We start from the raw sequence: 288,358 nt of genomic DNA, 5'->3' as shown, positions 1-288,358 counted from the left end.
CACAGTCGACCCAAGGACAAACAAGTCCGCTTGCGTAAAGCACACAGCAATGCAACATGCTCACATTGCTCATACACAGATGTGCTCAGTTGCAGCTCTCGCACAAAGGCAAAAGACAAAAATATCCCGTATAGCCTGTAACGGCTGGTGCTGTAGGCGAGCAGCACCTATGAACACCACGCCCGGCCGCCTTTGTCTCCCTCGTGGCAATGTTTACACGTTCGCCCCAGATACTCATTTGAGGCTGAGTCAACCTAGGGGATGAAGCCCTGGACCGGTTCAGATAATCGTCACTGGTGTTGGCCGTGAGCGGGAATACGAACCCGGGTGGGCCAGGCTTGTAGAGCAGCGCGCTAACCGCTACACCACCGCTCCCCACACTCCAAGGCGCACACGCACACATATGGCAGCATCATCATCATCATCGCCACACACAGCTTCCTCTTAGTCGTCTGTTTTGAGTTATCTGTCAATATAACTGAATGTTAAGCCTCCTGTTATTGTAGCAGACACTGACTATATCCCCTTTCGCTAAGGCGTGTATGGATGATCTCACTCACGAGCACAAACACACACACACATGCAAATACACAGGCGTGCTCGCACGTGTATTAAATACACTCGCACACTCACACAAAAGACCAACACTCCCGTATAGCCTTCAAATGACTGTTGGGGCAGGTGCTGTTAGCCAACATCTGTGAATGTCGGCACAGCACACGAGCGCAGTGGAGGGGTGATTATCGAGCACCTCAACCGGCCGCCTTTGTCTCCCCAGTGCTGATGTTTAAACACCGCACCAGGTACTCATTTCATACTGAGTCGACCTAAGGGGAGGTCCGGGTCCGGTGCAAACATGGGCACACTCACGCGTATGTACTCTAACAGAGGTGACTCTTTGCTCCTCAGTTGGGGATGTCACCATCGCTTTCTTGTGCCAGGCGAGCTGCAGCACTTGGAGGGCATGTTAAGTGCTGGCACACGATCACGGGGGGCACACCAAGAAGGGCTTCTGGGTTGACCCCCAGAGACGAGCGGCAAGATGCACCAACGGTGGTCCTCTCCGTGCCGCCTTGCTGCTCCCAGGTCTTTAGTCACCCTGATCTCCGCTCGTTGTTGTGAGCGTCGCTGCTCTGCCCTCTATTGATTCTGGAGCGCGACTGCCTCCGAACTGGGGGCCATCCATTGAGTCCGTACGCATGGAGGGGGGACGGGAGGTAACCAAAACGCATACGCTTGCGTATGGAGTGGGGGTCTACTGACAATGTACGGAGGGGGGGTGAAGCCTGGATAATAATTTGTCTACATTGGCCCTCAAATTAGTTAGATAGTCCGGCGGTGTGGATTATCTGTTTGCTTGAACACGTTAATGTTATTATTAATTCTTGATCGTTTCTGCGCGGAGTAAATATCGGCCGTTCTATAGGATTCGGGGGGGGGGGGGGGTGCGTCAATCGTACGTACGCAGGTGGGGGGGGGGCTTAAAGTCCGCGTGCGTACAGGGAGAGGGGGTCAAGTTTTGACAGATTTTCGCGTACCTACTCAATGGATGGCCCTCTGCCCAGACTCGTGTTCTTTGTTTTTTTTTGGTAAAGTCACGTAGGAAAAAATTAAAATGAATAATACAAATTATAGAATTATATAAATAATAATATAAATATTTATAATATTATTTATATATATTTTTTTACATTTTCACCTACGTGACTTTACCGAAAAAACCTAAGAGTATGAATCCTTGCAGTCACGAAAGCTTCAAATCTAGAACAGACTCGTGTTCTTCGTAAGCTTCCCCCACAGAGACTGATCGTGAAAGAAACCTGCTCGGACATGGAGTGATGTCGATTTGCCGCTTACTGCAGGGACAACTGCAAAGACCTTCCATGTACAGTTCAACACTCAACAGGCTGTTGGGACGAGTGCTGTTAGCGGACATCTATTGAGGCCGGTGCGGCACACGAGGTGGTGGGTGGTGATGTCACCGGTTCAGACATTCGCCACTGATGTTGGCCGTGAGTGGGAATCGAACTCAGGTCATGCTGGTTGCTTCGCGCAGGACGCAAACCCTGCAACGATCACACGCGCATGGACACGCAGCCAGCGGACGCAAGTGACACCAAAGGTCCCCCGTATAGCCTTGACAGACTGTTGTGGCAGAAAAAAATATATATTTTGAAGGCTCGACACAAGCACTGACACACATACACACACACACACGCAGAACCATTAATCTCTATAGACAAACACTTGTTGCATTTGTGGAAAGGTATCGAAGACAAATATTTCCTTTTTGGCTTTGGATTTAATGGGTGGGGGTGGGTGCTGTTCGCGAACACCTTTTAAGGCTGCAGCAACAGCCACACAAACCAGGGATTGAGGGCCTATGTGGGCCTATGTGGGCCTTGCGTAGCGTGGGTACTCGGGTCTTTAATCGCACGGGATATGGGGACGAATCTACGGGGGGGGGGGGTAACGCGGATAACAGGGTGAATTAAACTAAATGCAAAGCTTTCGTGACTGCAGGAATTACTCTTTGGTTATTTCGGTAAAGTCACGTAGAAAATAAAATCAAATAAAAATAGAATACGACGTTTCGGTTGCAACACAAGCAACCATCATCATGTGTTATCATTCATTCTTACCTGATGACGGTTGCTTGTGTTGCAACCGAAACGTCGCATTCTATTATTATTATTGATTTTATTTTCTACGTGACTTTACCGAAAGAAACAACGAGTAGGGTGAATTAACATCCACTTCAGGGCGACTCTTGATTATCCACGGAAAAATACGCAAGTCGGCCAAACATCCCATCGGCCGATCATGAGTCAAAAGTCAAAATGACTTCAAAGTCAGATGATGATGAGCTTTGAGGAGGCGGTGCTCATCCCCTGTTTGCATCACTGAGCCAGTGAAGGAAATTCCACATTCCTTTGGCAGTAGCGAGTCTATCCACAGGAAAAAATCATTGTAAACAACTTCAAACAAGTGGTACCTATTTTACCGACCTCGGAGATATGATGGAGTAAAGTCAACCCCCAACCAGGATTTGAAGAGAGAGAGGAAACAGATCATTCATAGAAAAGTATTGCTATAATAATCATCATCATCATTATGTTAATAATAACCTGTACCGTCATATGACCACAGCATAATATTGGATCATCATTGTCATTATCAAAAATTAAAGGATCGTAGAATAACAACAATCGGAGTTTAATTTCTCACTCGATATTTTCTGGAATGCTGCTGGCTAGCTCGGAGCTTGTATTACAGACACAAGACGCTACTGCCACGAGAGAACAAGGTGTGGGTAGTCATTATCATATATAATTGTACCCTGTAATCATATGAACTGCTTTAAAAAGTTCCGTTGGGACAAAATAAGCCGAGATGGATGTGGCGTGGCAAAAATCATTTCCGTAACAATGTTCTGGGCTGATCCGGTTTAAATTACTCACTGTCATCATCATGTCATTTCATCATATTTATCATCATAATATATCCATAAAATCACAATAATAATGATGATAATCACCACGTAATATCACACCTTCATTTATAATCAAATGGAATCATGATGATCATCATAATGAGAGCCTTATGATGACGACGACGACGACGATGATGATGATTATAATGGCAACAGTGTTAATCGGCTCATTACATTTGAGCGGGATACCAAATAGCAATAACAATACATTACAAAATCATCCTTGTCAGCATCACACATTTAAACAAATCAAAATATGGTGCTGCGTTAAGCCCTAGCGCTCTAACGGGACATCACGAATCCCGCGACAGAATGAACGATCAATTAGGTAACATTTTCATGGCCATACAACGGAGTAATTGGGGAATGGTTTTGCCCCAAAACACATCATATTCGATGCATCATTTCCCGTTACGGCGGCACGCGGCTTTCTGCTCCTCCACACCTGCAGATCAGATCGCACGCTTCGGTACAGCAGCGAGACGGGGACTGGGAGCGTAAATGATCAATTACGTGGAGCACTTGATGTGTCCTGAACCATCGGAGGGCGCCTCTCTCGGTCGACCAGGCCCCCACCCCCCAAACCACTCTCCCCAACACGAGCTTTTGTCACGGCTCTACAAGTCCTAAGATGTGCTCTCAGAGGGGGAGGACACTTGCCAATTAGACACCATTGAAACGGCTCTTTGGGTTCAAAGCAAGACAGTCGCTTGGTTCCCTGAAGCAGCAACGCGGCACATACACATATATAATATATATTAAAAGCCACGTGCACTCTTTAAGAATTAAAATATGTTTTATTTAAATTGTGTTGTTATAATTCAAATATTGGTTTCGCCATTGTGCTGCGCGCCTCACTCCCGCGTGTGTGTGTGTGTGGACCACGTAGCCCTAATGCTCAGCCACCGCATGCCCGAGCATCTTCCGAGCAAACAGATGCAGGGCTAGCGAAGGGATGGGATCTGGAGCTGAGTGGACTTGCCGACCGACTGGTAAACCAGCGGTGTCAAGATCGGCCTCTACGGAGGGAACCCGTGTAGGACGCTACTGGGCAGTTTGGAGGCAGTCGCCCTCCAGCAACAACAGAGGGCAGAGGAGCGACGCTCACAACAACGAGCGGAGCGGGCAAGGCACCCTACACGCCCAGAAGTGGCACGGTTCAGGGGGCACACGGCTGGGGCGTCTTGTCAGTCATCTCAGCCGGTCGCGCTGGGTCTGTCCCGTGACCTTTTGCCATGCGCGGTTCTTCGACACTTCACGCGTCCTCGTGGTGCACCTTGCCTGCGGTGACGTCACCGCCACCTAGTGGCGTTCGTTCGTTGTTGTTGCGAACCAGAAGTCGTTTGTGAAAAGCGGTCTCGAGGGTAGATCTGTGGATTCCGCTTCCACGGGACCGTTCTCCAACACGAGGGGTGTGTGCGGATGCGCCAACGCGCCAGGACGATTGCGACTACAACACCAAAGACGCCCCACTGAGCTGCGGAGTGACAAAGGCAAAGATCCCCCCCACCTCGTATAGCCTGAACAGACTGTTGGGGCAAGTGCTGTTAGCGAGCACCTATTAAGGCCGGCACGGCACACGAGGGGGTAGGTGTCTAACACCACGCCCGGCCGCCTTTGTCTCCATATTGGCGATGTTTTACACACCGCACCAGGTACTCATTTGAGGCTAAGTCGACCTAGGGGAGGCCCAGGACCGGTTCAGATAATTTTGACTGGTGTTGGCCGTGAGCGGGAGTTGAACTCGGGCCGCCGGGTTCGTAGCGCAGCGCGCTAACCGCTACACCACCGCTCCCCACCACCAACAACAGCGGCTGTCATTCATTTGCTAATTGTCACTTGTGCCAGGCTAAGTGCGCGCGCAGCCTCCTCGGAGCAGACGTTTGATGGCAGGAGGTCGTGGCGAGGAGAGGCGTTAGGCACGGAAAGTGGCACGTCACCTGTGCCACCCACTGCTGTCAACACAACGAAGGGTTGCCACCTCTCAGCTACAACCTGGACGGGACGCATCATGGGGAAGGAGAAAACGTTCTCACGACGCCACAAGAGGCGAAGCACTGCGCGTGCCCGTCACGGCATTGTCTCGCGCGGTGCATTAATGCGCAACTGACGAACGCGGGACTTTGAATGTCTCGGGAAGTCTGACCGATTTCCCCGAACAGCTGCCTCACCCAGATGATGATGACGCCAGGAAAATAGGGAGCAGGTGGCAACCGTGAACACGACAGCTTTGCACACCGTGGCAACTGACCGTGCTTTATCCGCCTGGCGTGCTGTGCTCATTGTTGTGGGTCTCGTTCGTCCGGCTGTCTGTCCGTTGTTGCTTGACCAGAGGTTGTGCTATCAGCCAAAGCCATGTATTATCGTTCACGAGCTTCCTCTGTAAACACACGGAGCTGAATGGCCTCCGTCTGGCTTCAGAGATCATACGCGCTGTCAGCGAGCGCCTATTTGAGCCGAACAAATCGTTTGGTGGCATTGCATTGTCAGGGATGGCACAGAAATAACAAAAAAAACACTCAACAAGTTCGCCAAAAACAACACCGTCGCTTTTTAAAAAAAGATTAATATATCATAGGCAAAGCTTCTTTGCTCATCTGGCCAACTCCCGAAACGTACACGTATATATATCTTTCCTTTCAAGGAAGTGTTTTTTGACCTTGGTAAGCCTCTGCTGCTGTTGCTGCACACGAGGGAGTGGTGTGGAGCAGAGGGTCGGCAAAATCTGCGGCTCGGGAACGGCGTCTCGGCTCTTGAAGGGGGACTGCTTCGTTGCGTTATTTATCAAGGGAACGCCGTCTCGACGTAAGTGTCCACATTGCATTGCGGCTCTTGAAATATGCAGTTGTTTTTTGGTTCTATTTCTCAACAAAAAATAAGAATCGTTTCATTTGAGAGAGAGCCATTCATGCAATTGGATCCCGCAACGCTGCGATATCAATTAGCCTGTCCCTTACACAGACGATACAAAATCAAACTAAAGATTAATACGTAAAAAACAAAAAATGTCTCTTCTTGAAATTGTGGTTGCCGAGCCCTGCGTGTGACCGGGCCTGGCCAGCGCCGATGTTCCATGAATGACTGCAGGTGCTCATTGAACGTTGAGTGGACGTAGGACAAGACCCAGGACCATTTCATATGCCACTTGAGTCCCACAGGCGGAGTTGGGGGGCGGAGGGGGATCGCTTTGTCCCTCACATTACAAATCGCGGTTGCATCGAATAAATACATAAAACATCTCAATTATAAACTACTTAAAATAAATGAATAAATGTTTTCGCCCATGCACTGCTGGGAATCTACGATCAGTCGAAACATTAATCTACCCTAGCCGACTTATGTGACGAGGGAAATACGTTACTTATGTATTGGCAATAGAGCCTGCGGTGTGAGGGGACTAGTGGCCACGGGAGGTAATGACAGGGGAGTTAGTTGTGAGTGTGAGGGGACTGGTGGCCACGGGAGGTAATGACAGGGGAGTCAGTTGTGAGTGTGAAGGGACTGGTGGCCACGGGAGGTAATGACAGGGGAGTCAGTTGTGAGTGTGAGGGGACTGGTGGCCACGGGAGGTAATGACAGGGGAGTCAGTTGTGAGTGTGAGGGGACTGGTGGCCACGGGAGGTAATGACAGGGGAGTTAGTTGTGAGTGTGAGGGGACTGGTGGCTACGGGAGGTAATGACAGGGGAGTCAGTTGTGAGTGTGAGGGGACTGGTGGCCACGGGAGGTAATGACAGGGGAGTCAGTTGTGAGTGTGAAGGGACTGGTGGCCACGGGAGGTAATGACAGGGGTATCAGTTGTGAGTGCGAAGGGACTGGTGGCCACGGGAGGTAATGACAGGGGTATCAGTTGTGAGTGTGAAGGGACTGGTGGCCACGGGAGGTAATGACAGGGGTATCAGTTGTGAGTGTGAGGGGACTGGTGGCCACGGGAGGTAATGACAGGGTTATCAGTTGTGAGTGTGAAGGGACTGGTGGCCACGGGAGGCAATGACAGGGGTATCAGTTGTGAGTACGAAGGGACTGGTGGCCACGGAAGGTAATGACAGGGGTATCAGTTGTGAGTGAAAAGGGACTGGTAGCCACGGAAGGTAATGACAGGGGAGTCTGCTGTGAATGCCAAGCTTGGTGGTGTTCATTCGGACGCTGTCTTTCCGACAGCCCTGTTCTTCACCTGAAGACGGCTGCTTGCGTTGTGGCCGAAACGTCGTGAGAATTGCATTTTATTGTTTAATTTTTATTATTTTATTATTTCCCTTCTACGTGACTTCACCGAAAGAACCAAGAAGATGAAACCCTGCAGTCACGAAAGCTTTAAATCGAAAAACAAAATTAGTTTTCAGCTTAGATTGAAAAGTGCATCGCAGCTCGCAGTGGAAGAGCGTTCCAGACGGCCGCAGGAGCGCACTTGCAAGCGCGCACGTGTCTTTGTTTACCATTCATGTGAGCCAAGAGTAATGCGAGATGTTGTCCTTATCTTTGTCGTAGGTGTCTGAGACACGGCCCGCGGTGTCTTAATGTGCGACTAATTCCCCTGCGAAAATTTCTGATTTATAACGTTCTCATCCACTGCTCTGTTTCCACGATGCCCATTCCGGCGGCAGTCCCCGACTCGGCCTGTCAGCGAGCAATTCAGAAAAGGGAGGTTCTTTGCTCGATGTAATTGGAGACACACACCTCCCTCCGAAACGCGTGTTGTGCGTGCACGCGTGGGGAGCGGTGGCGGAGCGGTTAACACGCTGCACTACGCAATGAACCTAGCGAACCAAGTTCGATTCCCGCTCACGGCCAACGCCAGTGACGAGTTTTTCTGAACCGGTCCTGGGCCTCCCCTAGGTCGACTCGACCTCAAATGAGTACCCAATGCGGTGTGTGAACATCGCCACTAGGGAGACAAAGGCGGCCGGGCGTGGTGCTGGACACCCACCCCCTCGTGCGCCGTACCGGCTTTCATAGGTGCTGCTCGCTATCAGCACTTGCTCCAACAGCCTGCTAAGGCTATACGGGGGTTCTTTGTCTTTGTGTATAATAAGCCAATTAAATTATTTACGGTGAATGAGGTGAGAGCCAATTAGGAATGTGTTTCTCACACGACGACGCCATCATATCGACCGTGCACAATGCGAGAGCGGGGGGATGGCTTCTCTGCTACCGGCTGGAACCTGTCCTGCGCGACACAGTTCAGCGGCCTCGTCCGATACTCTTCGTAAAAATCCATTCACGGCACCCAGCCTCATTCATTCAGAGATATGTTCGCTTCTCAATGGGCCAGATTTGCGTCTTGACACAAATGTGTTTTTTAAGCCGATTTCTGCCAATAAGCTCCCCCGCCCCGCGACTCTGTTCATCGCTACTATTGGGGGGGGGGGGGGGATTGTGGAGAGACGACGCATTTTGTTCATTTTGTTAACGTCCTAATCCAGCCCAATATGTGGCCCACATGGGGAACTCTTCACGTACCTTCAAAGCCGCTCAGTTGTCACCTTCCTGCGAACATTCAAGTGCGTTCACACACACACCACACACACACACTATGCCAGTAATTTTTTCGCTATAATCTGAAGTAGGCCGATCGAGTGGAACATCAGCCCAGACACATTCGTCATTTGACGTTCCAAAGGCAGCGCTAACGATGAGCGTGATTTGAGTTGGTGAGAGTCGTGCCTGTGCACCAGCAACAGCGCAGTCGCTGAGTTACATATTCGATTAATAAACAATAACAGAAACTAATGCATTTGTTCGTGTAGATGAACACAACCACGTGGAGCAGAGCGCTGCTGGCACGGTGGTTAGTTGCCTGTGCTGCGAACCCGGCAACCCGAGTTCGATTCCCAACCACGCTGGCTAACATCAATGGGAAAGTGATATCCGAATTGGTCGAGGGCCTCCCCTAGGTCTGCTCAGCCTTAAACTGAGTGCGGTGTATAAACGTCAACGCACTGGAGATATATGGGGAGCCAGGCAACGTCCTGGCCACAGCACCACTCCCTGAGTGCCGTTCTGGCCTTAATGGGTGCTCGCTAACAGCACGTGCTCCAGCAGTTTGAAAGGAATTATGGGAGTCTTTGTCTGCATGTGGGAGGATTTTGGGCATTTCAACTTGCGCGCCTTAAAGCGTTGGCGTAACACGGCTATAGATCATAGTTTAAGGTTGCAATAACAAAACAAACATGCCATTGTTTTTAAAGCTCTGCATATGTATTAATCTACATCTGCAGAAGAAGCAGTCTTTCAGGAACTAATGCATTGTGCAACACAACGGTTACTATCAATTGCCATTAGGTAAATTGCTCAAACAAAGCTGTTGGGATGTGGTACAATGAGGCTGGCGTAATAACTTGACATTTGGTACAACTTAGCTCTGTGTTTGCGGGGGTGTGGTAGTCGACAGATCCGATTTGTCGTTTTACTTTTTTACAAGCAGCCGAGGCATTCAAATAAAATGAATCGCGATACGAAGCATGTAAATAACCAAGTGTGTGTGCACACACGTATTGATATGAATGTTAAGGTAACATGACGATGAATAATGTGCACGATAACGGAGAGCTCTTCATCAATCCACCGACGCTGTGTCGGCCACGTGCGTTGCTTGACCATACTTCACCAAGTTCGTCAGTGCGGGGTTGGGGATATTATTATTTCTCACGATCGCGTACGATGCAACTCGCCACTGGAGTTAGCTGTGGCCAGCAAATTAATGCAGGACACCTGGTTCATCGGGCGGGGTACAAATCCACCGAACCACTGCTAAAATCCAAGCAAAACAAACCATGAAGAACATAAAACAACATCATCCTGTTTTTTTATTGGATTTTTATTCGATGATTTTGCTGCTATACATTTCCACATGATAAGCCACTTTCGATTTAAAGCTTTCGTGACTGCAAGGATTCATCTTCTTGGTTCTTTCGGTAAAGTCACGTGACTTTACCGAAAGAACCAAGAAGATAAGCCACTTTGTTGAGCTATCATTTGTGGCCAGGTGATTTGTTTACTTAGAGACACCCCTGACGGATAAGTGTTGTGGGTTTTTGTCGTTTTTTCTCACTTCCTATTCGATGGATTCAGATTTATTTCGTGGCTTCTTTCTCGATAAAACAAACTAAAATAAAAAAACCCGACAAAGCTGGAAACAGCGTGTGCTCAGCTCACACCGAGGCGCCGACTCATCCGTTGATTCCCCATCGGACGCTCGCACATTCAAAAATAAATAAATAATAACATCCCCAATAATGAAATGACACCCCGAGACTCACGTCCACGCGCACAGGAGCCCGCATTCGTCGCAGGCACGCGCAGTCAGCAAAATGCAACGGCCCCGTTTGCTCGCTTCTTGTGTCTATTTATTGTCGCGGGGGGATTATTTTCAATCGATGCCCCGTCCTTTTATACGTCCGCGCCGTAGCCCACGTGGCGTGATGTGTGCTCGTTGCATGTAGCGGCTCGTGTGGGTGGAGAGAGGGAGGAAAGAGATAGCACAGCGATTCATAAGTTTGGCCCATTGCTCGTAACGGCAATATTGGATTGATATGTACTAACCCGACATTCGGTCAGCGGGTAAAGACAAATGTAAAAGTGCGACCCTGCAATTGCATGCTCGCAACACTGCCGGCGGAATGGCCGCAGCTACAGGGCAGCTCGCTCGAGAGAATCCCTTCCAATGAGACATTGGCCGACTCTTATACACTTGTAATAAAGGTCGTTGAAGCGACTTCTGGAATCTGGTCTTTATTCATCTTTCATTACAGCACTCCTTCACGCTGCTGACAGACAGCGTGAGAGGGATAGGAAGAGAGAGACGCGCGCAGCCACGTGGCAGCCTGGACCCCTGCTCTCGCATGGCCTCCCCCCTTCGTTCGTTCCAGTTCTGACCACGTGTTGTTCGTCTCCACCCCTATTTAATAACCGGGTCACGTGGTACGTTTCCACCAATCCTGATTAGCCTCTATGGAATCTTCCAGATTCCACCATAGGCTCCCGGGACCACGCCCCTGACTCGTCTCCCCAATGGCTGTGGCTAAAGCCAGCAGAACCAATCCTCTACAATAGCTGTCACCTTTCCATTACGTCAGGGCCACGCCCCTAGGCTTCCCCCCATTGGCTATGGACCAGGACTGGCAGAGCCAATCATCGTGACGAGCTGTAATCCGTCAACGACACGAATATAACCTCACATTACACACTGGACAGATGTGGATCGGAAGAGCCGGGAGTGCACACCCGCGCTCCAATCCACGACGCCCCACCTGCTGATCGACTCACTGTGGTCAACGCATTAAAACCGCTGGATGTAGAGAGGTGGGGGTGTGTGGGTGGGTGGGGGAGGCGATTTCAGGTAACTCGCCACGTCGTTTCAACTGCAGCACCGGGAGACAGAAGCGGCGACCTCTGTGGGCTGAGGTGACGTCACCGGGGCAGCCAGGGGTCAGGAGACTTGGCACATGAATATTCGCAAGGAGGGGGGGGGGGGTATGGGAGGCATCAGCCACTGTTTAGTTGATGTTACTGGACATCTGTGAACAAGAGCTTCATAGCTCATCGGATTTCCTCCAGTATAACCGTCGTATGCCGCCACCGTTTCCTCCCGTTCGTGAGCGTTCCGCAGCTGTTTGCGCAAAACGACGCCATCTGACCTCGACGTTTCCCAGTTTTGTCGTCTCATCGATTCCCATTGCCGCACGGGCAGAAAGACCCCCCCTGCCCCCCCCCCCCCCCCCCCTGGTGAATCTCTCAGTCCTGTCAGGTCGCGAGATGAACTTGTGATTATGTTTGGTCAGGGATTGAACTTGGGGCTTTTGAGGTTGTAGGACAGTGTCCTTGCCAGTGCTCCACACACGGCAAACAGCAGTTTCTCTGTTCGCCACGAAGTGATGGTGATGTCACCGCAGTGCTCGTGACAGGCTACGTGCACCGCTGACAAACCACAAAGACATACACACAAACTAATGTCTTTTTATCCAACTGGGAAAGACTTACATTCGTGAGTTTAGTAGGCCACATACTAAAACAATCATCTGCAAGCCAATGTGTTTACATACATACACACAAACACAAAGATCCCCCCGTGTAGCTTTAACAGACTGTAGGGGCAAGTGCTGTTAGCGAGCACCTATAAAGAGGGGCACGGCACACGAGGGGGTGGGTGGCCAGCACCACGCCAGGCCGCCTTTGTCTTCCTAGTGGCGATGTTTACACACCGCACCAGGTACTCATTTGAGGCTGAGTCAACCTAGGGGAGGCACAGGACCAGTTCAGATAATCGTCACTGGTGTTGGTGGCAGTGAGCGGGAATCGAAAAGCGACATTACCGCTCCCTGCAGTAACACGGGATCTCACACACACACTTCAAACGCCCATCTTTTAACCTTAAAGTTGACCTTTCCAATCTTCAAAAGTGGTTCACGATGTGGATCCTTAAGCCCAGCCTGCCAACACTGTAATGTTAACTGGAGGAATGGATCGATAAGCGTGACATATTTTTTTTTACAGTTGTGGAACTTCTAAATAAGGAACGAAACAGGTGGACTTCTCCACAATTCTGCCTGTCGCCTGATGAAGCTGGTTGAAATTGCTGGCGAAACGTCGTACTCAGTTCTAAATGTTGTGGTTTGGCTCTCCAACACACCGGTGTTGCTGTACTCGTAAATAATTGGCCACGTTCGATTTACGTGACAACCTTTGCTAGCTGGCTGTGTCGGGTGGTGGCGGGTTTAACGACACATTTATAAATGTACGCGATCTAACCCCAACAACTTGTATTGTTGGGCGACGTCTATGTTCCTATGGTAGGAACAATTTCAACTACATGGTAAAAATGCTGTTGGAGTAATTGGGTTTGCAATTTTTACTTATGTAGTTTATTTGTATTTATTTATGCATTTTTTTAGTGACTTGCTTACCTTCTCTCTATTTTGCACTCCTTTCGTTTGGTGTACTGTTTGTTGGTTTAACTCGCTGACCCCCCCCCCCCTCTACGGGAAATTTGTGGGAAAGAGAGCTTCATGTCTCATCGGATTCCTCCGGTCTTGATAAAGAATTTGATTCCGATTCATGGGCTGGTTGAACCATTGCCTCCACGCAGGCCGTCTGCGGCGAGCCCTATAGAACTACCGGGCAACCCGTCCGATTGTACACATACTTGGGTTGCGTAATTGGATCAGTGTCTCCCTGCTAGTGCTGTAATTCGGCGGCGCAGAGCCTCTTTGGACATCCGTGACGCTAACCAGAACGGGCGTTGAGAAAGCCCTGCTCGTTCGTAGCAGCCACAATCACTTGTGCCAAAAGCCAGACCTCGTGCGCAATTTGTGTGTGTGTCTGTGTGTGTCTGTGTGTGTCTGTGTGTGTCTGTGTGTGTGTGTCTGTGTGTGTGTGTGTGTGCGCGTAATTACGTCGTACGTGTCAACAGACAAAGCTCCCCCATTCAATCGGAGAGGCTATCGGGGCAAGTGCTGCTAGCGAGCACCTATTGAGGCCGAAATCGCACAGGGGTGGGTGAGTGGTGTGGGCCATGCGACTCCAACAAGCTCAGATGCTTTTGTCTCCACGATGCTATTTGGTTAACAGACGACGTGCTACAGAGATGTCCATGGCCAGGAATTGTATCCAGGTAATCAGGATCATGGCATAGTGTATTAACTACTGTAACACCATTCCCCTATTACACACCAACACACACTAACACAATCGTACACACGTATTGCATCTCACTGTAGTATTTTATATTCTTAGTTTTTTTCGGTAAAGTCACGTAGGTAAAAAATAAAAATTACTAAAAGTAAAATCAAAATAAAATATTTTATTTTTATTTTACCTTTATTAATTTTAATTTTAATTTTTTACCTACGTGACTTTACCGAAAAAACCTAAGAATATGAATCCTTGCTGTCACGAAAGCTTCAAATCTAGAATGTAGTATTTTAGTCTGTTTGGGACAAGCGCTGTTTGCGAGCACCTGTTCAAGCTCACAAGGAGCAAGCGCTGGTCTTGCCAACACCACGCCTGGCCAGCTTCGTCTGCCCAGTGCTGATGTCTCCGCACGCCACCAGGGCACACATTTGATGAAGAGTCAACTCGGAGGAGGGCCCCGGGACCGGTTCAAATATTCGTGACCGATATGGGGATTATGGGCTGTGAGCGGGAATGGAACTCGGATCGGTGCGTTAACCACTGCACTACCGCTCCCAACCAATATATATAAAACCAGATACTACAGTATACGTATATGTGTTTGATTGGTTACTGTTTTTCGTTGGTGAATGCATGCAAAGGCAAAGACATTGGCACGGAGCCAATGGGGCTGTTAAGAGGTCCATTGCTGGTCATGAACGTACAGAAGGCACACTCACACCCATACACACACATACACACTCACACACAACGATCCTTCTTGTAGTCTGGGCAGACTTTCAGGGCAGCCCCTGTTCGCAAGCACCTATTAAGGCTGGCAAGGCACACGTGATTGGTGGGGGAGGGACACCACGACCACCATCCAGCTACATTGGCACCCCCTTGCTGATGCTGACCATAGAACTGCATCCAGCTATAATTTTTGGCTGAGTTAACCTAGGGGGGGTACAAGGCATGCTCAGATTTCTTGTGATTATGTGTGGTCAGAGATTGAACGTGGGTGTTTTTGAGGTTGTAGGACAGTGTCCTTACCAGTGGTCCACACACGGCAAACAGCGGTTGCTCTGTTCGCCACGAAGTGATGGTGATGTCACCACAGCGCTCGTGACAGGCTACGTGCACCGCTGAGAAGCCACAAAGATTCTAGATTTGAAGCTTTCGTGACTGCAAGGATTCACACTCTTTGGTTTATTCGGTAAAGTCACGTAGGTAAAAAAGAAAATAAAATAAATTAAAACAACTAAATTAAATAACGCGCCCGAAACGTCGTGATTTAATTTAGTTGTTTTCATTTATTTTTTACGTGACTTTACTGAAAAAATCTAAGAGTTTGAAGCCACAAAGACATACACACAAACGAATGCGTTTTATTGCACTGGGAAAGACTCACTTGTAGTCTCAAGACGTTTTCAGGAGGCCCCTGATATCAATTGGTTGGCGAATTCCATTCGTGAGTCTAGTAGGCCACATACTAAAACAATCATCTGCAAGCCAATGGCTTTACATACATACACACAAATACAAAGATCCCCCATGTAGCCTTAATATACTGTTGGGGCAATTGCTGTTCGCGAGCACTTATGAAGGCCGGCACGGCACACGAGCAGGAGGGTTGGCGAACACCACGCCCGACCGTCTTTATCTCCCTAGTGTCAATGTTTACACATCGTACGACAGGTACTGATTTGAGTCTGAGTCAACCTAGTGGAGGCCCAGGTGTTGGCCGTGAGCGGGAATCGAACCCGGGTTGCCAGGTTCGTCGCGCAGCGCTGCGCTCATCGCTACACTGCGTGCGTAACGAGCAAACCTCCATACATAAACATCCGCACACGAGGACGTAATAACACACGCATTATATACACACACACACCAGACACACACACACATATACACGCAAGCACAAACGATTGTACACATGAGTGCCCAAGCATGCAAACGCCCACACACGCGCGCAGGGAGAATATTGCATTGGGTCCAAAGCTCCGTAGCTCGGAGCTGATTTAATTCAGCAAGAATGTAAGCGTCAACACTCGGCACTTAGGCAGGCAAGTTTCGTATTTGCTCTCCTGCCTTCAGTCAAATCTTTCACCGTGTGCACGACGTATACATACCACGTCCCGTGTACCTACTGAGTCTACGGAATTCGCAGCTTTGCACCGTGCGTATATTGTGCGGCGCTTGACCCAGCCGTGGGGTGGCACTTGCTGGAAAGACGTTCGGCTTCACAGTCTGAAGGTCGTGAGTTCAAATCCCCCCCAGTTTGGCGGCCCTCTCGGCCAATCGTCATCTCAATCCCACTCTGGTTGATACAATTAGTTCCACTTTGGAAGGAGTCCACAACGGTTGTCCTATCGATGAACTGGGACCCGTCATGTGAACGTGTGCAAGTTTCGCCAGGGGCAGGTGCTATTATTTTGTGGCTGTTGATGACCGTTGTTATCGTTGTTGTCGGGTTAGCGGTGATTACGTTCAAAGGTGCGTTATGAATCGTGAAGTGCTGGTGAAACAGTCGGACAAGCTTCTTAAACCCCCCTGCCTCTGTCGATCGATCCATCCAGCCAGTGTGAATGGGCTCACCACAGTCAATCGACCACACTTGCTTGCGGTGGGGTAAAGTGTGGGTACTCGCTAACTATTTCAAGATGTTCATCGAGCGCGACAAATCCATGAAAATACTCTCCAGTTGAGGTTCTTCTATCAGTAGTAGCATTACCATTCATACGATGGTAAAATTCTGTAAAATGTAACTAAAATGATTAAAAAGCGATAATTGGCAAGTCCCCGTGTGTAACCTCACAAGGTGGAGATGGGGTTGGTGGATCATGGTGAGATGTAGCCAGTGCGAGACATCCACCTGCAGAGCAAAGCAGTGATGCCGGAAGAAAAGCAGTACAGAAAGTAGTTTTTGAGAGATGTATCCTTGCCCTCCGTGTGCTTTCTCCGGGCGCTTCGGTCCACTGATTGCATTTATTTATTTTTACTGCAAAAAAAATTGGTTGAAACAAAATTACCACGTAGGAACTTCCTGAGAATGAATCTTTAGCCGTAGGATAACAAACACATCGCCGCAAATTAGGTCAGGGCTGTGGACCTGTTTCCAAGAGTTCAAAACATCTGAATGTCGGACGGCCTATAGCAGTTGGTACATTCGCTTCTGAAACGGAGGTTTCGTTGGCTGAAACCCCACTGTGTTCTCAATAATAATGCACCACTTTGAGAACATGATGAAACGTCGACACAAAAGGATGCCACGTGGCTAAATTTTGAAAATGACCAGCAATTGCACGAAAATTGTCATGTTCCCTCAATGCTTTCCAGATTTAGTCTGCGTTGTGTTTATCTGACCCGTTCCGGTCAAAAAAGCACCGCCAAAGGCAATGCTTACGGATGGACAAAGAGGGAGATGATGACGATAATGGGCGTATCGAGTACACGTGTGTTTAAAAAAGAAAAGAGTAGGTGTGTTATAGACGACAGAGCAACGCGTTATGTTTCCTCCGAATCGAATCATCCGTGGTTGCGGCACCGATCTGGCCGGATCGAAGGAGGCTGAATCGAAGGGTTCACATCCGTGCTGCCCTACCCCGATGGATGACCGTCACCCCAGGGGATTGGCATCACGCGCTGCGGGCGTTTTTGAGATACGAGTCGTGGCCAGCCGATGGCAGTGCCGAATGTCGCCGCTGTCGTCTGCGCGAGCATTGCCTTTGGAATATCTTTCTGGGGTTTCCATGTTTCCCCTCTCCCCCCACCTGCAAAGCACTCGTGGGCCATATTGGACTAAACCAGTGGTTCTAAACCGTTACTGCAGCCTTGCACCCCTTTGGTTCTCGATCGTAAAAAAAAATACAATGTTAATAAACACATCGGGTTTGATGAAACAAAGTAATTAAGCCCGTGCTTAATTTGTGTTTCGATGATTTACCTTCTAAAACAAATATGGCCGTGTCTCGCACATCCAGAAAGGGCATCTCGTAACTCCAGGGGGTGCAGCGTGCACCCCAGGTCAAGAACCACTGGCCTAGACTTAGAACCACTGGCTTCGACTTAGAACCACTGGCCTCGACTTAAGAACCACTGGCCTACACTTAAGAGCCACTGGCCTCGACTTAAGACGTTTTCGGGCTCGATGAGGATTTCCGTGGCAGAATAATACTAAAGTGGTATTTATACGTCTTGTGCACATATTAAGTGTCGCGTAACCACTTACATCGTCCGACATTGATTTTCTACACATATAGAAGCGTACGTTTAAACGATTTAAATGCCGCTAATATAAATGTCCAAGTCACCAGCCACTTTGTTGAACTGTCATTTGTAGTCAGGTTCGCTTTTGAAAACTAAGTTAATTCATCTGTGGGCTTTGCCTGGTAGGATGTGTTTAGTTTTATTTGTCAGTAATTTGTTTACCTTTCTTGTACTTTGCACTCCTAGAATGTGTTGTCTTGTTTGTTGTCGTAACATTCTTACCCCGTGCCCCGACTGGACATCTGTGAAAAAGAGCTTTATAGCTCATCGGATTCGTCCTGCAGTAGAAATATTCTGATTCTGATAGTCGTAAGGTGACCGTTTCCAAAGCGGCAGCTCGCTTGTTGTCAGACCTGTCTCCGATAGAAGCGACACGATATCTTTCTGGAACTCCTTCGGCCAGCAAAGCATCGATTCACGACATTTTTGTGGAATGGAGCGAGAAGACAAAATGACAGCTGAACCACTCCAATAGCGGCGACTTGCATAGCTCAGTGGGCCTCTCAGGCGACAATGATACAGCGCTCCCTCAGGCTCTGAATATAGTGGCTTGCCATGTGTCCGCCATGTGATATGACGGTAGCCATTGTATCTTGGATGCGTTGAATTAAATGGCAAGCTCATGTTCACGGTCTTCTTATTTCGCGCAGTTATTGGTGACTGGGCTAAGACGAGAACAATTGCCTACATCTGAGAACCTAGATAGCTGTTATCGGACTCTGCACAACACGTTCGCTATGTATATATATCTGTTGGAACATCACAACTGGAAAACACAGTAAAATGTGTAGCTATGGCAGTTATTGAAGGCGGATCCGATATCAAAATTACGCTTTTTGAAAAGCTGAGCCTTATAATGAAAGGTAAAAGCGGCGTTGTGTCTGAATGAGGATGTGTTTAATGAGCGCGCCGTTATCCGCTTTGACGTTTCGCATAAAAAAAAAACACGTGCGGACACCGAAGAACAAGAATGGAACACAAAGGTCAAAAGTGCGCAAGGGAGGCAGGGAGGAGATGCACGCTTGGGATTTCACCGAGATGAAAAATAGGAGCACAGATTGGAGGAACGTATGCGAGTTAAAGGCATTGCTGTTGATTGCTTAAGGACAGCCGCCTTGGGCAGGACACGTTTTTGCAAGGACGACGACGATGATGATAATAACAACGATTTAAAGTTGTGACGCGCCACGCAGCGATCGCTCACTCGCGTCTAAAGAGAACGACTCGGAAGACGAGCGGGGACGGTAGCAGCCACGCGATGAGCCGACACCAATAATGAATTACCCAAGCTCTGCGGCCCTCTATGTATCGAGGTGGTATCGGCCAATTAATGAGTGTTTACATGTGGGAGTATCACCGGAGCACCCGGAGAAGACCCACGCGTGGAAAGGGGACAACACGCTATCCCACACACGGGAAGCAGATGGCGTCATGTTTTTGTTGTTGTTGCTGTACTGCCTTCTCCTGGCAGAGCCAGGGTAGGGCACCTCCTAGGCGCTCACGGGCAGGGAGTTCTCACAACATCTGCGTGCACTCCGCCAACCCTCGCTGCTGCCTCCACGGGACTGCACTGACAGTCGTGCCTCGCCACCGATGACCGACGGACGAGAGTAGCTTCTGACTGGCAGCCCAAGGAGAGAATGCGTCCGAGACGAGGTCTGGCACGCAGATGGAGTGTCCAGGGCTCCGCGGTGGCTCGGAGATGTTAACTACCTCGCCCGATATACAGGAGGTCATCGGTTCGATCCCGACCCTGACGCCTGCTGTACATTTGGAGTTTGCGGTGTCTCTCTCCCCGCAGTCGAATGGATTTTTCCTCCGGAATCAACATGCTTTTAGAGTGTTTGGCTGCTGTACAATTCCACGTGAGGATAAGCCACTTCGTTGAGCTATGATTATGGCCAGATCGCTTCTGAGAAAGAGCTGTTTAGCTCAGTGGGCATTACCTGGTGAAAAAAATATAGTTTAGTTATAGTTTATAGATCGGCTCCTGTGCTGGTTCTTGGTGGATCGTTATATCGCGCGATCCCGACGGATGGCGACGGCTGGGCTATCTGTTCATCCAGCAGTGGATTCCTCGTGGCCGATTATGAATGGAATAATCCATAATACACAGGGCCTGATAATTGATTTTTTTTACCCTTTTATCTGGCAACAAAATTGACACCTTTTTTTACAAGGAGTCATGTTTGCGTTGACCACAATACCTGCAGTCGGAATGCAAACAAAAAACATAACTCTGTTAATGTATGCACTGTCCTTGAAATTGTTTGGTCCACACCCGAGACAGATTTTCTTAGAGCCTAGTCTCACATGGTGTTGGACCAGATGACGCCAAAAGGCGCACAACTCAAGGACAATGCACCATCAGAGTATGAGAGCTCGGGGTAAGCATTTACACCATTGGAACCTCATTTGCCAGTAGCAAAATATGATAATAGTTTTTTTTACCCTTTTATCTGGCAACAAAACTGACACCTTTTTACAAGGAGTCATGAATACACAGGGCCCTTTGTCAATCCTCTGCTGGATGAGGTTGGTCAATAAGTGGTGACCCAGGACCGGTTCAGAAAGCAATTGCCGCTGCTGTTATCCCTGGTCGGGGTCGAACTCAGCTCGCCATGTTCGCAGTGGCATTCGCTCACCACTCCACTATAATAATAATTATAATTAAAAAATAAAACATTCCTACGAAAGCGTCCCTAAGTGCGAATACTATTTTTTTCGAGAAATGTTTAGTCAATTTCATATATGAGTGTTTGGCTCGGTGCCTCTGACATTATGAGCTCTATTCGCCAGCTGACCACTGATATTCAGCCTGTGTTTGACAGCGCCTAATGGTTGCATTGCAATAAGCTTGGATGATGGCAATGGGCTCTTCAGAATAACATTCCCAAATGCAGCTGCCACTCTGCCCTCTGCTGGTGAGCGGTAGTTTCAAGGGTTCGTGCGCTGCACTACGAACCCGGCCAACCGAGTTCGATTCCCGCTCACGGCCAACACCGGTGACGATTATCTCAAACGGTCCTGGGCCTCCCTTAGGTCGACTCAGCCTTGAAATGAGTACCTGGTTGGATGTGTAAACATCGCCACTCAGGAGACAAAGGCGGTCGGGCGTGGTGCTGTTCACCCATCGCTCGTGTGCCGTGCCGGCCTTCATAGGTGCTGCTCGCTAACAGCACTTGCCCCAACATTCCGTTGAAGCTATCCGGGGGATCTTTGTCTTTGCTGATATCAACCACAATCACAGCGATGTGTCGCAGTGCACTGAGTGTGTGTGTGCGGGCGCGCTAATGACAGGAAATACATAACACACATCGAGTTTAGACTCGCAAACACACAAGCTGAACTTTGTATTCCAAAGTACATATGGAACCCGCGTAGTCTGCAGATTCAGTGAGCTACAATTTGATCAAATTCTGAGTCTCCTTGCTCAGAATTTTGGGCGCCACGGTGGCGAGAAGTTAACTACCTTGCCTGGTATACAGGAGGTCGTGGGTTCGATTCCGACCCTGACGCCTGCTGCTGTATATTTGGAGTCTGCATGTCTCTCTCTCATCATCATGGTGGCTAGGAGAAGTTAACTACTTCGCCTGGTATACAGGAAGTCGTGGGTTTGATTCCGACTCTGAGGCCTGCTTGTATATTTGGAGTCTGCGTGTCTCTATCATCATCATCATGGTGGCTAGGAGATGTTAACTACCTCGCCTGGTATACAGGAGGTCGTGGGTTCGATCCCGACCCTGATGCCTGCTGTATATTTGGAGTTTGCGTGTCTCTCCCCCCGTCGTCGCGTGGATTTTTCTCCCGGTTCTCCGGGTTTTCCCTCCACATTTAGAATCAACGTGCGCTCAGAGTATTTGGTTGATATACATGGACACATGATAACCCACTTCGTTGAGCTATCATTCATGATAGCCAGGTCGCTTCTGAAAAAGAGCTACATAGCTCAGTGGGCCTTAGCTGGTAAAATAAAAAAATAAAATTAAACGTTCAAACCAACAATTCGTAGCACTCATCTCCATTGGCAAACGTAAACCATTTGTGGAAATTCCACATTCATATGGCAATCGCCACTCCATCCATAGGACACCCACCGCCGAATTACCATCATGCGCCTGAAGGAAGTCTGGCTTAGCTGACCCCAAGCCCAGTTTTGGAACTCACAACGTTCCATTTTGACCTCTACTATATCCTCCCCCTTCTCATTCTGTCTTCTTGGCAGTCCATCGAATGCCGATGATGACGCTGCTCCTCTTGCGGATGGGGGCAGGGGGGGGGTCGGCGTTTTTGTCGATGGTTGCCTTCTCGTGTGGCCGTGGAGGCCGATGCGAGAGCCGCACGTTCTGCTGCTGCTGCTGCTGCAGCTGCTGCTGCTACTGCTGCTGCAGCTGTTGCTGCTGCTGCAGCTGCTGGGACACACGCGGCGTGCGTCCCATGGCGTTATCCCAGCTGCGCGTTGGTGTCTCCGGGTGCGTCTCTCGCATCTCCTCTGTGAGACGGTGGGAGCTGAACCCCCTCTAGCACAGGTGGACTGCCAGGTGGACATGTCCAGCGCCAGCTTGTCCAGGCTGCAGGGATCGATGTTGCTTCTCTTCAGCAGATCCTTGCTGTGGTCTTTGAAGCGCTTTTGCTGTCCTCCAGAAATATATATGTATACACACACATCACCTGGACAAATGTAATGAGGAAGAGTTATTCTGTAACGCTATAGTGTAGAGCTGTCGATGTTAATGTTTTGCTATAATTTTAAGACCAATAGAAATTGAGCTTAGTTTGTATATTTATTCATATTTTGTTTTGATCCATTTAAAAATGTTATTCCAAATGTACCATCGCCGTCATGTTATTAGAAACAGTGTCTATTTGGAACTCTTCCAGAGCAGAACATCACCCCATGGGTTGTGGAAAGGCCCTTTGAAGGAGATATCACATAACTACTTTTGAGATCGCTTTGAGTTAGTTTTTTTATTGAATCACACGCAAAAACGCAATACATTCGTCAATAATACTGCGGTCTTAAAAATAAAATGTATATAGTAGACGACTGTTGTATACTGTTATATACTGTTACATACTGCCGCACTTTGACCAATGAAGGATGGGGGGGAGGCTGATAATTAAAAGGCACACAGCATACGATGTACTAAATCGTGCATATGGAAGCCACGTGGGTTGACGGTGCTGAGTGATTGTGATTGGTGGGGGGAGGGGTGAGCTGCCTGTCAATGGACGGTGTTGGTCTGCTTGGGTGTCCATGACGAGGGAGTATTCTTCCTCGCACGGCTGATGTTGATGCAGAGCGGCAACTGTGATTTTTACGATGAAATGGACGAGCCATCAGGGTGTAATGAGAATAATTATAATGTATAATGCGGATTCTATCCCATGATCCCAATGCGGAATGTATGAAAAGCAGGAAACAAAAACAGAACCGGGGCAACCGAGGAAACTGAAGACGGAACGCCACTTAAAAGAGATGGGTTTACAAAGCAGACTTCAATACATCTCATCGACTCTGCCTCACATCAAGTGGCAAGGCTTTCCATAGCTTGGGTACCACGCAAACAAAAGCCGCGATCACCAAAAGAGCACAACCTCGACCTTGGGAGTGCTGAGCAGGTGGAGATGAGAAGATCTGAAGGACCTTGATGGAAGAGCGTAATGGAGAGATAAGAGGACCGGTGTGATCTACTCACGGAACGGTGCACGTGATGTGAGCACTCAATCAGCCGCATTCTGAACTAGCTGGAGCCTGCCCAGTACTTTGCTCGGATATCCAAACAGCGTAGCGGAACGTATCGCTGTGATGGCGCCTACATCGTATTTGTGACTCGGGCATTAAGTCATTAGGAGGTGCGGGTACAGCAGTGGATCGAATCCATGTGCGTGGAGCTTTTGGTGATATCCCCTCATATGCGTGCGTTTTCTCCGTGTATTCCGGTTTCTTTCCTTCAACTTCTTTCGTACCCTACGTAGCCAACCGTGCTAATCGGAAGTGCACGCACTAAACACGCATTACAAAAAAAAGTTGCCATTCAATTGGATTTTCCCGAGGAGATAAACTGCTTCATTATGACCCCCACAGGTTCAAAATCTGTATGGGGCTGCTGCGTTGACCACTGCCTCTTTGGTTGACTTGCTGAAGATTACGCCACACACACACACACACGCGCGAGTCCAAATAGCCAGGTGCGCTTATCGAGAGTAATCAAAAATTCATGTCCACGTTTCCCATGACAATGGCATTGTTGGCTATGATCAAGTCGACGGGAATGCTGCCCGTGTCCGCGGCGGCTTCGCGAGGCCTTTCGCTCTCGCCCACGTGGTCAGCGGGCGGCCAAAACGGGAGCCATCGGGCCCATGACCTGGGCAGACGGGCGTCCAAGCGGAACGGGAGGCCGTAGAACTTCTGTTCGCGCGCGAGGCGCTCGGCCCTGCTGGGCCCCACGTCGCCACCGTCTGCGGCCGAGTGGCCGGCGCTCCGCCACTTGAGCAGCCCTCGTTCCTCCTCGGTGCCTGCGGGAAACCGCACATGCCTCGGTGATCTCGTCAGGGAGCGTAAACCACCACCACCATCATCATCATCACGCAAACAACGGTCATCCTCGCAGCAGCGGCTTTTGCTTCGGTGCCGGATTAAGCTAGTGCGGGGCCTGTAGCATTGGTTATAAAGGGGCCCTAAATTTAAAATAACACAAACATATAAAAACACAAATTTTTTACTTGCATAGTAAAGTAATTGTATTTTTTCATTTGCTATATAGCCAGATAATACGACAAATCGCTAACCTTAAACACCCAGTCGTTCATAAAAGTTGAAGGCGGTGTAGTACTATAGTAATAGAGCGAGTGCAGAATCACTGAACCGGAATTGATAGCTTGAAAGCATTTAGCACGGGGCCCTTGAAAGTGCGGGGCCCGTAGCTACTACATATTTAGCTACCACACATGTAGCTACCACATATTTAGCTACCACACATGTAGCTACTACATATGTAGCCACGACTACAGTGGATCGGTGGTGGAGTGACGAGCGAATGGCACCGTGAACACGGCGAGCCCGAGCTCGACCGCGGCCAGAGATAACATCAACGGCGTTCAATTTCTGAACCGGTCCTGCGTCCCCACTTATTGACTGGCAAGAACCGACCAGCATTCCACTTCATCCAGCAGCGGATTGACAAAAAGGGCTGTGTGTATTGTTGATTGTACGATTCAGAATCTCTGACCTGGAATGGTGACGTCCAACAGCAAACCCAGGAAGCCACCGACGAACATGCTGGTGGTGAGCAGCACCTGCAGGATCTGGTCAAGTTCTCGGACGCCTGCAAAGCGGAAGACGACAACTCCTCGCTTAACGCGCGGCCCTCTACACGCAAATCACAAGTTCGGAACCATGGGTGCACGCGAGCGCATTGTCAGAATCCTCATTCACTCTATCTCGCTGGTTTCCTATTCACGTGCTATAAAGAAGGGATCGTGCGCCCCAAGTGTCACCTTTTTGTATATATTTCCCCCCTCCCTCTTAAGGCCACGGTGTTATTGAGGGATGCGTTGAGTTGTTGTTTTGTTTTAGATTTGAAGCTTTCGTGACTGCAATGATTCATATTCTTAGGTTTTTTCGGTAATGTCACGTAGGTAAAACATTAAAAAGTAAAATAAAATAAAAATAAAAATCACGACGTTTCGGAGGCAACACAAGCTTCCGTCTTCAGGTGGTACCGTCACAGCCACGACAGCTGTATCAAGTAAATGAGAGATTGCAGGAGTTACCATGATATAAACGCAGTGGTAACTCCTGCAATCTCTCATTTACTTGATACAGCTGTCGTGGCTGTGACGGTACCACCTGAAGACGGAAGCTTGTGTTGCCTCCGAAACGTCGTGATTTTTATTTTTATTTTATTTTACTTTTTAATGTTTTTACCTACGTGACTTTACCGAAAAAACCTAAGAATATGTTGTTTTGTTTGTTTATGATTTACGCGTGCGCACCACTGCCAATGCGTCCGCATTGCCGTGTCCGTGAGAGGGGGCCTCACCGGTGTGGAGAATATCGGGGTTGTCCATGAGCCACCCAGGCACAGCCAGCCCAGCGAACGTGGAGAAGCCAAAAATGAAGATGTTTCGCGTTGAGTTCATGTCCACAAACTGAAGGCGAACAAACACAACGGCATCACCACGACCACCACCAACCCTACACGTGCACACCAGTCTTGTATTATATCAGTAGCACAAGTAGCTACACGTGTAGTAACGTGTAGTAGTAGCTACACGTGTAGTAGCTGCACGTGTAGTAGCTACACGTGTAGTAGCTATACGTGTAGTAACTACACGTGTAGTAGTAGCTACACGTGTAGTAGTAGCTACACGTGTAGTAGCAACACGTGTATTAGCTACACGTGTAGTAGCTACACGTGTAGTAGCTACACATGTAGTAGCTACATATGTCGCTGTGGGCCCCACACTTTCAAGGGCCCCACGCTAAATGCAAAATTAATTTGTGTGCAGTACTGCACTTCTATGCTCCAATATTTATGCTACTCACATTGACCGGCGTGGTGAAGTAGAGTTAAAAAAAGACATGAACCACGTGTTGTGGGGAGGCCCTCGTTCAGCGGTAGACTGACGAAAGGGCATACAATGTAAAACTAAACATTCGTGTGAGATTCATAATATCTTTTTAGATTCGGGCCACATAAGCAAAATCAATAATGAGTCACAATATTGACTGCGAAAACCGAGCTGTTAAGTCAACACGTGTGGTTCAGGACAGGTCAAATGTGAACATGTCCAAAGATCAAAGTCATATTGAGCCAAGATATTATAGAAGAGCGATGACTCATCACATTTTTTTTGTCGGGAGTAGTAATGAAGCCAGGATTGGAAAGTCACACGTAGTCATTTGTCATGAACTATTTTTTTTTAAATTGTGCGCCTTTTCACAACCAAGTCTTCAAAGGATTACAGCCAACTGGACGACATAGCGCCAATCGGCACTCGCCACGACGATTGTAAAATATGTACAAATGCAGAACCGTGCAACGCACCCTGGAAGCCTGCCTCAATGTTGTGAGCAATGCCCCCAGATGATCTTTAACAACCATTTCAGATTAATACGTGAGCACTTTGGTAATTGACTTCACGGGGACTGAGGTCTGTGGATTTTCTGTTAACCTCCTAATTGAAATACAAAAAAAAATGTGAAAAAATAACCTCCCCAGAATGTGAAGCGAAACGTCGGCCATCGTTCTGAGCAGTGGGCGCGCGGCGCGACCCAAACAACCACGGCGAGTAGCTGCGAGTGGCGCGCCGTGGGTCACTCGCCTGGAGGTTGGAGACGCCGATCGCGGCGATGATGCCGAACGTCACCATGAACATGCCCCCGATGACGGGCGTGGGGATGGTCACGAACACGGCGCCGACTTTACCCAGCATGCCCAGCAGCACCATCATGGCTCCGGCCGTCACGATGACCAAGCGGCTGCCGACCTGCGGACGAGACCGGAAAACGAGTTCATCGCTGAAGCCTCCAGATGGTGGCTCGCAGTGGCCATGTCTGAGAAGCCAAACATTTTGCTGAGATCCTGAGTTTGCATCTGGGTTCAAGCCACCCATGACTGAACTGGGTTTCCTCAAGCAGACCTTGGTGATCTCTCAACACTTTGGTGAATCATTGATGGTCGTTATGCACCTTGGTAACACTGTGTGCCGTGGTGGTCCTAAACAACTTTGTTAAATCCATGGCAGTTTCCGTGCACCCTGGTGCTTCTTAGTGGTTCCCATCCAGTATGATAATCTTCAACAGTCTTGATGAATCATTGGTGGCCACTATATATGGTGGTGAGATGTTAACTACCTCGCCTGGTATACAGGAGGTCATGGATTCTACCTCGACCCTGACGCCTGTATATTTAGCGTCTGCATGTTCTCCCCGTGGTCGCGTGGATTTTTTCTCCAGGTCCTCTGGTTTTTCCCTCCACATTTAGAATCAATATCCGTTTAGAGCATGTGGCTGCTCTAAATGTCCACGTGATGATAAGCCACTTCGTTGAGCCATCATTAATGGCCAGGTCGCTTCTGAAAAAAGTGCTGTATAGCTCAGTGGGCCTTACCTGGTGAAAATAAAATGTTTAGTTAATACCTTGACATCGTCTGCTCAAATACGCCTCCGTCTGTTTGGCCACGTTGCACGAATGGAGAACGTCCCTCCTGTACGCCGTGCCCTGCCTCTCTCCATCACGGCATCGTCCAGTCGACCGCCGAAAGACCCGTGGGTTCGTGAGATTTATCGTGACACTGGCCTAACCCTGTCGTGCCTTCTATGGCACGGTGGAATGCGGTTCTGGCCTTCACGCCAACGCGTTTTTGATGATAATGATGACGGTGATGATACATGTCAGGGGTGGAAGTGGGCCGGAAGTGGGCCGGAATAGGAGTGAACATTTGAATCCGACCGGGTTACGGAAAGAACCAGGGACAAATGCAGCGGAGGGTAGTCTCTGTGTGTTGAACTTCTTTTGCACCGTACGTAGCCAACCGCGCTAAACGGAGGTGCGGGGGAAGGACAACAAACTAAACACAAAAAGCAGTTCTAAAGAAATTAGTTTTCAATCTAGATTTAAAAAGTGCACATCTCCAGTGGCTTACTAATATCGGGAGGAAGAGCGTTCCAGACGGCCGCAGAAGCGCATGTCAAAGCGTGCGATGTGGTGACTGTCTTTGTTTGATGGCTAGCCAAAATCCACTGCTGCAGGCTGCTACGAGGATGACCGTGATGGTTTATGCGCCTTTACGAGATCATCATATTGTCGATCTATCCACACAGGATATATAATATAATTCGAAGAAGTCCGTCCGTCCCACTACGGATCTCCCAAACAGTACATGGTGGGAACACATAAACATACAATTGTGTATGAGGGTCTGCAAATACAGTACAGTATATACAAAACAAACGTGTAATTTTGAATGAACGTGCTTGCTGAGACGCAGCATCATTGTTTTATTTATCGGTCGATGCCCATGTCCCCCCCCCCCGCCCTCTTGCGCTCAGGATCATTTGGCACGGTCCAGATCTATCGGGCTGGGCAGCGAAAACGCGTATTCATTCGTCCCCTCCACAAATCTTCCTCCCCATTCACAACCCTATAGAAATATCCATTGACGCGCCCTATATGGACCCTCGGCGATCATTACGGGTTCAAAGTATGCAAAGTATGATCTGTGTTTTGATTTAGTGCGCTGATCTTAAAGGTGCATTGAAAAATGTTGATACTCCGACTGATGCTCCTTCTGTTGTGGAGTGACTCATGCAGCCAGCTATGGCTGCAGAGTTTGGTAGTACATGTTGTTGACGACGTTTATTGTGAAAATTCGGTCACAGTTCCTATGACCACTGTTTCATTGCTTTTATGGCTTTATTTTGGTGATTTTCGAAAAGTTTTTTGGTTTGGCCATGTTTGTTTGTTGTAGTACAGAGTTAGACTGATGGCCTTAATCTAAGTTGTCTTGTGGTTGTTGTTGTTTGACTTGCATCCCACTGGGATATTTGCACAGGGTTGGTGTACGGTGATTTTTTTCTGCAATATTCTGCTCTCTTTTCTTGGATTTTCTGTTTGCACTTAGTCACTTTAAGATGTTTTCTTGTTCATGTTTTAGTTTTATGTTTGTTGCGGTTGCACCCGATTCAAGAGCCGAATGGCTCACAGGGCTATACCTAATGAATGAACTTTGAACTTTCTTGATAAACCCTTGGCGACCCTCGTCCCGTCCGCCCGCCCGCCCACCTTTGTGATGCCTATCGCGCCGATGTTTTCGCTGTACGAGGTGGTGCCGTTGCCCGTGCCCCAGGCGCCCGCCAGCAGACAGCCGATGCCCTCCATGCCGATGCCGCGGTTCACTGCGTGGCGCGGGGGTGGCGGCGCGCCCACGAGACGGGCACAGGCGTAGTAGTCGCCCACCGACTCTACGATGGAGCTCACGATCCCCGCCAGGATGCCCAGCACCCCAGCGGCGCTCACGGTCGGTGCGCCCCACTGACCTGCGGAGTAACAAAGGCAAAGATCCCCCGTGTAGCCTTAACAGACCGTTGGGGCAAGTGCTGTTAGAGAGCACCTATGAATTATTAGGTTTTATCGGTAAAGTTAAGTAGGTAAAAAATTAAAATTAATAAAAGTAAAGTAAAATAAAAAATAAAATAAAAATCACGACGTTTCGGAGGCAACACAAGCTTCCGTCTTCAGGTGGAACCGTCACAGCACGATTGCTGTGTCAAATTAGAGAGAAATTCCAAGAAATTTCAAGTGAGAGAGATACAGCAATCGTGCTGTGACGGTTCCACCTGAAGACGGAAGCTTGTGTTACCTCCGAAACGTCGTGATTTTTATTTTATTTTTTATTTTACTTTTATTAATTTAAATTTTAATTTTTTTTACCTACGTGACTTTACCGAAAAAACCTAAGAATATGAATCCTTGCAGTCACGAAAGCTTCAAATCTAGCACCTATGAAGGCCGGCACGGCACACCAAGGGGGTGGGTGGGCAGCACCATGCCCGGCCGCTTCTGTCTCCCCAGTGGTGATGTTTACACACCGGACCAGGTACTCATTAGAGGCTGAGTCGACCTAGGCGAGGCACATCACCGATTACAAAAATCGTCACGGATGTTGGCCTTGAGCGGGGATCGAATTCGGGTCGTTGGGGGTTGCGGCGCAGCGCGCGAACCACCACGCTGCCACTCCCCACCGGAGTAATGCACGCACATACACACACCTATGAGTCACATCATCACCATCATCATCACGGATCCATTGGCAGATAGTCCGTTTGATGTCCACTGCACATTTCGTCATTTGTTTCCACTTCCCTCTGCCTTGTGCCAATATAATCAAGTAGTGGACACATCTTTCTGGCACCAATCTCGAATGTCGTCAAGCCATTCTTTGTTAGGCCTTCCTCTCTTTCCAGGTTCACCTATGAGCGGTCCACCCTAAAATCGCATCCACCGCACAAACCGTGGCAGATTCGGATACCCTGATACACAAATGGAAAATTAAAATCTCCGGTGTGCGCAACTCTGGTCTTTCAGAACAGACCGTAACAACGTATAACGACGAAATGCGCCGATCCACAAATACGTAGGAGACATCACAGCGATCCGCTACTCCGCTTGCTCCTCACTCGGTTATCTGGGATTTACCATCTGAATGTGAAATTGTAGTCGTTCGAAAGAAGACGTGGTTTTTTTTTATTTAAAGCTTTCGTGACTGCAGGGATTTATATTCTTAGTTCTTTGGGTAAAGACCTTACCGAAAGAACCAAGAATATGAAAAGTGTTTGTTTGTGGTTGTTTGTTAGAGAGGGCTTTTTGCAAATTGTACATTCCGTGCTGGACGATCGGTCACGGTGTCGAGCGATCACCCATTAAACACTGCTTGGTGTTTACACACAATTCACAGTGGTTAGCGTTTTAGATTGGTTATTATTTACGCATTGGTTAGCGTTCACACGTAATAACACCGCGGTTACTCGGGTTTGCCACCTGCTCGGATTTTGACACGGACCCGTCTGGGATTGGCATCTGTGTTCGTGTGGCAGGAAATTGCGTTGAACTATTATTTCTGGCTAAAAACTCCGCGGTGCTGATAGACCCTCGGGCGAGTGAGAGATACGTCAGAGTTTGGTGCGTGGAAAAATTGTCAAACGGAGCACTGATTCGTGTTGACACAGTGGTCAGTCAAAGACGAGCAGCTTCATATTTGCAAGTGATAGGTTCACAGTGTTGACATCATCTTACTCTATTTAAGACCGGAAGCCGGAAGACTTCTTCACAATTCTTGCAAATCGCTTGATGAAGCTGGTTGTAATCGCCAGCGAAACGTCGTTACACAATTGTGAATGTTGGGAGTGGGCACGCATCACACTGATGTGCTCAAGTAATCGCTAATTGGCACGTTTTGTTCACGTGATGAACCCGAATAAATTGTCTGTGTCGGGTGGTGGTGGGTTAACGACACATTAATATTTACGCGATCCAACCCCCCCCCCCCACCCAAATAGAGCCTTTAATATGAATGCAGCGGTCAGCATTAACGCTGCGGCTCTGTCTCCACACCGGTTGCGATCAGAACCGGCCCTAGACCTTTGGGGGCCCTAAGCAAAATTTGGTTGGAGGCCCCTTTGATGTATGATTTTTTTCACTCACTAGCTAGCAGTGACTCTAGGGGGGCCCTCTGCTGGCCACGGGGCCCTTTGCAATTGCAAGGGTCGCTTAGTGGCTAGGCCGGCTCTGGTTGCGATGAACCCTCTTGCTCCGGGCTTCACCTGGGTAGGGGAATCGGAACCAGGGAGATTTCTGCAGGGCGGCTGCCCTCACGTCTGTGCGGGCGACGTGGCCGTAGGCTTGTGGGTCGCTGGGGAAGACGTCGCACACCGTGAGGATGTAGCAGAGGAGCCACGAGATGCCCATAGCCAGCAGCACCTACGTACGGTGTCAAAGAAGCTCAACAAACGTACGTATCACACAGCACCTGCGGCGACGAGGCAAGCACAAATAAGTAATATTTTAGAAAAAGTTTTTTTTATAAAACACGCTGTAATGAAATGTACCGTTCTAGTAATGGAAGAACTCCACGACTCCAGGAAGTTGGGCCCGAAGCTTGCCATAACGTAAGGAACCGTGGTCAATTACAGGCAACGTCAGTTTACCGTGGACAATTAGACCCAAGCCGAAACATAGCATATAAAAAAGATTGTTAAAAAGTATTTTTATTTTATTTTTTGTCATCAGTATACCAAGTTTGCAGTCGATGCCACATTGGGAAGTGGGTTAAAATTGAGTTACAAGATTTGAGGTTACAACAACAACGACGACAACAACAACAGACAGAGTGAGTTAATAGAAGACGTGTAATAATAAAAAGCCACCCTTCAGACACTTAGGCTCAAGGCCGACGCTAAGAGGGCGCCGGAATGGGCCATGCCCCACCAAATGTTCCCAAGTTTGGCCCAACCCAAGTTCACTCTCCCTCACTGTTGTGGTGGCCCCCACATAACAGCTCTACTGCCCCCCCCCCTCGACCTGAGAAGATCTGTAGCTGGGACAGCTTAGGCCTAGGGTGGGCCACCCATCCTGGCTTTCCCAGGATCATCCTAGATTTGAAGCTTTCGTGACTGCAAGGAATCATATTCTTAGGTTTTTTTCGGTAAAGTCACGTAGGTAAAACATCAAAATTAATGAAAATAAAATAAAATAAAACAAAAATAAAACAAAAATTATTTGTATTTATTTATAAATCATTATTTATTTTATTTTCATTAATTTTGATGTTTTACCTACGTGACTTTACCGAAAAAACCTAAGAACAGAATCATCCTCTTTTTGAGGTAGCTGTCCTGGAACGTTGGTCACAGGCACGAGATGGTCAGGGTTCAGCTTAGCCTACACATACATTCTGTCTGGGGTCAATACAACGAGGACTAACTTATGGGGAAGTAAACAGCTGTCTTCTTGAGAAAAAAGGTTGGAAATGTGGAATTCTCATCGGTGGTAGTCAGGAGAAACGTTTACTTTGTCTGAAACTCAGTTCTGATCTGGATAAAGGAAGACCAACTGCTATCATTCGGTGAGAGCAGTGGTAACAGTGGTCCGAGTTATATTCCTCGCCACGGCTAACATCAGTGTTGAATGATATCACATTCGGTTCTAGCAACGCTCACTCCCCCTCACCAACCAACTTAGCCAGCGTGGAGAAATGTGGTCAAATAACCCCCACGAACGAAAGGGCACGTGGAAGCCTTCATCGAGCAGAGGACTGAAACGGCTGTAATATTATTGTACTTACGAAATCACAATCAAGGCAGTATACACGGGCAAGAACAACACTACACAAACTATTTAAAACTTACCGGTAATAACTTGAATGCTTGGAACCATTTTATCCGACAGCCTTTGTTGTAGGTGGGGAATGGCAAAGCCAGATTCTTCATGTACTGGGAGAATAGCACGATGAGAAAAATGGTCCTGCATCCCGGCGGAGAGAAGGAAACAACAGCCACGTGCTTACGCGTAGTTCTCCCTGGCTCGCTGATGTGTGCACGCGTCTCCCCCCCCTCCCCCCCACAGGTTCCAACTTGCTCCCCCAAATTTTCCTGACTTGCATTCTCCGTCTAAGCCTCGCGAGAGAAGAACCCCCAAGACCCACGCCACGCTCCATTTGAATTTCCACTTTCCCTTCACTCGCAGTGCCCGACAACAAACTAGACACCAAAAGCGGTTCTAAATAAATTTATTTTTTCATTATAGATGTCAAAGTGCACTGCTTTAGTGGCTTCCTCAATATCGCGTGCACCTTGCACTTCTTTCGCACCGTACACAGCCAACCATGCTAATCGGAGGTGCGGCGGGAAGAGGGCAACAAACGGGTCGCAAAAAGCAGTTCCGAACAAATGAGCTTTCAATTTGGATGTTTTTTCAGTGCACAGCTCCCAATGGCTTCTTAATATCGGAAGGACAGAGTGTTCCAGAACGGCCGCACAAGCGCACGTGAAAGCACGCGCGACGCGGTTGACCGTCCTTGCTCGACGGTTAGCCCAGAAGCCGCCGCTGCTGCTGCTGCTGCTGCGAGCATGATCACCGTCGCGAGAACCGAGATCATCCGCGCGTGCTCACATGGCCGAAATCCCCCAGTGCGTCCCGGCGTCGTTGCTCGCCACTTTGAAGAGCGAGAGTCCGATGAGGGACACGGTGGGCGCCACGCACAGCGGTCCCACGAAGCGCAGGACGAAGCCTACGAGGCCTGAGAAGCCCAGAACGATCTCCACGGTGGAGGCCACCAGCACGGCGCCCTGGACCTGCGGAAGGCAAAGGAATGACTGAACTGTACGACGTGGAAAACTTCGATTTAAAGCTTTCGTGACTGCAGGGATTCATATTATTGGATCTTTCGGTAAAGTCACGTAGAAGAAAAAATAATAAAATAATAAAAATAAACAATAACATTCTCATGACGTTTCGGCCACAACACAAGCAGCCATCCTCAGGTGAAGAACAGGTCTGTCGGAAAGACAGCGTCCTAAGCTGTCTTTCCGTTCTTCACATAGAAAACGTTGAGCGTTTTTTGTACTCACCCCCCCGACTCCTTACTGAGAGATGCCAGTAGCCAGACAAATAGAAAGAACGGAATTACATATTAACCCTTTCCCGTTCCGAGATGTCTGCAAGTTGCATGGATGGGTCCCGTTCACCGCTGAATCTCGGAATGCGCGTTAATTTTATTTAGAGAGGCGTGGCGCCGCTGTTTTATTTTAAGACATTGTAATCACCGCGGATAACTGTCGTGACACGACCGCACTGTATGATAGCTGGCGCCCAGTTGTGCCACACGCCCTCCCATCAATGCCCTTTTATTTCCGAATCCGTTCCGATGACGTACGTGCACGCCACCGTGCACGTCATCAGAAATCGAAAGGGTTGACAATGTGCAAAAAGACGTCTTCTCGACTGCAAAAGTACAATTCGATGTCTCGACGTGCTTGGCGTGTCAAGGTGACAGCACCGTTCTGACACCGTTCCCCAATGACCAGCCCCCACTGTGCTTGTGTATTCATGCACATGGGGGGAGCGGTCGGGCAGTGGTTGGCGCACCGCGCTACGAACCCGACGACCCGAGTTCGATTCCCACTCACGGCCAACGTCGGTGACGATCATCTGACCCCATCCTGGGTCTCCCCTAGGTTGACTCAGCCTCAAAACGAGCGTATCTGGCGCAACGTGTAAAACCATCGCCGCGGGGTGACAAAGGCGCTCGGGCGTTGTGCTGCCCACCCACCCCCTCGTGTACCGTTCCGGCCTTCATAGGTGCTCGCTAACAGCACTTGCCCCTACAGTCTGTTAAGGCTACACGGGGGATCTTTGTCTTTGTGTGCGTGAGCGAGCGAGCGTGCCTCCCGCATGCGCGAGTGCCAGTTCTCCTCGTGCTCGGGGCTCGTGATGTTGAGCGGCGTCTCGGGGCACTTCCACTCGGGCAGGGAGAGCAGCGCCACCGTGGGCGTCACGAACGCAAAGGTGCCACCCTGCAGGATGGGCAGCCTTTGTAAGGCAGCCGCGCACACACACAGGCAATGCAGCACACGCACACACACACACAAGCAATGCAGCACACACACACACACAGGCCAATGCAGCACACACACAGGCAATGCAGCACACACACAGGCAATGCAGCACACACACAGGCAATGCAGCACACACACACACACAGGCAATGCAGCACACGCACACACACACACAAGCAATGCAGCACACACACACACAGGCCAATGCAGCACACACACACAGGCAATGCAGCACACACACAGGCAATGCAGCACACACACAGGCAATGCAGCACACACACACACAGGCAATGCAGCACACACACACACAGGCAATGCAGCACACACACAGGCAATGCAGCACACACTCACACACACACAGGCAATGCAGCACACACACACACAGGCAATGCAGCACACACACAGGCAATGCAGCACACGAACACACACATACACAGCCAATGCAGCACACACACACAGGCAATGCAGCACACACAGAGCGAATGCATTGCACACCGCCAATGGAGCGCACACGCACCGCACATGCACCCAGCCAACGCAGCACAGAAGCAGTGCACACACACACAACCAATGCAGCGACAACACAGCACACACGCACTCTAACGCTGTACAATTAAAGGCTGGATGTGTAATATTGAAATGCTTTACAGGCGAGAGTGTGAATCGGGGGGGTCAGGTTTGCGTGTTTGCCAAGTGATGACGGAATCTATGAGCCGCGTTCATTGACGCATCGGCGGTGCAGCAGCACGATGCTTCGAGTCAAATGTAACTCGCAGAGGGACGGGCGTGCGCTGAGGTTAATTGAGAACGCGTGATGGTGTAACGCGCGTGCATTGTTGTCTTCAGTACAGGTACAGAGGCATCATTTTACCGGGGAATTAAACAAATGGACCGTGACAAATCCGGCCCAACTTTTGTATATAAGGGACCCCCCGCTCCCTCCCCCCCACACACACGCGCGTGATTGAGATGCGGGGAGAGACAACAGCAGAAGGACATCAGCCACGAGAAGCTGTTCCCAACATCCAGCGTGGAGCGGACCGCGGGGAACAGCGTTGCTGAATGCTGTAGAAGTCGCGTGGCATTGCGTCACAAAGAGGCCGGGGGTGGCCACGTGATTCTGAACTTGTGGTTTGTTATAGAGCACGCCAGGGTTGTAGATGAAGAGTCCCCCTGGTGTGTGGATTTCGGTGGTCGTCTGGGCGCGGATGAGAGACGAGGCGAGGTCGGGACAGTTACAGCAGCTTGGGGTTAGTAGCCAATCGGTTAGCGCGGTCGGCTACAGAGGGCGCAAACGTTCTACAATGAGGCTGGTGGCCTCTAGCTCCATCGTAGGGGGGGGGGGGTGCTACAAGCGTTGTCGCAGAGCCCACAAAGCTGATAACCCTCTGTCACTGCTTGACTCGTGCCGTCAATAGCCCAACATTGTACAGGGTGGTACAGATGTCTTGTGAACTCCAAATTAATTGACTCTCCAAACGTTTTTTTTTACTTTGCATATTACATTTTTTTTTATTTTAAATAAACCTTGCTTAAAAATGTTTGAGCATTTTAAATGGGGAATTACAAGACAGCTGGGCCACCCTGTACCGCCCAGCGTGGTCATTGTGGCACCTGTGAAATGAGAAAGGGGTGATCCAGCATTGCTGTGTGTACTGCATCCCAAGAGGAGCTAAACCCGTGCCGAGGTAGCTTCAAGGTTTGCCTGAGATGCCACACACAGAGCTGGTGATGGCGAGGAGTGCCATCTACTGGAGTGGGGAGGTGACAAGCCATGGTCACCGCTGTGCACCTGGTGGCATTACTGCCTTACGGGAGGAGCGTGTGTGATCGAAGAGGGTTTAGGAAGCCCAACGTCTCCCAGAAGTCTGGAGACGCAGCGAGAGCAGACGAGTGAAATCGTGAGTGTGAAACCTCGCGTGACTTGCACGACTGTGGAGGATGGTGGAGAGCAGCGGCAACACCCCCCCCCATATCCGGATCGATGGGCAAAACGACCTCCAAGGGTCAACGATGGCCATGGCTGCGTTTTCCGAGAGCGCGAGTTCGGAAATGCGCTAGGACCAGAGGTGTGAGTGCTTTGGATGCGAGTGTTTTTTGAGCTCCCCGTTCCCCCTACATCACTGGATGAGAGGTTCTTCTAGGGATGGTTTGCCCCTCTCTATCGGTGTGGATGAGGGGTTCTTCTAGAGCCATACTAGGAGGTTTGTTTAATGTATAATAATGTTTTAGTAGTCGAGCAAGGTATGGTCATTAGAAGTTTGAACGGCGTGGATGATGTGTTGGCCATTTCATTTGCTATAACAACTGTTCCTACCCCACGTCTCCTGTTCTGAAGTTGTCTACCACTAGGTGTCGGACGAGTACACTTCAACAAAACGGCATCGTTGCAAGAGAAGGCAACGTGTATTATATTGCATGCGAGGCTAGATGTACATCAAGGCCGTAATTATAATATATATTGGGGGGGGGGGGACACATATTGGGGGGGGGGACACATCCCCCCCCCCCCCAATATTCAAATATGCTAAAAATGTCCCCCCCAATATATTGCTATTAAAATATTTGTAGTATGCTATGTAAATAAAAAAAAACAATTTGCTCAAACTTGGCCACAATATCTGGACTTGTCTTCATATAAATAAATGCATAGATTTCTGTTTATATGATTGTGGTTATGGTTGTACTTTATTAATCCCTAATCTCTGCCATTACATACAATGAATCAATAAATGTAAAAAAAGTAAAAACAGAGCAATTATTGTAAAAAATAAATAAATGTCCATCCCATGTGTTAGTGAATTCTTTTTTTTATTTTAGGCAGGAAATTAGTTTTCAAATTCATATATTTTTCTGGGTTGGGACCCCCAGACACCTTGCAAGATTTGGTCCCCCCCAATGTTGACTCCATGGCTACGGCCTTGATGTGCATTATCTGCATGAAACGAGTGTCAAAGATCGCGTGGTAAAAACGTTGGCTGGATCGCAGAGCATTCTGCACTGGTATTGTAATTTTAAAAAAATACGGAAAAAAACCACACGCCGGTTGTTTTGTGGAGAGATTTCTCTTCTGACACCACACGCTTTTGGCGCATTGGGTAGATCACCCGCGTACGCATTGCACATCTCCTTACAGTTCCCCCTTCATTGGCTATACGAGATCATCACCTGGTAGCCGGCAAAAAGTTCCTTTTTCGGGGCCAAACCTCTCGTCAAATCGCGTCGGATGTGTAGATTTGTCAACTCGATCATTCGAGGGCCCTTTCCCAGTGAGAAGTAACGAGCGTCACGCGAAGACACTAAAGACGCACACATTTTGGCCACTTTCTTACCCCCCCTGCCCCCCCCCCCCCAGCAGAGTCCGTTTTGACGAAGGACAAAGATGAGCGATGACCCCCCCCGCCCAGCTCCGCCCGCCCCGCACCTGACGCCGAAGTTGACCTGGAGGAGAGTGCACAGGCCGGACACGAAGAAGATGGTGTTGATGAGGTACGCCTTCGCCACGTCGTCGTGGCTGATGCACAGGTGCTCCGACAGGATGAACGGGATCGCCACGATGGTGCCGAATGCCGTCAGGAATTGCTGCCACCATCGCCACCCGTGATACGAGGGGGAGGAGGTTACGGACAGGGCAGAGCGTCACCTGTTCTTGCCATCAGTGTTATGTTCACTTCATTTTGGCAGTATCCAAAATGACGAAAAATAACAAATGGGGTTTACCCTTTCTGGCAATTAAACGGGTGCTAAGATGTTCAAACACCAAATAGAGACATTTTTGCAAGGCATTAAGTCCGCATTAATCACGCATACTCATGGCAAAACATGCTCTGGTAATGTATGCATTAAATTTCGATTTAAAGCTTTCGTGATTGCAGGGATTCATATTATTGGATCTTTCGGTAAAGTCACGTAGAAGGGAAATAATAAAATAATAAAAAATATTAGGATCTTTCTAAAAGCCACCACCACTGCATGAGCATTTTTTTGTATTTGCATATACGTATTCTTGAATATAAAAAAAAACTCGATTCTGACACAAATGATCATTTTAGATATTTCGCACTCCTTGCCCCTCTTACACTGAAGTAAACTTCCCCTTCGCATTAATCTAGTGGCTCTTAACCTGGGATGCACGCACCCTCTGAGGTTGCGAGATGCCCTTTCTGGGGGGTGCGAGACATGCTCGTGTTTTTTTTTAGAAGGTAATTCATCGAAACACATTTTAAGCACGGGCATACAAGTGCAACAACTTTGTTGCACCAAACCCCATGTAGTTAGTCACATTCAACATTTTTAATGATCGAGAACCAAAGGGGTGCAGGGCTGCAGCATATGTTAAGAACCGCTGCATTAGGCAGCCCTCGCACCTTACGTTCTTCATTTCAAAGCTGACTTCTTCGCTAATGCCCATTCCCTCCACGTGCCCCTCTTTCACGGTCACTCAACACCTCGTCCCTTGCTACCGCTTTCAAAACCACGTAAATCGCCTTGCGCTGGGACCGCTCTACACGAAGTAAAACATGCACACCAACCGGTGCCCCCACAGAACTTCAATGCGTGCTTCCACCCCCCATATGAAAGATGCCGTGCTACTGAATTATGCACAACCCTGCCAAGCCAACCCCTCGCCTCCCCCAGTTGCCAGAACAGTTCTCCCTGGACAGAAGCTCACTTCACTCTGCTGTCGGGATATGGAACTGCCTCCCTGGACACATTGTCGGCGAAATGACTGATTCCGGTCTCCAGGCCTTCAAATGCCGAGTACGTGAACATCGAACTCCACCGCACGCAATGTAGGGGCTGAGTCTTTGAGCTGCAATGGACCAATGATTATGCCGATAAGAAGTTACTAATATCGAATATGGCTATTGTTGACAATTGCACTCAAAGTAAAACAAAATGCGTCGTTGCACCGGCAGTTTTCATCGCTAATGCCACAGCAGTGTTGTGTGTTGTTTTTGTTTGGCTCACCTGTAGGCCAAGTACAATGCACAGGTACCACGGCGGGGTGTCGTAGACGCCGTACACCACGGCTCCTTTGTCCTTGGTCAACCCATCCCCTCCATCCGAGCATTCGTCGCACGCGCCTGATCCCATCTCGTCGACGTGAGAATCTTCCATTGGTCTGGTGTTTGAAAAATGCGTTGCTTTAACCAACGAGTTGCATCTGCGAGGGCCAATTCATTGGGTAATTTTCTAAATAAATTATTGTTTAGTAAGTGTAGTGGAATGTAGTTTTGTAATAAAGTGTGCAACTTCTACAGAAGACGAAAATACAACGGTCTCTAAAACAGACAATACATCTGCAAATTTTCCAAATAGTGCAGAATAGTTTCTCTACCCTATGCGGTACCAAGCAATGCCCCCATCTGATGGTATATCAGCAGGAGGTGATGTCGCTTGTTTTGCACAGCATGCTTGACAACAGTTTTGAGATAAGTAGCAACAAGGTGTGGACCAAGCAGCTTTATATTTTACAAGCGGTCATTTCCACGATTACTGACGTACATTTCGGACGTCGTAAAGATGTCCAGTAACCACACGTGTCATCGTCACGAAGTGGCTTTACTTGGGCGACTTTCAGGACTGGAATTCAAATATCAACGCTCCAGCTGTTTTAAGGGAGAACTGTTAAAACGCGACCACTGTCAGACGTACCCAAACGGATGATTCCATCATATGCTGACATGGTGACTGTGCAATCCATTTCATGTGCGTTTCAAGCCGTTGACCCATTCCCATAACTCAAAACAATTTGACGTCAACGCGATGTCCTGCTCAGTTGAGCATTGAGGCAGCGGCTCTCTCCTGTTGTACAGCCCTGAGGCCAGTCATTGAAATTCCACTTTCCTCTCGTGGGTTTGAGTCTCTCTCCATTAGTCGGCCACTTGTTTACTTTGCCACAAAGTGCAACTCTTTGTTTTCTTCCCCATTTCACCCAGCTGGATCATGGGCCGACTCGACCCCCGCTCCAGGATTTGAACTCGTAACCTTCCCGTTGCAAGCCGCTTGGCTTTACCATTGACCCATTATATAAATAAGCGCTATTTCCTAAATCATTAGCTAAACTCGCAAGTGACACCAGTTATTTATTACTGGGATGATTACGAACTTTTGACCTGCCTAATTTGTGAAACTGCAAAAATGGTTGAGACATTTCGACCATAAAGGCATTCATCGCCGCGTCACCGACACGGGATGCCTCCACCGTTACGGATGGCCTGCGTAGGCACCAGGCCCATCGAGAGGAGCAGTGAAACCCCATTGGCAGGTGTGCGTACAGTTCTGTCACAAACCCAGTCACCGGTGGCCCTGTGACTTACTTGTAAGTAATCATGCAAGCATTCGCGATGCTGTGTTTAATAGTCTTACATGGCGAGGAAGAGGAGTGGGGGATGTCATTATCATAATCTTATCTGATCTTAGAGAAAATGGCATGGCTGTTCAGATAAGCGTTGATTGCACCATGAGGTTCCGTTTGATGTATGCACTAAATACTGTTCAACCTCTGGTCTTTCGAAGTGTAGATTTGTTTTTCTTACGTTCAGAATGCGTCACAGCAGATAATGCGCAACATGCACTCTAGACATGTCCACGTGAGGTGTAGAATAGCCATATCACGCGTACGAATTTTGCTGCACACTCGATGAGCGGCAGCCAGATGCATTGCCGTTGACTTGACCCGAAGGCGGTTGTTGCAGTGGCACCGAGGAGAGGCTGGTGAACCCGAGGCGAGAGCCTGACGCTGGTGGTTGACGAGACCCGAGAGGTTCATGGCGAGGCCAGAATTTGTGCAAATGATTCTGGTTACTCGACCTGCAGAAAGTGCAATCGTCCGATTACTCGACCTGCAGAAAGTGCAATCGTCCGATTGCACTTTCTGCAGGTCGAGTAACCAGCAGAAAGTGCAATCGTCCGATGGGTCGACACTGTTTTAAAAATCGCTCTTCCTTTTTTTTTTATAGGGGAGGGTGTTGTGTTTTGCACAATGTCCAAGTGTAATCTTTTTTTGAGCACGGTTAGCTACGTGCGCGCCAAATCGCACCTCCCCGATGATCACGATTGGCTAAGTACGGTGCGAAGCGAGTTACAACATGCAATAATGCAACGTTTATCTCCCACGTGCCGGCGAGCGTCAGGAACGGAATGCGTGTTCCGGGTGATTATTGTGAGAAACATTTGCGTGGTTGTAAAAAATCCACTGCTGGATGAGATTTTCGCCGTGCCGCAAAGGGTCACCCCGGGACTTGTTTGCACAAACTTCACTCTCAATACTATGAGACATCTCTCGATTTAAAGCTTTCGTGACTGCAGGGATTCATCTTCTTGGTTCTTTCGGTAAAGTCACGTAGAAGGGAAATAATAAAATAATAAAAATATTATTTTTTTATGTTCACATTTTATTATTTTATTATTTCCCTTCTACGTGACTTTACCGAAAGAACCAAGAAGATGAGACATCTCCTTTACCAGTGGCAAAATATAGTAATAGGTTTTGACCCTTTCAACTGGTACAAAAACTGACACCTTTATACAAGGCATCATGTTTGCAATAACCACAACACAAGCAGTCTTTTGCACCAGTTGAAAGGGTAAAAACCTATTACTTCACTCTCAATGTTGGGTTGGCCAGGGGCGCGGGGGTGGGGGGTGAGCTCGGGGCTGGTTCCCACCTTGGCACTGCTGTCCTGCCCGTGGCCAGGCAGCAATCCCAGGTCAACAGGTGCTGAGCTAACCGGGCACGTGGTGCTGGCCACCCAACTCCTCGTGTGCCGTGTGCCGACCTTCAGGGGTGCTACTCGCGAACAGCGCTTGCCCCAAACAGCCTCTTAAAGGCTTTACGGAGAGTGGGTGGTGTATAAATTCTAGATTTGAAGCTTTCGTGACTGCAAGGATTCATATTCTTATAAAAGTAAAATAAAAATATAATAAAAATCACGACGTTTCGGAGGCAACACAAGCTTCCGTCTTCAGGTGGAACAGTCACAGCACGATAGCTGTATCAAGTGAGAGATATTAGAAGAACCGTATTATTTATATATATAGAGAGAAATTACAAGAACACCGTATTTATATATATATAAAAATACGGTGTTCTTGTAATGTATCTCACTTGATACAGCAATCGTGCTGTGACTGTTCCACCTGAAGACGGAAGCTTGTGTTGCCTCCGAAACGTCGTGATTTTTCTTTTATTTTTTCTTTTACTTTTATAAATTTTAATTTTTTACCCACGTGACTTTACCGAAAAAAATCTAAGAATATGGGTGGTGTATCTTTAAGCTAACCACGACAACCACACACACACACACACGTCACCTAGAGAGATAATCAAATCGGTAACTTTTGTCAAGGCTTGTATTGATCAATCGGTGAAACGATTACTGTAAACGTCACTGGGAATTGGTCAAATGCGCAGGCTCTCTTCGTTTTTTTTACATAAATGACTTGCGGCGCTTGAGCATTGATCAACGCTCGGCTTATCTCATTTGCAGGGTTGACTCGACGTTACTGATTAATTCAAAGCAAAGTGGGCAAATAGTCCACGTACACCATTATCAGGGTGTTTATAAACGTGGCGATGAGCGCCTGTTGAGAGATACGGTTCGGTGCAGGAATGCTGGCGAGCTCATGTTTGCTCGACTACAATCACCCAATAGAACATCAGAATAGGCAATAGTTTATCATCTAGATCGCGTCTCCCATATGTATACAATTGTGCGGAACTTGTGTGTGTCTGCTCGCTAACAGCACTTGCCCCAACAGTCTATTAAAGGGTATAAGGGAGGTCTTATTGCCTTTGCTACTACCCACCACCATCACCCCCTCGTGTGCTGTGCCAGCCCTAAAAGATGCCCACTAACTGCACGTGTCCCAAACGTCTCTGAAGGTTGCTTAGACAGTGTTCGTGTACATGTGATGGGGAGCCGTGGCACTGTACATGTGCCTGGTGCAATGTGTGCCTACAAACAACCGGCGACGATTCTAATTCGCTGCCAACATCGATTATCTGAGCTGCTCCTGTGCCCTTTGCAAAGTTTTAGCGCAGCATTAAATCAGTACCCCCCCCCGCCGCCTACTCATACGCCTTGCAGACCTTAACACGTGGTCATCAATGAGGTTGTATCCAAGTTTGTGTTGGGCAAACATGGAATTGAAGGCGGGCTAAAGTTAAATAGGTACAATGCAAGAGTTTGGATTTGCATAGAATCAACATTTTTCATTACATTTTCAAGATGCTTTGCACCAACCTGGGGCACATTTACTTTACAATCATCAAGTTGGAGGCAGCAGTATAAAAGAATACACTATGTGATAAGGTTGGCCACGTGGAATATTGGAACAATGACAGGAAAAGATCAGGAATTAGCGGACTGCTTGAGAACAAGGAAAGTCGACATCAGATGCATCCAGGAAACAAAATGGAAAGGTAGCTGAGCAAAAGCGAATGGCTGTGGTTTTAAACTGTTAGACCATGGAACCACAGCAAGGCGAAATGGGGTTGGAGTTGTGCTGAGTGAGGAGATCAAGACAAAGGCGGTGGAAGTCGGAAAAGTGAATGATAGACTGATCACCTTCAGACTAGTACTGGACAGTGGGGTTTTACACGTGGTGTGTGCGTATGCCCCGCAGATGGGCTGCGGTGGGCAAGAGAAGAATGCATTTTGGGACAGCTAAGACCAGGAGTTTCAGAGCTTATCGGTAAATTAAGCAGTGGTGATGGGCGCAGACTTAAATGGAGGAATGGGAAGAGGTAAGGACGGATATGAAAGAAACCATGGAGGATGAAGATATGGAAGTAGAAATGGGGGAGGAGAGGACATTCTTCGAATGGCCCAGGCGAATGCGCTTGCAGTGGTGAATGCCTATTTCCAGAAGCAGGAGGGACATCTGATGACCTACCAGAGTGGAGAGGTGAAGAGCCGGATAGATGTTCGTTTAGTGAGGAGGAAGCGCCTGAAAGAAGTGAAGAATTGCAAAGTGATCCCTGGTGAGTGTGTGAGTGGACAACACAGACTACTGGTGGCAGATTGCGTAGTGAAAGGAGTTTGGAAGAGGAAGGTGAGACAAAATAACTGTAGCAGGGTGAAGTGGCGATTGAGAAAGAAAACGTCTGCAGGCAAGCTGTGGAGAACTTAAAGAAGCGTAAGACCGAGGAGGAGCGCGAATGAAACGTGGGAACAACTGGCGAGTAGAAGACTGAAGCAGCAGGTAGTGGTAGAGTGGGGAGTGAGCAAAGGAAGATTGTTGCAACAGAAGAACGCATGGTGGTAGAGTGATCAAGCGCAAAAGGCAACAAGAGAGAGAAAGGCAACGTTTAAGAAGTGGCAGAACACGAGAGAGAGACGGAACCATCCAGATGAATACCTGGCAGCGAGAAGAGAGGCAGAGCGAGTGGTAGCAATGGCAACGACAACAGGGTTGGCACAACTCTGCCAGAAGCTTGACAGCAGATAAGGCGAGATGATGGAATACCGTTTTGGCAAGAGCCAAAGAGAGAAAGACCAGGGACATCGACCGTTGGAATCTCGTTAAGAACAGTGAAGGGCGAACAATCTTGGATGAAATAAAGGTTAGAACGAGATGGAAAGAGGACTTTGAGAAGTTGCTGAATGTAGAAAACCCAAGACGCGAAATGGTTGAGGAACAGCAAGTCGTTGCAAGATACTTTCACCACAGAAGTGGTAGTAGACGCTCTGGGGAGCAGTAAACATCAAAAGGCAGTGGGGCCAGATTGAATTCCAATTGATGTGCTTTAAATTAATTTGTGCACGCATTTGTACGGATGGTAATTTTATTTAATGAAAATACAGATGAACAAAGTATGTTCTAAAATGCACCCAAAAGATTGTCGGTCTTCCAAAACCTGGTACGTTAGGCTCATTCATCGACCAATCATATGTTATTAATCATCAGCCAAGATCGATCCACTGCTGGATGAAGGCCTCCCCAAGATGTCGCGTTTCTGCGATGCAACCCATCGAGCCAACCTCTTCACTCCACCACCACGTGAGTCGTTCTCGCGCATTCCTTACTTTGGCTGCAACTCCGTTATTAATCTTGACCACCTGCCGATATATTACGAAAAGTGAAGTGTTCTGCCCAAACCACGTTTAAAGTCTAGATGATGTCTAACCTTAGCTCGCCTCTTTTCTGTCCTATGCAATTCCAAGCGTGGCCATCTGCGCGCCTCTTTTGCACCAGGTTCAAAGTTTGGTCTTTTCTTTGCCGTATCAAAAGATACGGATTCAACTTACATTTGTGTTTGCGTTTGTAAGTTTAGTTTTCCAAAAGCGCTCCAACTTGTTCATCTGCCTGTCCCGTCATATCGATCCTGGTCTGCCCCCAATAACTATCCTCGTAATCAGCTCTCTTTTCTTACCGCTTACCACAATCAGATGTCTTCAGTTGGTAGCGAATTTGCTATCGCACGGAGTAATTTTACACTAGCGTTGCAGCATATAGTGCAAGCGACAGAGCAATCGAATGTTTGCGAGTTCTATAACTTGGTTGGGGATTGACCCAGCCTAGCCATCTATTTTTTTTGGTGGGGGGGGGGTTCGTCTATAAAATGATCATCAGTTTGTGGGGAAGTCAACCGTGATTTTTTCCTAACAGAGACTCTCCCTTGCCATAGGAATGTGGAATTTCCACCGCTGATCCAGCAAGGCTGTAAACAAGTGACACGCACCGCCACAATTTTAATTCTAGCAGGAAGTCGCTTGCTTTTTTTTTTATTCTCGAACGCTTTACATGATTTATATTATGACATTGCCGCTGAGTTCCAAATATAGATTTAATTAACTAATAATAAACAAACAACTTTACCTGGTGTAGAAACTTTGTTGCGAGGCGATGCTTGACCAACAGCAGCAAGCTCGCGGGTAGATCGCCACGGACAATCCGCGTCCTTCTTGTGCTCACTTTGCTAGTGTTCACATTGTTAATGTCCACGTCCCGATCAAGGAAGCTGTCTCGACATTTGCAGCGGCGCTTTATGTTCACCCAGTTAATAATTGTTTCCCTGATAGCGATTGTGCTTGAAGACGAACTAAATAAATAAATACACGACTGAATTCTTATTAGGCGCCATGCGGATGTTTTAACGTTAACGAACAAACGAGAGAATTGACGCGTTACTCGGGTTAAAGCTTTCGTGACTGCAGGGATTCATATTCTTGGTTAGTATTATTTTATTATTTCCCTTCTACGTGACTTTACCGAAAGAACCAAGAATATGCGTTACTCGGTGTTTGAGGAATCTTCTCTGCATGCAAAGCTTGACACTACGTGAGCACTCGAAGATTTACATTTGCCTTTTGAAGGGCGGATGACAAATGCGTTTTCAAAGATCGACTTAACCGCAATAAAATGTAGGTACAGTCCAGTTGATGTCATTGAATACCACCTGAAAATTTTACAAACTAAATATTCCATCCTTGGAACCTCATTTGCCAGTAGCAAAATATGATAATTGTTTTTTGACCCTTTTATCTGGCAACAAAACTGACACCTTTTTTACAAGGAGTCATGTTTGCATTGACCACAATACCTGGACAAGATGACGCCAAAAGGCGCCTTTGGCGTAATCTGGTCCAACACCATGTGAAACTAGGCTCTAAGGAAAGCTGTCTCGGGTGTGGACCAATCAACTTCAAGGACAGTGCATATATTATCAGAGTTATGTTTTTTGTTTGCATTCCGACTGCAGGTATTGTGGTCAATGCAAACATGACTCCTTGTAAAAAAGGTGTCAGTTTTGTTGCCAGATAAAAGGGTAAAAAAACAATTATCAAACTAAATATTGCTTCTGTTCTCGTGACCTGCATTTATTAAGTCAGGATCATTGTTTGCAAAGTTTGAACGTTAACCTGTTTTGAACAGGTCAAGGTGTGTGTGTGTGTGTGCATAACTAATAAAAAAGCGATAAGTTATGGGTTTTTGGGTCGCAAAGGATGAAAAACACAATTCGCCTCTTTTAGGGTTTGTGCCATGTTCGTCAAAACGCCAAGCTTGCTCCGTGTGCCTCGAAGCTTATTCATCAGATATGTGCTGCTCGATCACAAACCTCAGCACGAATGGGCTAAAAGGTTCCTGATTCAAGTGAGGGAATTTTCGGACCTGATCTTTTAGAAATATTGGTTTGTCCACCAGTTCTACATTCACTCGCATAATGTTCATTACACCAGTCGTTTAATGGCCCATGTTGATGGTTTGGGAACCAGGTATCCATGACTTCAATGCCGAGCTGTGTTTCTCATGCATTTTGGCCTAGACCCTAGAGAATATAACAGTTGGACCGGGCAATTGTAAAGATGGATTTTTGGGATGGCACTGCTTTTGGCACAAGCTGTGGTGTAAAGGATTTGCACTCCGGACTTGCATAACACCGGTGTTCGATTCGATGTCCTGGCATAGGATTTTAAACAGTTCGTGCAGGTTTCTTAAATCCCTGGCACGTGCACGTGTGTACACTGCCGTCAATCCGATGGGTCACGTGTGGTGAGGTAAATTGTGGGTACTCTCACTACCTTCCAAAATACCTGAGCAGTGGAAGAGTAGGCTAAATACCCTCAAGTTTCCTCTGCTCCCTCTAGCAGAGTCTCTTCTGCCAACGTTTTGAGCAAACAATATTAAGCACAGGGCTACACATTGACCTGTTGCCTTCTATTATAACGATTATAATGATCGCATTCGTCTCCCCATAGCTCCGTGAGATGGATTCAACTGGTACCCATTTGTACTAAATTGTATTACTTTTAATTGGATTTTAAAGTCCAAGTGTATTCATGACCAATTGTGCTCCCACAAAGTAACTGTTTTATAGACCCTGAACTCCGAATTGTTTTTTTTTATAGGTGAGATAGTGGAGGTGTAACGTCCAATTCGGTCTGTAACAGTGCACCACCTGACATGGCCAAACAAATCAAATAGTCACGTGGGCAAATGTGTCGTTCAATTTCTTTTTTTTTCAGCAAACCATCACGCTGAGCAGCAAGTAACGGTTGTTCGGTTTTCTGCATTCTGATTTTTTTAATAAAAACATTAATAAATTGACACCCACGTGACCAACACGATGTGTCGGGTTGCAGAGGATGCTTGGCTCTGATGGACATTAGCCCGAAAATAACCCGATATTGAATTAAAATATTGGTCGTGAAAAGGAATCAAACCCTGGACAAACAATTTATGATTTCACCGTCCCCCTCCAGGATTTAAACGCACGTCCTTGTAATTGCGAGCATGAAATTACCACTGCACCACCCAGCAGGATATATGTATTTTACGAGTGTTTGGCAGTAAAGAATAATAAAAACAAAACAATGCTAGCCCAGTGTCTGGGTAATAAGACATGTTTGTCCTACGTTGTATTGTTTTATTGGTCATAGGTTTACGTTAACCGTCGAATTGCGAAATGCTCACGTGAACTACAGTAATAATTTGCACTGGCACCTTTACACAAGGTCTGCATCTGTGTATGAAAAGACAAAGTGAGGAACCGTGTTCTATATAATAGCCAGAGGTACCCAAACACATTTGGAAACTTTTGTTTTAAATACTGGTTTTAAATATATCAAACATTGACCAAGAGCCTAACCTCCACCCAAGTAGGTTCACAACCAGGACAGGGGGAGTAGCACTCGGCAGAGATTTCCACAGCTGAGTGACACAAAGTAGGGATTGCCACGACGCGGGGTGGGTGGGCACCACAGTAAATGTCTGCCCCCACCCCTCCCATAGAATGCCACCAAGATCAAGGGTGATCCTAGAAGGGGGGGCACTTTTGGCAGATCTGCAAGACCTTGCCAGGGGCATGATATACAATTTGAATTCTGCATGTATTGTGGAGCCAGATGCCCACGTCCCACCAAAGCCCATACAAGGCCTTAAATACGAGCAACGTAATCTTAGATTCCACTCGATTTTCAGAGCAAGGAAGCGTGGAAACTGAAGCGATGTTCACACAGCGAAGGTTGTGGGATGGGGGAGGTACACTTAAACCAGTCAATCCGTGAGAATATAAATGCTTTGGATCAGCCTCCCTACATCGGCGGATGGAACAATGTGACAGTGGAGCAATGTTTTTCAGGTTGGGCATGCGGGGTCTTCACAACCCCAGATTGCCGATGGATAACATTACTATGGAAGGCTAATACGCTGAATGGGAAACTGTTTTACCTGAATGTGGAGACTTATTGCAATTTTTTCACACGTGAGTTTAAATACAAGGCAATGTCATGCTTTCTGAACACATGACATTTTTATGCTTTATGAAGTAGGAATGAGTTCTTCCTTGAACAGCCGAGGGTGAATTGTTCAGCACTGCAATATAGCAGAGTATATCCAGCAGCAAGAGATACTTGCAGGGATTCATCTTCTTGGTTCTTTCGGTAAAGTCACGTAGAAGGGAAGTAATAAAATAATAAAAATAAAACATAATAAAATGTTTAGGGAAGTAATAAAATAATGAAAATAAAACATAATAAAATGTTTTATTTTTATTATTTTATTACTTCCCTTCTACGTGACTTTACCGAAAGAACCAAAAAGATGAATCCATGTAGTCACGAAAGCTTTAAATCGAAATACTTGCAGGGCTTTACCTGCTCAGAGCTTTGCATGAGGATGACATTGTTGGTAACGCGATAATACCAGGGGATTCACGAATCTCGAGTTTTAAAACGTCGGCAAAAACATGCGAACAGACTTGTGAAGATTAAGCGTTCGAGTTACATTTACCTATGTGATGCTATTAACTTCGTGAACACTGTGTTTGCTTAGCGGCACGTGAACGCGTAAAATATATATGTTTAAGTTTAGAGACTGACCCGTATACACACACACACGCGAAATGTTTCCATACCTGGATGGCCGTTGCCCCTTTACCTTGCGTCGTTCACTCAGACTGCCGTGTGGCATCGCAGTTGTCAGAGAATTGCAGATGCCACTCGTGCATTGTAAGTGCTCGCACGCACTTGACTCTTGGAGGGGGGCAAAGTGTTTGCGAATTCCGACGGCTTTTTACATCTTTCCTGTGGGCCACCGCCGCTACCCATCTCTCAAAATTTCATCGCCATTTCCTTACAAAGCCCCCCAATCAATCTTTGCAACAGTCATGTGATATAGCAGCAGGACTAAAGCAATGGCGAGGGCTGGTGGCATGCCTTTAGCCACGACGACCTCTGGACTTTTAAATGAATATTCAGATACAACCGCACAGGGTATGGGCTTGGGGGGAATCCATTACCATTCTAAAGGCGCAGACCTTCAATTAAATGCTCATTTTACTGCTGGAAACGGGACCTCCTGCTTGGGAGTTCCTCCTGAAGCAGTTGTTCTCAACCGGGGGTACGCGGATCGCTGGAGGTACGCGAGATGATTGTGTAAATGTGACGTCATATTGGTAAAGAGTCATTGGTAATAAATCGTGTAAGAGTCAGGCAGTATACAATAACCACGATAGAATTTGAATCCTCACGGTAACCTAAGACGATGTAAGAGACCGTTCTAAACTCAACGATGGTAAACAATGTGGTTTCCAAGAGTAACCAGCGAGCGTATAAGCGAATTACGTGACGCACGCAAGAGCGCGCGTTTGTTCTATTCACTTTGCCGTTACCAGCTAGTTTGGGATACCTCACAACATTTAACCATTTTGGTTAAAATATTCACGTAACTTTTTGTATACATTCATTTCTCAAAACCATGTTGGATCAGACGAGAGGGTGCTCGGTTGAAACGCAATTGAACAAAGGGATGCGGTAGCCCAAAAAAAAGTGTTGAACCACAGTTCTATAGAGTATGTTGCCTCCTCTCAACACCTGGTCAGACTACGCGTAAGGAATTGGGAGCAGCCCCACTTGACCCCCACCACCACGTGTCAACTGCCCATTCAAGTGTGGCCACCTATTTTATAAGGGATAGGTGGACAGAGTCAGGATTGAATTGAGGAACCAACGACCTCTGGATTGCAAGTCCAGTAAGCTAACCATTACATTGCCAGCATCTCCATGGCGAGCAATGGCGGAGCCAGTGGGGGGCGGGAGGGTGGGGTGGCACGTGCCCCTTATTTCGATCGAATCATTGGGCTTTATGAGTGATAAATCGGAATTTTGCGACCCCCACTGCCACTGTGTAGCATAGTATTACGTACCAGGGACTCTGAGATGATAGGACTATAATCTGAATCTATAATTGGCAATAATTAACGGCAACGCAAGTTTTAAGTGACTCAGAATTGTGCGCAGTTGCATATACAGCACACGACTTCCCTGAAGGCATTCACCTTCAGCGAGCGCGATGCCGATCACACAACGCGGTTCGAATTCGACCCTCGATCGATGGCTGCACCATCGCCGCACACGCGTCGAATTAAAAGCAAAGGACAAGTCCTTACTTACTAACAACTCCTTTTCACACTATTGTTATGTAGGCCAGGTTTAGTCATAAACCGTACCTCTCCATAACAAAGGCTCACCCTCTTAAGCCTCACCTTACCATATGAATAAAAAGTGTGCCGTACTTGGCCCTTCCCCCCTCTCCCACCATTATATATACGGAGTGGTAGCTCTTGCAATCTCTCATTTACTTGATACAGCTGTCGTGGCTGTGACGGTTCCACCTGAAGACGGAAGCTTGTGTTGCCTCCGAAACGTCGTGATTTTTATTTTATTTAACTTTTATTAATTTTCATGTTTTACCTACGTGACTTTACCGAAAAAACCTAAGAATATGAATCCTTGCAGTCACGAAAGCTTCAAATCTAGAATCCTTACTTACTCACAACTCCTTACTTACTAACAACTCCTCTATAATTTTTCATTGCTGGAGGGCTTGCCCCCCCCCCCTACCTGAAAATTCTGCCTTCGACATTGATGGTGTGTAGTGATGAATTAACCCTCATTAAAACGACTTAGATTCTAAAAAATTGCGTCATTTGCGGTGAAGTCTGGAATACATTTCAACACAGCAAACGTCTAAAGGGACCTGTTTTGACAGTATCAAAATAATAAGGGGGTGGTGGTGGGGGGAATGTACCCCTTCCTGGCAACAATACAGCTCTTAAGATATTCGAACACCAGCTAGGCAACTTATTGTAAGGCATCAAGTCTGCATTGACCACACATGCCTTGTGGTAAACATGCTTCGATGCATGCATTGTCATTGCGACTGATTGGCCTACAATCTTAACACCTGCATTGCCAGAAGGCAGAGGTCGCAACCGGGTATCCGATACCCGTACCCTACCCGTTTGCGACCCTGGTGCGGCCGGGAACGGGTACGGGTAGGCCGTGAGTCACTGGTGAGTAACCATTTGTCACTCATTTCGGGTAAGGTACGGGTACGGGTAGGGAACGGGTACCTGTACCCGGCCGGGTACGGGTAAGGAATCAAAACCCGTTTGCGACCTCTGCCAGAAGGGCTGACGCCTATTTGAACGTATTGACGATTAGCAACCCCCAGTCAGGAAATCCGTTGTCGTGATGTCGAAGCAGTCGGCTAAACTGTTTGTTTTAATCGGCCCGGTGTGTTTATACTACACTGGTGTACCGCCAATATGTAAATGTTCTCATTTTGCGACGAGAAAAGGTCCCATAGATATAACTGCCCACGCTGTACTTTTAACGCTATGATATCACGACGTAACACGATTTTTGTTCCTGGGTAGTAAGTGTTATTTTTTTAATTGCTTATGCCTCAAAGGTATAAAAAATGGCTATTAATCCCCACAAACATTGCTTTTGTGACCAGGACTTTATGTGAAGCAATGACACAAAAGCACACGTTTTCTCATTGAAAATAGGTACATTTCAAAATATCACTTTCCTGGTCACAAAATAAAAGTTTGTGGGAAATAATAGCCATTTTCTGTACTTTTAAGGCATAAGCAATTATAAAATAACACTACCCAGGAACAAAATATATATATTAGGGGCCGACCATAAATGACGTCACGCACCTAGGGGGGTGGTCAGGCATATGTGACGATGTGTGACGGGGAGGGGGGTTTGAGAAATGTAACGTCACATCAATATGCGCAACTTTAAACAAATATTTAATTGTTAGAACAACACTAATTGTTATAACAACACTCCTACAACATCAGAGTGCAGCGCCACATTAAATACGCACTACAATGACAATAGTTTAAAGCGATTTGAAGCATGTTTTATTTTCAAAATGGAAATATGGTTTTGGGGGGGGGGTCAAAAATCGTCCAAAATCGCGTGACGGCATTTATGGACGGCCCCTTACACACTGTATTTGCATCGCCTTCTTTGCAGTTCACGTTTCGGCATTCTTTGGTCTAACGCCTGAGAGAAAGCCGTCTTTGTTATCGATTGGCCTACACCAAAGACGAAAATGCAAACATTATTAAAGCGGTTTTATTTTACCACAAAGCATGTGTGGTTAATGCAGACGTGATGCCTTGTAATAGGTGTCTCTTTGGCGTTTGAACATGATTAACACCTCATGCATTATTGCTGGAAAGGATAGAGCTTGTTTCATTTCCATCGTAACAAAAATTATTAAAGTGTTTTTTTTACACTAATTGGACCGTCTTTGACAGTCTTGTAGACCATGAGGCAGTGGTGAAAATTCCACATTCCTATGGTGGGAGTTCTCCCGGAGCAGAGCCACTGAAAATGATTAAAACATTTTGCGACATTACCAGGACGTTGCTCATTCCTGGCTCTTTAACCCAGACAAGCCTCCAGTGATTCTCAAGGCTCCAAATTCGAGAGATCTGCTAGGGTTTTTTAGTGTGGGAGGAAACGCGTAGCTGTGGAGTAGTCATGCATACAAGGTATTCAACTACAAATACAATTAAACAGATAGATCATTAACCTGCTTGATATAACCTTACAACTTAAAAAAAAAACTTGAACACTTGTTTTTTAAAATATAAACGCTCCGATGCATGCTATGCTTTTGGCATGACACGAGCAAGCATGTGGTTGAAATCATTTGTCCTAACGTTTACTGGGTATTGCTTGAACAAATCTGATGGGACAAATGTTGACTTGTAGCTGGGGAATACTTACAAAAAAATAACGCTTCAATTGACTTAACTTTTCCCATGTTTGTTCAGCCTAAAAGTGCATGTTAACTGTAAAAAGCCCCTCCATAATTGAAAATGCCATTTGCCCTGGAGTTGTACGCTTGTAAGCATGGCGCGTTTTACAATCTTCAAGCTGTTGGAGCGTCCTCTTGACTTTTCAAGTGGCTGGATAGTTTGTCGAAGCCTTGGCTCGAGACTTTTTACGCGGATTCGATGGCTATTCTAATGGTACCTTCTATGCAAATGTGGGCATGCTCTGTCCTTGATCGACGACTCAAATGTGGTCTGAAGGTCCGAATTCCTCAACTCATCTCCTGGTGGCCCTGTGATAATTGTTTTTTTACCCTTCTATCTGGCAACAAAACTGACACCTTTTTTTACAAGGAGTCATGTTTGCATATACCACAATACCTGCAGCCATAATGCAAACAAAAAACATAACTATAATAATATATATTATCAGAGTTAAATATATTATCAGAGTTATGTTTTTTGTTGGCATTATGGCTGCAGGTATTGTGGTCTATGCAAACATGACTCCTTGTATAAAAAGGTGTCAGTTTTGCTGCCAGATAGAAGGGTAAAAAAACAATTATCATATTTTTTACTGGCAAATGCGGTTCCAATGGTGTACATCTTTGTAGTGGTTCAACGCGCGCATATTCGAGAACGGCTGCATGTCCGCGCTTGGCAGCCAGAAGAGGCGGTTGGTGAGCATCATCATCATGGGAATGTGGAGAGCAGCCAGGGTCAGGATGACCGTTGGGGTAATTCCGATGGGGTAAACAAGGGGGAGGTGGACTGGAATTCAAACGACCGGTATCTGTCAATCATAAAGTGATCTTCTGGATAATGTTCTGGAAGGGTTCGCGAGGGATATCTAAGATGGGCATAAACGAGCCCGAGGAGGCAGTATGATGATGACACATGACAAGAGAAGCTGAAGCCGGACCCGCCAAGCTAGTTAGAGTATTCGAAGTTCTTAAGAACGGTGCCACTTTGGTTGATCTGATCTTCAATTTACACAGTCGGTAATCGTAAGAGCAAAACGCTGTGTACAATGCTGCGCTGTTGGTGTGAGCAACAGCATATTTAGACCACAGAGCATACGAGTTCTTCGTTGTCGTCATCCTCATCTATGTTATGTTCATATTAAACTGGGAGTGATGCATTCACTGGTTAAGTTTGACTCTTATGCTTGCAATAATTACTTAAAATATCTCACTGACTCCATTATTTACAATGAATGCAAATTGTATGCAAACGATCTCGTATTGTCACAAACATTAACCAATTATTTATTGGTTAATGAAAGAAAGAACCAAAGAGCAATTATTGATTATTAACAGGACCCTGCGGGGTGGGCTGGTAGGAACGAATAACCAAAGAATATAAACATAATGTATTATTACACTTGTTTAGCCAGGAAAGCCCCACTGAGTCTAAAGGTTTTTGTAGGGTCCTGCCAAGAGTTTGCAGTAGGGGGCGATGTTGCTACACCGAATCGGACGATACGAAGGGAGAGTGTGAGGCCTAATTCTAGGCTTTAGGCCTAACTGTAGGCGTTAGGCCGCTGTGAGTTGTAATTTAAATGTTGTAATTATTTATGTAAAAGCTTTACATTTAAATGTTTCTATTTAAAAGCATCAGGGAATGTAACATTGTTAAACATTAACTCCCTTGCACATACGCGGGGGTACGATACGATGGGAGAGTGATAGGCGTAGTTCGAGGCTTTAGGCCTAGCTGTAGGCTTTAGGGCGCTGTGAGTTATTTTTTAATTTCAAAGTTTGAATTAAAAGCTATCTCAGGGAATTATAAGGGAATGTTACACTTTTTTAGCCAGGAAAGCCTCACTGAGTCTAAAGGTTTTTGTAGGGTCATGCCAAGTGTTTTCAGTAGGGAGCGATGTTACTACACGTAATCGGACATCGGACGGACGATATTATTTTTTAATTTCAAACTTTTAATTAAAAGCTATCTCAGGGAATTATAAGGGAATGTTACACTTGTTTAGCCAGGAAAGCCTCATTAATTTAAATGTTTTAATTTAAAGCTATCTGAGGGAATTATAAGGGAATGTTACACTTGTTTAGCCAGAAAAGCGTCACTGAGTCTAAAGGTTTTTTTGGGGTCATGCCAAGTGTTTGCAGTAGGGGACGATGTTGCTACACGGTCGGACGGACGGTCGGACGGACGGACGGACGATATAATATATTGTAGGCTGGTCCACTTCGTTCCTACCAGTATTATTTTACTATCTACGTGACTTTCCTCGACAGACCTGTTCTCCACCTGAAGACGGCTGCTTGCGTTGTGGCCGAAACGTCGTGAGAATTATTTTATTATGTTTATTTTTATTATAATATTATTTTCCTTCTACATGACTTTACCGAAAGAACCAAGAAGATGAATCCCTGCAGTCACGAAAGCTTTAAATAAAAAAATTACTGAAAAACCCAAAGAGTACAATTATCCATGATTATTTCTATTGGATACCCTGGGACTCATTAGAATGCGAATTATATTTCCCCCATAATACAGATTTATTTGGGTTAGATCACGTAAATATATAAATGTGTTGTTAAACCCGCCACCACCCGACACAGACAATTAGTAAGGGTTGTCACGTAAACAGAACGTGCCAATTCGTCACTAGTACAGCACACCGGTGTGTTGGAGAGCCAAGCCACAAGATTTACAATCGGGTTTAACGACACATTTAGATATTTACGCGAAAGCCTACGTGTTAAACTTTACATACCCACCCTCCCTTACCCAGCTATTAAGTGCCGTACATCACATCTCCCGTCAACCATTGCCAGGGGGACCCACTGTGGCAGCTGTTCCCTGTGCATCGCCGGCCTGCTAAGCCCGCAGGGGTCGGGAACCTTTTTGCCTGGGAGAGCCATAAAAGCCAAATATTTCTAAATATATTTCATTGAGAGCCATATAGTATTTTTAACGTATAATAAATTAAATATGTCTTACTTTTAATGCGACTTCTGGTGCTGCATGGTTTTGCTGATGGCCTTGTAGTCTGGTTCATACGTGGTGAGGTTGAGCTTCATGCAGGCGTGACCCGTGAAATTTATCTTCAAAACTAATTTCTGTTTACTTTTAAATGACACAGTATTATTAAGCAATATCACAAGTATTTTAAAATCAGTTCCAAACGGATTTTTTTTCTTTTTTCAACTCAAAATTTTCTGGGAGCCATATGCCGTCACTGGAAGAGCCATATATGGCTCGCGAGCCATAGGTTCCCGACCGCTGTGCTAAGGGATGGTGGCGGTGGCGGTGGTGGCATCGGCCTGCCCATTTCTCGTCGTTGGCGAACGCACGCGGAAGGTCGAGCGGTCGTGAGAACGCGGCAGCCGTCGCGAGCGAAGGGCGGCGCTCTTGAGCACGCGCCGACGGAAGTGAAGCCATCGCAGCTCGGTCTGCAGCGCGCTGCTCAGCTGCTCTTGGCTGGGGTATGGGGAGACCTGGGGGAGGGGGGGGGCAACGAGATAAGACCGTCTCGTTTATGGAACACAAGAGGCGTGTTTTTTATAACCAGATGAGAACGCAAGAGACCCGCAGCATTGATCAGAGGCATTAGTCTGCCGGTAGTGGGCGTCGATTGTTAAATATATAACCTCAATTGAGTCTTCTTGGTTCTTTCGGTAAAGTCACGTAGAAGGGAAATAATAAAATAGTAAAAATAAAACATAATAAAATAATTCTCACGACGTTTCGGCCACAACGCAAGCAGCCGTCCTCAGTCACGAAAGCTTTAAATCGACACTCAATTGAGTCATTCGCCGATTTAACTTTTGGCAAATTTGGACGCCGATGCCGGCAGCACCATGGTCTGCTCCTTGAGAATGGGATGTTTTTAACGTCAACCTGGAGCAGACGGCGCGTAGTACCATGGTTATTCACCTGCAGTGATAACCAGGGAGGCCCGCTGAATTCGAGGCGTGAACCTCGGCAACAAGCGGCGGACGCACTGCCCGCTGGGCTGTGTCGCCAATTGATCGGGCACGTGACTTTAAATTGTATGGCAGTGTTTTTTAAAATGTTGTTACACATTTGTTTTAATTGTAAGTGTTTGCTAGATTGGTATTCGGTTAGGAAGAATGACAAAATGCCTTTCACCAACCCAACGTCCGAGAGAACGACGACGAAGCTCATGATGTTGCCCAGCGAGATTCCGTACTCTGGATTATAGCACACAGGCAACTTGAGATGCATCAACTTGTGCCCGATGTCAAAGCTATACAAATATGGAACATGGAGTAATTTTTTTTAAAGTATTTCTAGTTTTTTTCCTCCAATGAATGTATAACAATGTTTCTCTACCATTGGAACCTATTTTGCCAGTAGCAAAATATGATGATTGGGTTTTTACCCTTTTATCTGCCAGATAAAAGGGTAAAAACCCAATCATCAATGTTTCTCTATTTCTGAGTTGTGATGGGAAAACCATTGATTGTGTTGCAATCGAAACATCGAATTCTATTTATTTTTTTATTATTTTCTACGTGACTTTACCGAAAGACCCAAAGAGAAAGTAAAACTAGATTATTGCCGCTACCTAATTTATGTAACGAAAGTCTATTTACGCTTCTATCGCTTATTATGGTAACTCTTTTGTGAACTTCACCCATTGATTTCTTCATCCATGTTGAGGACTCGGTCTACCAGACATTCAACTCATCCACACTTCCACCAACAACCACACTGCAGGTCACAACACCTGACTCTCCTGCATCGCCAGCTCGCTCCACGACCCCACTCACGGTAGAGGTCGCAAACGTGTTTTGATTCCTTACCCGTACCCGTACCCGGCCGCACCAGGGTCGCAAATGGGTACCCGTACCCGTACCCGGCCAGGTACGGGTACCCGTTTCCTACCCGTACCCGTACCCTACCCGAAATGAGTGACAAACGGTTACTCACCAATGACTCACGGCCTACCCGTACCCGTACCCGGCTGCACCAGGGTCGTAAACGGCTACCCGTACCCGTACCCGGCCGGGTACGGGTAGCCGGGTATCGGGTAGGGTACGGGTATCGGATACCCGGTTGCGACCTCTGACTCACGGACTCGCTCGCCACACTGGAGGTCACAATTTTTAGTTCTTCCTAATTTCCTCGTCCACTTGCTCCACTTTGGAATCTCCTCTCACCCCAAGTTATTTTTGACTAACCTTGCTCAATTGAGGAAATGTGAATGTGTATCCATCGCAACCTTTGCTTGGTCACTGGTAAAATAAGTGAAGAGGACATTTAGATTTTTTTTTAAGAGATGTGATTTTTGCAATCTCTTTTTTTGAGCGGTCACTTTGCTTTTAACTTGAGCCTGTGTGACTCGCGGAAACCCGGGTGTCTCCAACAATGAGCAGGCACGGGGGGGGGGGGAGGATTGCGGTGGCGGGGTCGGCTTCTCTTTGAACGACGAAGAGGGGCACCGAGAAACTGCGGTCGTCTAGAAGCCACATTGGCCGTCTCTCACAAGGCTCTTTAAAAGGGGGTATAACAAGTCTCGCGTCTCCAGGCGACCGAGATCGTTTCGCGGGCCACATTTTAACGAGTAATGTAAAAGTCGAGGCAAAGTTACACAGCCCCACCACCCCACATCCCTTTTCTTTTATGTGAGCCGATTAGCCGCACATTTCAATTGCAATTCTGCCCACATAGACGGCTGCTGCCTTTCGATTTTTTTTTTCCATCGAAGAGCTTTTGTTTTAGTTTCATTCATTCCACCACGTTTGCGTTCTTTTTCCACTGGCACACTGTCTTAAAAAATATTTCATCTAAGTTTCCAACAAGCAGTAGGAGAAATTAAACCAGATTTTTCACAAGTTACACAAGTCGTGATTGGGCATCATTTTATTTAACCAGGACATTGGATAAACCCACTGGGACAAGTGACGCGTCATTGCACTTTTTTGCAAGTGCAACCTGGGTTCGAGTAACTCCGTAATTTTGGAAAAAAAATTTTTATTTGTATAGCAAATGTTGTATTTGTATGTGAGCTGCCCAATTTTTTTGGAACGTGTAACTGTTCCCAAGTGTGTGTATCGGGTCCGGGATCGCAAAGATTCGGTCGGCTAAGTAGCAGCTTTTGTCCCTCTGGGATGTGGCTGACACGGGCGCCGTGGTGACCTCACCGTCACTGAGTGGCGAATGTCCGATATTGGTATTATTGGTAGGGGACGACACGAACGCAGGGTGCATTGTCCGTTGCAGCTTGCGATGGTTATTGCTACATGTTGTTTTTCATGTAGCTTGATTCCCCATCTATAATTGCCTAATTATTTAACTGGCTAGTTGTATAGAGCAGAGTTTATTTAGAATAACTTGTTACTTATTTCATGTAAGAAATGTATTAGCTATGTTTTAAGGAGGCTACTTTGTGAATAATCTAGATTTGAAGTGTTCGTGACTGCAGGGATTCATACTCTTTGGTTCTTTCGGTAAAGTCACGTGGGTAGAACATACAATAGGCTACTTTGTGATTATATTCATAATGTAGCATTAATTACACGTGCGTTTTTTTGCCCACTCGGTCTATCGTACATGCAGAGCAACGACTTAAATTTCACATTCAGGTGGTTAAGTCCGATGACCGCATCGGGAGCAGCAGAGTGTGTCGTTGCGATGTCTCCATGGACCAGGTGTGACGTCGCTATGTTGTACGGTCTGTTCATAGATGGCCAGTCGCACACGTGGGTCCCGATTTCAAGGTGGACTATGAGCTTCGTGACAGATCAAAACCCCGGGGATCTTCTGCCTCGGCTCTGTCACCAAGGCGTTTTTGAGTTAGTTTGAACTCCATTTGGCCCTCCAAGCTTCAGAGTGATTCGGAGGCATGGGACATCGGACCAAAGCAGAGAGGCGGTGAGAATTGGCACCAATATGTTTTTGGCGAGTTTTCTATATACAAGTAGTCCCCGAGTTACGATGCGACAAAATTGCCATCAACAACCTAACATCGTTCAAGTATGCAGACGACGGACATAATCTTGGTGAGTACAGTACAATGCTACGTTACGATACGTTCAATGCATGTATGATACGTAGCTTTAGCGATTTCATTTTAAGGTTACCACGATACGATACGTTCAATGAATGTTAAAAGTTTTTTTTTATAGCAGATAGGATTGTTTCCTGAAAAAAACTTTCTATTAAATTGCAGTTCATATAGGTAGGTTAAGAATTTACGTAGTTTTTTTTACTTCACATTTTACTGTGCAATACAGTATTGTAATGAATAAATACAGTATATAGTTTATACAGTACGGTACTGTATAAATTGCTCTGTTTTCTAAATTATCACCATTCTTTAAGACTCCTGGGTAGGCTAAGCCATCTTCGACTTACGATATTTTCGACTTACGATGATGGGGTCGTCGTAACGCATCTCCGTCGTAAGTAGAGGACTGCCTGTATATAGGTTGGCTTTTAATCCTATATATAGTTGTATATATTTTTTTATTTCCTATATATATATTTTTTAATATATATATAGGTTGGCTTTTTTGTCCACCGGTTATCCCATACGCCGAATGATTACTAAATCCTTTATATTAAGTTCACTTGCTTGCTTGCTTGCTTACGAACGTGCAAATCTTTCGGTCGTTTTTTAACCCACTTCCCGTGATCCAATCGAGCTGACATTTTGCACACAGACTCGTTGTGCGTGACAATTTATTTTCGTGAAATTTTTTTCCAAAATGTTACACTTTTTAGGAATTTTTTTTTATATTTAATTACCAATTGCTTAATGGTGGTAGGCAATCATCTGACCCATAGGTGGCAGCCATCTCAAGCCAGAGGACGAGAGGACTCTAGCCGCCACGCATATAAAGGATTTATAGTGAAAAACTTTGTTTTTACGGGTTAATTTTTTTTCACCACCCCCCCCCCCCCCCCCGATTACAGGCACTCGCCTCGCGTTTGAGCCTCTCCAGCAGGGCCGGGGGCGCGTGCCGCAGGAAGAGCTGCCGTGGGACGAGCAGACACTCGGCACCGTCGCTGACGAGCGCGAAGCCACTCTGCGTTCCCAGCAGCGCGTCCACCAAGCCCTGGGCACGGCACCCATTGCCGCTCCGTCACCATCGTCGTCATCGCTATTGTCGTCATGAATGCCGTCGTTGTCGCCGGCGTCATTGGTATGTTTTCGAGCTTCTCGCGATCGTCATTGTCATTATCTGTCATCGCTGCCACTATTGTCATTTAACAATTCCATTTGTGTTGGTGCCATCAGCGGCGCCGCCATAATTAACAAATATCATTGTCCTTATCGCAAGTTTAGTCATTATCATGCATGTCATCTCATTGACGTTCATATACAGGGATATACAGGGTGTCCAAGAAGGTATGATCTATTGATTAATTCAAATGTGACCGTAGTTCCATTTGCATGGAATACGTATGTTCAAAATAAAGTGTTTTTAACCAAATGACTCGAGTGATCTTTGACAGCACATACCAGACTTCTCCCCAAACGAGGAATGTCGAATTTCCACCATGACTTTGAGTTGTGTTTTTAAATGATTTGGGAGCATTAATCCCTGTACTGTGCGCACATTCGTTTAGCACGGTTGGCTACATGCGGTGAGAAAGAGGTTCTACGTGTATACCACTAATACCCCCAATAAAAAAAGACAATACCACATCTCATTGTTTTCAGTAGGTGCTTTCTAAAGTGCATTGAAGGCCAGTTGTAAATGACACCCTTTTCCTGGCCTTAAAATGGTCACGTTGCTTTTGAGTCCTGCATCTTCTGTGAAGTCACCTAATGCACTGCAATCATTACGTGTCTTTTTAGTGATGGCCAACACGTGACTGTGTGTGGCTGTTCGAAGCAAAATCATGAACCGACTCGTCAAACTTTGCCGCTGAACTCACAAATTCGCGTCCTTCGTCGAGGGTGTCCACTCGGATAAAAACCGTCCTCGTGTGTTTCCCTTCGTGGGCTTTGCGAACTGTCAACGGCATTACGCAGGCAACAGCACAACGGCAACATTTATCGGCGACACGGGAAAGACACGATCTGCTGGAACTCGAATCAAAAGCCACGAGCCCCACATTTCTATCTAAATTACCCACTTATTGTAAAACTATAAACTATATTCTTGGTTCTTTCGGGAAAGTCACGTAGAAGGGAAATAATAAAATAATACTAATAAAAAACAATAAAAATTCTCACGACGTTTCGAATGCAACACAAGAAAATGATCTTGCTGTAGATTTTCTTGCTGTGGATCTCACACCTGATGATGATTGCTTGTGTTGCAATCGAAACGTCGTGAGAATTTTTATTGCTTAATATTTTTTTATTTTTTTATTTCCCTTCTACGTGACTTTACCGAAAGAACCAAGAATATGAATCCCTGCAGTCACGAAAGCTTTAAATCTAAATTTAAACTATAAACTATTTATATTTTACCAGGTAAGGCCCACTGAGTTATATAGCTCTCTTTCAGGAACGATCTGGCCACAAATGATAGCTCAACGAAGTGGCTTATGTGGATATTTAGGGCAGCCAAACACTATGAACGCATGTTTCTAAACGTGGAGGGGAAAACCAGAGAACCTGGATAAAAATCCACGCGATCACGGGAAAACATGCAAACTCCAAATATACAGGCATCAGCGTTTGAATCGAACCCACGACCTCTATACCAGGCACGGTAATTAACCTCTCACCACCGTGGCATGATGCGGTGTTCTACATTTGTAAGTAGATATGCTCCCTAATTGATGGCAATGTAAATGTGAAACAACGCATAGTGTGACAACTTATAGCGGGCGACTTCTGTATATCAAACCAAACATCCCAGGGTGAGACCCTCCTGACAGTGATTGTTGAGACTCATTGTGGCTTAACATATATTGACACCCACTTTTTGGTGTTGTTCAAGAGGAGTTCTCTATTCCTGTATTGCATTGCATCACACCGTGTAAGACACCTCCCCAGTATAAATTTCGATTTAAAGCTTCCGTGACTGCAGGGATTCATCTTCTTGGTTCTTTCGGTAAAGTCACGTAGAAGGGAAATAATAAAATAATAACGTCGTGAGAATTATTCCACCTCCCCAGGTGTTGTACCTTTGTCCAGTGTCGGCAAGCGGTCCTTGGAGGCGATGGCTGGAAGGAGGTAGGCGCACTGCATAGGGGAGGGCATCTTCCTGATCGCTCCTCGCCCATCAACCGCCTTGGCCGCCACCGATCCACGCTTGGGATGGAGTCCGATGGGGCTTTCGCAAGTTGCTCCATAGCCGCAGAGTCTTTCGCCGGACGATGCGTCCCCCTGGAAGCTCTCCCTGCCACTGTGCTCGCGGTTCTGACTTTGGCTGTTGATGGGCGCGTCGCTGGCGTCTGAGCGAAGCCTGCGGCAGTGTTTGGACGAGAGGAGAATCTGCCTCTTGCAGCCCTCTTCGGCACCTGCGGACGACCATTCGAAAGGTGAAAATTGCGACCCAAGCAAAGGTGTAGGCAGTGTAGTTGTGGGACGGCCATGAATTCGTAATTCATCGCTATTTGTCAATGAGATAACTAATCGCAACGAGTAAATGCGTGCAGGCTGGAAACAAATATGAATGACGGCACACAAAAGGTGTGCTGCTTGAAAACGGCAGGGCGGCACAATGGCCATCATGCCTTGCGTGCATCTCACATTGCATGTGCGATGCTCTCATCTTTGTCTAGACAGACCAGCTCAAGAGATGAATGTGGCCATATTTCTAATTGTTTCCAGCACGCGCACAGTTTTCGGTTGTGATGGGTTTCTCTAATTTACAGAAAATGTCATATTCATAATCAACGTTTTTGGGTTAGATCGCGGTATTTATAAATTTGTCATAACCCTCCACCACCCGACACGGCCAATCAGCAAAAATGTGTCACGTTGACAAAAGACAAATAGTTCACTACTTTAGCCCACCGGTGTGTTGAAGAGTGAATCCACAACATTTACAATTTTTGAGTACGACGTTTTGCTGGTAATTACATCCAGCATCATCGGGCAATGCTCCACTACTTTATCCAGAATTCTGGCAGATTGCCCGATGATACTGGATGTAATTACCAGCGAAACGTCGTACTCAAAATTTTTTAATGTTGTGGATTCATTCTTCAACACACCAGTGGGCTAAAGTAGTAAACTATTTGTCTTTTGTCAACGTGACACTTTTTTGCTGATTGGCCGTGTCGGGTGGTGGAGGGTTACGACACATTTATAAATAACGCGATCTAAACCCATAAACGTTTATTATGAATAATATTGGTCGCGAAAGCCTACGTGTTAAACCAAATGTCATATTGTTGACCATTACTGAATCTCCACCAAAATAACACTAATTTTATTGACTCTGGTGCGAAGACGATTGGCTAGAAGCTATCATTTGGCTTCACGACCTCAGATGGCACCAGCCAGCCTGGCACGAACACCAAATAAACAAGTCCGAAAACCGATTACAGCCCTTTGTGAATTCGCAGTTGGTGCAAGGCCTGCTCGTGCCATGCCAGTCACGGGGTTTGGCTGACCATGCATCGGCACGTCACTCAGAGGACATTGGCAAGGGGGGGGGGATTGCTTCACATCACTCGCCACAGAATGAAATGAGATGGGGAAAGATAAAAACAGCTGGTACAACCGAGATGGACAGAAATGAGCAGACGGTAGAATCACGAAAAACGGGACATTTTAGAAATGAGAGGGGCAGTACAAACAAGACGGAACAAACGTGACCTTACCAACTTAGAGGTAAAAAAAAATTCGAAATCTTAAAATCAAATTGCAATTCTAAATCCTATTAAGGGTGAGAACAGTAAAAATGTACTTGGCATATATCCAGACCGACCACGTATCACATGACAACAGTGTTGCGTGCAAACGAAAACCGGTGTTTTTTTTTACTGAAGGTCAACTCCACAGACACAGCATCCGCCTTGCTTTGTGCAGAACCTTTCCATTCGGCCTCTGCAGTCAGCTGCTGCGACAGCCTCTGCCTTTTAACGGGCACGTGCGGCCTATTCTGCACGGCTCTATTTTTAGGGCGCCTTTTGTAAAATGGTCGAAAATTTGTGGCCTCTTTAATGTTTTTTTTCCCACCCTCCTCCACCTCCCAACACAACCAAACCAAATAAACCACCGGGGCAGCTTCAATGAATGTCACGCACCCACAAGAAGAAGACGAGCGAGCGTTGCGCGGTTTGGTTTATTACGCCTCGCTCGCTCGCAATAAACCGTCCAGACGTCCCCACTCCTTGGTGATAACGAAGCAAATGGCATTTGGGTGGCGTCGGAGAGAGAGAGAGAGAGGGGCCACGGCATGGACATTGATACATTAACTTGGAGGGTAACTCGGTGGTGGGGTGAGACGTGGCCTGCTTAGTCTGGCTTTTGTTTCGGGGATGAAACTTTAATTTGAGAGACTTATCGCAATGAGCACCGTGGCAGCAGACGGTGGCTTGTCGCAAGAATGGGCTGTAGAGCTGCAGTGATTGACTCGCGCACGGACAGGCTTATTACTCCCGGAGTGAACCGTGCAGGTAAAGTGTCGCACTTGGAGGATGCTCAGCGCACGCTCGCAAGTGGTCACAGTGCAATCGCGTGGGAAACGGTTTTTTTACGAGGTGGCAGAGCCGGCCCAGCCACTAAGCGACCCTTGCAACTGCAAAGGGCCCCGTGGCCAGCAGAGGGCCGCCTAGAGTCACTGCTAGCTAGTGGGTGAAAAAAAATCATACATCAAAGGGGCCTCCAACCAAATTTTGCTTAGGGCCCCCAAAGGTCTAGGGCCGGTTCTGCGAGGTGGCATGGGGTGTGGAAACCTCGAATCGCGATTAATCGTCCTGTCACGAAGCTGTTTTATGTATTTTTTATCGGGATCGTGTCGCGAAACATTTCTCCTGGCGTAAGGACGTGGAGCCGTCCGTGGACGCTAACCTCGGGCTCGCCGAGAGGAGTCGGTCACGAGCTCCATGCCTCCCTCGTCTCCTCCCAACCGGCATTCCTTCAGCACAGAGCAGCTTCCCTGAGGGTGGGGGGGGGTAACGAGTTAACACTTCATTGACGTCGGTCCATCGATTTCACGTTCGCCAAAAGGACACCGCTGTTCATCAATCGCACTGCCCTTGACGAGCAGTTGTGTTTTTTTTATATTTAATTTTATTACAATTGTGCACCCGCTGCCAATGCGGCCGCAGCATCGGCATCACCAGGTCGTCAACAACAATTAAATTCACGTTTCGGACTACGTGAACACAGTCAGAAGCCAGTGTGAACTTGAATTATGCCGATGGCATGCTTACCGATCTTATGATGTAGATCCAGTCTTCCTTGCTGCTGTCTTTTGTAATCACGGAGCCTCTCCTTTTTAGTAGAAACAGCAGGGGGGGGAGGCGGGTCCAGTACACCAGGCAATGTTGGTGATTCTTAGGCATATCAAATAATTATATACAAGTGCATCCAGGCAATTCTCAATCCAACAGTGTTTGAAGACCTCCCCTCACTCACGTCTTTGTGTTTTATGTTTTTGTAATCATGATTGACCACGCGGGTTGGTGCGGGTTTGTGTGGGGTTGGTGTGGGGTGGGTGAGCGCCATGCTCTCCACTGTTAGACACGGCCAGTGATTAACCTCGGGTGGACCGGGTTAACAGCGCAGCGCGCCGACACGTTGGCAGCTTTTAGGCAACGTAAACGTTGAGGCAACGTTCAGTCCTGGAATTTATTGCTTTGTACAATTGCTGGCAAAAAGACCTCCACTGGAGCAGCCACTGGCACGTATATTTGGTGTGTGCGGGCATACCCACACTTGGACCCACAAGATGGGACCTTCTCGACCAAGTAACTTGTGCAATGGGATGTTGGCTATCAACAACAAGGCAACTCCTATGACTAATTGGGCATGGGACGCAAGCGTAGGATTGATCACCCTGTCGCTGGCCGCCTTTGGGGAGGGTGTATAGTGTGAAAGGCCGAAACACCCTAGGAACCAAAGGTTCACTACTGACGATGCGCTCCCCAAATTTCACCAGGCTCACTGTTCATGAACTCTTGGAAGTGCTTGCACAAAGGATAGTAACATCTCATCCTGTGTTCTTGGAATCTGCAACCGTGTCTACTCACTCGTGGGTGGTCAAGAGGTTGGAGGGGAATTAAAAAGTTTGTTTCAACTCCCGTGCCGGGAGATGCAATTAATAATTACAGCACTGCAACTCCTTTAGGGAATGTTTATATTGTACATCAGTATAGCTATAATAATAATAATGCCTATTCATATTCTTCGTTATTTGGGTAAAGTCACGTAGAAGGGAAATAATGAAATAATACAAATAAAACGATAAAATTCTCACGACGTTTCGATTGCCACACAAGCAATTATCATCAGTCACGAAAGCTTTAAATCGAAAAATAATAATGCCCTTTGTTTATCTAGGAAAGTCTCGCTGAGTCTCACCAATATTTGTTTACGGTGAGCGATTTCTTTATTTTTTATTTTTTTTTCCCAAGATGCAGGTGGATATTGTCGCTCACCTGTGGTGGCTGACGAGGCATCTCCCAGGTTTCTCTTGCAAGAGGTGGATTGGCCAGCCCTTGAGAAATCCGAGGGAGCTGAAGCAACGAGTGAAACACACGAAACCCATCCATGTTGCACGGTCGTGCGAAATGTCACGCAGACATTAATTCCAGCCGGAATCTATCCGGTGGCCAATGACCCGCAACATAGTTTTATGCCCGACACACAACCATCCAGTATACCTCCTGGCTGTGGCTGTTTGCTAGTCACATGTCACTTACTCCAGTCTACCGGAGACCCGGGGAAATATTCGGTGAGAAATGAAGCCCTTGGGAGTATTGTATTCAGGAAAATAGCTCCAATTAGTGCGTTTGGCTACGTTACATTGCGAAATAAAAGTATCCTCCCCATAGAAGTTAGTCAGTAATCCCCCTCTCCCCCCCCACATTGTGCAAGAGCGCAGAAGCGTGGTCAACACATCTACGCCTCTATATAAGGAACGAAACAGTAAGAATTCTCCACAAATTTGGCTGTCGCCTGATGAAGCTAGTTGTAATTACTGGCGAAACGTCGTACTCAGATTGTAAATGTGGCTTGGCTCTCCAACACACTGCTGCACTAGTGACAAATTGGCACGTTCTGTTTACGTGACAACCCTTACTAGTTGGCTGTGTCGGGTGGTGGCGGGGTTTAACGACACATTTATATACTTACGCGATCTAACCCAAAAAACCTCTATTATGGAGTGCCAAAGAAGTTCGGCATACGTACAAAACGTTTGGCACAGGCGGTGTCATTGATGCATTGAATCATGTATTGCATTTTTAAGATCATGACACATGCAAATCGCATGTGTTTTGGAATCAGTGTTTTTTTTTTATGTATTACTTTGTATGCTGCGTTTGATGGCCCATGTTGAGCAGCGCTATTGAAATGCAGCTCTGAACTCGCCTGTCCAGATTTGTGCGGCACTTTCGCTTTCACGTGGCCCCTGTCACCTTCTGCTGCCACAGCTTTTGCAAACGCGTTCTATTTTTAGAGCGCTTTATAAATTGTAAGCAATTTTTTTTTGGGGGGTTTGCTGTGTGCGTAAGAGTCGTGATTACCTGTAGGCTTTCGCGAACAATCTTATCCATAGCGGCTATTTCTTGGTTGGATCGTGTGCAATATAAATGTGTCGTTAAACTGGTTGTGATCGCCAGTGAAACGTTACGGTACCCGAATTGTGAATGTTGTGGTTTAACTCTCCAACACAACCGATAGGCAATTGCCACTTTTTGTTTAGGTGACAAACCTTACTAATTGGCTGTGTCGGGTGTTGGTGGGTTAGCGGCACACTTATATTTACCCGATCAAACCCAAAAAACTAAAACCTTGATAAGAATCATGAGACCTGCACAGTAGTTGCCATGCTATTATGGTTATTTGACGATTCCACGTTGGCAGGTGGTGCACAAGCACGGATAACTTGCGCTGTGGAGAAGGGCCATTGACTGAAACGTCGTCTAATTCATAAAAATATATATTTCACGGCTGCGGCGTTTATTAAGGGATGCGGTCTCGGCTACCGTACACCTTTTATTAACCTTGTACTGTGCACTGCTATCATGTTTTTGTATTGTTTGTAACATTCTTACTCGCCCTGACTGGACATCTGGGAAAAATAGCTTTTCATAGCTGATTGGATTCCTCCCAGCGTTAAATAAACTAGTGTAATTGCCCATCATATGACGGCTTACTAAAAATGTAATTTAATGAAAAAGACTAAAATGTAAAGATTGTATTGAATTTGATTAATTAAACATTTCTCGATATATCAGATTTGGTGTAAATTGACTTTCATGGAAAACATTTTATTTATTTTAAATTCCATGAAAATCCACAACCTATCCAGCTTTACAAACAGGCATTAGGCACGGATCACCATGATAATATATTCTGATTCTGACCTGAGGAAGGCGTGCTGATCTGGATCGCTCACAGTGCGGCTGGAGCCGGACAGGAAGATCTTCTCGAAGTCCTAAGTGCGGCGAACAATCGCAACAAGCGGGTGATTTGGGGGGAGGAAGGGGGGGAACGTTTCATCGAACAATCTCAATATTGTCACCTTCCAAGGGGACACCCATCACACGTTTATTTAAATTTTTCATTTTTGATTTTTGCATCAACAGCGGGAGAAAAAAATAACGGATCCGGAGTAGAGTTGTCAATTGAGAAGGTCGCCGCATCGCACGATATTTAATATGCGCTTCTGCGGCCGTCTGGAACGCTCTTCCTTCCAATTATTAGGAAGCCATTGGAGTTATGGACCTTTTAAAATTAGATTGAAATGTAATTTCTTTAGAACTGCTTTTTCGTGCTTTTAATTTGTCCTTCCCCCGTACCTCCGATTTCAGCACGGTCGTCTATGTACGGTGCGAAAGAAGATCCACGCAAAGCGGAGTTCCTGTTTGATTATCTTTACGAGAATTATTGTAACTCCACGTGGTGCGGCTTGGGCATTAATAATTCCCAGCTTGATTGCAAAGCCATTCGCCAAATAATTCAATGCAGGGGCCTCCTGAAGATGCCTCTTTGGACTCGGTGAGGCTTTGGTTGTTTAGATAGATGAGTGTTATTGCAATTTAGAAAACAACTGCACTGGTTATGCCTCTTTGTGTTAAACGACTCACCTCCTTGAAGAGGCACAGAAACTCCGCGCTCTCCTCGATGATCACCGTGCACTGCCAATTTAAGCCACCCACAATTTCCTTTTCCTGGAACGAACCAAAATAAGTGACAACATAATTAGCTCTATTTACTCCATCGCTAAATGCAGTGCGAGGCTTCTGCACGACTCAGAGGCTGGCCACCGTGTTGCTGGAGTGATCCGCTTAACTGGCCAGTACGCAAGAGTGAAATTGATTTTGGCATTGTGGGGCTACGGTATGTAGCAACAGTGAAAGGAGCTGCCCTCCAATTGCTTGCTAATGCCTCTGATGGTGGAAGGGGCCTGCACTAGATGGGCCTCAACGGAGCCCGCCTTGAGGGTTATTCTGTCTACTCTCCCATGGCAGCAAGTCATCTTGGAAGAGGTACCGATGGCCACGGTTTGAACCCACCACACCGTGACCTGCCGATGGACTAACTGTAGTGAACCCTTGACCTAAAGCTTTCGTGACTGCAGGAATTCATATTCTTTGGGTCTTTCGGTGAAGTCACGTAGATAGGTTCAAAGAAAATAACAAAAAACTACGACGTTCAGATCGAAACGTCGTCATCAGGATGACGACCGCTTGTGTTGCGATCGAAGCGTAGTTTTTTGTTATTTACTTTGAACCTATCTACGTGACTTTACCGAAAGACCCAACGAATATGAAGTGAACCCATTTTTATCCTGCGGAGTAGACGGAGGTAGGGCCGTAATTTAGGAAATTTGCCGCATTGTTTGAGCTGCCGTGCCGGGAGATCGGGTTGAATCCAGCGACCTTGGTTACAAGTCGAGAGCTGCCAACCGTTACACCACTGGCAGCATCCCAGAGTGAAATATGAAAACAATATATCTGGGTTTTTTTCCTTGCTCAAATGAGCATTGAGGCAGTGCTGTAACCTCCTGTTTTAGATCCCTATGCTCGTGAAGGACATTCCACATTTCAATGTTAGAGGGGTGAGTCAATCTATAGGACAACCGCTGAATAGCAAAGTGAGAACATTTATTATGATAATTGTTTTTTAACTCTTTTATCTGGCAACAAAACTGACACCTTTTTTAGAAGGAGTCATGTTCGCATTGACCACAATACCTGCGGTCGGAATGCAAACAAAAAACACAACTCTGATAATGTATGCACTGTCCTTAAAATGTATTGGTCCACACCCTAGACAGCTTTTCTTAGAGCCTAGTCTCACATGGTGTTGGACCAGATGACGACAAAAGGCGCACAACTCAAAGACAATGCACAGTTTTGTTGCCAGATAAAAGGGTAAAAAACCCAATTATCATATTTTGCTACTGGCAAAGGAGGTTCCAATGGTGTAACATTTATTACACAGGTCAACACACTTTTTCTGGCATAAGGTATTCCAACGGTTTTAAGGTAATTTTGGGGTGCTGATTCCAAATCTGGCATCAGTTTTTTGTCTATCACATCAGGTTTTTGAGATATCAAATATTGCATTTTCAATAAAAACAGAAGAAGAAAAATATTAAATAAATGTGGAAATCTACATAAAATGATATTATAAACACACTATCCTAAAAATACAGCACCATATTTTAACACTAAAGCAGCCACTGACTCGCAACAACTTGCAATCATAAGTGACAGAGTTAATTTCGGGTAAAATCAATGAAAATGGGGTATGCCGATAGAATAAAATGAGATGTGATAGAGCAAATCTGAGATCAGATTTGGAATCAGCACCCTGAAATTAGTCTTAAACAGCTGCAAAAGTCCAGGCCAGAAAAAAATGTTTTGTTGTTGTTGTTGACCAGTGTTATTATTATGATTCTGACACTCACCCCGAACTTGTCCCCTTGGCTCAGGAACCAGACTGGTCTCACGACCCCAGTCTCCGAGTCGCGCACGGTGACGATGGCTGAAACACACGGGGGCTCTGTGTGTGAGTCATTCGGCCGGTAGCCTGAGCCAAAGTCAACTTCTTCTTGGTTCTTTCGGTAAAGTCACGTAGAAGGGAAATAATAAAGTAATAAAAATAAAACATAATACAATAATTATGTTGAATTTGTATTATTTTATTATTTCCCTTCTAGTGACTTTACCGACATAATTATTTTATTATGTTTATTTTTATTATTTTATTATTTCCCTTCTACGTGACTTTACTGAAAGAACCAAGAAGATGAATCCCTGCAGTCACGAAAGCTTTAAATCGAAAATCAAAGTCAACTTGTAGACGGCGGTTTAACAGAGCAGCGAGTCGCCGTCGTCATCGGCCGTGCTCAATCCACTGCTGGATGAAGGCCCTTTCCAAGCTGCTGTCAGCTCTCGTGACCCTCAAGCTGTAGCAATCCACCCGGCAGCCGCAGTAGCAACTCACTAAATTCATTGCGTCATCGTCTCGCGGTGCACGTCCCCAAGGATGTGTTCCATTTCCTGGCAGCAATTCGATTAATATTGGGCCAGCGACCATTATCTTATCAGCAGTGGGCGGGGTGTGTGTGTACACTCACGGAGTATCACAGGGCAGTGAGTAAGCCCGTGATGATCATCGATGCTTATTTGAACGGGAAATCACGGACTTTTTAGATGACGTAATAATCTGTATGAACAGTTAATATCCGTCTACTGCTACCTGGTTTAATGAAATGAAACACATCGGCACATGTGTTTTGAGTCTATCTGAATAGACTGCCTCTCTCTCTCTCTCTATCAGTCTGTGTTCATCAAACACAGCACCTTCATTTCCCCTGGGCGATCTTTAATAAACAGTGCATTGAGCCGGAACTTTTATTTTCAAAAGGGGCTGTTGGCTTCGTTTGCTTAGGCGTGTGAATCACACATTCCCCGTGTCCTCCTCCTTGAATGCTCATTTGAAGATGGACTGACGCAATGAACTCTTTCTATGCACAACCACGCACAAAGCCTTGGCAACAAACGTGCAGCAGTTGGGGGGGGGCAACAACAAACTGAGCCGACGTTTGCGATAGATATTTATAGTTATGTTATTTACATTAAAAAAAACGCAATAATTTCGTCAATAAAGACACTTTGTGTCGCCATTTAAAAGGACAATTTTTGATAGCCGACGTTTCAGGCAATGGCCCTTCGTGTAGGTGCTATAAAGATGAGACCTTGCCCGAAACGTTGCCTATCAAATATGTATTCCGCCTCTAGGGCGTGGTATTGACAGATGTGTGACCATGTTTTGTCGTGTAAATATATGTATACACATAAATATATGTATAAATAAATACATGTATACATAAGCCAACCTGCCTCTGCTAGTGGGACACTGAATGTCGAAACCAGTCCAGAGTTTGCTTGTTTTAAACCAATGCCGCTGAAAATTTGTATTTGCCAGACGGCTGTACGGCTGCACGTCAAAATACATTAGACGCATACAATTTATGTTGAGACAAATGTGCAACAGAGTTGTCATGACCTGCATTATTTAGTTGGTGAATTAAACATGATCCACAGTGACGCCTTTAGGGCCGTATGCTTAGGCGCAGCTCGGTTCAGGCTTGGCTCTGGCTCAATAGATCCGGCTCCGAGCCACGCTCCCACCCATGGAGCAGCCTCTAAGCCTTCGGAAGCAATCGAGCAGTGGCACCAAGCCTGAGCTGAGCCATTTTTAGATTCCAAAACTCGAGCCGAGTTACGACTAACATCTACGGCCCTTCATCATGATGACGATGATGATATTGGGAGGGGTTGGGACTTACCCACGCCTCATACCCACAATGCACGATCTGCCGATCGGCTGACCGTAAACAAGATGACATTGACGGCAGTGCCCCAATGCGTGTCCCTCCCGTGTCGATGCTGAGTGGGCTGCCGGTTTAAGTTTGTGGACAAGCACGGGACAAACGCCACGGCACGGGAGCCAACACACGCGCTGTTTGTAATATTATGGATTATATTGGGTCGCGAAAGCCTACGTGTTGAATAGACGCGCTGTTGTTCTAAGGTCGGAATCTGCGACCGCGCGCGCCGATTTTGGGTTTGTTGTTGTTCTGCCAAAGAAGAGAGAAAAATCCACGTGCAAACCTCGCTGGAGACTCACGGATATTTAAATATATACACGTTGCCATGACGGCGTGGGGGATCACGCATTGTTTTGGCGAAGCAAACAACGCCGACATGAATACACAGCGAGACGCACACACACACGCACACACAAAAACACCCTCTCGAAAGGCAACGAACGGGTGATGGAAAGCTTGTTTAAGCCACGATGGCTGTTTGACCGTGCCGCTTAAAGCCACGCGTAAACTTTCCGGAGAAAGCTCTGGAAAAAGAAGAAGTCCCGCTTGCTTGCTTCCTAAGACAAAGGTGGGGGGGGGCGGCGAGGGTGGATTTATTTATCCATCCAACAGCTATTGACGCTTCAGCGTAGCGGTTCTCAACTCACGTGGTCCCACCACCCCCCAAGGGATGCGGGGCAGGCAGTGCCATGGACAGCGTGCGGGATTCATTCTGACCGTGCGTCGCTCACGTCACTGAACTGTTGCAAGCGGCACATTTGCAACAGAAAACAAATGAGTGATGGTGGCACGGGCTACAATTTGTCGCGAATGGGGCTGGGCGGGGAGGCTTCTGGAAAAGGATTGAGCACTGCCGTTTATTGCTGTGCTCGAGTCGATGTATGCAGTGTTTATTTTCACCGTGAAAAGGCAGTGGGATAAGTAGTTTGTCAAAACTGTACAGCGTCAGTATTTCCCCCCCTCTCCTCCCAACTTAAGACTGACCAAACATCTTAAGTACGACCCTCCTGGACAATGAGTCTTACGTTTCGGTGAGGCTTTGCTGGCTCAATAATGTCAATATACACCGTTGCTTACCTGATCCAGAGAGGCAAATGTAGAATATTTGTGGCATCTGTCCTTGTTGCACCAGAACTCGCTTGGATGGGTACCTGATTTTTTTTTTCGTAAACGAAACAGCACACCAGACACCCAGACCCGAGGATTGAACTCAGAGCATTCGAGTTGCTGGCTTAGTACCCAGACATCGGGCATTGGCATCTTGAAAAACACCCAAACCCAGGACTTTGGGGGAACAAAAAAGTGGATAACATCTACACTGCTGAAGGCTCATCTCCAATGACAACCCTGAGCCAGTTGAGGAAATTCCACATTCCCATGACCGGTGCCATTTATATCAATGGGAGAGGCACTGTCATTGATATCCAGCGCTATCTGTAAATTATGAGAAACCCAATCGCAACAGGGAAGTGCGTGTGGGTTTGAAACAAATATCAATAACAACACGCAAAGAGCAGGAAGGCACATCTCCCAACATGCCTTGCATGCATGTCATGTGACCACCAATTTGGATGTCGCAGGTTCTCAGCCTGGTCTAGATCACCAGCTCAAAACCCTGGAAATGTGGCCATCCTATCAGGTGGCAGTAAAACAGAGAAACAAAATCTGTAGATGAGTTTTGGTATTGGAACTCTTAAGCACAGTACAGGCATCAATATTCGGTGCTGTTTTATGCCTTCAGGAGCCCATATTAAGGGACGGCTGACCTCTAACACTGTGGGAACCCGCTCTATACACTTTGGGGGCATGGTATAAATTGTCGAAATAAAAAGGTCAGTGATTAATTTAAACTCGGGCTGATCTCCGGAAAATATCTCCATGTAGCTCATTTAAAAAATAACGAAACACATTCGGCAATAACATTGTGGCATTAAGAGGAAGAACATAGAAACAATATGTGACGTTTCGGGCATTGACCCTTCAAAGCACACATAATAATTGGTGATTGCCTAAAAATTTGTGTATGATACATATTTCCCCTTTTTAAATCGTTTTTGACTGACGTGGTGTTGTATTTTTGCGTTTTAAGATTTTTCAGAATCGACTTTGCCGCAAATGACCGCACGAGCAAAGGCGACGCACCGCACCCGGGCCGCGCGCGCGCACGGTCACGCACGCACGGTCACGCGCACGGTCACGCGCGCACGGTCACGCGCGCACGGTCACGCGCACGCGCTCACTGACCGCGCGAGCCACGCGGCGCGCGCCACGCGGCGCTGCTGAGCGCCCGAGAGGCATCGCAGGGCGGGCACGGGACGCAGGGCCCACACGAGGAGGCGGACTTCGCGGTCCGTGCGCCCGCCGTGACGCGGCTCGGCGAGCAGGCGGCGAGCGCGGCACGGCAGCGCGTCCTGCGGGCAAAGAAAGGAAAACAAAAACGGAAAACCGCGAAGGGGAACAATTGCAAGGGCAAACGTCGACGACATTTTGATAATTTGGTTCAACACGTGGGCGGTGTTTTTGTGTTCGTTTTGTCGTGCTCGGATTTTAAATGCCCTTGTGGGTTGAACTCTCCCAACAACAGCGGTGTGCTGAGGTGGTCACTGATTGGCACGTTTGTGTTTTCGTGACAAGCCTTGCTCATTGACTTTGGCGGATTTAAAGACACTTTTATAGTTACGCGATATCACCAAAAACAAACTTCATGGGGTATTGATAATGACGTCGTTTATGACGACCATAATGACCACAGCAACGTCAAAAACAATGGCATCGACACAAACATTGACAAATGCAGTGACAACGTCTACAATGGAAATGACAACAGCAACTTCAACAACAATAGTAACCGTAACTAAGGACATCAATAAAATCTACAACAGCGGCTACAATGAAGGGTGTTCAAAAAGAGGGACCCATTTTTAAATCGCTATATCTCTGCAACCACGAACCGCCCACGAATTAAACTATTACTGCTTGAAAGGGCGGGGCATAGAGTTTCAAATGATTACCGCAAGATGCCTCGACCAGTGCACAACCAGCCCCTAGCCTCAGTCATTCGCAAGACGCACTGCCTCAACGTTGGATAGATCGCACGGGATCCCAAGACTTGGCGCTACACTCTTGGCCCCCAAGATCCCCAGACATCATCACACCCTGCAACTTTTTCTTGTGAGGATACGTCAAAAACAGTGTTTTGTGCCACCATTAGCGACTAATCTGGATGACCTCAAAAACAGAATCACGGCAGCGGTGACTTCAGTGGAAGAAGACACTTTGAGAGGCGTTTGGGACGAATTCAACTATTGTCTCGATGTTGTCCGTACAGCAGGTGGAGGGCACATAGAGCATTTATAAAATGGTTACTAAAACTTGATAATTCATCATTAAACCGTTTGTAACTTTTTGTGTAATTCTAACATGTTGCCATGGTTAAATATACTGCTTTGAAATTGGGTCCATCGTTTTAAAACATCCTGTATGCTACAACAAATACAATTCACAGCAGCTGCAACAACAATAGCAGCAACAACACGAACAAGTACAACTACAGCAGCAGCGGCAACGTATTGCGCCTACACCAGTAAATTACAAGCCAAAAACACATATCAAGTTGTGGGAAAATAACAGTGGCATTTCTATCGAGTGACCTGGCCCCTGCTACGAGAGTGTGGAATTTCCACTCCTGGCCAAGGGCTGTCAACAGCAAATGAGTGCTGTCCGATTGCGTCTAGAGTCTCCACAACAACAACAACACTCGACTTCCCGCACCACACCCAAGCACCACCAAGTGCCCAACGACAAGAACATCAACAACGAGATGTTAACTACCTTGGCGAGATGTTAACTACCTCGCCTGCTATACATGAGGCCGTGGAGTTTGCATGTTTTTCCCTGTGGTCGCGTGATTATTTTTTTCCTCCGGGTTTTCCCTTCCACATGTTAGAAAATTGCTGCTAAGAGTAGTTTGACCGAGACACACCTGGACAACACATGAGCTATCGTTTGTGGGCAGGTCTCTTCTGAAAAAGCGCTACGTAGCCCAGTGGGCCGCAACCGGTCAAATAGAAATAAAGTACAGCAGTAATACACCAGCTCACGCAGTGCTGTTTTGCAACGTGATCATTGGAGTCCATGGGCCAGAGCAAAATGTGACACCTCTAGACGTATTAAATACGTAGGCTTTCGCGACCAATATCATCCATAATAGAGGTGTTGTGGGTTAGATCACGTAAATTTAAGTGTGTCGTAAAACCTGCCACCACCTGAGACAGCCAATTAGTAAGGTTTGTCCAATTTTATACTGGTAGGAACCTCCTGGGGGATTATTGTGTCCGTCCGTCGTGCAGGGAGGGGCTGGGTGGGGACTGGAGGGTGGGGAGGGGCTGGGTGGGGAGGGTGGGGCTGGGTTGGGGGTGGGAGGGGTGAGGCTGGGTGGGGAGGAGAGGGGCTGGTCACCCCGTGGTGCTCTTATAAAACTCAACGTTTAACCTTCTCACGCCGGCTTGTGCCCACTCTCACAGTCGGGCATATTTGCGGAATACACCACGCCGCCGTTGACCTTGGCCAGTGACCGAGCAACCCAACGTTCCTACCAGCTCCCTCCGCAGGAATGTGTTGTGTCGGGTGGTGGCGGGTTTAACGACATATTCCTATTTACGCGCTCTAACCCCCCCAAAAAACCCTATATTATGGACGTATTAAATACTGCATTCAGTGATACCAGTTTATGTACGTGGCTTGCATGTTCGTGGATTATGTGATTTACATACCTATCAAGTAAGGTTATTGCATGGGTCACTTGTTATTGGGGCACCGCAGTGGAAAATATGTCAATCCCCTCGCCTGGTACGCAGGAGGTCCCGGATTTGATGTCGCCAGTAAATTTGGAGTTTGAAAGTTATCCCCGTGGTCCCGTGGGCATCTCGGGGTCCTCCGGTTGCACCCTCCACGTTTAGGAACGTGTTCGGATTATGCGTCTGCTACTATAAATTCCCACGTGTGGATGGTGATACACGCCATTTCGACGAGTTGTCGTCATGCATGGCCAGGTTGCCTCTGAAACCAGAGCTCATAGCTCGGTGGGCTCTTGGCTGTAGTCGTCAAAATGTATTCGTTCCCATCAAGTGTTGCCAGCTTAGGTGGTACCAACAAGTGCACTATCTTGGTCTGGGCCCACAGACTATATGAGCAGCCGTCGTTATCCCAACCGCACCTGCTGCTTTGCTTTAAACGTTGAGACGTCAAAGAGAATGTCGGCCCCATCGCCTCGCTGTGCGCCGGAGCCCGCGGCGATCCCCCTCTCCACGGTGTAGCCACGCGGAGCCCTGTCCGACACGCGGCACAAAGGAAACGTCCCTGTGTGTGTGTGGTAGACCTGGTTGGAGTGCAGTTCGCGAGCGGCAAGGGGCGGTTTGGCCAGAAACTCGCCCACCCGCTCGCCAGCCCGCTCGCCCACATCTCGCAATTGCCGGTGTTTTGACCACGCCGCTGTAGATATGGTACTCGTGTGTAGGCTGCGTTGATCTAAAGGTAGTTTATACACCGCACATATGATGTGAGCCTGCCTCTATAGGCGAACGTACATCCTCGTGGCTGTACTCTCTTGGTGAGACACCAACCTATTGTCAAGCTGGTAGGTACTGGTAACATCGGCAACGTTGATGGCAAGTATTCTTAATGATGGTTAATACTTTACATTTTAAAAAAATAAAAACTCTTTAGAACAGTTTTTTTTTGCGTTTAGTTTGTCCTTCACACCGCACTTCTGATTAGCATGGTTGGCTACATACGGTGCGAAAGAAGTTGAACATACACACAATGCCGTATCTGGATTATAAGACGCACCGTTTTTTTTCTTGAACGAAAGTTGAGTGCGCGTGTGACCAAGTTTGAAATTGGGTACACGTTCGGGACGTGGCTAACTTTCTTGAGGGTATAATTACCCGAGTGATAGGGTAATTAATAGTACGGAAATGGCTTTGGAGGTGGCACGATGGCAATTGTACTTAGCTGCTGATCAAATTACGTTAATACAAATGGGCAGTAAATGAACCGAATTAATGGTCGCAAGCTGAATGGTTCGGCTAGAATTTCTAGATATTTTAAAGTCGGATCAAGTTGAGTGTGATTGAAGCTAATTGTGTAAATACGACCTTACAAAAGTGTTCTTTTTTTCTCGCAGAGTTAAAGTTCCACTTTGCATATTGGTCGGTCACACGAGATGGTCCTATCCTTTGTCGGAAGTTTCCATACCAGCTTTGAGCCATTAAGTTCCTTAATTGGTGCACAATTACAGCCACAAACGAAGGCTATTGCTTGTGGCCGTTCTTTGGTTCGAGAGAGCTGAGATTGGCCTGTGATTGCGGGTTGTAGAATATCTCGCTGCTTTTTACTTCGTTCAGCCCACTGTCATAAAAAAACTTCGTGTCGTGTTTTTTTGGTTTTCCCTGAGCGAGGAATGAAAGGAGAGGGGGTCAAAATGTAAGAGGGAGGGACTGTGTGTGTGTGCGTGCGTTGTTGTTGGAGGCAGTCGCCCTCCAACAACAACGGAGGGCGGAGGAGCGACGCTCACAATAACGAGCGGAGCACCGGGTGGCTAAAGCACAGCAAGTTGGCACAGTAGGGGGCACAGGTGGAGCATCAACCAATAATCTCAGTCAACTCAGTCGACCCGTGGCACCTGCTGGGTCTGCCCCGTGACCTCCTGCCAGCGGGCGTTCGACACTTCACGTGGCCTCAAGGTGCACATGGCCTGGCACAAGCGTCGTGGTGACGTCACCGCCACTTAGTGGCGAATGGCGGTTGTTGTTGTTGTGTTCAGGATATACACGGTGGCTCTAAAAACAATGGGGGCCGATACGTGGATCGCAAAAAATATTTTTGCCGTGGATTCTCTGCACAAATCAGAACAAACGTTACCCTTAAGCACAGGACATTGTTTCGTTAAGGCTGATGGAAAATAAAAAAAATATCACACGTAACAATGCGGACATTGCAAACGTACTAACTTCTACCAAAAGCTTGTTTGAGTGCTGTACTTGGTATTTCTATATTATCGTCAATAATTGTCTTGCGAATGGCAAGGCAATATACGTGTTCAGGAGACAGATTCCACTGTCGAGAAGGTTTGCTCGCCGCGAGCGGGTTACAGGAGAGATGGAGAGTCAGTATATTCATTACAGGGTTCATTCCGTCCGCGTGAGTGGTGCCGACAGCTTTCTGGTGGATCGCCCACATTGAGATCCAGCAGAACGGGATTATTCTGGCCACCTCTGCTCTAAGAACAACCGCGGGAAATAAAATGCAGAATCTGAATCTTTGTTTTAGACTGGAGGAATCTCGATGAGCTATGAAGCCCTTTTTTCCGTTACAGATGTCCAGATTGGGTGGATTTGCAAGTGTGTGCGTGGTGTCTCTGTGGTCTTGGGAGCGGTAGTGTCACGGTGAACCCCTCTGCGCTGCGAACCCGGCGACCCGAGTTCGATTCTCGCTCACGGCCACCAACACCAGGTGACGATTATCTGAACCGGTCCTGGGCGTTCCTCAGGTCGACTCAACCTCAATTGAATGCCTGGTTCGGTGTGTAAAAACATCGCCACTGGGGAGACAAAGGCGGTCGGGCGTGGGGCTGGCCACCCACCCCCTTGTGTACCGTGCCGGTCTTTCACAGGTGCTCCTCGCTAACAGCACTTGCCCCAACAGTCTGTTAAGGCTATACGGGGGATCTTTGTCTTGGGTACGTTTCTTGCTGGGTTTTTATTAAACCCGCGCGTGTGAGACCGCCCGTCCCCCTACCCTTACTTTGTCCGCGTGTGCCTCCTGATCCGATTAGAAATCGGATTTTAAGAGATCAATTTAGCACGGGCGCAAATGCCCGCCAAGGCCACTAACATTCCAAAGCAACTTGTCACGCATTAAAATGTGCGTTCGCAACTTCAGTGAAGACATTACATTGAATAAAACTGTCTACATACTGTAAACATAACGTTATAGTGCAAATTAAATGGGTGTATACAAAATAACTCGGAATATTTGTCGGTGTTAAGTACAAGTACACTACTGATGCAATGCCAATGCGTTAGAGTACACTTATACATTTGTCAATTCCATAAAATTAAATATTGCATCTTGTATATTTTTTCGACAACATTACAGCATCACTAATACATATTCTTCATGTTATATACTAGTGTTAAATCTTACGTCATTACAATATACACGAGATCCGTATATATGTTGATCGTCTTCTGCACCGTACGTAGCTAACCGCGCTAATCGGAGGTGTGGAGGATGGACAACAAACTGAACGCAAAAATCAGTTCGAACGAAGTTAGTTTTCAATCTAGATTCAACAGTGCATAGCGCCAGTGGCTTCCTAATATCGGAAGGAAGAGCGTTCCAGACGGCCGCAGAAGCGCATCTGAAAGCATCGCCGCTCGATGGTTCGCCAACAAGCCGTGCGTCATCCGATGAGCCGAACAAAACATTGATACGAATAGGCCTGGAGGAAGGAACTGTTGCCATCGTCACAGCCGTTGCGAGGTGCCGTGGCTACGCCGATGGTGCCAGCTCCCGTTGCGCCCACCACTCACGTGAGCGAGTGGGCCCCGAGGAGGCGATGCAGAAGCACCACGACTCTCGCTGCCCGGCGAAATCTCTGCAGGGGCCCCAGCTACGAGGAAGCACAAACCAGACAGAGAATACATTTTTTGCATTTTGTTTAAAACATAAATTACGTGGAGATATATAAATATATGGTCTTATTTAGCCCTTCATATTCTCCGCGATATTATATTTCATCCAACTAGGGACCCCCCACCCCACCCATTGTGTGAATAGAAGGTTGTTGACAGTTAAGATCGGCACTTCACGAGCATTGATTCCAGCGAGCCTGACTCTGCTGATGAGACACCTGCATGTCGAAACCGGTCCAGAGTTGTTCTCGTCTTGAAATCAATGCCGCTGAAATGTCGGCCGTGTCGCTCGTGGGTTGTGTGCGAGATACATTGTGCAGAATGGATGGATGCGTGAAGGCGATATCGCTGATTTATTTCGATACAGGTAACGCTCAGATTTACCTTGAAGGGTAGGATGTTATCACCCACCCATGCTTGTGAAAATGATCATTGAAATTAGCTTTCTTATTCAACCGTGATTTTGGGGACACCCGTTTTTATATACTGTATTTATGAAGTTTTCTGTTGCCTTGTACGTGGCCAGAATTCCGAGCCTCTTCTTTCCTGCTCCTGGCTTCGATGAAGTTTATTGCTACTTTTTGTATGAATTCACGCCGTGTAGATTTCTCGTGTGCGTTAAGTGACATGCGTCCCCCCACCATTCGTCTTTGAAAAGTTAATTCGGTTTTTTTGTTTGTCAACATTAAAACTTGCAACGTTAAACGCATCAGAATATCTCATTATAGGGAGTTCATAATAGCAGGGTTATTCTAGCTAGTTGTAAAGTGGCATTTGGAAGCTAATGACAGGCAGATGTTCCTGGTAATCGATATTTTTGTCCTCGATTTGATGGTCTTTCAGACTCCCTCCTTTAATTTGTTCCCTCCCCCCTTCCCTTTCTTGGTTCCTCCAATTCACTCACGTTTCCGCCTTTCGTATTTCTCTGCTCATTTGAAGTGTGATACGTTTACGGGTGCATTAGAGATGCAAGTTGTTTATGCAAGCGAGGGGTCGGTTATCGGCAGCTGCTCAACTTGTGTCAGTGACTCAGTGCCCATGTGACTTGCAAACGTGACCATAAAGTCAACCGATTACTTTAAGAAACAATAAACAGGACGATGTAATCCACATCACTCCCATTCTACACAGGCGGACAGGATATTTGCGTAGTCTAATTTAAATGTGTATCTGTGCCTTTGGACGACCACTTTATTTTCTACAGTGGTGATACTCCTTTTTATTGACCGCATAAAACAATAATGTGTGTTTGAGTGGTGGTGCAATGGGTTATCGCATTGCGCTATGAACACAATCACCCTGAATTTGATTCCCAGCCAGGCGCGAGCATCGGTTGCGAGTTGATATCAGAACCGGTTCTAAGCCCTCTCTTTCAGCAAACCCACCCTCACCAGCGTGGTCAAGTATGGTCAAACAACACTCGTGACCAATAAGGGAATGCATGGGAAGGTTTCATACAGATGCGAAATTGACAAGCGACTGTCAAATAAAAAAGAAAGTGACCTGCAACCGGTATTGGAACTCACGACTCTGTGAGCTGAGCGCCCAGTTTTCGAACAGCAACAGAACGCCGATCGGAACGTCGAGCAAAACAAAATCCATCGCGATCGACCGGCGAACCTACTTGCTGTGCTCCCACGCTCTGGCCACCTCGCAGCTGTCCACAGGACGACGTCGGCTCCCGCTTGCATCGCCGCTCCGCGAGCTCGTGGCCTCGGGGGTGGGCGACCCGCGTGTACCCCGTGGCCCCGGGGTGGGCGGGCCCTGCTCCCTGGAGGTCGTGGGTCCGAGGTTCGCTCTGCACCGCGACTCGCGTCTCCGGCTTCCCCATCGCCTTGCACGTGGGCAGAATTCTGAGCCTCCTCTCTCTGACTTCTGGCATCGGCGAAGTGCCTTTTGCTTTGTTGACGGACCCGTCAAGCCCGGTGTGGATTTAACCTTGCGTGAAATGACCGTGTCCCCCCCTCCTCCTTCGAGGAGTTAATTTTACGTGAGATGATTTTTGTTGTAAGTATCACAATACGCTATTACTTACTGTGCTGTCGCTTCACTAATGCGATTTTTGTAACACAACATCAACGCATACGTCGGTTACGCAAACGAAAGTAATAGCAACTTTCGCGTTCAATTGCTCTCTGCCGAGAAATCATCTTGCGCGCAAATTTCGCAGCCACGTGTGGCATCGAGCTCTTGCTGAGTTCGTCATTCAACTGAACTCGGGCGATCGTGCGCTCGCTCCGGTAGGAGACCCCCAGCCGCTCCGCAGATCGTGCTCTCGTGGTCGTATCCAAGACGAGCGGTCGCACAAAGCGCTCGAAGCCGAACGCTTGGCAGCGGTCGGCTCCGTTTTCAAAGCAGCCCGGTCTTCTGGATGTTGTTATAAGCCGAGGGGGGAAGCGCCGGCGGTGGTGGTGGTGGTGGGGGTTATTAGGGTGTGAAGAATGAGGGGGGGGGGGAGAGGAAAAAAAACTCCGAATGGAAACTGGAGCCGTGCTTGTGAGGACGGGGTGGGCAGGCGGGGTTGAGTCACTACGAAACGCTCGGCGTCTATAATTTTAGTGATGATCCGGTCTCTTTGACCGCTGCCTTCCCGAGACAATGCTGTCCGGGCTGTGCGCGACCTCTGTTCTCTGCCAAAGGGCAGGCCCATGGCTCTAGTTCCATACATTCCATGTAGCTTGCCCCCCATGTCCACCCCCCATGCCTCCCCCCCCTGCCCTCTTCATCTTGATGATTCAAATTCCCTGCTCGGTTTCTCGAGCACATTATCGGGAAAGGGCAATCGCGTTTGTATTCCCCTTGTTTTCTCAACGCAGTTTGTGTTTTTGTTGGCATGGGATGCGATTTAATGTCATACCCAGGACAAAAATGCAGACCACCAAAATCGTCCAACAATGTCAACTTGCAACGCTCCGCACGGTATTCGCTCGCTCTCGAAGATGGAGAGCGAGAGAGCCACTCGGAGGCAGTCAGAGGCACCACGGGGAAGTGGGAACTCCGTCAGCCAGCAATGGGCCTGCGCCAAACCACCCCCCACACCCAAGCTCTTAGGTCCTCTAGGTATAAAGGTAATTTTAACACGTTGGCTTTCGCGACCAATATTGTTCGTAATAAAGTTTTTTGGGTTAGATCGCTGTAAGTATAAATGTGTCGTCACCCTCCACCACCCGACACAACCAGTAAGGGATTTGTCACGTAAACAACGCGCGCCAATTAGTTTACTACTTCAGCCCACCGGTGTGTTGGAGAGTAAAACCACAACATTTACAATTTGAGTTCGACGTTTCGCTGGTAATTACACATGATGATGATGCTGGATGTAATTACCAGCGAAACATCGCACTCAAATTGTAAATGTTGTGGTTTTACTCTCCAACACACCGGCGGACTGAAGTGGTAACTAATTGGCGCTCGGTGTTTACGTAACAAACCTTACCGGCTGTGTCGGGTGGTGGAGGGTGACGACACATTTATATTTATACTTACGCGATCGAACCTAAAAAACGTTATTATGAAACCTATGAAGGTGTCACCGGCCAATGAATGCGTTGACATTGTGGGAGGAACCCAGAACGCGCGGAAGAAACCCCCACGCGGTGCGAGTGGAAGGCTCTGAGCGCTGCTGCCCCATCTCAGAACTCCGATGCTGAGCTGGGTGACGCCGCTTAGGGGGCAGAGGTCGCAAACGGGGTTTGATTCCTTACCCGTACCCGGCCGCACCAGGGTCGCAAATGAGTACCCGTACCCGGCCGTACCCGTACTCTACCCGAAATGAGTGACAAACGGTGACTCACCAGTGACTCACGGCCTACCCGTACCCGTACCCGGCCGCACCAGGGTCGCAAACGGCTACCCGTACCCGGCCGGGTTCGGGTATCGGGTACCCGGTTGCGACCTCTGTTAGGGGGCCATCCATTCAGTCCGTACGCATGGCGGGGGGAGGGGGGTTAACCCAAATGCGTACGCTTGCGTATAGGGGGTCTACTGACAATGTACGCATAGGAAACGGGGGGGGGGGGGGTGAAGCCTCGACAATAATTTGTCTACATTGGCCTTCAAATGAGCCACAGTTCCGTTTCTTCAGCCGTCAGACAACAAGTCCTGCCGGGAGAAGTAGGGACTGTGGGAGAGGTGTCACTCGTGTGCCACCGTACCCCTGACTGCGGCTGTCACGCAGCTCAGCAGTGAGTCTGACATAGTCTGGCGGCCTGCTCCGTGGATGATCACACGCCCTTCAACCCGGCCTCACTGCAGACTGCCGCTGGCTCAAGGTTTTAGCTGCCGCGGTGTTCTCTGTTGGTGCTGCTGCTGCTCCCCGGACTTCAGCACTAACACTGCTCTGCACGTCGGTCTACTGCTACAGCAGATGTTCAGTCGACGCACTTCACATGGAGACGAGTCCACCGAGTTTTAATTGTGCTTTAAGATCATAATAGACGTGTTTTTTTAATAAGCAGTCAGGATGGATAACACGATCAAGTATGACTGTTCGTACAAAGCTGTGTGTGGCCGATATTTAATCTGCGTGGATTAAATATCGGCCGTTCTATAGGATTCGGTGGGGGGGGGGGGGGTGCGTCAGGTGTACGTACGCAGGTGGGGTGGTGTAACAAGTCCGCGTGCGCACAGGGAGGAACGTCGTGAATTTTATTTTTTTGTTTTATTTTACTTTCATTAATTTTAATGTTTTACCTACGTGACTTTACCGAAAAAACCTAAGAATAGGACGGGAGGGGTCAAGTTTTGACAGATTTGTGCGTACCTACTCAATGGATGCCCCCCTGAGTGCTTGGATGATGGGCGACCACCAGGGCTTGCCGGGTTAGGTAGGCGTGGGGGAGGGGGGCAGGAATTTGCGGTATCGATCGTGGGGGGCGGGAGAGGGGGGGGGCGCCAACCCCACTCCCACCTCGCGCGTGTGGGTATATTGCGGGCATCCCCCGGGTTTGCTCTCGCACGAGGCCGACCTCTGATTCGTGGGATGAGACCCAAACGTGCCCGAGCGCAGTGAAGGCTCGAGACCAAGCGAGGCTCTCCTCGGTAAATAATTCATCGCGAAGGCGCCTTGACCTCACGCTGATGTCGGGGAATTTATATTTCACGAAGCCACGTTTAAGTAAAATCGAACCCAGCAATGCCGCGTGCAATTACTGAAAAGGCAAATATTTGTATTTTTTCCATTTGTTTTTATTCATTGTGTAGTTTGCGGAGACAATCTGCAGTGTTTGATGTTTTATTTTTTTACATTTGTTGTGCACTTGCCATGTATCGGTTAATGAACACCGGGTTGGACGTTGTGTAAAAGAAAAAGGCGACTCTAGTGTTCCCTTCATCCAAGCTGGCCTAGAATGAAACTCAGAATGCATTGCTATCGGTAGTAAAATAAATATACTCAGACCTTTAACTCTCAATAGCAAAATGGCATATGCGTTAGTCGTCCTAGTTATGGCCTTTATTTTAATGACTATGATATAATAGTTCAAACATGCTCAATGTTTGTTTTATTCCTCTATCTCCCCTCTGTGTCGGTTATTACACAAAAATCCATCTGGCTCCTGCACAATATTCTTGGGTTTTTTCGGTAAAGTCACGTAGTTAAAAAATGATCTCAGCCACAGCCATTTCTACAGCGGTCATATCCTCTCGAGCGCTCTCTGCTTTAGCTGCCATTCTGTCACCATTCTTGTCATTATGGTACGATACATACTGCGTATATAGGTCCTGGTAACTGATGTGTGTGTTTAAAATAACTGTATGCCTATGGTGGATATGTGAGTAGTACACTTTACTACAATTCTCGTGACCCCAGGACGATTCCTGGCAGGGACGCATGTTGTCACTCACAACCAGCATGCTCCGTGGACTCACTCCTGCCCAACTTCTTCCCCTCTCGGACTCACTCTACTGCCCTCCATGCACTCGCTGCTTCACCAACAAAGACTTCCTTCCGAAGCTCCCCGGTCAACCTTATCTCTGTGGGAGGTCGCTGATTCTCCTTTGCTGCCTTCCTCCTGCCATCCATGCTGTAGCACCCCCTATACAAGGAGGTCAGACTCGAGACCTTTTTTTATTTTCGAATTCCGACTGCCTCTGTCCAAACAAGCCCAGTTTCGCGACTGCGTCTCGAGATGGGATCGCATTCGGACGGTGCATAGATCGACATTTTGCGCTGCGTTTTTGTATCGAACTGGTCCCGCTGGCCTCCATCCCCCAGGTTCACGTCGCCTAAACATGAACACATTACGCGGCGGTTTGGCCAGAAAACTCATCACCGCCGATCGAACTTGAGCGGCGGGTGGCCGCAACCGCCACGGCCTTGCGCTCCGAGTTGCTCCCGGCCTTCCTCGATTTGTCGCCAGCGCTCGATTCACTTCTGCAGCGCACTCGAGGCGCAAGGCTGTGTTCTGTAGGCCATTACTACGCGCAATCGCGAGAGATAGATCGCCTTCCGTGCCGTACGGATGGATGGTTGCAAATACCGAAATGTGCTCGTGGATGATCTTATTTAATAGGTTCTCGCTTAACAGAACTTGTCCCCAACGGGTTTATTCCGATCACAAATGTTAGGCTCGTGTGGCTGCGGGTTGGCTGTGTCTAGCCCCATGCACTGGCAGGGTTGACTCATTGGCACTGCACCCTGGATGTGTGGTCTAAATAAAAGCCACCATGGCTCGAGACCCTGACCTCTGGACCTACCCATTCATCCCGTTGAAGTCTAACCTGTTGTATGTATTCACAAAGCACTGATAATGAAGGCAAGGCATTATATAGAATGTGTGCAAAGTTGATCACTCCGGATTAGCAACGTGTATATGCGTGCATTGTAAATAAAAGCAAATAAACAAAAAGCATCACTAAGGCTGGCTTCTGGGCCCACTGATGGTCCGTGGATCATTCATCTGAAACGCAGAGAGAGATGCAGGCACACATTAGGTTCCAGACAGTGGTGGTGCTGGTCGTAAGAAAATTAAGCCAATGCTTGGAGGCCCAAGCGGCTGAAGAACCCCAAATGAGAAAAACATTTTGGGTCAACCAAATATCATCTTGAATTCATTTCTTCAAAAAAAGCATAACAAAAAAAATTCATATAAACCAGTTAATTCATGACCCATAGTTGTATTGTAGGTTAGGCTGTGTGGGTATGATGTCAATATTCTTAGGTTTTTTCGGTAAAGTCACGTAGGTAAAAAATTAAAATGATTAAAAGTAAAATAACAAATAAAATAAAAATCACGACGTTTCGGAGGCAACACAAGCTTCCGTCTTCAGGTGGAACCGTCACAGCACGATAGCTGTATCACTTGATACCTCCGAAGCGTCGTGATTTTTATTTTATTTTTATTTTACTTTTATTAATTTTAATTTTTTACCTACGTGACTTTACAGAAAAAACCTAAGAATATGAATCCTTGCACAGTCACGAAAGCTTAAAATATAGAATGATGTCAATATTTTAACCATAACTCTCCACCACCCGACAGAGCCAATTAAATAAAATTGTCACGTGGGCAAACATCTCAATTGATTAGTTTGTTTCAGCACACAGTACTGGATTGTTGAAAAGCAAGCAAAACGTTGACAGTCTTATACAACGTTATTTCGCTGGAGATTACATCCAGCCAGTGGTGTAGTAACAACATTATCAGCCCAGGAGGTGTTGCAATTGGTCAGATGGAGCCCCGATATTTGATTTGTCTCGCACGGTCGCATGCAGGCTATTATCTATCGCGGCTCCTCTTACCTAATCGCATCATCGTTACGCTCACGGTCTCGGACATTTAACGCTGTAGGGACACTCCGTCTTTGCCAAATGCAGTAACTACAGCTCAACAGTACCCTCTATGCAATATAAATGACGTATATCTAATGAAATACATATCACAGAAACAGAGATCTAATGTGAAAGCATGATCATAAAATAAATTTAAACCGCGTTTTAAGTAAGTGTTGTTCTTTTACACTGTTGAAAATGTCTCATGGTGGTTGTTAAGGGGGGCCCCCAACTCGTAGCTTTGGCCATCAGACGGGGCCAAGACACGACTTGCCCACATGCTAGTTAGGCATCTGTACATCGTGCCTCCCACAATGCAACCCAAAATTAACGAATCAGCGACGTCTATACGTGAGCGTTGGGGCATTGTTTAACATTCAGTGTCTAATACGTTTTGAAGTGGAAACGTTTATTTTGAATGCTTGGTCAATTTTTACTTCACATGTCTTTAACATGTACTTCACATGTACTTCACATGTATTTCCGACACTCGCGTCGCGACCAGTGTCGTGGAACCAATCACCGTCGTTGAGGCGTTCTACTGTAATTCCCTGACGTGCTTACCTGTCAACTCCTTATCAGTGCCAACTTTATTACAGACCAATTCAGACCTTATTGGTCACGCCTTTCCCCTTATACATCTCAACGTTCATCCTACAAAGTCCCATCACAAGTGAGAAACGCAAACAAATTGACAAACATTTTTTTTGTTTGCCTGTATTGAAACGACTTTACGCTGCATGGGCCTTACAACGCAATTTCCCTGCACAAGAATTCGGCGTAAACCGTGTGGCTTGACAGATATGGGACGTGTGGAGACGGGCCGGTGCGCTAGACGTCATAAAACAATACCTCTGTGTGCCTATGTTTTGTCTCTCTCTATGTATCTCTGTGATATCTATCTGCTTATCTGTCTGTCTATATGTCTCTGGTTCTGTGTTTCTATATCTCTCTCAAATTTAGCATTCTCAGGAAGAACGTAATCAACCAGGTAGGGTGTTGACTGTTATATTATCCGACTCTCTGTTGTATTGCATTACATTTCTAAGTATACTAGATTTGTGTTTTCAATTTAATTTATACCTGATGATGATTGCTTGTGTTGCAATCGAAACATCGTATGCTAGTATTTAATTTATTATTTTATCTTTATACGTGACTTTACCAAAAGAACCAAAGAGTAATTCCTGCAGTCACGAAAGCTCCAAATTAAGTTTAAACAATAGCAAGTTTCAAGGCCCGCCCGAATGGCACCACCCGCTCCGTGCACGCGTCAAACCTCGCGGTGAACGCCCTCATTCTGATGCTCGCGCGCCCTCTTCTGAACGTGGGCGGCAACGCCTCCCGCGATTTCTCCGAAGTCCGCCTCGCGTCTCCCCGCCGATGCCCGCGCTCGATCCACTGCTGCCCCCTGCCGGGCAGAAGAGCGCGCGCGTGTTTCGGTGACAGCTCAAAAGGGGGTTGGTGTCCCGTTGCCCCATTGAGCTCTTCGTGTCTTCTGAAGCCAAAGGGAAGCCGCACTCACAACTTGGACATCGATTTGATCGGGAGTTGTCAGTCAATTAATACTCGTGTTGAAAGAGCGAGAGAAAGTTCGAAATAAATACGCAAAATCACATTTATATGGACGTGTTTTACAATTTTAGGATCAGGCCAAGATACGAAATATCAGATGATTTGAATGTTTCGGATTGATATGATATTACGACACCACGTGAAGTTGCAGCACTTTCATGAAGCCACTGCTGTGCTGCTCCCACCATGAGGGATGTCACGTGGATAGATTTTCACATCGTCAAAAGTGTACGTGTTGGTGTAAACTGAGACAGTCGGAATTGTAAAAAAAAAAAATCGGAAAGAAACTGAAATCCTATTTGCTTTAAAACCTGGAACTCATCCCTACAATTTAATAATCCGTGAAAACTTCCAAACAAGTCACGTCACAATGTCTCCACAATCAAGCGATGTAGCAGTGTCTGTTGGCATCTCTGAGCCAGTGGTGGAAATTCCACATTCCTATGGCAAGGTCGGCCCCTCTATAAACACACACGCGGTTGAGTTCTTGCAAAGTGGCACTCGTTTTAATGACACAGAACACGATGGTACCTTTTTGAGCAGGAACACGGGCTCTTCCATGGACTGGATGTCCCCTCCATAATAGATGGATTTCTTCTGTTGGGTGAATAACATTTCGACGTGCATGATGAATACTATGCAAGGCACATTTGATTCACGTTAGCCAAAGAGTATACGGGTGAAGTAGTGGTGCAGTGATTAGCAAGCTGCACTATGAACCCAGTGACCCAAGATCGATATCCCAGCCACGGCTAACAACAGTGGCAACCGATCTGGCTCTCCTAACCTTTGACCTACCTGCACTGACCAGCGTGGTGAAGTATGGTAAGAGGGGAGGGAGGCCTTCGTTCATTGGTGGATTGAGAATGATCGGAAGTTATAGTTTGTAATTTATTTTTTACAAATGAACGCATGTCATCATCACTGTCATCAGGCTGTTCATGAGAAACGATTTGAAATAACATTGGTAACAGTTCATTTTCTCGGTTTTTTCGATAAAGTCACGTAGAAGGGAAATAATAAAATAATAAAAATAAAACATAATAAGATACAATTCTCACGACGTTTCGGCCACAACGCAAGCAGCCGTCCTCATGTGAAGAAACAGAGCTGTCGGAAACACAGCGTCTTAATGAAGACGCTGTCGAGAGAATTTCATTTTATTATGTTTAATTTTTATTATTTTATTATTTCCCTTCTACGTGACTTCACCGAAAGAACCAAGAATATACAAGCATCGTCAGGGTCGAACCCACGATCTCCTGCATAACAGTCGAGCGAGTTATCATCTCGCAACCACTGCCCATGTGCATGCGGAGGAGGCCGTTCCTCCAGCACTGCTGCTCCAGTGTGCCAATCATCAACTCCGCGGGCGGCACAATCACGTGACCTATCTACGCGGCTCCTTCATCCACCTGAGATTGACGCGTGTCGCCGTCGTCGCGACAGCCTGGCGGGGGGAAAAAGGTGGTGACTCCACCCTGGGCCTCGTCGGCTCCCAGGGCCACGAGCAGAGCCCCCAGGGCACAGAGACACACGCACGCGCCCGGCAGAGACATCTTCCTCCTGATCTGTAGGGGCAGATAAGGGGCCACGCGCGCACATCGCAAATGGGTATGATTCGCAAGTGTTTTTGTTGCTCTCGCTATGGTAAAAATAATATTTTCCTCTACTCCTGCTGTGAAACTTCACGAGTTGATTCCTCAAACCCACGTTGAGGACTCGGTCACCCAGACACGGACCGTTGCGTCTCATCCACACCGAATTGAAAACTCATTTATTGTTTAGAATTGGTCCTTGTGATTAGGGTCCGTCCATAAATGACGTCACGCGATTTTGGACGATTTTTGACCCCCCCCCCTCCGCCACAAAAAGTCAGACCCCCCTCAAATATGACGTCACAAAGCTCTGCCCCGCAGCTGCACTCTGATGTTGTAGGAGAACAATATATATATAAAAAAGTATATTTAATTAAGTAGAACGTGTTGTCTATATTTATTTAAAGTTGTGCATTTTGATGTGACGTAACATTTTTCAACCTGCCCCCCTCGTCACACATCGTCACAAATGTCTGACCCCCCCCCCTAGGTGCGTGACGTCATTTATGGACGCCCCCTTAGTTTGTTTGTCCTTCCGCCGCACCTCCCGATTAACACGTTTGGCTACGTACGGTACGAATAAAGTTCAACATGCTTGTACATACATAGTGTGTTCAACCACCACCACACTGCCGGTCACAACGACGAACTCAATTACTTACCCATTCACTAACCCAGTCACTCACTCGTTTACTCACTCACACAGTCACTACCCTAGCCACTCAATCACCCATTCACTCACTCGCTCGTTTACTCACTCACCCAGTCATTAACCCACCCACTCACTCGCTCACCCACTCACTCATCACACTGCAACACTTCTCTTTGTGCTTCTTTCTTCGCATTGCCCCGCTATGAAATTCTCTTTCATCGTCGCATTTGCCAAATTCTTACAATCTTTACTCAATTCAAGAAACATTAACTCATGTCAATAACGACCTTTCTGTTTGTTTCCGTCCGCTAGCCATGTTTTTGCTTTTTGTGCCTGTGGAAGGCTAATGTGACATGTGCACACACACACACAGAACAGTTGTTGTTTATTTCATTAATTGGTTGTACATCATATATCAAAGTATTTTCTGTATTACTTATCACATTAATGCAATCTCGTGGTATTGCAACATACTAAACCTTGAGCAAATAAATGTACGTTTCAATGAATGCCTCTTGTAATTGATATCGCCGTGCATTTAGACACAACATTAATTCATCTGATAATTATCATTACGAACGAACACAGACAAAGATTCGGGCAAGGCAGGCAGGCTCACCAATCGGAAATCTTGACTTGGCTGGCTGGAAAAAAAGCGGTATCACCCAAGCTGATGCTCTTCGGGGAGCGTTGGTGGCCTTGGCATTTATATACTCTGGCGAAATGTCTCACCGATTTGTGCCTTCTTTCTTATCGCTGGCTCCATCGCATGACGCAAGTCACGCACTTTTACCGCAAGAGTGTTAATAAAAAAACATCCAGCAATACGCGTCTCACATCTCAAATTGCTGTTTTCCTGCACTTGTCCAAAGCCATAAACAGCTGCTGTTGATGATGTTACCACAGCAGCAGTAGCAGCAAAACCTCTGGCAGCAAAGTGCTGTGGCCATCATAGTTTGATCTGCCATCCGAGCCACTGTTGTCGAAGAATTATAATCCCCGGACGGTGTTCGATCGCACCGTGTTTTTTTTTATCTTGATGGCTGTATACAATATATATTATCTCCTGAAAACTCCCGATACTTAAATGTTACCGTTAAGTTTGCGAATTCGTTACACGTTTTCTGTATGTCTGTTTGTATGTATGTACGTACGTATGCTTTCGGTATTATAATTTTGTGTTAATTAATAAAAACAAAATCCATGCATTTACCCACATGCCCCCTTTGCGTACTTTTGTTCCATTTTCTTTGTCCGGTGTGTCAATATTTCTGATCCATATTTGTGTTTATTCAGACACATTGGCACGCTGCTTTCTAAAAACAGACATACTTGTATATTACAGACTGTGATATATAAACGATATATATATAAACAGGACACATTGATCTAAGAAACGTTGCCCAATGGCCATGAATAGTGACGGACACGGACAGGTAATAGAACCGAATTCAAAGGACATCCACCAGTGAGATGGACACTGATGAACTAACCACGTGTGCAGGTGGAGTATTACATCACAGAGCGGAGGGATGGTGACCCTTTATCCAGCAGTGGATTGGCCATGGCCGATTGACGATCGCGATGCGAGTTCTATCGAAATACTGCGCGCACAAAACAATTCCCATCGATGCATTCAGCTCTGTGTGGCCTGCGTTCAAACGCTCGTGTGCATAAATTGATGTTTTGTGTGTTACTCGACCTGATACTAAAAGCGCAAAAAGGGCCTGGTGCAAAAAAATAATAAGTTTCCTCCGTCACTGACTGACACGCGCACACACCGCACGCACACACACACACGTGACGTCGGAATCAAAACAACATTCTCCGTTGCCCCAATATCAAACTGGTACCTGCTGTCCAACTCTGCGTTTCGCTCGCTCGCCCTGCGCAACGCGCTCACAGACCAACCCCCCCCCGCCCGCCAGCCCTCTGTTGACTCTCAAAGGCACACGGAGTGGGGGAGGGGAAAGAAAAAAGAAACTACAACAGGTACAATCGGTACCGGATGGCATCAATAAATATTTTGCTCGCCGAGTGTAAAGACACCTCGCCCCTTGCAAAACAAACAAATTCAGTTTCCAAATGGATTCGCTCTGCGACCTCGAACGTCAACATTGCTGCGTTGTGTGTGCGCCCGGGATTAGGTTGACACGGGAACATTGTTTTCGTGCGCATCAGAGGGATGACAATGGGTGGACCCAGCCTGGGGCAATGTTTTGGAGACGACAGCTCGCTTTCAGGCCTTTGGGTCTGGTCCGGTTAGATGAGGTTGCTTCGTTGCTTAGTTTCAGCCGGAAGAGTCCGGGTACGCCATTCCAGGAAAATATTTGGGGATGCCACATCTCTCTCTCTCGCTTTATTTGGCATGTAACATAGATAAACATTTTTTTTTATACCATTGTAGGAGTATAGGGTACAAAATAACGTGGGTATATTATGGATAAGGCTTACCTTGTAGTCTAGTGGTAGTGCCTTATGCCGACAATGTCTACTCCCAGCCTGCCCAGGAGCGTTCCACAACATATAGAGTAAGAAATTAAGCCAGGGGCATGCTGCGTAATTGCTTTAACAACAAAACAACATACTCTGAGGTTTTTTCGGTAAAGTCACGTAGGACATTTTTTTTTAATATAAAAAAATATTAATAGAAATAATAATAAAAAAATACTAGGCAATAAATAAATAACTAATGAGAAGTCTTTTTGCAAATAATAATATAAATAATAATAAAAATAAAAATATGATTTTATTTCTATTATTATTTATAGTATTGTATTTATTTATTTTTCCCTACGTGACTTTACCGAAAAAACCTAAGAGTATGAATCCTTGCAGTCACGAAAGCTTCAAATCTAGAACAAAACAACAATCAATGTATGTTTATAAAGCAGCAAAATGTTTATAAAGCACCTAAACGTGACTACGTTGAGCATAATGCGCACTTCACGGGATCATGGAGGGAGGAGAGATTTGATCAGTTATTTATAATGTCCTTCTACCGCTCTTCTGCACACACAACACCTAATTTTCCGTCAACATCAACAGCCGTGATCTATCCACTGCTGTATGTAGTCCACTACGCACTCATGTTCCTGTGCTGCCATAACCCATCTCACCGCTGCACATGGGCGAATTTCATCACCCCGTTTCTGTGGTGGTCATCTTCTTGAACGCGTTCCATCCTTTGGCTGCCATTCTGTCACCAGTCTCGTCGACGTTTCTTAAATCCCTCCGCCTCTGTCCACCTCGGGGTATAGAGGTGCGCACCACAGCCACTCGATTTCCGCATGCATACCTGGAAAAGCTCAAAGCACCTTGAGAGGAAACGCCGTCGCATGCTGGTGTTAAATTCAGTCGTGAAACTCCTTAAGCCACACCGTGAGGGTCTCTAATTGGCAGAGGTGGGACAAAGTCATTGTTATGCAAGTCCAAGTCGAGTCGCAAGTCATCAAATTCATGACTCGAGTCTGACTCGAGTCCAAGTCACATGACTCGAGTCCACATCTCATAGGTGGGACAAAGTCATTGTTATGCAAGTCCAAGTCGAGTCGCAAGTCATCAAATTCATGACTCGAGTCTGACTCGAGTCCAAGTCACATGACTCGAGTCCACACCTCTGCTAATTGGTCACAATGTTACCAATGCGTTGTCACGAATAAATACACTCTCCTGTAAACGTGACCATCTTCTGCGTCGCTTAACGCAAGATATAAAAACCGATCGGCAAGACACGGTGTGAACGGTTCAACATACATACACTAAACAAATATATATATTTTTTTTATTTAACCAGGTAAGGCCCATTGAGCTATATAGCTCTTTTTCAGAAGCGACATGGCCACAAATGATTGCTCAACGAAGTGGTTTATCTTTGTGGACATTTATAGCAGCCAAATACTCTAAATGCACGTCTATTCTAAATGTGGAGGGGAAGAACCGGAGGACCCAGAGAAAAATCCATCCACTCGACCGCGGGGAGAGAGAAGCAAGCAAACTCGAAATATACAGCAGACGTCAGGGTCCAAATCGAACCCACGGTCTCCTACTCTTAGTTATGCCGGTAAAGTCATGTAGGTAAAAAATTTAATTAAAATTAATAAAAAATAAAATAATAAAATCACGACGTTTCGGAGGCAACACAAGTCTCCGTCATCAGGTGGGACCGTCACAGCCAGATGTGCTGCATCAAGTGAGGCAGGGATTCAAGATGCAAGCTCTTCAATACAAGTTAAGGGGGAGGAGAGGGGGGGGGGGCTTATCAGAATGTGGTAGCCAATGAATGGAAACGTATCGGGAGGGGGGGGCGGGGCTAAAAGAGAGCACGAGGTGCTCGTAGGCGTCGACGTGGACGTGTTTGTGCGCAAGTCCCTGTTGGTGCACATGATGACGTATTGGAAGGGGGGGGGCTAAAAGAGAGCACGGGGTGCACGTGTACGGCCTCCTGTATACCAGGCGAGTGGACTTGCCGATGACTGGTACCAGCGGTGTCAAGATCAAGCTCTGTGGAGGAGGCTCGTGAAGGACGCTACTGGGCAGTTGGAGGCAATCGCCCTCCAACAACAACGGGGGGCGGAGGAGCGACGCTCACAACAACGAGCGGAGCGCCGGGTGGCTAAAGCACAGCAAGTTGGTACAGTAGGGGGCACAGGTGGTGCATCAGCCAGTCATCTTGGTCATTTCGGTCAGTCGACCCGTGGCACCTGGGTCTGCCCCGTGACCTCCTGCCAGCGGGCGTTCCACACTTCACGTGGCCTCAAGGTGCACTTAGCCTGGCACAAGCATCGTGGTGACGTCACCGCCACTTAGTGGCGAATGGCGGTTGTTGTATACCAGGCGAGGGAGTTAACATCTCGCGCCCAATACGCGCAACATGCATAGACCCAGGACCACGTCTTCCAAGACGTCTGGCCAGTGTGGGATATGAGGCCGGCAACCGTCTCAAGAAGCTCTCCTTTAGGGCCTTCTGACGGAGAGATGGCGACAGCTTGGGGAACCCTTCACCCAGCAGTGGTTTGATCGCGGATGATGATAATATAGAACAGTGGTTTTTAACCGTTACTGCAGCCTTGCACCCCTTTGGTTCTCAATAGTAAAAAAATATATAATGTTAATAATTACATAGGGTTTGATGAAACAAAGTAATTGTACTTACGTGCCCCTGCTAAATATGCGTTTCGATTATTTACCTTGGAAAAAAATATCTGCCCGTCTCGCACTCCCAGAAGGGACATCTGGCACCGTCAGGAGATGCAGCGTGTACCCCAGGTTAAGAACCACTGATGTAGACAACGTCAACATACTGCAACAAAATACAGGGTGTTTTAAAATTAGGGACCCGATTTGAAATCGCTATATCTCTGCAACCACGAACCGCCCATGAATGAAACTCTTACCACTTGAAAGGGCGGGGCATAGAATTTCAAATGATTACAGCTATATGCCTCTCCCAGCGCACAAACAGCCCCTAGCCTCAGTCATTCGCAAGACGCGCTGCCTCAACGTTGGATAGGTCGCACGAGGCCCCAAGACTTGGCGCTACACTCTTGGCCCCCAAGATCCCCAGACATCATCACAGCCTGCGACTTTTTATTGTGGGGATACGTCAAAGACCCGTGGTGTTTTTGTGCCACCGTCAGCGACTAATCTGGATGACCTCAAAAACAGAATCACGGCAGCGGTGACTTCAGTGGAAGAAGACACTTTGAGAGGCGTTTGGGACGAATTCAACTATCGTCTCGATGTTGTCCGTACAGCAGGTGGAGGGCACATAGAGCATTTATAAAATGGTTACTAAAACTTGACAATTCATCATTAAACCGTTTGTAACTTTTTGTGTAATTCTAACATGTTGCCATCGTAAAATATACTGCTTTGAAATTGGGTCAATTATTTTTAAACACCCTGTATTTAGATTGTTCCATTAATGATGGGCAGCCTGTGTTCAAACGTGGCCAGTGGGTGGCGCGAGCAATAGATGGCAGTGCAGCTACCTTTTTCCTATGAACAAAATCAAGTAGACGATCGTTTAAAATATTCCATCCAGTTATCTTTATTGTAAAAGTTCTTTTTTTTGAACAGCACCAAACAAAAAAAAATAATGCGAACACAATTATTTTTGCAACGGCCAGAGATGAAATAATATTCATGATAACAACAATGACGACGACGACAACAATAATAATAATACTACGAGTACAGTAATGCGTTATAACAACAACAATACAAATTAAATTTGGAACATATGCAGCATACACATGTGAGCGGGGATAGCAGGAGGAGCTCTGTCGTAAATTGTTGCGCAAAAGAAAACTACGGCACTGCCCTTTCGAACCTCCACCCCCTCTCAATGCAGCAAACAAAAACGAGCTGCCCCTCTTCACTCCACGTCACGTGAGCCACGAGGTTTCGAGCAACATCTGCGACGCCGATAGTGGCCAGCCACCAACGAATGAGAGAGAGAAAGAAAAAAAAGCGTACCTAGTCCTGTCATCAATGTACAGCATGATGGAACCGCGGAGATAAATTAAAGAGACGGATTATATCGAACAAATAATAAAGTTATAAAGATAAGCGTGTGCGGGTGTGTGTGTGTGGTGTGTGTGTATATAATACAGACCGTGATTTGAGACGTGTTACACTCGCACACATATGTACACGCACACTTTGTTGGGAATGGGGCACATGTTTTTTAGTTTTTTAAAGAGTAGGCATACTCATCGCACAGACACAATCAATTTTGCCCACATTGTTAACGGAGCAACGCCGTGAAAGTGACCGAATGTCGCCATATGTACAAGGGGTGGTCAAGGGGATGTTTTTTTAAAATCCTAAAACTTGATCTTAACATTGACCTCTCAAACTTCATAGTCACACGCAAAATATCAGCGCATTAAGACGTGGGGGGGGGGGGAGGTCTTTGACATCGACATAAACGACAGGCGTGGACGGAATATTTCCTGAAGGCATTTAAAACCCTGGACTACCTCAGCAATAACTCGCCACGCACAGCGCTACCTCGCCCTAGATCCATCATTTTACTGTCGCAACTATCCCAGGTCCGCTGCTATGTACAGCCGCGGTACAAACTATAGGCTCGCGAAAAATGTCGGCTTGAAGTCTCCTATAACATGAGCCAACAATGGCAAGACGTTTGTCCGGTCGATATTCAAACGTGAAATTATACACATCGCGGAATACAACACTATCGCCTATTACCTCCGACCCAAAACAGTTGTTTGGCCGTCGACTCATTCAGGAGTAGGCTCTGCAGCGTTTGAATTAATTTCCAACCAATCAATAGCATCGTAGTTAAAAAAAAAATATCACAACACATTGGTCCTCCGCTGGCATGCATTGCATTGGCTAGAGATATAAACAAGTGGAATACCTGTGTGTGACCGGCTCGTCACCATCCTGTTCAAGTCTTGTTGATATTCACGTGCAGTTGTTTGCGGTGACGGTAGCAGTGGGAATTGGCAATGGCTGTGTGTCCACGTCTTGTTTCGTAAAATCTGGAAGTGTCCAGACTGTCCATTGGTTCACGGCTTTCGTGGCCAGCATTCCACATGTTACATTCGCATCGTGTCTGCGATACTGTGCTGCTGTCACCGGTCAGAAGTTTTGAGTCGTCAAGTCCTGGGTCAAAGCCAGGACAAATTTGTGCTATAAATACTCACAATGTATCATCAGCAAAATAATAGCGGTATCGCGAGGGAGCGACTTCATGAAAAGTCAGTAAAAATTCGCTTTACTGGGAAATGAACTGCTAGAACTAAAAGCCATTTATATAAAAATGTATCAAGATGTAGTATCGATATATTTGATAATTATGGGAAATCATTGAAAGTTGTGATGATGATTTCAAATGATCTCATATCAACAATGTACGATTTTTGACAATTATCCTGAAAATGTTTGGTCATAATGCAGCGAATGTAAAAAAAAAATGCTCATTTAAACAATCTCACAACTTTCGTGGAATTTCCAGCACAAATTGTTGTATTCGTCTAACGTTGGCACATGACAGAGGGAAGTGGAAACTAGCGACAAGAATTTCAGTGGATACCCGTGGGCTTTCTGCCCATGGAGTTTGATGATGATGTCTATCGCATTCACTTTATTTCATGTTATCTTTTTGGTCTAAAATGCACTCGGTTTCTGTATAGAACTTGTTGTGTTAATCATTCATCAAGTAATTCATAAATTCATTGTGTTTCAACCCTTTATAGATTTTGCTTCCTAAGGCATTTCACTCCAATATCACCGCGACTGCTGCTGTCTGCTCTTTATGTAATCCGCTCTTCTGAGCTCCATGCTGACCTGGCTGACCAATTATCACTAACACGCCCACCCACGACTGCTTTTCTTTCAGGTAGAACTGCAGCCAAACAGACGTATTACCATCTTTTGTTTAAATTTCGATTTACAGCTTTCGTGACTGCAGGGATTCATCTTCTTGGTTCTTTGGGTAAAGTCACGTAGAATGGAAATAATAAAATAATACAAATAAAACATAATAAAATAATTCTCACGACGTTTCGGCCACAATGCAAGCAGCCGTCCTCAGGTGAAGAACAGGTCTGTCGAGAAGACAGAGTTTTATTATGCTTTATTTTTATTATTTTATTATTTCCATTCTACGTGACTTTACCGAAAGAACCAAGAAGATGAATCTTTTGTTTAACTTTCGTGAATTTTTCTTGAGCGTTCTCTTTAAAAAAAAAGAGAGTAGAGATTACGTCACCTCTCGACAAAATGCGGTCACTTTGTTCGCAAAAGGAGGTGGAAATGTCAACAAAGACAATCCCAACGAATCGGACGTCTTCCTCAATCCGGTTTCTAAAAGCGGATCAGGAAACCCCAACAAATGTATCTCCGTGTCGTTACGCGGAATTGAAAAAATATCTGTAAAGCATGGTCCACAATACAACCACGACTAATACAACGAGCGTAATGCAAAACTTAAATATAATAATGGTGAGAGGAAAGTACGTAAAAAAACAGTGCCATATCACAAGGAGAAGGGTTCTGACTTTGCCTCTAGTGGTAATACGAGAGGTAGGAATGGCACCACTGTATGTACAAATGCATTCTACAATGAAATCAACCTGCCAATGTCACATCCAGGAGTTGGACTCTGCAAATGCCAAGGGTGATGTTTGTGCTCCGTTGCCCGAATAACCTCCTTTAGCTGTTTCATCGGGGAGTGGAAATGTGTTCTCATTTCCTCCATAACCAGGGATTTAGGCCGTTTGGAAATTGCCAAACGCAAGCTTTTTGCTCTGAGGAATGTCCCGAAATTGTATTTATTTATAAGCTGACCTTTTCTGGGAGCTCTGAGAATGATGTGGTCCATGATATTTTGACACTAACAATCACTTGCTAACAAAAGCTATGAGCGAAAACCGAAAAAAATACAAAGGGCAATCAAATTCTGCCTCCAAAAGTGCACCCATTTTCTAATTATACTGTGTATAAAAGTACAATGCAGATATTTACACATATTAACTCAAATGTGTTGGCAACAGCAACAAAAATCACTGTGGGGTCTTAATGGATATAATGTTTGCGTTAATAATGTCCACTGTCAAAACAGCTGCGTTTTACTAGGCCACAAATTCGGCTTTAATGAGTGCCACAATTATTTTGGGTGGAAAATAAATAAATGAGTTTGTACATAGCCGTACAATTCGTTTGCTTTTCCCTAAACGTATTATCACAGGTTCGATGTAGCTTAGGCTTAGATAATTTGTCATTTTGTTTTTGTAAGAGAGATCTTCCACCTGCATTTTAATTTTATTGTAATTAAAAATGTTTACCTAAAATTACGTCCGCAATCTTAAATAACCAATAGGGGCCTCGCAAAAGCAGGCCTCAACCGGCCGCCTTCATTATTACGGTGTGCAGGCATGCTTTTTAATATAAAAAGGTATCATCCATGTTAAAAACCTCACAGTTTGAAAAATCCCGCCATGTTTTGTGAGCGTGAAATTATAACTTGGGGAGGGGGGGGGAGGCAGTCTAATATTTGACACGAGGAAAAATGGCGGCACGCGCAACGTCTCGTGTGTTGAGCAAATGCTATTCGAACGTCCGTTCCTGCTCCCCGGGAGGGTTGCCACCTCTGAGGGACAAAACCCCCAGGAACATCGACAAAATAAGAAGAATATCTCACAATAGTGGTAGAGGGGATCCACATGTAAACGCATTGTCCCGAGTGGTGTATTACTACGAAACTGACAGCAGACAGGACTCTTGACATGCCGGTAAGACCTAGAGATTTTCAGGGAACGGTTACCCCAAGAAGAGAACGTCCAGAAAAAACCAGGACAGGTGGCAACCCCCATCCCCTACAATCAGTCCTCTGCAGACTGAGCACATGTCTAGCCGATGGCATGATAGACAGAGGTCACACATATCCTGTTTTGTGCCTCACACAACCGTAGCTTATAAAACATTACAACTACTTGTTTCGTAATTTTAAGAAGAAGAATAGCAGTGCTTACACGCCCCACCCCCCTCACCGCCCCCTCCCCCCTTTCCTTAAATGAATCCTTTGCAAGCCATTGAACACTTGCAAGCGCAAACCGAACGCACTCAATCTTGACGCGCAGCACTGTGCTTGCCACTCCAAGGCGAGGGAACACGAGGCCAACTTCGGCAAGGAGACTGATGGACAACGCTTGTTTTGAGGAGTCTCCATTTAATTAAGGCCACTTTTGTGGATAGAAAGAGTTTGCATTTAAATGAAGCCGGGCCTTCGCCGGAATTTGAAGTGGGAAGAAACAGGCAGTTACGACTTTCGTCCGAGTCGAAACCGATTTATTTTTACGTTCCCTCAGCCTTTCGTGTGTAAGGCCTCAGCGGCTCTAAATATGTGTGCCATCCCTTTCTGCTCGTTTAAAAAAAATACATCTGCACACACAGATGACCGAAGGTGAACCAATCACAGTTCAAAATGGCCATTCGGGGAAGTGATTTGCGTGGCAAGTTTTTAGGCCCAAAACATACAAATATGGCTGCATTCTTTTCAACTGAAGACTATTATCGCATTTAGTTCACTTTGACTGCAGTTAGACTGCATGCTATTGGCCGTATTGCATAATACGGGGATTTCATGAGATGAGATCCAGAGGTGGGACAAAGTCATTGTTATGCAAGTCCAAGTCGAGTCGCAAGTCATCAAATTCATGACTCGAGTCTGACTCGAGTCCAAGTCACATGACTCGAGTCCACATCTCATAGGTGGGACAAAGTCATTGTTATGCAAGTCCAAGTCGAGTCGCAAGTCATCAAATTCATGACTCGAGTCTGACTCGAGTCCAAGTCACATGACTCGAGTCCACACCTCTGATGAGATCATGAATGATGTACAGCTGTTTTGTTTATACACTGCTAGATGAAGGTCTTCCTACACTGTGCTGGTCACTATACCACACTATCCTAGTCAGTACAGATTGGTGAGGGAAAGGCCCTAAACCTGTTCAATTATCACTCACTCCTGATGTTAGCCATGGCTGGGAATTGATCTTGAGTCCGCTATGTTTGTAGCGCAGTGTGCTGACTACTGCGCTACCGGTCCACGTCATCGAAACAAAGCATGAGGGTAAACTAGCAGTGCAGAATCCCTAGCTTTGTAGTGCACATGGGCAGTGTCAATGGCATGCAGAAACCATCCAATTATATACTTTAGCTTATTATGGATTCAACAGGAAGTAAAATTGTCTCTTTTTTTAAGAGGGACTTTCCTGATTTGGTAAAATCCTGCAATGACCTGACTCAAGTTTGTTTATAAAATGTTACCATAAATTTGTGATATATAATTGTATTTGTAAAAAAAAAAGTTAAAACAAAATATATTCTTTACCTCCGGACTATTAAGCATCATCAAACATTTTCGTGATTGGCAACTTTGATTTTGTTTTAACCTGCCGGCTTGAATATATTTCACTGGATCGACCACGCAGCCCTTAGGTTTGCCGCAGTTTTGAAAGCAGGCCATCTTATTGCACAATTCGCCTTTGGGACATCCGAATTTTCAATTAGTTTTTTGAAAAAAGAAAATAATCAGCTTTCCCATTTTTCCCCCCACAGAAATCTTTCCTTTCACAACCAACAAAAAAAACCAAAGTGGCCTCGAAACCCTCAAGGTATCCCAACACAAGTCCGTAAAAAGAACTCAAAACCGACACCGACACTGACGGTGACGACGATGACGACGACACAACGCGAACGAATAACGCGACGCAGTGACCGCGTAGCCTTCTACTATGAAGCACTGGTGTCAAGGATGCTGTCCGACTGAGTCGAGGACTCGTCGTTTTCTTCGGCGACCTCTTCGGGGATGGAGCCCTGCTTGCTGATGACGCTGGGCGACGGGGGGCACGACGGCACCTCGCCGATCGCTGCCAAGGCCAGGTATCCCATCCACCGCCGCTGGCTCTCCTCCCCGTCCGTGCCGAAGTAGAGCGTCTGCCGCGACTGGGTCATCTTGAAGGCGTGGCGCGCCTCGTGCGGGTCGCTCGCTTCCAGGGGGCTGATGGCGTATCCCGGCAGCGGGATCGTCCGCAGAGGCTTGGCGTCCTTGCAGGTCACGCGGGGAGAGGTGTTGATGCACGCGGGAAGGTGGGGTGTGTTAAAAAAAACAGGAAGATGCCGCTGCTGTTTTTCTATTATTATTATTATTACCATCACCATCGTTAACTATGGCTGCAAGTTTGATCGGACATGTTATGTATATCGTTTATTGTTAAATTTGAATCACAGTTGCTATGATTAGCGTTGTTACATAGTTTTTATAGCTTTATTTTGGTGATTTCGAAAACATATGGTTAAGCCGTGTTTCTTGCGGAAGTGCGGAGTTGGCCTGATAACTTTAATCTAAATTGTCTTTTGGTTGTTATTGTTTGACTTACATCACACTGGGATTTTTGCACACAGCGTTGTAATACGGTGTTTTTTTTTTCTGGAAGATTTGCTGGTTTATCCAGGATGTTTCTGTTGCGCGTCGTCGCTTTAAGATGTTCTCTGTTCATATTTTGTTTGTTCCGGTTGTACCCGACTCAAGAGCCGCATGGCTCCCAGGGCTACACCTAATAAATGAAACTTGAAAACTTGGACTCATTAGAAAATTATATAAATACTATTCAATTGTAATCGTATGTAATAATCATCATCCCCCTATGGCAGAATAATGCCCATTTGTAGGCCACGTGCTGGAGTCACCTTGTGCCACCACAGGTCTGCACGTCTCTGTGTGTTTGTATGTACGTCGATGGGGAGCGGTGGTGTAGCGGTGAGTGCAGTGCGCTGATATCACAGCGATCAGAGTTCGAATCCCGCTTGTGGCCACGATCGGTAGCGGTTGTCTGAACCCGTCCTAGGCTTCCACTGGGTCGACCCAGCCTTAAAAGTCAGTACCTGGCCTGTGTGGTCATCAGCACTGGGGAGACAAATGCGACCGGGCGTGGTGCTGGTCCCCCCACCCCCTCGTGTGTCATGTCGGCCTTCACAGGTGCTGCTACTTGCTAACGGCACTTGCCTCGATGCTCTGTTGAGGCTATGCGGGGGATCTTTGTGTTTGTGCGCCCGTACCTTTGCGGTCTCGTACATGTAGAGGACGAGTGGCTCTGAGCGTGGCACGGTGAACCAGGCGCGGTGCGACGCCTTCACTCCGCGCTCCGACAGACTCAGGAATCCACACAGAATGCTGCCCGCCGGATCTGCCGAGGCACGCCGCTACAAAGACAAAAGATCCCCCCCACCCCAGGATGGCCTTAACAAGACTGTTGGGGCGAGTGCTGTTAGCGAGTACTAACGAAGGCCGGCACGGCACGCGACGGGGGTGGGTTCGTTTATGGCCCTTAAGAAAAACTATTTTTTTTACATTTCGGTCTCGTGATCATATCTGGCTTCGAATTACAGACGTCCATCCTTCCCAGACGACGGCATGAGTTGCGCGTTAAGGTGACAGGAAGACACGTGACGGGTAGAGCTGCGGGGAGGCCACCGTCTCTTCTGACCCAAATGAAAACAGCCGACGACTCTTGAGTCTCGAGAGAAAAAAAAACTCGGCTCGCACCACCGCCCGAAAAACAAACCGCGGCGAGCGGAGGAGGGAGCGCCGGCTCTCTCCACGCACCTCGGCAACCGCGGCGACTCGGGCTCGTCGCACGTCATCGGGCAGCTCCTCCGCCTCCTGCTGCTGCTGCTGAGGCCTCAGGACCCCGTAGCAGTCGTGGCACACGCGGCCCAGCTTGCCGCCCTCGTACTCCAGCTGCGCCTTGTACTCGGAGCACTTGCCGCACACGACCTGCGCCGCAGAGCAAATCATCATCATCATCAAATGTAATAGATACAAAACGACGTTTTTTACTCGTAACTTACTCTTTGGTTCTTTCGGTAAAGTCACGTACTCAGAAATAAAATAAAACAAATCACGACGTTTCGACCGCTTGTGTTGCGATCGAAACGTCGTGATTTGTTTTATTTTATTTTATTTTCTACCCACGTTACTTTACCGAAAGAACCAAAGAGTATGGATTCCTGCAGTTACGAAAGCTTCAAATCAAGATTGAACCTCCTCATAACTTATCATGAATCTATTGTAGTCATTGTTATTTTACATTTACCATCCCCCCCCATCCCGATTATGTTCACTCATGCCAGGAACGTTGAGCAAGGTTTCTGCATTCGCGAGCCTTCCCCAGAACGTACCGCTCGCGGGTCGAAAAGGCTTCTGCTGTACTCACGTGGCCGCAGGCACGGCAGTGGTGCTTCCTGCGCGTGAGGGCGTTGAAGGGCTCCGAGCAGCTCATGCACTCGGACACGCTGCGCTCACGCACAAGGTGAGGCGCCCGTCGCCCCAGCTCCGTGGCCTGCAGGTGGAGACGTGCGGGAAGTGGGGGGGGGGGGTGTGGGGGGGAGGGTGGTCAGAAACGGCGTGGGCTTTCACGCGCGGGGGAGGAGAGGCATTCGATTCCCGCATCGGAGGGAGGATAGTCAGATGTTCGTTCAGAGAGGTGGACGATAAGAGAAACGTTTAGATATTCAATCCAGGAGGTGGATCATGAGAAAGATATTCATTCAGATGTTCAATCACAGAGGTGCATGCATGCATGTTTGTTGAATTTCGTTTGCACTACATGTTGCCAATTCATGACGCATCGTCCGACACGACTCAGAACACATCTGAACAAAGTTGGGTCTGGTTTCTGAAGCAACTTGGTGTGGAGCTTTTGTTTTTCTCAGTTTTTTTTAACGGATGCTTGCCTGTTAAATGACAGATAGAAGGAAAAAAACACATCGGCAAGTGATGTTTGACCATACCTGTCAACCTCTTATCAGTGCCCTTCTTGTTACAGACCAATTCAAACCTTATTGGTCACCTTCCTGGTTCTTTCGGTAAAGTCACGTAGAAGGGAAGTAATAAAATAATAAAAACAAAACATAACAAAATAATATAATTCTCACATTATTTTGTTATGTTTTGTTTATTATTTTATTACTTCCCTTCTACGTGACTTTACCGAAAGAACCAAGAAGATGAATCCCTGCAGTCACGAAAGCTTTACATCGAAACTTATTGGTCACCCCGTGCCCTTATAAATCTCAACGTTCATCCTACAAAGTCCCATCACAAGAGAGAAACACAAACAACTAAGCAAAACAAATTTCCCGCATTGAAACGGATGTACGCCGTTTGGACCTGAAAACGAAAATTCCCTGTACAAGAACAGGGGTTGACAGGTAATGTGTTTCTACTTTGGGAAAACAGGGTCCGATTTCACGACGATTCCATTTACGACGCGGTGTCCAGCAACGCTTTGTGCAGCAAAAGCGGGGACCGCCTACATGCAAATGAGCCGTGTGACTTGGGCCTTGAGCGATTCCAATAACAGCCGAGGTCGGTGCAGCTACAAAGGCACTCTGCAGATGGCAGCACAGCTCAACGTATTGCAATATCGCCCCCGCAAAACCTCCGGCACGACACGAATCCTCTCGCCCACCCTCGATCCGACAAATTCCACTGCGGGGATGCACAGAGAGGAGGCTAACGACGAGCTGTGTTCAAACAAAAACACTCCCGCGGCACCGTCTTCGCGCTCGATATCTGGCGCCATTCTCGGTGAGCGAATATATCTTTGAACGAGTGGCTGGCTGGTAAAATATGAAGGCGGGAAGCATTAAACGACAGGCACAAAGACCCCCCTCCCCGTGTCTTGCCTTCCTATGCACACGCCACGAGTCACAGTTTCCACTTTAGGGATTCGAGCGAGCGAAGGAAAGTCTGTAACAGGATGTGTTCCCAACAAGGACAATACAAAGGTGCATTAGGGACAGCTTGCGAACATGCGCGCAAGCGGTTTTAAAATAAAATAAAAAGTATTTTATATATTAATATACGAAAAACAAACAAACATTTGCGAGCACGTCTTGAAGGAAAAGGGAAGGAGGTTGCTTTGTGACCTTCTGCCGAGGCCATTATTTAGGCAGCTGTATGGCTGAGAGTTTAGCCCGGGGCATCCTGGTGGATCCGGCAAACGCCGCATTCGCCGGACGTCAACAAGGTGCGCAAAACTGCTGCAACAAGTGGAGTGAACCCCAAAGGTCCTGTAATATCGCAGTGCAGCAACATTAAATCTGAACTATGAACTAAACATTATTAGTTTTATATCCCCAGGTAAGGCCCACTGAGCTGTGTAGCTCTAAATTACGATTTAAAGCTTTCGTGACTGCAGGGATTCATCTTCTTGATTATTTTGGTAAAGTCACGTAGGAGGGAGATAATAAAATAATAAAAATAAAACATAATAAAATAATACAATTCTCACGACGTTTCGGCCACAACGCAAGCAGCCGTCCTGCTTGCGTTGTGCCCGAAACGTCGTGAGAATTGTATTATTTTATTATGTTTTATTTGTATTATTTTATTATCTCCCTTCTGTGTAGCTCTGTTTCAAAAGCGAGCTGGCCACAAATGGTAGCTCAACGGAGTGGCTTATCGCGTGGAAATATATCGCAGACAAATACTCTGAACGCACGTCGATTCTGAATGTTGAGCTAAAAACAAGATGACCCGGAGAAAAGTGCACGCGACCACAGAGAGAACATGCAAACTCCAAATATACAGGCCTATATTTGGATCGAACCCCCGACCTACTGGAAACCAGGCGAGGTCGTATATATCTCGCCACCGCTGGCGCCTGTAAAAGTCCTGTGTGTGTACACTCCCAGCCTTCGCCAACGTGCATTGACCAGCGTGGTGAAGTATGGTAAAATATTCATAATCAACGTTTTTGGGTTAGATCGCGTTATTTATAAATACGTCGTAACCCTCCACCAATCCACACGGCCAATCAGCAAAAAAAATGTCACGTTGACAAAAGACAAATAGTTCACTGCTTTAGCCCACCGGTGTGTTGAAGCGTGAAACCACAACATTTACAATTTTTTGAGTAGTACGTCGTTTTGCTGGTAATTGCATCCAGCATCATTGGGCAATTCGCCAGAATGGTGAGGCTCTGCTCTTGCTCCCGGTCTTATATAGAGCAGCAGCAGCAGGGTGACGTCATCATTTAACTCATCAGGTGCATGGCCTGGCGAGGCCCTCATCCAGCGGTGGATTGGCAAAGGGTTGCTTATCTAGGCGGTGATGTTGTTTGCAAGAGCAGGTTCAATGTTTTGCAGCGGATTGCAGCTGTTTTGAAGTCACAATTTAGGTCACGAAATCCCATCAAACGCTTGCCCAGAATAGAGATTTGCTAAACAACAAAACGGAAGGGGGGCTTTCAACTTGTTTTTCCTGCCGAACTTCCGCAAAAACTGTCGCCAAGACACAAGGCAGCCGTGCCGTCGACAACGCGATGAGAAACACGCATTGAGATTATTATCGATTATTTTGGTGCTATGAATGTCCAAATGATAAGCCACTTTGTTGAGCTGTCATTTGTGGGGATGGTTTAATTTGTATGTGTTTGGGTTATTTGTTTACTTTACTTGAACTTTGAACTGCTGTCATGTTCTTGGTTCTTTCGGTAAAGTCACGTAGAAGGGAAGTAATAAAATAATAAAATTAAAACATAATAAAATAATTCTCACGACGTTTCGGCCACAACGCAAGCAGCCGTCCTCAGGTGAAGAACAGGTCTGTCGGGAAGACGTCGTCTGAATGTCGTGAGAATTATTTTATTATGTTTTATTTTTATTATTTTATTATTTCCCTTCTACGTGACTTTACCGAAAGAACCAAGAAGATGAATCCCTGCAGTCACGAAAGCTTTAAATCGAAATGCTATCATGTTATTGTACTGGTTGTGTTTGTAACGGTTTTACCCGCCCCTACTGGACATCTGAGAAAAAGAGCTTCATATCTCACCGGATTCCTCCAGTAAAAATAAAAAAAAACTGATTTTGAAAAAAGTTTTCAGATTCTGAGCTGTGAATTAACGTTTGAGCAGTGCAACGAGTTTAGTGGCTACGCTGTAAAAATCTGTTTTTTCAGCTTGAGATAATAACGAACCTAACATTCGAGATTGTGGGAATCTTGACTTCAGGATGTCCTCCTGGTTTAACACTGAGTCCTGTTCAGATGGGAGTTTTACGATCGTCGTTCAATGGTTTGTGGACAATGGGACACGTAGATTATCTGAACTTCCTGGAGGTATTAATAAAAACAAAAAACTTATATGATACCGTATCTTATAGATAGATAGATACACACCTCGGCTCTGTGCCCCAAACTGTCTGACATAATTTACTGAGAAAAAAAGGTGTTCATACTATGGCAAAGCTAGCCCTCTATACACAATAAAGTTCATGATCATTACCTACAAACTTTTGGCAGTTTGCCAGCATTGGTTTATGCTCACCTGACTCTGCTGGTGAGATACTGAATGTCAAAAACCAGTCCAAAAGTAGTGGTTTGGGTCGAAAATCTGAGGCCCTGGGCATTGCGTTCCAAACTGATTTTTTTTTTATTTTGTCAGGTAAGGCCCACTAAGCTGTGTAGCTCTATTTTAGAAGTGACCTGGCCAAAGAAGTTGGCTCATCATGTGGAATTTTAAGGCAGTCAAGTACTCTAAACACACGCTAATTCTAAATGTGGGGGGCCTGTATAACTCCAAATATACAGGCATCGTCAGGGTTGGGATCGAACTCACGACCTCCTGCATACCAGGCGAGGGAGTTAACATCTTGTCAATGTGTCATACCCGTTCACTGCCACCACCACCACCACCACCACCACCGCCACCACTGCCACCACCACCGCCGGCACTACCGTCACCACCACCGCCACCACTGCCACCACTACCGTCACCACCGCCACCATCACCACCACCGCCACCATCACCACCACCGCCACCATCACCACCGCTACCGCCGCCACCGCCACCACCACCGCCACCGTCACTGTCATCACCGGCGGCACCACCGCCACCACCACCACTGCCGCCACCACCACCATCACCATCACTGCCACCATCGCCACCATCACCACCACCACCGCCACCACCACCACTGCCGCCACCACCACCATCGCCGCCGCGCGAGCACCATTCACCATCCGTCCCGTGCAGGCCGAACGGCCGCCGACCGTGGACAGGGCCGCGTTAACGGGGACGTCGCCGAGGGGATCCCCCCCCCCCTCCCCCCGGCGATGATCGGCGTGGGGGAGGAGAGGTGCGTTTTGGTTTGGCGGGGGGCTCACCGAGAACTCTCCGTCGTCATCGCGCGTGAAGGAGCTGTTGAACGCCTTGAAGCTCTCGCTGTTCTTCTCGTGCTTCTCTATCGTGTCGCGGATCGCCTGCGAGAGCAAGCGCAAGGAGGGGGGGTGGGGGGGCGGGCGCGGGAGACGCGACTCGCGTTAATCACGGAAACCCGCACGCCGCTCGCTATGCTATCCAGCGAGCACGTCGACTCAGCCCTCGGCTTGATTCATCGCAATCGCGGCCCTCCTTTGCGCCCCGGCTCGCAGCGATTAATGCCGACTCTAATGGGACCATCAACCACTGTCGCTCGCGTGCCCCTGCGCCGCTTTTCACGTTTCCGAAGCGGGCCGTGCTCGCTAAAAACTCGCGGCTCTATGGAGCCCAATTAACCGCTCGCAAAGTGGAAAAATCCGGCCGAGATTAAACGTACTCCCAATGGGAACTTAAGCATGCTGTGCACTGCTTATGTACATATACACGCACGCTTAACTGTAGTGTGTAGCTCAGGAGCATAGTGTTCAGGGTTCTTGGGGTTAGAGTTTGGCAGATTGAATCTCCACCTCGGCCGGGTAATGGCAACTGAAAATGTAAATGCCGTCCTGAAAAAAGTGAATATCTACAAGACTCTATCGTTAACAAGGGCAACATTTGATTGTGAGCTGAGTGGCTTTCCCACTGGGGCCACCCAGCCAGCTATCACTTGTAGTCTTCATTACCAATCATGTTCTATCTGCTGCTGGATCAACGCCCTCCCCAAGCCGTCCTCATCTCTCGCAGACCTACACAGGAGCTGATTTCATCACTCCCTCCGCCGGCGCATTTCCTCCCGGGTGTGTTCCTTCCTTTTAGCCGGGCACTTGGTCGTAACTCTCGACCGGTTACAATACCGAAGCGTTCGTACGGTGCGATTTTCACATTCAACAATGGTTCACTTTTCTTAAATGCCCCCCCGCCCCGCCTCCCCCACTTCCGTTGACCCCGCAGCTATAAATGGTTTCACGGCGGTCGGTCGAGCGGCGGGTCGCGGGCGGTGAGGGTTAAGTGGCCAGACAACGCGGCCAACGTGGAAGAGAGGACCTCTCGAGGGCACCCGCTGGTGTAGGCACTTTTGGCAGCAAGCAATCGCAGGGCTGCACCTTGACTTGAACTAAACCGAAACTGTTTATTTTACCAGGTGAGGCCCACTGAGCTCGAAATCTCTTTTTCAGAAGCGACCTGGCCGCAGACTGAACACGCATTTCTTGGGAGCTGCTTTTTGTGTTTAGTTTGTCCTGCCCAGCAGCTCCGATTAGCACGGTTGGCGATGTACGGTGTAAAGTTCAACGGACATACATACAGACGATACCTGAACGAAGTGGCTTATAGTGACCATTTATAGCAGCCAAATGCTCTAAATGAATGTTTACAAACGTGGAGGGGAAAAAAACGGAGGACCCGGAGAAAAGATCCACGCGGCCACGGGGAAAGCGACATGCAAACTACAAAATACACAGCAGGCGTCAGGATTCGGGATCGAACCCACGACCTCCTGTATACCAGGCAAGGTAGTTAACGTCTCTCCCACCGCGGCACCGGGGTCTGTAAATGCGAAACAACACCCTATCGACGACGTGGGAATCGCGTTTTTTACGCAGAGCAGCGTCCCACCCACCACTCCCCACCGCCACCGCTCCACGTCGCTCGCAATCATTGTGCGGTAAATAGCGCGGCATCGACACAATCGGCACACGCGTGGCTTGGGACCGCGACACACTCGCGCGCGCGTCTGGGAGAGGAAGCGTTAACAATGGACCCTGGGCTACAAAGGTCTTTCTGCTTTTTACGTTTTCGCTCGCAAAGATCATATCGCCGTTTCCAACCCCTCGCGTTTTTACATTATTTATAGCCTAATCAGATTGACGCTATAATGTGTCGGGAGCATGGGAAAGGCAATAAAGCGGCCGTTTATAAGGGAAACCGGTGGTATATAAATTAAAAAAACGAACAGCGACAGCTTTAAAAGTTGTCACACAAAGCTATAATCTGTTCATTAAGGAATTATAATAATTATACAGCAGTGTGAAATGTGAGGCTGAAATGTTGGCAACACGCTCCTTGTACACTTCAGTCCATCTCGAGGGCATTTGACCAATTATACCACGTTGGCCAGACATCATGGAAAAGGCAGAGTTTAATAAAGTTGGCTAAGATTGCCATCAAATTGTAACGATTTAATAAAGGATGACATATGTATGGACACCCTCTGGTAACAATATTTTTACAAATTGGATTCAGGGGGGTCTATAAGGATGTCGGACAAGTCGGACATAAACTTAAATATTTTGGAATAATTTGCTTTCGACTGGCCGAAAGTGTTTTCCCTCCACATTTAGAAACACGCGTTTAGAGTTTCTAGCTGCTCTAAATTTCAACACGATAAGCCACTTCGTCGAGCTATCATTAGTGGCCAGGTCGCTGCTGAGAAAGAGCTGAATAGTTCAGTGGGCCTTGCCTGGTGAAAAAAAAAATAGCAAACGAAAATAGTTACTTGCATCTGTGCACCAATGCAAAAGCATCACCAAAGAACACAATTCGAATGGCAAGGCCTCCACCAATAGGAAAGGGTGTGACTGTTTTTCTCTCTCTCTCAAGAGAGAGAAGCATTGTGGGCAAATTCAGCGAGTGGTGTTATTGGCGTACCTTGACCCACTCTTTCTTCTCAGCTTCTGATCTGTAACAAGAAATAGAATGATGAAGTCACAATAAAGCAAACGAAGAAATGAGCAAGCCCAGTCTCGTCTCACTAGAGCAAGGGATGGCCAACCTGTTTCAGACGAAGAGCCGAAAAGTGCCCATGAGTTCGACACAGAGCAAAGTGCGTGTATATATTGACAGTTTTCAGCACAGCACGGGAGTCATTCATTATTCTTTGCTACTGTGATAGCGCGTTCTCCTTTACGCCGCCTTCGATAGAGGTGCATGTGGTGGATTAAAGAGCCACATGCAGGTCAGGAGACGCAGGTTGGGCCACTGCTGCACTCACCACAGTGCTCTACAATGCACTGGGATGACTGATGCCACAGCTGATTTAATGTCATTTCTTACACGTTTTGTTAAGCATCACCTGGTTAAAGAACGGAACCTAAATTTACACGTTTTCATCCAGGAAATGTAAAATTTCTTCTGGCAGTTTTTTTTTTTATTCACACAGTACTAGTTGGCTGTGTCAGGTGCTGCGGGGTTTAACGACACATTTATATATTTACGCGAGCTAACCCAAAACACCTCTATTATGGATGATATTGGTCGTGAAAGCCTACGTGTTAAACTAAAATAATAATAAGTATACAGCAGAACCCCTCTGAACGACCACCCCTGTTAACAGCTTATGACGCGCCTCCACAGAGCCCAATGTGTTCGCTTACCGACCATTCCCCCTGCTAACGACGGGATTATGACGAGCACGCGACCGCCAATGTCGGCCAAACGGCGAGCTCCAAAATGGTCTGACCAGGCCTCAGCCAATCAGCGACGTCCATTCACGAGTATTGGGGCATTGTTTACATTGAATGCTATCGGAACGAATTAAGCCTTAAACATGTATTTCCTATACTCGCTTTAACAAACAAATCACTTCACGACCTGTTTCGTGGAACCAATTACCGTCGTTAAGAGGGGTTCTACTGTATTGTTATAATAGTCGCAATGAGAATTACAATCAATCCCACAAACAAGTTGGCGAATAAACATTCAGCGCATGCTTGTTGAAGGGAGCTGAGCAGGGCAGCACTGGTTCACTTAAAATCACTTGCCACTAATGTTAGCCATGGCCAGGAATAAAACTCAAATCGCTGGGGTTTAGAGTCCAATGCTCCCGCCATATTCAAGTTTAAAATCTCGCAGCCGGAAATGAAACTGGCGTCGCGGGGTTCGTATGGCAGCGAGATATCTGCCGCTGCTCCGCCGCCCTTATCGTAATAACAACACCAATGCGGCGCATCGGCCTTCCTTCAGAGCACTTGCATTTGTCCCAATATGAAATCCTGCAGGACATCCTGCACTTCCGTAACAAGGTTCCCCCCCGATCGCGACTTGGACCACTTCGGACCCAAGGGAGCGGCGCGCGGAGGCGTTGCGGTGGGATTTGCGTGGGAGGAAGTGATGGCCGGGAGGGGGTGGGCAAGTGAGAAGGAGGTTTGTGTGGCGGGTGGCTGGGAGGGAGGAAGGGAAGAGGAGATGGTGTGTGTGGAGGGGGAGGGGGGATGGTGTATGGGGTGAAGGAGGGAGGGAGGTTTGCGGGGTGGGATGACGGGTGGGCGCGAGGAGTTACCGTGCTCGGATGACCAAGGCCCTCTGCTTCCCCGAGACGCTGAACGTGTACGGCTGCCCTTGGGACTCGACCTCCTGCAGCTGTTGGGCGGGAAGAGCGCGTCGCGTGTCAGCACGCACCGTGCCGCGTGTCGGCACGCGTGCCGGAACGCACGCTGGGATGAGCCGGGGGCTCGTTGTTTAGACACGCATCCTTTATTCAGGAACCACAAGACCGGGCGGCTGATGAGGTCAGAGACACTGAGCTTGCACCGTTGACATCCACGGTTTGAGTCCAGCTTCCGGATGCCTGTGGTTCAACGGGGTTCTCCAGTGGAGGGAGCTGATGATCTTTGCCCGGTTGCCGACGGCTGCACAAACACCGCTGTGTTGAATTATTATTTTTTTTACTTGATTTGACAAAATGTAAGCACCGATCGCTACAAATATTGGTGCGATGTTACGAATATCTCTACACCAGGCTTTGTGGGTAAGTTCAGTTCCCCTGGTGTGGATAAGCGAGGTCACACTCAGGAAGTCAGTAAGCCACAGCCTTCTGTGGCTTACTGTTCTGACGCAGGCACCAATTCCTGACCAAAGAGACACTCAGCCCCAAGGGCTTGAACCCCCGGCCATGTCTCAATCAACAAAGTCATCAGCATCCTTAGAAACACCCAGCACCCCGACGGCTTGAGCCCAGAACCTAAGAGGTTGTTGCTCCATTATCCTGACATGAACATCGGCATCTGAAAGACGGCAGCCACAGCCCGTTGGGGCTTCCAGCACAAAACCCCTCGGACGTGCCGGTGCGGTGCTCAAACAACGATGCAATTGAGCCGCCTGCCGTCTCGGCCAGCAACACGAGTGGCCAAGACGCGTGGGGTATGGGGGGGGGGGGCTGGCGCTTGCAGCACCTGCATGCCGTCGATGTTGAGCCTCGTGCGCACACTGAAACGCTGCTGCCCCATGAGTCGCAGCTTGGGCACGCAGTAGAGGAGCATGTTGTTGAACTGGGGTTGGAGGGATAGGCGAACACACGCACACATAGAGTGCAAATTAGACGTTGTGTCTCTCGACTTATATCTTGGAAAATATTTTTTTTGCCATGCTCAGCTGCTGCTGCTGTGACAAAGGCCTCGCCAAATTGCCACCGTTGCATCGTTTATTACATGTCGCTTGGTTGGAGAAGTGACGCAGTGATTAGCTGTGAACCCGCCAGCCTGACGATGATTATAATCATTCACGGCTAATATCAGTGGCGGATGCCATCGGAAACCAGGACTGGGCCCCTACCCCATGGCTTCACCAACTCGGCCAGTGCGTGAAGCTCAGCCAGACTTACAACTCATTGTTGATAATGCCCAAGGCTCAACGAGCCCGGGGAAGGCAAGTTCAGAATGACCAGAGTTCAGTGCTAATTCATGAACATTCGAGAGTCAGACTAAGGCACCTATAGAATCTATTTTTCCGTTGTTCAACCAATCTGCACCGGAGCTATCCCGTGTCAGCCTGGTGCAGCTTAGGAGGTGCCAGGTTGTTCTTCACACTGCAGAAGCTGAGCTGTGCCAATGGCACCAATGAGATTTGGGAGCACTGTGTCTCCGTATATGTACGTATGTTGAACTTGTTTTGCACCGTACATAGCCACCCATGCTATAATCGGAAGTTTCGTTGGAAGGACAACAAACTAAACGCAGTGTAATCGCTGGTCTCACAAGCAATGAACCCGGAATTAGCCTCGTCAGTCAAGTTGATCACGGTTTGGTTTTGGCTTGGCACGGCATATATTCAGTAAAAATGCCACCCGTACCGTCACAGTGGAAAAGGGGTAAAACATTCCCAGGCAGGGTACATTGATGAAATTCAAGGCTCGGAGAGAGCGTGCGAAAACGGCGAAGCCACAGCCAGCACCTCGGAAGCCGCGTGGCGTTCAGAGCCAAGGCGGGTGTTTGTTGTGAAACGGTGACAGAGGCCTTGGCATCACAGGCCCGGCCCAGGGGCTCCTACCAGGAACAGGTGCCTCTCCTGAGCGGTGCCGTTCTTCGCAGACAGCTTGAGGATCTGGCCCTCCTTGATGAGCTCGTTAGACGGGTGGACGATGTCTTCCTCACCGTCCAGCATCTCGTACACCTCCAGCAGCTTGTGCATTTTCTCCTGCGTCGACCCAGGCGCAAGACGGGAATCGGAATATTTGTTAAGAGATGTCCATTATGGTCGGGTCAGTCCAACAACAACAACAACGACGACAATTATTATAAAGAATGTTTTCAATAAGTAAAGTTATTTTTTTATTTTTTATATACTTTTACATAACCTGTTACTTGAAGGAGCATGGGCAATTTGCTCCCAGCTAGCCGGGAATGGATCAGAAAGGTTGAATTATTGGCATTAACAAAATTAGAATCTGTAGCGAACAGAAAAATAACTTAAGTACAGTCAATATAGCAAGTTTTAGTTTTCTTTATTACGCACTGCAATGCAACGTGCATTTGGAGTCTTTTGGCTGCTATACATTTCCACATGGTAAGTCACTTCGTTGAGCTATCAATTGTGGCTTCTGAAAAAATTGCTACATAGCTCAGTGGGCCCTACATGGTAAACAATAAAAAGAGTTTGGATTTAGTGGTCCATTAATGCGTTGCATTGTATTCATTGGCAGGTCACGTGTACAGTAGTAATATATGTATGTGTGTTGATCATTTCTTCGCACCGTATGTAGCCAACAGTGTTAATCGGAGGTACGGGGAAGTACAACAAAGCTCAACCCAAAAAGCAATTATGAAGAAATTCGTTTTCAATCTAGATTTAAAAGTACATAGCTCGAGTGGCTTTCTATTATCGTAAGGAAGAGCGTTCCAGACGGCCGCCAAAGCACATCTGTGACCGTCTTCGATGGCCAGCCAACAGCCGCTGCTTGCGAGGATGACCGGAGTTTCCGTGGAATGGCCAGGAACATTCGTGGTGGATATTTTTTTAAGTTCTTGATCGTGAAATTTCGATTTAAAGCTTTCGTGACTGCAGGGATTCATCTTCGGTAAAGTCACGTAGAAGGGAAGTAATAAAATAATAAAAATAAAACATAATAAATAATTCTCACGACGTTTCGGCCACAACGCAAGCAGCCGTCTTCAGGTGAAGAATGAGACACTGCCAAGCTAGGAGCTTATATATAAGCTGAGTTGGAGGTGGAAGAAGAGCGCCTTAACAAAAGAATGTGCATATCAAGAGGAATTTACGCATTTCCCATGAATATGCTAAATTCCTCTTGATATGCACATTCTTTTGTTAAGGCGCTCTTCTTCCACCTCCAACTCAGCTTATATATAAGCTCCTAGCTTGGCAGTGTCTCATTCTTCACCTGAAGATGGCTGCTTGCGTTGTAGCCGAAACGTCGTGAGAATTATTTTATTATGTTTTATTTTTATTATTTTATTACTTCCCTTCTACGTGACTTTTCTTGATCGTGAATGCATTTATAAATGTTTCTCACCATTTTCCTGATGGCGGCATTGGAATGGTTTGCGGCTGTGGAGATGATTTCCAAGGATTCTGAAAATGGAAAAGTAAGACGATTACTTATTGGTGCATTCTTTTGCAACACTTCAAAAAGGCGGTTTTGCTGAATAAGTAAAACAAACAAGGTCATCTTTGCAATGCACGTTTATACTTGCTTACAGATATTAAAACGGTGATGATAATGGCTACAATCGTTATGTTTCTACTTGTTTGCCTCATTTCCATCTTGGTCGATAGACTTTTACTCTTGTTGTATTTTCCCATGTGTATAACACTATGTAACACAATTTTTGTTCTTGGGTACTGAGTGTTATTTTTAAATTGTTTATGAATAAAAAGTATAGAAAATGGCTATTATTCCCTACAAACTTTGCTTTTGTGACCAGGACTTTACGTGAACGAAAAACACAAATGCACAGGTTTTCTCATTGAAAATAGGTAAATTTCAAAATATCAATGTGCTGGTCACAAAAGCAAAGTTTGTGGGGAATAACATCCATTTTTCATACTTTTGAGGCATAAGCAATGAGGAAATAACACTTACTACCCAGGAACAATTTTTTTTGTTCCACAGTGTCATTAAAGGAAAGTATTATTCCTATTATTAACGTTATTACTTAAAAATGTATGGCAACTGTATTGAATGACAACCACAAACTCTAAAAAATAATTGGTTGGGAACACGGCTCTCGTCGCTGTTTTGCGTTCGGTAGCCTAAGAAAAGCACGGCCTAGACACCCATCGGGAGTTGAATGTCGATGGTGGGCAAGAGGTCACTGGTGGGGCAATGAAATAAACAATTCGGTGCACAACTGACAGCGCTGGTGAAAGATGTCAGGGCTGGTCACGATCACAAGCGTCGCGCTGGGCAGAAAAAAATCGGTAGGGTTGAAGTCGGCGAGAAATATGAAGACCGTCGCGATGACGCGGAGGGAAACCAGAACCCACGCGGGCATACGCGCAGACCGTTGGGGCAAGCACTGTTAGCGGGAACCTATTCAGGGCCTGTCCGACGGTACAGTGCATCCGTCGATGGCACGTGGTAGGGCCAGGACCATGCACACAATCCTGACCTCTTTTGCCTCCTCAAATATGACGTTTACCACAACACTGCACCAGGGGATCTTTTCAGGCTAAGTTGACCTACTTGCGCTGGTCGCGTCCTTTAACCCCATCACGTGAATTGATTCCTCGTTGATTTCAAGCATAGTGACCTGTCTTCTCTCAATGTACACTGTGCTATTACACTCATTCTCATTATTTGCACTGCTTCCAAATGAAAAAAAAAGTTCATTTTTAATTCCCTGGTCAATCTTGTGCCGCTGTGGAATCACTTCATTTTGTTTAATCCATTCCCAAATTAATTCGCAGTCGTGCTATTGACATCATGGTGAGCGGTGAGCATCCTGAGAACACGGTATCCCAGAACTAGTTCTGAAGTCGCTTCAAATAGGCCTCTTTATAACACCGTTTGTACTCCCAGCGGACAAAACTGTGTTTCGCCGCGTGTCAAACGAACTCAATATTTTACTTTGCAGAGGAGGATTGCGTTAAAACACGCAACTATAAATATGACGACGCGTCCCTTCGTGCGGTCATCGGTGAACCAGCTGAGACCATGAACTCGTCACACGTGAAAAACCCGCGTTCACCATGGGTGACTGCAAAGCCCAGATTTGAAGCCAAAATCTCAGTGGTGGCTGGCTCGGTGCCCTGGCATAGGATTAGCCTCTAAGCCACTCAGCCAACTCCTGTTTTTATTTACAACGAGTCTCCCTCCGCCTTTCGCGTGCAACTCTCCGTGAGCGGTCAAGCAAGCGGCTCGCCATCAGAAAGGGCGCGAGTATTAAATCCCCCGGTTGGGTGCCGATTCAGCTAATCATGCCTCCGAGGGTCAATGCTCGTTTGCGTAGAAAATTACTTTGACCATTTGGAAAGTGCCGCCGCGCGACATGAGAGACGGGTGCCAGAAATAAGTGGCGCTACTTTGTCACAAGACAGAGGAAAGTGGAAACAAATGACGAAATGTGCGTTGGACACCTACGGGCTATCTGCCCGTGGATCATGATGATGATAATGATCTGGGTTTGCGCAAAAAACAAACACGCGACACGATGCCGCACGCACACGTGTGCTGCGAGCAAAAACGTGCGCAGATTCGCGCAGGACGCGCGCCGGGACCAAAGGCGAGACGTGCGTCGCTCACTCTCCGCGTCCTTGCGATCGACCGCGTCCTCGGGCAGCCGCTTGAGGTAGTCGCGCAGCAGCAGCTCGTACCGCGGGATCCTCTGCACCGGCTCCAGCATGTGGTGCTGCAGCGTCAGGTTGTGGCAGATGTCCCGCTTCTGTTTCATTCAAGGTGGGGGCGTGGCGGCGGGGGGGAGGGGGAAAGTAAATTAACGAATGCAAATAATGATTATTGGCTCGGTGTGGTTTGCGGCGATTCACACGGTGGGTGGGTTTGCCCCGTAGTGGGGCAAAGTGTGGGTACGTCCACCTCTCCCGGGACATTTGGCCAGCGTGGAACATTCGGGCAAAATACCCCTCGAGAGCAGCGGTGGCCCAACCGGCATCTCCCGAGCTCTTTAAATCCACCACGTGTGGCTCTATCGAAGGGGCATGACGTAGAACACACTGCTATCACAGTAGCAAAGAATAATTAAATGTCTCCCGTGCTGTGCCAAAAAGTGTCAGTATATACACACTTAGATATACACACTCGGCTCTGTGCAGAACTCATGGGTACTTTTTGGCTTTTTGTCTCATTGTCTGTTATGGGTTGGCCACAAATGCTCTAGAGGGGGCCTCTCTAAAGATCCCTATGGTGAAGGCCCTCCCGTCAGCGGTGGCGTGAGCGAGACACTGCAGGGTTGCACCTTTCACTTTTTTTGTTTTCACAACAAAGAATCAGGGGAGTTGGCATTCATCAAACATTGATGGCTCTGAGCCCAAGGTGGAAATTCCACATCACTCTGGTGAGATGGCAGTGAAGAGAAGTGGGGTGGGTGAGCCCATGCGTGTGAGCCTCTTGTTGATATCCTCCTCAAATGTGTAGGTTTTGTATGTACATTGAACTCCTACATAGCCACCCGTGCTAATCGTGCTCCTCGGAGGTTTTAATGCTCGTATTCTTAAAATTAATAAAAGTTTAATTAATTTAAATTTTTTACCTACGTGACTTTACCGAAAAAAACCTAAGAAAATGAATCCTTGCAGTAACGAAAGCTTCAAATCTAGAAGTTTTAATACTCGGCCAGACAAGCTTTTGTGCACGTTCACCTACGGCTTCGAGAGGTGACCAAGAGATATCAGCGCTGTCGTGAATTCTTGATTCCATCTGTGCAGAACTTTTTTTGAGTAATTCCCCTCCCACCCGCCCCCAGTGGGGGCGAATCGGGTTCCCCTCGCGCGCGCAGGACGCTCCCACACAAAAGCGCGGGGTGTGCTAAATTCATTTGAATCGGCCGAAACATTCCACATAAGGCAGACAACCATGAGGATCTCCCGAAAATAGATGCCTGAACCACCAACCAAGCAGCCACCCCCGAAAGCGCCACTTCACGGAGTTCATCTGGTTTCTTTTTAATTATAATTTTCCCACTCGAGAGAACAGACGGACTTGGCACGCTCTTGGAAGCCAGCAATAATAGCAAACACACGCTTTGAGCTCCCCTACATTTAAACAGACGGGCCCTCCGTTGGGTGTTCAACAGATGCTGCAAACTTAATAATTTTTTTACCTGTTTCTTCCATATTTATTATATACGCTGCCAAATCTCTCTTCGCCTGATGTTGATTTGTAAAAAAAAAAAAATTTGTCCGAAAAGACAATTCTTTTATCATGGTACTGATGCGGTATGGAATGTATTTCCTGGATTATTTTTATTTTTTCAAAAGAGTCAAAGAAGCACTTCTACGGCTGTTGTCCACATCTTATCGAGTGAATGAATGCAACAACTTTTGGCAGGGCCGTCCTGAAAAAGAATCACGCAACTCAGCGAGGCTTTCCTTGCATAAACAATCATCGTGACAATACAACGCAACATTTTATCAATAACGAGCGTTTATACATGATGACGATGATGATACAGCACCTGTATCTCCTGGATGATGGCCTTGAACGGAGAAGACTTCTCCATCCACGTGTTGAGCAGGTCCATGGCTCGGTCAAAGTTCTTGACGTACTCCCCATACATCTTGAGGAAGGGAGCCAGCTTCTGCAGGACATCTCCGATGCGGGGATTCTCGTGCCTGGTACAGCAGACGGGGAGGGCCAAACAAACGGACGTGCCTTGTAGAGACCGGCCCTGTCACAGGAACGAGGAATCTCCACCACTGGCTCAGGTCGGAGAGTGGAGGTGAATTGCCTGCCACGTTGCTCACTTTGAGTGGAATTGAGAAAATCTGACCTGGCATTCGCAATTATTTATTATGCGCACGGATGGAGTCCTGCCTTGGATATAGAAACATTCTCTATTTTATTTTCAAGACGCTGTCATGGTGAAAACGCCGGCTCAGTTCTCACTCCCGACACGGCAGCTGAAACGATGGCGCGAGTTTCTTAAATCTCCACGCCCACCGCCGCCTGTATCCACCCAGCAGTGTCAAGGTGTTCACGACAATTAAGTCGATCGGTAGGACGCGCACAGTGGGGTAAAGTGTGAGTACTCCCCATGACGTGCAGCCAGTGTGGAAGAGTAAATACCACCCAGAGGGCCTTTCTATAGAGTTCTCTGGTGGAAGCCCTTCTATGCATGTGCGTATGTACATTGAACTTATTACGGACCGTTTGTAGCCAATCGTGCTAATCAGAGGTTACTCGGGGAAAGACAACAAACGAAAACGCAAAAAGCAATTCTCAAGAAATGAGTTTTCAATCTAGATTTTAAAAGTGCATAGCTTCAGTGGCTTCCTAATATTGTAAGAAAGAGCGTTCCAGACGGCCGTGGAAGCACATCTGGAAGCGCGTGATGCGGTGACCGTCTTTGTTCGATGGTCAGCCAAAAGCCGCTGCTGCTGCTGCTGCAATATCTCAGAGAGGAATTGGTGGCCGTGACTCCATTCCCAATGTGACCGATGCCTCATGGATTGGCTCACAAGTGACAAAGTCACATTAATCCCTCTATTTAAGACCAAAGCAGGAGGATTTCTCCACAACTCTGGTTGTCCGCCTGATGATGCTATTGTTTAATTTCTGGCGAAACGTTGTACTCGAATGATAAATCTCGCGGGTTTACTCTCCAACACACAACCGGTGTGCTGAACTAGTAACGAATTGGCACGTTTTGATTACTTGACAAACCTTACTAATTAGCTGTGTCGGGTGGTGGCGGCTTTAATGACACATTCATATTTACGCGATCTAACCTAAAAACCTCTATTATGGATGCCTCGTTACTTTTCAACACTTCCAGCTTTCTGTCGCCCCCCGCCCAGCTACGACCAGGCCTTCCCGACACCTCCTTGTCAATCCCTCTTGTTCTGTTGCCAACAAAACCTCACCACAAAAACCCAATTCTTCATTTCAAAACATTATCATCCTGTGTACATTTTGCAATCAATGTAAAGCACCTCGGTGATAGGCTCTATATACATCTTCATAGGATGAGCGGCTGAATTTCCATTGTGGACAACTTTGCAAGCAATGTTTAAGCAGACAAAATCATTCCCCTCCCAATCCCCAGAGCCACTTAGGCAACACTGTGCCAATCGCTGATCAGTAATTTAGTTTTTCCCTCCAAAGTAATTTGGGTTTTATTTGTGTCGCAAAAAAAAAACAAAAGCCAAGCAAAGCCTTGATGCGGATTAACCCCAAATTACAAAATCCCATCTGTACGCCCCGCTTCCGTGAGCACAAACGACATCAGATTCGACATTTATTTATAAACTGCTCCTCCTGCAGCTGCAGAGAACTGCGTGTTACACACCGCCAATGGAAGCCACGTTCACCGTCAGGAGGATTGGCGCAGCGGGCAATCCCCCTCCTCTCACTAATTACGCAGACTGGGGGAAGGAGAGATTAATAAATTAAATAAGACTGTGGGGGATGCAAGGCAATTGATCACATTTCAACCAAAAGAAAAGATGTGTTGTTAATTACAGCAGGAATGCCGCCATGGTCGCACGCTTGGGACGTACAATCTACGATTTTTGCCGGTTTCATTCGACCTCCTGGCACGGTAGTTGACATGCGGGGTGAGTTTCTTGCATCTCTTCACCCTCTTCCAAGGTGTCCAAGCAGCAGGGTGGAGGGGGACCAAGAGGGGCACTTTAGAGCTCCCTCTAGCGCAGCGGTCGGGAACCAATGGCTCGCGAGCCATATATGGCTCTTCCAGTGACGGCATATGGCTCCCAGACAATTTTGAGTTGAAAAAAGAAAAAAAATCAGTTTGGAACTGATTTTAAAATACTTGTGATATTGCTTAATAATACCGTGTTATTTTAAAGTAAACAGAAATTAGTTTTGAAGATAAATGTCAGGGGTCACGCCTGCATGAAGCTCAACCTCACCACGTATGAACCAGACTACAAGGCCATCAGCAAAACCATGCAGCACCAGAAGTCGCATTAAAAGTAAGACATATTTAATTTATTATACGTTAAAAATACTATATGGCTCTCAATGAAATATATTTAGAAATATTTGGCTTTTATGGCTCTCCCAGGCAAAAAGGTTCCCGACCCCTGCTCTAGCGGATGCCCTTCCGCCAGCAGTGTCGTGAGCATGCAATTGCGGGACTGCGCCTTTACCTTTCTGCATCTATCTGCACCTCCGATTAGCACGTTTCTGCGTCTGTCCACACGGTTGGCTACGTACGGTGCCGAAAGAAGTTTAAAGTATGTACCTAACATATCCACGGAGAACCATGCGGATAGCAGGGGTAACTGTGAAAATAAACATGAAACCATTTAAAAACGACTAAACTATTTTTCTTTATTTTACCAGGTCAGGGTCACTGAGCTATATAGCTCTTTTCCAGAAGCGACTTGGCACCAAATGATAGCTCAATGAAGTGGCTTATCACGTGTAAATTTATAGCAGCCAAATACTCTAAACGCATGTTTCCAAATGTGGAGGGAAAAAACAGAGGACCCGGAAAAAAATACGTGACCATGGGGAGGACACGCAAATTCCAAATACACAGGCGTCAGGGTCGGGATCGAACCCACGACCTCCTGTGTACCAGGTGAGGTAGTTAACATCTCACTACTGCGTCGGATAACAGGATCCACCTACATCACCCCGCGCATCGCGATAGACGCAAGGAACGTGACCGCACGCGAGCGTAGACTCACCACTCCTGCATGCGTTTCTCTAGCTCAGGCAGCAGGAACTCCTGGTGGAACAAGTGAATCGTGGAGGTGTTTGAGAAGATGCCCGTCACCACGTCGGCCGGGAAGGCGCTCTTGATGCAAGACTCCTCGAGCAGTCGGGCGCAGAAGACCTGCTCGCATGCAGGGCACGCGATGGAGAGACGCACATATGTACGTATGTATGTTGAACTTTCTTTCGCACCGTACGTAGCCGGCCGCGCTAACTGGAGATGCGGCGGAAGGACAGCAAACTAAACACACAAAGCAGTTGTAAAGAAATGTGTATTCAATCGAGATTATTTGAAAGTGCAAAGCTCCAGTGCCTTCCTAATATTGGAAGGAAGAGCGTTCCAGACGGCCGCAGAAGCGCGATGTGAAAGCGCGAGCGACGAGGTGAGCGTCTTAGTTCGATGGCTTGCCAAAACAGCCGCTCGCGAGACAGGGACGAGCGTCGGCAGTGCACCCTCGGGGTCATCGCCACGGCGATGAACACCTGCCAGCTAAGCAAGTCGACATGAGGTCAAGTTTATTTTGTTGAACCAGGTGGGACTGAAAGGAGAGCAGGACAGCCTCATTTGCAAGAGACCTGTGCCACCGAGACGACAAAAAACATACCCGCTAAAATAAAGGACAGCGATTAAGCAAGTAGAAATCAGCGCACGAACAACTGCGTCGTCGTACGAGAAATGGGAAACATTATACGAATATGATTCGATGTGAAATTATAAATTATCCCTCGACTAGTGCGCGAGTCGACTCGGGAAGACAATTTTTTGCCCGTGCTCGCGCGTACATCGTGTCTCGCCAAACGTTATCGTCACGTTCACTGCGGAGAAGCCGTCTCCGCTCCACGCGGTTTTCGCTTTACGTGGCACTTTTCCAGGGAACGCGTCGAACCTTTCGTGGCGCGAGCCGCGGACGCTCTCGCGCCCAACGGCAGATCACGTTTTGAAAACACGCGTCGGAGAACCGTGACCGGATCTCCGCCGCGCTTTTACTTTTTAATTCGAGTCGCTGCCACGAGATGACGAAGCGCAACAATAATTCCCTCGCAGCTGAGTTGTTGCGCCGCATCGCCAAGAGAGGCCCTCGCAAACCCGAGTCGCACGCTCCGCCAACGAATCTGCGCTCGGGAATGTTGCCTTCAAGAGAATTATGATCGCGAAACCTGACTTATTCCAAACCCGCAGCGACAAGCAACGGTGCGACGCGGCTGCACATTGACTCATGGGATTTCACGACGTCGGTGCCACCGGTCATTGCCGCCCACCGAACACGACCTTCTCTCTCAGATCCTGCATCTACAATGAGCTTGGGAGCAGAGGGAGCGGAGGGGGAGGTAAACCCAAACCGAACGTTTGAATCGGGAGTTGAGCCACAAGCTCTCTGTCCCCCCGTACGTGGTCCCGCCTTTGCCGTTCGACACGAGGGGGGTGGGGGGATGGGCGTGGATGCTTGCTCCCTTGACTTCACAAATATTTCCCATGCTCCCTGCGCTATCGTTGGGAGGTCGACACCCGAACTCCGAGGTCTCCTCCCCCCCTCAAATCGTCTCAGCATCTGGCTCGAGGTCTTTCCCATTGGCCAACGATCTCCGGTGGCCAACCCCAGTGCATATTTCGTTACTGTGCACACACACTCACACACTCTCACACGGTCACCGATGAGCTACGAAGCTATTTTTCACAGAGGTCCAGCAAGGGGCGGGTAAGGATGTTACAACAACGAACAACACAAGACACACGAGAGCAGTGCGAAGAATAAGAAGGGTAAACACATCGCCCAAACGAATGCAAATACAACTAAACCATCCACATCCTACCAGACATTGCCGACTGAGGTATGAACTTATCTTTCAAAAGTGACCTGGCCACAAATGAGAGCTCAACAAAGTGATTTGTCACGTGGAAGTCTATAGCAGCCAAATAACTCTTCAACGCATTTTCTAAGTGTGGAGGGAAGAATCGAAGGACCCGGAGAAAAATCCACGCGACCACGGGGAGAATATGCAAGCTCCGAATATACAGGGGGTCAGTGCCGGTATCAAACCCACGACCACCTGTATACCCGGAAAGGTAGTTAACAACACGCCATCGTGGCAGCAAAAAAGCCTACTGTATATGCCATCTGTTCTATAGAGCAGAGACGTGCGGTCAGGGGAGGCAGGGGAGGCAGAGCCTCGCCTGTCATACTCCAATGAAAACAGCTGTTACGAAAAGTGTAAAAAAAAAGAATAATAAAATAAAATAAATATTAAGATCTTTCCACTGAATCTGTGTTCTAAATGTCATTTCTGTACGATTCCAATCATTTTTATAGTAAAAACCGCCAAATTTGCGGAGCCCCACTGCAAATAGAGGAAGAGACGAGAGGTGAGGCAGCGACGAGCTCAGCCTCCCCTCTGATTGCGCAAGCCCTCAGTAACTGGATGGAGCGCGGGCAATAAGCGTGTGCCTGTTACTATCTCAGTTTGTTTGTAGACCCCTTCATTACATGTCCTTGCCTTCCATACTCCAGGTAACTTATTTCACGTATGTCTCGTCATGAAACTGCAATGAAAACGCACCAGGGGAGGCAGCTATCACATCTGCCTCACTGAGGGAGACGTGTCTAACACGCCCCCCTCAGTGAGGCCACGCCCCCCTCCGTGAGGCCACGCCCCCCTCAGTGTGTGAATCTGGCTCTGACACAAGCCAGTGCCTCCCCTGCCATTGACCTCACCGCACATCACTGGTATAGACACACTACGATTTTATTTTCGTCTTCCGTAGATAGTGTGTTTCACAATTTGTTTCCAAACCAATATGCTCCATCGAACACACAACTGGAATTCGTTAACGATATTTTTCTCATAAACTGCTGCCACGTTGATGTGATCTCATGGTAAAATCCTCGCGCACGCCCTGGGTGATATCGATCGGCCACTTCTGGGCCAAAGGCTTAAAGGCAAATGCTGCCTATATGCTAACATTCTTGTATGAATACCAAACGGAATTTGTCAAGCTGCTGCTTCAGTAAACTCATAGAGGAAATTAAGGCCGGTCAGTTGAAATGTCAAGATTTTCCTTTCCTTTTCATGACGGTGTATATATGTAACTCCTGTTATTAATTTTAATTTGCCAGTAATTTAGTTTTTTGCACAGTCGCTGAGCATTGGCTCAAAGGGTGCCATGGTGGCAAGATGTTAACTACCTCGCCTGGTATACAGGAGGTCGTAGCTTCTATCCCAACCCTGACACCTGCTGTATATTTGGAGTTTGCATGTTCTCCCCGTGGTCGCGTGCATTTTTTTCCGGGTCCTCGGTTTTTTCCCCTCCACATTTTTGAATCAACACGCGTTTAGAGTATTTGGCTGCTATAAATTTCCACACGATGATAAGCCAATTCGTTGCGCTATCATTTGTGGCCAGGTCGCTTCGGAAAAAGAGCAACATAGCTCAGTGGGCCTTACCTGGTAAAATGAAACAATTTGTTTGGTTTTAGTTTAGTTTAATTCTCTCCCACGAGATCTCACGAGCTCTACGAGTCTGTGGACATATTTCAAACACATCTTAATATCTATTTATATACTTCTGTTTTGTTCAACTATGAGTCAATTCAGAAAATGGCATTGAGCATTTATTTAATTATTGTTGCGATCAAAATATTTTTTTCGTTTCACGATTTATTTGTTTACGCTGAGTGTCTCCCTGCTGTGTTTTGTACAGCGCTTTGAGATCCTCGATTAAACGCGCAATATAAATATTATACTGGTTATGTATAAGTCATTTCGCATTTGTGGTCCGAGTGAGAGAGCTGAGAGCCACACAGAGAGACGTGGTTACCTTGTCCAGGAGGTGAAGTCTCGTGACGTACGCCCTCTCGGTCTGCAGAAGCTCATCAGCAATTTTGTACAACTTCTCCTTGGGATGCTCCTGAAAGGCCACCACACAGGGCAGCACAACGGTTAAACGCCGACCTCGGTTTGTGTTCAGTACGGAAACGACAACGAAAAAAGAAGAAAAAAAACGATGGAGAAAGATGCCGCTTGTTTCTTGTCTGCTGCCCCATTAGCCATCCGCACCTCCGATAACGCACAGTTGGTTACGTACGGCGCGAAAGAAGTCCAACATGCATACATACATACGTACTGCCGAGTTTCAAGTTGATTTCGTTTAACGAGGTGAAAACTTCTAAAGACCAGGACAGAGTCTCATTTGCAAGATCGACCCGGCAGTAGAAAGGGCAATGATCGTCTTGTATGATATCTAATGGAGTAATTTGTGGTGCTGATTTTTTATAAATTGGCAAATTCGGACCAACGACGCCAGCGCTGAATGGTCCACTCTTCCGAGATGACGTCAGGGGATCTTTAACATCCACTGTGAAGTAGACGGCGTGTAGTTTGTGGTAGTAGTAGTAGTGGTCATATTATTGTTGTTGTTACACACCGGAGGAATAATCAGGGCAGTCGCCGGATTCGAACCCCGTGGGACCTCTTGCAAAAACGAGCGGCGAACGCTCACCACAGCGAAGCCATGGTGGCTGTTGTTAAGTGGAAAAAGAGGTCACGGAGACACGGCATTAAATATAAATCGGTGGGGCAACCCAACTTTCAGATTATTCTACCAGGAATTTGGCTGACGATTGGTTTATATTGGACGTCATCTTTCAGAAAAATTTCACGAATTCAGAGAGGCGACAATTTTGCTGACACGTCCTCGCCGCTATAAACATTGAGTTTTTTTGTTGTTTTGTTCGTACACCGTACCCTGTGCGAGGTACAGAGTGCGACGGACTATACATCGACGGGTGAGTGCGGGAGCGAACCCAGCGATGCGTGAGCTCGTGAGTTTAGCGGTGCAGTTGTTGGGTGACCGTCCCAATGCGACGACGAAACGAGGACGGTTAACGAGCGGGTGGGGGCCGTGCAACGAGCGAGCGAGCCGGCGAGTCCCCTACGGCTGTGAGTGACTGCTCGCGCCCCCCCCACCCATCCCCCCCCACAAACTCACGGCCGTTTGCGAGTCTCCTCCGAGCTCGGGCGCCGTGTGTCTCGTCGGCTCCGTGTTGTCGTCGCTGCTCCCCTCCTCGAGGTCGCTCTCAAACTCCTCGAGCGTCTCTCTCCTGCGGCTGTCGCGTGCCAACTTCCGCCGCTCGGCAGCGCCGCCCGTCTCTCCCGGCGCCGGCGCGACGGCCTCCGACCGCACGCCACACTGCATGGCAAATTGGCAAGAAGCCGACAGGATGATCAACTATTAATATATGTATTTTTTTAACCTGGTAAGGCCCACTGTTCTGCGTAGTTCTTTCTCAGAAGCGACCTGGCCACCGCAAACGGTGGCTCAATGATGTGGATTGTCGCGTGGACATTCATCGCACGTTGATTCTAAGTGTGGGAAGGAAAAACCGGAGGACCCTGAGAAAAATCCACGCGACCACGGGGATAACGTGCAATCTCCAAAATATACAAGAGTCAGGGTCAGGATTGAACCCACAACCTCCTGTATACTAGGCGAGGTAGTTAACGTATCGCTGGTGGTGAGTCAAAGGTCAAAGCAATCATTATATGCAAGTGTAGAAGCTTGTGATTTAGGTATGTGACAATGAATGCCTCCTTCGATTCGATGATTCGAGATCATGATTTGATTCAATCACACGTGTTTTTTGCCATTCAGGTGAATGTCGCGCCTATGGTAAACGTATCATCTCGAGCGGTAACAAGGTTTATGTTCGCAGTGCGGAATCTTTTCCTAACCGAGGGCCGAATAGGACGTTCATATATACCTTTGGCGAGCTACAGATCAATACACGGATAAGTGACGTCCAATAATAATTACACTTGTTTATCCAGGACAATCGTGCATAACGCACATGTAAATCGAAACTACTCTATCATTATACGCACGACTTGATGTGTGTGTATGTGTCTGGGGAGCGGTGGGTGTAGTGGTTAGCGCGCTGCGCAATGAACCTGGCGACCTGAGTTCGATTCCCGCTCACGGCCAACACCAGTGACGATTATCTGAACCGGTTCCGGGCCTCCCCTAGGTCGACTCAGCCTAAAACGAGTACCTAGTGCGATGTGTAAACATCGCCGCTCGGGAGACAAAGGCGACCGGGCGTGGTGTTGGCCACCCACCCCCTCGTGTGCCGTGCCGGCCTTCATAGGTGCTCGCTAACAGCACTTGCCCCAACAGTCTGTTAAGGCTACACGGGGGATCTTTGTCTTTGTATGTGTCTGTGTGGGGAGCGCAGTGGTTTGCTACGCTGCGCTACGAACCCGGCGACACGAGTTTGATTCCCGCTCACGGCCAACACCAGTGACGATTATCTCAGCCAGTCCTCGGCCTCCCCTAGGTTGCTGCAGCCTCAAAAGAGCACCCGGTGCGATGCGTAAACATCGAGGACACAAAGGCGGCCGGGCGTGGTGCTGGCCACCCACCCCCTCGTGTTGCCGTGCTGACCTTCATAGACGCTCGCTAGCAGCACTTGCCCCAACAGACTGTTGTAACAGGCTTACACGGGTGATCTTCACCTTTGTGGGTCAACCGCTCGCCACTCACCTGGCAGTCCCGATCGTCATCCCTCACGTCGTCGACGCCTTCCCTGCTGTCGGCATCGTCTGCCGGGAACGCCGAGCTCAGGCTCTCGATTCCGCTGTCGCGGTTCGGAATCTTCCCCGGCCCAAAGCCGCCCGGCCCAGCACCCGGGGCGCCGCCGGCCGTGGCGGCCGTGGCGGTGGCAGCGCCGGAGGAGGAATCCTCCTCCTCCTCGTCCAGATTGGCGTCGTCCTTCCCGCGCGCGCTCGCCTTCTCGTCGTCCGCGTCTTCGCGAGCCGCGTCCCGCGGCGGCGGCGGTGTCGGCGTCGCCGCCGCCGCGGTCGTCCCGGGCCCCGTCTCAGAATCGGAGTCCGTGCGGCACGAGTCACGGCGTTCTCCTGCCGACACGGCTGATGTCGTCGTGCTGACGGCAACGGCAGCGGCAGCAGCCATGTCCCCTTTGTCCGGCGCCGGGTTGCGCCTCTGTATGTTCGGACTGCGGAGCATTTGTCACGTACGTTCGTAAGCATGTTGAAGCTTCTTTCGCACCGTACGTAGCCGACCACGCTCGTCAGAGTTGCGGTTGGAAGGACAACGGACTAAGCGCAAAAATAAAACTGTTATGACCAAATGAGTTTTCAATCGAGATGATTTAAAAGTGCATAGCTCCAGTGGCTTCCCAAGATTTGAAGGAAGAGCATCTCTGTTCGATGGTTAGCCAAAAGCCGCCACAGAGAGCCGCCACACTTTTAGGATTGCGGTGATCTTGTTTTGCCGCAGCGGAGTAATGGTCCGCACACCGGAACTTGCGTTTCAAAGGTGGCCGGTTCAATCTGCTGGCACCGCGGTTGAAACAATGAGGCAAGTTTCTAAATAACCTCCCCTCCCCCCACACGGACCTCTGTCCACTCAGCAGTGTGAATAGGTGCACAGGTCGCGTGTGATGGGATAAAGTTGTAAAAAACAAAAATATCTAAAGGAGATCCTTCAAAACTCCCATCAGTGGAGGACGTTCTGCCAGCGGTGGTGTAAACAAGCAATTGTCGGGCTGCACCTTTACCGCAATATGACCATATGAACCTGATGGCGGGACCCCGGGGTCCCATAAGCCCCCGGCTCTCGCGTAAACTGCCTTGCGACATCATTTTATGTCTGTTGAAGGTGAACGACACGGCAATCTATTCCTCTGGACGAGCTCTACACTTACGGAGTATAACGCTGAAATGAACCCGCAGCCCGCTTTCTCCCCTGCCTTCAACAGGCTTGCACCTCCATGTTTGGACACACAGTGATCTCTGTCTGACCCGTCTAACCCACCCCCACAGTCGTCATGAGTCATGGTCAATCCCATGCTGGACTAATGACTCCCCCTAGCCGCCGCCACCTCTCGCATCGCGCGACGTTGAAGGCTCCACCGAGCACCTGCCTCGCACGCGAACCTGCCGGCAGCGTTCCTATCCTCGGCTGCCACTCCGTTATTGTTTCTGACCGATGTTCGACGTCCCTCTTAGCGACGCGCCCCACCGAAGGCCGCTTTAATGTTCTCACTCTGGCAGCAGAGCGGGTAACCGTTACGCAAGAGGACAATACTGGAACAAGTTGCCGCAGGACCTGCGCCAGTGTTTAGTTTGTTGTCACCCCCCACCCGCGCACCTCTGATTAGCACGGTTGGCTATGTACGGAGCGAAAAAAGTTGAACGTAACAACGTACGTAGGTACGGTGAGTCGGACCGGTTGACAACTCTCACCTGCACCGGCGAAGGGCGCCGCGATTCACGCCAACAAGACGCGAGGGCTTTCTTCGCTTCGGACTCTCGGGCACCGCGCACGCCACCACGTTCCCAGACCGTGCCCGTACAGACAACCGAGGAGGATGTGGCTTCTTGGGCAATCGCCCATGGCTCACTTGCCTGAAGGCGTGCACACACCACAGCCCCCCTATTCGCTCAGTGCTCTTCCCCCCTGTACCTAAATCTTGATTTAAAGCTTTCTTGACTTCTTCTTAGGTTTTTTCCTGACTGCAAGAATTCATACTCGTGGGTCTTTCGGTCACATCACGTAAACAGAAAATAATAGATCACGACGTTTCGATCGCAACACAAGCAATCGTCTCACCTGAAGACGACCTATTATTTTCTATTTACGTGACTTTACAGAAATAACCAAAGAGTATGAACCCCTGTACCTCTTCGCCTCGTGCATTTAAAAAAGGGATTTTTTTGCTGACTTGTTAAGTTACATATATACGGAGCGTTGAAATGCTTCGCCGTTTTGTTTTTCTTTCAGAGAAAGCGTTTCCTTCATGGGTGCAGCGGTGGCACTGTGGATAGCAGCACGCTGCACTGTGAACGCGGCCACCTACGTTTGATTCCTGGCTATGGCTAACATCAATGGCGAGTGATCCTCTGAACCGGACCTGGGCCCCTTCCTAACTTGGCCAACCCGCATTGACCAGTGAGGTGAAGTATGGTCAAACAACCTCTATGACCGATACGGTCCAGGGAGAACCTTCAATCAACAGTGACTTGACTGTATTTTTTATTATTATTTACTACTAATAATACCATTTGGTGTACGAATGGAAAACACAAGTCCGAACCCTGAATCTCGGTTCCCCAACATTATGTCCGAACGTCGATCTTCCTTCGCACCGCACGTGGCCAACCGCACCGATCGGAGCGAGAGATTCCCTCTTCCCGCACGCACGACGCTGCCGCACGCGATCCCTCCGTACTGCGCGAAATAACCAGCGCCGTTGTGGGGGAATGTTCACGGCAAAAGCGAGTGACGCCTCCTTCCCACACTCGCCTCTCGACCCTGGGAAGGAGGCGTTCTTGTTTTCGGCTGCGACGTATCTCTGCTGTGCACGGTACGGCCCGAGCGCCCACTTGCACAAACCGTACTGCGTGAGCGGCGTTTTTTGTCCGGGGGGGGAGGTGGGGGGGGAAGCTACGTCGACATTTTGTTCACTGCATTCTCGCAGTGAATACGGTCGGTCGCGTGGCAGCGTTGCCAGGGGTCGAGGCGATGGGGAGTGGGCGCTGGTTGTTTTTGTTGTTGTGTGCACCGACTCGCCCCACACGAACGTGCAACTTCTGCCAGCGGCACAGGGATGAAAGCACCTCGCCACGTTCATTTGAACAAGCAAACCGCTTCCACTTTAACTCTTCACGGAGGTCTACAGTCAGAGACGTGTAACAACGTCTTCCCTATATTGTTTAAATATATCCACCCCCCTTATTCGCTTACCCAAGGGAAATGAAAAAAAACACTCGACGCATTCGTCAACGGCACTGCCCATGAACAACGTTTTGGGCAACGGCCCTTCCGAACAGAACCCATGCCGGAGAGGTGAGCGGCGAAGTGGCCCCTTCACCCAGCGCCCGCCCGACTGAACCGCGGGCACGCAAGCCAGACGCTGCTGTCACGTGGTTGCGCGGCACCGCACCGACTGGCCTGGTAAACTACGTGCGTATGGTGCGAAAGAAGGTCAACGTACGTACATACATACGGCGTTTGCCGGCGCTCCCGTTAATTTCCCAGCGATGTTTCGTTGGCGCCGCACGTGCCGCTCGTTGAGTGATGCTGTATTGACGGAGCTCGTAGCTTTAGAAAAATACCGTGCTGTGTGTTTTTTCTTCTTCTTTTTTTTGTAATGCATGCGGATGTTTGGTGGCTATGTGGCAATCTCCTGAGCAGTTCTCTATCAGACTCGCAGTTCCTCTTAAGGAGCAATGGATGTGCTCTCAGAGCAAATGCGTCGCCATATTATAATCGTGAATAACGTTCTAGATTGCAATTAATGTGTCGCACTTAGGCCAGGGTACTTTAAAATCTAGATTGAAGAATTCATTTCCTTCGATCTGATTTTTTGCGTTCAGTTTGTTGTCCTTCCCACGCACCTCTGATTAAGCACGGTTGGCTACGAGCGGTGCGAAAGAAGACCAGCATATGTACAGGTTGACGCACACCTGAGCTGGCATCATCCCGTCGATTGCACGGGGGGGGGGGGGGGGGGTTATCTCCAGGTGATCGGGCTTCCTCCGACAAAGTGCTCATTAGAGCCAACGTCCCAAATGGAATATCCTCCTTACCCACATGGCATGTGGTGGGCATTCGTTTACAGATCAACACAGGGCTGTAAATTATTGTCATTATTGATCTCATTACTAAACGTTATTAATTTAATCAAGGGGTATTTTTTTTTGCTGAAGTTAAATCGATAGAAATGCCCTATCGTGCAATTCTGATAACACCGATGAAGGTTCATTATTGCAGTCTTTTATTTGCTAGATGGAATAGGTTGCCAGAATAAGAATGTTGTCATCATCGCAATCGAAAGAACTCAGTCCAACTTGGTGAAGTGGTACAAAATGTGCGAGACAGCATTGGGGATGAAACCAGCATTCCGTTAAACGTCATCTATCCGATGACGTCACAGCCGCCCGCCGCTGTTGTTGCGCCCGCCACCGCTGTGCGAAACTGCGGGGGTCAATAAAAGTTTAACTCCGGCTTCTGAGCACTAGCCCCGTATCGCGCCCCTGACGTGCGTGCGTGGAAGGAGATGGCCCCGCCGATTTGCGCGTGTGAACGCGTGCGCTTTGCGCGCGATTTAAAGGTACAATCTTAAATCGACCGCGGAATATGAAAAGAAAAGTAGCGCACAGCATTTCTGTGCAAGTGCTAAAACGTTTTCTTTTCATGAACTTTAAAATGTAACTGGTGTTGTTCATGTTCAGCACTTAAAGTCAATAGTTCTATTAATACCATGGGTTAGAAGACCTCCTTGTCATGGTCAGAAGACCTCCAAAGGTATTGCTTAATCACTCCCAACTGCAACTGCAGTTGACTGCCTTTCATTATTATATCACTCTCTGGTCCACCAACCCCAACTTCAAGTCTGCTATAACTATAGGCACAGTAAATACATTTCAAATGTTTCACCTAACCAGCACAGTTGACCTCCCTGATGACATTGTTATTTAAAGCGTGGAGCTGCCTTGATTCCACACCCAAGTTCAAGCAAAACGATACAGAGATTCAGATTCACATGTTGATGAAATGACCTATAAACTATTCAACTTTTATTTTTCATTCATAAAGCTCTTTTTCAGAAGTGACCTGTCCGCAAATGATATCTAAACGAAGTGGCTTACCAAGCGGTAATTTATAGCAGCCAAATACTATAAACATATGTTTATTCTATATGTGGAGGGAGAAACTGTAGGACCTGGAGAAAAATCCACTTGACCAAGGGGAGAACATGCAAACTCCAAATATACAGGCATCAGGGTCAGGATTGAACCCACTAACCGACGACCTCCTGTATACCAGGCGAGGTAGTTAACATCTCGCCACCGCAGCGCCCCCTGAATGACACATTGCAATTATTGTTTTGTTACATGTAAAAGCGTTGCTAGAATAAGAAGGTTGTGATAATCACAATCGAAAGTACTCAGTCCATCTTGGTGAAGTGTTTAGTACCGTGCGCGATAGTATTGGAAGTGAAACCAGGGTTTTGTTAACCGTCATCTGTGCCACCACCGCGTTACATCGGGGGTCAAGACAAGTTGAACTCTGGTGTCTGAGCACTGCCCCGTATCACTCTCCTGACGTGCGGATAAAGAGATGGCCCACACGATTTGCGTGCACGAACGCGTGTGTCCTGCGCGCGACTTAAAGGTACGGCATCACATTCCCTGGCGCTTTCCTCCATCGTTCATGATGGAGGTAACCGGGCAAGGTTTTCCCCGTGAAAGCGGAAAAAATAAATCCAAAATATAAATCTGTTGGTCCTGCAGCCATCTCTCTGTCCCCCACCTCTGCTATGAATCGTCACGATTCAGGGTCGAGCATCAGTACAACACGTGCAGGATTGTGGCGAACGCATCGTCTCATGTAGACACAGAGGTCATCACGCGAGCCCCAAGGCAAACAGGAAACATAAACAAACAAAAGTATCACTTCTCCTCACGCACGGTACGATGCGTGTGTACCAGGTGTAGGGCAAAAGGTAAAGTTGCAGCCATGGAACTGGCATACTCACGGCACTGCCGGCAGAAGGAACTCTGCTTGTAAGACCTCTATAGGGGGATTTGGCCTCCTCTTCCACGTTTTGCAGACATCTTTGAAAGAGGCAGGAGTACCCACAATTTGCCCCACTGCACGTGACCTGCGGACTGACTAACCACGGTGCGCCGATGTACACTGCTGGGCGGAAGTGGAATCGAACCGGTGACCTCTGGATTGCAAGTACAGTGTTTGAAAATCAGCAAGGAGCCCAATCTCCCCCCCTCCTCTAACCTCAGGGAGCACAGCCTTCAAAACTTCTGTCCGCAAAGTTTCTGTAACCCCCCCACCCCCACCGGTGCTCTGCACTGGGCTCCAGAAATATAATTAAAAATATTTAAAAGACGGATTGATCGAGCAATGCATCATTGCATAGTCAACACATTTACCGCTTAAACCACCCCAACTGTGGTGAGAACGGCATGGCAGCGGCGTGTGGAGAGAGGCACACAGGGGCTCACCTGGCACCACCGAACTTGTTGATCAGCTGCATGACGGTGGAGCTCTCCTTCGACTGCGACTCCATCCTTTGCCTGGGGTCAGGGGGCAGAGGTCGGTTGGGCGGAGGGGGGATGACCCTTGGCGGGTGATCGTCCGGTGGCGACGGCGACGACCTCTGGAACGCGGCCGGTTTCGGAGGAACTGCGCAGAATTGGGAACGGAGCGCAGGGCCCGCGCGTGAAAGGCTGCATCTCGCGACCGTGGCAAATTGAGACTTTGGGAGTAAAAAATAAAAAAGTAAAAAATTAAAACCAAAACATTTCATTGCAAAAACAAATGCTGATTCCAGCGCGTTCCATGACTTCCCAGTTCTGAAAACAAGTGCGCAGCCGAAATTAACAATTAACCTCCCATATCCTGCAGCTAGCGTTTCACATTTTGCAAATTTTTGTACTTTTTTTTTGTTTTGGCAATGATTATTATTTATTATAATATTAGAATACAGTATTTCTTTTTAAGTAAAAGTAATACAACGCTTAGGCTTTTAAGTAACAGGGCGAGTGGTTTGATGCAACTGCGAGGTGTCCGGCTCAATAGCGGAGGGCCACTCTCTGTACAATGAGGAAACATGGCCCGGAGTGATTACATTGTGGTTGTGGTAGGCCATGGCGATTGGTTGGGCCGTTGGGAGGTGCATTTAAATGTTTACAGTGCCGGCAGCCACAGGTGCTGTGGAGAACATTTTCATTTTGAAAAAAAAAGCATTCTTGGTGGTGTACGGTGTTATTTGTTCACCCAGAGGGTGTGCGCGCATTAGAGAAGGGTCCGTTGTGCTTAGCATGGTGGTGACATTTAAAACTGAACGCGGCAAGGTGCTCAGCTTTGTTGATGGCTCCTAAGGATGTGGTGGAAATTACACATTCCTCAGATGGGGACCCGCCATAACAATAGCGCTTAATGAATTAAAACAAATGGAGATGATTGCAGTACAAACGCACAAAGACAAACGCACACGGCATTATCACAGCCGCTAACAGCGGATTCCTTTCCTTAAACTCGAAGACTACCCGTGTCGCTTCAACCCAAGTCCACCGGCGTATTTTTACTCGCATATTCCCCATTTTTTGACGTCCATTTTACGAAAGTATTCCCAACTCGTGACTCAATAAAATGTCTAAAGCGAACTTTTCTAAGACTGCCGTACGATTAGCCTTGGACACGTGTTTCGGTCATCGTCATGTAAATTTATTGCGTGCGTTTTTATACTTAGGTCAAAGGTCATAAAGAGGTTGTCGTCAATACCATAGGCCCCTGGTTCCTTTCGACCACAGTGAAGCTTTACCAAACTCTCGTGGAAAATTACCGAAGAGAAAAAAAACGTGATTGACAGGCTCAACTCACAGAAATGACAAGTGACCTTTCTTGTACACGTTTCCCTCACGCACATTTGGCTCAAAGGATTATAAAACATGGAACGTTGGGCCAACGTGAGACCAACAGTTCTGATCACATGCCAACGTTGCATGTGTCCTGGGAATGCTGCATATCTCTTGGGAGACATGCTGCATTATATTTTACACACACACACTGAAACACACAATGCATTACATTTCGTGTAGGCATACGCGTAATGTATATGTACATTATTCTGTAACTTATAAATACAGAAGTGTATATAATAATATAAATCCACCACATGGCAAGGCGAGATAACACTTTTTTTGCTGAATTTATGGAAATTCATTCGCAGCGCGTTCACGGCCACTGTCCTTCGATGCTGCGTGGTGTCGAGAGAAACGATGAAAAAAACAAGAAGAGCCTTTACACTTTATGGCAATGAAACAGATGCTAAGATGTTCAAACATCCAAATGGACACCTATTGCAAAAGGCATCAAGTCTACATTCACCGCACGTACTTATGCCAAAACATGTCAGCAAACGTGCTCCCTGAAAATAAGCGCATTGTCTTTGAAACCGACGACTCCCCATGATTGGCTCCAGGGTTTTGGTAGTACATGTTGTTTGTCGTTTAATGTGAAATTCCGTCACATTTCCGATGATCACTGTTTCATTGCTTTATTTTGGTGATTACGAAAAGTTTACTGGTTTGGCCACGTTTGTTTGTTGTAGTACGCAGTAAGACTGATGGCCTTAATCTAAGTTGTCTTGTGGTTGTTGTTGTTGTTTGACTTGCATCCCTCTGGGATTTGTGCACACAGCGTTGGTGTACGGTGTTTTTTCTGCAATATTTTGCTGCCTTTTCTTGGATTTTCTGTTTGCACTTAGTCACATATTCACTTTTAAGATGTTTTCTTGTTCATGTTTTTGTTTTTTGTTTGTTGCGGTTGCACCCGATTCAAGAGCCGAATGGCTCACAGGGCTATACGTAATAAATGAACTTGAACTTCATTGGCCAACACCAGAGACGGCCTTCTTTCTGGCCTTGCCTCACCAGCGTTAGACCAGAGAACGCCACAAGGCGAACAGCGCCAGGGAAACACAAGTATCAAAGTGTCAATAGGTCGGGTTGAGAAGTTATATCTTCTACCCTATACGACACGATTTGTGAAGGTCTACAGGAAATTAAAGTTACACCGCCAACGGGTGTGTGGGCGGTGAATTGGACAGGAGAGACACGTGACGGTCGGATGTGCGACATCGTGATGAACTCTGGGTCGTCCGTTGCAGCGAGGAGTCTTGATCTCGTGCAGCTGGTTACTCTCGCAACACAGACGGCTGATTCAAGAGCTTTACCTATGAGGAGGCCGTTGATGCATTTTATTAATAAAACATTTTCAAACTCGGCAATGTGTGGAATGCATGAATGCCCACCCGTGCTGATTCATTGTCAATTTCCCTCCCCCCCCGAATGTTTGGAGTGGCCTCGTGCCTTTCCAGCTGGCTCTTGCACGTAACACGCAGGCACACAAAGTGGCAACCATCCATGGCATGCTGATGAGTCCAAAAGGCACGGAACCAGATCACGTTTTACGTGTTTCACAGTTACATTTATATTTAGTTTTGCTCAAATGAGCGTGAAGAAATTGGTACTCCACTCCAGTTTACAGCCATGAGCCAGTGGTGGAAATTCCACATTCCTCTTAAGGCTGATGCAAAATGGGTTTGTCTTTGTCTGCCAATGGCACTCATTTAAGGCCGAGACGACTGAGGGGGAAGCCCAAAACAAGTTGAAATATGACTTCTCACTGACATTATTTGCAGCTGGGAATCACACCCTGGACAACTATACTAAAACGCAATGTGTAACCACGCATTTACATATGCACCCACAGTGGTGTGTCATACAATGTTTGCAGGCAGTATCTAAAGGAAGTTGTCGTTTCCGAATGTGATTCCTACTGTGGTATCGGTGCCGTGCGATGATGCAAACCGTTAAATTCGGAAAACTTTGCACGGCAAATGCACCATGCCAAGTTAGAGAACGGCCTGCAAAAGGTGAAATTCCTTTGACCACGACCTCTTACCCACACTTAACGTGCCCACTATAGATATTATTTTGGCAATGCCGCTCCGTTGGCAGTGGTGCGCAAACACAAATAACAACAAAACCATTCTATGAGATCTCTTTTACCATTGGCAAAATATAGTAGTAGGTTTTTACCCTTTTAAACTGGTACAAAACTGACACCTTTATTCAAGGCATCATGTTTGCAATAACTACAACACAAGAAGCTTTTTTGACAACACAAGTAGCTTTTTTGACTACTTGTGTTGTGGTTATTGCAAACATGATGCCTTGAATAAAGGTGTCAGTTTTGTACCAGTTTAAAAGGGTAAAAACCTACTACAACAATAAAACCCTCAAAGGCATTCGTCAGTAACGCCGTATTGGACTTAAAAGGAAACATACAAATAGGCGACGTTTCAGGCAATGGGCCTTCTTCAGAACACATTGCTTGAAATGTTACTGCTTATAGTTTTAATAGTTCATCCTTTTCAGACCAAGCGGTGTTATTTACGAATGTGTTGGAGATTTTATCCCCACTACAGATATGCTCATCAGATGGCGGCAGTCAAACTGAAATGACTTTTTTCGTCAAAAAATTATACCCGTATAATTCTCCAATTATAATTTTTTCTTTTACCATACAAAGTGAAAACCTAACTTCCGCATTGCGACGGTGTTTTTTGCAGGAACCGGCAAGTCGCCCCACGAGATAACTCATTTTGATCGCTGCCAGGTGGCCCCTGGGCTCGAACCCAGGATTCAGCGGTGCTGGTGAAATTCTCCGACCGCTAGCTGGACCTTCCAGCTACCTCTAGCGACATTTACTTGAATAGACAGATGAGGTATCCAGCAAATAAGCAGGGCTCTTCTTTTGTACATGAAAGCGTCCCGTATATTATATGTCTTTGGCTGTCCTGCATACATTTTAAGGTTCATTGTAGAAACAAAATTTGGAATTTTAAGCGACTGCCGGGCATGCGTCAATGACAACGCTGCGGTGTGAACGCTGTACTTCAGTCGATATGATGAGTCAATTTAAAGTTTTGTTTTCATTATTAAATGAAACCGCGCGTGGACAAACCTAGACAGTCTATTTGTGTACCGACCAGAAAAGAGATGATTCCGAAATAAATTTTGGGCTAGGCGAAGGAACCCAAAAACCTATTCTGAATCATAACATTGGCTTCAAAATCCTAGGTGTTAAAATACGAGCTGTTTGTTTCATGGGTTGTGTCTCAATTTTAACCCGTTATCCTATGCAATTACATACTCCTTTTGAATATAAATTACATTTCGGACTCTCTAAATCCTCTGCTGGCTGCATGACTGCTTCCCCACTCCACGATGGCCTTGTCGGTTGTTTGACCATACTTCACCATGCCGGTCAGTGTGGGTTCATGTAAGATACGGGGTTGGGGGGGGGGGGCGAAACAGGTTAATATTGCACTTGCCACTATTGTTAGCTGTTTGCTGTGGCCTAGCCAGGTTTGCAGTGCAACGCAGTGCGCTAACCTAACCGCCGCACGACTGCACCTCCATTCCTTTTTTTGACGTGCCACCGTGAACGGCCTTCGAGTCTGCGATATTCACTCCGTCCATTTGGATGCGTCAAACATCTCCCCGACGCATCGCAAGCGGGGGAAGTGCCACCCGAGGGCAAGTACATGATTTACATAATGGTCGCCCGGGTTGCCATGGAAACCCCTCTTGTACCACCATTAGCGTTGCCAAGGGGACCTGCGTACGTGCGTGGGTGCGCAAAAAAATGTCTGTGGATTGCTGTGTGCCTGCGACGGGATGCGTGAACTGTGAGGTTGTGTGAGCTCGTGTGTTTACGGCCTTGTAAAGGATTTGTGTGCGTGTGTGAGGAAAGTGGTTGTGAGGAGCGGTGGTGTAGCGGTTATCGCTACGCTGCGCTACGAACCGGGTGACCAGGGTTCGATTCCCGCTCACGGCCAACACCTAGTGACGATTATCTGAACCGGTCCTGGGCCTCCCCTAGGTCGACTCTGCCTGAAATGTGTACCTGTTGCGGTGTGTAAACATCACCACTTGGGTGACAAAGGCGGCCGGGCGTGGTGATGGCCACCCACCCGCTTGTGTGCCGTGCCGGCCTTCATAGGTGCTGGCTAACAGCACTTGCCCCTGCCATCTGCCAAGGCTATATGGGCGATCTTTTCTATTGTATATGTGGTGGCATTTTTGTGTCTGTGGCCTTGTGATGGTACGTCTGTGTCTGCATTTTGTTATCATATGCGTGCATCTGTGTGACCTTGTGATCGTGTGTGTGTGTGATTCTGGGGGAGCGGTGGTGCAGTGGTTTGGGGACAGCGCTACGAAACCGGCCACCTGAGTTTGAAGCTCTGCTGTGGTTAAAAACAGTTGCGAGTGGAATCGGAACTGGTCCTAGACCTTCCTTGATTAACTTAAACTCAACTTGAGTACCTTGTGCAGTGTGTAACCATCAGCACTAAGGGGGGGGGAGGGGTGGCCAGGCATGGTGCAGGTCACTTGGTAGGCGCTCGCAAACAGCACTTGCCCCAGTGGTCTCTTGTGTGCAAGTGTGTGTGTGTATCTCTGCATGTCTTGTGATGGTGTGTGGTTTTACACAGTGCTCACTCAGCTAAATGCCTCTCTCTATTTAAGAGGGAATTTTGATGACCATGACATTTTACCCCATCACAAATTTGTTCATGGATACATACAACTGCTGTTTGGACGCACGTGCAATCGATGATGCCAAAGGTTTAAATCGTCTGCCAGTACGTAGCAATTGGGTGGAGTGGTCGTCCGGTAATCCCAGTGATCCGAGTTTGATTCCTGGCCATGGTTAACATTCGTGACGAGTGATATCTCTATGGATCCCCCCCCCCCCACAAACTCCCACAGTTCCTCCACCTTCCTAACCAACACCGACCTGCATGGTGAAGTATGGTCAAACAACGCCCATGACCAACACGGTGTGGGGAGGCCTTCACCCAGTAGTGCATATTGACAAACATTTTCGTTTTAAGTAACATAGAAACATTACAACAGAGGACATTCCTTCGCAGTGGTCGTGCCACGCGTGAATTTGTAATTTCCACAGGAGCGTGGAACTCTCACCACTGGCTGGGGGCCAAATAAATGTCGCATCCCTTTGTCTGGGTCTCTTCCTCACCACATCTCACGGTGCTGGTCAATGCGCGTCAGCGTAGGGAGTGCCCTGAACTCAGGTAGTTAGGTTTACAGGGGAGTGCGCTCACCGCTGCACCACCACTCTGCCTTGCCGGCCAATAACTGAACCTTATGGCGGGGCCCCGGGGTTCCATAAGCCCCCGGGCTCTCGCATAAACTGCCTTGCGACGTCATTTTATGTCTGTTGAAGGCGAACGATACGGCAATCTATTCCTATCGACGAGTTCTACACGATGCGCTAATCAAAGTTTTGTTTCTTCTGCGCATTCGTCCTCGCTGCTGCGCTTGGACGACGCGACAACAGAATGATCCGCGCCAGGCGGGTCGCGGCGTTTATGTGTGCGGTGGGACGGAGTCGCCAATAATAAATACATTAATTACGATTTCTAACTCGTTAATTCGGGACCCCGGGGTCCTGCCATGAGGTTCTTTATTGAGAACTGCGAAACGCTTGCTCGAGCGGGGAGATTCTTTGCATTTATTAATTCGAATTAAAGCATGGCCTTTCCAATAGACTACTGCACATGAACATTGTCTGTAGTTTGTAGTCTTGTACGTGCGTGTGTGTCTGTCCTTGGCTTCATAATCGTATGTGTGTGTGTATGTAGTGTAGCGGTTAGCGCGTTGCGCTACGAACCCGGCGACCCGAGTATCACACCCAACGCCAGTGACGAGTATCTGCCTTTGTCTGTGTGCTCACGACGGTGGAAGAATATGTCCTGCATTCATGTGGCTTCATAATGACGTAAGTGTGTGTGTGTGTAACTGTGATCTTGTCAATTATGCATGTGCGTGAGATGGTAATGATTGTGTGCGCGTGTGTGCCCTGTTAATTGTGCATGTGCAGTGTGCGCATGTGTGTGGCTTCAATTGTATATGCGTACGTGTCTGTCATCTTATAATTATTACGTGAGTGTGTGTATCTAGTGTGAGCGGTAGTGTAGGGGTTAGCACGCTGTGCTATGAACCTGGCAACCCAGGTTCGATTCCCACTCATGGCCAACACCATTGACGATTATTTGAACAGGTCCAGGGCCTCTCCTAGGTCGACTCAGTCTCAAATGAGTATCCTGGTATGGTGTGTAAACATTGTCACTAGGGAGACAAAGGCGGTCGGGCATGGTGCTGGCCACACACCCCCTCGTGTACCCTTCCGACCTTCATAGGTGCTCGCTAATATCACTTTCCCCAACAGTCTTTTAAGGCAATACGGGTGATCTTTGTATCTCGTGTACCATTCCAACCTTTGAAGGTGTTCACAAACAGCACTTTCCCTAACAGTCTGTTAAGGCTATAAGAGGGATCTTTGTGTCTTAGTTATTGATAACCTATTGGTTATCGGACTGCGCAAATTAACCCGGTGACCCGAGTTCAATTCCTGGCCGCGGCTAACATCTGAACCGGTCCTTCCTGAGCTTGTGCATTGTGTCAGCACTCGCCCCTACAGCCCCCGGAAGACATTTGTCTTTGGGTGTCCGCGGCTGCACGGCTCTGCCCATTATTTCCGCTTCTGCAGGACTCCGCGCGCGTGTGCCAGCCAGGTGCAATGTTTTTATCCCATTGACCATATGCGTACGTACGTCTCATTTATTTTTTCACAATGCAAATGGAACAAGGAATCATCTTCTTGGTTCTTTCGGTAAAGTCACGTAGAAGGGAAGTAATAAAATAATAAAAATGAAACATAATAAAACAATTCTCACGACGTTTCGGCCACAACGCAAGCAGCCGTCCTCAGGCGAAGAATGAGAACATTATCAAGCTAGGAGCTTATGTAGGTGTAGCGAGGAGGAGCGCCTTAACAAAAGAATGTGCATATGAAGAGGAATTTAGCATACCAATGGGCAATGAGTAGGAGGTGGGCAGAGGGGTTTCAAAGTCCCATTATGCCCATGCATTATGCAGGATCAACAGCACCACGGGGGGGCGCAAGGAACAGCGTTAATAAAGGAAAGGAATGTTAATGATATGTAGCTGCATTTACCCAACAACCACGTAGAAAACCAAAGTAAAAACTACATAAAAAACTAAAATATAAACTGATACTTACTATACTCTACAATAAGCTGAGTTACTAACAACAAATAATAACTTACAATTCTACGTCGTAAGAAGTATATAATATACTTCCATCTAAACTTTATTCTCTTAGCATATACAGTACTATATACTGCCATAGATAAACCCAACATTAAATTACATACTGTATTGCTGTAAACCACCCTATACGTTATACATTTTAATATAACACTATGTATTATTCAACTCACCCTAATGTGTATCGAAATGGTTTATTACGTCCTTCCAATGATTGCTAAGCCTGAATCCATCTTCTCGGTTAAAATTGTCTCTGTGTTTGTATATGTGGATCGCCTCATGAACGAATCTCTCATGATAGCCAGATGGCTTGCAGAGAACCTCCGTCCTGGAGAAGTCAATGTCATGTGAGCCCACTGAGTTGTAACAGTGGTCTGCCACGGCTGAGGTGTTTGTCCTACCGTGTTTTAGATCAGCTTTATGTTCACGAATGCGGTCTGAGACGTGTCGTTTGGTTTCCCCAATGTAACTGCTACCACAGAGGCAACTTAGTTTGTAGACGCCAGGGTACTGTATGTCTGGAATCACATCTTTTACAGACGGTACCAGATCACGGATTTTATGTACTGTGTTGAATCGGACCTGGATCTTGTGTTTAATCAGGATTTTGGAGATCTTTTTTGTGACCCCAGCAATGTAGGGTAAGGTGATGGTCTTGAAAGGCTCCTCAACAGGATCTTTCTTGATGGTTGGAGTGATGGCTTTGCGGATTGTGTAGTCGGAGTAACCATTAGCCTTAAGAGCTTGGCGTACGTGTTTGAGTTCACTGGAAATGTGTTCATGGTCGGAGATGCATTGGGCTCTATGATATAGAGTCTTGATGAGGGAATTCTTCTGGGATGGATGGTGGTGGGAATCCGGTTTTAGATAAGCATCCGTGTGGGTGGCTTTCCTGTAGACAGAGTGGCTCATTGAACCATCAGGTCTCCTTTTGATTAGGACATCCAAAAAGGGTAGCTTGCCATCATTTTCGACTTCCATGGTGAATTTGATGGCTGGGTGTATGGAATTGATGTGGTCGAGAAATTGGTCTAGAGCAGGCCGGCCATGTGGCCAGATGACAAAAGTGTCGTCTACGTACCTCTTCCATAAGGTCGGGCGTAGAGTGGCAGTCTGGATGGCGTCCGTCTCAAATTTCTCCATGAAGATGTTGGCTACAACCGGAGATAGGGGGGAACCCATTGGGGTGCCCTCAATTTGCTTGTAGAAGGTTCCATTCCAGGTGAAGTATGTATTGGTTAAGCAGTGTCTCACCAGGGGGGGTACCCCAGCATTTAGTCCTTGATGAACCAAGTCTTCAATGATTGCGATGGTGTCAGGCACAGGCACCTTGGTGAACAAGGAAACCACATCAAAACTGACAAGCAGGTCGTCTGGGGACAGGGCAATCCCCTTGATTGTCGATACCAGGTCAGTAGAGTTTAGTACTGCAGAGGTGGTTTTTCCAGTGAAAGGCCGTAGGATTTCGGACAAAAAACGAGCCAGTTTGTAAGTGGGGGAGTTGATAGTAGAGACAATGGGACGAAGAGGTGTATCTTCTTTATGTATCTTTGGCAAGCCGTACAATCTTGGTGGCCTAGCTGCAGAAGGTTTCAACGAGAACTGTTTGGTCTGATCAATTAATGCGGTTGAAGCAGAAATGATGTTGTTGGTTTTGGAGACGAGGCTGTTGGTGGGGTCTCTTTTTATTTTTGTATAGCTGCCATCGTTGAGTAGTTCTTGAATTTTGTTGTTGTATTCTATTTTGTCCATGATGACAGTGGCATTGCCTTTGTCGGCTGAGAGGATGACAATGTCATCCCTCTTTTTTAATTGAGCTAATTCAAAACGCTCATCTTTGCTGATGTTGCTAGCTGGCATCTTAGCGTTTTTGAGGGTTACAGAGATTTCAGATCTTGCTACGTCTGCAGCGATGTGACTCAAGCCCTTGAGAGCTACATCTACTCGAGCAATTATATCATTAACTGGTATGTGTCTAGGTGTGACTGCAAAGTTTAGTCCTTTAGCTAAAACGGATTTCAAACCTTCAGAAATCGGACTGTTACTGCGATTAATTACGACTTTGTTAACATCTAGCTTTTCAATGTGTGGGTCCGGTTTCTTGTTTGAGAGGCGGTTGAATTTGGAAATCAAGTTGTCCTTACATTTAGTCGACATAGCGGCAGCTGAAGAGGCAGTCATTTTTTCCACGTGTTCCCAATCCGATGTGGACATTGTTGCACTCAAAGATAAGTGTGATTTATAGAGTGTCTTGTCTAACTGATCTAGTTCGGTGCGCGTAAGTCTGATTTTCTCTGAGATAAGAGCTAAGCTAGTTCTAGACAGAATTCGTTTCGCATTGGAAGAAGTTACAGCAGCAGATGTTAGTGTAAATGCGTTTGGTATTACCTTAGAGTCGCGGCATCTCTTCAGAAAGGTGAGAGACTCGATTAGCTGAGCCTTCTTATCCCGGAGCTTGTTGAAGGATCTCAAAGTTATGTGGAAACCCTCCCCGTAGAGGCGGTTAAATTTCGAAAGGAACAAGGAATATTCCACTGTCCCAGAATGTTGCCGCTTGCCTGCGGCAGAGATGAATAGGAAGGCTCCCTCCTGCCAGATAGTATTTTTTTTTTGGGGGGGGGGGGGGATCGATTTGGGCCGTGGGTAGCAGGAGTCGAGGGTGAAAGGGAGTCGCAGACAAGGTGAGATGAGAGGCATTCTACTGATTCCACTGCAGCAGGTTGTGGGGTAAAAATATCGGCATCCTCGGTCATCCAGTCTCATTTGGTCTGAACGTACGACGTACATTTAGCCAGGCGGTGGTGGCTATACACGCCTATACTTGAGCGCTGTGGAGGCAACGAGGGTTGGTGGCTCATACAAATGTTGTGACACTACTTTCCGTAGAGGCACAAGTACCATGACATGGCTTGCCAGGAAAAGGCGGTACGGCAAAAGTGGACTCCACCTGCTCCATCCGTATGGGGTACAATGTTGCCCCCTCGCACGTGTGAATTTTCTCCAGGTGGTCTGGTTTCCTCCCACATGTTCATTCATTGACCAATAACACCTTAATATACAGAGGACTGCAGAGCTTGGAGGGGAATATTGCACTGACTCATTTCCTGCCTGTCTGTGGGTCCTCCCGCCTCTGAGTCATTCGCTCTCTTTGAGAAAGCAGCAAAATGCTGTGCGGCACGTTACAGATGATAATTATTATTTATTAAATTCTACATCTAAACGCCTGCTGGATGCCAAATGCCTCCTTGAAAGAGAAGAAGGCCTCAGGCACAGCCAATCGCCGAGTCCGGCCGTGCGCCTAACCGTCAGCGCACACACACGTGTTGTCCCTCCGCGTTTGTGTACAAAGGAAGTTCTTCGTGCGTGCGTGCGCACACGCAGCCACTGCCGCTGCTGCCGGTGGAACCACAAACACGCAGAGCTCCCTTCCTCTCTTTCCACAGCGCGGCGCACGGCAACGTGGGCCGCACACTTCCTCTCGAGCGGCGCCGCTCGGTTTGTTCGCGCGAGCGGCACAGTGCGTCTGGGGCGAAGGGACGCGCGGGCGTGGGCCTCGTCTTCGAGACACGATCAACCGGTCTGATGAATCGATGCCCGTCGCACGAGGCTCCGTGAGAGAGCCGCGGTGTTCGTTATCCCCTTTTGCGAAGGGGAGAGACCTAGGGTGCATGAGACGTAACCGCAGGCAGGGTGACAGACAGGTTTCGTGAAGTTTGCACCCCCACTGTCATTGATTAAATGGAGTTCTGCTTTTCTCTATTTTGCACTCCGATCGGTTTTTTTCTTATTGTTTGTTTGTTGTTGTTGTTGTTGAAACTTGCTGACCCATGCCTACTGGACATCTGTGGAAAAAAATAGCTTCATAGCTCAACGGTTTCCTGTTGCAGTCTAAATAAAGATTGTGATGGTGAGTCTGATACATTAAACCTATGCAACTTGCTGACTCCTGGCTCAGGACTGAGCCAACTGCCTTTGCACCACCGTGCCATTTAAAGGTCCCAGTCAGCGCAATCAGCGTTTATGACACCTTGGTGAAGGGGACAAAAAAAATGCTGACTCAAAAATACCGTGATTTGCTGTGCGCAATTTTGGTGGATGTCAATTCTCTTGGCCGCATGCAAAACCGTGAAAACGTGTGTACAGACTCGCACGACACCTACGGCGGCTGTGACCCTGCCTGCATGGCCATTGCTGTATAGGAGCAGCCCCTGGCAGGTGTTTTGCGAGTGCGGCACAGCACCAATGCACGACAGTTGGTCCCTGTGGTTAACTGAATGGACTTTCCCCATTAACAGGGGCGAGGAACAGTCTATCCTTGGAGCAAATGCCGGCAGGCAGAATCGCCCTCCGATGGGGTTCCAGCTGGCAATCTTCTGAGCACGAGCTGAGCGTTTTTGCCACTGTGGCTCCCAGCTGAATAAATAATTTACCCCCAGAGTCATGAATAATTTCACAACTTGGGTTGGGTCTATAACACTGGCACGCAACTCGAACTTCAAAAAACATCCTTGCAGAAATTGCCCCGGAGTGACCACGGCAGGACTCTTGGCATGGATTGATGCATGGATTCTTCATCGGCCACGATCTGTTCACTGCTGGATGAAGGCCGTCGCTATCTCTCGTGGTGCCGTGGTGGACCGATCCGTCTTGCTCCCGCACATCGGCTGAATTACGTCACTTCATATCCACGGCGGACATCCCGTTTGGGGGCAACGTTTCCTCGCTTCAGCTGCTGCTCCGTCGTTGGTCTCAACCATGGGCCAGCGTCACTTCTCGTGGCGTGTGCGGCCCAAACCCAATCTCTGGGCTCAACAATCAATGTGTGCTCTCATCAGCACGTTCTTCTTTCCGTGTCTCAGTCCAATTCCAAGTATGCATCCTCCCCCTCTGCTTGGTTGCACACCCTGTGTCCATGTTTTTAATGCCTTTGCGATCGTCCACGTTTCTGATCTCGATGTCACAAGTCAGGGCAACAAAAAACTTACAAACAATACAGACATAGCAGATGACACTATACATATAACCAAGGTGAGAGATAGTACAGATGATGCTATGCAGATGGTAATTATGAACAGTAGAGATAAGCCTACAGTGCAGATAATATGAATTATATTATACGTATAATACGTGTGGGATTTTACAGACAAACCCGGGTTTGGTGATCGATTTGCCCGTGGCCCTGGGTGACATTCACAGACTCTGTCTCCATACGTTCTCGCTGTATGCAACCCGCGTACACGTGCCTACACGCAATTTTGCCGCTGGACAGAGCAGATGGCACAGACTCGAAGGCGCAAAACAAGGCAGGAAGGAACTGAATCAATGCTTCTAAATTAAAATCGCTTGCGCCATCTCATGACGAGCAAATTTACGCCGGGAGAGGAATGGTGCAGTCGCTGTGCGCTTAGTCGACCACGTTGTCGTCTAGAGCTGGGCAATCCCTGTAGGAAACGTATAATGTATATCCGACCCTAAGGATGGAACCGCAATTCCAGGTGTAAGAATCGCAAGAGAATCCGCCAAGCTTTAAGGTTTATGGAAACTTTTTCGGGGGGGATTGGCGAAGCCCTCTCCATGCACTCGACTTTCTGGCTGCGGAGAAGAGGTAAACACATTGTGGGTAACGCGTCCTCCCAGGGGGAGATTGGTGGGAGGGGAGGGGCACTCGGCAGGTCTAAAAAAAATCCTTCCCGTGGCCCACGGGGGAATTGCGTTTATTAAGAATGTCAGGAGCCCTGCAGGCTCCGGCGCTTATGTTCAAGAACGCTAGCCAGAGCTGCGAGCCCCATCTGCCGCATCCTCTGAATCCAGGAGCACAACGCTCGGGGAACTTGTGCCCACAGAATATGTGCACCCCACCCCCCGCCACCCCACGTAACAGTTTGTGCTCTGTATCAGGCTCCTACATAATGCTAACCGGCTTCATCCCACACCTCTCACCCCTCTGTATGTGATCGCGTCGCAAAGTGGCGCGGAGGTTTTATTCGCGGGCTCTTCGGCAGCGTCCTCGCTCACCTTGCGGCTTGGCTCTCGGCGCCCGATCCGGTGTTGCAGCGGCTACCCCCTGAGTCCGGCCCGTCCGGGCTTGAGCAGCGACCTGGCTGGGCTGACTGGCGACGGTCGCCTTGGTCGCTCCGCTCTCGTCGCTGGCGCAAGCACGACCGCTGCCGAGCGGTGATCTCACCGAGGTCACCGGCGGAACTGTGGGTAGACGGCAAGATCGGTCAAGGTCACGAGGTCGGCTCGGCCAATTTTGTTGTAGAAGCCCCTGCGCATCACCGTTGCCTTCTTCCTTCTGCGAGATCAATTTGCGCGGATGACCCCTGACCCCTCAAGGTCTGTTCTTAAGTGTCATCAACACCGTTGTGCCTTTGGCCAACGACCTCTGGGTGCCGCTCGAGTGCCTGCCTTGGTAAGCCATCATCATCGTCAATATCATTAATCACGGTCCAATCTTCATCATTGCAGCCCTTGCACTATCTACTGCTAGATGAAGACCTCTCCCATGTAACGAAATCACAACGATCCATCCAGCTCCTGCACATGGACAGATTTCCTTGCTCCACCTCAAAAACTGATTTAAAAAATACAGAACCATTAGCACCATAATGGCACCCATTTATAAAATGTTCACTATGGGCATTTAGAACAGAATACTTCGCAATTACGAGACCAGCAAACCGTGTGAGCCGGTCGAAATTATGAAAGGTTTCTCTACCATCGACCACATACAGACTATCAATCAGACTTGGAAAAGACTACTCAACATTGAAATCATTATGACTATCATTTGTCCACGACGAAAAGCCATTTGACTCAATATTCAGTCTATTTTTTTTTAATTAAAATATGAATCAGAAAACAAGTTTGTTCTACTGCCATCTCCTGGTCACCTTATAGCCCAACACTTTGCGAACGTTGGCACACATCTATGACTGCCAACCACCAACCTCCACATTCCAAGCACTGCATTCGGAGGCAAGCGCCATCACAAACCTGCCGAATATTTATCGGTTTTTACATTTAAAGTGACGCGAAGAAAAAACGCTTAAACAAAGGGTTTTCCAGGTGAGCCAGGAGACTTGTCAGACCATTTAGCCAAATCTGGCTGTCGCCTGATGATGTTAGTTGTAATTGCCGGTGAAAGTCGTACTCAGATTGTAAATGTTGTGGATTTACTCTCCACCACACCGGTGTTGCTGTACTAGTAACGAATTGGCACGTTCTGTTTACGTGACAAACCTTACTAATTGGCTGTGTCGGGTGGTGGCGGGGTTAGCGACACATTTATATTTACGCGATCTAACCAATTATAATAATACAAGCTATATTCCGGATAATATTGATCGTGAAAGTCTGCATATTAAACTAACATTTAGCCGACACCGCTGAAATTGTGGGTTGTAATCTGAGCACCGTGAATAATCTGCACTCTCAACGTAGACAACGTAGTGGTCTGAGGCCGGTCACCAATGACTGACTGCATGCCCATAAAATGGTGTTTAAAGTAAAACACAAGGTGCTCTACTCAATTCTGTCTTGGTCAGTTTTGGAATTAATGTAAATGCATTACGTAATTATGTGTAAACAACAATATTTTGATGTTACATTTTCTAAATGTATCCTTAATAAAGATACGCACTTAAAAACGTGTCTTCTTGGATGGAGGTAGGGGTGAGGGTAGATTTGAACTAATGAACGTCTAAATCTGAAGTGCAGGGGTTATTGGTAATACCACAAGGCTACAATTGCAGCACAGTATTCACACACAATACACAAACGCACGCATGTATACATTCACAGGCACATTTAATGCTAATGATACAAAATTTTACGTATTTCTTGAGGAAAGCCTCACTAAACCACAATCCCTTTTTTGCAGGAGACTTGCATCTAATCGGGATGATTGGCCAATTCCATTAATCAGCGTTTGGCCTCTTGTGGGGAAACAAATCAAAGTACATGGAGAAAACCCAAGCAAACGAGGAGGTAACACTCAAAACTGCACGCAGATGAATAAAAAACAACCTGGCCACCTTGCATTGCAAGCTCACAATGCCTGGTCTCTCCACACAGCCTCCTGTGCACATACTAACAAGGCTCAACCCCGGTGAGCTTCTGAGATGTGGTGATATTTTTTAATGTTACGCATTAATGGACATATATATATACATTCATCGCACACTCCCATTATACACGTGCAGACGCGCATTTAAGCACGTCCGTGTATACGTACGCTAGGACATTTATTTATTCATATATGCAATACACACATACAACGCAATCGAAGAGGAGCAAATGATATCTGCAAACTGGCAAGGGAGTCCATCCAGAGAGCCTTGAATTTTAATCAGAGATTTGACTGCACGGAAACACCCTATTATTGAATTGCCAACATCCACTTGCGGGCATTGGTGTCGGTAAGATACGCGGCATAGCTGTGCGGCAGCGCATCTTCCGCTCGTTCATGATTGGAGCCCAGAGGCTGACCTGGTTAATACTGCTGTGGGTGTATCAGCAATTAATGCGCACACTGTCCCCTTCGCGGTTGACGCGGATGGTCACGTGACGTGCACCCTGGCTGGCGTCACAGACCCAATTTGTGAAAATTGAAAAATTCCCGCGACTCTTACCGACCATACCCACGTGCTAAACATAGCGGCTTCGTGACAGCCTTGCCCGATAAGAACGGGCGCGTATACCAAATGTACGGACGATTTGATGTGGTACGTTCTGCAGTGGTTGCTGTTGTACAGGAAATGTATTACGTGTCCTTGGATGGATGGGCAGTCGTATTGGCAGACCAACAGGTAGCCCATCATTCCCTTGAACACTGGTATTTGATCATCATGCTCGTGGTTATATGTAACGTTTCACGTTAATTGTTTTCGCGGAAATGAAACAGTCACCGCTAAACGTAACGCGAGGCCTTAAATCATCGGCTTCTCGACTATGAATGTGACATTTGTACGTAGGCCTCCATTGTACAGATATTGAATTATTCAAAACTGTCTGTAATGAAGTGTACCCATTCCATCTTCTGACAATAGAGACTTGGAGATAGATTTTTTAAAAATAATACTACTGGCATCTCTATACTCCTCATTTTAATTAGCATGCAAGGCAATCCATTTTACAGAGCAAAGAGTGATCACATAGCCACAAATATTTGCAGTGCGGGTCCTTGATTAATGGAATGGAATGCTCTGCACAGATATTCATACTCAAATCAACATGTGCCCCATTTTGTAGAGTGCATGAATAATATTTCACTTGCATGAGTTCATGCGGGAAAAAAAACCCCAGCAAATGGTAAAAAAAAGATAAACAAAGTTACGGATTACTATATGGTTCTTTCGGTAAAGTCACGTAGAAAATTTAATCAAATAATAATAGAATACGACGTTTCGATTGCAACACAAGCAACCATCATCAGGTAAGAATGAATGAGAAAAAACAAACCTAGTAAACTTAGAAACACAATGCAACACAACACAGAGAGCCGGCCAACACGACAGCCAACACCCCACTTGGCTGACCACGCTCCTCCAAAGAATGACAAACAGAAAGGCAGCAGTCACGAAAGCTTCGAATCAAAAGATACGGATGTTCAAACGCTTTGTGTTTTGCTGGCTGGAATGTGCTCTTGCTAACAGAAACCAACAATAAAACCTACTCCTGATAATATTAGTGCTGAAACAATCTAAAATTCCATTCCCATCGCTAATGAATAAACAGATCAGTCTGACAGAATTTGCTTGCCTTGAAACAATGCTGCTGAAATTACGCACTCCCAGAAGGCTATGCGGCATATTGGTTGCGAAATACGCACATTTGTTTATTTACGTGGACAGATGGATATGTGAAGGAGACATATCTCCTGCTCATTAAACGTTGCTGTTAATTCAATTGTTGATAGTTGCAGCTTTCGCCAAATATTTACGAGGAAAAGGTGCTTAAACGGCAAGACACGACAACAATCCCATAAGGCTTTGCGTATCCAAATTGACATCGCCATTCTTGCATGTAGTCTGTACTGGGGTAAACTTCAAACAAAACACGGTCTGTGTTTGTATATATATATTATTTATATGTTCACAACATGATAGCTGTCTGCCTGTCTGTCTGCATGAGTGTGCAAATTCGCACTGCTGCAGAGAGTGATCGTTTAACATTAAATGTGGTCCTATGAAGCCACAATGAATTATGAAACATTGACATCGGTTGGCTAACTTTATACTCAACAATTGAACAAACAGGATCCGTTTCATCTTTATTCGCTCTACTGCTTGGTTTCCATTAGGTCTGACTTGGCTAACTGGCTTCTTGTCGGTATATCTTTGTTAATTAGTCTACAAGTGTACGAATCAGCGTTTGTCACCGGTGAGTCAACTCCGCATGGGGTGTTGTGACATCCCAACTCGCACGACGTCACAAAAGCCTGGCAGCATTACAGTGTCACCGCTTGTTTACAATTGAAATGACTGTATATAGACACCTAAACAAGCGTGCAAAACCACGAGCACGCGTGCACACGTGAACGCAATAGAATGGAATAAGGCTCGCAGAAACCCAGACTAAATCGGCGCAATTGAGGATTCTTAGCGTTCAACAACAATATTCCGAAACCCAGAAAGCCACTGGCCAAGAGTGACGCAGCCGCGGGAAAGCTCCGAGATTTCAAACGACAACGCCGCCGCTGCCACCGTGCGCGCTCGCGACCGTAGACATCCCGTCAGGTTCAATCGCCACCAACGGCGGCTGGATGTGGATCCAGCGGAGCAGGAGCTGCTGTTGTACAGCAGAGTGACGGCAGAAACCGGAGCCGCTGCGTTTCGGACCGCGTGGCCGTTTCCAGAAATACCCAATTCGTGAGTCTGCAGAGGCTCATTTGATGCCTTAAAGCAATGAGCTTGAAGAGCAATTTTCTTCTTGTGTTTTTTTCTTTCCCCCCCCCTCCCCACTTTTTGCTCCGGTGAAATTCAACCCTGACGCAGCTGCCTTCAAAGCTGCTGAGCTAAAACCCATTAGGAATGGTCTTGGTCGGTGGCTGGCGTGCAAAACCTCGGGTCACAAGTCATCATCGCCGGCCTCCGACGCACGTTATTAGAGCGTTAAAAATTACGATTACTAATTGCGAAAAATCTGTTGTGAATTCAGAATTTATGTCAATCTTTTAGTCCGGCATGAATGTCGCTATGCATTCGATGATGATGGTGAGTATTATTATTATTATTGTTGTTTCAAGACATGAATGCGCTGCATCCTGCTTAATTGTTCCCAAGTGTCTCCTTGGGAACATTTTATCCCATCCCCCGCTTGAATGAATCAAATCGCATAATCTGCTTGCCAACTGTTGCCTTGCAGCAGTTTGGTCCAGAGTGATGCACCGCACCAAGGGGGTTTCACGTTCCGAGCGATCACAAAAACGAACAAAAGAGGAATCATATTATTGGTTCTTTCGGTAAAGTCACGTAGAAGGGAAACAAAATAAAAAAATATATAAAACAATAAAATTATCACGACGTTTCGACTGCAACACAAGCAATCATCATCAGGTGTGAAAAACACAAAAACACGGCAAGAACATTTTCTTGCTGTGTTTTTCCTGATGATGATTGCTTGTGTTGCAGTCGAAACGTCGTGAGAAATTTATTGTTATATTTTTGTATTATTTTATTGTTTCCCTTCTACGTGACTTTACCGAAAGAACCAAGAATATGAATCCCTGCAGTCACGAAAGCTTTAAATCAAACATAATAGAGGAATCGTTCGTAAACTCGCCAGTTGTCTCCAATTGGTCGGAGCCGAGCAAAGCGGACGGGGCATTACGTTGCCAAAGAGCCACCTCTTGCCTTCCGTGCAACCCCAATTTCGAACGCATTTGCCAGAGAAATTGTACCCGGCGGATCCAAATTCTTTAATTATCTGCGTTCATCACGAGACAGGGAGGACAGTGACTGGCGAGACAGCCTTCAGTGGCAGGACTTGTACAGCGCAGTGGCTCTTCCCTGTTCCAATGGCAATAAAGGAAACGCTCGTGTGTTTTTGAAGTCAAGTGTGTATTGCGTTTACAAGCCGGCGTCCTGAGATATATTGTACATTTTCTGTTTGTTATCGCTTATGCGCGTGTGTGGCCGGGTGATCTCACAGCTGTCGTGTTTCATAGGTAAGAGCGGCGAGAGTGTTCCCTGCAAGCGTGGCTTTGGAATCCGCCGGTGCTCGCGACGGCGCCCGATTGACTCTGCACTTGAACCGCAGTGGCCCCACTTACCATTGATTTATAATTAATAAATATGAAATAAATCGTGACCGTTGATTACAATGACATAAATCACGGTGTTGTTATTTAAAAAAAATAACTCCGTTAAAAACGTTTACAACGGAGGACCTCAATAAAAACTTCGACCCATGATTATAATCAATCAATAATAATTGCATATATTGTATAAAGTAATTGCCTCGGTCAACTAGCTCTTAATACACATAAGGAACAGTTTTGTACTTTCCGTGGAGAGGATTTTGATTTTCAGGCAATTGGCTTTCAGGAAATGTCACTTGAAATGCCAAAACCATTGCCCATCATTTACTGCTCCCATTCATCGTATTGTTTGATTCTAATTATGTTCCAAAACATAATGTCCAATTTGCGATTAGTTTATTGGTCGTACTGTGTGTTCATTGGCATGGTGTCTAAAGACAGCCGCTATCACCACCACCACCACCATTGGTATCAACATCATCGTTGGCATTCCAGCCAGTACCATCATCACCTGGAGTACCGGTACCATCATCACCATGAATACCAGTACCATAATCACCATGACTACCAGTACCATCATCATCATGAGTAACAGTACCATCATCACCATGAGTAGCAGTACCATCATCACCATGACTACCAGTACCATCATCACCATGACTACCAGTACCATCATCACCATGCGTTCACAAGAGTAGTCCATTTTGTGCCAGCATGGTGAAGTATGGTCAACTATCCCCCACAACCAATACGAGGTGGGAAGGCCTTCCTCTAGCAGCGGATTGAGAAAGGGGCCCGCGACCCATTATTGATGTAATTTTAATGATCATGTTAATGATCATTTTTATGATCATGTTAACGAGCGTACTGCAACAATAATAGTTCACGTAATTAAGGGGCTGTGCTGTCACAAACCACCTTGACCTTTTGACCTAGACAGTGTGATATCGCACAGCAGCCTGAGGCAACAGGCCACATCAATTGTGGATGTGACAAATATTGACAGCACAATAGACAATTGCACTGGGCTAGTCATTTTATTAATAAATACTGTTCATATATAACATAATGCGTTTTTTGTTAAAGTGAAAAAAATCAATTGTAATTATTATTAAATGTAACAAAGATGCACTGTTAATTACAGTCGTATTTCGCTGGCAATCATGCAGACGTGATAATATAAAAAAAAAATTCGTCCCTTAGCCGCATAGTCGTGAGATAAAACGCACTATATTGTGGGAAATTGTGATGATCCCATGTTCGGGAATGGCCTCAGGAATGTGATATCACAGAACCACTTCTGAGGTACATTCAAGTTGGAACCCTTATCCACGCTATGGATATTATACTTTCTCATGTCCCTTGCTGTCAAGGTACCTGTCACGTGTCAGTCAAATCCACATTTTAGAGACATTGGGGTGTGAAGTCCAAAGTGGAGCAGTGCGAGGAAATAACCCGAAAGAGAAGCACTGTGACCTGGATGAGTGGTGGTAGAACAATTATAGACAAGACACAACAGTCAACCATGGGTGGAGTAGTGGGTGAGAATCAACGGGTGAAGTTTCATGGCAACATTGACAGTGGTAGCAGCAAAAGAAGAGTGACGAGCAGGCGACTGACCACTGGCTACCTGAGGGACCGGAGCAGATGGGCGTGTTGTCGGATCGTCAATCGACCCGATTGCTCTACGTTGCATTCTATCGAGTCCAAAGAAGTGGAAGGTCCGTGCTCCACCACGATCAGGTACGACAACAAGTGCTCCACCACCATCAGGTACGACAACAAGTGCTCCACCACGATCAGGTACGACAACAAGTGCTCCACCACCATCAGGTACGACAACAAGTGCTCCACCACCATCAGGTACGACAACAAGTGCTCCAACGAATCCGGCCCGGATCGCAACTGACCGAAGTTTGCGCCTCGTGCAGCAACGCTGAATTGCCCGGCGCTTGAGAAGGCTTCATCGGCACCGTGGCCGAAACCCATCCATTATTTTAGTACGTACGGTGCAAAAGAAGTTTAAATTACACACATTTGTCCTGCCCGACGGTGCCCAGGCACGGCAGCGCGTTCGCCTCCGGCGCTGGTAGCGTCGACACGCGCCGAGCGTGGCGGAGTTTTTTTTTTTACGGAATTTGCGCGCCGGTTCTTCCACCCCCCCCCCGTCTCTCCCCGGCGGCTGCGGGTAGACTCGTGCCCATTGTGTGCAAGGCGTCGCGGGACGTGGCTCGGGTCCATCGTGCCCTAGATTTTTCCGCACCCTCCGATTAGCAACGGTTGGCTACGTACGTGCATTCGTACACACATTCACGTACGTACACACACGCGGCGCGCGACGCGCATCTCCGCCTCCACGCTCACGCCCGCAACGAGGCAGTCCACGAGCCGGCACCACGGTGGCGAGATGTTAACTCCCTCGCCTGGCATTCAAGGAGGTCGTGGGTTCGATCCCAACCCTGGCGCCTGCCTGTATATCTGGAGTTTGCATGTTCTCTCCCCGTGGTTTGAATCGTGCGTGAAGAATATGTGGCTGCTGCTATTATAAATTTCCACGCGATAAACCATTTCGTTGAGCTATAATTTGTGACCAGGTCACTGCTGAAAAAATTACTTAATAGCTCAGTTGGCCTTACCGGATAAAATTAAAATAATTTAGTTTGTCATAAGATGCACTCAACTCTTGCCAGCGTCTTCAGTCCATATTCACCACCTTTGACTAATAGAAAAAGTAAATGTTCAGCCCTGCGATTGCTTGCTCGTGTGCTACTGCTGGAGGAAGGGCCTGCCCACTAGCAGAGAAGCTCGAGAGAATCACGCTCATAGGGTATGTATAACCAACAGAGGTAAAACACAAATTCGTTTCTGGAAGACTTCATAAGAGTTTTCAGAATCGGCCATCGTTGTACCACCGCAGTGGCTGTGAATCGTAATTCAGCCACGGCAATGCTATGACTTTGAAAGAGAATTTCGTTTTTCTTTTTAGGCGTTGGCTAAGGCCCTCCTTTTCAACGTCTGGCGACGTTTTTGCTCACAGTAGACACACACTTGCACGCAAAGACGGTCCCTTGCACGCGTTTAGCATTCAGTGCACACGAGCCTCACTGGCATTTACGAAGAATTTAAGGTCACCCAGACTTTATAAAGGATGGGCTTGCAACAGGCATAGCGACAGACAAACACCCAGCGAAGTAAGAAACGTACAGACAGACGCAGAAACATACAGGAAGATATGCAGACAAAAGAACGAGATGTGAGATTATAGACAGACAGGGAGACAGACAAGCAGAGAAGATAGAAAGACAGACAGGCAGACAAAAACACAGCCAAGCAGACTGAGAAGCAGAGATATATGAACAGGCTGATATTGCCCTGCCCTGACCACTCCAAATGTAATAATCATCCAGCATTATAGAGTACGCAATTTGATTCTTGCTGAAGCTCCCGCAGCAGAAGGATTGCACGAACCTTTTGCAAAGAGGATAAGCAAAGCAACCAAGAGGGTGGAATTATTTCCGTTGACCGTTATTATTTGGTGCACCGCATGCGTGCGTATTTTTTGTTAAACGTACACGCATGGCTCACGTGCCGAGGCTGTCCGTCGTTTATTCTCCGATAATCCTGCTGGCACAGTTTAAATATCTGTCCTCAGGGCCACCTATGGCCCAGTTTTCAGTTTTTACCACCAGGCAGCTGTCTGCATTGCCCCCCGCTATTACACTGAGTATGCGCGTGGCTGGAGAAAATGGGGAGACTTGGATGGGCCTACACAAACATTTTGAGAGAGTATGATTATCCTAAATACTCAAACTACTCTTTAGAGGGCGTATATATAATACATGTTATTTTTTATCTATCTTTTTCAGGAAACCAGTGTCCAAAGAAATGTTAATCAACAATTGTATTTTATTTTACCAGGTAAGGCCAACTAGCTATGCAGCTCGTTTTCAGAAGCGACCTGGCCACAAATGATAGCTCAATGAAGGGGCTTATCACGTGGACATTTATAGCAGCCAAATGCTCTCAAAGCCTACGCGTGCGTAGAAAACCCTACGCATGCCAGGGAAGAATGCTAAAGGTGTGTAGAAATAGGTCAGCAACATATTTGCTGTACTGCCTCATGCAGGCACCTCGCTGCCTATATGCTCCCGAGTGTATATGGCAGATGGTGTTTTCTCAGCGATTCATCGACCCTGCCTCGCAGTATTTTGGCGTGATAGGCGCTGCACAACCACGCAAAAATACCAACGCTTGGCATTTGCACGTTGAAAAGTAGTCAGCCTGTGGCTTTGCATTTCCCTATGAAGTCTCCTTAATAAAAAGACAAACTGACAGTCATTTACACGCACACACACACACGTAGAACTGGCTGGAAACGCACGGAAACCCCGAGTGATTTGTAATATGAAGGGATTTACTCTTTGTCCGTTTGAAAATTCCCAGAGAGAAAATTGCAAAGAATATCCACTCGTGCTTTAAAGATTATGAGCTCAAACCCATCACGTGATGACGAACTCGCGCCACGGAACAACAAAAAACCTCGTATACCATGCTGCCCCTGGATTCGGAAGTCTATTGCACGCGTGTGCGCGTGCAGAAGTGTGCGCAAGTGTGTGTACGTGCGATGGGGAGTGGTTAGCGAGCTGCGCTCCGAACCCCGCCACCCGGGTTCGATTCTCACTCACGGCCAACACCAGTGACGAATATCTGAACTCATCCTGGGCCTCCCCTAGGTCGACTCAACCTCAAACGAGTACCTAGTGTGGTGTGTAAACATCGCCACGAGGGAGACAAAGGCGGCCACCCACCACCTCGTGTGCCGTGCCGGCCTTCATAGGTGCTCGCTAACAGCACTTGCCCCAAAAAAGTATGTGGAGGCTGTCGTTGTCTTGTGCTCGCGTGCTCGCGTGCTCGCGTATGCACGGGTCGTTATCAGTGGCGGAGGGCGGCGGTGGCCGTTAGCGGCGTGCCGAGTCGCAGGTCACCCCAGCTGGATAATAACGACGACAGAGCACCGACTTTCCATCTGCCTTTGCACCTAGAAACACGGCAAGTCTGCGGCTCATTCTCCCACATCTCTGTCCGGACAGCACGGATGAACTCACGTGCTCTTGAGCTACGTCCCGTCGATTGCTTTCATCAGGCGTGCAGCCCTGCACATTGGTTGCTCATGCCCCACTGCCGGTGGAAGACATTCCCGCTCAAGCGAGCTCCACAGAACCTCTCTCAGAGAGCAATGGTGGGAGTACCCACTCTTTACCAAAGCACATGCGACCCGCCGAATGATCAATTCTGGTGCACACATTCATGCTGCTGTGTAGACGAAGGCAAAGGGATTACATAAATTCGCCCTTTTTTCGATTTAAAGCTTTCGTGACTGCAGGGATTCATCTTCTTGGTTCTTTCGGTAAAGTCACGTAGAAGGGAAATAATAAAAGAATAAAAATTAAACATAATAAAATGCAATTCTCACGACGTTTCGGCCACAACGCAAGCAGCTGTCCTCAGGTGAAGAACTTTACCGAAAGAGCCAAGAAGGTTCGCCCTTTTTGTTTTCACTCCCACGCTGGGAGATCGGCAATCGAAGCGATGGAGAATGCATACAAGTTAAGGCTTGCGACGCCCAACTCTGCTGTGAGGGTCTAGAAAGGAGGGCCTGAGTCATCAGTAGGGGGGGCTCGGTCACCCCCAGTGCCCCCTGACGTTACGGGGCTGAATAAGTAGCCGAGTGGAAGAATTATTTGTCATTTGACATGTGGTGACTATGTGTTTAGATAATCCATGGAGGAGAGGATAATTAATCCACGTGGGACAAAACGAAGGCCACAGACTATTTTCCTTTGTGGAAGAGTCAATATATCGGAAGGTGTGAACGAGGTTTTGGAAAAGGAGTGTTAGAATGGTGGGATTTTGCCTGGAAAATTTGTCAGCTCGCAGTCATTTAAAACTGGGCCACATTGATTTTCGCCGCAGGCATGCAACCTAGCATTTCAATGAATCAAGCGAAGTAATCATTTTAGTGCGGGCTGATTTGCTCATCTTTGGCCCTTCCACTTAACTGCAGTTTACCTGGGTATATCCACACTGGGATTGTCTTCACGTGTAATCTCCGTAATATGTGAGTGTGGCTGGGGTCAGTCTGGTCAGTTGGTTCATCAGCAGAGATCTCGATGATTTGACTGTGAGTTCAAATGCCCCAAAATGTTATCACTGTAATTTTGAGTTATTATTGTTACCATCATCATCAGCAAATACCATCATCAAAATTACCACCACCACCATCATCAACAACGCCATCATCATCATCATCATCGTAATTTATAATTCAGCATCATCATGTATGTATGTATGTTGAACTTCTTTCGCATAGTACGTAACCAACCGTGCTAATCAGAGGTGCGAAATCATCATCATCATCATCATCATCTCTCCATCATCATCTCTTCAGATCATCATCATCATCATCTCTCCAGAGTGTGTAAACTGAGTACCACTTGAGGCTGCACCGCTTGGTGAGAAGCCAACGGTAGTTGTCCTCTGGAGGTACCGGCCCCTGCCATAGGAACGTGGTGTTTCTACCTTTGACTCAGGACCAACCTCGGAGATGGGCTCCACCCAAACAATCGTACGAGCTGCAGGAGGACTCTTTTGGTTGGCCTGTGACCATCACGGTGCCCTCTCTCTCTACAGCGGCTGCTTGCATTGATCAGACTCAACCCCGCCAGTCCAATGCGCCCTCTCCCTCGGGGGAGAAATACTCGGCACGGTCCAAACAACACAGCAACGGGTCATTCACACAAACAAACCGTGACTCATAATGGCAATGCAATCAATTATAGGCTAATTCCACAGTGACCTTCTCTGCTCTGCCCCTCCGATAATCATATTTCGAATGCAAGAAGACACACTGAGCAGCCATGTGATGGAGCACTCTATAACAGTAGGTGAACCGATGCCACTTGTACAAATGTAAAAGTGCAGCCCTGAAATGTCTTGCTCACGTCACTGCTGCTGGGAGGGCCTCTGCTAGAGGCAGATCTAGAGAGCAATTCTTGAGGCTATGTTTGGCCTATGCAACCGCGCTGGCCAGATATCTTGGAAAGGGTGGAAGTTCCCACACTTTTCCCCACCACCGTACCGGGCGAGAGACGTAACATCTCGCCATCGCTATGGTCAGTCGTGCACTTAATTTCGAGAAGGAAACCTTGGTTACCATTTGCCATTTAATTTTACATGGCTACATTCTGCTATTGATGACCATAGAGAATAACCCTTCGTTGATTTTTTCAGCAGAGACACAATACTTTTAGATTTTTCTAGCATCGCAAGATAAAAAATGTTTCCCATTTCCAGCATCAGTGGAAAGGAAATACAATCTCCCAGTTGCAATCATTTCCAATGCAGCATTTGAATGCCCTGATTGAGAATTCGTTTGTTGTCACATTTCCCAACAGCTAGCGATTTAGTCGGTCGAAAGTACAAAGGCGCCATTCAAATTTGAATTCAGGCTATTACAGCATGACATACATAACACGTGCGAAGTTATCCCAGTTGCAGCTAAAAAAATTCGTATTCTGAGCCCGGTTGTACAGATGTCTGCCGAGTGTTATTCCAGAAGCGCCAATTTTCTCTCTTGTTTTGTCCGTAGCTTTGAAAAACTAATTTAAAACCTGGTCTCCTAACAATGTTCTGTGCCCTGCCTTGGAAGTACAATTACAATGCGTTTAATATACAAAACAGGTAAAAGGGAAATTGCATATTTGTACGTGCACACGTGCCGCATCTACCCTCCCAAGACGTCTGGCTGCTGCGGAAGAGTAGGCCAACAAATACCCTCTAGTGGGCCTCTGCAGTTTCGTCTTCCAGCAGCAGTGGCGTGAAGAGTGAATTTTTCAGAGCTGCACCGTTACATTTTTTGCCATGTTCACCTTCACACACTTCGTTATCTACCACGAATGCGCAAGCGTTTGCGTTCACGTCTGAGAGATAGGTTTTCGTACTTAAATGGCCATAAGTTGATTAAAAGAAATGTGATACATGTTGGTTTTCTCCTGGCACTGAGTTTGCATGGGACTAAGCAGAACCCCCCTGAAAAAAGATGATCTTGAAGCTGAGAGACGTTTTCCTGGGTAAAATTAGAAACCGATTAACTAGCACTGATAAATATTTCCATAAAAATGTGTAAAATAAAACATATATATACACGTGTAGCTCTATCATCATTACCATCATCATTTAGATCAATTGCTCTGTTGTTGTCTACAAAATTATTACTGGGTTAATTCCACAGAAGCGACATTTTAAGAATGCTGGTCATCATGCAAATTTGAGACAGGAAAACAATCGCTTTTACAAGCAGTGGGTCAAATCATTGACTCATTGCCAACATATGGCACTTGCCGTGATATTCATGCAGAGAAATCTTATCAGACGCTGATGCTGGCTATGAAGCGATGAACCTCAGACGTTCGATAAACACACACACACATTCCTGCTGAGAAAGGCATTCCCATTATCAAACCCGAATGCCGCCTCCCGAAAACGAATCGCGTGGAATACACGGAATGGGTTTGCTTATTAAAATTCCACACGAGCCTTCCGCAATTTTCATTTTGCGGCGGCAGGTGTAACAAGAACCCGCAACGTTTGCCTTGAGCAGTGCCCCGTGGTTACTCCCCACCCCTTGGACTCACGCAAAGCGTGGCGTGTGCACGCACGTCGTCGTTGTTGATGTTCGGACGCGCGCACGTACCTCTGGCTCCCGTAGCCTAGGGCCCCGAGATCGTTTCGGTATCGGCCGTCGCACGCGGCACAAACTCTGCATCCGAGACGCCTCTCCGACTGGCCGCCCGCTTCCCGACACCGACGGACGCCAGTAGCAGTCGGCAATCCGGCCCCGGGCGCGGAGTCATCGAGTATTCTTTGGACGGCTTCACCACGGGCTCGCGGCTAGCTTGCACCGCTTTTCTTGCTCGCCCCCTCGCTCGCTCGCTCAGCCGTGAGACTAATGTACGAATTACCGCAGCCCGGAGACCGGCTGTGCAACGGCCATGAATGGCACCCGGCGCTCAGGAATCCCGCAAGAGGGCAAGTCGTTCTCTTTTGGCCACCGTGCAATGTCTTGACGCTCTGGGCCTCGTATCGCGGTGTGGAGAATGTTATATCTCTCTGTCTCTCTCTCTCTCTGTCTTATATCACCAATTGGGAAGCGGTGGAGGCGGGTTTATATTCTTTTTTTATTTTTGCTCACACGCGGTATATATAGAGAAATCTGTTTTGTTAATCGCGAAGCTACCAGCCGCACCGGGTTTTCTTAACGGGAATTAGCGCGCTCGATTTTGCAGGCAGCGGTGCCTGCGCACGCGCGTGCTCGCACGCAATGGAGCCCGAGCCAGCCCTGTCACGCGCATAGCTCTGCCACCAACGCCGCTGCTGCTGCTGCTCACAACCCCCCCCAGCCCCCTTTTGCTGCAAGGTTTTTTTTTTTCACGCCGCATGCATTCTAACCCGAGTCGCTTTCAGCATCGTGAGCCGGGGGTGAAGGACGGAATAGGCGAATAAATAAATAAACAAACAAATCCGCCGGCCGCTAGGGCAAATCCACCGCCCCGGCTATCTGAACGAACGAACGGGCGGACGAATGAGCTCTCCCTTCAGCACCGCCAAACACCATGCGCCCGCCCGCCCGTCCGAGAAATACAACGAGCAGAAATCTTCAACGGTTGTTAAATTTTCATTGCGAGATAATGCGACGGACAAAGACCGGTTTCCGAGACGAAGCACAGCGGAGCGGAGGGTGAGAGGGGGGAAAAAAAATCAAAAGGCGGAGTGGAGGAGAGAGAGGAGGGGAGGGGGGGAGAGAGACACAAGAGGGTTGGAGGGATTGGGATTGTGGGGGAAGAGGTAGCCATGGAAACGAGCATCAGCAGATTTAGGCGACAGTTGCTTACAGCTGCCCATTGCCTGGGAAAGAGGATCTGGTTAAACATTCTCTCTTCCCCATTGAAACAAAACATTTTTTTTTCCTCAATCGCTCTTCTCATTTAGACGTTTTTTTTCTCTGCTTCTGAAAAAACCCCGTGGGTTGTTCCACCGACTGGGCTCACGGACCGCTTGCGTCCGTACCCAGGCACACGCGCGTGCCATGTCAGTGCCTGTGCATATCGCCTCGTGCCAAATCATCTACGGAACGACGCAACCCACCCACGTGTACACAGACGCCTGCAGCGCCCTAGAGGGCATTCTGAGCGAACGTGGACGTTATACGGTACAGCGATAGTGCACGCATATGCTCGAATACAAACGCATGCATTTTGTGTAGAATACGCATCGCACACACACACACGTGTGTGTGCACACATACATACAACGCGTGTGTAAAGATCATCTACCATTGAGGACATAACGGCTGTCTGGAGATGCGTCGTCAGCGAGCACCTACTCAGGGTGACACAGGCCTGTACGCAGATAGTGTGGACAGCAACACACACACCCAGCCGCCTTTGTCTCCCCACCGTTGGTGTTTGCCAACGGCGCATCAAGTACTCACGTTCGGCGAGTCTACCTCAGCTCATTCGAGGCTCTCAGACACCACGTGCATTTCCAAAATGTTACAAATATACACGCACCAAACGTACGTACTGCACGGGCTGTACAATGCACGCGCACTCTGGTTTAACTTTAGAATTAACACGCACGTACAAATCGCGTGCAATGAACGCACAATATCGCCCAACAGGAACCGCAATGCATCAAGGTTGCGTCGCGTTTGGAAAAGGCTTCAGGCTTTTGGAGTCTAACCGGAGGATGAGGAGCAGAGGAAGCAGTGGGTCAATGAGGCAGCCGCCTTTGATGGGGGGGGGGGATGGGTGCATGTGGAGTCAGGGTCATTGAGGTCATTTGCTATAAGGTCAGCCGCCAAAGCCTACATGGAAACAATTATAATTTCGCATTGCTTGATCGTAGTGCAATTTATTACGTTGCAAATATCTACACTTATCGATGATGCTCACGGTGACGATGATGTTGGTGTCGATGATGATGACGATGATGATCATTGCGGTAATAATTTAACCATTGGCGCAAAATGAGTGCTTGATTAAATTCACAGCCGGAGACGCCGCGGGGTCGATGCCTCACCACCGTCATCATCAGCCAAGCTCAATCCACTGCTGGATAAAGGTCTGCCCAAGCCACCGCCACCTCATATCACCCGCCGATATTCCCAGCCACTCACGAACCAGAGATGTGCATGTCGATGACAAACCAGCTCACCCAGCCCAACCCAAATCCCACACAAAACAAGTGCCTGGCAAAATTAAAAGCGGGCACATATCAGGAGAGCGCCAAAAAGGGGGGGGGGGGGAAATGCATACGCCTGCTGGCTGGCATAGTTGGCATTTCACAGTCGTAATCGCCGCTCGCTTCCCCCTCCCAGCAACGCTAGGATCACGTTCGCTCTCGCTCGCAAGCAGCCAGCATGACCATTATGCAAATTGTAAAGCGTGGAATTCCACGTGTTTGGCTGAATGTGCAATTTTTTTGCCCATCCTCCAAGCGACCCCCCCCCCTACCGCCCCCAACCCCCCCACCCACCCAAACACACAATGAATGCAGTGGACGATGTGTCGCCCGTGTCAATACTCTAGCACTTCCAGCAGCAGGGTGATGGTTGGAGGATTCGGAATTTTTCTGAGTGTTGTGCATCCTGTGTGTGGTTTTTTCTTAACACGTTCGGTGGGCAGGAACATACACAGACACGAACGAGAGATACAGATAATCCAAGTAGCCTTCAACAGACTTTTTGGGGCAAGTGCCGTTCGTGTGCACGTATTAAGGCCGGAACGGTACACGAGGGGGTGGGTGGCAAGCACCTTGGCCTTTGTCTCCCCAGTGCTGATGCTTATACACCACACCAGGTACTCAGTTAGGGCTGAGTCGTCCTAGGGGAGGCCCAGGACCGATTCAGAAATTTGTCACTGAAGTTGGCTGTGAGCGGGAATCGAACTTAGGTCTCTGGGTCTGTAGCGCAGTGCACAAATTACTCAGCAATGCAAAAACACAACATCACTGCCTAAAACCAGACACTGCTTACATTGAAAAAGAAAACAATGCGTCAAATCTGCTATTTTTATATTTTTTATCGGCTGCTTATTTTGTTGTCCCCAATTATAATACAATTGTGTGTATCGGCATCATGTCGCGATATCAGGAAATGTCTCTTTGGAACTCTGTAGCGAGCAGTGCACTACTCAGTGTTAGAAAACATCCCCACTTGCGACACCCCATGTACATGCCCTACAAAGAGCGTTCGTTCATCGCATGTCAATCACAGTAATATTTTCAAACTATTAACATCAGATTTTTTCCCCGTCCAAATTTAAGCAAAAAGCCGAAGATAATATGATCTGTTAAAATGCAATAATTGGTGACTGACACAGAACTCATCAACACTTGAGAAGCCAATTTAAGCAAGGCAGGCAGTACATTATGACCTGAATACGTGAATCAGTGGGTCATAATGTACTGTAATGCTTAAGGGGGCGTACGATGTGTTAAAACTTTTACCAGCAAGACACTGGAAATGTTGACCCAAAGGACAAAATCTGGTGCAATCTGTAAATATGAATCTTTGTGTGGGAATAACTTACGGTCATAACGTCAACTCTTGAGGTAGTGGACCGCAAGTGTCTGTGGGTCCCAACAAATTAAATTTTTATTATTCCTATTTTGTTTTATTTGGTAAGGCCCACTGAACTATACAGCTTTTTTTTTCAGAAGCGGACTGGCCACAAATGAAAGCTCAACAAAGTGGCTTATCACGTAGAAAATTTCTAGCAGCCAAACACTCTAAACGCACGTTTCTAAATGTACAGCGAAAAACCCCGGAGGACCGGAGAAAAAATACACGGGAAGAGAGACATGCAAACTCCAAATATACAGGCGTCAGGGTCTCGGGATCAAACCATCAACCTCGTGCATACCAGGCGAGGGAGTTAACATCTCACCACTGCTGTGCCTGGTTGGAAATTGACCGTCTCCACACATGCTCATAAACACTTGCAGATATTGCAATTAAATAACAACCCACATCCCTTTGAGATCCCACAGGATTGTTTTTTTTATATCTTTAGAATTTTATTGAATTCCCCGCAGGATCCCATAGTGTCGAGTGCATGTTAGTGGTGTTCTTTTTGGATATCATCCAGAAGGATGAATTATCACAATAAACGCTGTACGCCAACAGGGTTTGAATCTGCACGCGATGAATGTTCCATCTGTAGACACTGAGTGTCAAGAGGAACTTTTTAAAATATGTTAGCGAACTAATTTCATTTTAAAAATAAAATTATCAAACGTCAAAGCAAAGCTACATGATGGGAAGTGCCATACTTCCCACGATGAAATTAGTTTTACACAAAATAAGTGAAAATGTTTATAGTTGTTTCGTATAAATATTTATTTTCATCATTATCATCAGCCATGGTGAATCCACTGCTGGATGACGGCCTTCCGATGCCGCTGTCACCTGTCACGATCCTACAATGTAATGATCCGGACAACTTTGTTCTGTCACGGTGAGACATTGTCCACTCACTCGACACAACCAGCAGCCACGACCGCAAACTCCCAAAGCGTTATTCGGGATTTCACGACCGCGTCCGTACACCGAAGCCTTCATTCGTCGAGGTGGCAGACAACGGGCCCACGCACATTCATTCGCGCGTTTGTAAAATGTTCATCACAGAACACTGATTGAACCGTCTGCCGTCATGCAAGCGATAAAGTGCAACCCGTCAGCCTCGCCGGCGAAAACAAAAAACGAAGTCCGACAAAGGGGTGCGTGGAGCGGTGGAGTGAGTGAGTGAGTGTACAATCGAGATCCAAACGATTTGGATGCATAATTTAGACCGACGGCAGGCTCACAATTGTGTTTGTACGCAAATAAGGCTTTGGGGGGCTACGGAGGATGGGCGGGCGTGGAGGAAAAGGGGGGTGGGGGGGGTGTTGGGCAAGCACAAAAGGATGCTAGAGGCAACTGAGAAAGTCAGCTGGCACGCGGTAGTGGCGGCGGCAGCAGCGGCACAAGCGGCGGCTCCCAACAAAGCAAAAAAAACGTTGTTTTTCTGTTTTCATCGCAACTCAGAAACACCAAGCCCGATTTCGGCACGAAAGGAGCTTGAGAAGGGGGTGGGGCGGGGGGGGAATGGGCTCACTGTCCTACCCAAGTGGGGACCACCTGCAGGGGTATGAAGATGTTATATGGGGAAGGGGTAAGGGGTAATGTAACTAACATACTGGGGGAAGAAAAGGGACGGAGCAGGGGGGAAAACCAGTGGGGGGTAAACTAACTACTGTATTTTTAACGACTTCAACTATTTTAATTTCACCACGTAAGGCCCACTGAGCTATGTAGCTCCTTTTCAAAAGCGACCTGTCCACAAATGTTGGCCTAATGAAGTGGCTTATCACGCGGAAATTGAGAGTAGCCAAATACTCTAAACGCACGTTGATTATAATCAATGTGGAGGTGAACAAACTGGAGGGCCCGAAGAAAGAAAATTCAGGCGACCACGGAGTGAGAGGGAGAGAGAGACGCAAACCCCAAATACACAGAAGGCGTCAGGGTCGGGATCGAACTCACGACCTCCTGCACACCAGGTGAGGCATTTAACATCTCGTCAACCACGGCGCCCTCCGCTGAGCCACCGCTGGCTACGAAAAGCCACACGTTGGGGTTCAAACGGCCACCAATGGTGGAGGTGGTGGCCAGGTCACACGCTTGCCTGCCGCACCGATGGCACCGAACCAACCGCCTGTGTCTCGCCGCCATCGCCAAACGGTTGTCCACCTTTTCCCTCCAGGAAGCCAAACCCAAGGCGTATTTCTCCGGCAGCCAAGATCCATCGTAGCCGCGCTGTAAGCCGCGATGCATTTCGACGCAATACCGGCGTCGGGCCTCGCCACGTAAGCGATTCCTGCCGCCTAAACGCAACTGCCGATCGCCGGGCCGTCCGGGTCAAACGCGGGCGGGTGGCCAACCCGAGTGCCACCCCCCTGATCAGGGTCGGTAATGTGGTTGGAGGTCGCCTCTCCTCTTCTGCTGCCCTCATTTTCTCGAACTCCCTTCCCTCGACTTCACACAGTGCACACCGACGTCGTGTCAGTTGCTCTTCAAACGCCACGCGAAAGCGAGACAGAGAGAGAGGATGTGAAGTGGAACGTATCTGGCTGACTGACGTGGCTCTATGTCAGAGGTTCGTGACTTCCAATGGCGATCAAGGCGCCACTCGGCCCTTCTACCATCATCCCGACAGAGGCCACATCATGAGCAACGCTTTGTGGTAAAGCTGACAGTCGTTGTGCTGCTGGAGAGACTGGCCTCTGCCAAATGAACGTGGAATTTCCACCACTGGCTCAGGACCGTCAAGACATATGAACAGTGCCCCAAATCTTGTTTTTAAAAATATTTTTTTAATCGTCATTTAAGAACCCAAAATACATCTATAATACAGGTTTTTTGGGGGGGGAGGGGGGGGGGGTTAGATTGCGTGAATATTTAAATGTGTCATTAAATACAGTTGTGAATTTAGACAAGGAGGGACAAAATATCGGACAGCGCGTGTTCCAAGCTCGGCGTAATGCACCCTCCAAAAAACGATTGAGGGCGTCCGGGCTCGCTGTCCTTCCACGATAGGGGTGACGATCGGGAGCAGTGCATATAAGGGGGGGCGGCGGGGTGGGGTGGAAGGAACAATTTAACCAAAGTAAAATGTCCGAGTTTGTAATTAGTTTTTTCTCCCAGCAGCAACGGTTACCTTGCGTTAACGAAGGTGGTGCCGTATTCAGAGTCCATCCCTCGTCCCCGAGCAGCGAGACATTTTGACTTGACAGTTGCCTACGTTCGCACGGTACTACTGACGTACTCTAATTCCTCCTCCCTCTCCTTCCAACCCGCTCATCGCGACTCTCCCGAACTCAGGAAGGCCGCAACGAGTCTCAAGACTCTCCCGCAGGAAGATCCTGCTTTGGGGAGGTGAGGATTTCCGCGCTCGGGAGGAAACCGCAAGCATCCGGAGAAAACGCGCCCGGCGCGAGGGGGGCACAACGCAGCGCGGTGCGTTGGAAAAGCGCCGATTCTGCAGCAGCGAGAGGGAGGCTGCCAATTTGCCTGATTATCAGCGGCGAGCAGGCTCGCGCATACGGCCCATACGGCGGCGGCGCACACGCGCACCTCCGATTAGCCACGCGCCCGCGATTAGAACGGTTGGCTACGTGCGGTGCGAAAATAAGTTCAACGTACGTGCACACAATCATCCGAAGGTCGGCAGCCTGACATCGCACTGGGCGGTCATTGCTTTCTATCCTGGGCATAGGAAGCACGCTGACATGACAAAAGTCCCCCGTGTAGCCTTTAACAGACTGTTGGATGCAAGTGTTGTTAGCGAGCACCTATGAAGGACGGCACGGCAACACGAGGGGCTGGGCAGCCAGCACAACGCCCGGCCGCCTTTGTCTCCCCGGTGGTGATGTTTACACGTCGCAACAGGTATTCATTTGAGGCTAAGTTGACCTAGGGGAGGCCCAAGACCGGTTCAGATTATAGTCACTGATGTTGGTGACCGTGAGCAGAAATCGAACTCGGGTAGCCGGGTTCATGGTGCAGTACGCGACCGTTCCCCACCATCACATACACACAATGACACATTAACGTACAGCCTTAACATACAGGCTTTTGCCAATCCACTGCTGTATGAAAACCTCCCCACACAATGTAAGCTTGTGGGTGTTTTTATTTCCATACTTCACCACAAAGAAGATGACCACAAAGGTGAGTTTGGATTGGTACAAGATCGTTGGGGGGGGGGGGGAGGAGTGTGAGGGTGGATGGGATGAAGTGTGCACCCAGACTGATTGCAGCTGGTATGCATTGATGGCTGAGTAGACCTAGGAGAGACCACAGCCAGCTTCAGATATCACCTACCACGAATGTTAACGACGGCTGGGAATAGAATCTGGGTCAATTGATTCCGAGTGCAATGTGCCACAAAGACAAAGATCCCCCGTATAGCCTTAACAGACTGTAGGGGCAAGTGCTGTTAGCGAGCACCTATGAAGGCCGGAACGGTACACGAGGGGGTGGGTGGCCAGCACCACGCCCGACCGCCTTTGTCTCCCTAGCGGCAATGTTTACACACCACACCAGGTACTCATTTGAGGCTGAGTCGACCCAGGGGAGGCCCAGGACCGGTTCAGATAATCGTCACTGGTGTTTGCCATGAGCGGGAATCGAACCCGGGTCGCCAAGTTCGTAGTGCAGCGAGCTAACCGCTACACCACCGCTCCCCAATGTGCCACACACACTGTGCCACCACCGCTCCTCACTGCCACATGCGCCGGTCGTCAATGAGCTTGCACAAGCGAACACAACCGCACGCGATGCACGCCCGTGCCGAGACTCCGTTGTTCAGTGGCCTTCCCTGTAAAGCGGTGTTTCTTCACTCATTTTCAGAGGGGGGGGGGGGCGGTGGATACTTTAGCTGATAATTACATCAGTGTGAGTGCCGCCAAACATTTTAAACCATTCGGGGTTTGACAGCAGCACGATGATGATGATGATGGGGGTTGTTTTCGCATGTTCTGTATTGTCCGGGGGGGGGGGGGGGGGGCACGTCAGGGGCCACACAGAAGGCCACCAGGGGGGCCCCCAGTGGCTTTCGGGGCCTTGAAATGAAAAGTACCGCGTCACCGTGGCTTGCACTGCCAGCACGCCGACAACCGTGAAGCTCCTGCAGAAATTTGGCTTCGTTCGTCCCAAAGTTCTCCTGCACCATTCCCACTCGTCGGTCACGAGCAGCCGCGCAACGCCCCCAACCCCCCCCCCCCCCACCGTCGCCTTACATGGCAGCAAGCAGTGAACCCCACACCTGCTTACAGGCTGAACATATGTTGCCACTGCAATCGTTAACAACAACAACAACCACACGTTGTGGTACGAGCGAATAAAATGTATAAGCTAATTCGGTTCCCGCCGTGAAAAAGGTACATTCTCGACGTTCATGCACGGCGTGGTGTTTGATGTAGTGACGTAGGTCAAAGGTGCAGCCCTGCAACTGCTCGCTCGCACCACTGTGGGCAGAAAGGCCTCCGCTAGAGGGAGCTCGAGAGGATATTTTCCCCGACTCATCCACTCTGGTCAGACATGGTGGAAGACGTTGGGAGTGCCCACACTTTTCCCAGCCACACACTTCTGGGTGGACAGTGTTGGAGGAGAAATTAAGAAACTTGCCAAATTGTTTGTAACTAGCCCTCAATGGAAGAGGAGGTAACACAACGTTGATTTAGCAGTGCTCACTAATAATTTCCCAGGGCAGTCGAAGATAACCTTATTATCATTATTATTCAGAAAATCACATTGGCTTGTGTTGCAATTTCGAGGCAATTCAAGTTAATTCAACTCACACATGAATAAAAAAAAAACACAATTTTCTACGATAAGTTGTGCAGTTGATCTGTACTGTAATCACAAAAAACAATTTTTGCAGAATTACTCGGGTCCTTTGTGAATCTGTAGGGCCTTGAGGCGGTCACAAAACGATGGTGCACAAGTGACAAGATGATGTTACCGGCATCGAGTTCAAAAGTGAAATGCCCTGAGCACAAAATCTCGTTATCCACGATATCAGTGGCTGCTTGCTTTTTGAACGCAGTGAACTGCCCAAGCATTTTTTTCTTCTTTTCTCGAGCAGCATCAGAAACGATTTCGTAATTGCGAAGATTGATGTTGCAGTTCTTTTTTTTTTGCGTGTGAAAAATGTCTCAGACTGATGGGTACACTTTGCGCTGACGCATAGCGTGTAAATATTGCCGACATTGTTCAGAAATTCCCGAAACACAATATTAGCCGTACGTGTGAAATGTTGCAAATAATAAAAAAAACCTACCGTCCTTTCTTCTCTTCGCTCGCACAAAACCACTACAGTCTTGACTGCCGTATAAAAAACAAACGAGCATAACAATTCAGCGCGCGGGAAAAAAGATGCCCAAATCCGAAAACCAACAGTACAAACACTTAACCTACGCAGCGCCACAATTGGCCGCATTCTCTCCGCTCTGTCAGTTGTCGCTAGACAGCAGCAGCAGCAGTCGGGTGCGGCGGGTGTACGATGTCGCTCTGATTCGCGACGACAGCCGCGTGTGAGAAACCCAGCGGCTCTTGACTCTGCCGAGCCTCCGGACACCCAGAATAGCAGGTAACAGGATAGGCCCCTTCCACTGGGAGGCTGTGGCGGATCTGCAGCTGTAAACAGCCCAGGTCCCCGTCTCTCCCGTGGGTGTTAACGCTTGCTAATGTACGTACGTATGTTGAACTTCTTTCGCACCGTACATAGACAACCGTGCTAATCGGAAGGTGCGGGGGAAGGACAACAAACTAAACACAACAAGTAGTTATAAATAAAATGATTTTCAATATAGATTTAAAAGTGCATAGCTCCAAGTGGCTTCCTAACATCTAAAGGAAGAACGTTCCAGACGGTCACAGAAGCGCGTCTGAAAGCACGCGATGCAGTGACCGTCTTTGTTCGATGGCCAGCCAAAATGTGCTCTGGCTGGACGCTTGCCACCCACGGTGAACTTCACCCTCGGCCGATGATAGGGTTCTTTATAAAATGCACAATTTCGTGCCGCTATTCCCCAGATTTCAAATGTACCGTCGGTGTAATTTTACGGGACAAAAGTGGCAATTTGGAAGGCGTGCAGAGCCATAGTGGCGCTTCGGCACCCTGCGTGGTAGCGAACGGTCCGCGGGAGGAAGACGACACAGAACTGAGTTTCTTTAATCATTTCAAGTGACGTCATTAGTGTGCACAACAGGGGTCGATGTGCTTTCACCCGCACGCCATTCAACGCAGAGCTGTTCGTCAGATGAGAGTCAAACAGATATTGGTATTTTCTCCGAGAGCAGGAATTTAGATAAATTAAGTGGGGAAAATATATATTAACGTCATTTTGTTTTGTGTCTTCATTGGTGACCGGGCATGAACTCACTACACGTGAGAATCGAGCCTAGAATCCAGCCCAAATTCGCACCCAGGATCTGAGCAGTTCATTGTCTGACATCTGAGCAACACGGTGACCTCAAATCGGGATTTATATTAAATTTGTCAAACATTGCAACACCAAGGCAAGGTCCAGAGTCTCCTGGCTGAAATGGTCAACAGAGCACTGATCCTTTTCATTGGTCACCCTGGGCCAGTGGTGGAAATTCCACATTCCCCATGGTAGGGCCCAGTCTCTCCATGGGATGGCCACACTTTACTTCACCCAGAGAGGGACAATTGACTGAGTTGATGCCCTCTCGATATATTTGCATGTGTGGACGTTTGTGACTCGAGTGCTCTCACCAGAACACGTGGCAATTATGGGGAGAAATCCAATAAAGCAAAGGCAGTGCATGCAAACAGAGTCGATCACAGATTGTAATTCAGCACCCTTGTGGAGGGTTAGTAAATTGCATAGATTTAACGTGACTGAACCCCCCCCCCCCCACTGAGCTATGAAATGGCTTCTAGATGACAAAATAGCAAATTGGTACTGACAAATATGTATTACCTCCTCATATGGCCAGGACTCTTCCATCTCCTCTCTCGTGCAACATAAAGCACTCGCTGAGGAAGTGAAATGGTCATCCCAAAGCACCCAAGCAGTACATTCCTTTAAAAAGCCTTGAGACTCAGCGAGGCTCTCCTGGTTAGAACATTAATTACCGTTTCTATTGCATGGGGAATTCTTTAAAAAAACATGACTTATTTGATGTAGTTACTGATATTCATATATATATATTTTTTTCCATAATATTTTGAGGTTGAAACTGACAAATGCTTTCCATGTGGATTTTAACGTCCACTCTTAGATGAGACGGCTGGGTTTAGCAGCGACTGAGCCACTACTGGAATCACACAGCACGTCTGCGCAAGCCGGCGAGATGCATCAACTGCAAAGCTGCACAGCCTCCTTAAACTAACAGCACTGCAGTGCGTTGCCATACTGAAATGATTGCCATGCACAACGCCCTGCGGCGACACTCACTGCAGCTCCCTCTTGTGCGTGCGCACGTGTACGCTGAGCCTCTCCCGCACCTGCCTCAAGACACAGACCAAGGCGAGGTCACGTGACAGCGCAAGGTCAGGGGTCGAGAATTCCACGGACGAGTTGGGAGCAGCTGCGTCACCGAGCACTCGCCTGGGCGGCGGAAAAAACCCTCCATTTTAGATTATTATTGTTTACTACCAGGCAAGGCCCATTGAGCCATATAACTATTTTTTCAGAAGCTCCATCTCCTCGCTTGACGTCCTCTCGGAAGCGCTCACTGCTTGGCTGCCGCTCCGCGACTACTTTTTTGGCCACCGTCCATAATCTCTTCTCGCGCCGTGTCCCCTGCCCAAGCCCACCGACTTCTCTGAATATTTTTATCGATGCGATTCACCTGCGTGTTTCTCAATGCTCAATAAGGAAACTGTTCCCCTTTTTTAAATAATCATTCGCGTTATCCTGGTGATGCCGCCTGTTTATGAATCGGGGTAACGATGTGTCATTTTGATAATTGTTTTTTTTTTACCTTTTTATCTGGCAACAAAACTGACACCTTTTTTTACAAGGAGTCATGTTTGCATTGACCACAATGCAAACAGAGCTCGGGTTAAGCATTTACACCATTGGAACCTCCTTTGCCCGTAGCAAAATATGATAAGGGTAAAAAAAACAAGTATCATATTTTACTACTGGCAAAGGAGGTTCCAATGGTGTAAATGCTTACCCCGAGCTCTCATACTCTGATGGTGAATTGTCTTTGAGTTGTGCACCTTTTGGCGTCATCTGGTCCAACACCATGTGAGACTAGGCTCTAAGAAAGGCTGTCTCGGGTGTGGACCAATCAATTTCAAGGACAGTGCATACATTATCAGAGTTGTGTTTTTTGTTTGCATTCCGACCGCAGGTATTGTGGTCAATGCAAACATGACTCCTTGTAAAAAAAAGGGTGTCAGTTTTGTTGCCAGATAAAAGGGTAAAAAAAACAATCATCATATTTTGCTACTGGCAAAGGAGGTTCCAAGGGTGATGTGTAATTTGATTAACAGATTATTGGTAGGTCATGACAATTACATGTAAAAAAAAATAACTTTTTTTTAAAGCAATGTAAAATTTGAATGCTAAACTAATGAGCATGAACAACATAAAGTTATTTTTTAAATCGACGGTCAATAATTAGCGACTCTCCCGTGCATTTTCAATCACCGTGATACCGGTCCACAATCGAGTAAGACCGATTGCCTGTGGACAACTCTGCTGTCGTCTTAGGCCCTCTAGTGGAGAAATTAAGATCACTCGCGAGGCAGCGGTCAGAACCACACGTGTCCCTCTCCTCTTGGCTGGGTTCCTTCATTTACAAACAGATCAACTTTGGACATCCAAAATCGTGGGGGGGTGGGGGGGGGAGAGGACACGGCTCTCAACATTAAACAAAATTTAAACTGATGTTTAACGCCACAGGGAATGAGAAATGCCCGCCGTGCTTTCCGCACGGCACGAGCTCTCATCCGCTGTTTCTACGACGAAAGTCTGCGGATGCCCATCGCTTCCATGCCACCTGCGGTAATTATTGTGCCAATTTGTTTATTTTTAATGCTCAGAATGTAGAAGGGGGGCCTGAGTCCTTAGTCCTTAGCAGGGCGACTTAACTCCACCCTCCTGCTCCCAGCCACAAATAGTTTTGAATGATTTCCGTGTTCCAAATGTGTGAGGAGTTGAGATTACAAAAGAAAATGTTTAAAATTCTCCCTTGGGCACGAGCGTTTGTAAGCAAGCAGTGACTTCTCGAACATACCGCTGAGTCCCGGCAAGTATGACCCCGGCAAACAGTTTCATTTTTGTCTTTCTGCCGCCTAAGGTGTAACGTTTTGCGGTCTCGGCCGTGTCGAGCCGGCGAGCGTCAATCGTTACCAAGCGACGTGCAGAATGTGCTGAAGATGGGGTCAGCGTCATCTCGACGGGCAATGTGTCCTCGGATTCCTGCTATGCCTCCGCTGGCGGGGGTCACGCTTCTGCATATGTGTTATCAACAGAGACTCGGTCGACAGAACTAAAAATACTAACTGTCATCATGGCACCTGATATTATCAGACTGTTAGCAGATTTAGAAAGGTAATACATGTTGCAATGTATTTGAAGACTGTTGTAAAACAAGTTTGTGTACATTTTTTGCAGAAAACCGACAATTTACCCATAATACTAAACTCAACTATGTTTTTTTTTATTTTACCAGGTAAGGCCCACTGAGCTATATCTAGCTATTTTCCAGAAGCGACCTTGCCACAAATGATAGCTCAACGAAGCGGCTCATCGCGTGGAAGTTCACAGCAGCAGCCTAATACTCCCAACGCATGATGCTTCTAAACGCGAAGGGAAAAACCGGAGGACGTGGAGAAAAATTCACCCAACCACGGGGAGAGAAAACATGCAAACTTCAAATATACAGTAGGCGTCAGGGTCGGGATCGAACCCACGACCTCCTGTACACAAGGCGAGGCCGTTAACATCTCGCCACCGATGCTGGTTTTCCCAAGATCGCCCTCCTTTTTGAGACACTGCATAGCTGTCCTGAGAAATCTGAAATTCTTCCCGAGGAAGTAGAAGTCCCAGTTTCTTTGTCACATGCCCAATAACACACGGCCCATGCCAGTGATATATTCTTCTTCCCACGGACATTGCCCCGGTTTTGTTTTATATCCCCAAAGTCAGAACCCCCCCCCCTACAACAACACCACTGTACATTGCGTCTTCAACAGGAAATAAGCAGTGCCACTTTATACAGAGTACAATCTCAGACATCATTGTGATCTCCGTGACCGAGCAAACACGGGCAAACTGGATTGTGTCTTCCATCTGGACGTTTTTCTCGTGACTCTAGTTCACAAACTCGCAATATATAAATATTTTTTTTACATGTCGTGCCTTTTTAAAATTCCCACAAAAGCCTGGAAGTATAAACGACATTTAATATATTTCGTGCCACCTCGTAAATCCGGCCAGGTGGATCTCAGCGCTTGAGCAAGCGGCTCGCAATTTGAAGGCTTGCGAGGTTCAAATCCTGTTTTTTGGGGGGTGTTGACCCCCACACCACCCTCTCCGCCACCCGAGGTCAGTAAAATGAGAACCACTTTGTATGTGACGTCAAGGGTAGTTGTTCAGCTGGATAGACTTGGCTGCCACCATAGGAATGTGAAACCTCTGTGTGTGCCCCATTCTCATGAGTGCCACCCCATATTCTTGTTTTTAGCAGTAACCACTGCGATATTTGATGAAGGTTGATTTTTCTTATATATACATTACACGTGGTATCGATATTCTATAATCGTTTTGAATATCCCTCATCTGAAACCGTAACGTAGGTGCACATATGTGATCATACACCTGAATAAAGTATCATACGCAATATTCCAAAAGTGAAGAATATGATCCAGAAAGAAAGCATTGCTCACATGCTTGTGAGATATGAGAAGTAATATTTAACAATCCAAAGGAATTTCCCAATCTCATGCGCCTCCATACCATGTGCGTGCTGTTACAAAAATCCCGTGATGTTTTACTTTGTAAAAATATTCTTTCCTACTTCAAGTATGGGACGAAACTTCGCTCAAATTTTTCATGAGTCGGTATTTTAAAAGCCTCAATTATATAAAAAAAAAGCGTGTAAAAAAATCCACATTGCAGATGGCTTTTTTTTTGGGGAGGCTTTTGCTATCGGGCCCTGTCGGCTCCTCTGTTTGAAGGTCCCGCACACAGTACAGTAACACAGCTGGTCGTGAACAGAGCCAAGCATGCTCTCTGCGTTCACGAGTTCCCGAAACCCAAACACACCGAGGGGAAAATGCCGTTCCGTTCACCGCAGTGTCCGCACGCCCGCGTGTTTCCACGTGCGGGCGCGTGTAACTCCGTTCGCATGCTCGTCTCAGCGAGAACACATGCGGCAGATTCGATTGCCAAACGCGCTTGGCGCTTTCACGCAGACACGTGCGGGGCGACTGGTGCGGCATGTAAATTTGGCGTAATTTCACGCGCGCGCTTTGCCGTTCAAACGACAAGAGAGCGCGGAGAAACTGTGTTTCACATGAGTATTTGTTTACACGAGCGTTGAGAGGGGTGGGGTTGAGGGGGTGCACACGGACTGCGCTGTGAACCCTGCGGCCTACATTCGATTCCCATCCACGGCCAACATCCCTGGCCGAGCGGTATCTGAATCAGTCCGGAGTCTCCCTTCGTCGGATGCGCCAGATCTCCAGGGATCTCCAGGGATCTCCAGATGCTGATGGTTCGCCAATCTGGGTGTCCATGTTGACGGGCGTACTCAAAGAGTTTAACACCGTAGGCTTTCGCGACCAATGTCATCCACAATACAGGTGTTTTTGGGGTGATATCGCGTAAATGTATAAATATGTCGTTAAACCCGCCACCACCCGACACAGCCAATTAGTAAGGTTTGTCACGTAAACAGAACGTGCCAATTCGTTACTAGTACAGCACATCGGTGTGTTGGAGAGCAGAGCCACAACATTTACAATCTAGGTACGACGTTTCGCCAGTAAGTACGACTAGCTTCATCAAACGACAGTCAGATTATTATTTAGCCATCCACTCGTTGAGTACAATTAGAATCACATTCATACAGTGCTTTTCATCAAGGATATCAAAGCGCCGTACAGGACACAGTGGCAGCAGACATTCAACATAAAAAGAATGTTATAAATACATTTAAAAAAGCATTCACTAAACGAATTAAAAGTTTAATAAGCGGAAGCGTAAAATAGGTTTAAAGGCACATTTTAAAAATGTCCAAGACTCAGAGATCCCTGATGTCTTGTGGAATAGCAGTCCATAGATGCGTGCGGCAATTGACTGACGTTTCGGGCAATGACTCTTCCTTAGGACAAAAGAAGGGGCGGACACATTGTGGTCGGCATATTGCACTTTGCACTCTGGCGCCTTGTAAAGACCGGGAAATTCTAACAAGACTGACACAGATTTCTTGAATGAGCACGTGAACTGTGTACCGCACAGGCGTTCACAGTGGTGCTTGCGCAGCCCTCCGATGCATTGACATTGAACCTACTTGCTGTATCGCCTTTCATAGCCCTTATGTCTGTCACGCGAGTGGAGCTTATTGCACGTGACCTTTCTGTGATCCGCTAACCCCGCTCCATACAAGTCCCGCTAAGCTCAGCAATTCTGTGCTCAATACAAGCGTGGCGCTGGACTCGACTGCGCTGACGGTTGCCTGGCAAATGGTGACGACGGCGATGATGATGGTGATGAATGTGGCTCATATGAAGCATCTTACCCACTGATGTGTGTCCAGCTACATCAGGATCCTTTCTAGCTTTTGAGAAACACTTGTAATCGCCAGGCAGTCCAATTGTCTCTGCCAGATGTGCAGTCACAGATATATATAATGGCGCAATGGAACGCCCGCTGACTGCAATGTGTCTTTGCCGTGTGTCTAACATACGTGTCTCTTTAAAACTAAGATGCCGCATCTATTTATCGATCCTGAAAAGTTTGACGCTCACGATTGTACGTGTGACCATTTGCAGCTAATAACGTTCCCCACACTTAAAAAAAGAAAAACTCTATTGTGGAATTCATTCTCTTGGGTCTTTAGGTCAAGTATTTTAACACCAGGATTTGCGGTATCAACCTCACAACTGCAGCAGTGTGAGTAGTTCAATAGAGCGCTGACTTGTCAGACATATTGAGAAGATTACAATTCTATTGAGGCTTCCTGCAATTGGTTGGTCGTGGCGTTGACCAGGATGTGGAATTGGGAGTGCTCTTGCCAATATCGTCGGGCAACGCAGCAGTAGCCTGCCTGCCTGCCTGCTGATGAGACCCTAGAAGGGCGAAACGGGCTTCAGAGTTATCTGGGTGAAGCACATGCTGTTGAATGATATTGGTCCAGAACGAAAAGTGCTTATGTGTACAAAAATGTACGCGTAACATTTACAAAGTATTTCTTATCTCGGCCATATCTTGCACAGTGCATTGTGTTTGTATATAAGCGTGCTCGCTAACAGCTAGCAGCACTTACCCCAACAGTTTGTTGAGGCTATACGGGGGATTTATTTACAGTTTTACGGGGGTGGGGGTTAAAAACAACAAAACGGTATTTTAATTCCACAACAAAATCTTATCGAATCTTCGGATTATTAATGACCATCCTGCTTCGGTAAGTTTGACCCAATTCATCCCTGGCTCTTCGTTTTTTTTTCTTTGCAAATGGAAAACCCCGAGGACTCGGAAAAAGCACAGATTCAGCACCTTAGAGGAGAGCAGTGTACCCATTCGCAGGAAACGTGGGCGTACCGCTCACGACCGTGTAACCGTTCCGGCTACCATAGCCGAGCAGCCGTGCAATTATGCCAGTGATGCCAAATGTCTCTCAGCCACTGTGCGTGCTTGCGCGTGTGGCCCGGGTTTGATACTCGCTCAGGGCCAACACCAGTGACGATTATCTGCACCGGTCCTGGGCCTCCCCTATGGTCAGCTCAGTCTCAAATGAGTACTTGGTGCAGTGTGTAAACATCACCATTGGGGAGACAAAGGCGGCCGGGCGCGGTGCTGGCCAGCCAACCCCTTGTGCGCCGTGTCGGCCTTCAAAGGTGCTCGCTAACAGCACTTGCCCCAACAAAGTATGTGGAGGCCATATGGGGTGTCTTTGTCTTTGTCTTGTGTGTCTGGCAGGGCGGGTATGCGGGTGGAAAAATGACAGGGCCCCACTTGCTGTTGGCCCGACGCGATGCTCCGACGTGATGGATCACAGTGACAGTGTTGTTCGCATGACGCTCCCACAATAGCCTGGCCAAATTAACATTTTTGCATCCCAGCGTGCATAATAACCCGCAGCAAGGCGATGAATTCCACGTTGGCCGCAACAGTAATTTTCTGTGCAATGCTGACAGAAGACTTCCCAGCGCCGATTTTTTTCATTTCATTTTTCCTTTTTCTCCCGCTCGCTCTTTTGTTCTCTTCAGCCAATTTCGTTCTGATTGTGCGATTGCCGCTGTCATGACAAAAAGAACTTGCCATTTGTAACGCTGTCAGGGAGCGGTGCGGCATCACCGCCCCCTCCCCCCGGTGGGAAGGAGACTTCGCAGAACTACTTCAGAGGCCAGCGATGATCAAGCTGGCGTGGCTTCACGGTCAGCACACTGGATGTCAAAACCAGGGGCCATCGCTTGGATTCGATCTCCGAAAACGCGGTAGTTGAAACGATGGGGCGAGTCTCTTAAATTCACCACCACACCACCTCTGTCAACCCACCAATGTACATTGGTATACGAGGTGACCATGTGGTGGGCTAAAGTGTGAGTACCCCTCCCCCCCTCCACCCCTTCCAAGCCATCTGGCTAGCGTCGACGAGTAGGCCTCATAACCGCGTAGAAGAGGAGGAGGCCCTCTAAGAGCTCCCTCCGGTGCAAGCCCTTCTGCCAGCAGTGGCACGGGCGAGCACTTGCAGGTCTGCACCTTTACGTGTCCCCTGAGCGCTCCGTTTCAGTCACCTCGTGGCTACCCCGTGTGATGACAGCGCCTTCTCCCTCGCCCTGCGGTGTAGAGGTGAACACAAGCGAAGCAGCTCCCCGCCGTATCTGACCGTGTATGTGTGTGTATGCTGCGAGCACACTGGCCTCCTCGCACAAGCAGAAGTGCCAAATTGACATTGTGGCTATGCCAGCGAGAGAGAGAGAGACAAAAGCCATAGCTTCTCACCCAGTACCTCAGAAGTCTTGCCTTGCCCCAGCGAAACACTGCCAATAAACAGTCGCGGAGATTTTTCCACCCACGCCTTCCGATTAAAGGGTCCACCATTAACACCAAGTCCAATTTCCCCGTAACTGCTAAGGATGTTGCGCGAATGAGACATCAAACCAGCCGGCCCCCCTCTCTCTGCGTCGATGACTGCGATGAATAATTCTGGCACGGGCGGAGATGAGAGCGGGAAGGCTAGGAACGAAATTAAAGGCAATCGCGCAGTAAAGCTCGCGAAACCATCGATCCGTGACCTCGTTAGAGGTGGCAGCCGATCTCGTTACCGGGATGTTACGATACAGAGCTTGATTAATTATGTCTTTTAATTAAACCGTTTGGTGCTCTCATGCGTGCCATTGGAATGTATCACCTACACCTGCATTTGTAGCAGATGTTAAATATGGTGTACTGTATACGATATTGTAAATTATATATTTTTGGATAATATGTATACGCTAGAGTATAGCAAGCATTTCACGTACGGATTCCCTGATGCACAATATCATGAACTTGTTTTTGCCTTGTGAGGACTCAGGGTGCTGTCTGTTATCTAGCTATGAATGTGAACGAATTGTCTCCCTCCATCAATAATCATCGGTGGGGGGGGGGGCTCTTCTCTGTTGGTGGTGCTGAAAAAGTAATGATGATGACAATGCTGCCACTGCTCTTTCTATTGGTACCGATGCTTTTTCTGCAATTGATGATGATGATAATGAATCATGATGATCAATTTGGGTCAACCTTAGCCACGATTTGTACTTGCATTCTTCACAAGATTGGGTAGCTCTGCTTGCTTCAACAGCTGAGCCCTCTCTGTGACTCGCATCTATAATCTCCCTCCTCATTTCTCATCTGCTCTGCCCCGCTCCTATTTCAACGGGGCCCGAATAGAAAAATACGCACAAAACGTTTCCCGTCGTTTTGTCTCGTGCACTATCGTCGGATCCACATAGTTTGGCTTACGACGCGGAACGAAATGCTCGGCGAAATGTACCGGACACTTAATTTGCGTGTGTCGGTCAGCATGATCGTGGCACACGATTGCCTTGAAGGAAGTGAAGGCACACGGGTGTGACGGAGCTCATGCTCAAGGCATAACCTCCATTCATTACCACCCCTGTGACAGATGTTCGGCTGCCCAACCCTAAATGAGCGAAAGACGAACATGCACACACACACAAAGCAATACAAAAGATCCCCCATATAGCCTTCAACCGACTGTTTGGAGGAGTGCTGTTAGCGAGCACCTATTTAAAGCCTGCGTGGCGCATAAACGGGGTTGGGTGGACAGCACTACACCCAGTGCCGGATTATCCAAGGAGCAAAGGTAGCTACATATGCTACGGGCCCCGCACTTTCAAAGGCCCCGCGCTAAAAGCTGTCAAGCTATCAATTCCGGTTGAGTGCTTCTGCACTTGCTCTATTACTATAGTACTATACTGCCTTCAACTTTTATGAACGACTGGGTGTTTAAGGTCAGCGATTTGTCGTATTATCTGGCTGTATAGCAACTGAAAAAATACGAAAACTTTACTATGCAAGGAAAAAATTCGTGTTTTAATATGTTTTATTTTTATTTAGGGCCCCTTTATAACATATGCTACAGGCCCCGCACTAGTTTAATTCGGCACTGACTACACCCGGCCTCCTTTCTCTCCCTAGTGCTGATGTACTTAATATTTGAGGCTGAGTCGACCTATGGGAGGAAAAAATATTGGTTCAGATATTTGTCACCGATTTTGGCTGTGAGTGGAAATTGAACTCGGGTCGCTGGGTTCGTAGTGCAGTGTGATAACTACACCTTTGAAGGTTGGCATGGCACACGAGAAGGTGGGTGGCCAGTACAACGCTCGGCCACCTTTGTCTCCCCAATGCTGATGCTTTATACAAACGGTGACAGATACTCGTTTAAAGATGAGGTGTTCGCCGCGGATGGGAATAAATTCAGATATTTTGATTCAGTGCAGTGTGCTAACCACTGCGCCACCGCTCCCCACACACATGAACAGAGGCACGCATGCACAGACAAACAAGCGTACGCATATATCACATAAGTGGACTTAAGTCAGATGCATGACTGGCAAAGGATGACAATTCATGGGGGAATGCACAGAAGGAATTGCAGCCAAGAGAAAGAACTTATGTGTGTGGGAGGGGAAACCAAAGAGGAGATGTAGCCATGATATGTGCCCACGTGTGGGAGTGTCGTGCGGAGGAGCGGCACGCGTGTCAACAAGAGGATTGAGAGGGAGGTTGATTTATAAACGTGTAGTGGTGGGTGCTGTGGTGGTGAGGTGTTCACTACCTCGCCCGGTATACAGGAGGTCGTGGGTTCGATTCCGACTCTTGATGCCTGCTGTATATTTGGAGTTTGCATGTTTCTCTCCCGGTGGTTTTTTCCGGTCCTGTGGTTTTTCCCCTCCACAATTATAAACATGAATTTAGAGTATTTGGCTGATATAAATTTCCACGTGATAAGCCACTTCGTTGAGCTAACATTTGTGGCCATGTCGCTTCTGAAAAAGAAGCGAATAGCTCAGTGGGCCTTACTTGGTAAAAGAAAAAAATAGCTTAGATTTGTAATAGTTTATACGTTACCGCAGGATATGAACAAATTAATCATTCATATTTGCTCTAGTTGTTTAATTAGCAAGCCCATACATATATAATGTGCAAGCCACACTAACATGCTATTTTATTCATAATAACAACGTCCTTCATGTCGAGGAAAATGTTCAATGAGTTTCCAAATTCATTTTCAGGAGGGTTTTGCGATGGGATTGTGTGGCCAATTTCATAAACGAGTTTTTTTGGTGTGTGGGACGAAACCAGAGCACGCGAAGATAAGCAATGCACACGAGCGGGTAACACTCGAAGCTCTGCACAGACAGATTCAAGAATCGCATCTTACGCCGCCGTATTCTGGCCATCTGACACAATTATTTTTCGCGCGTAGCCTCTTCACACATTAACGCGCACAATGAAACCCTGGGAGCATTTGCTTCATCCACGCTCAGGTGAACGCACTCACACAGACCATACTGCTCTCATTCAGGCGAGGTAGACGGTACTGGATCTAAATTGCCTCCTGTGGAAAGCCCCTTTTGCCAAAGCATCAAACATGCAAACACAGACTGCCAAAACACACACGAATGCAAACGCCCCTAATCCAGCCTTCCAGAACGCAGGGACGTGCGCAGTTAGCGAGCGCTCACTAAGGCTGACACAGCACGCGAGGGACAGGCATGGCCCGAGGCCATTCCCAAACCGCCTTTGTCTCACCAGAACAGATATTACACATCACAGCCAGTAGTCAAAGTATTGTTGACTCTAAGACTGGGTGTGATGTGTAAACCTCGGGTAGGTTCATCTTCTTGGTTCTTTCGGTAAAGTCACGTAGAAGGGAAGTAATAAAATAATAAAAATAAAACATAATAAAACAATTCTCACGACGTTTCGGCCACAACGCAAGCAGCCATCCTCGCCTGAGGATGGCTGCTTGCGTTGTGGCCGAAACGTCGTGAGAATTGTTTTATTATGTTTTATTTTTATTATTTTATTACTTCCCTTCTACGTGACTTTACCGAAAGAACCAAGAAGATGAATCCCTGCAGTCACGAAAGCTTTAAATCGAAACTCGGGTAGGTTCAGAACCGGTTCACGCAGCCACTTGCCGCTGATGTTACCTACGTCTGGGAACCGAAGCTAGTTTGCCGAGATCGCACTGCAGAACGCAACCCACTAACACACTGCAACCCCCACTCCAAACTCAAAGATCCACCCGTGTAGCCTCAACAGACCGTCGGGGCAAAGTGTTGTTAAGCGAGCAGCACCTATGAAGGCCGGCACGGGGCACGAGGGGGTGGGTGGGCAGCACCACGCTGCCCCCCCAACCCCCCCCACCACCACCTGCCCCCCACTAAGTGGCGATGCTTTCACATTGCACCAGGAACGCATTTGAGGCTGAGTCGACCTATTAGGTGGCCCGGCCGTGAGCGGGAGTCGAACTCGGATCACCGGGTTCGCAGCGCTGAGCGCTAACCGCTGCACCACCGCTCCCCACAACCTCCCCCCCCACTCCAACACACGTGAAGGGCAGATGGATGCATACGTAATTGCACAGATGGACACACAAAGCCTTGGCAGACAAAAGGGATCTCAATAATCTGCGTGCAATTTAAACATTTCTAATGAAACGCTCAGGCTCTGTTTGCACAACAGTCCTGACGCCAATGCTTTCGTTTGTTCGTGGATTGTAACCGATCAAACAAATCCATTGCAATGTACAGCTTTAGTGGCATTGGTTGTCATGTTAATTTGATCCGACTGAAGATTTAGATTTACGTATTGGTAACTGTGAATGTATTGCAATGATCACAATCGCCGTCCAAGAATGCCGCTGCCGCTCTTTGGTTTGGGTCGTTAATTAAAGTGTTGCTATATTTAATGTAACACATATGACTTGTGAGTGGACTGGGTAGTCGTTGTGTTCACTTTAAGATGTTTCTTGTTCATGTTTTTATTTGTTACGGTTGCACCCGAGTCAAGAGCCGCATGGTTCACAGGGCTATACCTAATACATGAAACTGAAAAACTGAAACACACAATGTGACATTCAAATGTTTTTGGACATCACAGAGTCCAAAAAGTCAGCTTTTGAAAATTCACCTCAACTTTGGTTGAGGTGAATTTTTACGTCCTTCAATTTGTGATCAGATATGATATTGAATGTGTTATCGTGCTTGCATTAATACATACTGTATGGGTTAATGGCAATTCTGAGTTGGCCATGCACCCACATGGAGTGTTAAACCAGCCCGTTCACCACTGTTTATAATGAATTATAATAGATACACATCCATTAGTTCACCAACTGCTTCATTAAGGCCTACATGAGCACTGTAATATCCATGGGGTTTGTCTGACCATACTTCACCGCGCTGTTCAATGTGGGATGGTGAAGGTGTCTTCAAGACTGGTTCAGATATTACTCACCACTGATATTAGTCGTGGCTGGGAATTTAACTTAGATCTTCGGGTTTGTAGGCCAGTGCAGCAATCAACATTTGTACAATTCATTAAATCACAGCCTCATTTAGTGGAATTGTATATAGATCGGTATATATATGTTGCTTAACATTTAAAAACAAATAATAAAACAGATTTATACCAAAGCGATGTGCAAACAATATGCACGTGTGACAATGTACGAATATTTCATAATTATAAAATAAATGCATAACAACAAATGAATAATTCCACAGAGTAAGTTGTTATATATGTCATTATTCGAATACAAAATAAATAATACCAACTCATGTACGATTTATAGCAAAAATAATCATTAGCGTCTAACATACTTTTATTTTTAAGTGGAGAGACAGATACATGAATGAGGCATTGCTTATTTAAAATGTGTACAATTACGCTAATGACAGCCTTACTCCAGAGACCATTATATTATATATATTTTTTTTCCTCTTAGCAGGACGTAGAAAAAAAACGCGGAACATTATTATCGTTACTCGACCCGGTTGCCACTGCTTAAGTCCGCTCAAGTGGCAGCATGTTAATTACTGTGTATACACGACATTATTTGGGTTTCAAGGTCACAACATTGGGGGCACACAAATCATGGGCGTGTGCGTCTGTGCGTAGAGGAAGTCGTAAACTGGAAATTTTAAATTAAGGATGTTGCCCCTTTCGACGTAAAGTCGATTTATTTATTTTCTGACGTGCTGCAGTTCGTGTTTTCTTTCCACTCCGCCGGGCATTTTTATTTTGGTTGTCGCCAAAAGTTGATTAAAGGGGCTAAGGCTCTGGTTGTGTTGACAGATGTTTCCTGGTAAATGGTGCACAATGGGCTGCGTTCCAGAGCCTTTAAGACAAGTTCCGGAGCAGAAGGCAGTCTCCCCTTAATGCAATTACAAATGAGTGAGCGAGAGAGAACGACTGAGACAGCATGTGAGTGAGTGTTTGCCAATCTACATCACGGCTGTTTGGTGGGGCTCTTAACCAGCTACCTGTTTTGGTTTCGATGGCAAAAAAATATTTATCATAGAAGAACAGGGTGGCCAGGATACTTAGGGGGTAACAGTGCTGGTCAGCACCACTGCGATCCTGGATTGTAATCTGGGTTTCAGACGTCCCAAGTGCAGTGAGATTGTGATCTCGGGACAGTTTCCGACGACTGTACAAAGCTTCAAACAATTTTAATTCATTCCACCTCTAAGATTTAAAGCATTATATTTGAGTGGCATGTGACAGAGACACGGTTGCACCCGATTGCACCCGGTTGCACCCGATTCAAGAGCCGAATGGCTCACAGGGCTATACCTAATAAATGAAACTTGAAACTTGAAAACACTCTGCGCAGGGCATACCAAAAGGTGTGCCACTATTGTGGATGAAGAGGTGTACGAAGTAGTTCTGTGGCATTATCTTCCAGGGCCAGTTTCTCACACAGGGTGATACACTCCTCGCTGCGAGATCTCCAAATGCTAATTTATTCATCGCGTGAAATTAAACCGATAGCACAAGTGGAATACAATTGGAATTTATTGTTTTATTTTTGCATTTTACATGTATAAAATAAGGTTAGAATCTTAAAAAATTCACACCAATTTTTGCGGACGCATGTTACAGAGTGCACCATCCTTATTATGGGCACTTAAGTCTTACACATCTCATCTCACTTGCACGGCTTAGACAACGCCACATTGCTATGGCAAAGACATGAGTTAGCAGGCACAACATATTAGTACTATTTGAGGCAGACACGAATAGATAAAAGCAATGCTTGTACCGCACATAAAAGTGATTACATCTACAGCAGTAGTAACCTTATTACAATGACTCAAAATGCGGGATGTCAGGCATGGCTTTGCGATGAATGTAAACTGAATTTATTGTGGCATGCTTCGGTGCTCATGACATTGAGCTGAAATTGTTTACGCAATTGTATATGTTGTGCTTCGTATGTGACACGTTCAATGTCACAAACGTCAATGTTCGATCTAATACACTGCAGCGTTGGTCAAGCTTTGCTTCATTGTAGAGGTGAGGGAATCAAGCACGAAATACGCTTAAATTCCAACAATCATCATACGCACTCACCCCGTGCACGCATTCAACAAAACACTTTCTATACGCTGTCGGTGACGTGCTGCTGATGGGAAGGAGATGTGTCAAGGCACGCAAATAAGTCGCCGCGCTAAGCCGAACCTAAATGCTCACTTAACCGCGTGCCGGCATGGTCCATATTTCGGAGCGACCAGCGCCCGCCACGGCCGTGTGGAAATCCACTCCACCACGAAAGTCAGGACCAGCGACGGCAATTCGTGCCACATCCTGTGGAGCAACGAGGCTTTCATTCAACGGTGACCTTCGGTAAAAGTGCTTGGGACAGAATGCACTTGGAGAAAAAATGGGCAGCACCACGGAAGTTAATTTGTTGTTCTTAAAGCGAATAGGATTCAACATTATTTTTCAAAGTATTCTAGTGAAGGGCGTTAGGGAGGTTCATTACATAGGAATCAACATTATTTTCCAGAGTATTCTAGTGAAGGGCTTTAGGGAGGTACATTAGATAGGATTCAACATTATTTTCCAAAGTATCCTAGTGGCGGGCTTTCGGGAGGTAAATGAGACTCAACATATGTTATTACAGTGACGATCCGTGTTCTGTTTGTGGGGTGCAAAGAATTGCTGATCCTTGCGAGCCGCTGTTTTTCGTAACTCAAATGCAATAATAAAAAAAAAATCCCTGCGAGATGCTCGAAAGCTTTTGAACATTGTTTGAGATAAATCGAGGTAAACATGGGACATGCAAAAACAATTTGCAATAACTATGCAGGAATTTAGAATGTTGCAAAGCAGCAGATAACATACGGCCACCTTTGAACATGAACATTGCTTGCTTTTCCGTCCAGCTGTGCAGCAGACAATGTGAAAAATATCCCGAGGAACTCATCAGCAAGTTTAGCTGTGTGCTCAGTGCAAGCACTGCATAATACTTTTTTAATCAAAAGCAGACAGTCTTTTCAAGAGGATACGGCTTCTGATGCTAGGTTAAATCCTTTATGGGTACGCTTACAGCAATGTGCTTATAAAACCAGAGTGCCCGGATGAATCCTACATGCGCGGAGAGATAACAGCGCTCGCATCTCTACGAAAACACTCGAGCACATTCGTCAACGCCCACTGGCTTGCAAAGAAAACACATCAAGTCGGCAAACATTTCAGGGAACGACTCTTACTTCGCAGCACATCAATAGAGAGGCCGGATCGTTCCAGAAAAGTCAATAGCCTACTTTCTGTACTGCAGCACTGCCATGCTCACCAGCTTTTTACTGACCCCCCCCCCTCACCCCTGCAGGTAACTTGATGGAGCGGGCGAGAAGTGAAATAAGAAAACGCACTTTGACATAACGCAACACGCTCATCCAAGAATGAGTTGGCTGTCAAATAATGAAACGACAACAACACGAAATAACACCTGGCGTTCGCTAACGGTGTGAATGTGGGGCAGACGTTTGAACTTCACCGAGTAGCCCTTTTCGACGGTGACTGCTGCAGGCTCGGGCTTGTCAGCACTGCCATCACTTAATTTGCTGAGCGTCACAAACGACTACACCCACGTCAGATTTGAGGAGGCTGCTGCCACAGCAGCAGAGTGATGGTCAGCACACTGGGACTTGAAGTCCAGAGGGGGATAGCGGTTTCGATTCCATCTCCCGGCGCGGCAGTTTCTTAAATCCACCCCCCCCCCTCCCCGCAGGCCCCCAAATCAGTCCACATTGAATCGTTTGAAAGATCAGAATCAGAATTCTTATTTGGGCTGGAGGAGGAATGGGATGACGGACGAAGCTCTTTCTCACGGATGTCCAGTACGAGCAGGTCAGCGACGAAGATGGCATGTGATAGGACGAAGCGTGGTTACTCCCAGCCCTTCCAAGACAGACCTCGGGCCAGCGTGGATGCGTGGGCCGAGCTACCCTCTCATGCGGCTCTCTCGAGCGACCTCGGATGGAGGCCCTTCTGCCAGCGGGGTGGCGTGAGCAGGCAGTAGCAGGGCTGCGCTTTTGCCTTGGCCACCTGTAAGCACTGCCTCGTGACCGTCGTTTATCAAGGGACCGCCGTCTTGTGTTCACCACCGCAGTGCATTGCGGCTCTTGAAATATTGATTTGTTTTTATTTGACCGAATTCGAAAAAAAATGTCTCCTCTTGTTCTACCTTGTTCTATTGGTTTCTGACCCCTGGCCCAGATAGACGGAGCTAGAAGACAGATCCAGTGGCTTCCGTTTTGTACGATGAACCAAATCACAACCTACGTGGAGCAACAAATACATTAAACTTAACGATTGTGCATTAACTCACCACACCGGTTGCTGAAAGCTTTTAGTTTGGTGGCTGTAAACAATAGTGCGATGTGTATAATACTTTACAACAGTTTGGTGTTAGTTTTTTTTCCCTCTGAACGGAATGGGGTGTCGCATTGGCGAGATGTTAACCACCTCGCCTGGTACGCATGAGGTCGTTGGTTCGATCCTGACACTGGTGGTGCCAGTATATGTGGAGTTTGCGTGTTCTCCCCGTAGTGACGTGGATTTTTATATGGGTCGTCCAGTGTTTCCCTCCACATTTAGAAACACGCGTTCAGAATATTTGGCTGCTATAAATGTCCACATGATAAGCCCTTTCGTTGAACTATCATTTGTGGCCAGGCCACTTCTGAAGACGAGCTATATAGGTCAATGGGCTTTTGCTGGTAAAATAAATATAGTTTAGTTTCGTGTGGTGGCTAAATCCTTTAAATTAACATGAGTCAACATTTGGAACATTGATGATGATGGCAATTCTGAGGATAATAATGGATTGTGACGTTATGATGATAATGAGGGTGATGGTTTACGACCATTAAACTGATAATGACGGATCATGACCCTGGTAGTAATGGAGTTCTTTGTGGTGGTGGTGGTATTGATCATGACAACAATGAGAGTGGGTTATTCATGATAGCCATGTTGATGAAAATGATGGCAATGGAATGGTGGTCAATGGAAAACCCATGACCACCACAGCGAAGATGAAGCCAAGAATTCGGATCACGCACAGGAACGAAATGGATCATGGCTCTGCAGGGCCCTAATGGCAACAGCGTGGAAAGGCCTTCATGCAGCAGTGGATAGAACATGACTGCTGTTAATGATGTGTTACGACTCTGAGAACGGTGAGGATGCATGCCGATAGGCTGACGAGCACGAAGGGCAGCTTGTAAGATTGTTCCCAAGCAGATGGGATGTCACGGCATCGGCAAGAATGGAACAGCTGGTGTCCCTTTTCGAGAGTGCACTTAGATGACACAGCGATGGATTGTGCGCTGTGTTGAAATGAATCAGACCTCATTGCCCTGTCCAGCTGCTCTCCTGCTTGTGATGAAGTGTGAACGTACAATGCCCATACAGGAAAAGCCCTATTATCCGCAACCCTATCACTCATGACTCCTGTTATCCACGATAGCCGTTGCATCTGCAAGAACCCTTATCCACGTGCCACCGTGTCAATTATCAGCGACTCTCCACGGATTTTCCATCATACTTCTTGTGCCGGCTTCCTATTATCCGCAGATTTTCCACGGATAGGAGTCATCCTGCAGATTACTCCTACAATCCGCAATTATCCACAAGCGTTGCTCGTAGATGAGTGGACTACATGCACGGATAACCAAGCTGGTTAAACAGATCCCCAGACTTTGGTGTCCGGCATCCCCGCAGATAGGAGGAGTCCACCTCTGCATAAGCACTTGTAACCGTTAGTGCTCTTTCCACGCTTTCCTTGGCCCTCCGGCCTCACGCTCTCCCAAAGAGCGGCCAGAAATGTATCTGAAACAGCGGTTCTTAAACTGGGATGCACGCTGCACCCCCTTGGGATCGAGGCCCTTTCTGGGGTTGTGAGACGTGGCCAGATTTTTTGTTAGAAGCTAAATAATCGAATATTAAAATTAAGCATGGGCACGTAAGTACAATGACTTTGTTTCATCAAACTTATGTATTTATGAATACGATGCATGTGTTTACGATTGAGAACCAAAGGGGTGCAAGGTTGCAGTAAAGGTTAAGAACCCGTGATCTAAAATATTAGGTCGTATTCAGGTTCGGCCCCCTTTGAAACCTCCAGATACAAGCATTTGTAGGCCTACGTAAACAAACACAAGTAAACAATTGACATAGATTATTATTTGTTTCTTTCGGTTAAGTCACGTCTAAAGATAAAATAATAAATTAAATTAAATAATTTATTATTTTAAGTCACGTCTAAAGATAAAATAATAAATTAAATTAAATAATTTATTATTTTATCTTTAGACGTGACTTAACCGAAAGAAACAAATAATAATTCCTGCAGTCACGAAAGTTCAAAAATTAAGATTGAATTGACATAGACCTGTCAGATATTGACGTGAGCTCAGAGGTAACTGCATCTGTACACTGCTTGTGGGGGGCTAGACTCAGGGAAAATCCCATGGATCAGCATCAGAATATTTATTTTTTCCTGCAGGAGGAATCCGATGAGCTGTGAAGCTTTTTGTGACACAGGTGTCCAGTCGGGGCGGGTTACAAAGTTACAACAACAAACAAAACAGAAAACACGATCGGAGTGCAAAGTAGAGGAAAGGTAAGCCAATAGCAAACAAATACATAGTTTTACTTTACCAGGTAAAACCTACTGATGGACAGTTATCCTAGAAAATGTGGCAGCCTAGGTTACGTTGCATCTTCCAAAGATCTCCCACGAGTCGAGGCCCTTCCAACGGCATTGGCATGAGCACGTGATCGCAAGGCTGTAACGCCTTCTTAATGTCAGTTATCAAGAGAAACCTTTTCCATAATCGCCTGCACTCAGAAAGGGGCGCAGGGCTCGCTCTTGCACAGTGGTCTGTCTTGCACCAAGGTCGCCTTTGCAAAAATAAAGCGGCGATGGATATTTCAAGTACCTCGATGGGTTCACGTCGTTCTCCTGGTCAAACAAATGGCACTGTCTGGGAGGTTTTTGGCCAATTCCATTTTGAGGATCGAGCTTTGGAAAGTGTCAATTCCCCCGAATTCACCCCCGGCGAAAGCCTGCGGATAGCAGTGTCAAGTTTCCATCGGTGCGGACCGGCTTCTCCATAGCAGCAGCAGCGCAAATCCACCTCTACTACTGTACCTGGTTTGGCCAGGGGCGAGGGGTAGGGGGTTGGGAGTGGGGTGGGCAGTCATTAAAGGGCATTTGTCTTGGCCACGATCAGGTTTTTCCAGACGTTGGTTGCGCGCTCGTCTGTGGTGTACACTTCTGGATCCCGGCTGCCACCGAGGCTCTGTGCGTCACCGTCATCCGCCGTTGTGGTCGCCACATTGGCGGGATGTTAACTACGTCGCCTGGTACACAGGAGGTCGTGGGTTCGATCCCGACTCTGACGCCTGCTGCTGTATATTTGGAGTTTGCGTGTATCTCTCTCTCCCCGTGGTCGTGTGGATTTTTCTCCAGATCCGACGGTTTCCCTCCTACACATTTAGAATCGACATCGCGCGTTTCGAGTATTTCGGCTGCTATAAATTTCCAAGCGACGATAAGCCACTTTTGTTCAGCTATCATTTGCGGCCAGGTCAACTTATGCAATCGAGCTAAGCAGCTCAAGTGTTGGGCCTTACTTTGTGAAATATAAAAAAAAGTGAAGTTTTAAGTTCAGTGTGCCTCCCATCGCGAGCGCTAACAGTGGCACTTGGCGTTTCCGCCATCACCACGTTGGGCGAGACGACAGCTTGCCCGGTGGTGTCGAAGCGCCCGGGAGCAAACGAACCACAAATGTCAGGGCCAGGGACAAATTTTAACGGAACTCAAGGCCACGTGTCGTGCCGGCTCTTCAGCTTACGGTCGAAAGTTAGCCTCCTCCCCGCTCACGCGAGCAGGGTGATGTCAAGCCGGTGGGCCCTCGAGCAATTGGATGAAATTGGATATTATTACGGCCGGAGCCCGGTCTCACCCGCGGTCGACAGCTGTTGTTTGTTGTTATTCAGAGAGCAACGTAGGGAACATTAAACTGTGATATTTGCTTCTCCGGCTGTCGAAAATGATATAAGGTGGATCATTGTTGGGCCTCAAGAGCTGACCTGAAACAAACCTCTAGTGCAGTCCTATGTAGGTCGTTATAGGGGAGCAGGGGAGGAGTGGGTCAATTAAGGCCACTCCTTTCTGGGTTCAATCCCAAACTCAGAACAATAGGGGTGGAATGATGCATTGATTCGTCGATGAATATTGTTTTTTTGATCAACTCCTAATGAATACACACGAGTGGCAATGTTTTTTTCTCGAAAAGAGGTCAACACCGCTTTAAATGTCTACGTATTGCAGCACTGGGGGAGACAAACGTGGTTCGACCTGATTCTCTCCAAGGTGGCGAGATGTTAACTACATCGCCTGATATGGAGGAGGTCGTGGGATCGATCCTGACCCTGACGCCTGCTGTAAATTTGGAGTTTGTATGTCTCTCTCTCCCCGTGGTCGTGTGGATTTTCCTCCGGGTCCTACGGTTTTTCCCTCCACATTTAGAAACAACACGCGTGGCTGCTATACATTTCCACATGTCGCCAGGTTAGTTTCTAAAATCTAACTATACAGCTCAAGTGATACCTAGTAAAATATATATTTTTAATAGTTTCATAGTTTCAAGGTTGGAGAAGGCCACACCACGTTTATGTTAAACGTGGAGCACAGCTTCGGTTTTAGATGAATGCAATGCAAAGCCGGTGCGCTACATTCATTATCACTGGGTCAAATTCCATATTTAGGTCCAATATACCTGGTGTACCCCACGCGTGGCATGCTGCCACCGCAGTGTAATGGTTAACGAACTGGGCTTGCGATCTAGAGGTTCCGCACCTCCGACTAGCACGGTTGGCTATGCACGGTAGTGAAAGAAGCCCAACATACGTACAGCTCGCCTGTTCGATTCCATCTGCCGGCACGGCCACTTAAACAGTGGAGCAACTTTCTTCAGAATCAAGACTTTCTTTACAGAGGAGGAATCCGATTAGCTATACAGCTCTTTTTTTAAAGCCCCCCCCTCCCTCCCGCTACTGCCCACCTATGCGTGGGTGCAGCAGGTCGTCTATCGGCAGGTCGTGAGCGGTGGGGTCAAGCGTGGGGACTTTGGCTGTCTTCCAAAACGTTTGGAACTGCGTGGAAGATTCGTCCAAAGACCCGTTTAAAGGGGCCCTATTGAACTTTCCCGAGTGGAGCAGGCAATTTCAGGGCTGGACATTTACCTTTTCCCACTTTTTTCATCCCATATTAATTATATATATACCGAACTATAGCGTTTGAGCATCGCCACAGGCAAGCAAGGTTATTGCATTGTACGTTTTCCACTGTTTGTGTATTTAAGTGTACAATGTGTACGCAAACACATGCGATCCCTGTTATTGTTGAGTGGTAAGAATTTGTATTATTATTAAATGTTATATATGTTGATTCCCTTAAGGCCAGTTGTCTAAATTATACATTCCTTCCCTACTGCTTGTCAAAATACCGTCACGTTTGAACATCTAATTACATTCCATGGGCAAAATTTGTATGAGTGTTTGCGACACGGAGTAAGGGCATAGCGTGATCACGGCAATATAAAATGTCTTACCATCTTTAAAACCTGGGTTTGATTCCTGCCCATGACCCACACCAGCAGTAAGTTCTATACGAACCTGGCCTGGGCCTCCTGCAGGTTAACTCAGACTTAAATATTTGACAGTTTCAGGGACAAACTTTGCCAGCCAAACCTTCCGTTTGCAGTAATAGGCACTCGCCACTATCACCTGCGTCGACAATCAGGCTCAGAGGGGCATCTTTGTGTAATTTGTGTTTGTAGCTATATTCACGCTATTCCATAACATATACGCTGAACTGCCATAACGTGAATTTAATTGTAGCAATAAAGAAGTCTACTTCGACACCGTTACAATTCACACGTTTTGGTCCTTAAATGCCACTCGGGCCTACACACACGAAGCACAAGAACTCCCATTGTCCACAACCATGTTGCTTGCAACTATACGGCCTGAATACATTATAAAAATTAAAATCAGTTATTTGCATCTAGATTTTTTCCCATTGTCTTGCATTTTTTTGTTGATTATAGAAGCAATCTGGAAGTGGCGTCACATATCATGCTATTATCCACGTTGTGGCAGTCAAAATGTCAAGCTATTATCCACGTTTCAGTCACAGAAAAGAGGAACCCTGCACAAGTGGTGGTACATTAATTCCATATAAATGAACAAGTCACCCAGAATAGTTTTCCATAAGTAGCAAGCACTGTAACGCTATTATTTGTGTATTTGTGATGGATAAGAGTGGGCAGTAATTTCTTCGTATTTCCGCAAATATCGGGCCAAAACAGTGCAAGAATCACATGGAGTTGTTTATTTCCCACGAATAAGAAAGCATTAGTAATTAACCACTAGCAGTGCCACCTGAAATACATATAGATAAAAGGTGCTTACTGTACAGTGAGTTCACTACACACAATGAACGTGAATTGAATGCCACACACTGTTGCTCACGAATTAGATTGTGCTCAGTTAATGCATATCATCAAAGAGCTCCATTGAAACGCGTGGCTAAACAGAACGCTCCTTTCTCAGAGCCACGCTGCCGCTATGCGCCGATGTCACCTCCAGAGGTCCGACGGTCGTAAAGCGAGCGTTTACACCGATCGTCGAAGCAAAATATTATCACGTTGTCGGCATCGTCGTCGCCGGCGGCCATGATCGATCCACTGCTGAGTGAAGACCTCCTCCCTATGTCGTTTAAAAAAAAAAAACCTCAGACTATTATTGTTATTTACCAGGTAAGGCCCGCTGAGCTAAACAGATTTTTTTCAGAAGCGACCTGGTCGCAAATGATAGCTCAACGAAGTGGCTTATGATGTGGAAATGTATAGCAGCCAAATACTCTTAAACACGTGTTGATCCTAAACGTGGAAGGAAAACAACCGAAGGACCCATAGAAAAATCCACACGATCACGGGGAGACAGAAACGCAAACTCTGAATATACAGCAGGCGTCAGGGTCGGGATCGAACCTACGACCTCCTGCATACCAGGTGAGGTAGTTAACATCTCGCCACCGACGCCATCGTTCACGGCCTCGCGACACAGCGATCCATCGAGCTTTGTCCACTCGAAGCGAGCATATCTTGACGACGGACGACCTCTCAGTTTCGTTTTCTTCGTTTGGCTGCCACTCGCTCATCGGTTTCACCGACCATCCACGGAGCCCTTCCAGCGAGGCCTCCTTCCCAAGCCCACAGCGTGTCCCTTGATCGCCACCACGACGTATCTGCACTGGATGCCCGTCCAGTGCTCGCCGAGCAGCGTTGGCTTCCGGTTGCCGAGCAGCGTTGGCTTCCGGTTGCCGAACGAATAGGTTATAAGGTCACGCTCACTGCACACAAAGTGCTCGCCACAAATGAACCACAATATCTTGCCGATCTCATCAAGGAGCATCAACCTTCACGCAAAGTGCGGTCATTCTCACAGCGGCGCCTTTTGGCTAGCCGTCGAACAATTGCAGTCATCGCAGGTGCACTTCTGTGGCCATCTGGAATGCTCTTCCGTCCGATGTTAGGAAGTTAACCGGAGCTGATGCACTTTTAAATCTCGATTGAAAACTCACAGTGCTATTTGTGTTTAGTTTGTTGTCCTTTCCCCGCATCTCAGATTAGCACGGTTGGCTACGTATGGTGCGAAAGAAGTTCAATGTACATACGTACCGTGGTGTAGGGTTTTAAAGATTGTGTCACTCGTCAGAGATGTCCAGTTTGCAATGTAGCACATGAAGTAGGTTAGGTTTCGTTATCTGTCCGTGTTGTGTCTTTCTGTGTTCTTACATCACACTTGCAGCTTTTCTCAGGGTACTCCCAATTTGAATCCCGTTCACCAACAACAACAAATAAATCAGAACAAACATCCCTGACAGGACCCCTCTGAAAAGGATTCGTGAGACTCGGCGAGGCTTCCCATGTGTACATACATTTTCATTATTGTACACCTCTATACATGGACATGTCTAGAAACTGTGAGTGTCAAACATGGTTTTGTACAAATGTGCCAAACACTGGGGCTTCTGTTGTGAATGGAACAGCTGTTGGCGGGATGGCCAGGCGGTGTGTACAATGGCTTTAAAAGGGCCTTCTCTGTGAATGGCTAACAGCCACTCACTCACCACACTCGCATTGCCCACAAGGCTGTTTAAGCAGTACAATCCACACCACTGTGCCGTCTTCTCGGATGGAAATGTGGTAAGCACGAACACGAAATAATTCGTCTAAGAATCCGGAGATAAACTAAATGGCGTGCCTCATTGGAACTAACTTGCTTTTATTTATTCAAGAAAATGCATAAGCAGGACTCCAATCTGCGTGTCCACGTATAACACAGATCATCCGCACCTAGTTTACACAACAAAGGCTCATTCCTAACAGCGTGCTTCAGCCGCACCGAACCTCACAAAAATAATATTCAGGGCCTACCTTGGCTCCTCCCACCCTCAACCAGTATATATACAAATACTGTTTTTTGGAATCTCTCTCACTTGATAAAGCTATCGTGCTGTGACGGTTCCACCTGAAGACGGAAGCTTGTGTTGCCTCTGAAACGTCGTGATTTTAATTTAATTTTACTTTTATTAATTTAAATTTTTTACCTACGTGACTTTACCGAAAAAACCTAAGAATATGAATCCTTGCAGTCACGAAAGCTTCAAATCTAGAACAGATCTATATCGGTGCGTCAGACTATTGCCTTCGCGGGCCGAGATTTTCCAGCGGCATTTGTACATGGAGTGTGCACGTCAACACCGTCTGGCAATCCGGCCACATTTGTTGAAACAGCCTAGACTCGGGTCCAGAGTTTGCTTGGCTCAAACGAAATTCTGCTTGAAAATAACGTTCTGCAAAGCATATAGGCTGACAGCCTTAAGTGATCTAATTATATATGTGTACAAAACAGAGCAGTGTTCTGATTGTATTTGCCTTGTACCCCCGATGTGCCATAGTAACCGGCAATGACTCTCACAGTCATTACTCCGAGTGCATTCGAGTTATTTCACTTGCGCTGTTTCTATTGGACCGAGGCGCACGACCGAGTCCCCTTAAGGTAACACAAAATGGGTTGGCCTCTTCGACAAGCCGAGGCTTGACATTTGTGTTTGACAGGTCCCGAGTGTTAAGAAAACAGCCGTGATATTTTGTTGTTGCGAGCGATGGGATTGGCCGGCCTTCCCCTGGAGAACAGTGCAGGGTTGCATGCTGGGGGATCCTGCCGAGCGTGTGAGCTCGTTGTACGACAAACACAGAAAAATATCCCCCATATATAGCCTTTAACACACTGGCGGAGGGCAAGCGCTGTCAGCGAGCACCTATTAAGGCCGGCACGGTACACAAGCCAGGGGAGGTGTGTAACCGGCACCAGACCTGGCCACCTTTGTCTCCCCAGTGCTGATGTTTACACACCGTGCCAAGGTTCTCATTTAAGGCCGAGTCGACTCAGAGGAGGCCCAGGACCGGTTCATATTGTTCGCCATGGACACTGGCCGTGAGCAGCGGGAATCGAACTCGGCTCGCCTGCCTGTCACAGCGGATCGGCAGACGTCTCGAAGCTCGCCGTGACATTGTTGTCTCGAATTCAACCTCGAGGCGTGAACCTCGCCTTGGCAGTTGGCCAACTCGAGCGGAGGAGCGCGGAGCCACTTTGCCGAAATAAATTAAATCAATCGCTTTCACTTCCATATTCAGCCATGCAAAATAAAATGTCACTCGGCCGCACGGGGGTGGGGGGAGGGGGGCTCCGCAGTAATTGCCCCGCAAGTCTTTACGTTGAAAGCAGCGGCATTGGTGCGTTTGAACACGCAATGGCGTGGAACGATTTTTGTCATTTTGAGGCCCATCAGCAGAGTTGGATGTGCCAAACAAACACCGCTTGTCCACAATAGAGTTTTTTTTGGGGTTAGATCGCGTCAATATATAAATGTGTAGTTAAACCCGCCACGACCCGACACAGTCAACTAGTAACGGTTGTCACGTCAACAGAACGTGGCCAATTCGTCACTAGTACAGCAATAACCGGTGTGTTGGAGAGCCAAGCCACAACATTTACAATCTGAGTACGTTTCGTCAATAATTACAACTAGCTATGTGCTGTACTAGTAAGGAATTGGCACGTTCTGTTTACGTGACAACCCTTACTAGTTGGCTGTGTCGGGTGGTGGCGGGTTTTAACGACACATTCATATATTTACGCGATCGAACCCAAAAAAACCTCTGTTGTGGATGATATTGGTCGCGAAAATCTCCTTCGTGTTAAACAAACATCGCTTGGTTTACCGAAGGTTACCGGTTAGTGCCCCCTCTGTGTCTCTTTAGTTTTTGCGCCGTCTGAGTTCACTCCTTGCCATCGATGGGGTCGTTTCCCTCGTGAGCAAGGCGTGTCCACAGCCGCGCCTGTTCATGAAGCGTGAGAGTTAGCGGAGTGAGAGACAGAGAGAGAGAGACAGAATCAGACGGCAGAGCAAAGTGACACGCGCACGGCTGATTGTGGTCGATGCATCCAAGTGTGCAAACAATGCAAGAAAGCGCATTGGGCGGTCGGGGTTTATTTCAAATGATTCGGGCAGGTTCAAGAATAGCTTGGCTTTTGCTCGTTTTCCCATCCCCCCCCCCGCTCAAGCACCAATGCGGGTACAGTGTCGGCCAAAAAACACTTTCAGGCAGAGCGGTGCGGTTTTCTCTACACCCCCCCCTCGCCTCCACCCCCCCCCAACCCCAATTCGTGTCACGGGAGCTTGAACAATAACTTGACTGTTGCATCGTCGGCCTAGAAGGGCAGGAAGAAGAGAGCAAGACGTTGAGGTTTTTCTTGAAACAAAAGAAAGTTACAAAAAAAGTTTGGGAAACGTTTGTTGTTTCCTTTGAGTCAACATTCGGAAAAGCCAGCGGCGGGGAGTTTCTGGACTGTCGCGGACAAAAAAAAAGTCCTCGCTAGTGATTCATTTGTTTGCTTTCTTGTGTTTTTAATAGCGGAATGTTTGAAGCAAAGCCACAATGCAGCACGATGCAAGCGTCGTCGGGGCTGACAAAGGGCCTGAGTATGAAGTGAGCAGTGGAACGTAGTTGGCGTTCTTCCAGAGGGCACAACTGTACACTTGGTGAGCCATTTGGAGGCAATAATAATAATAATACCAATTACAAAACCCCATTTGCAGGATGCATTCACGACGTCCTTTTACGCAGCGTGCTCCTTTCCTTGTTTTTGTATTCATACGAACGCTTTGCTGATGGTGTGAACTAACTTGCGTGTCACGGTACAGTCGTAACATCGGTGAACATCGCAAACACTTTTTTTAGAACGATAATTATTTTTTTGCAGAAGAACCTCTCCAGCGACGAGTGGTGGGACGACTCCACTCGTCCCCACGGGCGAGTGTCGTTGCGAGTAATCACACATCGCCACACGCTTATTAAAAGTCGACGCGCCTTCAAAAAAGTTATGGTGGTGGGGGGGGAGGACATTTATCCGTTCAGCTCCGAGTCAGTGGTGGAAATTATACATTCCCATGGCAAGGGCCGGTTGATGTGTAGGGACTCCTCTACTTACGAACGAGTTAGGTTCCAGACGTGTGTTCGTAAGTCGATTTGTTCGTAAGTCCAACTTTACTCCTGTCGATTGTAAAAGTGTTGCACGGCGTGGCTTTAAAAGTTGTATTATCTCCTGTAGATGTAGATGCCACTGGTAGATGCTACCACCGACATCTATTGCGCCACGGCTGAACTTACGTCTCTTGGTCCGAATAGGCAACTGGACATATGGACAGATTTGTTCTTATCTCTGAAAGTTCGTGAGTCGATTGTTCGTAAGTAGAGGAGTCGATGTGTAAGACAACCACTGTTTACTGCACCCACAAAGTGGTACTTTATTTACTGGCCTGGAAGGATGATAGGATGGCAGCATGACAGACTGGCAAGAAATCCGTGTGTTGTATGCCACACTTGGTTCACCGATGGGTTATTATAAAGCCGTATTAATCACGCTAAATCACTTCCTTTGTAAAGCCACAGACGGATGAACGCCTCCCCGCGTCCTGTTGGTCGTGCAGATCGTTGAGCTATCGTTTGTGGCCAGGTGGCTTCTGAAAAAGAGCTGTATAGCTCAGTAGGTCTTACCTGCTAAAATTGGCCATACTTTATCACCCTGGTTAGTGCGGCTTGGTGATCAAAACCAGTTCCGATGTCACTCACCACTCATGTTAGCCACGGTCGGGAATCGAACTCGGCTCGCCTGCTTAATGCTACATAGCACAGTGCACTAACCCCACAGGAAATGAAAATTAAGGAAGCCAAAGACCTTTATGCCCCCATGTGTCTGTATCGTATGCAGGAGGTCGTGGGTTCAATCCCGACTCTGATGCATATACATCTGGACTTTGCGTGTCTCTCTCCCCGTGGTCGCGTGGATTTTTATCCGGGTCCTCCGGTTTTTCCCTCCACATTTAGAATCAACGCGTGTTTAGATTATTTTGCTGCAGGACATTTCCGCATGATAAGCCACTTAGTTGAACTATCATTTTTTGGCCAGGTCACTTCTGAAATAGATGCTAAATATTCTTGCTTATTTTGGTAAAGTCACATAGAAGGGAAATAATAAATTAATAAAAATAAAACGTAATAAGATCAAATTCTCACGACGTTTTGGCCACAACGCAAACAGCCGTCCTCAGGTGAAGAACAGGGCTGTCAGAAAGATGACTCATTAGGACGCTGTCTTTCCGACAGCCCTGTTCTTCACCTGAGGATGGCTGCTTGTGTTGTGGCCGAAACGTCGTGAGAATTTTATCTTATTATGTTATTTTTTTATTATTTCCCTTCTACGTGACTTTACCAAAACAACCAAGAATATGAATCCATGCAGTCACAAAAGCTTTAAATCGAAAGATGCTAAATAGTTCAGTGGGCCTTACCTGCTAAAATTGACCATACATCATCATCCTGGTGAGTGCGACTTGGTGAGTGGGAAGGGGAAACCCATAACCAGTTCCGATGTCACTCCCCGCTCGCGTTCGCCACGGTCTGGAAACCAACTCGGGTTTCATGCTTCATAGTACTTAGAAGAATGCACTAAACCCCACAGGAAAGTATAATTAAGGAACCCATAGACCTTTAAGCCCCCGTGTGTCTGTGTTGATAATTATTCTTTAACACAGAAACGCCTCGCTGAATTTCAAAGGCTTTTTTTTGTTCAGGTGAGTTTTCTTTGAAGTGGTCACTTGTGCTTTTGTTTGGTCAAATCTGATTTATTTTTACGGGAGGGATGAAGTAACTCTTCCTCCCTCCCGTAAAACTACCATGAGAAAAAAAATCAACACATGCAAAAGGGATACAACTCTCAAACGCCTGTTATATAAACACGATAGTCTATCCACAACCTTTAATTCTAGATTTGCCATACTCCCGTCTACAGGCCCTGTAGGTGGTTGCGTCCTGAATTTAGTAGGTTGACTGTAAATTAAGATGCATTTATAGTGTTTTCGTATTCTGTGCTAATGTAAAGAAAAAGTCAACGTGAACATTTCTCACTTGAGCATTGAGGAATGAATCCCCTGTTTGTTATGGAAATTACACATTCCTATGGCGGGGTCCGAGTTTATCCAAAGGACAATGACTATTGACTTGTCTACAAAGTGGTACTATTTTATGGACACCAGTGGATGATGATTTTAACTTGCAACCTTCCAAAACGGAGGCACTCGCTCCACCTCTGAGCCACCCGGCCATTTCAATGGTTTCTTTCGTACTCAATTAACATGACGTCACAAATTAATGATTGATCGTGCAACTCTTATTGGCATCCTTCCACTCATCCGCTCGGTTTGATGTAACTTCCCAATGTCATCGCCCGTGTCCTGCGAGAGGCAGGTACGGTTTGCTAAATAACACGATGCGCTGTTGAAACATCTTCCGTTCCAATATCACAAATCCCGCGGTGCCATATCTCCCACTCCCATCTGGACACAGTCGGGGTTCTCGGGTTTTAATTCAACTATGGCCTCGAGGTAATGGACTGGGTGCATGCTGGGGGGGATGGGGGGGATGACGGGTGGGGAGAGACATTATAAAAGTCTGCTCATTTGCCTGGCTGTAAATAGCGAGATAATGGCTCGTGTGTACAGGCCACTGCATGCAGGGCTTTAGGAAACATTTGAAACGTGACCAGCAATTACCGAATTACCCGCAATGTCCATATGCAGACAATTACCAGGGCCGCACACTCCTGCGCTGAGCTGAGACAATTGCCCTTCGTGGAGAGACATGTCTTTGGGGTGGCCATTCGTCTCCATTCGGTGACAATGGTGGAAATTCCCCATTCCTATGGTGGGTGCCCGTATATCCAAATGATAACCAACCACTGTTGACATCCCGCACACAAATGCAAACCCATTTCATTGACGCCGGAGAGATCACGGGGGTTGAACACACACTCATCCCCAAACGGTATTTGAACTCGCAAAACCTTCCAACTCTGGGTCAAGTGCTCTGACCACAGTGTCACCTTGCCGGATGTTGTGAATAAACACGTGCGAGCAATACGTGGATATATGTTAACAGAAATATACAAAGACAAAGACGCTCCGTATAGCCTGAACAGACTGTTGGGGCAAGTGCTGCGAGCGGGCACCTATGTAGGCCGGCACAGCAAACGAGGGGGTGGGTAGCCAGCATGACACCCGGCTGCCTTTGTCTCCCTAGCGACGATGCTTCTACACACCGCACCATGTACTTATTTGAGGCTGTGTCGACCTAGGGGAGGCCCAGGACCGGTTCAGACAATCGTGACTGGTATTCGCCGTGAGCGGGAATCGGACACGTGTCGCCAGGTTTGCAGCACAGCGCGCTAACCGCTACACATTTATAGACACAGATATATATGCTAAAGATGAGTGCTGAAAGACACGCAAATGAACGTATCAGATGCGAGCATTCGTAACGAAACATCCTGCGACACGCGCCACCCTCGTGGTTACGTTACGCACGTACTCCGCGAGCCGTAGACACGTTGTACTGCGAGTACCACGGCCTGACAAGCAGCCAAGGCACACACGTAGCAAGGCAGCGCCGCTTGCTTGATAAGGGTTCATCCCACGCCCGCCATGAGAAATAAACCTTCCCTGGACTTTGAGCAAGAGTGAGTTTGAATTCTGCCGAGTGCACGGATCGAATGAGCATCGAATAGATTACGCAGTATACTGTAATGGCATTTCATCATATATCGGATGATGAAACCTGATCGTCATCATCTCTTTCATAGTCATCTCTTTCATCGCTGCTTACGCAAGCATGCCAAGCCCACTCAGACTGCGATTTAGCTCTGATGGCCCGCACAGAGCCCCGTGAATCATTTAAACAGCATGACTCTAAAGACGTGGCTTCAATACATTAGCTTCCTAAGGAATTAGGTCCAAGTTTAGAAGCTATAACTCTGGCTGCAAACTTTTTTTTTACATAATTGGGAGCTAACCTATGAGCATGCTTTATGTTGCTGGTCTGAAAGTGATTTTGTAATAGAGCCCTCGTTCTTATGACCACGTGTCATGTGTTACTCTGATTATCGTAGTTGTTTCTCTGAATCTACATCAGCCATACGAAAGAAGAGTACCACGTGTGCGTGTGTCTGTGTGTGTGTCTGTGCGTGTGTCTGTGCGTGTGTGTGTCTGTGTGCGTGTCTGTGCGCGTGTCTGTGCGCGTGTGTGTCTGTGTGCGTGTCTGTGCGTGTGTCTGTGTGTGTGTCTGTGCTCACGGCTAACACCAGTGACGATTATCTGAACCGGTCCTGGGCCACCCCCATGTCGACTCAGCCTCAAATGAGTACCCGGTGCGGTGTGCTCACATCGCCACTCGGGGGGGTCTTTGTCTTTGCCACACAGCGCTAGACTTTGTACAATTCAGAGCGTGCGTATATGCACGTGTACACTCACACACATCCGCATGCTGAGCCGAACTTCGAGCATTTCTAAACATCAAGTCTTGCCCTCATAAACACAGGGTGTTTATGAGTGCAGGACGCACAATGCTTATGCAAATCTATAACAATGTGGATGTGTACGTGTCCGGGGCACGTGCGTGCCTCCCGCAGTTGGGAGCGGTGGCGTCGTTGAATATCGCCCTGTGCAACTAACGAGACCAACAACAGTTTATTTAAACCGGCCCTGGGCCTCCCCTAGGTCGACTCAGCAGTAAATCACTACACGGGGGCTGTGTGTAAGCATCAGCACCGCACCTCCGATGAGCACTGGGGAGACAAAAGCGGCTGGGCGTGGTGCTGGCCATCCACCACCCCTCGTGTGCCATGCCAGCATTCATACGTGTTCACGAACAGCGCTTACCCCTAGAGCATGCTAAAGGCTACACGGGGCATCTTTGTATTTGTGTCAGGGGTGAGTGGGAATCGTTGCGGAGTTGTTGACGCACTGCTTAACATGTGCTTTAGGTTCACTTCTCATCCACAGAGAAAACCAGTGGCACATCATATCTGATCATCTCTTGAACCTCTCAATAAATATATATGAAATAAAATACTTGTTTAGTCAGGAAAAGTCACACTGGGACTCAAGACTCATTTTTTTCAGGGGGGTCCTGTCAAGCTTTTTGTTTTCCCAGTAGGGGGCGATGTTGCTGCTCTGTCATCCCAATTCATTAATATGCAGGTCATGTTTGTCAGTATTCGGACTGTTGGTAAACACCAATGACGTCGTATGTTCTTGATTTGTTCAGCTATTTGGGAGGAAACCAGATTAAACCGCTGGACATGTTTGCATCCTCCCCTTGATCTGCATGGGTGGACGTACACACTCCACACAGCAAGGCATCCGAGGTGGGAATTTAACCCACCTCTCCGGGAATTGGCATCTGTGTTTCGGGTGGCAGTTATTGACTCATACCGAGACCTGGTCAGCGGTATTGAGTCGAACTGTATTACAGTTTTGAGAGACTTAGGCTGGCTGAGAATACGTCTTGGGGGATTGGGCTGTTGGAAAGGTGGCATCCCTCCCGTCGCTGCATCCTGTTTAATTCAATTGTGCTTTGTGTGTGCACGCTTGCTTCATCCGTGCCTGTGTGCATGGTAGTGTAGCGGTTAGCGCGCTGCGGTACGAAGCCGAACCACCCGAGTTCGATTCCCGCTCACGGCCAGCACCAGTAATGATTATCTGAACTGGTTCTGGGCCTCCCCTAGGTTGACTCAGCCTCAAATTAGTACCTGGTGCGATGTGTAAACATCGCCACTGGGGAGGCAAAAGCGGTCAGGCGTGGTGCTGGCCACCCATCCCCTCGTGTGCTGTGCCGTCCTTCATAGGTGCTCGCTAACAGCATTTGTCCCATCATTCTGTTAAGGCTATACGGGGGGTCTTTGTCTTTATTTGTAACTGCTACACTCAACATTAAATAATGACCTCCTGCTGTGTCCACAAACATACGCGTCGGGGAGACAAAGGTGGGCGGGTGTGCACGCTGGGCACGTCGCACCTAAATCGTCTACAGGGTAAGACTAAACATATACTGGAGGCTAATCTTGATCCCATAAGTTGTTTGGACTCGTGCAAGAGGCAGCGCGCGTGGTTCTTTGGTAGTTGTGTTGTAAAAGATGAGCAACGTGATGAACCAATCTGCACTATTAAACCAGGTGAAATCCGATTGAGGATCATTATCCTCTTTCGCAAGGGACAGACAGACTTGCAGGCAGCCTCGGCGTGACCACAGCCATACTCTCGTCAGAAGCACAATATTTATTTATACTGCAGGACGAGGCCGATGAGCTTCATACAGTAGTTCTTTTTTCTCAAAGATGTCAGGTCAGAAGGTTACAAGAATAATACAAAACACGATAGGAGTGCAAAGTATAGGAAACTAAACAACAAACAAATACAACTCATAGTAGTAGGTTTTTACCCTTTCAACTGGTACAACATAAGCAGTCAAAATGCATTTTGACTGCTTGTGTTGTGGTTATTGCAAACATGATGCCTTGTATAAAGGTGTCAGTTTTTGTACCAGTTGAAAGGGTAAAAACCTACTACTATATTTTGCCACTGGCAAAGGAGGTCTCATAGTGTAAATACAACTCATCCACGCTTTAACTAACCAGGTAAGGCCCACTGAGCTGTACGGCTCATTTTGCAGAAGCGACCTGGCCACAAATGATAGGTCAACGAAGTGGCTCATCACGTGGACAGTCACAGCAGCAAAATGATCGCAATAATCCAAACGCATGTTTCTAAATGTGTAATGGGAACAAACAAACAATAACATACCGGAGTGACCCGCGCGTGCTGTATGTGCATGTGCTCGTGTGTCAACGCGCAATTGTCTGCCGAGTGTTGTGAGCAGCGGTCTGTGCAAGTGGCACGACACAGTGGCGAGGCTTGTGCCGGCGGGACGCAGAGTTCCCAGAGACAAGGGACCTCGTGTGAAGAAGCCCGGCCAGAGGGCAAGTGAGCTCATGCGACGGCACAACAAGCCCCGAGCAAAGTGAAAGCTCTGCTGCCCTCGTAACGTTGAAGTCTTCAGTGGTCGCACAACACGGCAAGCAAAGCTCAAGCTGCGATTAATGAGGCCCGTTGTAAGAGCCATATAATGATCGTGTGTGTCTGTGTGTTTCTGTGTGTGTGAGCGACAGTGCAGCGGTTAGCGCGCTGCGCTTCGAACCCGGCGACCCGAGTTCGATTCCCGCTCGCGGCCAACACCGGTGACCAATATCTGAAACGGTCCTGGGCGTCCCCTAGGTCGACTCGACCTCAAATGAGTACTTAGTGCGGCGTGTTACACATCGCCACTCGAGAGACAAAAGCGGTGAGGCGTGGGGCCAGCCACCCACTCACCTCGTGTGCCGTTCCGGCCTTCATGGGTGCTCACTAACCGCACTTGCTCTAAAAGTCTGTTAAGGCTCTACGGGGCGATATGCGTGTTTGTAGGATTCTGCAGATGCTATAACGCACTCGAATTTTCTTATCCATTTCCATTCATTGGTGGCGCACAAAAGCAAAAGCTGGGATGAATATAAGCCCAGAATTAAGGACCGGATTTGAAGTAGGGGGAACGTGTGCAGCTGTGTCTTTTGTGTGTGGATCTGGGGAGCGGTGGTGCCGCAGCTGCTTCACGCAATGTCCTACGAACGCAGAGATAAACTGGAGTTCAATTCCAAACGTCGGTGACCGGTGATATCGCAACGTGTCCTGAAACCTCAAGTGCGATCCATCCACTCAGTCTTAAACGAGACACTCGTGCGGTGTGTAAAGCAGCGGACCTGGAGAGAACCAAAGGTGGCAAGGAAATGGTGCTGGCCACACCACCACCCCCACCCACCCCCTCGCTCATGTTTGCATTAATGTTGAACTCAAATCGTGTCGGCAATAATAGGTGTTCGCTAACAGCGCAGGGGTCTGTACGGATCGTTGTGTTCTCTATATGCGCTTGTGGGTACATTTATCTCGTGCTTGTGTGATATTAGCATATTTATGACTTCGGATGCAGAGTCTGTTTGTGCATTCATATTAATGGCTATTGATGGGCAATACACGCTCACTTCACGTGCAGTATAACAACACAATTTGCATATGTAAAGATATTTGCATGTATCTACATAAATAGGAACCGTAAAGACACGCGCTGAGCAAGCGGCTTACAGGGGTAGAGAGAGAGAGAGCTCGTGAGCACAGCGGGCGTGAGTGGTGGCAGTTCGCAGCAAACAACATTTACACACAGATCATGGAAACAATGCACAGTGTCTCACCTGCTCAAACCAGGCTCGGAGCGAGGTTCGTATCTGGCCCTAAGCCAGTGGTGAAAATCCCCCCGATTCCTATGGTGGCGACCAGTCATGGACATTGAGAGTCACCCACCCCCAACTTGTAAAGTGTTGCTCAATATTTTATTATTATTGAATCCGGAATCGATCTCCGGTGGTGATCTGGATCGATCTGCCCCAAAACCAGGATTTAAACTCACAATTCGTCCACTTGTGAGCCCCTTGCTCTCGAACCAAAAATGCCAAGCGAAAACAAAGCTACGAACACGACAAAGGTTCCGCAGCTTCACGCGTGTATATACAACGATTCTTATCGCCCACAAAGCCTCTTCAGGTTGTTGGGGGCAAGTGCCATTAGCGAGCAACCACTGAAGGTCAGCACACAACATGCATGGGCTGCGTGGACAGCCTCAACCCCCAAAGACCTGTTTACACGCCATACCAGGTACTCATTTAGGGCTGAGTTGACCTCGGTATGGCCCACGACCAATTCGGATATTCACCGCTGATGACGACTTATCAGCAGGAATCGAACTCAGATCACTGGGGTTCCTATCAGCGCATGCTAACCACGACAACTACAGTTCCCCCACACGTATACAAACAAAGACAAAGGTCCCCCGTATTGAATTAGCCGACTGTTACGGGCAAGTAATGTTAGCGAGCACCTATGAAGGCCGGCACGGCACGCGAGGAGTGGCCAGCACCACGCCCGTCCGCCTTTGTCTCCCCAGCGGCGATGTGTACACACTGCAACCAGCTACTCATTTGAGTCTGAGTCGACGCAGGGGAGGCCCGGCACCGGTTCAGATAATCGTCACCGGTGTTGGGAATCGAACTCGGGTCACCGAAATTAACGCGTAAAAACGCACGCGCGCGCGCGTCCACAGAGGGCACGCCGGCGAAACTGCGCGGCGGCTCGGTCTCGTGTCTTCCCGGCTGGAACTCACCGCCGTTGCACTCCTTCCTGAGCGCAAGCCTCCGACGCCTTCCCTTCGCAGAGACGCTCACGTCCTCCCGCCCGTTCATCGCCAGGCTCCGCGCCGCCGCCGCGGACTCTGACTGCATCGCCTCTCTCGCGTCCGCAGCGGCTCAACGCGGACAGAGCGCGACTCAAACAGCACAAGTCCCCCAGCAGCCGTTGTGCTCCTCGCAAGCAGCGACTATCCCGTGCGCGACGCTGCTGTGAGCTTCCAGCGTGCGGCGGTGGGTGGGGTGGATGCCTCTTATCTCCCCCTCGTCCGGCGCAGTCCTTCCTTTGTTTTAAAGTTTGGTGTCATGATCTCCCTGCTGCTGCTGCTGCAAAAGTCCAGCATCTGCATCTCCCAGCGGATACAAACTTGGGTCACCCGACTCTCCCCCCCCTCTCCGCCGCCCGACCTGTGCCACAGTTACACTTAGAGAGAGAAAGCCAGGGAGAAGTGAGTGAGTGAGCGAGAGAGAGAGAGGAAAATAAACATACAGTACAACGGCAGTGGACACAAAAGGAGCGAGTAGTTTGTTGGCAGGAGGCGGAGGGAGGAGGAGGGAGGGAGGGCTTAGAGGAAGGCTCGGGGATTGGGGTGGGAGGGATATGGGTTACAGAGAGGATGTGCGATGTGTGTGTGTTTGGAGACTGGGTCACTCAGCCTCGTGTGTCTGGCACAGATAATGCAAGTCAGATGGCTTCTGCTAGAGAGAGTGGCAAGCTCGGCCCATCCACTTTCTCTTGTAAAGGGTGCTCCGGCAGGCTTGCTCAACCGCATGGAGTTGACTGCGACTCTGCGCGACTGCTTCTGGAATAAATCATTCCTTAGATGGGGAGGAGGGGGGGGTGCATATGCGTGTCAAGTCAGGGGGTGTGTTTCATGTTCTCAGTGGGAGGTGTCTAGGAAAGTTCAGCCCACCACTCATTTGTGCAATGAATGTACAGCTTCTTTGGGTCTTTCGCTAAAGTCACGTAGATAGGTTCGGTAAAGTAACGTAGATAGATTAAAAAAACCTATCAAATAACCTATTTACGCGGCTTATAAAGAACCTATCTACGTGACTTTACCGTAAGACCCAAAGAATATGAATTCCTGCAGAGACGAAAGCTTTAAGTCAAGAATGTACAGCTGTTGGAGGCAGCAGAGCTGCTGCTGTGCATACGCGTGCATGCGTATGTGCGGTGCTGGTCACCTACCCCTCCCCGCCCCTCGTGTGCCGTGCCGGCCTTCATAGGTGCTCGCTAACAGCAACTTGCCCCAGTAGTCTATTAAGGCTACACGGGGGATCTTTGTCTTTGTACCGACCCGAGTTAGATTCCCGCTCACTGCCAACACCATTGGCGATTATCTGAATTTGGTTCTGGGCGCCCCAAAGTCTACTCAGCTTCAAATGAGTACCTGGTGCGATGTGTAAATGCCGCCACTGGGGAGACAAAGGCGGCCGGGCGTGGTGCTGACCACCCACCCCCTCACGTGTCGACCCGGCCTTCATCGGTGCTGCTCGCTAATAGCACTTGCCCCAACCGTCTGTTCAGGCTAGACGGGGGGTGGGAGATCTTTGTCTGTGTACATTATACACAGACCAGACCACGCCTACGATTGGTCGAATTGCCTTCCCATCTGCTAAGGAGCTGGGAATGGGATTAGAGGGATGTAGGGGTGGAGGGAGGTGAAGCAATGATCCTTCAGATTGGAGGCTTCCCCCGATCACATTTTTAAAAAAAAAGGTGTCCCGTGGCACTTTCAGGGAATTGTGCGATGAGAAATTGGGTCATACAATTGGATTTCCGAGTGTGTCCATATATCTTCACTGTAAACAGCCAGAAACGACACAAAACAAAAACCCGCTTGCGTAACTCGTCGTTCCATGGGGTCTGCCAGTCTGCTCTTGTTACCGTTGCGGTTATGGCTAATGTCGATGCAAGCGTTCAATATTAATGGCAATGCGTTCACTGGCAAATGATAACATTCCGGATGGCTTCCTGTGGGTGGGAGTTGGTCAGATCTTAAACAAGGTTTTCAGACAAGAAAATTGGGGATCTGCGACTCTGCCTGGCGATAAAAGGTAAGACTACTATTTTTTGTCACGGAAGTCGTGTGGCGGTGGGAGTGCCGGATTAAGCTAGTGCGGGGCCTGTAGCATATTTGATAAAGGGGCCATAAATAAATAACACAAATATTAAAACACATTTTTTTTTTACTCGCATAGTAAAGTAATTGCATTTTTTAAACTTACTATACAGCCAGATATTACGACAAATCGCTAACCTTAAACACCTAGTCGTTCATAAAAATGAAGTCGGTATAGTACTATAGTAATAGAGCAAGTGCAGAATCACTGAACCGGAATTGATAGCTTGAAAGCATTTAGCACGGGGCCCTTGAAAGTGCGGGGCCCGTAGCATTTGTAGCTACTTTTGCTACTGGGATAATCCGGAACTGGGTGGTGGTGGTCATCGATATCTGGAAGTTTAACTTGAAATCGTCGGTAAAAAAGAACAACTTAAATGAGGTACTTCCTTTATTTTATTTCAAAAATGTGATCCGTGAGCAGTGGGGACGGGGAGGGCAATGCCCCACAATTCCGTGGCACGTTGGTGATTTATATATATATTTAATCACACCTCTAAACTAAACTTTATTTGATTTTACCAGGTAAAGCCCACTGAGCTATTAGCTCATGATAGCTCTTCTACTGGAGATCTACTGGACAACTGCTGGACATCTGTGAAAAATAGCTTCATAGCTCATCCGATTCCTCCAGTATAAATACATATTCTGATTCTGAAGTGGCTTATCATCATAACGTGGCAATTTATAGCAGACAAATAATCTGTACGCACGTTGTTTCCCAATGTGGAGGGTGCGAAAGTGGTGAATCCCGGAGAAAGATCCACGTGACCAGGGGAAGAACGTGCAAACTCCACATATATGTAATGCGGGCGTAAGCGACCTTCCGGAGGTGACGTCACGGGGGGTGGAGTCATGTGACGTGGGGGTAAGGTTCGGGGCTTTAAGCGGGTAAACCGGAAGGGGAAGGCAGTCGGGGTGCGAGCGGAAAAGAGTGAGGCCACGCGGGCAAGTGTGGAGAGGGGGGGCGCCGACGGCGATCGGGAGCCAACCCCGAAGATAAGAGGAAGCTGCGGAGTGGTGTGCAGCTGGGGAGGAGACAGCCAGGAGGGCTGCGTGTTAGAGGCAGCGGTGTGGCTGCCAGGAGGAGCTGCGGAGAGAGAGAGAGAGGGGCTGCTTGTTAGAGGCAGCGGTGTGGCTGCCAGGAGGAGCTGCGGAGAGAGAGAGAGAGGGCAAGAAGCTGTGAGAGCTGCGGAGGGAGAAGAGCAGCAGAGAGTACAGCCAAGGGGGGCTGTGTGAGAGAAACAGCAGCGGAGCTGCTGTTGTGGATCGGGCCGACATTGGAGTCAGCACCGTGGAGAAGCTACAGAGTAAAGACAGCCGTGTGGGTGTACAGCACGAACCGAATAATAAAGGACACTGGGACAGACATCGTGGTCCAGTCGTTTATTACACTGGTGTCAGAAGTGCGGGTAAACCGGAAGGGGAAGGTAGTCGGGGTGCGAGCGGAAAAGAGTGAGGCCACGCGGGCAAGTGTGGAGAGGGGGGGCGCCGACGGCGATCGGGAGCCAACCCCGAAGATAAGAGGAAGCTGCGGAGTGGTGTGCAGCTGGGGAGGAGACAGCCAGGAGGGCTGCGTGTTAGAGGCAGCGGTGTGGCTGCCAGGAGGAGCTGCGGAGAGAGAGAGAGAGGGGCTGCTTGTTAGAGGCAGCGGTGTGGCTGCCAGGAGGAGCTGCGGAGAGAGAGAGAGAGGGCAAGAAGCTGTGAGAGCTGCGGAGGGAGAAGAGCAGCAGAGAGTACAGCCAAGGGGGGCTGTGTGAGAGAAACAGCAGCGGAGCTGCTGTTGTGGATCGGGCCGACATTGGAGTCAGCACCGTGGAGAAGCTACAGAGTAAAGACAGCCGTGTGGGTGTACAGCACGAACCGAATAATAAAGGACACTGGGACAGACATCGTGGTCCAGTCGTTTATTACATATACAACAGGGTCGGAATCGAGTCCACGACCTCCTGCCACCACTGCGGCCGTAACATTCACGAACATTCACCGTGACAAAATTGTAACCGTGCGTGCAATCGAAGCGACGTCCATGTTAAAGCGCTGACTTTAGAACGAATACAGCATCGTGTCGGACGAATTCGAGGAGAGAAACGAAGAAGTAACGTTGAAAAAATATATAACTTGACCTTTTGCCAAGCCATGCCTTTATACTGAGGCGGTGGAATATTGTGTGGAAACTTGAGACCACATCGCCTCTCTTAAAGTTGCAGTTTCCGTAGTCAGCACTTTTCCTGTTAAAAATAACAATCTGGCTAAAACAATATGGCAGCATCTCCACCCACACACCTCCCAGACAAATCACACCATAGCAATGGCTTTGCACATGCGCGTTATGTTAAAACAATAACAGTGTTTCAGCCCTCCGTTGAATAATGCCTCCACAATACAGCGTCAGTCACGGCGGCCGTTTGAACATTCGCTATCACACTCAAAATAATCGTTCGCGTCGTTGTGGAGAATTTAAACAACAGAATAAATAAGCGGGCGGGCACGTCTGCTTCACAATTATTCACGACACAACCCATGAGCCGCACGGCGTTCTGGAAGTGCATGAATTCACAGCAGCATTGATTTCAAGACTACCACAACTGTGGACATGTATGCGACACAGTGTCCCATCGGCCGAGTCGGGCTTGCTCTACCACACGTGTAGTTCATGTATTTTTGTTCAACTTATTTTGCACCGTACGTAGCCAACCGTACTAACTGGATATGCGGGGGAAGGACAACAAACTAAACACAAAAACTAGTTAGGGACCGTCCATAGATGACGTCATGCGACGATTTTTGACCCCCCCCCCCTTCGTCACACGGCTTCACAAAAAGTAAGACCCCCCCTCAAATATGACGCGACAAAGCTCTGCCCCCCCCCCCCCCAAAATCTATAAAACATGCTTCAAATCGCTTTAAACGATTGTCATTGTAGTGCGCGTTTTATGTGGCGCTGCACTGTGATGTTGTAGGAGAAAACATTTATAAAAAAAAGTATATTTAATTAAGTAGAACGTGTGGTCTATATTTATTTAAAGTTGTGCATTTTGATGTGACGTCACAATTTCTCACCCCCCTCTCCTCGTCACACATCGTCACAAATGTCTGACCACCCCCCCCCCCTAGGTGCGTGACATCATTTGTGGGATCTATTCACTCCGTGGTGCCCTAATAAAACTCAACGTTTAACCTACTCACGCCGGCTTGTGCCCGCCGCCGTTGACCCTGGCCATTGACCGAGCAACCCAACGTTCCTACCAGCTCCCTCCGCAGGAATGTGTTAGGCCCAAGTGCTTGCTGCCGGGATGCCACTGGACCCGTTCTACTGGGGGATGGGTGGGGGGGGAGATGCGTGGATTCATTTATTGGTTAGAAAACCTGGGGCGGATCTCCCCGCTCGACCTGAACCAGAGAGACAGACCACACGCCCCCGTGTAAGGATGGAACAAAACAAAAAGTGTCATTAAGGCAGACGTTGTTCTTAGCGGGTCGTTTAACCCCCTGGGCTCGCGTGCATCGAGACGGCCGAGTTTCGTCCGCGTGCTCCCACCCATGGACACAATACGCGCGATGTTTTAAAACTCGCCAGAGGTTATGCGCGAGCCCTTGCCAGTGGCAACAGGGGCTGTAAACCATACCCGGGACCTTTTTTTGAAAAGAGGTATGTTTTTTCTTTGACACTCACGATAACAACGCTGGGTGATCTTTCGCCCACACTGGGATCGTTTTGTGGGAGGTCGGTAGTAGCTGTCCTCTGCAAAAAAAAGGCTCCTGCCATATGAATGTTGAATTTACACTGCTGTCTCAAAGTGTAAAACAACTCAGTGTCTCCTTATGCACACTTGCATTGTGGGCAATGTTCGTGCCATCAGCGGTCCTGAGCCAGTGGTGGAAATTCCACATTCATATGACAGGAACTTGTGTTTTTATAGTGGACAGCAACTGGTAACTGCCAGAAAGCAAATAACAATTCCTGCTATGACTCCAGTTAATGCTCACTTGAGTCTCAATGACATTTTAAAGAGGGTCCTTCCCTGGGATATTCGTGCCAATTTAATTAAAGATGTGTCTGATAAGCAGAAGGAAACTCGAGAACTCGGAGAAAACCCCACCGTGTATGCAAAGAGATAACCCCACCGAAGCTCTCCACCAGTAGAATGAAGAACATTTAATTGTGTAGTGATTGTCCCACGCGATCATGGGACAGAGTAATCATAAAGGCTGCAGCAAACACTCCAGGCTCTGATTAGTTAGGGCCGGAGGGTTGGGTGAGCGTCAGGTGGGACGGTTAGGCCAGGCGAGGGTAAGAGAGAGAGGATGATGCGAGCTGGAGACGGAGTGCGAAGAGGTACGGAGCCAGAAAGAGGTTAAAAGAGGGAGCGGGAGGCAGAGTTCGTGGTGTTGTGAGAGAGAGAGCGAGAAGGAAGGTGTGGACCCGTAGCGTGCAATAAAGACCTGACCTTGTGGATAAAGAAATGGGCCAGTCTTCTTTAAATTGTACTGCCATCTCCTGGCCACCTCAAAGCCCAAGGCTACAATGCCTAGTCGAATATTCCTAGGTTGCCTCCAACCAAAGTACTCAGCATAAGGTCAATTCTGTTTATCTTCCAGGAAATTACAATACCGGGGGAGCATTAAGATACACTCGGTCCTAAATAACAAAATCATTTTACGCACATTGTTTCGATTTCGGAGTGGATGATGGGCTGAGTGAGCCAACCCTCGACTGCAGAGGTGTGGACTCGAGTCATGTGACTTGGACTCGAGTCAGACTCGAGTCATGAATTTGATGACTTGCGACTCGACTTGGACTTGCATAACAATGACTTTGTCCCACCTATGAGATGTGGACTCGAGTCATGTGACTTGGACTCGAGTCAGACTCGAGTCATGAATTTGATGACTTGCGACTCGACTTGGACTTGCATAACAATGACTTTGTCCCACCTCTGCTCGACTGCCATTCAAACTCGCAACCTTCCAGTCGTGATCCAAGAACAATGATCGCGCACAGCCTCACCCTCAATGTGAATGTTCGACGAGGCCTGTCTGAGATGGGTGATGGGATGATGAAACACGCAAGCGGCTGCAATACACACTCGCACACAAGGCAGGATGATGAGCAGACAGGTAAGGGCGGGCACGTGGGTGTGGAGGTGTAGGAAGGTGTTGCGGTTATGTAAAGTTGGGTGAATTACGGTTCGTTAACGCAATGGAATGTTACCACGTGTGTGTACATGTGCGTATACACAAAAGCATGTGTGTGTTGGCTAACATCGGCGACGAATTTCTGAACCCGTCCTGTGCCTCTCCTCTATTGATCCAGCCTCAAATGAATACCTGGTGCGGTGCGCAAAAATCATAACTGGGGAGACAAAGGCTGATCGGGCGCGGTGCAAATCACACCGCCCATACGCGTGCCGTGGTTGTGTGTATACGCAATCTGTGGGTATTTTATTTTTAAAATGTTTCAGTTGATGTTTTCGTGAGTCAATATGTACCGTACATCAATCCACAGTTCACTAATTAAAAGCGGTGCTCAAGCATTAACTATTTTTTTCAATCATTTGTTGTGGAGTGTTGGCACAGTGGTTAGCAGACTGCGCTATGAGAGTTGAATGGGGAAGTATGGTGAAACAACGCCCCATGACTAATTATGCGTGGACAGGACATCGTCTCACAAGCTGAACATGATTATTTTTGACATGTATTTCAGTGCTGTACCTGTGTGGACATTGTCCCTCCGTTGGATTGTTTTCTTTTACAAAATGCATATTTACAAATTATGGATTTTTAGGGCATACGCAGGGCGCCACGGTGGTGAGATGTTAACTACCTCGCCTGGTATACAGGATGGTCGTGTGTTCCATCCCGACACTAACGCCTGTATATTCGGAGTTTGCATGTTCTCCCCGTTATAGCCTGGGTTTTTCTCCGAACCCTCTTGGTTTGCCACCCCACATTTAGAATCAACATCACGCGTTTAGAGTATTTGGCTGCAAAGAATGTCCACGTGTTGAGCCACTTCGTTGAGATATCATTTGTGGCCGCGGTCGCTTCTGAAAAAGAGCTGCGTAGCCCAGTGGGACTTACCCAGTATAACATACACAAAAACTATTGCTGAAGTGAAACTACCGTACTCTGTTGAGGGATTTCAGTTCAACTGTTCACCAGCATAGCCACACCAAACATCACTCGGGGCTGTGAACCAGTTATCATATCGTTAGCTAGCGTAAGAAAAGGCGCACAATTTATAAAACAGCGTCACAGAGCAAATGAACGCTCAGCATTTTGTTTTATTACCGCATCACGCATCGCCCCAATAAAGACCGGAGGAGGAGGATGGGGGGCTTGCTCATTTGCCAAGACGCATTGACGCAACTGCCAACGACGCCGAGAATTCCATTAGCGGATTTCAAATTGCTTTCAAGGATCAGAGGCCGATAAACATCAGAAGGCAGCGGCGGCGGCGAGGGGGGGAGGGATGTAAACCAGCCAGCCACGCGGCCACTGTAAATTGGTTCCAGGATCAAATTTCTTATCAGTCATCCCTGTCGGCAGGCACATGCTTGGCACCAACGCGGGTCGAGTCATGGGGGTATTCGCTGGCAGTGAGTGAAGCTGAGTCAAAATGATGGTGCGGACTCAAACGTCAGAGGAGGTGTTTGTGTGGATCTCCCACTGAGTGCACTTTAACTGCCTAGTCAGAAGGCATACTCATGGTGCGCTCCGATGGGGCATTCAAGGGCATTCAAATATGAGCAGAACTCTTTTTCTGCGTCTGCACATATCAACATTTAGTTTTATTGCCAATCCGCCTATTTGCCTTTATAGACCAAGATTATCAAGCAGCATGTTGAAGCAAACGTATTCAGAGTTTTTGGGACTCAACCCTGACCGTGCTGATGAGATTCAGGATGTTTAATCCGCTCCAGGGTTTTCTTTTGCTCAAACAGATGTTGCTTGATAACAGTGGCGCGCAAAGACAATGCAAGTATGTATGCTGATGGACTAAACCCATGTTGTGTTGATGGAGACACAACATGGGAGCGCCTGCTTGTACGGGATTTGCCAGTTGATTTGGGTGATTCCACTCCCCTCCGCCTGATTCTTCCCCCGTCGTGATTTGATGACTGCTGGGGCAGACAACGGGAATATTGTGCTGAACGGCAGCGCCTCTAGAGGCTGCAGGGGTCACACACAACATCCATTGTACACACAACACAAACGAATACAGGGACTCCTCCACTTACGAATATTCGACTTACGAACGTTCAAAGACACGAACAGACCTGCCACGCATGTCCAGTTGCCTGTTCGGACCGAGAGTCGCAAGTTCAACCACCACACAATAGATGGCGTAGGTGACATCTACATCTGCAGAACGTGAAGAACCAGGTGGCATCTCCATCTACAGGAGATTATACAACGTTTGAAGCTATTGGCTTGTGTATATGTCGCACAGCATGTTTGGAATCGACAAGAGTTAAGTTTGACTTACGAACAAATCGACTTTCGAACAGACCTCTGGAACCTAACTCGTTCGTAAGTTGAGAAGTCCCTGTACAACGTGTAACGCCATTCCCCGTATTCAGTGTACATGCCGTACAACACGTTAAGAATCTGCAGGAGTAAAGTTGGACTTACGAACAAATAATTCGTTCGTAAGTAGAGGAGTCCCTGTACATTTTCTTTCGCATGCTTGCTGATGTAGATGCAGAACAACAACTACAATTTCACATTTGGGTGGTCACGCCAGATAACCGTGTTAGGAGCAGCGGAGTTGTGTATTGCTGTGATGTCTCCTTTGCATTTGCGGATCAGGCATTGCGTCGTCAGATGTTGTAAGGTCTGCTCTGGATCACCACTGTCGCACACTGGTGGGTTTTACATGTTCTATTTGTGCATCAGGTATCCGCATCTGCCATGGTTTGTGCCGATTCTGTTTAGGGTGGACCATGAACTTTGTGGAAGATCAAACCAGGAATATTCTTCGTTGGGTCTTTCACAAGGTGAGTAAATAAAACATCGATTATTAAACACACACACACACGATTATCTACATCTATCGTGAGCCTCAGCATCGATATTTATGAATGGATGCGTCGTTACACCTTGCTTGTTCATAGGTATACCCACGATACCCCAAACAACAGGGCCACTTGCTATCGGCCGTTCTGAGATCGTCTTTCAAAAATCTCGCAGCTCGAGGCTTGCGAGTTCAAATCCCTGCCGAGGGTCGACTCAGCCTTGCAATCCCTCTGGGATCGCTAAATTTGGTAACGCTTTGCAGGATGTCAACAGTTGTCGGTCTATGGACAGACGAGCACCCCACCCCACCATGGGAACGTGGAATTTCTCCCGCTGGCTTTTAAGGGCCGCGAGTGCCAGATGAGTGATGCTGCTTGTGAATTTATATTCCGCGAACGATCGTGCACGTCTTTGTATCCAGGTCTCCCGTTCATCCGCGGGTATTTCTTGCCAATGACACGTGGTGCTACTCCATGGGACATCCACTCGGTTATAAATAACGTGTTGGTCGTTATCCTAATTGTTTTATTTTTGTATTTTTTTGCCCAGGACGTGCTGGTCCGAGTGTTAAGTCTGTTCTTTTTTTAGAAGAATCCTGCTTGGGGATGTTTGGCCATTTCCTTTGGGGTTTTCGTTGTTGTTGTGTCGGAGGAAACCAAGAGTGGCCGGAAGAAAAAAAACACTCAAACGCTCGAGCTGCCGCATGGATAGTGAGAACCTACTTGCTGTACCGCAGGTGCACAGCTCACTTGCGTGCAGGCGCCCCCATCTCCACGCAAATCCGCTCACTTTTCCCTCGACATCCATGCCACTGGATCACGAGCACGTGCCACTTCGTCTGGCACACGCTCCGCGACGCACCGCGAACGATCCTTTAAAATCCAAACGTAACCTTGTCGAAGAAGCCGAGTGCGAGCACTAAATCTCTGCTTCGTTAATAATGTGTCGTCATTAACAATCGCTGTTTTCACGGTCCCGTGTTTTTTTTTTCTTCACATTTCCCAACAGCAGGAGGACCGATATATACACCCCGTACATTGCCTTTCAACTGTTCTGGCAGTGACTAACGCGAGCATCCCAGAAGCTCCCGTGGGTGGTGGGTTGGTGGTGGTTGGTGTGATGGTTGGGTGAGTGTCAGCACTTTTTTTCCGCAGGAAGGGCAGCGAGCGCAGGAACGCGGTGGCCGTGCTCCCGGGCAGCCGGGGATCCATCTCCCCCATGAGCTGCGCCAGCTCCGTGCCCGGCAGGTCGACGTGTCGCGTCACGCTGCTCGCCACCATCTCCTGGAAGCGCGAAGTTTCTCCACGAAGAAGTCGTGGTTGGAGACCACGACGTGCCCTGACGGGCGGCTCCCGCCAGCCGTTGATTCAACTGTCCTCCCCCACGGTGACCCGTAGAATGTGTTGCTCGCATCGCCTGCTCCTGTCACCAAGCTGAGTTAACTGCGCCACACTCATTTCACGTACGTCGTTATCGTCATTCGCTGTCTATCCACTGCCAGATGAAGGACTTTCCCCGCTGCCGCCATCCGTGGACGGTGTTGTGATACCAAAATCCCATGTCATTCCCGATCTCATCGTTCCCACCATCTCCGCGGTGGTCATGTTTTCGGGCTCGTTTCTCTCCATCGGCTGGCATTCCGTCACCGGTGTCGCCTATCGGAACGTCATTCGTCATCACACTCCTGCCCGGGCGACGTTATTCCGTCACAGTCAATGTGACATCTCCGATTTGCGTTTGTCCCTTGCCTGTCGATGGAATGGAGATCGTTCATCTCTGCACGTTGCTCCGTTGCATTTTTTCAGCCTTTGTTCCATTTTCATACTCTCAATCATGACATACTGACAGCTTTGACACGTATCATCATAAGGGAATCTGACAAGGACATCTGAGCAAGAGCTGAAAGAGGCAAAGTCAGAGAGCATGTATGCCCCCACGTCTCCGCTGCCCACCGTCACCAATCCAAACTGACCAGCACGGTGTAGTGTGGTAAAACAAAAAACCATGACCAACAAGTTGCGGAGATGCCCTCATTTGTCAGTAAACTGATTAAAGGACTGTCCGCACATTGGCTCAGAGGGCTGACATATGGTGAAATAAAACGATTTGATTTCACACGTACGTTAACACATCGTAGGTTTTCGTAGACAGTATTATAATTCACGATATATATATTTTTGGAGGTGAGGCCGCATAACGATTTCACCAAATCTGTTCCATTACAAAAGATCCATCAGGGTTGCAAATTCCAGCTGAAGGGCAATGCTAATTGGTGGGGTTAAACACCTGTGCAGGTGACAGTTTAATTTGCCTGGCTGTGTCGGATGTTTGAGGGCGTCTAATGACACGGCTTTGGTCAGATGATAAAGTGGTCTCACCCAGAAATCTATTTTGAATCGCTTAGGTTTGCCCGTACGAGCGCGGGAGACACGGTAATAGCCGCGCCTTTACCCTGCAGCCGTACGCATTATTCCAATAATCCGTTCAGATTCGCTTCCATATTAAGCCCGTTAGCTTGTGACACTGCCTATGCGGGTGGTGTCGGGGTGTGTGTGTGGGGGGGGGAGTGTGGAATTCGTTCTCGTGTGTACGTCAAAGAAATTGTCACGTTGGCACTTTTTATTCCGCGTCCGCTTCATAAGATTGTCTGTGCCATTTGTGTGTCGTGAAAAATGCTCGAACAAGCAGCCACTGTCAACTGTGGCTCAAGCGCCGTAGCTTTTATCCTCAGGGCACCCCAGGCAGAAGCGTCCTTACTAAAAAAAAACAAGGTCCTTAAGACTCATTGAGGCCTCCCTCGCTAAGTAATAATCATTAGCGCAGGGTGGGATTAATGACGGGAGACTGCCGCGGTGCAGTGAATGATGTTGCACACTGGATTTGCTGAATCCAGGGGTCGCCCGACGGATCTCCCAGCGCGGCAGTCGAAACAAACGATGGCCGAGATCGCTCCGCCTCATCCTCACCCAGCAGTCGGCGTGGCAACGCCACAGTTCAGTCAGATCGACGGGTCGTTGTGCGGTGGGGTCAAGTGTGGGCACTCACACCTCTTCCAATAAATCTGGCCAACGTGGCCGAGTGAAGGCCACAAATGCCCTCTGGAGGGGGCCCCTTAGAGGCATTTTTAGGGGCTCTCTGGAGCTCCCTCCCGTGGAGACCCTTCCGCTAGCAGTGGCGTGGGCAAGCCATTTCAGCGTTGCGCCTTTTGCTTTTGCTTTTGTATATTTTAGAGAAAACTGGTGGCTGGTTAAAGATATCGACAAAACAATCTAAAAAATCACGTTATTTTTACTTTTTCTGTCCTATAAATACTGAGTAGGGAGGGTTAAGAACTACATTTGGCTGATTATTCCCTCAAGGAGCCCACAAGCCGAATGTTAATGTCAAGGACCTCAGACAAAAATACGCCAAGCTTCAAGGTAAACTATTATAAGTTACATATGTATACAAAAATGTGTTATTAACAATAACTTCTCAGCGAACCATACACCCCCCCCCCCTCCCCCCAATGTTGCTCTCTGAAAGAAATCATCGTGTAGAAAGCAAATTTATTTCGCGGAAATTATCCGCGTAGTTTCGTGTCTTGGTTCATTTCTCAACGCGGTCTGCGTGATTTTTTTTCTTTGATGGAAAGCGGTCGGGCAATCGCGCCTTTATTTCTCTCCGCCTGGCTTGCCCCCCCAAACCAAACGGCGCCTTCATCGGCGCGGATCTAAACTCTGGAAAGTGCCGAGTGAACAAGAGTGGGGTTGAAGTGAGCACGAGTGGCAACTCTGCGTTTTCGGTTAAAGCCGCGCGATCGATCAACTAAGATAACCACACAATCTTCAGTCTGCGTTACCGCGGCATGTTAAAGGTAAAACTAAATTAATAATAATAATAAACTCCACTATTCGATGTGTCTCCACATACAGGCAGTCACCGGGTTACGGAAGGATTAGGTAGAAATAGCCGCTACCCGATTTTCCGTATGTCGGAAATTGAAAATGTTTCCCCCAAAAATCAATATAAATACCACATCCCGAAATAGTTGTGCCTCCCCTACCGTTTCCACTCCGTATAAAGAGCACATTTGGTGATCTAGCAGCATTTGTTAGACAAGCAAGACTGCCGATGAGACCCAGAGGGGTCGAAACTGGTCGAGGATTTGCTTGCTTGGTCGATTGCCGCTTGTTTTGAAAAGCCAGCGAGGCCGAAGGACTAGGACACGTCTTGTTTCGTATTCATACGTGAAGACGCAGACTGGAGCGCGACACTGAGATTTGCTGTCAGCACCATAACGAGCAGCAACATTCACAACCGCTTGTGAGATACTTTCTGCGATAGCCGGGAGAGCTCAGGCGGCAAACAAAGGCGAACTTTGTTGTCTGAACAAAAAAAAAATCATACAAACGCCACGTATGAAAAATCTTCGGGTTATTTCCTGGGGTCAAAAGTGTCGGGGGAGGCCGCGGGCTTTTGGGTTCATTCACAATTAGACCTCTTGACTGAGCCGAGGTTCACGCGACAGGACTGAGGCTCGTGGTACAGGCTGCCATTTGACCGACACGAGAACTCGTTGGGATATTTGCGGTGCTGTCGAGCGAGGGTGCGGCGGTCTGCGGGAGCTCGGTACAAAGTCGAACGACAAGAGGCTTTGTTACGAGGGATTGCCCCTCTTTTTTCTTTATTTCTTTCAAACTGGGGGTTTGTGCAATGTTGTGGGTGCCCTGACACGGCTTCGTTCTTCGCTGTGCTCTCAATTTCCGTCACTGCGTCAGCTCAATCCATCATCTCTGCCAGGTCGAGTACGAACACCACTTTGTCACAACTCCGCAAGCGGTTGTCCTTCGTGTTAGAATCGGCCCCCTTCCGTGGGAACGTGGAATTGTTACCAATGGCTCAAGGTGATCGATGTGGAGGAGACGCGACCCCACGTAAAAACATGTTTACTATTGTTTTTACTTAATTTTACCAGATAAGGCCCACTGAGCTACAGTATATAGCTCTTTTCAGAAGCGACATGGCCACAAATGATAGCTCAACGAAGTGGCTTATCACGTGAGAATTTATAGCAGCCAAATACACAAAATGCATGTTTCTAAATGTGCAGGGAAAACCCAGAGATGCGTCCACGTGGAGAGACAAGCAAACTCCAAATGTACAGCAGCAGGCGTCAGGGTCGGGATCGAAACCACGACCTCCTATATACCAGGTGAGGTAGTGAATATCTGAGCACCACAGCACCCACTATTACACGTTTATAAAACACATTCCTGCGGAGGGAGCTGGTAGAAGCGTTGGGTTGCTCGGTCAATAGCCAGGGTCAATGGCAGCGTGGTGTATTCCGCAAATATGGCCGACTGTGAGGGCGGGCACAAGCCGGCGTGAGTAGGTTAAACGTTGAGTTTTATAAGGGCACCACGGGGTGACCAGCCCCTCCCCACCCAGCCCCACTCCTCCAACCCCCTCCCCACCCTCCCCACCCAGCCCCTCCCCACCCTTCCCACCCAGCCCCTCCCTCCCTTCCCACCCAGCCCCTCCCTCCCTTCCCACCCAGCCCCTCCCTGCACGACGGACGGACGGACACAATAGGAGGTTCCTACCAGTATCAACCTCTCTCTCAATCCTTTTATTGAGACGCGTGCCGATCCTCAGCACGACACTCCCAGGGTTGGGATCGAACCCACGTCCTCCTGTATACCAGGCGAGGTAGTTAACATCTCTCCACCGTGACGCCCACTACCTACGTACAAAACGTACGTGTTGAGCTTCGGGACAACGGTTTTAGTCCCCGTGAAATTGTATCTGGCTGGTTGAGTGGCATGGTGGTGGAGTGTTGTGGCTAGCAATCGAAAACTCGTGAGTCCATATCCCGGCTGTGATCAATGCAACCGTTCGTCTCTCAGGGTCCGTTTCAAATGAGAGCACCTTCGTGAATAATTCATCCACATTCTAGATTTGAATCTTTCGTGACTGCAAGGAATCATATTCTTAGGTTTTTTCGGTAAAGTCACGTAGGTAAAACATCAAAATTAATGAAAATAAAATAAAATAAAACAAAAATCACGACGTTTCGGAGGCAACACAAGTCTCCGTCATCACTTGATGCAGCTAATCTGGCTGTGACGGTCCCACCTGATGACGGAGACTTGTGTTGCCTCCGAAACGTCGTGATTTTTGTTCAATTTTATTTTATTTTCATTAATTTTGATGTTTTACCTACGTGACTTTACCGAAAAAACCTAAGAATAATTCATCCACAGTTGTAGTTGTGAAGTAACTTGCCCTAACCACAGCAACGTAGAATTTCCACCACTCTAACTGTCTCAGGACTGCAAATATAAAATGAGTTCCACTCCATGATCAATTAAGCAGCAAAGCTATGCTTCTCTGTTGTTAATTGGATAATCACTCAGGTGCTGGCCATCCCCATGTCAACATGTTTTCAGCAGAAGTTGAGAGGTTTTCAATTACTTTAATAGTTCCTGGCATGACTATAAAGGTCCGAACCCCGGGTTGGAAGGGGCCAGTGGCTGCAGCAGTTGTCACATCTGTCCTCGACTGTGGTCCTGTCATGGCTGCCGACTTCGTGACTGACGAGGCTGACGGTGCCTTGCTCCGTACTTGGCACACGTTTATCGCCGAGCTGCTGAAATTATCTCATGCCCTAGTCCCGTGCGCCTAACACAGAGGTCGGCAACTTTCCGCTCTTTAAGCACTGCTTCGTGACGTTACGTTTAAAGGCGCCACCGTATCGCATTCATCACATGCGTTGTGGATCTTGAAATGTTGAGGGGTTTTTTTGACGGAATTCGGAAAAAAATGTCCTTTCCTGTTATTTTAGTGTGCCGATCCCTGGCTCAAGCAGTCTGCTACTGCGCCAATTTTCCCTGTCGCTTGCCAGAGATTCCCACTCATTGACGTTGACGTTACAGTCTTAGAGATCATGCTTGCAGACGTGTTTGAATCTGAGATTTGGGCGACCTAATTAAGCCAGCATGAAGTGCATAGTTGAAATGTTGCCAACATGTAAATAAAAAATGAAATGTAAATAAAAAGAAAAGCTCTGAGTGATCTTCAACGGCTCATGACAGATGCATTTTAAAACAATGACATCTGAGGTGTCAGCAGGACTTTCTTAAATCTCGATGTGACATAAAACGGGGAGGCTTAGAGGGATAAGACGCAACAATGACAAAACTTCGTACCAAAAAAATGCGAGTGAGTGTATGTGTGTGTGTCATGTGTAATTCTATTGACTAAACTCAAACTGCCGTGTAATTACAATGCCTATAGTAATTGACGATGTATCTTGACGGACGTGCTGATTATTATTGTGAGTGCACGAACTGTGTATTTACCGATCTCCTCTCATCCATCCCGCACTATCCCACACCCACGTCACATCCACGCAGCAGCAGCAGCAGCAGCGGCAAGCCCCCATGGTTTGAGCCTGGGGTTGGTCATCTGATCCGCGGGTTTGTTTTGGCTTGGCGAGAAGTCGGCTTGATGAATGATACCGTGAGCACTTGGCGGGGCACGCTCGGACAAAAGGCTGCTCGCTGCCTGGGAAATCGCTTGGAGTTTGAGCGACGACGGTGTCGTCGCGAGTTTTCCTTACGGCGTAAAGATTTATTGGGAGGAACCTTTGTTTCTATGTTATCTCAAAAATTGTTGAACGCGCATTTCACAAATTCGGACTGATAAGGGGTCATTTTAATGACACCTCCAGCAGTTTGGCAAAATTGTAACTCGTGGGGGAGGGAAAAGTGCACTTTTAGAAGGCCTGGCATGCACGTGATGACATTGTTTGGGCTGATGAAGATAAGGCCCCTAATGCCCAATATTTACTCACTGCGCCAAAGGAAAGCCAAGCCAGTTTCAGCAACGAATTCCAAATTGTGATGCATGACAAGGAATTGAAACCCGGTCTCTAGGATCATAGCTCCCTAGTCTATTCCCTCCACCGCCGCTCCCCACACACTGACAAATATATACACCCCCCTAAAGCCTAAACATACTGTTGGGAACGTGCAGTTAGCGAGCACCTATGAAGGTCGGAACGACACACGAGGGAGTGGATGGCCAAAACCAGGCCCTGCCGCCTTTGTTTCTCCAGTGGCGATGTTTACACACCACACACGGTACTCATTTGAGGCTGAGTCGACCTCGAGAAGGCCCAGAACTGGGTCAGATTTTCCATCACTGGCGTTGGGCGCGAGCGGGAATCGAACTCGGATTGCGGGGTTCCTAGCGCAGCGCGCTAACCGCTGCGCCACCACTCCCCACGCAGTCTAGAGACACACGGAGTACGCACACACACTTGAAGCCGCTTGCGTGACATCACAAGCATTGTCAGCTGTTATGGTCACAGGAGCGTTTGGCAGTCTGAGGGCTTAACTCAATGCGAGGGTGTGTGTGTGTCGGGTTACACAACACGGTGCTCTGCTCGTGTATTTAGAAGTCGCTCTCTGTCTTCAGTGTAGGGTGGCTGATTGCTGCTAACATTCTAGGGCAGTGTTCAAGACCGCCCATCATAATCGTGCTGATGTCAAACTCCAATAGTTTCAAACGTGTGGCGGCACGCAGACTGATGATGTCTAATCGGCAAAAGTTCCCACCCCTCTGTTAATTAGTGAAGAGCACTGCACTAGAGCCTTTCTGTTAGTCGGTGTTTGCTGGCACACCAGACCTATACTTCAGACAAAATGAACGTGATTTTTTGGCTTTTTCTTCATTGGATGCGGGTCCCATGTTCTACACGTAGTGCTATTGCCAATGACATCTCTGAATCGAGCAGAGTTTGTTGAACAGGCCTTACTCTGCCGATGAGAACCCAGCAGGTGGAACCCGGTTTCGGAGTTTGCCTGCTTAAACGCTTATGCGTGTTAATATTGGCGTGGAGAGGTAATAGGCTCATGGAATTAAACATTTTTTTATTCATACGTGGAGGCACAGAATTTAGTTTCTGTCTTAATTTGCTTTGTATCCAACATGAATGTGGACTGCTTTTTTCGGTCAGTTTGTTGTCCTTCTACCCGCACCTCCGATTAGCGCGGTTGGCTACGAACGGTGCGACAAAAGTTCTACATACATAAACTTACGAATATGAATGCTTTTAATGACTTACTCAATTGGGATAGCATATTGCCAAGTTGCCCCCTCCTGCAAATCCCAGCAGGACTCTCCTGAAAAAAGAGTTTTGTGTCTCAGTGGCGCTTTCTGGGGTAAAGTTATTCCGTGGTAAATAATGTTTACAATTCAGAGCCCTTTGCCAGGCCTCCCCAGACCATGGCCATGATGGATTCTCCGAGGCCGGGATTTAAACTCGAATAATCAGGTTCGGAGTGCATTGTGCTACCGACTGTGCCACTGGCTCCCACTATGTGCTATGAAGCGCCGTGTCAATATAGTACTTAAAAAATGCACCCAAACCCTGAATTAATACCTCGTTTAAATGTCCGTTTAAATTTTCGTAATGCTATTTTTTTAAATTTAACTTTAATTCACACATTTCCATTTATATGGCTTTTCTTTCATCCTGAGTTTAAATTTTGCCTTTGTATTTTCATTGTTTGGTTTACACTTTGAATCATGTTCATGCATATTGTTGTTTTTGTCGCTTGTTTCGTTTCTGTCTTTGCGTGGCGTCCACATTTTCAACCCATTGAGATACAACCCGACCCCTCAATGGGCCCTCTGCTGCATGTGCCAGGGATTACAAAGTGGCATTACAAACCTGCGGCTACGTCTTACCCAAGAGTCGCTTTCTATTGTCCCACAGACAGCTGTTTTAGGACCCACCTTGCTCACAAAGAGTGATGTAATTGCAGTGCCTTCAAACTTGCCCCGCCTTCACTATAGAAACTCTGAGACCATTCAAGTCAATCAGCAGGTGGAACAAACACAGGAGGCAGCAAACACGTTCCAGATTGTCGGTGAGAGAATAGAAACGTCCTGAGGCTGTGTCCAACGCAATGATGCGGCAGTCATAGGTGACACGTTGCAGTTTGAACGGTGACGAGCATATCCAAAAAATCGAGATCAGTCTGCACATTGCCCTTCCTTTTGTTACGTAACAAAAAAAAACTTAATTTTTTTTGCATGTGATACTGCATTGGCATTGGTGCACCAGCACAAATAACTCACAAGCAAAACACGTTGGTCAATAACACGAACCTACAAATGGAAATGAACACAAATATTGAATGGACAAATATGTTTTGGCGAATAGCAGAGCGTTCAGCCTGAACTGTTTATTTGATCCTAGATCACTGCACGAATCGCCAGATTCCAGGAGGCCTCTCTGTCATCTGTGGTTGGTTGGTTTGGTGATTAGATTATTTTTTTTAGATTTGAAGCTTTCGTGACTGCAAGGAATCATCTTCTTAGGTTTTTTCGGTAAAGTCACGTAGAAAGTAAAATAAAATAAAAACAAAAATCACGACGTTTCGGAGGCAACACAAGTCTCCGTCATCAGGTGGGACCGTCACTTGATACAGCTAATCTGGCTGTGACGGTCCCACCTGATGACGGAGACTTGTGTTGCCTCCGAAACGTCGTGATTTTTGTTTTTATTTTATTTTACTTTCTACGTGACTTTACCGAAAAAAACCTAAGAAGATTATTTTTTTTATTTTTGTGAAGCCAGTTTTGCCTGTTTTGAATGGCGATCCATCGCTGGACAGTACATCGCTCACTGGGGAAACGGAATTCCCCCGTGTTTGTCGGCTCTGAGCTCACGAGTCGCATCAGCCCTGACCCAAATATTGTATTTGGTGTTCACAACGAAAAATGTATTAATAACGAGCTCTGCATTATTATTTTTGGGTCTCAAATCACGTTGATAGAAACCAATTTTTTTAATAATCACCTTGCAAATATTACAAGCATAATGTTTGTGTGCGGACAAATCATATTTCTGTTCCTTGCTTCTTCCACTAAACTCATGTACATAGAAAGTGTGTGTAAGTCGATGTGTGTGTCTGTCTTTTTAGCCCGGGCACCGCCGGGTACTTACCGCTAGTTACCAATAAAAGTGAATGATGCAACAGCGAAAGTGATTGATGCTCAAAAAGCTTGGAGGAATTGCTGCTCATCTGCTGAGTCGGTGGTGTGAATTCCACCTTCCCATGTCCGGGGAAAGTCTATACATAGGACAACCACTGTTGGCTTCCCACGAAGTGGTACTTATTTTTTGTTATCAACCCCAGAAGGATGATAGGCTGAATCAACCCCCAGCCAGGTTAAGATCTTGTAACCTTCAGATTGTGAGCTACGCATTTTACCGCTGAGGCCACACACACACACACTTGTATGAACGAAAGATTTAGCCTCCTCTATTTTTGGTACCGAATTCTGTGGTGGCCTACGGACCACACTGGAGACATTTGAGAATGTACAAGGTGGTCCACATGTCTTGTGACCCCAATTAAATTATCTAATACTTAATATATTTTGTGGAAAAAAAGCTTTATTTAAAAATAAATTAATATGCAAATAAAAAATAGGGGATCAAGTAACTGGGGGTCACAAGACATCTGAACCACCACCCTGTACTTACGACTCGACTCACACTGTGTGTCAAATTGCCTGTTTGCTAACTAAGCTGTTGTCGCTACATTGAGAAGGCATATGGGCAGTCCCAATAACATATCCATACAATTGTTCGCAGCCTTTAGTTACACGTGTCCGGAGGCTTTAAATGCGTATAAAACATTTAATGTGGGGAATTGAAGCTACCTTGCAATGGAAGGACCACGATTGCTCTAGTGATCATTACTGCACGTGCTATTTGTCTTTTCTTGTCGTGTCGCGAAAATCATCAATTTAATGTCGAAATGACGTTAGACGCCCTGTATGTTGATTTGAAAAGTCAAGATCGCGGATCCTGAGCGGCATGACATTTTGTGCTTCATATGCAAATGATACACGGATAGTGAGGGGGTGGGGGTGAATTTCCGATTTCACAACATTCCCGAAAAAAATTAATTCTTCTTCAGATTTTCCAGTGATCTACATTTTCCAACGACCATTCAATGCATCTTTGTGCTTCCGCAAAACTTCATGTCACCCGACGTCACGCGACAGCACCTTCGTGGGAGGTAAAACGAGCAACCAATTCGACTCTCCGTGAGTTCGTGACCCTCCGCCAGGCGTAGCGGACAGAGCGCGGCTGCCACGAACCCGGCGGCCTCCCCCCCGAGTTCGATTCCCGCTCACGACCCGCCAAGGCCACTGACGATCATCCGCACCAGTCCCGGTCCTGGGCCTCTCCCAGGTCGTCGCAGACTCAAGCGTCGTCACTTTAAGATGTTTCTTGTTCACGTTTTTGTTTGTTGCGGTGGCACCCGAATCAAGAGCCGCATGGCTCACAGGGTTATACCTCATAAATGACTATTCTTGGGTTTTTTCTGTAAAGTCACGTAGGTAAAAAATTAAAATTAATAAAAGTTAAATAAAATAAAAATTACGACGTTTCGGAGGCAACACAAGCTTCCGTCTTCAGGTGACGGAATCTTGTGTTGCCTCCGAAACGTCGTGATTTTTATTTTATTTTTATTTTATTTTACTTTTATTACTTTTCAATTTTTACCTACGTGACTTTACCGAAAAAACCCAAGAATATGAATCCTTGCAGTCACGAAAGCTTCAAATCTAGAACTCATAAATGAAATGAAATAAATGAATTGAAAGTGAGCACCTGGTGCTGTGTGTTGACATCGCCGCTGGGGAGACAAAGGCGGTCGGGGTCGTGGTGCTGGCCACCCACCCTGTCGTGTGCCACAGTGCCGGCCTTCATAGGGGCCGTCCATAAATTACGTCATGCACCTAGGGAGGGCGGGGTCAGACTTTTGTGACGATGTGTGAGGATGGGGGGGGAGAAATGTGACGTCACATCAAAATGCGCAACTTTAAGTAAATATAGACAACACGTTCTACTTAATTTTTTAGACTTTTTAATAAATGTTTTCTCCTACAACATCAGAGTGCAGCGCCCCATTAAATACACACTACAATAACAATAGTTTAAAACGATTTGAAGCATGTTTTTTTTATTTTTTTGTCGGGGGGGGGGCAGAGCTTTGTGACGTCATATTTGAGGGGGGGTCTGACTTTTTGTAACGCGTTGTGACGAAGGGGGGGGGGGGTCAAAAACCGTCCAAAATCACGTGACGTCATTTATGGACGGCCCCATAGGTGCTGCTCGCTAACAGCACTTTCCCCAACAGTCTGTTACAGGCTATACGTGGGGAGAGGGGGGGGGATCTTTGCCTTTGTGTTGTGCTGTGCCTCCGGAGTGGTATGGATAATCGTGGCCTGAGCCCCTCACCCCGAATCGAACGCAGATCCTCATCGCGAGCGGAGCTTCTGCAAGGGGTGATGCAAAGTTGGGAACGGCTCTGCCCAAACGGAGTTCGTCAGGGTCCTAGATTTGAAGCTTTCGTGACTGCAAGGATTCATATTCTTAGGTTTTTTTGGTAAAGTCACGTAGGTAAAAAAAATTATAAAAGTAAAATAAAAAATAAAATGAAAATAAAAATCACGACGTTTCGGAGGCAACACAAGCTTCCGTCTTCAGGTGGGACCGTCACAGCACGCTTGCTGTATCAAGTAAAAAGATACAGCAATGTTTACTTGATACAGCAATCGTGCTGTGACGGTTCCACCTGAAGACGGAAGCTTGTGTTGCCTCCGAAACGTCGTGATTTTTATTTTACTTTTATTAATTTAAATTTTTTACCTACGTGACTTTACCGAAAAAACCTAAGAATATTCGTCAGGGTCGCCTGCAAAACCTTGGGGGGGGGAGGGGGGGGTGTGGGATTTCCCCAACACGCTCGCTTTATAAACATCCAAGGGCGGGGTGAGGGTTCCGCTAGTTCCGCGACCCCGCTGAAGACCGCCACGCGGAGCGCCTAACCCTTCACTTCCCTTGCCGGCCGACAAAGCGCCACTTGGCTTGTTGCGTAGGTCCTAAGGAAAGCAAACGCTTGGGGTGGGGTTGATGGTGATGGTGGGGGGGGCGCTGCTGGAGCGACGTCGCCTTTCAAAGTGTCCCCCACCCCACCTACCCCCCCCCCCCCCGTGTGTTTGAGAGGGGAAAACAAAGCAGAGGTTGTCCAGCACACGCCCCGCCCCCCCCACACGTTTTTGTGTTTTAACCGCCTTGGAGAAAGGAAGTCTAAAATGCAAGCAGGGATGTAGGTGTAACTTAGTGCAACGACACACGCGATGGGAGCAAGTTTTCTTTGGCAGCGAATCGCCATCCAAGGACCCACGAGGTTTGCTTTTTAATTCCACGCTTTTTCACCCCCCAACCCCCACCGCACCCACGCCCCTAACCCCGCTCGGATCTCCTGCGGCCATCCCACCACGCGTCGGCGGCTAGAGGCTGGCTCAGCCCGTCGAGCAATGTTTCTCGTAAAAAGATGCATGCGTAAGTGCGTTACAGTGGAAGGCTCCCGGCTTTCCCTGGGGAAAGTCGAGGCCGGCCATCGCTCTCCCTCCCTCCCTCTCCGTCTCGTGCAAGGCGGGTGGCTCGTTGGGATAAGGAGCACACATGTTGGCTTAGCATCGCGAGTTAAAGTTACACCGCCCGCCTTCTCGCAGTCACGAGATGTTCCCAGGCCCCGTGAGATCTCCACACCCTGGCAGCAGCATTCTTCACGAATCTGCGTTCGTCGTTTGTCTCGCAGTGACGGCCAGGGACTTTAAAGGGTTTTTTTTCTTTTTTTTTCTTTTTGGCGTCGTCTCTCTTCACCTTTACGGTCGGACTCTTGGGACACTCGTGTGAAATTTTATCTCGAGTAAGCTTCTCGGCAAAGTGATGTATGTTGCCGTGTGTTGTGGCGCGTCATTGAATGCTTTTGTTGGTGGTGTGGCTGCGGACAGAATATTAAGCGATGTACATAACCGTTGTTTGGACAGGGTCAAGGTGGACTCAGCCTCATCGTCATCGTCCCGCGGGGGGCTTTTGAAATACGAGCCACGTGGTGCAGCTGCACTGCACGGTGCAGAGGAAGCACGCAGAGGGCTCTCCTATGGAGACACGTGCTATTGTCTTGGGAATGTGGAATTTCCAACGCTGGTTCTGGACCGCCAACGGAGCATGGTCATTGCTCACTGCTTAGAGGAGCACATTGGAGATTTTGATCTTGTGTTATTTTTTTATGTGTGAGTATATGGGGTGGGGGAGGGGGAGGGATCATTTGCACTTTTGAAAGTTCAATTCCAAGAAAATCGTCTGGGAGTCCACTGTGGGGTATTGCTTTTGTCGCCGTGCCACGTGTTATATTGTAGACGCGTGAATAGGGTCCGCAACTTGTGAGAGATGGCGGTGGCAGTAGCTTGGTGAAGCCTTCATCCAGCAGTGGATTGACCATGGCCGATGGTGATTATGATGAACCACAGCTCGCACAGACCGCGAATCAATTCATAACATTTTTGACATGCGTTTTTCTGGATTTTTTGGTTGTTATTCTGTCTCTCACTGTTCAAATAAACCGACCATTAAAATTATAGACTGATCATTTCTTTGTCAGTGGGCAAACGTACAAAATCAGCAGGGGATCAAATACTTTTTCCCTCACTGTATGTGGGCGTTTTGTTTGTTGTTTTGTGTTTAGCTTGTGGTCCTTCCCCCACACCTACAATTAGCACCGTTGGCTACGTACGGTGCAAAAGAAGTTCAACATACACACAGTGGACGTTGAAGATCCAGTGACGTCGTTCGCAAAAGTAGGCCGTTGTGTCCCGGCGGTATCATGGTACACATTTACGAAATTAGAAAATTACCATGAAAATTACTCAATTTGGGATTACACTTCGAAGTCATCGCCCCACCCCCTACTTGCAGACCAATGCGGATCGGCAGGCCAGGTGCTGAGCTGCCTGTGTTGCCGCACAGGGGCAGCTTCCATGGGGGGGGTGGGGTGCCCTTTGAAATGTGCTGAGAAGCCAAATAAAAGCGTTTTGAGAAGCATCGGCGTTTTGTGACGTTCTATAAAAAAAAACACATTATTCTTATCTTCTGCTTCTCAAAGAACTCGGTGGCATTTTGTTTTTCCTCCAAAATGAAGATTGCGACAGGAGCCACTATCGGTATATTCAATCTACCGCCTCTTCGAGGAACCACTTGTCGTCCGGCTTTCGAGTGACACGGCCTGGCACCGCAACTCAAGAGTCACGGTCGTTCAATTGCTTCCTGGTGGCCCAAGAAATCTCGTTTTGAATGCGAACGTTGCGTAAGCGGCGCGGTGGGCCACGAACCCAGCGACGTGAGGTCATCTTTCCCAGCCACGGCTCACGGCAAGTGAGATCGCAAGCGATCATTGGGCCCCTTCCTTCACCAATCCGCATTGGCCAGCGTGGCAATGTACGGTCAAACAATGCTCATGACCAACATTGCGTGCGAAATTGTTAAGTTATTAGGGGCGCCGTCGTGGATAGATGTTAATTGTCTTGCTTAGTGTACAGAAGCTCGTGGGTTCTATCCAGATGCTGATGCCTGTATATTTGGAGTTCGCGTGGATTTTTCTGCAGGTCCTCTGTTTTTTTCCCTCCGTAGTTAGAAACATGCGTTTTGAGTATTTGGCTTCTATATATATCGACGTGATAAGCCACTTCGTTCTACTATCATTTATGGCCAGGTCGCTTCTGAATATTTTCTGTATAGATCAGTGGGCCTTACCTTATATATATAAAAAAATATGTTTTAATCCAGCAGTGGATGTACAATGGGCGAAAAATATATATTTTTATTTTTCCATGTGGCAGAACGTTGTGTGCAGTGACTTTTAAGGAGTTCAACATAAAGGTTTTTGACCTTGGTAAGAATTAGAATGCATTGTCAATGTTTGCTTGCATTAGTCATTTTAACAACGTTGGGTCTCGTACACATATACTGTATGCGTAATTTCCTTGTCAATGTAAGTTACAAGTCTGCTATATATGTATATACATTAGTGTACATACCCACTAGACCACTTGCAATAAGGTTTTTTCCCCCCTGGAGGCTGTTAAAACTTAAAACAAAATAAAGCCACGGATCAAAGGGTTAATCCCTCAGCGTGTAAAAATAAATAAAAAATAAACCGATGAAAAAATAACTCTTCCAGTAATAGCCACTTTCCCTAGTGTGAAAGGTCAATAGGTCGCATTCACAGGGACAGCTCTTCCCTCTGACTCCCAGGCATCCCGGTTTGATTCCAGGTCTTGGTCATTTAGCCAGATGTTGAGGCTGCCCTTGGCTGTGATGTGGCTGGGTGGCGACGGCTGCTGCCAAGTCGAGCGTCCGAGTTGGCAAGGCGGTACCTTCCGAGGGTTCGCTGAGCTCAAGGCCCGGGTCAACACCCCCGGGGGGCTCTCAAAACGCGGCGAGCCGAGCCGCGCTGCGGGACTTCAGAGCGCGGCCGAAACTAAACGCAGCGTCGGCGAGCGGGAAACCGAACAGACGCGGCAAGGGACGCATTTTTTTAATTTAAGGCCGTCTGGATACTTTTTAAACGAACGTGTAAGGAGAAGCACACCGACGTAATTCTCATCCCCCTCCTCCTCGTGTTGTTAAGTGCCAAGTTCCTTCGCTCACACTTTCCACTTCCACCCGACTCCGTGCGGGCCGTCGTTCAGTTGACGAGTTGACGCAAAGCGGCTCGCTTTCACTGCGCCGCTGGATCGAGACGAGTCAGTAGTCGAGAATGTTTGGGACTTCATTGTGCCGGGTTATGTTCCTGACTAGGCTGCGCGTGCGTGCGTGTGTGTGTGCGCACACATCGTGATCGTGTTCAAATTAATCCGGAGAGGTTCAAATATTTTCACGGGCAATGTAAAAAGAATTATCCTCCCTGTAGAAAATCCATCGCGCATTCAGATATTTTTTAAATATATCTCCATGCCAAGCTGCTAATCATCATAGCCCTGCAACGTGTGTAATGAGTCATGGGAACTATACGATTGGTGCGCGGGCTTCTGCGATGCCTTCGCCACTCTTGAGGTCCGGAGTGTCGGAAGCCAATAATGTCAGTAAACCCTCGGTTATAAGATCAAAGGACCACCGCCTTTCCCCCCAGAGTGCAGTTGTCCAAATTTCATGCTGATCCAATTTCCTGGCGGTAAAAAATAAAAAAGAAAGCCAAGGCCAAAAGGGAGATGGTTGCACATGTCATAGGCAACATCCATCTCTCTCAGCCTGTGCTCGTGGATTATTTGCGAACGTGTAGTTGCGAGTGTGAGGCCAAGATACCCCCCCCCCCCCCTTGGAGGGGGCTCGCTGTCTTGCTCCCCAGAGTTGAGACCTTTCCAGCAGCAGCAGCAGCCTGGTAGTTTCAGGGTTGCGCCTTTAGCGTGTATCACCTTTGTAACCCCATATTTCTTCATATTTTCCCATCTCTAGCCTTTGAATATAGATGGATGCAGTTGCAAGTAATCACACGTGCGTAGGGTTACCACTGGTATGCGTATTTAAATGTAAAATGCGTACACAGGAACACAGGTGCTATTACAGTTGTTTTGTGGAATAGTAAAAAAAGCCATACATATAATATATATTGAGCAATAAATCTGCGTGTATTAGAGTGCATATTCAAATGATTATTTTTAGTCCCATAAACTAAAGGGGGACGTTGTGTTCATGACCACCTGTTAAGGCTGCCAGGGCAAGTACATACTGCGATGTTACGGCCATCACTATGCCAGGCCACCTTTGTCTCTAAAGTGCGAATGTTCACACATCTTTAACATCGCGATGTGAGGCCGAGCCGACCGAGTGGAGGCCCAGGGTAGGTTCGGATATGACTTGGGTATGGCCCGGAATTGAACCGAGGTTTCTTGTTTGATTTTTTGGGATCTTAGAACAGTGAATGGACGAGAGTGCCAACGCGTTGCCGCCACTCTTCCTTCAAAGTGCACCTAGCCTGGCACTGATCGAGGCCCGTGGTTGACGTTGCTGGCTGCTGTTGTGTTGCCCTTAGTTTTATTGTAAAAAAAAAATGCCATTGTTAGCGCCCTGTGTTTGAGGCAGGTATTCCCCCCCCCCTAAAATCACAACTTGGGATTGATGAGACTTAGAAGATGGATTGTGACTGCAGTTTTATTTAAAACAACCCATTGCTATTGCCCCCCCACCACTCCATTTCCACTGGTTATTTATTTATATAGTTTAACAATTGTTTTAAGTTTGTTGTCGCAAGCCCTCCTAAGTGGTTCGTGTTTAGATTGAGTGCAAGTCTGAGTGTCTTCATTCATCACGGTGGTTGACAGTGTTTGTGAGCAGATTCCTTGGCATATTGGGTTTAAAATAGTCGTGAGCAAACACATTAAATGCAATAGCCGACAAAACGCCCATTAAATTAAAATCACGTAAAAAAAAGGCACGGCAGCGAGGCATTATGCCCATTCATGGATACATTTGGACGGATGGTTTCTGTTCTGGTCGAACGATCGGTACGATGAACTTACAATGCAGAGGTTCCAGATTTGAACGGTGCGCCTTTGTTAAAACTCCCCTGCCGCCTGCGTGCCACCCAGCAGCGCACATGGGTTCAACCACTGTCCATTGGAAGCTTACGCGTGGTGTGGTGGAGTGTGGGCATTTACACCAACATGCAAATTCGGCCGGCGCTGAGGAGGGAGGCCAAAATGCCTTCCCTGGGGAGCTCTTCAGAGCTCCATCGACTGCAGTCTCTTGCAGCGCCATTGGCATGCGCAAGTAATTACGCGGCTGCACTTTCAATCTTTGTAATCAATTAAGCGCGTAGGTAATTGCTGTATAAATAAGCAACTGAGTAATTTCAGCCATCTGTCAATCCACTGCTGAATCAAGGCTTTCCCCGCGTCATTTTGGACGTGAGTTTTTATTTTACCATGCTTCACCAGTCAAATCTGCATTCGAATGAAGGACACCGCATTTCGACGATATGAGCTCCGCTTGACGTGACACCAAAACTAAAATCGTTGGTAATAATCATTGCACTTCGCAACATGGAACCTTTCTTGCCAGTATCACAATATAAGAACAGATTGTACCCTTTCTGGCAATTAAACAAGCTCTCTCACCTGAAGACGATTGATTGTGTTGCGATCGAAACGTCGTGATATTTTTATTATGTTTCTATCTACGTGGCTTTACCGAAAGACCCATAGAATAATAATTAAACAATCGTTAAGATGTTCAAACACCAACAAGAAACCTATTGCAAGGAATCATGTCTGCATTAATCACACGTACTTATGATGAACATGCAAACAAAACCATGCTCTGGTAATATATGCATTGTCTATGAAACGGCTTGGTCTACACCAGACACAGACATCTTTCGGGCCTGGTCTCAAACAGTGTGAGAACAGAGAACGCCAAAAGGCGAACAGCACCGGGGAACAAGACGATGCATCATATACTACCAGAGCATGTCTTTGTTTCGCATGTTCACCACAAGTATGCGTGGTTAATGCAGACACGATTCCTTGCCACAGCTTTCTGTTCGGTGTCTGAACATGTGAACATCAGTTTTATTGCCAGCAAGGGTAGAACCTCTCCTTGTATTGTGTGCTTCGCGCTGTGTCTATACTGGCGTCAATTCCCACACACGAGCCCGCGGAATGTTGTACCCGAATCGTTTGTTCAATAAAATATATATTTACGGAGAAGACAAAACGAGGTGAAGCGAAAACACACGTGACAGGTTGGAGCCTCTGCGATAAGGAGGCCTAACGTCTCCCAGCCGTGCAAACTGCAATGGAGTTCACCACGTTGCTCTTGTTAAACATCGTCAACCCAAACACCTCAACAATGTAACCTCGCCGCTGACCCCAAGTCCCGGTCGCTCTTCTCGTGTTTTTTTTGGTTTGGTCGCGTAAATATAAATGTGTCGTTAATCCCGCTACTACCCGACTAGTAATGTTTGTCACGTCAACAGAACATACCAATTCGTTTGTGGTACAGCACATCGGTGTGTTGGAGAGCAAATCCACAACATTTACAGCACACTCGTGTGCTGATTCCAAGAACACAGGATGAGATGTTACTATCCTCTGTGCAAGCACTTCCAAGAGTTCATGAACAGTGAGCCTGGTGAAATTTGGGGAGCGCATCGTCAGTAGTGAACCTTTGGTTCCTAGGGTGTTTCGGCCTTTCACACTATACAGCCTCCCCAAAGGCGGCCAGCGACAGGGTGATCAATCCTACGCTTGCGTCCCATGCCCAATAAGTCATAGGAGTTGCCTTGTTGTTGATAGCCAACTAGTAACGCATTGGCGTGTTCTGTTTACGTGACAAACCTTACTAATTGGCTGTGTCGGGTGGTGGCGGGTTTAATAACGCATTTATATTTACACGATCTAACCCAAAAATAACTATATGATGGATGATATTGACCACAAAATCCAACTAAGTGTTAAACTGCGATTGACATTGTCGGTACCACGTGAGGTGGCATGACATCAATGTGTGCTTTCAATTCATCACTGTGAACAATAGCGGTGATAACCATTTAAAATGGGTGTAGTGGTTCTCAAGTAATTCATTCGTATTAGCCGTATGCATGAATTGGTACTCCTAAAGTTTATTCCACCATCGTAGGTGGTTACTCATTTCTGCTCTGGCCCACGGACCGGTAAACGTGCTGTGCTTCTATTGCCCTCTTGTGGTTTGTGGTGAGTTGGCGATGGTGCTGATTTTGTACTTTATCATTTCGAGCATTACCTCCCGTAGCCACCAGTCCACTCACAGCACATGTAGGCTCGGCTGTCAATACACGTCTTTCAAAACTTCCAGATGTTTCCCAAGCTCCCAAACTGCCCGTGGATTTTACTTCGCAGATGTGAAAAAAAAACAACTCACACGCTGATGCACACGCACACACACACACCTCACAATTTGTCTTTTAAAATATTTAAGATTTTGTTGAACACCTTTAAATCACAGCATACTTTGATCCGAGTTTGATATTGGCATCGTGGCACGACAACGGGAGATTCCCATTCCTATCTCTCGCCGCGTGGGTAGTGCCACCACCTTTGCTGTCTGCTTGAGCATCGGGTATGTGGAAGGAGATGCCGTAGAACGGATTTTCAGAAAAAAAATAAATGGAGTGACATTTGAAAATCTAGAAAATTGGGGATCGCTGCAAATTTCCTTCACGATCTGCAACAAATTTATACGAAATATATGTATATATTATTTTAACAGCTGTAAGACCCCACTGAGCTATTTAGCTCTTTTTTTAGAAGCGACCAGGCCATAGATGATAGCTCAACGAAGTGGCTTATGTGGACATTTATAGCAGTCAAATACTAGAAACGTGTGCCGTTTCTAAATGTAGAGGGAAAAACCAGATGACGCAGAGAAAAATCCACGCGACCACGGGGAGACCGTGCAAACTCCATCAGGGTCGGGATTGAACTCGCGACCTCCTGCATACCAGGCGACGGAGTTTAGATCGCGTCACCTAGCACCATTAGATAGCAGTTAAACTGATTTTTTACGTATATATATAAAAAAAGTGTATTCCCCCAAATAGCTGGAATTTATCTAAATTAACTAAAAAGTTATATTTTCGTAAAAATATTTGTTCCTCCGTCGAAGACCTGGCCAAGGCCATCAACTCTCTGCACTTGAGAATCCGCTTTGATCCCGGGACACCTGAAACACAAACATTGTACGTTATTGAGAAGCCCTTGGAAGGTGGCATCACAGAACTGCCCTCTCTAGCGACATGAGGGGTGGCGCCGTCTTAACATCGCGGGTTCTTCATTCCCTCGGATGGACTTCGGGCTGGGGGATAATGGAATTTAATGCGGTTGATAATTTTGTTGCTGACATTTATCAATCTATGTTCCTGATTTATACCGTCGCACTCCACAAATGCATAGCCCCCCTTGCTCAAATGGACGTATCCAGCTGCAATTCAGTGTATCGAAGAATATAAACATCAACCCTCTCCACTTGAAATATTAATTTAACCACCTGTGTGGTTTAAACACCAGATGCCACACCTTGATCTCCAGTGGAGCCAGCTCTTTGTCTTACGTCTCACCAGCAGAACCGGCCCTAGACCTTTGGGGGCCCTAAGCAAAATTTGGTTGGAGGCCCCTTTGATGTATGATTTTTTTCACCCACTAGCTAGCAGTGACTCTAGGGGGCCCTCTGCTGGCCACGGGGCCCTTTGCAATTGCAAGGGTCGCTTAGTGGCTGGGCTGGCTCTGCTCACCAGTAATATTCCCACTTTCAGATCAGATGGCGTCGCACAGTGCTCTTCACTAATGTTTAAACGTGGGCTACTTTGCCCAATAATAAATCATCCTTGTTAGGGCCGCCACACCGCCTGGGAGACAAGATTATTTACATTTGTTTACTGTCGGGGCCCGCACTAAAGGCCACCAGAGGCCGCCAGTAGCCCGCAGGCCTGGCAATGAAGAACACAATTGTAGCATCTGATCTCAAAGCCATCATGTAAGTCACAACGTGCAAGCCAGTAGGGTGCAGTACTGAAAGTAGGCCTCTATTTGCCATTCATGCAGGGTTTGTGTTATCTATTGAACGTGTGTTCTGGCGGGATGGTTCAACATTTGCCAAATTACTCAAACATCCCTCAATTGGGAGAGAAAAAAAACCGCATCGCTTATGCTGCTGCGTATGTCCCATTGGCAGGTTGGTGTTGCGCACACCCCGTGCAGCACAGGGACAGCTGCCACGAGGGTCCCCTTGGCGAGGCTGTAGGAGAGTAATGGAATATTTGAGATGCGATGTAAGGTGCTTTGAGTTGCTGACGCATTCGCTCTGCCTTCGAGATGCAAATCCTCAACTGGGATGTCACCGTTTGGGCAATTCACTCCACCCTCATTTATTTTTACCAGCAGCAGATGGCAGCAGCATGCTGTGTTCCTGAGCGTATCAGCAATCCATGAGTAAGTGAAATGACTTTCCTCACTCAGACCTGTGCAAGGCGCAGTGCTCTTCCCCATCATGCAGCCCTGAGCCAGTGAAGAACAATCACATTCCTATAGCCAGGGGAAAGTCATTCCATCGGTCGACCACAGCTTACTTACCGCTGAGTTGTTTGGTTGGTGACGTTGGAGGGTTCGGGACCTGTGCAGATTCCACTCGATACTGATGTTAGCCGCGGCTCGACATCGAACTCAGGACATTGGCTTTAGATCCCGGTGCGCTAACCACTGCGTCACGGCTCCAGCAGTGTAGATTTATTGACACAGACCCCTTGTTAAATATACTTATAGACCACTGGAGAAGGGTACGCATTTGAGGCTGAGCTGACACAGGAGAGGCCCACGACTGATTTAAAGAACTTTGCCACTCACGTTAGCTGTGGCCAGTAATTGAAGTCATGTTGCTGGGTTCATAGCGCGGTGCACAAACAAATCTGTGCCTCTGCTCTGGATAGCACATCATAGCGTGGCATATGAGCATAAACACCTATCCTCAACACTTATTTTTAATGGAACAATTTATAGAAATTAAACAGTGTATATAATTGTACTGCCTTCTGCCCCCCTGTGCATTAATTGAAACTGCATGGCACAATCTGTCACGTCACATCATCAACAGCCAAGCTGAAGCGGTAACTGCTACGGTAAAACATACTGTTAATTTTATACGTATTTGTTTTCTTCTGAACACGCACACTGAGTTGTTCAACTAATCCCCGTTTTGTTTCCCTCTCTCCGCTCCCAAAGAACATTTATTTATCATTATATATTTTGATTTAAAGCTTTCGTGACTGCAGGGATTCATATTCTTTGTTCGTTCGGTAAAGTCACGTAGAAGGGAAATAATAAAATAAGATTAATATAAAACAATAGAAACAAGTATTACTATTATTTTATTATTTCCCTTCTACGTGACTTTACCGAAAGAACCAAGAATATTATATATTTTGTCAATGCATCTGATGTTTTGACCGTTGGAAGTCGCGTGCAATCGCATTCGCGAAATAAATCTGCTCCCAAGTAGTGACCGACGCACTCGACTAGCTATAACGACTGGGTGAAGAAACTCCTCTGGAATTCATAGGTATCACGACTGGGTGAAGAGACTCCTCTGGAATGCCTTGGTATCACGACTCGGTGAAGAAACTCCTCTGGAATGCCTAGGTATCACGACTGGGTGAAGAAACTCCTCTGGAATGCCTAGGTATCACAACAGGGTGAATAAACTCCTCTGGAATGCCTAGGTATCACGACTTGGTGAAGAAACTCCTCTGGAATGCCTAGGTATCACGACTGGGTGAAGAAACTCCTCTGGAATGCCTAGGTATCACAACAGGGTGACGAAGCTCCTCTGGAATGCCTAGGTATTACGACTGGGTATAAAAGCTACTCTAGAATAACTAGCTATAACGACTGGGTGAAGAAGCCCCTTCAGAATACCGATAGCAAACTGCCGTGCGGTTACCTTCCCGGGGCGACTGAAGCCACGCCGGTGTGTTGAGACGCCTACCGAGCTTTGTTTGGGGCAGTGTGGGGCCAACTTTGGCAGCACCGGGCACGGTGACGCTCAGATCCACCCTCATCTCCCACAACTACGACGTCACAATTGTTGTCACCTGTTATAGTCAAATTTGCACCGGCTCTGTTATTTTTTATTCATTAATGCACGAATGTTTAGGTTCTGGCCTTTCAATCAATTGGGCTCTGGTGGACAGCGCCTATACGTGGAATCTGGGACCATGCAAGCCAGCAGTGGTGAAATCAACCCCCAAAACAAGCATCTTCCATCCGATAATAAGACGCCACTGGAGTCAAGCACTTTCAGATCTAGATGTAAAACGAATTGTTTGGAACTGCTGTTTTTGTTTAGTTTGTTGTCTTTCGTCCCCCCCCCCCTCTGCACTTCCGACTATCACGGCAGGCCACGTACGGTGCGAAAAGAAGTTCCACTTGCATACATCGAGGAGAGGTGAGACGTACTTCCTGACCAGCTCGGATTGTGTTTCAATTAAGGTAGCTGCAATATGGCTTGCAGAGATAATATCATGCAATGACGAATGTTCCTCATTAATAGAATGCATTTGCTTAATAAGTAAAATACATTTTTAAAGTTTTCATCAGGTGCTATGCATGCCTTGTTACGTGGAAAATACGTTTAAAAAAATATATAAAATGGCCACAGATTATTTGGGTCTTTCGGTAAAGTCACGTAGATAGGTTCACATTAATACAAATAAAACAAAGAAAAAACTACGACGTTTCGATCACAACACAAGCGATCATCATCAGGAGGAAAACAGCGGGGGACAGCTGCTAAAAGCAGACTGTTTTAAAGGTTTAAAATGTGTGGAGCCCAAGGGTCATGCACGAAATGGGCGGGGCTAGTGATTTTAATGTGAGATATTAGCATGTTCATGTGATATATGAGCATGTTAATGTGATATATTAGCATGTTAATGCGAGAGATTAGCATGTTAATGTGAGAGATTAGCATATTAATGCGACAGATTTGCATACTTTTTGGTTCTTTCTGTAAAGTCACGTAGGTAGAAAAAAAAATATCACGACGTTTCAATCGCGACACAAGCGATCGTCCTCAGGCGGAAAAAATAATCCAGCAGCATAAATGATTGCTAAGTTTGTACCCTTCTTCTCGGTTGAAATTGTGTCTGTGTCTGTAAATATGAATGGCTTCATGAACGAATCTTTGTTGATAGCAAGTGGGCTTACAGAGTACTTTCGTCTTCGAGAAATACATTTTGTGTGAGCCCACCGCATTAAAACAATGATCAGCCACGGCCGAGGTATTGGTCCTGCCGTGTTTCAAATCTGCCTTGTGCTCATGAACACGGTCGAGACATGTCGCGTAGTTTCCCCAATGTAACTGCTGCCGCAGACGCAGCTTAGCTTGGCCACAGATAGCAATGCAGGACCCTCGTGAAACGGAGTGTGCGACGACTCAGTGATACACCCCTGGATGATGTTGTCCACTTAATTCCCTCTCAGAGATAATGAATCGGGGGTTCTTATTTCGTTAAATAAAGTACATTGCATTGAGTGCTTCAAATCGTCTCAGTCTGACTCGATCACCTCGGACAGCCAATCTGCATGCCAATGTTCTCTTTGACCTGCCTGCATGTACAAACATTGATAATTTAAACATCATGTATTATTCAGCAGGCAATTTAATGTAGAACAAAGAAAATGAACAGTGCTCTTACAGTTTTCCCCTTTCATGTTTGCGTACTACACAGAGTTCAAACTTTTACAAGGATGTGTCGTTTCAGCTTGATGGGTTTTTTTCCCCCAGAATAAAGTACATTTACAGATAACCCGAGGGATTTGTGTACATTTTGGTTGACCCCAACGTGTCTCATATTGTGTTGGTGTGAGAAATTTCACCTTTTATGATGATTCTATATTTGACGAATTCATTTTCAACGCAAACGTCATGCTCATAATTAATTTAACCGCCGAATTGCATAAAAGCTCTTCGTTCATTTGTATTCAATGTTCACTTCGTAGTTTTAGGTATAACACATTCCTGCGGAGGGAGTTGGTAGGAACGTTGGGTTACTCGGTCAATGGCCAGGGTCAACGGCGGCGTGGTGTATTCCGCAAATATGCCCGACTGTGAGGACTTACTCTAAAGGAGGCGCCCTGCTGCCAGATGAGGCATAAGCAAGACATTGCAGGGCTGCACCTTCTTACCATTTGTTTACATTGATCAGCCCCAGAATACGAGTTATAACACCCTTGCTGGAATTACGAAATGTGTTCTTTATTTTTTATCCAGGAAAGCATCGCAGAGTCTTGTGTTGAACACACCCTACGGTGTTCATGCAGTGATCTCTTGCCTTTGCCATCTGGCATCCCACGGGCGTAGCTTTACCGATGAGACTGAAAATCCTTCCGGGGTTTGTCTGACAAAAACATTGTTCCAGAAGGCAACATAGGCTGATGGGCAAATGTATAAAAAAAAAAATGTGATTTTTTTTTTTGTAAGTAATCAGCCTCTTTGTCAATACACTTTTGGACCATGCTGGTCAGTGCAGGTTAGTGGATGGTACAAGAGGAAGCTGAACTAGTGCAGATATCGCTCGCCGCTGATGTTAGCTGTGACCACAATAGATAAACTCGCATCGTCGGCGTCGGAGCGTCGTACGTTAACCGCTGCGCCACCGCTCCTTTTCCTGGGTGTGGAGACAAGACGCACGTTTGTCCGCCGCTTACTACTCCTTCAGGAACGTGCGCAAGTGTGGAGAAAACGAAAACAGTACTTAAAAACATTGCCGACGAGGGAAAAGAAAACAAACACTCAAGGCTTCACCATCGGCAAGTTCAGAGACCCGTTTGCGTTATTGTCGTTTCGTGACCAGCTCGCGTGTCCAACAGCCTCAAGAATCTCGAAAATGTACGTGTGATCCATCCTCGCTTGCCTCCTAAGCCCTGGATTACGACCACGGAAGACAACAAGCATCAGCGGTGCTGAGGTTTCAGGCATTATTATTAATCCCATCTCAAGGGGCCCCATCACGAGGTGACTCATAATGGATTCGGGGGACAGAATTAAAAGCAATGGATTGGGTTGAACACGTGATTGTGACCAAATCTGTCGAGGGGGTTCTTTTTTCATTCAATCATATGGTATGTGGACATATGATCCAGCAATAGTACGTTGCAAACGTCAATGTGACACGTGTACATTTTGAGAAATTGTTATACTGCACTTGATAGGCCAATAGCCCGCTGTCACCTGAGTGTAAACCATTTCATTCCAAACACTTTGGCATTTTAAAATGCATTGCAATGAGTATATGTGCATTTCCCAAGCAGGTGACTTTGAATTTTGCAATATATCAAGGACAAAAAAAACCAACATTCTGGCCAAAGTACATTTCGCAAGGCAGAAGAGCAATTTGTAACGAACGAAAATACCAGGTCAAGTTCACGTGATTTCCAAATCAAAATAAATGCCCATTGTTGGCTGTGCGCTTATGGCATTAATTAAACACAATGGTCTGTGAAACTTCACAACTGAATGTGTTAATTATTGCAATGCAATTATCATCATTGTGTTGTGCTTAGTAAGTATGTCATATGGCATTTTAAGAGGTGCCCCCAGATGAATTAATATAACATCATGCATTATTATCTCAAGCCACCTTCTTCAAAGGGTGTTAAAGCAATTGAGCACAGACATTGAACGTATCAGTGGCAGCGTGCTAATTAGACTTTGGTGAGTATACACACACACACGTGTGTGACTGTGTGTGTAAGAGACAATCAAACAACAGTGGACAACTATTCTTCACCTAATTATCCAACACACCGGTTTCACTTTCAGTCACATGGCGCGCTACACACACACAAGCGTTCGCGAAGGTACAACAAGTATCTCCGTCATGGAAAATGCGATCGTATCTCAGCATGAAGGCCACAGTGGATTGTGCAATCAACCATATCATAAGACGCCCTCTTGCCCCCCCCCCTCCCCCCCTGTAATTTTAAATAAAAGTTGCGGAGTGCGTCTTGTAATCCTGTAGATGTGTGTGTGGGACCAGATGTGCAACCTTGGGGAGCGTCAATAACAACAGTCCTCCATAACCCCTTTACGAAGAGCAGTCGACAAAGTCTTGCGCAGTCACATTATTTTTTAGTATTTTTTACAATTTTAAATATATGCAATGTACAGGATATATCTTCTTCTTGGTTCTTTCGGTAAAGTCACGTAGAAGGGAAATACTAAAATAATAAAAATAAAACATAATAAAATAATTATCATGACGTTTCGGCCACAACGCAAGCAGCCGTCCTCAGGTGAAGACCAGGTCTGTCGGGGAGACAGCGTCATTCAGACACTGTCATTCAGACGCGGTCTCCCCGACAGACCTGGTCTTCACCTGATGACGGCTGCTTGCGTTGTGGCCGAAACGTCGTGAGAATTATTTTATTATGTTTTATTTTTATTATTTTATTATTTCCCTTCTACGTGACTTTACCGAACGAACCAAGAAGATGAATCCCTGCAGTCACGAAAGCTTTACATCGAAATTTAGGATATAGCTTGTTTAACACGTAGGCTTTCGCGATCAATATTATTCATAATCAAGGTTTTTTGGTTAGGTCGCATAAGTATTAATGCTGTGTCGTAACTGTCCACCACCCGACACAGCCAATTGGGAAGGGATTTGCCACGTAAACAAAACGTGATTGGGCTCACAGTGACGACGACGTCTTGCTGCTGCTCGATTTAAGACCGGAAGCAGGTGGATTGCTTCACTATTCTGGCAAATCGCCCGATGATGTTGGTTGATGTAATTACCAGCGAAACGTCGTACTACTACTCAGATTGTGAATGTTGTGGATTTACTCTCCAACACACCGGTGGGCTGAAGTAGTGAACTATTTGGCGTTTTATTTACGTGACAAATCCCTTACTGATTGGCCGTGTCTGGTGGTGGAGGGTTACGACACGTTTATACTTACGCGATATAACCCAAAAACCTTAATCGTGAAGCAATTAGTTGGTGATGCTGCTGCTGCATTGGCAAATATCACTGCGGCCTTAACGAGTACACTCATAGCAATGTCACTAACGCTGCCAGGACGCTGTGAAGAAGGGCCGTTGCCCGAAACGTCTCCTATCATAGACATTTAAGGTCACACGGTGTTACCTGATTGATGCGTTGGGTTTGTACGTATTGTATGGTAATGCTTTAACTCGTACAACATAAATAAAGCAAATGGACATAAATCAAAAGGCTGGCTGCTGTATCATTATTTTGGTTCGGTGGTCGTGGGTTGTATCTGTTGGGGGTTTGAGTGCACTGACACTAAATAATAACGCGCCGCGCCATACATAACGTTGACACCTATAGGCGGTGAGGCAAACCTAATGAGGCAGAACCTTCGCGCAAAGACAAAGATCCCCTTTATAGCTCACGTAGTCTGTTGGGGTAAGCGCTGCTGGTGATAACTACGTCCAAGCCACCTCTTAGTCTCACCAACGCTGGTGTTTGCATGCCACGTTCGGTACTCATTTAAGGCCGAGCCAACTTAGGGGATGCCCAGCACAGATTCAGATAGCGATTTAAGTTGGCGTTGTTTCCGCTAAGTAACCGAACCTAGTGATCGTTGTGCATAAGTGCACTAACCACTTCTCTATGAAATTCCATGTGGACATGAACACAAATGCTGAAATCTCCCGTGTAGCTTTCATAGGTTGTAAGCAAAGTGCAGTTAGTGAGCACCTAAGAAGGCCGGCATGGCGCACGAGGGAGTGGGTGGCCAGCACCACTGCCGATGTTTAAACGCTGCATCAGATCCTCGTTTTAAAGCCGAATCAACCTCATGGAGGCATCGGACTGGCTCAGATGTTTAGCATCGATGTTGTCCGTGAGAAGGAATTGAGCTTGGGTGGCCGTGTTCGTAGCGCAGTGCGCTAACCACTACACTACAGCTCCCCACTTGCACACAAATGTGGTTCATTATCTGCATGTATATATATATATTTTTTCATTTTAGCTCCGGCTATTGGTACGGGTTTGGTGCCAGTGGGTTTGGAGTGGGAGGGGAAGAGGTGGGACGCTGGGTGGTTATGGAGTTTCACCCCCCCCCCCTCCTCCCCAGTCTTACTCGACAATTAATTTTCCCACGGAACATTAAGACGTGGACGAATGGTACGAGCCAAAAGGTTAATCAACGTATTGCCGCTATACGTTCTGAAAGCCAAAGCGCAGTGACGTGGAGCTACAGGGGTGACTCATTTTGGAAGAACATTGCCGCGCACGCAACTTAAACACTTATCGGCTGCCTGCCACCGAAATCACGCATTTGCAAAGATGAGTTTCATTTACTCTTAGGTTTTTTCGGTAAAGTCACGTAGGTAAAAAATTTAATTAAAATTAATAAAAGTAATAATAGAATAAAATAAAAAATAAAAATCACGACGTTTCGGAGGCAACACAAGTCTCCGTCATCAGGTGGGACCGTCACAGCCAGATTTGCTGTATCAACGGAGGTTTAGCCCTTGATGAACGGAGGTTTAGCCCTTGATACAGAAAATCTAGCTGTGACGGTCCCACCTGATGACGGAGACTTGTGTTGCCCCCGAAACGTCGTGATTTTTTTTCTTATTTAATTTCTATTATTACTTTTATTAATTTTAATTTCATTTTTTACCTACGTGGCTTTACCGAAAAAAATCTAAGAGTATGAATCCTTGCAGTCACGAAAGCTTCAAATCTAGAGTGAGTTTGATTCTTGAAAGCATCAGCTAGGCTTGGTGAAATACTCGTCTGAGCCCTGATTTGTTTTAGCCGTGTCCAAGCCTTTTAAAAAAAAATCTACATCCTTAAGGATTAATTCCACTTCAATCGGCCCGAGTACTTTTCACGAACATTTCTCTCTGTAAAGAAGAAAACATATTACGAAATTTGCTCAGATGCAGAGCTGGTTGATGTTGGTCAAAGGTTTGCAGTACATCAAAGTCCGATGCGTAACGCGAGTCCCGAGGTCTGGAAACTCTCAAGGAAGATGCTCTTCTGTGGTGAGTTTCGTGAATAATCTCTTAGTGGGTGGCACAACGGAGGTTTAGTCTGCAGTATACAAATACATTACCGAGTGCTGTGGCTTGATCAACTACTTCAGCAGTTTTTAAATCCTCTATATTAAGTTCGCTTGCTTGCTTAGGACCGTGCAAATCTTTCGGTCGTTTTTTAACCCACTTCCCGTGATCCAATCGAGCTGACATTTTCCACACAGACTCGTTGTGCGTGACAATTAATGTTCGGGAAAATTTTTTTGCAAAATTTTGCACTTTTTAGGACAAAAATATTATATTTAATTACCAATTGCTTAATGGTGCAATGCAATCATCTGACCCATAGGTGGCAGCCATCTCAAGCCAGAGGACGAGAGGACACTAGCCGCCACGCATATAAAGGATTTAAAGTGAAAAACTTTGTTTTTACGGGTTATACTTATTTTCTTGCTGTGCTTGTCCCACCTGATGTCGATTGCTTGTGTCGCGATCGAAACGTCGTGATCTATTATTTTTCTACCTACGTGACTTTACCGATAGAACCAAAGAGTATGGATTCCTGCAGTCACGAAAACTTAAAATCAAGATTATATTTTACACGTCTCCCATATTTGCACGTGTATAGCTAGACACGAGCACTGACTTGTGGGATTTAGTTCGCTGTTCACAGCGTGTTCTCCATCTTCTAGGTTGGGGAAATTCACGACGCTTAAGCATAATCACATCAAGTGGCAATCCACGAAGACGCCAGGGCGTATGTGTGTATATATCCCTGTCTTTGTGGTCATGATGTGTACGTAGATCTGTCGGTGTGCATGCGTGTGTGTCTTTGTATATTTGTGCTCGCTAACTGCACTTGCTCCAACAGTCTGCTAAGGCCATAGGGGGGATCTTTGTCTTTGTGTGTCTGTACAGACGTGCTTGTGAGTGTGCAAAATATATGAGTGCGATTGGGCGCGAGGTGATGTCACCGCCACTTAGTTGCGAATGGCGCTTGTTGTTGTGTGCGTGTGGGGAGTGGTAGTGCAACGGTTAGCAACGTGGCGCTTCGAACCCGGCGACACGAGTTGGAGTCCCGGTCACGGCCAACACCAATAACGATTATCTGAACCGGTCCCGGGCCTCCGCTAGGTCGGCTCAGCCTCAAAATAAGTACTTGGTGTGATGTGTAAAAATCGCAACCCACTCCCTCGTGTGCCGTGCCGGCCTTCATAGGTTCTCGCGAACAGCACTTGCTCCAAATGTCTGTTAAAGTTAGAGGTACGTGTGTTAAACTTATTTTGCACCGTACAGTGCCTAAACGGAGGTGTGCATACGGGGGATATTTGTTGTTTTTTGTACCCATTTATGAGCACACACAGATACATATATACAATGACATTGTGCACTGCTTCCCGGCTTCGCGTTATTGCATGCAGTAAAGGCTGCCACGCAATTCAAGGATTGCTTTTTGTTTATCCTGCGCCTTCCATCGATGTAAATAACGCCACGAAATGTTCGCGCGAAATGACCGGGGGGGCCACATCGCGCGGTGCATTGCGCTGAAACGCTCTCCTCGACTCGCCCGTGACGCCTGCGCGTTCGTCATGTTTAAGACGGCGTCTTCGGAAGGAATATGAGGATAAATATAGCGGGGAGGGGTTAGGGGGGGGGGGGCTTTAGATGGAGCACAAAGCCCCTCTCGCGTGGCTGGAGAAGGGCGGGACGAAAATAGATTAAAAAAAAACTCCCATCGGGACAAAAATCACAGGAGATCACAAAGAAGTCTGAAATTTGCTTATTTTCTTGTGTCTCTTCGCAAGAGAGCCATGCAATATTATATTGTCCAGAAAACAAATGACCTGCAGTCCGGCCCGTGTCCTTTTGTGTGTCGCATACATTTGTGCGGTTGCTGTGTGCGTGTGTGCAATCGCATGCACGCGTCATATTAATAGGTGCTTCGTAGCAACACTTGTCCGAATAGTCTGTGTTGATTCGATTACAGAGCTTCGTCTTTGTATATGTGTGGGGAGTGGTGGCACAGCATTTGGCAGACTACGCGGCGATCTCGACAGCCTGAGTTTGAGTTCCAGCCACGGTTATAATCGTTGGCGAGTGATAACTGAACCAATCTTTCACATCCCCTACATCGACTTATCCGGAAATTAGGACATCTTGCAGTCTGTAAACATCAGCGCAGTGCAGACAGTGGCAGGCGTGTGGAGTGCTCACCACACGAGCCACCCTTTTGGCAATGCCAGCCATAATAGGAGCTCGCTAACACTATTTGTCCCTGCAGCGTTACGAGTTTAACCTGGATTTGTCAATAATCGCGTGTGTGCTACATCGAGTTGATTCATTTACATCAAACTCGATTCGAATTTACATCAACTGAAAGTGGCCGTGCAGTGGTTAGGGCTGCGTTCTACAATGCCAGCTACGGGTAGAGATCCCTTTCCATGACTGACAACATCGGTGGCAATTGGTTTATGGACATTGCCCGACCTTCCCTCGGTCGATTGGCCTTAATGGACAACCTCGTGCGGTGAATAAACAACAGCACCGGGGTGACATTGGTTTGGGTCTGACCACACCGCCCCCCTGTTGTGCCACGCTGGGCCAAAATAGCCCTTCGCTAAGCACTTTTCCCAGCAGGATTCAAGGCCGCGCAAGATGAATCTTTGTCTTGCCGTGCAGTTGTACGCGTCTTTGTCGGGCGCCGGTGAGTGGTGGCGCAGTGGTTAGCGCACTGCCCGAACCAAACCGGGACACACAGGTGAGATTCCGGCCCGTGGCCAATGAAGAGTGGCGAATATTTGAACCGGTCCCGGGGAATACCCTGGGTCGACTCAGCCTTAAATGAGTGCCCGGTGCAGTGTGATAACGTCAGGGCTGGGGAGACATCGGCGGCCGGGCGTGGTGTTGGCGACTGACCCCACCATGAGCCCTGTTGGCCTTAATAGGTGCTCGCTAACAGCACTCAGGCTGTTAAGGCTATGGGGGGGGGGGGGGGTATTTGTCTATGTATTGAAAGCTTGGCTGCAAGGTGAGTTGGTTGGATTAATGATCAGCATTTTAAGCTGCAAGCGCTGCAAACCACAGACGAAAGGAAAGACCACGGTGTGGAACAGTTGCCCCAATAATAATAATAATAATAAAAAAACACATTAATTTGAATAGGATGGGAAAAACTAATTCCATCTGCAATTTTACGATTGTAATTTTTTTTGTCAAAAAAATATGTTGATAGGATATTTTAAGCAGTGACAAAGCACTTTTTTTTCAAGTTAAGCTTCCTTTGAATAGCAAATTCTGCGTATTATTGCTCCCCTGGATTTTGCGATGGGTGTTCAGACATTGTTTGAAGATAGATTAGGCACATATCTTCACGGACAATTCGTCAATGTAAAAATAAAATGTCTTTGCTGTCCATCAATATCACAACAGTCAACATTGAAAGAGTCTGGGGATGGCATTTATCTTTTGTTTACAGCCAGCCCCGTCCTGGAGATTCCACATTTCACCTCCGATTAGCACGTTTGGCTACGTGCGGTGCAAAAGAAATCCAACGTACACACGGTGAGTTTCGCAGTAGGACTGGTCAGTGTCGACTTCGCATACATTTGTTCCTGAGAGGAGCCAAGTGGCGTAGAGGTGAGAACTTTGAGCCGCCATTGCCGACCTCCACTGTTCGAGTGCAGGTTTCAGCCAAAGTTGAATAGAAACCAGGTGTCAAAAGGAGCATCAACCATCTCTGGTCATCCTAGCGGCAGCAGCAGGGGCTTCTGGCTGGCCATCGAACAAAGATGCGGTCACCGCATCGCAGGATTTCAGATGTACTTATGCGGTCGTCCAGAATCCTCTTCTTTCTGATATTAGTAAGCCACTAGGTTGAAAACTTATTTCTTTAAAACTGCTTTTTTGTGTTTAGTTTGTTGTCCTTTCCCCACACCTCTGATCCACACGGTTGGCTACGTTCGGTGCGAAAGAAGTTCAACAAACATACATGCATACATAAAAGTGTCGTGAGCTGATGGTTTCAGAATAAGTAGTTTATTACCAAAGTAATGTAATCACCAATTATGTCATTAGTCATCAACATACAATTAGATTTGCACTCAATTTGGTAAACGTCCCACTCTGATAAGTTAACACATATTTATTCATTGTTCTTTCGGTAAAGTCACGTAGAAGGAAAATAATAAAATAATATAAATATAAAACAATAAAAATTCTTACGACGTTTCGACTGCAACACAAGCAATCATGATCAGGTGTGAAATCCACGGAAAGAAATTTTTAAAAAAGTGCTTTTTTCTTTCTGTGGATTTCACACCTGATGATGATTGCTTGTGTTGCAGTCGAAACGTCGTGAGAATTTTTATTGGTTTATATTTTTATTATTTTATTATTTCCCTTCTACGTGACTTTACCGAAAAAACAAAGAATATGAATCCCTGCAGTCACGAAAGCTTTACATCAAAAATTTACACATATTTGTTTACCTGTCATGTGACAATCTCATAGCAGAGGCCATGGAGAAGTTCAATCCTATGGTGTTATGGGATACAAATGCCACTTGAAAAACTTTTTTTGAAAACTTTTTTTTGAAAGTTTTTCTTCAAAAGCCACTCTCTGGCCTGGGTGCACTGCTCTGTGAAATTTCTGATGTCGATAGCACATTTGGAATAAACTTGGAAACAAATACCAAACAATATAAATGTAAAAAAAAAGTAATTACTCATATTGTCCACCCGTCAGAGGATGGTGGGTTCTGCCAACCCCTTTGTGAGCTGCGCGTTCAAACGACACCACCACTCGCCGCCACCGAATATATTTTGGTACCGTTCAATGAATTTAAGGAAATATTTTTCGCACGGAAAAGGCCAGTTTTTAAAAATGTATGAACAACGTTTTTGTTTGTTGCGGATGCAAGGAATTACACACAGGTTGAATATCTGTTCCTTTGCTTTTCATTTGATTAAAGAGGATCACACCCTCGAGTTGTCAGCGCGCAAGTGACGTGCGAAGCATTTATGCGCGCGCTGATTATCGATTGTGCCATTATAGCGGTAATTGGTCGCGAGGGAGGCCCACTTTGCGATGAAGCGTCAAGGCAGAAACTTGAAACCGCTCGCTAACCGCGCTCGCGTTCAAACGGGAGCAAAACGCATTGGGAGCAGGGAGTACATTTCGGCATCGTCGTCGTCATCATTGTCGTCGACGTCATCATCGTCATCATCGTCATCGAAGTCGTTATCATCGTCATTGTCATCATCATCGTCGTCATCGTCGTTATCATCATCGTCGTCATCATCATCATCATCGACGTCATCAACGTAATGATCATCATCGTTGTCGTTGTTATCATCGTCATCATGGTCGTCGTCATCATCGCCATCATCATCGTCGACGTCATCACTCCGTGTTCAATTAATTGCAGTACCACGTGGTGAGCACTCACACTCAGTTATTCGACTGAGGATCCGGGCACTGTGGTAAGAAGATGGAATTCTCAATAATTGTACAAGGACTCAAAATTATAAGCGGACGGTTCAGTATTCATTAAGCAAGGGAAGGGGGCGGGGGTGGATGCTTCTGCTTGACTTTCACTGAACGCTCTTTGGGTTTTGTTAATTGCACTCTGTGTTTCATGACTGCTGATGATCACTGTAATATTAGACCGTGACGTGTGTCTGTATTGAATAGCTAATATTGGTGTAGCTATTCAAATGTCAATTTGAAGACTGGCAATCAGAAAACATTATTTCAATGTTCATTCTCATCAGGCTCCCATGCTGTAAAGTGCAGTCTCCAACTCTTCATCCACTCTCTTTCTCTCTGACTTACATATGTGCGTGCGATGGAAAATGACCATTTCCCGAAACGCCACGTTTTATACTTTAAAGGCCACAACTGTATCGTAGAATGTGTTGAGTTTTTTCTTCTTCTGCGAGATGTGTCGACTGTGCAGTAGCTGAGAAAGCTGGCAGAAGGAATGACGCAATAGCACGTGTCCGAACAACTGCGAAGGTGTGGGTACTTCGCCCAAACACGGAAGATCAAAGATTCGCCCAACTGGGAATGTCATGAGGTGCAAATCGTCACCTCCGATTAGCACGGTTGGCTACGTACAGTGGAGAAGAAGTTCAACAGACATACATCAGGAATATCCCTGCCCTTGTTTTTTTATACCTCACTGGATCTCAAAATTATTTTTTACAGGAAGGTCCTGCCAAGTTTTCCGGGGCGATGTTGCTGCTGCGTCTAATCCTAATTGAGCAATTTCGAGGACATTCGTCAGTATTGGGATGTTTAACCAATACCAGTTACATTTCGATTTAAGGCTTTCGTGACTGCAGTGATTCATCTTCTTGGTTTTTTCGGTGAAGTCACGGAGAAGGGAAATAATAAAAATAAAGCATAATTAAAGAAAATTATCAAGCTTAAATAGACGCTGCCAAGCTTGGTGGTGTTCATTCAGATGCTGTCTTTCCGACAGCCCTGTTCTTCACCTGAGGACGGCTGCTTGCGTTGTGGCCGAAACGTCGTGAGAATTGTATGTTATTATGTTTTATTTGTATTATTTTATTATTTCCCTTCTACGTGACTTTACCGAAAGAACCAAGAAGACCAGTTACATTGTATATATTTTTTTACTGTAGCAGGAAACCGGAGAACCCGGAGAAAATCCATGCAGAACAGGTGGAGAGAACATCCAAACTTCACGCAAGAAATGTGCCCGAGTCAGGAATTTAACCGAGGCTTTTTTGCCCCGAGGCACGAGCGGTCCCGCTGCGCTACTCTGCCACCCACCATCACCGACGACTGCCCAGCACAGCTCGTGCGCTCTGGTGGAGCAAGCGGTCTCCACTCAGCTATTACCCTGGATGTCTTTGGAATGGCTCGCGACATGAACAATACAATCGTAGCTGTTGATTTTTTTTTTCTTTCAAAACGTCAATACAAAAGAAGGACTGCAAGGTGAGGGTAGCATCAGTGGCAATGGCCTTGATGACACCTTGGCCTTGGAGTTGACATTTCAAAATTAACAATTGAATCTACGGCCCTTTTCAATCACCTGCTGGATGATGGGCTGGCCACGCCGTGTCACTCACGGGGGTTGCTTAACTATACTTCACCACGCTGCTCGGTGTGGCTGGGCGACAGGAGACCCAGGAACATGTCCCGGAATGAAACGGATGTTCGCTGTGGCCGGGGAATCAACATCAGGTTGCCGGGTTCACAGTTCAGGACACAAATCACTGCGCCACCATGCAGTAGTCAAATAGATAAAGACGTAACCCGCCCACCCGTGGGGCCTGTGTATGATATTTAAAAGTCAAATGTCAGGAACTGTGGAAGTGCAATATATATAACGCAGCAATGTATACATACGTGTTTAAATGTGAACATCCGTCAACGCACTCACCAACAGCGCACACTGGAAAGAAAACCGTGCAAAATGAGAATGTGCCGATGACTGCAAGGCTTATTGCATACGTTCCATTTAAACGTCGGTCTTTGCATTTATATTTCAAAGGTAGTAACAATTTCACGTTTCTGCCTTGCCTTTGTTAGAGTGATAAATATGGTCCAATTTGCTTTGCATACATGTATACAATCCTCTAAAGGATGATTACTGCAATCGCGTGCTGCAGGTTGGACCACGCTGAGATAAATAAATGCCTAAATAAGTGGCATGTGATTGCTATTAGTGGAACGTAAGCAGGTGCGTAATGAATATTTAGCAATTTAGTTAAATGTTTGTTTTTTATTTCTATTGCGGTGTGTAGATTATTGCGGTTTCACTCGTGGGTGGTTACTGCGGGAGTTGCCACATTGCTCAACAGTCTCAATGCATTGTCATCATCATCATAATCATCAGCCGTGGTCGATCCACTGCTGGATGACAGCCTCCCATAAGCCACTGCCACCGAGTATTAACATTGGCACCGAGGGGGAGGAAAAGGCGGCTTGTTGACCCACCGGCACAGCGAGCGTTAGCCTCACCACCACCCACTTACGCGCCCTGCTACCAGCCCAGTTGTCCCCAATAATCTGCTGTTGGAGGCTTTTTGTTTGTTGCTGCTGGGGAGATTTTTCCTTTCTGTCTTTTGAGCGCCGGACTGCCCTTGTGCCTCCGCGTGTGCGAGCGCGCGCGCGCTTTGTCTGTGGACGCTGGGAATCAGCAACAGATGTGACCTTGGGGGGTGGGGTGATGAACAGGGCTTACCCATCTCTCGCTCCGCTCCGCGTGATGACTGATGCTCGTGCGACGCTTCTGACGCTTTGCCCTTGAACGTGCATATCAATCACATTTCTGCACACGCGCGCGACCGCGCGCATTAGCAACATGCGCGTGTCCGTGTATACCAAATACGGGGTTGTGATAGGCTGTGCGGTATCCGTCAACGATGTAGCGTTTAAAAATTGCGGCCTTTAAATTGTATTTTTTTTATTTAACCTCACGAGCTTTTGACGACTCATCTGTTATTGTTTTTATTTTTTGTGTTATCGTCGTCGTCAATACAGACTTGTATTTTTACCATTGATGCATTGTCGATATGCGTTTAATTATATTGGTTTCTCAATGGAACAAATAAGAGTTTAATAATAAGAACAAAAACACGATATATAACCGATAAGAGTAAATCAGGCATTAAATAAATCAACATGCTTTAAATAATGAAATTGAGAGACTCAGTAATGGCTATGGCAATGCGTTAATGACATTTCTAGGATCGTTTTTTTTACATTAACTTTAATTCATCACATTGATATTGAATACACGATGTGGACTTGCCAGTTATCACGTAATGACAACGTTAATTCTCGCATTTTTTAAAATATAGAATGCGTTTGAAATTCACAAAATGCGTATATTTATATGCAGTACGTATATCTACCAAAGCATTGTTAACCCAGTAATCCCACACTGAGACTCACGACTCATTGTCAGCAGGGACCTATTTGGGATGGATGGCCAATTTCTATTCGAGTGCCTTGGGAAAACACGCACATATAATGAGACGCAAACAACTTGCCAGAAAATCTACTTGCTGTACTGCCGATGCATGCGAGTCACTCACAAGCAATATCTTTGAATGAACCAGCGACCACAAATTAATTTCACTGGATTATATTCTCTGCCGACACACCCAGCTAATTGTATCGGAAGAAAATATGTTGCGGTTAAGATGCAGCCCTCACTCACGCCACTGTCGGTGGAAGGGCCTCCGCGAGACTTACCTCTGGAAAACCCCTCTGTATGGTACTTGGCCTACTCTTCCATGATGGCCAGTGGCATTGAAAGAGTTGGAGGTAGCCACACTAAACCCCACCACGTAACAGCCTGTCGACATAAACTTTACTGCACACATTTAGACTTCTGGGGGATTTCATAAATTTGTAGCATTATTTCAGCTGGCACGCCGCGATATTATATTGGCGATCTCCGCACGGCATTTTAAGTTTTCTGACCATTGCACCATGGAAATATAGTCGAGTGTATATAGATACGTTTTCGTGGGAGTACGTAGTTGCATATGTGTGCTCATGCACTAGACGATAATTAGTGCAGCGATTCGTGCATTACACCACGATTAGAGCCACCTGCGTTCTATCGCACGCCATGAAATCACATACACCAGTGGCAAGCGGTGCATACGTCTGTCATGAGCCTCCCCTAGGTGGGCTAAGCCTTAAATGAGTACTGCCACCCGCTCTGTGAACATCAGCACTCGGGAGACGAATGGGGTTTGAGATAATGATGGTCTCACTCGACGTTGACTCACAGCACTTGCCCCCTCTGTAGTTCATGAGGCTGTCTCTCTCCCAGCGTGGGTGTGTGTCCGTGTGTATTGAATGTCTTTCGCACCGTATGTAGCCAATCGTGCTAATAGGAGGAGCGGAATGGGGTGCGGCAACGCCTTGGTCAGCGCACCGCACCACGAACCCAGCTACACGAGTTCGATTCCCACTCACGATCAAACAACGGTGGCGAATGTTTGAACCGGGCCCTGGGTCTCCCCTAGGTCGACCCAGCCTCAAATATGTAGCTGGTGCGGTGTGTAGTAAACATCAGCGGTGTTGGCCACCCACTCCCTCGTGTATCGTGACGATATTCATAGGCGCTCCTCGCTAACAGCACTTGCCCCAAGAGTACGTGAAGGCTTTAATAGACGTGGAAGGTGGGAGCGGGAGGGGGGTAATCTTTGTCTTTGTGTAACAAACCGTAGAATTGTAAGAATTCCAGCCCATCTCGTGATTTTAATGATTTTCTCGATGAAGGGATAGCGATTTTAACTTAGGGACCAATAGTTTAAAACGTTTGGGGAAATGATTCTTGCACCTGCCAGGGGGGTGTGAATCCTTAACGTAGAATGGTCCCACGTAGGCCAATTGAAAAACTATGGGCCATCTCGCACGCTATGTGATGCCTGCAGCGTGGAGCTGAAGAATCGATTTTGATCTATGGATCAATTTACTACTAAACAGGTTCTCTGCAACAATTAAAAACATATTTTACATAACGGATCCTTGTAGCCTGTTTATACATTTAAAATGTATTAACAAGTAGACTAATTATATTTAAATTAATGTGGATGCCACACTAAAACGTATATGAAAGCAAGATGCAGGAAACATAACCAATCGTTTTCGCTGGTTTATAAGTGTTTAAATACATGCATAAACAACTTTTGTTGTGTACATTTTAAAGAAAGTTCAAACTTCAATTTGTAACAACACTTGTGAAAAAATCAACTTATTAAAATACAAAATATGTTCGACAACGAATCCATCTCCAGATACTATTTTTGCGTTTTATATATTTTAGCGGGATTTCATTTCAGCTGGAGCTGTCCATGCCTGAGCTCCAGAAAACGTTTCCCCTCCATCCCTCCCACCTCATGTTGCAAAGAATGGGTGCTGTGAAAAATATTCAGTGATAAAGTAATCCCCGAACGAATATATAGACGCACTATATTTATGCCTAAACAACGAGGAAGCTTGCTTTTAACAAATCAAGTTAAAACTTTAATCAGATGGCACGCTTGTGCCGAGCTGAACGATGGATGACAAGATCATTTAGGCGCTTACACGAAATTTTACCGAATTAAAAAGCGCTATTGAAGCCCGCTCGCTGGAAATGTGAGTGAGGAAGAAAGAAAAAAAACCTTTATCGCTGTCATTGTGGCGCAGCATTAGCGGGTTCAGGGGGTGACTGTGTGTCCTCGCGACTACGACGTTAATGCTCGTGGGTGGTGTGGCCTTCGGAGTGAAAAGACAGAGTGCCACTTAAGCGGAGGGAGGAATTAAACTGTGACGGTGCCACTGAAACGGCCAACGCTTTGGGAAGATTGCGCGATGATGAAGACGCGAGTGTGCCTAGAGAGAGAGGGGCTGTGAAACTGTTTTTGATTGTGGAGTCGCGCAAGCCCCCATTATTTCCATTAGATCTTGATTTGAAGCTTTCGTGACTGCAGGAATCCATACTCTTTGGTTCTTTAGGTAAAGTCACGTAGGTAGAAATACAATAAATCACGACGTTTCGGACGCAACACAAGCGACGGATGCTTGTGTTGCGTCCGAACGGATGCTTGTGTTGCGTCCGAAACGTCGTGATTTCTTTCATTTCTACCTACGTGACTTTACCGAAAGAACCAAATAGTATTTCCATTAGATTTAGTTTTTTGTTAAGATTTTTTCTTTTTTTTTCTCTCCAAATAATATTCATGAGATGAAGCCATACATTCTGGATCCTCTCAGAAGCCCTCTGGTCGGGCGGTGTTGACTATGCACATCCTGTAATCCAGCTTCGTGCGGAGGAGGGTTAGTGGGCCACGCAGCTGCAGTGAAACTCCCTTCCCGGGTGGGCTTCGAGGAGGTGGTGTACCGCGCCTCGCCAGGAGACGGCGCTACAAATAAAGCGTGGACTCCGTAACAAACTTTGCCACGTGTATGGGACAGAGCGCTTGTCCCATCGCTTGCGCAGGTTTTTTTTTTTACTTCTGGGTGCACCGGTGTCTTTTCGCATGTATGAACACTCAATCGTTGGCCAATGAACATAAAGGACGACAGACCTTGGGCAACTGTTGAAATTGGCTCTCATGCATGGATGCTGCCTCCCTGCTTGTCAGTGGTCCTTGCTTGGGTCTCCCAAGTCATTCTCTCTCCACTGTGTGGCCGTGTTACAAAGTTCAAATGCGTGTTGCTATCGCAAGCAAGCGCACTAACTCACGCCAGAATATTACGTGAAATACAAGTCCCTTAAATAGTCTCCGTTTCGCGCGAGGTTAATTCCCCTTCCCAGAAGCTGTGCGCAGAATGTTCGCTGCGCGGCAATCAATGCCAACTCTAATTCTCACAGTGGGAGGGCGCGAAATAAAGTGACGGGAAAAGTCGATGAACGAACGCAATATTTGTTCGCGATGTAGAGACGCGGTATTCGTTCAGCAGGGCTTTGATCGTGAGACCCAGAAGGTCGAAACTGGTCCAAAGTTTGTGGCTAAGGCAAATGCTGCCTCATCATAAGGGGCCGTACATAAATGACGTCACGCACCTAGGGGGGGAGGGCAGACCTTTTGTGACGATGTGTGACGAGGGGGGGGGTAGAAATGTGACGTCACATCAAAATGCGCAGCTTTAAATAAATATAGACAACACGTTCTACTTAATTAAATAGACTTTTTAATAAATGTGTTCTCCGACAACATCAGAGTGCAGCGCCACATAAAATACGCACTACAATGACAATAGTTTAAAGCGATTTGAAGAATGTAAATTTTTTTGGGGGGGCAGAGCTTTGTGACGTCATATTTGAGGGGGGGTCTGACTTTTTGTGACGCCGTGTGACGATGGGGGGGGGGGTCAAAAACCGTCCAAAATCGCGGGACATCATTTATGGACGGCCCCTAAGGCTGGAAGGGCAATATATATATAGAATTTTAATGCGGAGATACAGAATTGAGGGATTGTTTATTGCTTTTTATTTCATCCAGCAGATTTATATTAGCCGGATATACAGTCGGTGTGAACATTTTTGTTGTAAAACAAATTTTGCTTCCTACTCGACTAGTCCCAGGACCGGTTCAGATAATCGTTATTGGTATTGACCGTGAAAGAGAATCGAACAAACAGCACTCAACAAAGACAAAGATCCCTCGTGTAGCCTTAACAGGCTGTTGGGGTGAGTGCTGTTAGTGAGCACCTATGAAGGCCGGCACGGCGCACGAGGGGGTGGGTGGCCAACACCACGCCTGGCCGCCTTTGTCTCCCTAGTGGCGATGTTTACACATCGCAACAAGTACTCATTAGAGGCGGAGTCGACCTAGGGGAGGCCCATGACCGGTTCAAATAATCGTTACTGGTGTTGGCCGTGAGCGGGAATCGAACCCGGGTAGCCAGGTTCATAGCGCAGCGCGCTAACCGATACACCACCCCTCCCCACGACGCATACAGACACGCACACGCACGCACGCACACACACGCACACACACACGCATACACGCACGTGGATGCACGCTAGGGTGGCATCTTGAACACAAATATATGGCTGTATAAATATCTAAAAATGCAAATTATACACTGAATTATAAACTAGAATTCGACTTACTAAACCCTCGCTGCTCTTCTTTCTGTCCAAAGTGATACGCGATATATTATTAAAACCGCCCGTAGCACTTTATAATCTAAACTTATGCGCTGCATATGTCATTTATGTATTGCGTGTCTTGTATGAGTGCATGTTAGAAGCGGGGGGGGGGGTATTTTGAGCCGATAGGGATGAGTGAATTGAACGGGTGCGCATGCAAACGAGAGTGCGCCGATACATGGATTCAGTTGTCAGGGCACATTTTGGCTGCCACAATTGTGTCACGCGCGATCGTGTACGCGCACGCGCCCCCATTTGTGTACGCACGTGCGTCATCGATTACGCACGTGCGTCATCGATTACGCACGTGCGCGCGCGATTTCGAACATACGGCGACCCTGTTTATAATTGAGGACGCGCGCGTCTTCCGCGTGGCGATGGATGCCCTCCCGACTCTGGTCCTCTGCCACGCTCCAAGGAGTCTCAATTCGACGTTGACTACTTACACCCACGAGTATCCCACCTCCTGCCAACCAAACAAAGGCTGCTTTCTGATCAACGCAAAGTGACAATGAAGTCCAAGTCAAGCCAATTTAATTATTGTTGTAGGAGAAGCACGTGGTGCCTTGCTGGCACACACATCTGCCACCCATCACATTATTACTCCCATAAACATCAAAGTAGACACTTCTATACAGCAGGAATAACGGGCAAATGTCTTCCCGGCACTCCATACTAAATACCCAATGGTACTGCACTTTTCTCTGCCTTGTTCCCAAGCCTGTGATGGAAGTGGACATTGTACATTCCTAATGCGGGCGGGCTAGACTCCTAAGCACAACTGCTGAAACATTTCGACCAAATGATGCAGCTTCAATTGATGATGCTCATGTTAATGACCCCTGAAGGAGGAGTATTGATATGAAGATTACGGTGATGATGCCTACCATGATGATGGTGATGGCCCAGGCCAGAACATTAACCTAAGACTGGAAGGTCTGTTGCTTCCACAATAGAGCTATGTCCTGAATATAGATACATACATTTGCATTCCACATTAAACTTCATGGGATGCTACCATTGTGTAATGGTCAGCACACTTGATTTGCAACCCGGAGGTTACCGGCTTGAGCTCTTGGCCTGCCAATTAAAACAATGGGCAGGATACTTAAATCCCTCCGTCTCTGTTCACCCAGCGGCATAAATGGGTAGACCGCAGTTAGTTGATGAGCCAAGCACGTGTGGTGGGGTTAAAGTGTTGGGACTCCTATCTCTTCCAGCATGAAGGAGTAAGCCAAAACACACACTCTAGAGAGGCCGTTTATAGCTCCCTCTAGTGCGGGTCCTTTTCACCGGCAGTGGTGCAAGGAAGGGCATTGCAGGGTTGCGCTTTTACCTTTTGCATTACAGTAATCCACTTCGTCAGACGTTGCGCGTGCATCTTTAACAAGTTGCGAAAAGGCAGAGCAACAACTAGACGCCTGTCAACGGGTCCCTAAGATGATGTCTCGAAGTCAAATGGCGAGGCGTCGCGTGTGAAATGAAAAGCAGCTGGATAGATCAATGCGGACAGCACTTAGCGTAATAATTCACGCGGGGGGGGGGGGCGGGGGGGTAACTTTAACGGGACTTGATCATGCCTCCACGCTCACGGATGGGGGGGGGGTCACACCCCCCCCCCCAATATAAAAATATGTTCAAAATGTTCCCCCCAATATATTACCATATAAATATTTAGAAAAATAGTAATTGCTATGATATGTAAATAAAAGCAACAATTTGCTAAACTTTGGCCGCAATATCTGGACTTGTCTTCATATGACAATGCTTATATGATTGTGGTTATATTTGTACTTTATTAATCCCTAATCTCTGCCATTACATGCAATGAAACAAGACAAGGTAAAACAGAAAAAACAGAGCAATGTAATACAATACACAATTAGACATTGTTGTAAAAAATAAAATAAAAAGTCCATCCCATGTGTTAGTGGATTTTTGAAATATTTTAGGCAGGAAATAGCAGAAAATGCGTTTTCAAATTCATATATTTTTCTGCAAGATTTGCCCCCCCCCCCCCATGTTGACTCCGTGGCTACGGCCTTGAGGGGTGGGGGGGGGTATGCCTTGAAGGTCACGCCGATCCTCAGACAGAGCAAGAGAGACAAGCGAGTGGGCCCACAGGCAGCGTTCGTCTCAAACCCGTGACACGCGCGCGCGCCCCGCGTGTTGCAGTAAAGCCCAAGCGCTCAGCGCCACGCGTGCGACGCTCGGAGTGATTGACCGCTCACGTTTGACGCCCGATAGTGCGACGTTCTTTTTTTTTTAACGATCAGTGGAAACAAGAAGATGCTCGATGTAGTCGGCACTTTGTTTCGTTCATCATTTCGTAAATTGTTTTTACTTTGCTTTATGTAACCGCCCCCCCCCCCCTTCTCGCTCTCTCTCGTTCTGCTCGCAGCCCCTTCTCACAGTCGAACGGCCTCCGACGGGTAGCTCATATCAGCATGCAGAGCTCTCCGTCATCTGCCACCGAGCACACGGCCTCCTCCATCGCCCACTGCTCCTTGAAGGCCGGCACGGCGTGGGTCAGCCGTGCATGGCGGAACTCCTGACGTTCGTTTCGGTGCGGGGGGGGGGGGTAGGTTTGGTTGACACTTTTTTAAAACGCGATGCTGCCGCGGTATTTTGACGGTCTCACTCGACGTGCGATGCAGGGTTCAACCGGATAGGATTCGATCTTCCTGCAACGGTGAAAGTTTCTAAACCCGCCCAGTCGTGTGAATGTCTCCACCAACGTTAGTCGATCGTCCGTCCGGTCGTGCGTTCTGGGTTAAAGTGTGGCTCCTCCCACCTCTTCCAAGGCGTTGTTTAGAGAGTGTGGAAGAGTAGGCCAAATGCCCCTCTAGGGAGCCTGTCGCCAGAGCTTCCTCGAGTGGAGGCTTGTCGGCCAGGAGTGGCGTGATCAAGACATTGCATGGCTGCATCTTTAACCTGTTTGGCTTTTTTTTTTTAAATACCGCAGTTCGGTGATTTTCTGATGCAGTGCCGCTCTTGCAAACATGTCTGTCCACAAGCCATTGCAGGGCTGCACCTTTAGCTATCATATTAACGCACAGCGGCAATTCGTGTCCTGTATTATCCATTGCATGTCCATCAGAGCCATTTGCACTGTGCAGCTTGTTTCAGGAGAGGGTGTTGCGATGCCAGCTTCGCAACACAGAAAGGGGGATGCGTGGCACACGGATGCGATTTTGCGCGCATAATGTCATCATCAGTTTAACACGTACGATTTCGCGACCAATGTTAAACGCAATATCAACAGACCAAACGCAAAGAGCAGGCCCACCGTATGTTGATTAACTGTGAATAACCTAGCCAATAAGGGACCGTCCTTAAATGACGTCACGCATCTGGGGGGGGGGGGTCAGACATTTGTGACGATGTGTGACGAGGGGAGGGGGGTTTGAGAAATGTGACGTCACATAAAAATGCGCAACTTTAAATAAATACAGTATATACAACACGTTCTACTTAATTAAATAGACTTTTTTTTATAAATGTTTTCTCCTACAACATTAGAGTGCAGCGCCACATAAAATACGCACAACAATGACAATAGTTTAAAGCGATTTCAAGCATGTTTTTTTGGGGGGGGCAGAGCTTTGTGACGTCATATTTGAGGTGGGGGTATGACTTTTTGTGACGCCGTGTCACGAGGGCGGGGGGGGGGCATAAATCGTCCAAAATCGCGTGACGTCATTTATGGACGGCCCCTAATAGGTACTGCACATTCTCAGATTAACATGATCCATTGTGGTTTACATCACTCCATTAACCCCCCTCTGGTCCTCTCAACTGATAGGCTCACGGCGATTACGTCACCTTTACTCTATTTCACACCGGAACAGGAAGACTTATTCACAATTCTGGCTAATCGCCTGATGAAGCTGGTTGTCATCACCAGGCAAACGTCGTAACTCAAATGGTAAATTTCGTGGGTGTACTCTCCAACACACGGATTTGTGCTGAAGTAGTAACTAATTATCGCGTTTTGTTGACGTGACAAACCTTACTCATTAGCTGTGTCGGGTGGCAGCGGGTTTAACGACGCATTTATATATTTACGCGATCTCATCAGCCCCTCCCCCGCAGAAATCTTCAATCAAGAGACGTATGGCACATCGTGTTAATGTTGCTTCACGAATGTTGGTTAGACTTCAAATGAGTCCGTGCGCGTTGGAATCTGGGTTTCAGCCTGCGGTGATTCATGGAACTCATTAACGACTGCACAAACGCGCCCCGATATTAAATTCGGCGTGACAAAATAATTTGGCGAAAACTACAACTCACAGAATAAAGGATGTAATGCGTGACCGCGACGTGTCAAATACGTCTCGATGGCAGGACGCGTGGGATTGGATGCTCTCCCAAATGCGTTGGCAAGAGGGGTCAGCATTGATCCCGTGATATCACCTCTCATTGGCAATTAGCTTACAGGGGGTGAAACACTACTCGGCTAATAGTTCTGAATGGATTCTTTATCTGGTAATGGAAAAAAAAAGTCAAGCACGGCTGGACTAAAAGTAGTTGAACATTTGTCTTCAATGTTTTACAAAAGCCAATGTGAAAATTTAACAACAGCGCACAATGAGATCTCGTGCGTGTTCGAACAAAATGAACAAAAGCTTAACAGAGTGAGTCAACACATGTCACTAAATATAAAGAATAAATATCTATAGTGACGATTCTAGCAACGGTCGCTCCCTACTTATGGAGAAGAGCCATTGCCTCAAATGTGACCGATTTTATATTAATATATTTATGTTTCTCTCCAAGGGCAGTTTTATAGAAAAAATACATCGAGTTTTTTGTCATTTGTGCTAACACTACCGGCGCAGAATCACAACACGATGTGTAGTAGTTGGCGTGAGGAGATTCGGATAGACTTTAAAATCCATTGTGCACAGTTTTTTTTGTTGCTGCTCAAAATGTCTTCTTCAACGAATGGAAAAGAAGTGTACGGATGCCCTTGTAGGCCTTGTGCGCAATTGCATTGGGAACCTCGAGCACAATTTCCGGACTGACTTTAGCCGAAATAAAAAAATAGCTAAATATCTTTCTCGGCAAAAAATAAAACAAACCAAAGATCACAAATGTTACAAAGCTGTGAACAACATTTCTACATTCGCATTCTTATAAATCAAATTTAATGTTTTCACAGTGTTTCTTTGTTAAATTATAGTAGAAAATAATGAAAAGCATCTCTGGTAAGTAACGGTTCATTATTGTAAGTGCGATTGCGACAAATAGCGCCGGCCGAATTAATTAATCTCGCAAATCCCAAGGACCTCCATCACCCCCCCCCCCACCGGCTTGAGTGCACATCGGTGTTAGCGTGGGAGGACAAACACAACATGGAGGCACGTTTGTGCGTGGCAGTAATCAAGAACGGCAAAAACTCAATTAAATTCATGTTGGTTGAATCTTCTTGGCTGGAGAACCGCAGCATACAAACGCACATCACCACCACCACCACCACCGTCGCTTGTTATCTTCCAGATTCTCGAACGGTAAAATAGTTCAAGCAAATGAATTAAGCTGCATTTTTGTGCCCTAAATGAGAATCAGATATGACGGCAGGCAGAGCGATGCGTTCAATCTGATGTTCAATTCTCTGAAAAAAATAAAATGACTTTATCATGCAAACGGTCACAAAACAAAAAGAACAGCTTTGGTTAGAAATAATGTGTTTGTAATAATACGTCAGTCTGAATGACATTGGAAATTTAGTTTCTTCCTATCAACGGTGCTAAATCGCAAGGAATGATTTAGGACTTACAGTGACAGAGAATTATGTTAGAAATAATTGTACACGCGTGCTCGGGATGCATCCGTGATGTGACTTTGCTATTGTGATACCTCATCGCTGAGGGAGACACAATCTCTTCTAAACGGATTCTTGTTAAAAATGATTGGACTGACCTTCAGATAACCTTTATTTTTTATAGGTACTAATGAACTTCATAATATTTTTTGGAGGAGTAAAAGTACGCAGAACACACATATATATCCACTTTTAAATCTCGATTTAATTTCTCGTTTCTTGAGAACTGCTTTTTGTATTCACTCTTGTTTTCTTTCCCTTGCACCTCCAATTAGCACGGTTAGCTACATACAGTGCGAAATAAGTTCAACATACTACATACATTAGGAAGCCACTGGAACTATGCACTTATAAAATCTCTATTAAAATATAATTTCTTTAAGAACTGCTTTTTGTGTTTAGTTTGTTGTCTTTCTCCCACACCTCCGATTATCACGGTTAGCTACGTATGGTGCGAAAGAAGTTCAACAAATATATATATATCAATTTACTTGGAAGTGTAGTGAGTCCAACGGAGTCGCAGACGTTGTTCCTTGTAGAGGCAACACTTTCATTTGTAACACCGTCACACAAGGGGGTAACTGCCCCTTTGCCAGACTACAGCGAGTTACTGCTACGAAGGGTCGATCCATCACACGGGTCTCTGACCACGTGGTTGCCTCGTAGGACGAAGAGCTTCAGCTTGTAGACGTGGAGCTTGCAGCTTGTAGGTGTTGAGCTTCCAGGTTGTAGATGTTGAGCTTCCAGCTTGTAGGTGTTGAGCTTCCAGCTTGTAGGTGTTGAGCTTCCAGCTTGTAGATGTTGAGCTTCCAGCTTGTAGGTGTTGAGCTTCCAGCTTGTAGATGTTGAGCTTCCAGCTTGTAGATGTTGAGCTTCCAGCTTGCAGGTGTTGAGCTTC

General features: G+C 47.2%; 3 protein-coding genes across 6 annotated transcripts; all 3 read right to left on the bottom strand.

Annotated features, from left to right (window-relative positions):
- Nucleotides 1–24,579: 24,579 nt before the first annotated feature.
- On the bottom strand, nt 24,580–43,264 carry LOC144946245 (solute carrier family 23 member 1-like). The gene is made up of 12 exons (XM_078875137.1): nt 43,197–43,264; nt 41,461–41,656; nt 39,914–40,071; nt 36,319–36,463; nt 35,045–35,226; nt 34,282–34,396; nt 32,698–32,854; nt 30,161–30,414; nt 27,699–27,863; nt 26,414–26,522; nt 25,601–25,696; nt 24,580–24,887 (listed from the first exon to the last, which is right to left on the bottom strand). The coding sequence occupies exons 1-12, from the start codon at nt 43,262–43,264 to the stop codon at nt 24,580–24,582; spliced, it is 1,953 nt and encodes a 650-aa protein (XP_078731263.1).
- A 13,699-nt stretch (nt 43,265–56,963) lies between these two features.
- On the bottom strand, nt 56,964–88,558 carry LOC144946121 (uncharacterized). The gene is made up of 15 exons (XM_078874879.1): nt 87,826–88,558; nt 86,100–86,179; nt 82,721–82,832; nt 79,750–79,916; nt 78,583–78,656; nt 75,577–75,653; nt 73,748–73,831; nt 73,025–73,095; nt 71,093–71,170; nt 69,866–69,926; nt 69,501–69,588; nt 66,662–66,997; nt 65,459–65,535; nt 64,498–64,632; nt 56,964–60,042 (listed from the first exon to the last, which is right to left on the bottom strand). The coding sequence occupies exons 1-15, from the start codon at nt 88,081–88,083 to the stop codon at nt 59,833–59,835; spliced, it is 1,908 nt and encodes a 635-aa protein (XP_078731005.1). The 5' UTR covers nt 88,084–88,558; the 3' UTR covers nt 56,964–59,832.
- Nucleotides 88,559–103,824: 15,266 nt separating this feature from the next.
- LOC144946120 (FYVE, RhoGEF and PH domain-containing protein 1-like) lies at nt 103,825–225,804 on the bottom strand. Of its 4 annotated transcripts, XM_078874875.1 has the most exons (19): nt 225,358–225,804; nt 160,417–160,602; nt 145,678–145,858; nt 139,172–139,643; nt 137,621–137,821; nt 136,451–136,540; nt 132,609–132,757; nt 129,407–129,563; nt 127,519–127,657; nt 125,287–125,345; nt 123,804–123,950; nt 122,711–122,806; nt 121,819–121,898; nt 120,189–120,219; nt 117,509–117,604; nt 112,551–112,676; nt 111,941–112,111; nt 111,394–111,537; nt 103,825–110,382 (listed from the first exon to the last, which is right to left on the bottom strand). In XM_078874875.1, exons 1-19 carry the CDS (start codon nt 225,473–225,475, stop codon nt 110,068–110,070), a joined length of 2,958 nt encoding a protein of 985 aa, XP_078731001.1. In that variant the 5' UTR covers nt 225,476–225,804; the 3' UTR covers nt 103,825–110,067. The 4 variants fall into 4 exon arrangements, with proteins under 4 accessions (XP_078731001.1, XP_078731002.1, XP_078731003.1 ...); XM_078874876.1 differs by lacking the exons at nt 160,417–160,602; nt 225,358–225,804 and adding an exon at nt 175,416–176,484; XM_078874877.1 differs by lacking the exons at nt 145,678–145,858; nt 160,417–160,602; nt 225,358–225,804 and adding an exon at nt 142,651–142,758.
- Nucleotides 225,805–288,358: the final 62,554 nt, after the last annotated feature.

This window comes from Lampetra fluviatilis, chromosome 40 (assembly GCF_964198595.1).
Source record: "Lampetra fluviatilis chromosome 40, kcLamFluv1.1, whole genome shotgun sequence".
NCBI lineage: Eukaryota > Metazoa > Chordata > Hyperoartia > Petromyzontiformes > Petromyzontidae > Lampetra > Lampetra fluviatilis.
This window is presented reverse-complemented; position numbering and strand designations above follow the sequence as displayed.

What these genes read in the sequence shown, in the direction of transcription:
- LOC144946245 (XM_078875137.1), bottom strand. Translation starts at nt 43,264, where the DNA reads ATGAACCTCTCGGGTCTCGTCAACCACCAGCGTCAGGCTCTCGCCTCG. An exon ending in CACTGGGGGATTTCGGCCAT is followed by an intron (nt 34,397 to 35,044) that starts GTGAGCACGCGC and finishes GCCGGGATGCAG; the next exon opens with GACCATTTTTCTCATCGTGC. An exon ending in GCGCGATAGGCATCACAAAG is followed by an intron (nt 27,864 to 30,160) that starts GTGGGCGGGCGG and finishes TCTCGTCCGCAG; the next exon opens with GTCGGCAGCCGCTTGGTCAT.
- LOC144946121 (XM_078874879.1), bottom strand. Translation starts at nt 88,083, where the DNA reads ATGCCAGAAGTCAGAGAGAGGAGGCTCAGAATTCTGCCCACGTGCAAG. An exon ending in CGCGCCGCGTGGCTCGCGCG is followed by an intron (nt 78,657 to 79,749) that starts GTCAGTGAGCGC and finishes AAAAAAAATCAG; the next exon opens with GTACCCATCCAAGCGAGTTC. An exon ending in CTCCTCTCGGCGAGCCCGAG is followed by an intron (nt 66,998 to 69,500) that starts GTTAGCGTCCAC and finishes GGTCGTCCGCAG; the next exon opens with GTGCCGAAGAGGGCTGCAAG.
- LOC144946120 (XM_078874875.1), bottom strand. Translation starts at nt 225,475, where the DNA reads ATGCAGTCAGAGTCCGCGGCGGCGGCGCGGAGCCTGGCGATGAACGGG. An exon ending in ATGACGACGGAGAGTTCTCG is followed by an intron (nt 112,677 to 117,508) that starts GTGAGCCCCCCG and finishes CTCCACCTGCAG; the next exon opens with GCCACGGAGCTGGGGCGACG. An exon ending in GAGTCGCCGCGGTTGCCGAG is followed by an intron (nt 111,538 to 111,940) that starts GTGCGTGGAGAG and finishes TTGTCTTTGTAG; the next exon opens with CGGCGTGCCTCGGCAGATCC.